The sequence below is a fragment of the Borostomias antarcticus genome (assembly GCF_949987555.1).
Source record: "Borostomias antarcticus genome assembly, chromosome: 19".
NCBI classification, from domain to species: Eukaryota; Metazoa; Chordata; class Actinopteri; order Stomiiformes; family Stomiidae; genus Borostomias; species Borostomias antarcticus.
In genome coordinates this window covers 3312856-3549263 of record NC_140252.1, presented here as the reverse complement: position 1 = coordinate 3549263, position 236408 = coordinate 3312856, and the positions used below count along the sequence as shown (strand labels likewise).

Here is a 236408-nt window from a genome sequence, read left to right as displayed (position 1 = left end):
TGAGATGAAGTGTGGATATCAGACACCATAGGCCTGCTCCTTTTAGCTAAAGGCCGAGCGTTGGTATCACACACACTGACGGAGCGACGCCTCGGCTGCTCATGAAAATAGCTAGCCGAGGCAGTAAACATGGAAGTATTCTCACTGACCGGTGAGCGTGAAAACTCTCTACCTGTCGAACACACAGGGAGAGGCTCGAACGCTCGGCCCGAATGAACGAACGCCGTCTGGGGGTCTAGCGCATCTTTTTCGCCGCTAAACCCCGCCAGCGGTCGGTCCCGAGAAAACTCCGAACAGGGCAGTACAGCCATAGCACTTGGCCTGGGCGCACACATCCCCTCTGTTAAAAACCCAAGGCGGAGCGGTGGGCGCGCTTGAAGACGTCGGTCCGGTCCCGGCACCGTGGGCGGGGTAAGCAGGGGGATGTCGCGGGGGAGGAGCCGCGTGCGCAGTCCAGGAGCCCGGGTGAGCCGGTCCATGGGCCGTAGCGGGGCGGGACCCCGTGGCAGGTTGTTTAGCCTTGTGTGTTCGCCGGCGCTTGCTCCCAGTCGCGGCAGCATCAGCCGGAGCACGCGGACGTGCCGGCACACTGCGCTCCCCCGGAGCAGCGAGGTGGCGAGCGAGGAGGAGCCGGTCCTGCTCCTGGCTGCGACACTGCTCCAGGATGTTAGACACAGCCGCCCCAAACAACCCCTCCCTACTGACCGGTGAGTTGAGGAGGACACCCTTGTTTTCCTCGTGCAGACGAGTCAGGGAGAGCCATAGGTGGCGCTGCTGCACCACCGACGTGGCCATCACTCCACCCAGACAGGAGGCCCCAGGCGGAGGAACCAGGCACCAGGACCGCTGCAATGTCGGGTTCCAGAGGAGGAGAGCCGATAGCTGCTACGTCAGTCCAGCCGGTTACCCTCGTAGCTCTGCTGAACTGGCGAAGCGGACCTCTGATGGCCAACGGCCGCTCCCATTCAGCCTCGACGAACGCCTCCAGGTCAGGCATAGCCGGCAGGAGACGAGGAGCAGGCTGAGAGGGACGCCAGTAGCAGACGGAGCTCCACAGTGGGAGCCCCGTAGTCGCAGCAGCCTCCGGGACGGAGATACCGAGGTGATGCGCGGCTCTCTCCAGCAGCCGGGGCAGGTCGCGATCGAAGGAACCCTGCCCCGGGAAGGAGGCGCCACTAGCCGTAGTGGCTTCTGACGCAGATTGACCCTCGTCTGCCTCGGAGATCTCTTCCTCATCATCCGTAGGCGCGAGGGAGGTAATCGGGGCCGCCGGTTGTTGCGGGGGCGCGCCGATGTCCTCGCCGACCAGCTGGACCAGACCTTCAGTCTCCAGCGGCGGCGGAGCGAAGAAATGCGCCCGAAGCATCCTCTCCATGGGGTCCAGGAGGGCGCAGATCTCGCAGGCGGGGGACGGAGCCAGACCCGCTCTGGCGTGCTGCGGCCCCAGATAGCGGAAGCAGAGGTGGTGTCCCACGTCGCTGTAGTGGGAGCCGCAGACACAGAAACGATCCGGCGGATCAATCGGCGCCGGCAGGGGGTCATCTAGGGACGCCGCCAGCTCCGCTTGGGTCCGCTGAGTAGACATTCTTATCTTCTTTCAGTATCAATGCGAGCTGAAAAATTGAAAAAGGAGCAGATGTGCGGGCGTAGCCCGCTTATACAGTGGTGCACCGGACTTGTTTGGACACAGGTGCGTGTATGTTTTTTTTTTTTCTTCAGTCAATGTAGCTAGCTGGGTTTCGCTAGCCAATAGGAGCTAGCCCTGTGGGGCGGAGCTCCACAAAATAGAACATAGGTTCACACAAATCTTCACAGGGAAGAAACCGAAAATGACGTTTGGCGCTGTGACTCAGGTATATAACCTCGGAGGGTGGGGCCTCCTGTCATGCACTGCCAGTCTGACCTATCACGACAGACGCTGTATAAAAGCTTCCGTCGTAGGGTCGCGCATGCGCATCCCATAGGTGAAACATTGAAACTAATGTTAAAAAGAGAACCTGCTGGCTTGCATACTGTTCAAACTGAAGGAAAAGTTGGCGCTCTTAAAATGAGGCTGATTCAAATCTAAGTCAGGTGCGTGGGCCCAAATGCACTGATCAAGGAAAAATAGAAGAAAAAGCCCGCACACTGACAAAAAAGAGAGGAGGCACTCAGGATACAAATAAAAAGTGATTTAATGTGACAACACACAAAAAAAGGACCGCTTCGGTCGTATCAGACCATCTTCAGCCATGAATACAAACATTTTGTTTTCCTTTTCTATCCCTATTTATCATAATCCACAAATCATGGGGAATAGGTCTTGGGCCGCATGCCGTCACGTGACTTGCAATACCGAGCTTTGGCCACTAGCCTAAGTCAAATGGCTTCATGCGCCGGTGAGCAACTTTCATTGAAATGAATAGGCAGCCATTTTCAATGCCGTCTCATCATACCTCCATGGCTCCGCCCAGCAGAAAAGAGCTCTCCCTGTGTTCAATCACATCCGCATTTTCGACATAATAGACGGGCCACGTTTCGAGAATTGAACAGTCAACTCGAAGGTTTCGTGTAGAACAATTGAAAAGAAAACCGTCAAAAAATGTCTGGCCGCGGAAAAGGAGGCAAAGGACTCGGAAAGGGAGGAGCGAAACGCCATCGCAAGGTTCTTCGTGATAACATCCAGGGCATTACCAAGCCTGCAATCCGTCGTTTGGCTCGCCGTGGCGGCGTGAAGCGTATTTCTGGTCTGATCTACGAAGAAACCCGTGGTGTGCTGAAGGTCTTTCTGGAGAACGTCATCCGTGATGCCGTTACCTACACCGAGCACGCCAAGAGAAAGACCGTCACCGCCATGGATGTCGTCTACGCTCTGAAGCGCCAAGGACGTACCCTGTACGGCTTCGGCGGATAAGCATCGTCTCACCGTTTCTTTAGTCCACCAACCCAACGGCTCTTTTAAGAGCCACCCACGTCTACAATTAAAAGCGATGGGTCCATGTTGAGTGAAACTCGGGTATTAATAGTCAAGGCTCATTAAGGTTGTTTTTATTAATCGTGAGCTTGCATCTGAGGAGCTCCGAAATACTCATTGCGTTGTACACTGGCATATAACTACATTAACTACAATCCGGAATGAATGGCTTGTTCGCCAACACTGTTGAAATTGTTTAATTGTAGGAAAACAGAAAAAAAAATCCCAGACTTGGGTTTGTTGCCCATCCATATCAAAATTACCTTGCAATATTCAGTATGCTGTCCATAGCCTATTTAAACAGCCTATGTACTGAAATCTTCCGTTTCCTTCTAGTCGGGCTACACTGAATTTGACTTGAATACTACGTTTAAAATATATACATGAACAAACGACACTAGATGAATAAGTATGCAATTACAAGGATGACAGTGCACAGTACATCAAATCGATTGTTTAAACTTGCATGAAACTGAAAGGTAGGGTTAGATCTTCAGTTTGAGGCAATGAGCTCCACATCGTACCATTTATTGAAGCAGATCCAGCCTCGCCGTCTTCCAGAGGCGGGAGTTTGGAAAAAGGGTGCAATAGCAAAAATTAGAGATCAATCTAGCTATAGATGGGACTATATGCTACTTCGATAACTATTGATCCCTGGAAAGATGAGGTACATATACATTGTAAAAAAGAATTCTACAATCGCAGATTGGAGAACAAAATGCACATTCGGTGACCAATTGCAGCATTTGCAGTTTGCGAGATGTACGAAAAGTAGCCAACAATCTAAATCGCCATGGAATTGCATTATTTTACAGAAAATGTGGGTGGCTCTTAAAAGAGCCTTTGGGGTAGTTTGGAGCCGTGGAAAGCAGCCGCTTTACTTGGAACTGGTGTACTTGGTCACTGCCTTAGTGCCCTCGGACACGGCGTGCTTGGCCAGCTCACCGGGGAGCAGCAGGCGCACGGCGGTCTGGATCTCCCTGGAGGTGATGGTTCTACGCTTGTTGTAGTGCGCCAGGCGAGAGGACTCTCCGGCAATGCGCTCGAAGATGTCGTTCACAAAGGAATTCATGATCCCCATGGCCTTGGAGGAAATACCAGTGTCGGGGTGGACCTGCTTCAGGACTTTGTACACGTAGATGGCGTAGCTCTCCTTCCTTGACTTTCTGCGCTTCTTACCGCCTTTGGCAGCGGTCTTGGAGACGGCTTTCTTAGAGCCCTTCTTGGGCGCGGACTTCGCAGTATATTTAATTTTATTAGGTAAATTTCATGTTACAGGTTATTCACAACTTGGCAATGCCGACACAATATATACATTTACACATATTACAGATAGACAAATAAAGGTTATTTACTAAAAAGTGAGAAGGCCTACTAGAAGATCAAGGCTGCTAGAAATAGAATAGGTCTTCTCAGGCTTCAGTTGGCCTGTCAGTATTTAAGTTCATCACAGTTTTAGGAGTGACCAGTTCAGTTCTGGAGATGCTTTCCTTAGGTCCATGGTTCTCCTTCTTCTTAGTTCAGTCCGTACACTCCTGAAGACCTCATCAGCATCAATAAAAATATTGTCCGTTGTCATTTTACAACGTGTTTTCCATATTTTAAAAACAGTTATACAAATACATATCCAAAATAATAAATGGGCTTCTACAGTGCTGTCAAAGTTATTATATAAGGTGCTTCTATGGCATGGTACCTTTAATCCTATGTCGCTCATTTTTTGCCATATTGTTTTGGATCTATCACAATCTATAAGAAGATGCCCAATGGTTTCTTTTTCTATGTTGCAGGTTGGCATCGGACATCTTGTGGTCTTTACATTACAGCTCCATTTGACCACGTTTCTCGCAGGCAGTCTGCCGTTAACAGTGAGCCACATAACGTCCCTCACTGCTCCGGAGATGTGTTCAGAGTTCAGGATCTCCGCCAGACGTTCACTTTGCTCCTGTGAGCAGTCTTTAAATATATTAGGCCCACCATAGAGGTATTCGGTAATACTGTTATGAATCACCTTATTTGACTGTGTGATCCAGTTAATATTCAGGTCTTTATATTTGTGAATAAAATCACCATAAGCCAGTACATAATAAGGCTGGGACTCCCTGCGTTTACCCCTTAACCTTTGCCACTTATTCACCTCTCCCACCCAGGTGGCCTTTTGGGATATGCCTTTTGAGATGTTTTTGCAGAAGGCTACATTTAACTTCGCACCAACATCGACAGCACCGAGTCCTCCATTTTTCACACTTTTGTACATTAAAAACCTTTTTGTTACTTCTCTGTTGTTTCCCCAGATTAATTTCACACACATTTTGCTTATCCTTACCACGCTTGCATTGGGTGGTGGAAGGATTGTTGCAACAAAAAGCAGTTTGGATAAAACAAAAGTCTTTATTACACCTATCCGTGCACTATAACTAATTTCCCTGACCCCCCATTTATCTGTTACATCCAATATCTCTTTTTCCTTTCTGTCCCAATTTCGTTGGGCGCAGTCCTTATTACTGAAATATATGCCTAAGATTTTAACCTCCTCCTTCACCTCTAGGTCTATGTGCGGCCTCGCACTATCATCTCCTATCCAGGTACACTCAGTTTTTGTGTGGTTTAATTGTGCGCCAGCAGCTTTTTCATAGAGGTAGAAGTGCTCTCTTATTATGTCCAACTCTCTCAGATTTTTTACAAAAACAGTCACATCATCTGCGTAGGCAGTTACTTTGACCTTTGTGCCATTCATGTTTACTCCTTCAATTCTATTATCATTTCTTATTCGCTGTATAAGAGGACTGATTGCAATAACATAAAGAGCTGCGCTTAGCGGACAACCTTGCTTCACTCCCTTCTGGATGTTGATGTACTCGGTCACACTTCCATTCACTTTAACAGCCACCTGAGACCTGGCATATAACATCTTAACCATGTTTATAAAATCATGGGGAAAGCCATATTTTAATAAAACCTTCCACATGTAGTCTCTGTTTATAAAATCAAATGCCTTCTTTTGGTCGAAGCCTATTATGAAAAAGCCAGGTTCGTCAGGCTTCGATATCATTTCCCTGATCATGTTTAAGTTATCCCACATAACTCGGCCTTTAATAGCACATGTTTGTTCTTTTTCAATTATGTGGTCTAGTATTTTACTTAATCTTGTCATTATAATTTTTGCCAAGATCTTATAATCGATGTTAGTAAGTGTGATCTGTCTCCAGTTACTTATATCCTTTTCATCTCCTTTTTTGTAGATCATGGATACTATACCCTGATAGAAGCTGTCATGCATTCCTGTCGGACTATTCAAACCCTCATTAAAGGCGGAGGACAACAGATCAGCAATATCCTTGCTAAAAAATTGATAGAACTCAGTGGGGAGTCCGTCTGGGCCGGGTGACTTCCCTCGATTTAATAGGGAGATGGCCAGCTTGACTTCCTCTGGTGTGATGACCCTTATTAGTGAGGCACCATCGACAACCTGCGTCAGCTGTAATTCCGAGAGGAAAACCTCCGTACCTTCCACCCCACTAGACTTATCAGCTCCATACATTTTGCTAAAACTATCTACTATAACTTTCTTTATATCATGATCCGTATCAACAATTTTACCTTCACTATTTCTTAACGAATCTATGCATTTGTAGTCGCTCCTTTCCTTGTACATCTTGATTACTTTGTGTATATTTGCGGGTTCATCAAAAGCTATACCTGCATGCATTTTAATAGTATTTGAATATTCATTATTAAAATTCATTAACTTTTCCTTAATCTCCTCAAAATCTTTTTCTTCTTGCTCTGTCAATGGAACGCTCTTAGGTCTACATTTAATGTCAACAAAGAGTTTCATTAATTCCTTATATTCTTCATTTCGTTGTTTATTTAAGAATTTACATTTATAAATTAGGTGTCTCTTTAGACTGTTCTTCAACTCCTCCCATAACTCAACGCTTGTTTTTGTAAATATTCGTAAGTCTTTGACTCTTTCGATCTCCCTTCTGACACTCTTTAATATAACAGGGTCTTTTAGACAATTCACGTTCAGCTTCCAGCTATTCTGTCTTGGACTGGGGACACTATCAAAGCTAACTGATGCTCTTACAGCTAAGTGGTCCGAGTTTACCCACACCTCTGTTCTATAGGACTGAACCTTTATCTTATCAGAGACATATATCCTATCTATGCGTGTCTTGATTCTTTGATCAAAACGTGAAAAACCCGCCTCATCTGGATACATCTCCCTGAAAGCATCTCTCATTTTGAACATATCGCATGTCTCTTTCAGAATCTTGCTTGTACGTGGTAGATTAAAAGGCGTTGTTGGTATGCGATCTTTAATGTCTGTAACTGTATTAAAATCCCCCGCTAAGACTATATTGTATCCACCACATAAGACCTCTTTTAGTTTGTGAAAAAGTCTGATCTTATCACTGCGGCTCTGTGATGTGTACACATTAATTAGGCGCAGTTTCTGCTTTCGTACAACACAATCCAATATTAACAGACGACCTGGTATTAATTCACATATTTTTTAATGAAAAATATACCGACTCCATCAGCTTTGTCACTCCCAATAGACATTTCTACACAGCCATGAGTCCATAAGTCTTTGACTTTTTGAATATCTTCCACAGAATTCGAATGTAGTTCTTGAGTGAAAATAATTTCAGCACTACTGTTCTTTAAAACATTCAGCTTTTCTTCTCTATTCTTAACGGAGTTTATTCCTCTTACATTTAATGTTGCTATATTAATAGCCATCATTAAGAAGAGAGGCCCTGTGACTTGCCACGAGTTCATGATAAATGAAATGGCTTCTTCCTGGGATCTCTATTCTTTCTGGGCTTTTTACCCTTCGTTTTGGTCCCTGGAGACGTTCTCTCCCTCTTACCCAATACTGGGAAATTATCTGACGTAACATTCAGGAAAGGTGTGGACTCACCCCCCTCTCTTTCACTGCTGCTGTTCACTCCACAGGAATCATCGAGGCTGTTGTCATCGGGGTTCACTTGATAGCTAGGAAGGCTGCCTTGTGTAGCTCCTTCCTTACTACATAGCCCACCGGCTTCCTCTGCTGGGCCGCACAGTTGAGCCACAGCGTCATCCAACTCGGCGCGTAGGCTGGCTGTGTCAGACACCATGCATGGCACCGGGTGGCTGGGAAAGCTGTCCTGTATGGTTCCCTGTACTGGTTGGCTGGTTTCCTGTGATAGCCACATCACGTCGTCGCTGTTGACCACTATGAAATCGGGGTCAGACTCTGCTGCTGATGGCGTCGCTGATGAGGATGGTGTCATTTCGTCTGCTCCTTCTGCCGCCGCTGTCTCCGCCGCCGCCTCTGCTGGATCTGCCGTCGCCGCTGTCGTCGCCGCTGCCGCATCTGGATCAGATGCCGCCGTGGCCTCCGCCGCCTCTGGAGCCGCTGCCATCTCCGCCGCTGTCTCCACCGCCTCTGGAACTGCTATCGTCGCCGCTGATGTTCTATTTCGTGGAGCTCCGCCCCACAGGGCTAGCTCCTATTGGCTAGCGAAACCCAGCTAGCTACATTGACTGAAGAAAAAAACATACACGCACCTGTGTCCAACCAGGTCCGGTGCACCACTGTATAAGCGGGCTACGCCCGCACATCTGCTCCTTCGAAATTTTCAGCTCGCATTGCTACTGGAGAAGATCAGAAGATGTCTACTCAGCGGACCCAAGCGGACCTGGCGGCGTCCCTAGATGACCCCCTGCCGGTGCCGATGGATCCGCCGGATCGTTTCTGTGTCTGCGGCTCCCGCTACAGCGACGTGGGACACCACCTCTGCTTCCGCTGTCTGGGGCCGCAGCACGCCAGAGCGGGTCTGGCTCCGTCCCCCGCCTGCGAGATCTGCGCCCTCCTGGACCCCATGGAGAGGATGCTCCGGGCGCATTTCTTCGCTCCGCCGCCGCTGGAGACTGAAGGTCTGGTCCAGCTGGTCGGCGAGGACATCGGCGCGCCCCCGCAACAACCGGCGGCCCCGATTACCTCCCTCGCGCCTACGGATGATGAGGATGAGCTCTCCGGGGAAGACGAGGTTCTCTCTGCGTCGGAAGCCACTACGGCTAGTGGCGCCTCCTTCCCGGGGCGGGGTTCCTTCGATCGCGACCTGCCCCGGCTGCTGGAGAGAGCCGCGCATCACCTCGGTATCTCCGTCCCGGAGGTTGCTGCGACTACGGGGCTCCCACTGTGGAGCTCCGTCTGCTACGGGCGTCCCTCTCAGCCTGCTCCTCGTCTCCTGCCGGCTATGCCTGACCTGGAGGCGTTCGTCGAGGCTGAATGGGAGCGGCCGTTGGCCATCAGAGGTCCGCTTCGCCAGTTCAGCAGAGCTACGAGGGTAACCGGCTGGACTCACGTAGCAGCTGTCGGCTCTCCTCCTCTGGAACCCGACATTGCAGCGGTCCTGGTGCCTGGTTCCTCCGCCTGGGGCTCGGCCAGGAAGCCTCTCATGCCGGACGTCAAAGACAAGACAACCCTGTCCTTGGCCGACAAAGGTTTTTCTCTGGCCGCGCAGGCCGTGGCTGCCTCCTCCTCCATTGCTATGCTGGCCATTTACATCGGCCAGCTAGCTACGGAGAAAACCCCCCCCTCTATGGATGAAGACAGGAGAGCGGAGATGGCCGAAGCCGCCGGAGCCGTGGCTCAGCTTGTGAGAATCTCCGCCTCCTGTCTGGGTGGAGTGATGGCCACGTCGGTGGTGCAGCAGCGCCACCTATGGCTCTCCCTGACTCGTCTGCGCGAGGAAAGCAAGAGTGTCCTCCTCAACTCGCCGGTCAGTAGGGAGGGGTTGTTTGGGGCAGCTGTGTCTAAAATCCTGGAGCAGTGTCGCAGCCAGGAGCAGGACCGGCTCCTCCTCGCTCGCCACCTCGCGGCTCCGGGGGAGCGCAGTGTGCCGGCACGTCCGCGTGCTCCGGCTGATGCTGCCGCGACTGGGAGCAAGCGCCGGCGGACACACAAGACTAAACAACCTGCCACGGGGTCCCGCCCCGCTACGGCCCATGGACCGGCTCGCCCGGGCTCCTGGACTGCGCACGCGGCTCCTCCCCCGCGACCTCCCCCTGCCTACCCCGCCCAGGGTGCCGGGACCGGTCCGGCGTCTTCAAGCGCGCCCACCGCTCCGCCTCCGGCTTGGGGTAGGAAGAGGCGCACCTATTGACGGTGCGTGAAGATGCGTGACTGTGTTGTGCCCACACCACGCTCTGTTCAGAGCGGCGGTGAGCGAGTTTCCCTGTTCAATAAAACAAACACGATGCAACGTTATCAAGCTGGTTGTAATGTGCAGTCCGCATCTCCTCCCTTTTCAACTACTGTAATGTTCTCGGCTAGAGCCGCTGGGTCTTCTGTGAAAGAGTCAGAATTGACCACGGCAGGTCTCGCCGCAGCTGGGAGACCGGCTCGAGCCGCGGAGTCTTTTCCTGCTAAAGCAGACGTGACTCACGCGGGGCTCGCCGGCTCAGCTGATGTGATGTATTCGGCTAGAGCCACCGGGTCTTCCGTGAAAAAGTCGGAATTGACCATGGCAGGTCTCGCCGCAGCTGGTAAACCGACTCGAGCCGCGGAGTCTTTTCCTGCAAAGAGAGCAGACGTGACGCGCGCAGCTCTCGCCGGTTCAGCGAATGTAATATATTCGGCTAGAGCCGCCGGGTCCTCTGTGAGAAAGTCAGATTTGACCACGGCAGGTCTCGCCGCCCCTGTTCTAAACAGACCGGTTGGGTTTTTAACAGAGGGGATGTGTGCGCCCAGGCCAAGTGCTATGGCTGTACTGCCCTGTTCGAAGTTTTCTCGGGACCGTCCGCTGGCGGGGTTTAGCGGCGAAAAAGATGCGCTAGACCCCCAGACGGCGTTCGTTCATTCGGGCCGAGCGTTCGAGCCTCTCCCTGTGTGTTCGACAGGTAGAGAGTTTTCACGCTCACCGGTCAGTGAGAATACTTCCGTGTTTACTGCCTCGGCTGGCTATTTAACACTGCCCGCCTCTCATGTCCCGTCTAGTCGGTCTGCGAAAGACGGCACCTTGCCAGATCATGCAAATGAGAAGGCGGGGCTTCCCGCATTGCAACACTCCGCCGTTTTCTCTCAATGGGATGAGCGACGGCGGCTTGTTAGCAATGCGGACGGTGTCGGCTCACTTCCTCTTTTTGTGAATGAAGTGCTTCTTGACAGGAATGCCATTCATTCTCGCGCTGTTCAGGGACATGGAACTCCCAATGGGGATTTTTCATCTCCCTTTCGAGGGTGGCCCGCCTTGGGCCAGGACAGCAGAGTTTCTCAGCTGTCCGGTGGCGGTCAGGGCCAAATTGAACTATGGCAGGTTCCTCGATCTGTTCCCGCGATCTCCGGCACAACCTCTTTCCAACCGCTTCACAGTCTGGCAGGAGAGATGTCTCCTGGACAGCTGGTTGCAGCGTGTTCTACGGGAAGGGTATCTCATTCAGTTTTGTTGCCCCCCACCGCCCTTCATGGGCGTAGTGGAGACAGTGATACCGCGTCCCGCTCAGGCTGCCGCTCTGTCAGCAGAGATTGCAGAACTGATGGCGAAGGGAGCGGTAACTGTGGTCCCGTCAGGCCAGAGGGACGAGGGATTTTATTCCCGCTACTTCCTCGTGCCAAAGAAGACGGGGGGCGTGAGGCCAATTTTGGACCTCCGCCTTTTCAACAAAACGGTGGCGAATCTGAAGTTCCATATGCTTACGGTGCGACAAATGCTGGAGGCATTCCTTCCCGGCGATTTTTGCACCAGCATAGACCTCAAGGACGCTTACTTCCACATACCGATAGCTCATCGGCATCGGAAGTTTTTGCGTTTCGCCTACCTGGGTGTGGCGTACGAATATACCAGACTCCCGTTTGGATATGCGCTCGCCCCCAGAACCTTCTCCAATTGTGTGGAGGCGGCGTTGAGGCCACTGCGCCGGCAGGGCATCAGGATCCTGGCGTACCTGGACGACCTGCTGGTACTGGCTCCGTCGCCTTTGTTGGCTCTGATGCATACCGCCACGGTGGTGCGGCATCTCACCGACCTGGGGTTTGCAATCAACTGGGAGAAGAGTGCTCTGTGGCCGGCCCGTCAGATTGTTTACCTAGGTATCAATCTGGACACGAGCGCCATGAGAGCACGGCTATCCGATTCAAGGAGGGAAACACTGGAGAAGAGTCTCAGTGTTTGCCGTCCTTCTCGAAAGATCGCGGTTCTGTCGGTCATGCGCCTTCTGGGTCTCATGGCAGCCGCCCATGTGGTAGTGTCACTGGGCCTTCTTCACATGAGGTGCGTGCAGAGATGGTTCGCGCGGCTTCGTCTGGACCCTGTGAGGCACAGACGGCGCCTTGTGCGGATGCCGGGGTCGTTGTCAGCAGACCTCGACTATTGGAGGGACCGGCGCGTAATAGCGCACGGTGTTCCAATAGGCAGGGTGTCGGCTCACGTCGCTGTCTTCACAGACGCGTCTCTAAGCGGCTGGGGTGGTACATGTCTGTCCCAGGCCGTAGGTGGTTTGTGGGCCGTCGGAGAACGGCGCCACATCAACCTCCTGGAGTTGGAGACGGTGCTACTGACATTGCGCCACTTTGTACACCTGGTACAGGGGCGCGATGTGCTGGTGCGGTCAGACAACCAGACCACAGTAGCTTACGTCAACCGACAAGGGGGAGTCCGCTCGCCAGCGCTTCACCGTCTGGCGGTAACGCTGTGGCGATGGGCTCATGTCAATCTCCGGTCACTGACAGCGCGGCACATTGCCGGCCGTCTGAACGTCGGGGCGGACCTGATGTCTCGGGGCGGGCCTCACCCGGACGAGTGGAGCCTACATCCTCAGGTAGTGGCTCAGCTCTGGACCCGGTTCGGCAGAGCAGGGGTGGATCTCTTTGCTTCGAGAGAGAACGCGAAGTGTCCCCTCTGGTTCTCTCTGAGACAGCAGGACCAGCCTCCGCTGGGCGTGGATGCGTTCGCGCATGCCCCCTGGCCGGGGGCGCTGCTGTATGCTTTCCCGCCGATGGGGCTGATTTTACCATTGTTGGCCAGGGTGCGGTCGGAGGGTGCATCAGTGATACTGATAGCGCCGGACCGCCACTGGGCGAGATGGTATGCAGAAGTGATGGCCATGACTACTGTAGAACCGTGGCACATCCCTCATTGGCCGAACGCTCTGTCCCAGGCGGAGGGCTCAATTTGCGCACCTCCAGTCTTGGGACGGCCGCTGGTGGCCTGGCTCTTGAACGGCGGAGATTGTCTGATAGGGGACTCTCTCCGGCCGTGATCTGTACAATTCAGAGCGCGCGCGCGGCTTCCACTGCCTTGGTTTACTCTGGCAAATGGGCTGCTTTTGCGCGTTGGTGTGAGGAAAGGGACTTCGCTCCCGAGTCATGCTCGGTCGAGGCGATTTTGGAATTCCTTCAGCACCTGATGGGTCATGGTGGCGGTTTGGCAGCATCCACTATCAAGGTGTATGCGTGTGCTATTTCCGCATGCCATGAGGGGTTCGCCAAAACTACGGTTTTCGGGCATCCCCTGGTTAAACGCTTCCTGGCCGGCACGCGCCGTCTTCGCCCTGTGCGTAAGGCTGCGGCGCCGCCTTGGGATTTGCTCTTGGTTCTGGATGCGCTATGTAAAGCGCCGTTCGAACCAATGGAGCGGATATCTCTCAAGTGGCTGTCGATTAAGACCGCGCTGCTCCTTGCTCTGACGTCGGGCAAGCGGGTCAGTGATCTGAGGGCGTTGACAGTTTTTCTCATCACGGGTGATGGGAGCAAAGCTGTGTTGCGCACGGATCCATCTTTCGTTCCGAAGGTGGTCCGGGGCGCCTATAGGGCACGGGATTTGGAGCTGGGAGCCTTCTATCCTCCACCTCATGCGAGCGAGGAAGAGGCCCGCCTGCATTTGTTGTGTCCTGTGCGTGCGTTGATGTGTTACGTCCAGCGCACGGCTGCGGTCCGCACCACCCCCCAGTTGTTGGTTTGCCACGGCCCAGGGACGGTGGGTTCTCCGTTGTCGAAACAGCGTCTCTCCCATTGGATCTGTGAGGGCATCGCCCAGTCTTACGTGACTGCGGGTCGTCCTCTGCCTGGTGCTGTTCGGGCACACTCCACAAGGGGTGTGGCCACGTCAGTTGCCCTGTTCAATGGTGTGTCAGTGGAGGACATCTGTGCGGCGGCGACTTGGTCGTCCCCGTCTCCTTTTGTCCGTTATTACCTTTTATCCATGTCCTCTGTCTCTGTGGCGTCATCTGTGCTAAACACAGCCGCCGGTGCGAGCCAGCGTTAGACAGGATTTTTCATGTAGGTGTTCGGCTCGAGTCGCCGGGTCTTCTGTGAAAGAGTCAGAATTGACCATGGCAGGTCTCGCCGCTACTGGAGAACCGGTTTGAGCCGCGGGGTCTTTTCCTGCTAGGAAAGCAGACGTGACTCACTCAGGTCTCACCGGTTCAGCTAAGGTAGGAGCGGGCCCGTCTAGTGACGTTCCGTTCCTGTTTATGTGTGAGGCTGGGACGGGCTTGTTACGGAGTAACCGCTTTGGTCCAGCTCTCGCCCCACGTACCTCTCCTTGCCCTCGGCTGTGATAGACTGAGTGTGGCGGGGTGGGGCCAGTGCTTGGGTCGGATCAACTGTTAGTATGGTCTCGCCTTGGAGCCCTGGCTTGTGTCCTGACTGGTTTCCCTTACTGGGGCCAGCAAGAGTGTATGGTGCGGTCGTGTAGCTCCGCTTATGCCAATAGGAGCTAGCCCTGTGGGGCGGAGCTCCACGAAATAGAACGATGGTTACGTATTGTAACCCTAGTTCTATGAGTGGAGCGGAGCCCCACAGGGAACAGACTTGCTGCCCCGCAGTCTGCTCGCTGAAAATTTCGGTTAGGAGCAGATGTGCGGGCGTAGCCCGCTTATACAGTGGTGCACCGGACCTGGTTGGACACAGGTGCGTGTATGTTTTTTTCTTCAGTCAATGTAGCTAGCTGGGTTTCGCTAGCCAATAGGAGCTAGCCCTGTGGGGCTCCGCTCCACTCATAGAACTAGGGTTACAATACGTAACCATCGTTCCTGGATCCGTCGCCTCTGGAACCGCTGTCGCCGCCGCCACTGATGTTCCTGGATCCGTCGCCTCCGCTGGTGCTGCTGTTGTCTCCGCTGGGGGCTGGTGGTTCTTCTGCGGTGTTGTGGCTGGGCCCTTCTCCGCTGCCGCCCTCGCCGCACGCTGATGGCTCGGTATGCGCTTGCGGGCTCCTGGTTCTGCCGTCGTGCTCTCTGTGCGTTGTCTGCCCTCAGGTGTTGGTGAAAACGCCGGGGCCGACTGTCGCCCTCTATCTGCTGCCGCTGCTGCTGCTGCTGCTGCTGTTCGCTGCTGGTTCTCTGCTGCTGCGGCGCCTCCTGCTGCTCTCGCCCGATTACTATATGAAGACGGGCAGGTGAAGTAGCTATGGCCTTCGCCTTGACACAGGGTGCAGGTCTCGGTGTTGGTGCACTGCTTCCCTTTGTGTCCGACTATTCCACAGCGCCAACACCTGACCAAAACGCAGTCCTTTACTTGGTGGGAATTAGATTGGCATATGTAACACCGCTGAATCTGTCCCGGGTAGGTAATCTTGCCGTTATATGGGCCGAGGGAAATGGAATTTGGCAGGGACGCGAGCCGCCCCTCGCCGTCACGGTTAAGTTTGACTCGGTATCGCCGCACACCAAACCACAACCCAAGGTTGTCCAAAAGTTTCTCCACCGGCCGCAGGATGGTACAGTACCGGCGGAGGTAGTGCTCCACGTCATGGTCAGCGACCCTCGCGGTCCAGAACTTGACAATAATGGATAATATGTCAGCTGGGACGGAGGAGTGCGACTCAAAATCCTTCCATTCACCGTCTGCTCTATCTGCGAATAGGCCGAGGAATTTCCGCAAAGAGCGGTCAGTGTGGAAGCTGAGCTCAAAGTCTCTCCTGGAGGGTAGCTCTATGAAGGAATAAACTTCGCTCACCTCGATCCAGGTAGTACTAAATAGACGTTGGCCAACAGTGTCTCGGGTGGGAGGCTCTCCCTTCCCGGTATAGCGTAACCTGACCCAGTGCCGTCCGGCCTGGTCGGGCAACATTTTCTTATTTTTTTTTTAAACAAAACACCGTCTTTTGTTTGGCGTTTCTCTAAACGTGAGAAATGGGGGGGAGGGGACCGCAGACACCGCAAGGTGCTGCGGTCAATCTTATTTTTCGTTCCTGAAGCTCAAATAAATAAAGTTATTATGACTTCGCAGCAGGTTCAGGCATCTCGATTCTTCGTTGCTTCACAGGAACAAATGTAAGAAGCCGTTGGTATTCACCCACTATATATGGAAGGGTATGCAAATATTTAGGCAAGGCTCCCTCTAATATCTGCGTTGAGCTCGACTCCCTCGTTTCACCTGTGACCCAAATCAATTGCACATGCCGGGACCCCCCCTCCGTCTGCCGTTTTTTTTTTTGTAGCCTATCCATACAAACTAAGTTAGTCAACCCCCCCCCCCAAAAAAAAAATGTGGGAGGGACAATCTTGCTTCATGAATCTGAGATGTACAAGTACAGTAATGAAACGCAGATATTTATTATTATTATTAATGATAATAGTAACAATAATAATGAATATTTTGTGTGTGCGTAAGCAAGCGGTAGCTCTAATCCAACGATGCTACAGCAGCATCTGTCACCAAGCTAGCACGACACACATCAAAAGACAGCTTTCTCAAAAGGTGAACAGAATTGGACAGATTGGTTCCCTGCACACGCCCACTGCTCCTGGCAGCCCTTGGAGGAAGGATAGCATAGGATGGGTCAAAGGCTGAAATTTTCACCAGGCAACCTGAGTGTGTGTGTGCGTGTGTGTATGTGCGTACGTGCGTGCGTGTGCATGTAAAGTACACATTCAACACTAGCATGTTTCTGTGTGTGCATGTGTTTGAAAAGAGTGGCAGAGAGAGGGGTTTGAATATGACCAGGGCCATGGTGCTCACCACTGTTTGGAGATATAGCTACAGTAGCCTAGTAGCTCACAATGCCAGGCAGAGGCCCGGTCTCTTGAGAATGCCGAGAACAGTGCCCAGGGTGACACAGCATTTGAGGCGGTGGCGCCAAGACTCTGGAATACTCTTCCCCAGGCCCTGAGAGAGTCATCCACTGAACTCATGTTCAAAAAACTTCTTAAGAAACAGATGTTCAGGCAGGCATCTATACTGCTCGCAATGTTCTGTTTTTTCTGTTCTGTGTCGTTTTAATTTTGTCTCGTGTTGTATTGCCTTTTAATGTATTACTGTAAAGCATTCTGTGCATCCGTGCTATGAAGAGCGCTATAGAAATAAAAAGCTTACTATTTTCAGAAACTATGCCAAATTCATTTACTTTTTCCTCGACCACGCATATTCACGTCAGGTAGGCTAGTTTAGTAAAGAACAGCACAGAAGGAGTTTTGATCAATTGATCACTCATCAATAAGCACTTTCCGTGTGAAGTGTAAGGTGTAGCCTAAATCTTCAGTTGGAGCCTACCTAAAGCCTAAGCTAGGCTTCTTCAAATTGTTAAGCTTTGTGTAATTCTCATGGCACATTCAATTACACGATGAAGAGATGTATATAGTCAGGTCATCAAATTAAGTAAAAAGAAAAAGAGTGTGTTGTGATTGTTGGGCTATGTTTCACCTTTCTGCCCTCTGCAACCAATGTGCTTTTAGGCGATTTCATTTGGTTTGATTTGTAGGCTACTAAGAAAGGAGGTTATTGAATGAGAACAAGCTGTGGTACAATCTAAATGACGAAACCCTAGGGAGCTAGCGTGCAGGTCACTGCCTCAACAACAATGCACGGTCTCCAGGCAGCAATCGAAATCAGAAGTCGGGCTAACCCTAACCCTCAACCCATGTACAATGAGTCCAACTCATCGCTCCTCAAAGGGAACTACGACATAGGTGTGCTCAGAGACTCCTCCTAAACCAACCCAGGTAAGACGAAGCCGGTGCGCCTCAGGTCACTTTACTGCATAGCCATACCAACCAAACGACGACATTGCGCCAGACGAGGGACGTAGACTGTAGTAGTAGTAGTAGCCTAGTCTAAAAAGACCAGAGGGAGTCATTCTGCAGGAAATCCAAATGAGAGTCACCCTCTGAGAAAGGTAGCATACACACACGGACAGACAACACTTTTATAGGGACCAGGGCTCAGACCCAGTTTCAACACTGTGCTTTACGCACCCCAAGAGACCCTGTTTAAAAACTCCGGCACCACATCTGTGTACCCTAAATCTTTTTAGTCCCTCGCCAAACAACTTGTCTCACTGGGCAACGGTTTGTGTCCATAATCGCTTGCACTTTTAGACACTTTAGGAGTCAAATGCCAGGCATCCAGTTTGCACAGCTCCATCCGAGAGATCAACGGCAATGTTTTCACACAGTCGCAACTAAACAGACGAGGCCGCCGCTACCCAAACCGCTTTATTTCGAACGGCAAATAGGTTACTCCTTGTCACATTCGCTTTAGGACTTGTGCTCCACTCCAACTTTGATTTTTAGCCCTTTATTCGCCAGGAGAAAACACAAGAGAAGCATTTTGGTAACCGGGAGCTGCAGAGTTGGGGAGCTGAGTCCACACGGTTCTCATGTCGCGTTTAAGGCCAACCCTTTGCACAGGCGAGCAGGATAAGGACTGCGCAGTCAATGATCAGAGCTGATCGCCGCCATGCTGTGACCCTTGCATTGTGGCTAAATTTCGTCCATTATTGTATAAGTCTACGAGGAGATCAAGCCATTTATACAAGGACGTCTAATTAGGTAGGACAAACAGCACGACAAACTAGGTCATTCATGCAGCACACTTCATCCACAAAGGCAACACGAAGCGTTTCAATTAAACAGGTTTTAAATTAAAACAATGACAAGTCAAGAGTAATACAACTGCCCAATAACGAATATTTTAAAGCAATCCAAAAACATGTCTGCAATACCTTCAAACCAGACTGAATTAGCTAAATTTCAAGCATCAAGCTCATGTAGGCAAATGTGCCTCAAATCGGGAGAGAGAGAACAATGGAAATACACGTTGCACTTTTAAGAATAGAAGTGGGTGGCTCTTAAAAGAGCCTTTGGGATTATTGGGAGAATTCACGTCAGTGGCGACTTCACTTGGCTTTGACAGCCTTCTCGGTCTTCTTAGGGAGAAGCACTGCCTGGATGTTGGGCAGCACGCCGCCCTGGGCGATCGTCACACCTCCGAGAAGTTTGTTGAGCTCCTCGTCGTTGCGGACAGCCAGCTGAAGGTGACGGGGGATGATACGACTCTTCTTGTTGTCGCGGGCAGCGTTGCCGGCCAACTCCAGGATCTCAGCAGTCAGGTACTCGAGCACAGCGGCCAGGTAGACCGGTGCACCGGCTCCCACACGATGGGCATAGTTGCCCTTACGGAGAAGTCTATGAACACGACCCACGGGGAACTGGAGACCGGCGCGAGATGATCGGGTCTTGGCCTTGGCCCTTGCTTTGCCTCCTGTTTTCCCTCTTCCGCTCATGTTCAGTATCGAAGTATTTCAGAAACTGAGTGGCCTGATACCACTGCGGTCGGATTTTTATACCTTACGTAAAGTGGCGCTCTTTTGCCTTTGTCGCCTTATCCAATCCCAGGCTCCATGTTAATGTCCAATACGGAGAAAGAGGCGATAGCCAGCCAATGAAGTCGCCCAGAGAGGCCGTCCAATCAGCGCACGGCAGCGGACGTTATAAAAATGGCACATTACCTTCTGTAAAGCTACAAGACTCTCCGTGGAAAGTTTTAACTTCAACTCGCGGAGAAGACATCTGAAATCATGGCCAGAACCAAGCAGACCGCCCGTAAATCCACCCGAGGAAGCAGCTCGCCACCAAGGCGGCTCGTAAGAGCGCACCCGCCACCGGCGGTGTGAAGAAGCCTCATCGTTACAGGCCCGGCACAGTAGCCCTGAGAGAGATCCGTCGTTACCAGAAGTCTACCGAGCTGTTGATCCGCAAGTTGCCCTTCCAGCGCCTGGTGAGGGAAATCGCTCAAGACTTCAAGACCGACTTGCGCTTCCAGAGCTCTGCTGTGATGGCCCTGCAGGAGGCCAGCGAGGCATACCTGGTCGGCCTCTTCGAGGACACCAACCTGTGCGCCATTCACGCCAAGAGGGTGACCATCATGCCCAAGGACATCCAGTTGGCCCGCCGCATTCGCGGAGAACGCGCCTAAATTGTCCTGAGTTGCTTTATCATTTCAACATCCCCCAAAGGCTCTTTTAAGAGCCACCTCATTATCTCTAATAATAAAGCCAATGTGTTCCTATTGCAACCTGCAGTGTAGTGCGTCCTAATAGGAGTAGTTTGGACTGCTAGGTCTCCTACACTGTCCATTCACCACCGTCATGACATCCACGTATACAATGCAATTATTTTTGTACATTGACCTTATGCCCAGCCATGGATTTCAGCTTGTACTGCCTTTTTTAACACCCAAGAAGAGAACTTGCAACTTTGTGAAAGTCAGAGTTTAGTCCCTTCCAGCATTTGATTACAGCCTCAGAAAGTATGAACGTAGTTTCAAAATGGTTTATTCAAACACTAGTAACATGCTTTGTTTAGCGTATGAGGTGGTTTAAACAAGTGAATAGCCGTTCAATCTATTTTAACGTGATGGGGAAAACCAGAGCAAAGTGAGATTAAGTTTTTTTTTTGTATTGTTTCTTTTTCCTCCTGCGTTGTGGTATGATTCAGGTGGACTATTTAATTGTTTTTGAAAAACCATACATAATACCACAAAGCACAAAGTCACAAGGAACAAAAAAAGCCCTTTAGCTTTCTCTAGTGGCTATAGTTGAATAGTTAAACCAAATTACATTCTGGTACAGATATGGTATGGATTTCCATCAACTATATCTTTTGACTGTGGCGCCTGTCTTTACCTGTCTTTTGGCAACCCCTATGTCTTCTCATTTGGATAGTTGAGAACAGATTGTAGCACAACTAAGATAGACCTCCATCCTGTCAGTCACAGTGTGAAATAGTACTGTTCCCTCCACGGTTCCCTCACGTCAAATGGGAGCTGAAGGAGGTGGATGTTGATGGTCCCCAGTCCCCAGCCCAGTAGGTTCAGCTGCAGCACCACAACACCAGTGGCACACACATTTTTAATCCATACATACAGTTCACCTGTGTATTTACATGTAACCCATATATTGTATTGCATATTATATCGACCTAAACCTATTTCATATCGCTTGAATGTGTCTGTTGTAACAGTGCAATTTCCCCTCTGGAATTAATGAAGTACCTGCCTGCCCTGAAAATGGACTACTGTTAAATCAGTTGTCTCTGCAGTACCCCTGTACAGGGGTCCGAGTCCTGCCCTCCTGTAACAGGAACTTACCAGTCCAGCGACTTCTCGTTTGTGTGGGTTTCTAATAGATAGTTTAGGCAGGTGAGGAGAAGATTTGTCTAAAGCTTCTAACAGTCTTTCCCAGAGCCCACCCTGCCTACGCTCCAGCAGCACCCCCTATGACCTGAGAGGGGGGATACAGCACAGGAGCCAAATCAGGTTCACCACTGCTCTTCTCTAAAGGAGATGTCTGTTGACGTGGTTGCTAGAATTAGGTTTTAGCAGCTAGTATACTTTAGCTACAAGGGTGTGTCGTTTACAAACCAGGGCAACCTATAAGAATAACAATGTGTGCATCACCTAAAATTTCACATCACCTAACATTTCACATCAATAAATCAATCAATCAAAGCTTTATTTGTATAGCGCATTTCATACCCAGAGGCAACACAATGCGCTTTAGAGAGAACAAGGGAGGTGGGCATACGACCCACTCTCTACATATTCCAGAGGGAAGCAAAAAAACAGTAATCACCCGGGGGCCAGATAAGTGAGCTGTAAAAATTCTTCCCTGACCCCTCTCAACAAGGCGATCGAGCAAGCTCCAGGAGTATGTTTGTCTACCGGCTAAGAACATTTATAAAGCAATACATTACATTATATTACATTTCAGAGTAAGAGAGGCTAAAAAGCATCATAGGAAAGAGGACATCCACAGCAGACACGGGGGGTATCTATCGGACTCCGGGAGGTCTGCTGGTGACAGTGGGGCATCCACTGGACCTGGTTAGAAGATAGGAGGGAGAGAGAGAGGCACTAGGGAGAGGGAAGGCAGAACAGGGTTAGTAGCACATCGAGCCATACAGACCACACAGATATTGAAACAGGCAACCTGGGGCAAGCTACTGGATTATATTTGTCTAATGGCTAAGAACATTTAAAGAACAATAAATTACATTATATTAAATGTTCAGAGCAAGAAAGGCTAAGAGCATCAGGTCCTGGCCTAAGCCGGATGTGGACTGATGTGTGTCTGTGTGTACGTGTGTGTGTGTGTGTGTGTGTGTACTAAATACTACGACATCCACAGCTCCACAGCTGACACTGGACCTGGTTAGGGGATAGGAGGGAGAGAGAGAGAGAGGCGCTAGGGGAGGCAGAAAACGATTAGTAGCACACTGAGCCATTGAAGCAACACAGCTGTCAGAACAGAACAAGCCTGTTTCAGGGTAACCAGCTTCTGTACACTACTTGATATACATAGTGCATAGCAGGATAAATACCAATGTATACAGAGGATTCACAGGTAGGTTTGAGGCTGCCTTTCTGTGTCTCAAGGTCCTAGCTAGTGATTGTAGGCTAGGTCGAAAAGGTACGTCTTGAGGTCTCGCTTGAAGACCTCCGTTGACATAAACAAAGTACCATAGATAATGATGAGATACTTTTACTTTTTATAATGCTCAATAAATGATTTATTTTGAATAGAAGCTCCATTTCTAGAGGCTGCTCCTAGCTGCGACACTGCTCCAGGATGTTAGACACAGCCGCCCCAAACAACCCCTCCCTACTGACCGGTGAGTTGAGGAGGACACCTTTGTTTTCCTCGCGCAGACAAGTCAGTGAGAGCCATAGGTGGCGCTGCTGCACCACCGACATGGCCATCACTCCACCCAGACAGGAGGCGGAGATTCTCACAAGCTGAGCAATGGCTCCGGCGGCTTCGGCCATCTCCGCTCTCCTGTCTTCATCCATAGAGGTGGGGGTTTGCTCCATAGCCAGCTGGCCGATGTAAATGGCCAGCATAGCAATAGAGGAGGAGGCAGCCACGGCCTGCACGGCCAGCGAAAAACGCAGGGTTGTCTTGTCCTTGACGTCCAGTATGAGAGGCTTCCTGGCCGAGCCCCAGGCGGAGGAACCAGGCACCAGGACCACTGTGATGTCGGGTTCCAGGGGAGGAGACTATAGCTGCTACAGCAGTCCAGCCGGTTACCCTCGTTAGCTCTGCTGAACTGGTGAAGCGGACATCTGATCGCCAACGGCCACTCCCATTCAGCCTCGACGAACGCCTCCAGGTTGGGCATAGCTGGCAGGAAACGAGAAGCAGGCTGGGAGGGACGCCCGTAGCAGACGGAGCTCCACAGGGGGAGCCCCGTAGTCGCAGCAGCCTCCAGTACGGGGATGCCAAGGTGATGCGTGGCTCTACCCAGCAACCGGGGCAGGTCGCGGTCGAAGGAACCCTGCCCCGGGAAGGAGGAGACACTAGCTGTAGTGGCTTCTGAGGCAGAGAGACCCTTGTCTGCCTCGGAGAGCTCTTCCTCATCATCAGGCGGGAGGGAGAGCATCGGGGTTGTCGGTTGTTGCGGGGGCACGCCGATGTCCTCGCCGTCGACCGCGCCGACCAGCTGGGCCAAAACTTCAGTCTCCAGCGTCGGCGGAGCGAAGAAATGCGCCGAATGCGACGAAAAGAAAGCAAATGAATTAATGCTATCCTAAACGAGAACGGGGAAGTAATCACAGATGAATCTAAGATGAGACAGACGGTCAAATAAATCTTTGATAAGATGTATGACGAACTCCCCTTCGAGGAATCGGCTACAAAAGACTTCTTGACATTGCGGATTTATGTAAATGTGAAGATCCCACCTCACTCACTGATGAAATAAAAGCAGATGAAATTTAACAGGTAATTAAACAACTGAATAAGCAACGTGCACCTGGAAAAGATGGCCTGCCGGCAGATCTATATCAGGAAATTAGTTACGAGGTCTCCCCACTGCTGGCCCGGGCCTTCAACGAAGGAATCAAACAGGGCATCCTTCATGAATCCTTCTATAAAGGATTAATTTCTCTATTATATAAAAAAGGAGACGAAAGAAATATCAACAACTGGAGGCACTTACTTTAACTAACACTGATTACAAGATCTATGCAAAGGTAATGATGAACCGGCTTCAAAGCTGCCTGGACGCATTAATAGAAAAAGAACAAACCTGTGCAGTTAAAGGCAGATTAATGTGGGACAACTTGTGCACACTGCGAGAAATTCTGCACCAGAAGAAAGGAAATTGATTTTATATTGTAGCTTTGGATCAAAAGAAGGCTTTTGACTTGATTTCAAGGAACTATTTATGGCAGACAATGGAACATTTTGGTTTCCCTGTGGCATTTGTCAACATGATTAAGTGCATGTATGCCAAAACAATGTGTCAAGTTAACATAAACGGTCATTTGACAGAGGAAATAAGCATAAAGAGGGGAGTGAAGCAGGGTTGTCCTCTTAGTAGCGCATTATACGTGTTGACAATAAGCCCTCTGATGAAAATAATTAAAGATGATGCGCGCCTGAAGGGAATTCCTCTGGCTGGGCAAGAGAGATCCATAATTTCTGCTTAGCGGACGTTACCGTTTTTCAAGATCACAATCTGAACTTGACATTGTAAAAGAACATTTTAATTTATATGAGTCAGTTTCAGGAGCCACTCTAAACCAAGAGAAATCGGAGGCAGTATGGATAGGGAAACCCGGCATGGAAACTCCCTTCGATATAGAAATAAAGGAAGAAATTAAAATATTGGGCTTAATAGTAGGCTAAGTAACGAAGATTCTGCACAAAGGAACTGGGACAATAAAGAGACTGAGATTAAAGAAGAAGTAAATAAATGGACAAATAAAAAAACTACATTCAAATCGAGGATCAACATCATGCAAATGTTCATTTTAAGCAAAATGATGTTTTTGAGTACAGTGTTTCCGCCGACTGACAAAACTGTTAAGAAAATAAACAAAGAAGGTTTCCGTTTGGTATGGGGCACTACCAGAGAAGTGACAAAACGAGAACTCCTCTTCAAGCCAAGAGTCTGCGGAGGTTTAGGCTCCGTTGATTTAGGTATTTAATTGATGATAAGCCTGTGTAAAACAGTTGCAAAAGGCATGAGCCGAAATGTGAATTGGATTGGTGATGTCACAAAATGGAGGCACAAAATAGGAAGAGGTAGAAAAAACATCCCATACTACAAGCTCATATATAGTGACTTTGTAAAAAAATATGAACATTTACAAATTGACTGGTGCACTCAATCAAATAAGGAAATCTACGACACAATAGCCAACAGTGTGTATGGTGGAACGATTAGGTACAGAGGTCTGTCCACACCAGACAGCGAACAGGTCACTAAAAGGATCTGGGGGAAACTAATATCAGAATCCCTCAGAGACATAATGTGGCTGATCTCAGTTAGGAGGCTCGCCGGTGAGAGCGGTTGTAAAGTGGAGCTCCTATGTAACCACAACCAAATGCCCAATGCCAACATGCACGGTCGATGAGACTCTGGAACACCTGCTGCTAGAGTGCAGCAGGACTAAAGAGGTCTGGAAAGCTCGGGAAAATCGGGATGCCTATTAAAGTAGAACCAGAATCTGTTTTTTATGGAATAACTGACAACAATATTGAGAAATATAAAGGTCTGTTGTATTTGATAATCTGCATAGTAAACGCACAAATATGGAAGACACGTTGCAAGATGTCCATTAACAATGTTGTTATCACTAGTGAAATTGTATTTAAACAAATAATTGTAGAGTTGAAAAAAGATCTTTGGATATAAAACGGAAGCAAGGAGAAAAATGGGATATTCTTGTTTTTTAATGTATGTATGTTAAAATATTAATTTCAGTTTGTATCAAATTCTACTAAACACCCAAGCCAACTAGATACTCTATACGTTAATATGGGGGAATTTTCAACTCAATTTGACATGCAAGAGCATATAAAGTATTGATGGTATCACAACATATGGATAAACATAAAAACATTTCACACAAAGTAAATATACTTTGTGACGGCTGAACAGCATCCACTAAAGGTGACATCTTACCATTGTTTTTGAAAGCGTGTAAAAGCTTTCGGCATTGTATAGGTGTGATGATGGGGACTCCCGTATAAGAGCATTTTCTTTGAAGTTTTGACCATCTCTCACGTCCTCAAGCACTGTAGACCTGTTGTGTGTGTGAATCTGTGTGTGTGACTGTTCGTATTGTTCTTTCATGGAAGACTGACTCAGAAGAGACTTAAGTGTGTCCTTTACAGGGACATACTGGAAAAAGCGTTCCTTTCCTGCCTCATCCAAACCTAGACGCATCTGCATAGGCTCAACGTAATTTAATTTAAGATGAAAGAATGTTTTGCGCAGGTGGTCTGATTTGAACAGTTCTTTGTTGCACTCTTTCAACAGGTCATCTTTCCATAGCTCATCAACTGTAGCTAGACTAGATGGATGGATTGAGGGGGTTTGATATGCGGCTAACTAGCATGTTGAAAGTACCCAAACGCGTTTGCAATTATGATAACGCAGTACATTCACCACTGCAGATGAATGGATTGATGGGGTTCCAATATCATACACCAATCTAGCTAGCTAGCTAACTTATGGCTAGCTTGCAAAGTTATTTGAAGGTGCCCAAGCTAACATTACAGGTTGACTGACAATGCGACAAATTCACCACTAACCTTAGGTGGATTGATGGGGCTTGGATATTGAGTTAAGCACTAATCTAGCTAACGTTACCTCTTATTTTACAGCCAGCTAGTTTAAAGGTCGGTGGTAAGAACGTTAGTGCTAGCTAAGATACCCAGGTTAACTGACGTCGACCAAGCTATAGTGCTAACTTTTACTAGCTGTGGTAACATTAACTGACTGATAACGCCGCAAATTCGCCAATGTAGATGGATTGTTATTTAGAAGATTATTATAACATATAATATTATGTTAAAATAGAGTGGTTTACTACTTACTGTATTAAGTTGGGACCGTCTGCTTGCGAGACCGTAGCTACTTCTCCTTGCCGCCCTTCTCTCATTCGGCTCGTGCCTACGGTGTCGCCGCTTTGGTCCTCGACTGGTAAAGTCTAATTCACCACAGTAATGTTAGGTGGATGGATGGGGTTTGATAATATAAGATTGTAACAGCGGGTTTTAGTACTTAATTTATTACTGGGTTCCGTTTTTTTTGTTTCTTTCAAAAACAATGATCTGCTCGTCCCACGCAGCTCATGCCAAAAAGCAGCTATATATGCATCCTCTGGTCCTCTCTACTGTAAAGTACTACAGTATTAATGAAGTTACTGTAGTAATTTCCCGCCTGATGGCTCTTTACCCATAATACTCCATAATATATAGTAATCTACTGTACGTTGCTTCTACAGTAAAACACTATCATAATACAGTATTTTACCATAAAAACGACCTGATTTTTTACAGTGTACGTATCATGCTGGACCGAGTCGGACGTTATTTAACCACAATGCAAGGGCCACACCATGGCGGCGATAGGCACTGATCATGGACTGCTGCAGTCCAGGGCTGCATTCCCCAGATTCGCTGAACTGGCGCTCTACGACGCTTCTCAAGGTATACCTTGGCGAAGGGACAGTTTTTCCTACAAGTGTTTCCCAGACCATGGCTGCGTTCTGAATCGTATACTTCTACTTATTACTACCAGTACCTACCTAGTTGCCCTTAGAAAGTACGTACTTTGCAAGCAGTAGGCATCCAATTGGGACATACTACCTTGTCATAACATTGCGCCTTGAAATTTGCCCACATCCATCGCTGTCCATAACGCGACATTCTTCTACAGCTGTCACCATAGACATATACACTAGACGCCGCATTGACGTTGATTTGATTGCTGCCGGACGAAAAATGCGGCCGCCATCTTGGTCCGGTACGGAGCTCCGCAAGTAAACTAGTGATGGGTCGGTCCCGAACGATACTGCTCTATGTGCCGGCTCTTTTAAGTGAAAGATGATAAATACATAGATGTTAGCTGATAGATACAACTAAAACTGTTGGATGCTGCTGTTTTGCACTTTGTAATTTTTTATTTTATTTATTTATTATTTATGTCAATTGACAGTTATGGATAGTTCAAAGACAAGAGTTATCTCTTGATGCAGGGTTACTTTTACTGACTGAAACTGCTGAGGAGAGCGGTTGTCACGTGACAGCGGTACCGGACCAATATGGCGGCCGTATTTTGCGCTGCTCAATCCATTACGAATCATGTTGTGTTCATATCTATTGCTGTCAAAAGACTCGCACATGTGATGCACATTTCCGCTGCGCACAGGATTGTGGGTCAGAATAGCGAGAAAAGCCTGCTGGCTTGCATACTGCAAAATACGACCGGATGTAGTAGGACATCCTGGTATTTTTGCCATACTGCATGTGGCATACTATGTATTGGGACATACTACAGTACATCCTGTTTTGGCATACTATATAGTAGGGTAGTATGCGATTCGGAACACATCCCTTAGTGGGCGCCTGAAGATACATTGTAAGGTACGTCGTAAGTTACATCGTTGTCCCCTGTTGATGACATTTTCAATCGTTCTCATAATCATTTTGATTTTACCCCAATCTAATATTAACAAAAAGGAAGCTTTGCCTACTAAAGCTCATCTACTAATCTATTAAAGAGCTGAAGCGAGAACTCGTGATGGTTCCAATTCATACATTATAGTCTACAAAATATAAAATAAAGAGCATTCATTGGGACATATACACCTAGTCTTGGACTTATTGAAAGCCCAGGAAAAATACGATAAGGATGATGGCTAATGATCAATCATTCAAAACTGTATTTATATACCGCATTTCATACACAGAAGCAACACAATGCGCTTTACAGAGAGTAATGGGAGGGTGGGCATAGGTCAAGACAATTTACCTGTTCTGATGTCAAACCGAGTTGGTCTATCATCGTTCATGATAACCAAATTATTATGTTCTAAGAGCTCCTCAACTACAGCACCATTTGCATTTTTCTCCGGACTTCCCCACAGGGGGTTATGAGCATTAAAGTCACCTACCCAAACAACAGGGGAGCCAGCCTCTCTTGCTATAGTCTCAAGGTCAGGTAAAAGTAAAAGCTTGCACGGATTGTAGAAGTTAACCAAACTCATTCTGATCTTTTAGTTTAAATTGCATCTATAGTTGTCCGCTGCCTTGGTCACTCGACCTTCTCTGTCTCCCTCCTCACTACGTGGTCGCTTGGGCCTACCTGGGATGTAAACTTGCTGTCTATTTAAAACCCTCTACCGCCCCTCCCCCCCGCCCTCCTTGGCCGTAGCCATATATCACTGTATAGGCCCAGTAGCGATACTTGCAGGCTCCTTCTGCTTGACTTAGGCGGGTGAGTCCGATTCTACGTTCAGTTGTTGTATCGTGCTACTCGTCTGTCGTCAACTCAGTGAGATCCCGTCAATCGTCCTCAATGTTGTGAGTCCTCGACGCTGCGAGGGGTTGGCCTTAAACGCGCCATGCGAACCGTGTGGACTCAGCTCCACCACCGAGCAGCCCTCGGTTACCAAAATGCTGTTCCTCTTGTGTTTTCTCCTGGAGAATAAAGGGCTAAAAATCAAAGTTGGAGTGGAGCACAGGTCCAAAAGCCAATGTGACAGCAAGCAGCTTATTTGTCGTTCAAAATAAAGTTGTTTGGGAGGCGGCGGCCTCATCTGTTTATTTGAGACCGGGTGAAAACACTGCCGTTGATCTCTCGGATGGAGCCGTGCGCATTAGGTTTCCAGTGGCATTTGACTCCTAAAATGTCTAAAAGTGCATGCGATTATGGGCAGCAATCATTGCCCAGTGGGCCAAGTTGTCTGGCGAGGGACTAAAGTGATTTAGGGTACACAGAAGTGGTGCCGGGGTTTATAAACCGGGTCTCTTTTGGGGTGCGTAAAGCACAGCGTTGAAACTGGGGCTGTGACCTGGTCCCAATCATGCTGGTGTCTGGCCGTCTGTGTATGCTACCTTTCTCTCCCTCCCTGGGTGATTTGAATTTGGATTGCCTGCAGAATGACTCCCTCTGGTATTTTTGGACTGTCTGTCGCCTATTACGCCCCTCGTCTGGGGCAATGTCGTCGTGGCTGGGTCTCAGAAGCAGAGGCTGCGTCTCATCTGGGCTGGTTTAGGAGGCGGCTCTGAGCACACTTGTACAGCATGGTGTTGTGCCCTTTGAGGAGTAAATGATGAGTTGGACTCGTACATGGGTTGAGTTCCGACTCCTGAGTAGCATTGCTGCCTGGAGACTGTGCGTGTTGTCGAGGCAGTGACCTGCACGGTGGCTCCCTAGGGTGCCGTAACGACATGCCAGGGTGCCGCACAGAATCTCTCTTCATTTAGATAGTGTCGCAGCCTATTGTTCCAATTTAATAACCTAATTTCTTAATAAAACCGATAAAATGATGCTTCAAAAATAAGCGAATAAGCACAAAATATCCATATTTTAAAACGCTAGGCTACATTTGGTTACATAGGATTGCAAAAACTGAAACGCAACAATCACAACACACCCTCGTCTTTTTCTTTTTGCTGAATTTGATGACCTGACTATTGTCTTCATCGCATCTTGAGTAAGCCTAGGCTATTGTGCCATGCAAATTATACACAAAGCAGTAGCCTAGCCTATTCTATAGCAGCACATGTAGTGAAGATAGGCCTATAGCCTAGCTACATGGAAGGAAATGTAGCCTAGGTGCTTTTTGCTGACTGATCGTTGTCGATCGAGGCAGAATGAAATAAATTTAGCTAATAGTTTCTAGAAATGTTTTTTCTCAAGCAAAATTGCGTAAATTGGATTTGTGACAAAACTAAATGGGAGCCAAAAGGGCGAGAGCCGGGAACAATAGGCCTATCGCATATTTTAAACTTCCTTGTAGGCTTCCATTGTGATTTTATTCAAATGTAGTGTAGTACAATTTTGTCTTAAACTATAGGCTACTTGGAACAGTTTGTCAATACAGTCAAATTCAGATGCAGAAACTACAGAATCCAGAGGTGATCAACAGAGGGTGTTTGCTTCAACAAGAGCAAATATAGTCTCAGTGAATGTCTTGCAGGAGAGATGCCCTTCGCACATAGGCCTAACAGTTGTATAATCTCTGTTTCTATCAGTTGTCACAGGCTGCTTCCATCAGTTGTCACAGGTCACTTATCAGATTTATGGTTCATCTTATTATAAGTTAGGGTAGTGCCCACTCTTCTGTCCAATATCTGTGGGGTTTTCCCCAATTGTAGCCTACTGTTGATGTCTGGTGCCGATTTACACCTTATCGGGGCCACTTTCTGTGGGCCACTTTCACCCCCTCCCTCCCTGTCCATGTATATGCCTAGTCCTTACGCACTAGGCTACCTTAGCACCCTAGTCTGGTGTCCTTAGTCTGCCCTGCTGCTACTCTGTGACAGCCAAGGCCCAGCTTCTGATTTGCACACACAGGGCCTACTCTACCAGTGTTGAATCATCCATCATTGAGATACACAGAGTACATATAGTTTATTTCTAAGGCATGTGAAGACTACTTAAAACTTGTAAATTCACCACAGTATCCTATAGGCACCTTGTTTTTGGTAGGCTGGTAGGCTACACTCAGTCAAGCACAGCTATCTACGATACAATAGTGAATGATGTCTACGGTGGAATCGTCGTATTTTGTGGGCTATGCAGCCTAACTTGACATTTATGACTGTGAACAAGTCATTAAAAGAATATGGGGAAAACGCCTGTCAGAACAACTGGCTGCTGATATCAGTGAGGGGACTGCCAGTGAGAGTAACAGTGTTCAGTCTTGCTGTTATGGAAATAACCCAAAATGCCCAATGCCAAAATAGAGGCCTATAGGCCCAATGATGACAAGACTTTTAGGGGGCTGGAATTTCAGAGGAAACAATGGAGGCCAAAAACAACCTGGCGAAGAACTGTGAGCTCGGAACTAAAAATGGCTACCTAACTTGGGACAAGGCACAACATGCTGCACAGGACAATATAGTATTAGCGGGGGATTTTAATACAGTTACAGACGCTAAAGATCACATACCAACAACCCCTTTTAATCTACCACGTACAAGCAAGGTACTGAAAGAGACATGCGAGATGTTCAGAATGAAAGATGCTTTCAGGGTGATTTATCCAGATGAGGCGGGCTTCTCACGTTTTGAACAAAGTATCAAGACACGCATAGATAGGATCTATGTCTCCGATAAAATTAAGGTTCAGTCATATAGAACAGAGGTGTGGGTAAACTCGGACCATTTAGCTGTAAGAGCATCAGTTAGCTTTGATAGTGTCCCCAGTCCAAGACAAAATAGCTGGAAGCTGAACGTGAATTGTCTCGACCCTGTTATATTAAAGAGTGTCAGAAGGGAAATCGAAAGAGTCAAAGACTTACGAATATCTACAAAAACAAGTGTTGAGTTATGGGATGAGTTGAAGAACAGTCTAAAGAGACACCTAATTTATAAATGTAAATTCTTAAATAAACAACGAAATGAAGAATATAAGGAATTAATGAAATTGTTTGTTGACATTTAATGTAGACATAAGAGCATAGGCGATTTTACCCTCTGAGAGTAGGGGGGGCAACATTTTGACGTGAGAAAAAAACAACAGTTCTGCCGTCTCGTCCCATCTATTTACAAAGAATGCCAGTTGTGAACAGTATGCTAATAAGAAATCCGTATGACAATTCAATATGCACAATGCAGCGAACTTCATCTAGACACCATGAGCATGTCTAGACTTTATGACCGAGCACTAGGCCATACTCAACATCACAACATCAAACTGCAACTGCCTGCTGGTGCTAGCTTCCTCGCCGATGGTGATGTTGCTAGTGCTAGTGCTAGCTTCGATAGACTCTGGAGCACTTCTGCATTCGATTGCACCTGCTGCAGTGTCATTTCGAGTGGTAGCTTCTTCATTAGCATTGGCAGTTTTATTTTATTTTTTATGAAGAAGTGGTCAATTGTTTTTATTGCTCTTTTCTCCATTGTGAGCAGGTTGGCTAGTTGTAGGTTGTTGAGCACTGAGCAGTACAGTCAGATCTCATTTTTTTGCGGTAACAGATCAAACCGGAAATAGTTGAGGTCGACGGACGAGTTGTGCCATTGGTGGATTATGAATATATATATATATATTTTTTTAAAGGTAGCCTAGTTTAAGTAATAAATACACTTTTAAAATGAATGGTGACCTAACACAAACTGGTACAACCCACAATTATGTATTTAATAATTGTGTTAATTAGTAAAAAAAAAAAAAAAAAAACGTCTTTTTTTTTTTAAGAATTTGAGCAGAGTTGGGCAGGCCAATCAGGGGGGGCAAGCCCCCCCTACCCCACCTATAAAATCGCCCATGCTGAGACCTGCACCCTCCCTGTGCCAGGGCGAGGGCCACAGCTACTTCACCTGCCCGTCCTCCTACAGTAACCGGGCGAGAGCAGCGGGAGGTGCCGCAGCATCAGAGAACCAGCAGCGACCAACACCAGCAGCAGCAGAGAGGGCAACACTCGGCACCCGGCGAGTTCCCTGATTTGCGGGTCTGTCCATGAAGGTGAGGGGAGGAAGGAGGGGCAGAGTGTAGCCTAGCTCCCAGGCAGACAGAAGGTGAGGAAGGCCCACCTCCTTTACAAGCAGCAGCAACTAATTTCCTCAACCAAATGGGAAAGAGAGAGAGAATGTCCCCTGAGGATACTAAAAATAAGAAAAAGAGTAGACAGGAAAAAAAATAAAAATAAACAATCCTCCTAAATGATGGGTAAACTTGGATTGTATTTTACTGTGACTGTACACCTTCTTATGAGCCTGAACATCACTACGATCAACCTCAAAAGTATACAGTCAGCAAAGCTTGGACAAAACAAATTACAAGTTCTTAAAAACATAAAAGCTGACATAATCTTTGCTCAGGAACTTTGGCTGCAAACGACAGACGATTTAAGACACGTGAAAGCATGCTGGCTGAATGGATGCTCTGAGTTTTCTGCCGGTGCAGATAGACACGATGGTGAGTGCTTTTCAATACGAAAGATGGAGAGATTATAAAAAAAACGTGAGCTGATACCTGGGCGGCGGCTTGTATTAGACTGTATACTGAAAAAGCAAAGTCTACGGCTAATCAATATATACGCAAGTCAGAAACACAAGGAAAAAACACAATTATTTAAGAGACTCAAAGAGGTCCTGTGTGGACGACTTGATATTATTCTAGCAGGAGACTTCAACACCATCACTGAAGCTAATGACCGAATATCAACGGTACCTTTTAAGCCAAACAAAGCTAGTAAAACACTCAAAGACATGTGAGGTGCTTAAAATGAAGGATGTTTTAAGAGTTATCGACCCAAATGGGGTCGGCTTTACCCGCTTCAAATCTAGATCTAGATCAAAATGGCTGGAAGCTAAATATTAACTGCCTGAAGGACACAGATGTGCTACACAGCGTGCCGAAAGAAGTCAGGAGAGTTAAGGAGCTGAGAATCATCACTGGCTCAAAGGTAGAGCTATGGGAGGAGATGAAGAGATGCCTTAAAATACTTTTGATTCTACAGTGTAAACTCTTAAACGGAAAACGAAATATGGACTATGGAGTTAATGAAATTATATGTAGATCTTAAATGTATAAAAAAATGTCTTTTAACAGCACAAGACAAAAGTAAATTGGAGGAAGTGGAGAAAAGGCTTGCAAGCTAGTATAATGAATATTTAAACACGGCTAAAATGAATGCAGGAATAGAGGCAGATGACCCATCAAATATTAACAAAATAATTCAGACATATAAAGAAAGAAAAGATCATAAGAGCATGAAAGCACTGAGAAACAAAGAAGGAAACATTGTTACTGAGGATGAGCACATTAAGAAAGTCATAGTGGACAACTTTAAGGATGTGTACGGTGCTGTCTACTGCTCCTCTGTGTCCCGAGGCCTTGTGTCTGAGGCTAAGCTGACACCTGTGTGCGAGACCAGAGGCCTCCTGTGCCCCATCACCAGAGAGGAGATCATCACCGCCATCTCACAGTTAAAGAGGGGCAAATCCCCAGGGCCCGATGGCCTCCCTGCAGAACTGTATCAGACATTTGCCAACGAGGTCGCTGACAACTTGGCCTCAGCCTTCAATGAAGGGATCGCAAACTCACTAATGCATGACAGTTTCTACCAAGGAATCATCTCTCTGATCTTCAAAAAAGGAGATGAAAGTGACATTAACAACTGGAGACAAATAACCCTGACAAACATGGATTATATGATATGTGCTGAAGTTATTATGATAAGAATGTGTACAGTTTTAGACCAACAGACATGTGCAATCAAAGGTCGTAATATGTGTCAAACGGACGAGTCCCATGTGTCAAAAATGATTCTCAAGTGTTCCCCATTCAAATGCAATGGGGATTCCCAAATGTCAAAAGAGTCCCCAATGGACGAGTCCCAAATGTCAAAAGAGTCCCAAATGGACAGCGGAGGATTCCCAAATGTCAAAAGAGTCCCAAATGGACAGCGGAGGATTCCCAAATGTCAAAAGAGTCCCAAATGGACGATTCCCAAATGTAAAAAAGGTACCCCAGTGGACAAGATGCCCAAATGTCAAAAGGATCCCAAATGTCAGTGAATCCCATCTGTTAAAATGATTCCCAAGTGTTCCCCATTCAAATCCAATGGGGATTCCCAAATGACCAAATGATACCCCAATGTCAGATTCCCAAGTGTCAGAAAGATTCCCAAGTGGCCGAGTCCGGTAGTAAAGATTCCCAAGTGTCAGAAAACGGGTTCCGTTTCTGAAATCGTAACACAAAGGAATAGTAAAGGGAAAATGCATGTTTAGCCCTGTTTTAAGGTTACTTAAGATTGTATACAATGGTACAGATCAAAACGTTGACCAACGTTCTAGGTGGCGCGCACACACATGGATGGATGGACGGATGGTTGGCTGGATAGATAGATAGATAGATATACACAATTTGTATTCTTGCAATTTGTATTCTTGCCTTTTCATCGTGTCATGTGTTGTCAGTTAGTTGATTTTATTGTTATATGTTTCAGATGGAATGTAGCTCTGAGCTAAATCTGATGTATCCATTTTAATGTTCTTGAACATTTTATGTACGTGCACATTGTCCCGTCCAAATAAACTTTTGAATGAATGAATGAAAACTAGCATTTTCGAGAAAGTTGATAATTGTCAAATATATATTGTCATACAATGGATGTGGATGGGTATCTTGAAAAATAATTCAAAAACATGTTAAACCCTCGATTTCAAAGTCAGTAGAACTGTGTTGTCGTCAGTAGACAATGGTCAGTAGAACGGCGTCATATCCTACACTCCTACACCTTCATAGAGCTACCCTCCAGGAGAGACTTTGAACTCAGTTTCCACACTGATCGCTCACTGCGGAAATTCCTCTGCCTGTTCGCAGATAGAGCAGACAGGGAATGGAAGGACTTTGAGGCGCACTCCTCCGTCCCAGCTGACATAGTGTCCATCATTGTTAAGTTCTGGACTGCGAGGGTGGCTGACCACGATGTAGAACAGTATCTCCACCGGTATTGTACCATCCTGCGGCCGGTAGATAAACTGTTAGACAACCTTGGGCTGTGGTTTGGTGTGCGGCGCTACCGTGTCAAACTCAACCGTGACAGTGAGGGGCGGCTCGCGTCCCTGCCAAACTCCATCTCTCTCGGCCCATATAACGGCAAGATTACTTACCCAGGACAGATCCAGCGGTGTTACATTTACACCAGTAGCGCCGGAGGGTGCACAATGCACAGCGAGAGCAGAGGCAGAACCAGAGGCACGTGAGCGCACGCAGAGACACATGCGCAAGGCGAGCGCATCAGCGGCAGCGGAGAGAGACCCAGCGGCAGCGGAGGGAGACCCCGCGGCAGCGGCTGGAGACCAAGCGCCAGTGCAGCAGGACCATCAGCCTCCAGAGGTGGCTGCATCAACCAAGGCGGCAGCAGCACCGACTGCGGCAATGGACGGAGCAGGCGTGATGCCATTGCCTCCATCAATGGAATCATCAGCGGCAGAGCAGCTTCCGGAGGATAACAGCAGCGTTGGAATCCAACCATTACAGGGAACCAACCAGGACAGCCTTCCCAGCCACCCGGTGCCATGCATGGTACCTGACACAGCCAGCCTACACGCTGAGTTGGACAATGCCGTGGCTCGACTGTGCGGCCCAGCAGAGGAAGCCAGTGGACTATGTAGTCAGGAAGCCCAGAAAGAATAGAGATCCCAGGAAGAAGCAAAATTCATGAATAATGTGTAGACTTGGCCTGTATCTAGCTGTAACTATATACCTCATGAGCCTAAACATTGCTACTATCAAGCTCAGAGGTATACTATCAGCAAAGCCTAGGAGAGAGAAGCTAGGGGTCCTCAAAAACATCAAAGCTGATGTCATCTTTGCACAAGAGCTATGGCTCCAAACAACAGACGATGTTAGAAATGTGAAAGCATGTTGGTTGAATGGACACTTCTCCACCGGCACTGATAGATCAGATGGTATAGGCATTTTCTTCAACACAAAAAAAGTGAGCTCATACCTGGTCGCCTGCTAGTATTAGATTGTTTAATGAAAAAGCAAAAACTCAGATTGATGAATGTCTATACAAGTCAGAAGGACAAAGAAAAAGCACAATTATTTGACAGAATCAGAGGTTTTGTGTGGGCAACTTGATATCATTCTAGCAGGAGATTTCAATACCATTACTGAAATCAACGATCGTATCCCAGCGAGACCTTTCAAGCTTAGCCGAGCTAGCAAAATACTTAAAACTACATGTGAAATGTTCAAAATTAAGGATGTTTTTAGAGTTCTCCACCCTAATGGAACTGGTTTCACTCGTTTCAAAGCTATTTACAAAACGAGGATAGACAGGATTTATGTATCTGACAAGTTCAACGTACAAACGCATAGAACAGAGGCCTGGGTCAGCTCTGACCATTTGGCTGTAAGGACCACGGTCAGCCTCCCAAGAGCAGGCCCCCGGCAGAACAGCTGGAAATTAAATGTGCACTGTCTGAAAAACACAAATGTGTTACATAGTGTGAGAAATGAAATTCGAAGAGTCAAAGAATTAAGAGTTCTCACCGGCTCGGCTGTAGAGCTATGGGAGGAGATGAAGAGAAGCCTTAAAAGGCACATCTTCAAAGTAAACTTTTAAATGAAAATCGAAATAAGGAGTATGATTTAATGAAAACATATGTAGATATTACATGTATAAGGAAATGCCTATTGACTGAACATGATGAAAAGAAGCTTGAATATGTTGAGAGAAAGCTTGCAGTTTTTAATGATGAAGTGCATGCAGGAGTAGAAGCTGATGACCCTTCAAACATTAATACAATTATACAGAAATATAAAGAAAGAGTAGACCATAAATGTATTGTTGTGAACGTAGGGAGGGTGTACCAATTACAGACTGATGTCATTCACCTGCTTTCAGCTGTTGCCGCCGACTGAGGTGCCGTTTACACGACAACGATCCCTGCAACTTTTGTTGCGGTGTGGCCTTTCGTTTACATGACAACGGCGTTTTGCGAGCTTGAATCCGCAAACTTTTGACACCGGGTCCCAGAGTGGAATCTTTTAAAATGCCACCGTAATTCTCGCCATGTAAACTGGCAATACGCAATTCTTGCGAAAAAGGTGACAACACGGCCCCACTTCGTGCCTAATAGGCATGCGCGAATAGAAGAATATGAGGGATATAGACTACTTTACTGTTCACAGCTCAGTGCAGCTAGATAATGAAAGAAAACAAATACATATAGGCTTAGATAATACAAATAAAAGGAGGACAAAGGAAATATTAAGCCAATTGATCTAGTGACTAGTGGGTACAAGGATTTGTCTCTAATCATGCCGGTCAATTTTACAGCTAAACCTAGGCCTAACAGCTATAATGGATTGTGAAGATGTGAGCCCATCATTCTTATTGCCGTAGGGCGGGAACAAAAACATATCAAAGAAAAGTCCCCAGCGAGAAAAGGCCAAGATTAGAAGGGAAACCTTCAACAGTTAACCGTGGTCACCATGGAGCATCTAATCCAGTTGTGTCATGCCAACCAGCATTTCCTTAATATCGGTGTCGGTCCATATGTCCGGGAACATTTCAATGTCCCGGACAAACGGGAGAGATTCTGGTCATTTATTTATTTTTACTAGTCGGCCTGTTGGCCTTCTTCAGAATCTATCAGACAAACAAGCCCAAACGTCCAAATAAAATAACTGCATATGGAGCCAGAGTGTGCAACACTTTTCCTTATGTTTTATGACCAGTTCTTCCAGTGATTGGCACCTCACAAGATTACCTTGGTATGCGATACCTTTTTGTTATCTATAAACTTAGGCTTTCATGATTCGCATGCTCTATAGATGTCCAGGACTGCACAAGCACCACTGGACAGCCTTTCACTTTATTTTGTCACCTTACTTTGAATTACGGCTGTAGGCTAGTGTAATGGATTATTAACTGATCTAGTCAAAAAGGATTTACCAAGATTAGCTCAAACAGGTTAAGTCTGGTTTATTGAGAAAACAATACGAGCGCAAGGACTTCCGGACAACTCACATGAGTGCTTCATCCAAAGAAGTGAATTCAAAGCTTGTCATGCGCAGCCTTATATTCAAGCAAAACACAGGTACGGCGCTTTGAGGATGTGATTGGCTAACCCATTGTACGTCATATGAAATGGCAGGCGTGGTCAAGAATACAGACACGTGACATGAGAAAAGGCGGCAATCTCTTGGAGACCACGGATGGTTATTCTGGAGTAGACAGATGTCTAGGTGTGTGGACCTCCTGGAGGTCATCCTGTCATGAATTAGGTTAGCACAGCTATGTGAAAAGTTGAGGGATGTGGTGAATTACAAAAGGAGATGATGAAACTATAATTTCTATGACACTGGTCAGGATGGATAAGATGGGGGAGGACCTTATCAACCCTCCTGGCCAGGACTGATGTGTATAGCTTGTAATCAGTATTAAGGACCGAAATCGGTCTATACGACCCACAATAGCTTGTCTTTTCCCTCCTTCGGAATAACAGAGATAGTAGTCTCCCTCCAAGTTGGTGGTATTCTCCCATCCTTTAAAGCAGTGTTAAATGTCCGAAGGAGGGGCGGCACCAACTCAGACCGGAAAGTCTTGTACCATTCTGTAGAATAGCCATCTGAGCCTGGTGACTTATTGGGCTTCAGTCTTGATATGGCATTATTCAATTCTTCTTCCGTTATTTTTGCTATTAATTTTGTATTCTGGTCTTCTGATAGGGTGGGTAGATTAAGGGATTCTAAAAATTATCTAGTCTGTTGTTCATCTTCTAAATTTGGCTGTGTGTATAGTTCTGTATAATAATTTTGAAAGGTCATTTGTATTTCTTTTTGCTTATACAGAAGGGTCTTGTTCAGTGGGTCCCTAATTTTGTAGACTGTACTATCCACCTGTTTCTTTTGTAATTTCCTGGCCAGGAGTTTTGAAAATCTCGCTCCTCACTCATAATATTTTTGTTTTGTAAAGATCATCTTTTTTTCAATTTCAGTTGAGTACAGAGTATTTATCTCTTCCCTAATCTCCTTTAATTTAATTTAATTAATTTCTCAATTGCCTTTCTTTTTTCTTATAAGCACAGACAGATATGATAGCTTTTAGCGTGTCACATGATCTCTGGGCCAGTCGCCTCGTTATTATTTATTTCAAGAAATAGCTTTATTTCTTCTTGTATCATAGTTTTAAAGTGTATATCATTTAAGATACTTGAGTTTAGTCTCCATAATGTGTTTCTTGGGTTATTACTGATCTGCAGTGATAACAGGAGAGGGGCGTGATCGGAGAGATCTATATTACCTATTTCACAGTAATGTACTCTATTGCGATCCCTTTTGAAAATAAAAAAGTAGTCAATTCTGGAGTAGACACCGTGTGGATTACAATAATGTTTGTAATCACGTTTTAATTTCCTATGGAGGGGGGTTTGAACTGATTCTTTTGAACAATCGATTTCAGGATTAAGGCGTACATTACAATCCCCCCCCACATAAGTATTCTTGTCGCTCCCGTCATCAGATCAAAAACTGTATCATAAAAAGAGACATCGTTTCACGGGGGGGTGTACACATTCAATAACGTTATTTGGACGCCCTCTATCTTCCCTGAAACTAATAAATACCTTCCCTCTTTATCCTTTATTTCTGTGCACTTTTCAAAATGGACCATGCGAGATATCAGAATCGCGACCCCTCTCCTGTGACCCGATTTGTAAGATGAATAATACACTCTCGAAAATCCCATCCTTGTCAATTTTTCATGTTCAGTAGAGTTAAGGTGCGTTTCCTGCAATAATACTATTTGTGCACCATCCTTTTTCATCTTACTAAAAATTTTACTTCTCTTAGCTGGGTTTAAGACCCTATTTACGTTAAATGAAATACTTTTAAGGTTATTGGCCATTATCCCTGAACTGTGGTACGCATATCCAAATTCTCCATGCGCAAATACCAGCACTCAAAGTACATCAAAAAAACTCCCGTGAACATCGAGAGGTAGACATAACAAAATAATAAACACAGTAACAAAATGGTTTGAATCGGACAAACTTTGCTTGCGATAGTGAGGCTCTTTCTAGGTGAGCCTTTGAAGCGCTCGAGATGTCAGAGCGCCTATAAAGGATAACCTGCTCGTTTTAAAAAGCAGGGCCCTTTGAGACGGCTGCCTAGCAGTTGTCATAACTGGTTTCCTCGCGTCCCGACATCGTTACAGCTTATAGTTTACAAAGGAGTCAGCGTCACTGTCAAACTCGGCTCTGTCGTATCCCACCCTTGACAAGGCTATAACCAGAGAAAATCTAAATTATGACAGGTTTATGATTTGTATGACGCCACACTGGAAAAAAAAAGGATTAACTAAGATAAGATAGACTTATCTGCATTGGTAGGCCCTTTGTGGATTCCATGTAGCTAGCACAATCAGGGCCGCTTGAATTGCCTCAGCTGTTCTCTGATCCGCGACCGTGAGGCTCGTCCAGTTCATGCTGGCTCTGTCAGTCCCGCTCGAGGCTTCGGTACGTCGGCTGCGGCTGTCTGCTGCCAACTGCCACTCGGATAAGTGTTGAATCTCCCGCTGGTCTGAGCTGGTCGTGGCAGTACGATGTTGACTGAGAAGACGCGTGAAGCCATGTCCCTCGTCGCCTCTGCTGCGCTCTCGTACAGACGAGTGCCATCACTGTAGAAGACTCGTAGTCTCGCCGGGTAGGGTGTCTGGAACTCAACCTTCTTTTCCTTTAGAATGTTCCTCGCTTCAGCATATTCCATACGCCTCTTCAGGATTGTGGGAGGGTAGTCGTGGTCCAGGTAAAATGTAGCAAGTGTCTTTCTTCTGCCACGCTTTACGGATCACCTCTTCCTTCTCTTTATAGCTGGCTAGCTTGGCTACGATAGACCGGGTCTTCGCCTGTGGGCCCGTGGGTTTGGGTCCAAGGCCTCTATGTGCTCTCTCGATTCTCAGCTCCATATCCTGAGGGAAATCAAGCGTCTCTTTCAGTAGGCCTTCCAAGAAGCTGGACATGTTAGTTCCCTCTGCCTCTTCAGGTTTGCCGTAAATCCGAATGTTATCTCTACGGGCTCGTGCTTCCTGGTCAATAAGCTTGGACTCCATGTCGGCCTGGCGCTGCGAGAGGCGTTGAATTAGCGTAGATGTTGCCTGTAGGACCGATTCTGCTTCATCAATCCACCCCTCAGCTTCATCTAGTCTGGTGTTCGTTCTGCCCAGTTCTTGTTTGATTTCTGTGAGCTGTTCTTTATTATCCTGTCGAAAATCTTTGAGTTCATTCAGTATGTTTCCTAGGTTCTTCCATATCGTCTCCATTCCCCTCGTGGGCCGGCGAGTTGCTACGGTTCGTTCAAGCATCGTTTTTAACTGTCAGTTCATCGAAGTTATCAGTTGTTGACAAATCTTTTCTCCTTTTAGAGCTTGCCCTGCTTTCCATTCTTTACATAAATAACCTTCCTAAGATTATCATACACATTTACAGGGCGAAATTATAAAATTGTCGGAGAGCGCGGAAATCAAGCTGCCTTCTCCATGCGTGTGGAACCGGAAGTCCTCTTATGATGTGTCTTAAATAAATATGGTTTTCCTCAAGAATTTATTCAAATTATTAAACTATTATATGCAAAATCCCAGGTAGCCGTAAAAGTCAACGGAAGTCTACCTGAGTATATAGACATTCAGAAAGGAGTGAAGCAGGGTTGTCGCTGAGTGCAGCGCTTTATGTTTTGGCCATCAGCCCTTTACTGAACAGAATAAAAAATGACTACAGAATAGAGGGTGTTTTAGTTTATGACACGAGAGTTAAATTGTCTGCATATGCAGACGACTTGACCGTGTTTTTAAAAAAACAGCAAGAATTGGATGTTGTTAGAGCACTTTCACTTCTGCGAGCAAGCTGCAGGAGAAAAACTAAACCATGAGAAAACCAAGTGTGTTTGGATAGGAGAAGAAGAGGAATAGTCAACCCTGACAATGGAGGTGGAAGAGGAAATCAAAATCCTCAGAATATATTTTAACAACAAAGACTGCGCTCAGACAAACTGGGACAGAAAGGAAAAGGAGATCCAGTAAGAGGCAGACAAGTGGAAAGTCAGGGACACTAATTATAAATCAAGAATAGGGATAGTGAAGACCTTTATTATCTCCAAACTGCTTTTCCTAGCGAATATCTTCCCGCCACCTGGGAAAAGTATCTCCAGAATAAATAAAACGTATGTAAAACTGATCTGGGGAAACAACAGAGAGGTCACAAAAATAAATTTGATGTATAAAAGTGTTGTAAATGGAGGACTTGGTGCTGCCCATGTTGGCAATAAGTTAATGATAGCTTTCTGTAAAAATATAACGAGAGGCATCTCAAGCAGAGCAGCCTGGGTGGGAGATGTGAACTCATGGTAGAAGCGAAGAGGCGGAGACAGAGCAGCGGTACCATTCCCCAAGCGGGGTCATCCCTGTATTCCCCGGGTCCTATGTTCCCCGGGTCCTATGTTCCCCCCAAAAAAGGGTTCTTTGTTCCCCGGGTCCTATGTTCCCCCCCAAGACAACCTTGTTTTTCGCTGGCCGTGCAGGCCGTGGCTGCCTCCTCCTCTATTGCTATGCTGGCCATTTACATCGGCCAGCTGGCTATGGAGAAAACCCCCACCTCTATGGATGAAGACAGGATAGCGGAGATGGCCGAAGCCGCCGGAGCCGTTGCTCAGCTTGTGAGAATCTCCGCCTCCTGTCTGGGTGGAGTGATGGCCATGTCGGTGGTGCAGCAGCGCCACCTATGGCTCTCCCTGACTCGTCTGCGTGAGGAAAACAAAGGTGTCCTCCTCAACTCACCGGTCAGTAGGGAGGGGTTGTTTGGGGTGGCTGTGTCTAACATCCTGGAGCAGTGTCGCAGCCAGGAGCAGGACCGGCTCCTCCTCGCTCGCCACCTCGCTGCTCCGGGGGAGCGCAGTGTGCCGGCACGTCAAGGTTAAACAACCTGCCACGGGGTCCCGCCCCGCTACGGCCCATGGACCGGTTCGCCCGGGCTCCTGGACTGCAGGCGCGGCTCCGCCCCCGCGACCTCCCCCTGCCTACCCCGCCCAGGGTGCCGGGACCAGACCGGCGTCTTCAAGCGCGCCCACCGCTCCGCTTCCGGCTTGGGTTAAGAAGAGACGCACCTATTGATGGTGGTGGTGTGCCCACACCACGCTGTGTTAAGAGCGGTGGTGATCAAGTTTCCCTGTTGAGGAATGAAGTAAATGGTAATGGTAAATGGTAAATGGACTGCACTTATAAAGCGCTTTTATCCAAAGCGCTTTACAATGGCCTCTCATTCACCCACTCACACACACATTCACACACCAATGGCGGCAGCTGCTATGCAAGGTGCTAGCCTGCTCATTGGGAGCAATTTGCTGTTCAGTGTTCACTTTGCCCAAGGACACTTCGACATGTCCGATGATCATTGTACGACATGCTCTACCTCCTGAGCTACAGCCGCCCCGGGGGGGGGGGGGGGGGGTGTAGGCATATCACCCACTGCCCATAAAGCAAACACAATGCAACGTTATCCTGGTTGTCATGTACAGTCCGCATCTCCTCCTGTTTCAGCTACTGTAATGTTCTCAGCTAGAGCCGCTGGGTCTTCTGTGAAAGAGTCAGAATTGACCACGGCAGGTCTCGCTGCAGCTAAAAGACCGGCTCGAGCCGCAGTCTTTTCCTGCTAAAGCAGATGTGACTCACGCTGCCCAGCAAGCAAAATACGTGTAATAGAAGTCTAGGCTAAACATATACCAGATATAGCCGGTTTAGCTTAGCCCACTTTGAGCCGGATTATTTTTTTTAAAGGAGTAGTAAAGGGAAAATGCATGTTTAGCCCTGTTTTAAGGTTACTTATGATAATATACAATGGTTCAGCTCAAAACATTGACAAAATTAGCACTTTTGAGAAAGCCTGATAATTGCTCTACCACCGTTTAGGTCATACAATGGATGTGGGTGGGTACCTTGAAAAATCATTCAAAAACATGTTAAACTCATTGTGTCGCCTTGGCCCCAGGTAGCTGCGCTGTCCTGCTGGACGCCCATGAGGCCCCCGGGACCAGGTGGGATGCCAGCGAGTGCTCGAGGGGCGGGGTTCCCTGAGAAATATTCCTCTCCAGCCCGAGCATTTGGCTGTCTTTGAAATTGAGAGTTTAACATGTTTTTTGAATGATTTTTCACGGTGCCCACCCACATCCATTGTCTGACCAAAACGGTGGTAGAGCAATCATCACTTTCTCAAACGTGCTAGTTTTCTCAACTTTGTCATCTGAACCATTGTATATGATGATAAGTAACCTTAAAACAGGGCTAAACATGATTTTTTCCTTTACTACTCCTTTAATGCTAAGGGTAATGAGGGATGAGGTGCAGGTGATACAGGATACGGGAAGGTGAGTAGGCAACAACCAAGCAGGAACTGGAACCGGACCACTGGCTCTTCCTTCCCACACTGTGTCGTCAGCTGTCCCTACCCACCCAACCCTACCCATGTTTTACCTTTGGCTCTCCGCTTTTCCCACCTCTGCCTTGCAGCATTCTCTATGAGCCTGTTATGCTAAGTGCTTATTGTGCTTTGTTATATGATTCACTCAAATATCATATTATAGACTACAGTGATAGCTAACACATAATGGCCTACCATGTAGGCAACTTCTCTGTAACTATTTGTGCACTCTCCTGTTAGTCATGTCTCTCTTATGAAGTATCTAACCCATGTTTACTGCTCTGTATAAGTTTAATAGACAAACATTTTCCAGGAGCTTGCTCGATCGTCTCGTTGAGAGAGGTCAGGGAATAATTGTTACGGCTCACTTTTCTGGCCCCCGGGTGAAACTGTTTTTTTTTTTTTGTTGCTTCCCTCTGGAATATGTAGGGGTGGGAACTATGCCCACCCTCCCATTGGTCTCGGTTAAGTGAGTAGCATTTAGGTAACACACACACACACACACGTACACACAGACATACACCAGTCCACTTTAGGCCTGGACCTGGGCCCAGTCTCCCTTCCCCTCACCCTAACCTGGATCCGTATCCTTTTCCCACCCCCACCCTACCCCCGACCTCTGCCTCTATCTGGACCCAGGCACACTCACGCTCACACAGACATACACCAGTGTTTACCATGTCTCTCCTATGATCTTTTTAGCCCCTTTTGCTCTGAAAATGTAATTTAATGTAATTTATTGCTCTATAAATGTTCTTAACCGTTGGACAAACATACTCCAGTAGCTTGCTCGATCATCTCGTTGAGAGGGGTCAGGGAAGAATTTTTACAGCTCACTTTTCTCTACCTGGGTGATACTGTTTTGTTTTTATTGCTTCCCTCTGGAATATGTAGGGGTGGGGCCTATGCCCACCTCCCTTGTTCTCTGTAAAGCGCATTGTGTTGCCTCTGTGTATGAAATACGCTATACAAATAAAGCTTTGATTGATTGATTGCTTGATTGATCATGTCGCCACAATATCTCTCACATGAGGTGTGTTTGGTCCTGTAGGTAAGATGCACTGATAGTTTTTTTTTATATACACTATATGGACAAAAGTATTGGGATGTCTACACATTACACTTAGAGGAGCTTTTATGACATCCCTTTTTAAATTCATAGGCATTCATAAGGAGTTGGTCCCCCGTTTGCAGCTATAACAGCTTTTGTCCATATAGGGTATGATAGGCCATCTTTATAGAATCTCTCCAACCATGTTGCCATTTGTTGTGTGATGTAATTTGATAATGCCCTGCATATGGCATGAATCTGCCTCTAGCAATGTCCTTCTAAATAAATCATTTATTGAGCATTATAAAAAGTAAAGTTTTCTTGCGTCATCTGTATGGTACTTTATGTGAAATGTTAGGTGATGTGAAATGTTAGGTGATGCATGCATTGTTATTCTTATAGGTTGCCCTGGTTTGTAAACGACACACCCTTGTAGCTGAAGTATACTAGCTGCTAAAACCTAATTCTAGCAACCACGTCAACAGACATCTCCTTTAGAGAAGAGCAGTGGTGAACCTGATTTGGCTCCTGTGCTGCATCCCCCCTCTCAGGTCATAGGGGGTACTGCTGGAGCGTAGGCAGGGTGGGCTCTGGGAAAGACTGTTAGAAGCTAAAGACAAATCTCCTCACCTGCCTAAACTATCTATTAGAAACCAACACGAACGAGAAGTCGCTGGGCTGGTAAGTTCCCGTTACAGGAGGGCAGGACTCGGACCCCTGTACAGGGGTACTGCAGAGACAAGTGATTTAACATGTAGTACAGTAGTCCATTTTCCAAATGATTCAAAATATATGTGATTGATATTGGTAGGTTTATCATTTGGTTTGTGTAGCCAATGCACTACAACCCCCATACAAAAGACATGGACCCAATTGAGGCTTTTCTCCTTTTTCATTTAGTGAGGCTGACTAACTACATATTGTGGCCTCTAAATGTGAATCAGGGTGAAATGGGATCCGGAGGGTGAGAGGAAACAAGTAACAATATTGGTGCACTTATCATCCACGTTGGTGTTGGAGGTGTTTACCTAATAGCCTCTGCTCATATCAACTGGAACTGAATATCGGCCCTACTGCTGTTTCTGGACCTTCAGCAGGCAGGCAGGTACTTCATTAATTCCAGGGGGGAAATTGCACTGTTACAACAGCCACATTGAAGCGATATGAAATAGGTTTAGGTCGATATAATATGCAATACAATATATGGGTTCCATGTAAATACACAGGTGAACTGTATGTATGGATTAAAAATGTGTGTGCCACTGGTGTTGTGGTGCTGCAGCTGAACCTACTGGGCTGGGGACTGGGGACCATCAACATCCACCTCCTTCAGCTCCCATTTGACCTGAGGGAACCGTGGAGGGATACAGTACTATCTCACACTGACTGACAGGATGGAGGTCTGTCTTACCTGTGCTACAATCTGTTCTCAACTATCCAAATGAGAAGACATACGGGTTGCCAAAAGACAGGTAAAGACAGGCACCACAGTCAAAAGATAGAGTTGATGGAAATCCATATCTGTAACAGAATGTAATTTATAACTATAGCCACTAGAGGGAGCTAAAGGGCTTTTTTGTTAGTTGTTGTGACTGTTTTTTCCCGCTTTGTGGTATTGTTTAGGTATGATACACTTAAATAGTCCACCTGTAACATACCACAAAGCAGGAGGAAAAAGAAACAAGACAAAAAAAACATGATAGTTTTCCCATCACGTTAAAATAGATTGAACGGCTATTCACTTGTTTAAACCACCTCATACGCTAAACAAAGCATGTTACTAGTGTTTGAATAAACCATTTTGAAACTATGTTCATACTTTCTCTGAGGCTGTAATCAAATGCTGGAAGGGACTAAAGTCTGACTTTCATTCCGTTCCAAGTTCTCTTCGTGGATGTCAAAAAAGGCGGTACAGGCTGAAATCCATGGCTGGGCGTAAGGTCAATGTACAAAAAGAATTGCATTGTATACGTGGATGTCACGACGGTGGTGAATGGACAGTGTAGTAGAACTAGCAGTCCAAACTACTCCAAACTACTCCTATTAGGACACACTAGAATGTGCAGGAAACAATAGGAACACATTGGCTTTATTATTAGAAATAATGAGGTGGCTCTTAAAAGAGCCTTTGGGGGATGTTGAAATGATAAACCAACTCAGACCATTTTAGGCGCGTTCTCCGCGAATGCGGCGGGCCAACTGGATGTCCTTGGGCATGATGGTCACCCTCTTCGCGTGAATGGCGCACAGGTTGGTGTCCTCGAAGAGGCCGACCAGGTATGCCTCGCTGGCCTCCTGCAGTGCCATCACAGCAGAGCTCTGGAAGCGCAAGTCGGTCTTGAAGTCCTGAGCGATTTCCCTTACCAGGCGCTGGAAGGGCAACTTGCGAATCAACAGCTCGGTAGACTTCTGGTAACGACGGATCTCTCTCAGGGCTACTGTGCCGGGCCTGTAACGATGAGGCTTCTTCACACCGCCGGTGGCGGGTGCGCTCTTACGAGCCGCCTTTGTGGCGAGCTGCTTCCTCGGGGCTTTGCCACCGGTGGATTTGCGGGCGGTCTGCTTGGTTCTGGCCATGATCTCAGCTTTCTTCTCCGCGAATCGTAGTTAAAGCTTTCAAGAACGTAATGTGCCTTTTTTATAACGCCAGCTGCCGTGCGCTGATTGGACAGCCTCTCTGGGCTACTCCATTGGCTGGCTATCGCCTCCTTCTCCCCATTGGCTATTAACACGGAGACTGGGATTGGATAAAGCGACAAAAGCAAAAGGGCGCCACTTTACGGAAGGTATAAAAATCCGACCGCCGTTGTATCACACCACTGAGTTACTAAACTAGTTCTATACTGAAAATGAGCGGAAGGGGGAAAACAGGAGGCAAATCAAGGGCAAAGGCCAAGACCCGATCATCTCGCGCCGGTCTCCAGTTCCCAGTGGGTCGTGTTCACAGACTCCTCCGTAAGGGCAACTATGCCCAGCGTGTGGGAGCCGGTGCACCGGTCTACCTGGCCGCTGTGCTCGAGTACCTGACTGCTGAGATCCTGGAGTTGGCCGGCAACGCTGCCCGCGACAACAAGAAGACTCGTATCATCCCCCGTCACCTCCAGCTGGCTGTCCGCAACGACGAGGAGCTCAACAAACTTCTCGGAGGCGTGACGATCGCCCAGGGCGGCGTGCTGCCCAACATCCAGGCAGTGCTTCTCCCCAAGAAGACCGAGAAGGCTGTCAAAGCCAAGTGAAGTCGCCACTGACGTGAATTCTCCCAATAATCCCAAAGGCTCTTTTAAGAGCCACCCACTTCTATCCTTAAAAGCGCAAAGTGTATTTCCATTGTCCTCTGGAATGCGTTTCCATCATCCTCGTGTTCTCCGTTACTTGCGACTACGTGGGCCACCTCCCGAGTTGAGGCACATTCGCCCACATGAGACTCCTGCAAGAAGGAGTCTCGCTTGAAATCTAGCTAATTCAGTCTGATTTGAAGTTGTTGAAGACGTGTTTGGATTGTTAGTTAGTTATTCGACGGACGTTGCCGGCTGCAGGTTTTACAGCATGTTATACCGTTATTTGGCATAGTTGTATTACTCTCGACTTATCTTGTGATAGTTTTAATTTAAAACGTGTTTAATTGAAACGCTTCGTGTTGCCTGTGTATGAAGTGTGCTGCATGAATGACCTAGTTTGTCCTCCCTAATAAATAGACGTCCCTGTATAAATGGCTTGATCTCCTCGTAGACTTATACAATAATGGACAGAAAAGAGCACCAGGGCTATTAACCTACTCCCTCCTTTCCCTGGTTTCATGCACACCATCAAACTACAATGATTCTGTTTGATCTGTAAAGACCAACACATTTAAAAAAAAAGATTACCTACCGCTGTGCCACTTAACCCCAACTCAAAACATTGTACGTCGCTTTAGACTTAGAGAGAATGCATGCATGTCTATGGGCGTTTCTCAAAATACAGTTTTACTAATTCTTTTAGTTTGTAATTTCAATAATGTATAACCCTACAAAGTAGGCCTACGTATCACGTTGGAGCGAGTCGGGACGGAATTTGGCCACAATGCAAAGGGTCACAGCATGGCGGCGATCAGCGACTGCGCAGTCCTGATCCTTACGAACGCGCCCACGGCCTGCGCTGCTCCGCCGCTCTCTCACTACTCCTCTCATTTCAGGCGCCAAAAAGACAATGTTGAATAATCTACGCGTCGATCTGATCCCAGTGCACGCCAGTTGACCATGAACATGCATCAGAAAATGAGTTTTACCCTACAGTTGAAATTCATAGCCTCCCATTACCAGTGCTGTGGAAGTGTATTATAATGAAACACCAGCGTGTACAGCACGTTTTCAGTACCATTAGATTAAGTGCTTTATATCGGAATTATTACTGTTGGATGTGCGCCCGCGTGAATTCGGTGGCCATACATGGAGATGCGCTTTTATGGAGTTGGTTGGGTGGCTCTTAAAAGAGCCTTTGTAATAGTAAAGAGGACAGAAAGAAGACGTTTACTTCTTCTTGGGGGCTGCCTTCTTCGCCTTGGCAGCCATGGGCTTGGCAGCTTTGGGCTTGACGGCCTTCTTGGGGCTCTTGGCTGGGGCTTTTTTGGGTGTCGCGGGCTTCTTGGCCTTTTTGGGGCTCTTTGCCACCTTCTTAGCTGCGGGCTTCTTGGCTTTCTTGGGAGATTTCTTGGCAGCTGCAGGCTTCTTAGCCACGACCTTTTTGGGCTTCTTCGCTGCAGCGGGCTTCTTGGCGGGTACCTTCTTGACCTTCGGGGCGGCGGGCTTCTTAGCTGGCTTCTTTACCTTCGCCTCGGCTGCTTTGTTGATCTTGAAAGAACCGGAGGCGCCAGTTCCTTTGGTCTGTACCAAAGTGCCCTTGGTGACGAGGCTCTTGACGGCGATCTTGACGCGGGAGTTGTTCTTCTCCACGTCGTAGCCGCCGGCAGCCAGTGCCTTCTTGACCGCTGCCAGGGAGACACCGCTCCTCTCCTTGGAGGCGGAAACAGCCGTGACGATCAGCTCGGCGACGCTGGGTCCCACTTTCTTGGGCTTGGCTGCTGCCTTCTTCTTGGGTGCCTTGGCCGGAGCGGCGGCTGCGGGAGCTGGGGCGACTTCTGCCATGTCTATCTTGAGTTTGCTCTGCGGCATCACACACGTACTGTATGTCAGTCCTGCTGACTGTGAGTCCTCGACGCTGCGAGGGGTTGGCCTTAAACGCGCCATGAGAACCGTGTGGACTCAGCTCCACCACCGAGGAGCTCTCGGTTACCAAAATGATGTTCCTCCTGTGTTTTCTCCTGGTGTATAAAGGGCTAAAAATCAAAGTTGGAGTGGAGCACAAGTCCGAAAGCGAATGTGACAGCGAGCAGCCTATTTGTCGTTCGAAATAAAGTTGTTTGGGTGGCGGCGGCCTCGTCTGTTTATTCGCTACCGGGTAAAAACACCGCCGTTGATCTCTCGGATGGAGCCGTGCGCACTAGGTTTCCAGTGGCATTTGACTCCTAAAATGTCTAAAAGTGCATGCGATTATGGACAGAAATCGTTGCCCAGTGAGCCAAGTTGTCTGGCAAGGGGCTAAAATGATTTAGGGTACACAGAAGTGGTGCCGATGTTTTAAAACGGGGTCTCTTTTGGGGTGCGTAAAGCACAGCGTTGAAACTGGGGCGGAGACCTGGTCCCTATCTTGCTGGTGTCTGCCCGTGTGTATAGGCTACCTTTCGCCCTCCCTGGGTGATTCACATTTGGATTCCCAGCAGAATGACTCCGCCTGGTCTTTTTGGACTGTCTGTCGCCTATTACACCCCTCGTCTGGGGCAATGTCCTCGTTTGGTTGGTAGCCTATGCAGTGAAGTGACCTGAGGCGCACCTGCTGCGTTACATAGGATTGCAAAAAGTGACAAGCAACCATCACAACACACACGCGTCGTTTTCTTTTTACTGAATTTGATGACCTTGCTATAAAAATGTCTGAATCGCATCTTGAGTGGCTAGGCTATTGTGCCATGAGAATTATAGAGAACGCAGGAGCCCAGTCGCCTAGCCGATCCTATCGCAGCCCATGTAGTGAAGGTAGGCCTATAGCCTACATGGAAGGACATGTAGGCGCTTATTGTTGAGTGATATGAGCAATTAGCTCTTTCTGGGCTGTGTGATTTGGGATTCTGAACGAGACTACCTGATGTGAATAGGCGTGGTCGAGGCAGAATGAAATAAATTTTGCTTAATTTCTAGAAATGTTTATCTCAAGCAAGATTGTGTTCTTGAGCACAGTATTTACACCTACAGGTAATAACAAGATAAGTGACTAAGCGCGAACTGCTAAGAATCAATCTCCTATAGCCTACCATGTTAGACTATTGCTAACAACATGAGTAGAAACTCGAGAATCCAGAGGCGATCAACAGAAGGTGTTTGCTTCAACAAGAGCATACAGTCTCATACAGAGAATACAGTCTCAGTGAGTGTCCTGCAGGAGAGATGCCCTTCGCACATAGGCCTAACAGTTGTATAATATATCTGTTTCTATCAGTTGTCACAGACTGCTTCTATCAGTTGTCACAGGTGGCTTTTCAGATTGATGGTTCATCTTATTATAAGTTAGGGCAGTGCCTTCTGTCCAATACAGTTGATTCAGCTGTCTGGTGCCGATTTACACCTTATTGGGACCACTTTCTGTGGGCCACGGTCATCCCTCCCTGTCCACTCTTCAAAGACTGTTGATTACAAACTTTAGTTTTAATATCCTTTGTTCAAGTCCTAATGTATATGCCTGTCATATGGTCCCTCAATTCCTAGTCCTTACACACTAGGCTACCTTAGCACCCTAGTCTGGTGACCTTAGTCTGCCTTGCCGCTACTCTGTGACAGCCAAGGCCCAGCTTCTGATTTGCACACTCAGGGCCTACTCTGCCAGTGTTGAATCATCCATCATTGAGATACACAGAGTGCATAGGCTATAGTTTATTTCTAAGGCATGTGAAGACTACTTAAACCTTCTACTTCACCACTGTAGCCTATAGGCAGCTGCAAATAAATCGCTACACTCAGTCAAGCAGATACAGCTATCTACGATGCAATAGTGAATGATGTCTACTGTGGAATAGTTTTATTTTCTAGGCTATGCAGCCAATTTTGAGATTTATGACTGTGAACAAGTCATTAAAAGAATATGGGGAACACGCCTGTCAGAACAACTGGCTGCTGATATCAGTGAGGAGTGATAGTGTGCAGTGGAGCTCTTATGGAAATACCCCAAAATGCCCAATGCCAACATGGTGCCCTGGGCTCAATGCTGACAGGACTTTTAGGGGGGTGGAATTTCAGAGGAAACAAGGGAGGCCAAAAACAACCTGGCGAAGAACTGTGAGCTCAGAACTAAAAATGGCTACCTAACTTGGGACAAGGCACAACATCCTGCACAGGACAGGGCCAGATGGAAGCAGAGAGTCACAGCCTTATGTTCCTCATCCAACCAAAAGGATTAAAAGTAAGTTGAGTAAGGAATAACAATCCAACTGCAGACCGTGTCCTTTTGTTAGTGTGACCATATCTAGGCAACCTAGCAACCTGCTTTGGTGTCCTTGTGGACATATCAGGGTTTGTCGTTTGCCAGATTTTGAGAAAGCTGTCCTGTGATGTGTCATGCAAGCTTCAACACTGACCTGAGAATCAACTAGGCTAAGGGCTTAAAAATTCACAAAACTCATCTCCAATGATATATTTCAACTCAACAATGAATTTTAAATTCAACAGTCATTATTAAATACTGACTTTATTTTCTGCAAATGCCATCATTTTGCTTACAAAGACTTCACACGCCACTCGCCCATTGTATGCCAATGGGTGGGAGGTGCAAACAAATGTGGGTTGGAGGTGTAAACAAAATGCTTCAACAATGGATGACTATGGAGAAAATGTCCGTATGTGTGTCTCAAATAATTGATATAACTTTTTGGACTACACTCCACAATGGCGGCACTGCTACATCCAATAAAGTGATGTCAGACCACACGCCCGACAGCAGGGAAAGTGGGCTGGGGGGTGAGCGAGTTCCTGAGCATGCGCGGTCAATTTGGTTCGTTGTGGAAACGAGGAAGTCAGAGTTCAACGCAGACAATGACGGGAGCCTTGCCTAATTATTTGCATACTCCCCCTACATATACCGGGTGACTACCCGCCGCTTTAAATTGGTTCCTGAGAAGCAAGGAGTCATCATCGTGAGAACTGTGACAGACGTATTACACAAACACGTCTCCATATTGTGAGCATCAGGAACGTGAAAAAAAGTTTTGACCGCAGCACCTCGCGGTGTCTGCGGTCCCCTCATACCAAATGCGTTTGAAGAACATTTGAAGAACATTAAAACAAACACATTCTAAAAAACAAACAAATTTGCTCCTGCAAAAACCATGGCCGACCAGGCCGGCCGGCACTGTGTAAGGCTGCGTTTTGTTGGGCAGGGTGAGCCTCCTACCCGAGACTCTGTTGGTCGCCGCTTATTTAGCACGACCTGGATTGAGGTAAGCGAGGTTTTCTCGTTTATCGAGCTTCCCTCCAGAAAAGACTTTGAACTAAGCTTTCACACAGATCGCTCTCTGCGGAAATTCTTGGGTTTGTTTGCAGATAGAGCAGACAGTGATTGGAAAGACTTTGAGGCACACTCCTCCGTCCCAGCTGACACCCTGTCCATTATTGTCAAGTTCTGGACCGCAAGGGTCGCTGACCATGACGTGGAGCACTACCTCCGCCGGTACTGTACCATCCTGCGGCCGGTGGAGAAACCTTTGGACAACCTTGGGCTCTGGTTTGGGGTGCGGCGCTACCGAGTCAAACTTAACCGTGACGGCGAGGGGCGGCTCACATCCCTGCCAAATTCCATCTCCCTCGGCCCATACAATGGCAAGATCACTCACCCGGGGCAGACCCAGCGGTGCTACATCTGTCAGTCAATTTCCCACCAAGCTAAAGATTGTCACGTGGTCAAGTGCTGGCGCTGTGGACAAGTCGGCCACAAGGGGAAGCAGTGTGACAACACCGAGGCCTGCACCCTGTGCCTAGGTGAAGGCCACAGCTATTTCACCTGCCCATCCTCATATAGTAACCGGGCCAGAGCAACAGGTGGGCAGCACCCAGCTCCACCAACATCAACATCTGAACAGGAGGTTTCATTACCAGCACCCACGACAAGTACAGCGGCAGAGCCAGAGACCTACCAGCATCCTCAGAGCCAGCAGCACAAGGCACCACCGGCAGCAGAGATAGCAGCACCGCGGAACCCCCTACCCCCAGTGACTTCATCGGCTGCACCGGCAGAGACGGAGGATCCAGCTGTGGCACCAACACCATCGGCAGCAGCTCCAGAGACGGCAGCATCCACCGAAGCGGCGGCGACGGCGGTGACAACGGCGACGAAGGTGGCACCAGCGACGGAGGCGGCATCGGCGAGGGAGGCGGCACTGTCGACGGCGTCAACAGCGGCGGAGGGCGGTACAGACGTGACGACAACCTCACCAGCGACACCACCAACAGCTGAGTCTGACTCTGAGTCAGACACATCAACCCAGCTCCCGGAAGACAACAGTGGCGTCGGGACGTGGGCATCACAGGACATCAGCCAGAACAGCTTGACCAGTTACCAGGTGGCAAGCGTGGTACCCGACTCAGCCAGCCTGCGCGTCGATCTGGACGAAGCCCTAGCCATGCTGTGCGGGCGGACGGAAGGCGAGGAAGGCGCCTCTCTACAGGTGACACCAGAAAACTTCCCCAATCTAGTGGGCAAGAGAGGGAGATTGTCCCCTGAGGACACTAGAACCCAGGAAAGAAAGAGAACGAGAAATAAGAAAGACAAGAAGAAGAACAAAAATCATGAATGATGTGTAGACTTGCCTTTTATCTAGCTGCAACTATATACCTCATGAGCCTAAACATTGCTACCATCAATCTCAGAGGTATTTTATCGGCAAAGCCGAGGAGAGAGAAGCTAGCAGTCCTAAAAAACATCAAAGCCGATGTCATCTTTGTACAAGAGCTATGGCTAAAAACAACAGACGATGTTAGAGATGTAAAAGCACGTTGGTTGAATGGACACTCTGAATTCACCATCGGCACTGATAGAACAGATGGTATAGGAATCTTCTTTAACACAAAAGACGTAGAGATAATAAAGAAACGAGAGCTCATACCTGGTCGCCTTCTAGTCTTGGATTGTATCATGAAAAAGCAAAAACTCAGGTTGATCAATGTCTATACAAGTCAGAAGGACAAGGAAAAAGTACAACTATTTGATAGGGTCAAAGAGGTTTTGTGTGGACAACATGATATAATTCTGGCAGGAGATTTCAATACCACTACTGAAATCAACGACCGTATCCCAGCGAGACCTTTCAAGCCTAGCCGAGCTAGCAGAACACTTCAAACCACATGTGAAATGTTCAAAATGAAAGATGTTTTTAGAGTTCTCCACCCAAATGCAACCGGTTTCACTCGTTTTGAAGCTAGGTACAAAACGAGGATAGACAGGGTTTATGTATCCGACAAGTTTAATGTACAAACGTATGGAACAGAGGCCTGGGTCAGCTCTGACCATTTGGCTGTACGGACCACGGTCAGCCTCCCAAGAGCAGGCCCCCGGCAGAACAGCTGGAAATTAAATGTGCACTGTCTGAAAAACACAGATGTGTTACAAAGTGTGAGAAATGAAATTAGAAGAGTGAAAGAATTAAGAGTTCTCACCGGCTCGGCTGTAGAGCTATGGGAGGAGATGAAGAGAAGCCTTAAAAGGCACCTTATTCTTCAATGTAAACTTTTAAATGGAAATCGAAATAAGGAGTATAATGATTTAATGAAAACATATATAGATATTAAATGTATAAGGAAATGCCTTTTGACCGAGCATGATGAAAAGAAGCTTGAAGATGTTGAGACAAAGCTTGCAGTTTTTAATAATGAATATGTAAGTACAGTGAAAGTGCATGCAGGAGTAGAAGCAGATGACCCTTCAAACATTAATACGATCATACATAAATATAAGGAAAGAGTAGACCATAAATGTATCAAAGTACTTAGAAACAGAGATGGCAATATTGTCCATGATGATAAAGAAATCACTCAAGTGATCATAGACAACTTCGAGGAAGTGTATGGGAATGTTTATGACAGCTCACAGGGTCCCGAGTACTTCCTATCGAAGGCCTCGCTGGCAGGTGTCTGCGAAACTGCAGGGCTGCTGGGTCCCATAACCAGAGAGGAGATCATGTCTGCCATCTTACTTCTGAGCAGAGGGAAATCACCAGGTCCTGACGGCCTCCCAAGTGAGTTCTACCAGGCTTTCTCCGGGGAGCTCGTAGAAATGTTGGCTTTTACCTTCAATGAAGGTATTGCTACAAACCACATGCACAGTAGTTTTTACCAGGGCATTATTTCTCTGATCTTTAAAAAGGGTGATGAAAGTGATTTTAATAACTGGAGACAGATAACCTTAACGAACATAGAATTTAAAATCTTTGCTAAAATAATAATGTTAAGAATAAGTAGTGTCCTAGAACGAATCATAGAGGAGGAACAGACATGTGCAATAAAAGGTCGCGTCATGTGGGACAACCTGAGTAAAATCAGAGAAATGATAATGGCAGACAGGCCTACAGATCTGCAGGGCTTCTTCATTGTCGGGTTTGACCAGAAGAGAGCTTTTGACCTCATAAACCGGGAGTATGTATGGTGTGTCTTAAAAAAATATGGGTTCCCCGAAGTATTTATTGATATGATTAGACTATTGTATGCGAAGTCGCAGGTGGCCGTCAAGGTAAATGGGAGTCTTACTGATTTTATTGAGCTAAAGAAAGGACTGAAACAAGGGTGTCCTCTGAGCGCAGCGCTCTATGTTATAGCCATCAGCCCACTTCTCAACAGAATAAAGAATGATAAAAGAATCAGAGGAGTTAAACCGCATAGGACAAGAGAGAGGGTGGCTGCCTATGCCGACGACGTGACTGTCTTTATAAAAAATCAGAAGGAACTCGACATAGTGAGAGAACACTTTCATGAGTATGAGCAGGCTTCAGGAGCCAAGTTAAATGATAGCAAAACTGAGTGCATCTGGATAGGAGAGGAAAATAAAAAACCTAACCTGCTCATAGATGTAAAAGAAGAAATGAAAATATTATGAATTTTATTCAGCAATAAGGATGTCATACACAAAAATTGGCAGAGAAAAGAAAAAGAAATAGAAGAAGAGACTAACAAGTGGAGATTCAGGACAAGTACATACAACTCAAAAATACAGATTGTAAAGACCTTTATTATATCAAAACTACTTTTTTTAGCCAACATACTCCCACCACCTGCAACCACAATGCAAAAGATTAATAAAATGTGTGTTCGTTTTATATGGGGAAGCAACAGGGAAGTGGCAAAGAGAGCCCTGATGTATAAGAGCACGGCACATGGTGGTCTCGGTGCTGTAGATGTTGGCCTGAAGCTGAACATAGCTTATTGTAAAAACATAGCAAAAGGAATACAAAATAAAGCAACATGGATAGGGGAAAAAGACCAGTGGAAACGAACAAGACGTGGACCAACCGTACCTGGCCACAAGGTGTCATATGCAGTCTTCGTAGACAAGTACGCCGGTCTAAATATTGATTGGTGCTCTCAAACTAGCAAAAGCATATATCAACAGATAAGTGACCACCTCTATGGGGGGATGGTATTGTATAAAGATTTAACAGAAGACCAAAGTAAACAATTAATCAAATATTTAAACTGTGATGATATATCTGGAGTCATGCGTGACACTATGTGGCTGACGGTAAACGGCAAACTACCCGTCAGAGAGGTGCTGAACTACCTCCCCTCAGTCAGGACAGTGGAGTGCCCAATGCCAACCTGTAAAGAAATAGAAACAATAGAACATCTTATAATAGAATGTGATAGAGCCAAATATGTATGGAAAAAAATGCATGATATAGGAGTCAAAGTGCCTTGTGAATGGAAAATGGTGTATGCCAATTTTGACAGCACCGACAACCATAAACTGTTTTATTTATGTATCTGTATCACTGTTTTTAAACTATGGAAAACCCGGTGCAAAATGTCTATTGATGGCACCTTCATTGGCTCATGTATGGTTTTCAAACAGATCAAAACCGAACTCAAAAGGAGAAGGACCATTGATCTAAACAGGACACACCCGAGACTTAACTGGGCCACAATTGATCTGACCTGACTTGAATTGTTTATTGTTTTGTAATATTGTATTGAATTGTAGGCCTGTTATTCAACTGGCTATTGCACAATGGCACTTTGAATTTTTAATATGATTATTGTTGTTAAACTGTCAAGTATTGTATTTTTTGTAATGTACTAAAATTATCAATAAAGCTCTTAAAAACGTCTTTCCTGAGAAGAAACGACACTTAGAAAAATGCCCGAACCGGCTGCCAAGTCATAATAACTTTATTTATTTGAGCTTCAGGAACGAAAAAAATAAGATTGACCGCAGCACCTTGCGGTGTCTGCGGTCCCCCCCCCCCCCCCCCCATTTCTCACGTTTAGAGAAACGCCAAACAAAAGACGGTGTTTTGTTTAAAAAAAAAAAAAAAAAAATGTTGCCCGACCAAGCCGGACGGCACTGGGTCAGGTTACGCTATACCGGGAAGGGAGAGCCTCCCACCCGAGACACTGTTGGCCAACGTCTATTTAGTACTACCTGGATCGAGGTGAGCGAAGTTTATTCCTTCATAGAGCTACCCTCCAGAAGAGACTTTGAGCTCAGTTTCCACACTGACCGCTCTTTGCGGAAATTCCTCGGCCTGTTCGCAGATAGAGCAGACGGCGAATGGAAGGATTTTGAGTCGCACTCCTCCGTCCCAGCTGACATATTATCCATTATTGTCAAGTTCTGGACCGCGAGGGTCGCTGACCATGACGTGGAGCACTACCTCCGCCGGTACTGTACCATCCTGCGGCCGGTGGAGACACTTTTGGACAACCTTGGGTTGTGGTTTGGTGTGCGGCGATACCGAGTCAAACTTAACCGTGACGGCGAGGGGCGGCTCGCGTCCCTGCCAAATTCCATTTCCCTCGGCCCATATAACGGCAAGATTACTTACCCGGGACAGATTCAGCGGTGTTACATATGCCAATCTAATTCCCACCAAGTAAAGGACTGCGTTTTGGTCAGGTGTTGGCGCTGTGGAATAGTCGGACACAAAGGGAAGCAGTGCACCAACACCGAGACCTGCACCCTGTGTCAAGGCGAAGGCCATAGCTACTTCACCTGCCCGTCTTCATATAGTAATCGGGCGAGAGCAGCAGGAGGCGCCGCAGCAGCAGAGAACCAGCAGCGAACAGCAGCAGCAGAGAGAGGGCGACAGTCGGCCCCGGCGTTTTCACCAACACCTGAGGGCAGACAACGCACAGAGAGCACGACGGCAGAACCAGGAGCCCGCAAGCGCATACCGAGCCATCAGCGTGCGGCGAGGGCGGCAGCGGAGAAGGGCCCAGCCACAACACCGCAGAAGAACCACCAGCCCCCAGCGGAGACAACAGCAGCACCAGCGGAGGCGACGGATCCAGGAACATCAGTGGCGGCGGCGACAGCGGTTCCAGAGGCGACGGATCCAGGAACATCAGCGGCGACGATAGCGGTTCCAGAGGCGGTGGAGACAGCGGCGGAGATGGCAGCGGCTCCAGAGGCGGCGGAGGCCACGGCGGCATCTGATCCAGATGCGGCAGTGGCGATGACAGCGGCGGCGGTGCCGACGACAGCGGCGACGGCAGATCCAGCAGAGGCGGCGGCGGAGACAGCGGCGGCAGAAGGAGCAGACGAAATGACACCATCCTCATCAGCGACGCCATCAGCAGCAGAGTCTGACCCCGATTTCATAGTGGTCAACAGCGACGACGTGATGTGGCTATCACAGGAAACCAGCCAACCAGTACAGGGAACCATCCAGGACAGCTTTCCCAGCCACCCGGTGCCATGCATGGTGTCTGACACAGCCAGCCTACGCGCCGAGTTGGATGACGCCGTGGCTCAACTGTGCGGCCCAGCAGAGGAAGCCGGTGGGCTATGTAGTAAGGAAGGAGCTACACAAGGCAGCCTTCCTAGCTATCAAGTGAACCCCGATGACAACAGCCTCGATGATTCCTGTGGAGTGAACAGCAGCAGTGAAAGAGAGGGGGGTGAGTCAACACCTTTCCTGAATGTTACGTCAGATAATTTCCCAGTATTGGGTAAGAGGGAGAGAACGTCTCCAGGGACCAAAACGAAGGGTAAAAAACCCAGAAAGAATAGAGATCCCAGGAAGAAGCCATTTCATTTATCATGAACTCGTGGCAAGTCACAGGGCCTCTCTTCTTAATGATGGCTATTAATATAGCAACATTAAATGTAAGAGGAATAAACTCCGTTAAGAATAGAGAAGAAAAGCTGAATGTTTTAAAGAACAGTAGTGCTGAAATTATTTTCACTCAAGAACTACATTCGAATTCTGTGGAAGATATTCAAAAAGTCAAAGACTTATGGACTCATGGCTGTGTAGAAATGTCTATTGGGAGTGACAAAGCTGATGGAGTCGGTATATTTTTCAACACTAAGAATATAGCAATACTACGAAAACGTGAATTAATACCAGGTCGTCTGTTAATATTGGATTGTGTTGTACGAAAGCAGAAACTGCGCCTAATTAATGTGTACACATCCCAGAGCCGCAGTGATAAGATCAGACTTTTTCACAAACTAAAAGAGGTCTTATGTGGTGGATACAATATAGTCTTAGCGGGGGATTTTAATACAGTTACAGACATTAAAGATCGCATACCAACAACGCCTTTTAATCTACCACGTACAAGCAAGATTCTGAAAGAGACATGCGATATGTTCAAAATGAGAGATGCTTTCAGGGAGATTTATCCAGATGAGGCGGGCTTCTCACGTTTTGATCAAAGAATCAAGACACGAATAGATAGGATATATGTCTCTGATAAGATAAAGGTTCAGTCCTATAGAACAGAGGTGTGGGTAAACTCGGACCACTTAGCTGTAAGAGCATCAGTTAGCTTTGATAGTGTCCCCAGTCCAAGACAGAATAGCTGGAAGCTGAACGTGAATTGTCTAAAAGACCCTGTTATATTAAAGAGTGTCAGAAGGGAAATCGAAAGAGTCAAAGACTTACGAATATTTACAAAAACAAGCGTTGAGTTATGGGAGGAGTTGAAGAACAGTCTAAAGAGACACCTAATTTATAAATGTAAATTCTTAAATAAACAACGAAATGAAGAATATAAGGAATTAATGAAACTCTTTGTTGACATTAAATGTAGACCTAAGAGCGTTCCATTGACAGAGCAAGAAGAAAAAGATTTTGAGGAGATTAAGGAAAAGTTAATGCATTTTAATAATGAATATTCAAATACTATTAAAATGCATGCAGGTATAGCTTTTGATGAACCCGCAAATATACACAAAGTAATCAAGATGTACAAGGAAAGGAGCGACTACAAATGCATAGATTCGTTAAGAAATAGTGAAGGTAAAATTGTTGATACGGATCATGATATAAAGAAAGTTATAGTAGATAGTTTTAGCAAAATGTATGGAGCTGATAAGTCTAGTGGGGTGGAAGGTACGGAGGTTTTCCTCTCGGAATTACAGCTGACGCAGGTTGTCGATGGTGCCTCACTAATAAGGGTCATCACACCAGAGGAAGTCAAGCTGGCCATCTCCCTATTAAATCGAGGGAAGTCACCCGGCCCAGACGGACTCCCCACTGAGTTCTATCAATTTTTTAGCAAGGATATTGTTGTCCTCCGCCTTTAATGAGGGTTTGAATAGTCCGACAGGAATGCATGATAGCTTTTATCAGGGTATAGTATCCATGATCTACAAAAAAGGAGATGAAAAGGATATAAGTAACTGGAGACAGATCACACTTACTAACATCGATTATAAGATCTTGGCAAAAATTATAATGACAAGATTAAGTAAAATACTAGACCACATAATTGAAAAAGAACAAACATGTGCTATTAAAGGCCGAGTTATGTGGGATAACTTAAACATGATCAGGGAAATGATATCGAAGCCTGACGAACCTGGCTTTTTCATAATAGGCTTCGACCAGAAGAAGGCATTTGATTTTATAAACAGAGACTACATGTGGAAGGTTTTATTAAAATATGGCTTTCCCCATGATTTTATAAACATGGTTAAGATGTTATATGCCAGGTCTCAGGTGGCTGTTAAAGTGAATGGAAGTGTGACCGAGTACATCAACATCCAGAAGGGAGTGAAGCAAGGTTGTCCGCTAAGCGCAGCTCTTTATGTCATTGCAATCAGTCCTCTTATACAGCGAATAAGAAATGATAATAGAATTGTAGGAGTAAACATGAATGGCACAAAGGTCAAAGTAACTGCCTACGCAGATGATGTGACTGTTTTTGTAAAAAATCTGAGAGAGTTGGACATAATAAGAGAGCACTTCTACCTCTATGAAAAAGCTGCTGGCGCACAATTAAACCACACAAAAACTGAGTGTACCTGGATAGGAGATGATAGTGCGAGGCCGCACATAGACCTAGAGGTGAAGGAGGAGGTTAAAATCTTAGGCATATATTTCAGTAATAAGGACTGCGCCCAACGAAATTGGGACAGAAAGGAAAAAGAGATATTGGATGTAACAGATAAATGGGGGGTCAGGGAAATTAGTTATAGTGCACGGATAGGTGTAATAAAGACTTTTGTTTTATCCAAACTGCTTTTTGTTGCAACAATCCTTCCACCACCCAATGCAAGCGTGGTAAGGATAAGCAAAATGTGTGTGAAATTAATCTGGGGAAACAACAGAGAAGTAACAAAAAGGTTTTTAATGTACAAAAGTGTGAAAAATGGAGGACTCGGTGCTGTCGATGTTGGTGCGAAGTTAAATGTAGCCTTCTGCAAAAACATCTCAAAAGGCATATCCCAAAAGGCCACCTGGGTGGGAGAGGTGAATAAGTGGCAAAGGTTAAGGGGTAAACGCAGGGAGTCCCAGCCTTATTATGTACTGGCTTATGGTGATTTTATTCACAAATATAAAGACCTGAATATTAACTGGATCACACAGTCAAATAAGGTGATTCATAACAGTATTACCGAATACCTCTATGGTGGGCCTAATATTTTTAAAGACTGCTCACAGGAGCAAAGTGAACGTCTGGCGGAGATCCTGAACTCTGAACACATCTCCGGAGCAGTGAGGGACGTTATGTGGCTCACTATTAACGGCAGACTGCCTGCGAGAAACGTGGTCAAATGGAGCTGTAATGTAAAGACCACAAGATGTCCGATGCCAACCTGCAACATAGAAAAATAAACCATTGGGCATCTTCTTATAGATTGTGATAGATCCAAAACAATATGGCAAAAAATGAGCGACATAGGATTAAAGGTACCATGCCATAGAAGCACCTTATATAATAACTTTGACAGCACTGTAGAAGCCCATTTATTATTTTGGATATGTATTTGTATAACTGTTTTTAAAATATGGAAAACACGTTGTAAAATGACAACAGACAATATTTTTATTGATGCTGATGAGGTCTTCAGGAGTGTACGGACTGAACTAAGAAGAAGGAGAACCATGGACCTAAGGAAAGCATCTCCAGAACTGAACTGGTCACTCCTAAAACTGTGATGAACTTAAATGCTGACAGGCCAACTGAAGCCTGAGAAGACCTAGTCTATTTCTAGCAGCCTTGATCTTCTAGTAGGCCTTTTCACTTTCTTGTAAATAACCTTTATTTGTCTATCTGCAATATGTGTAAATGTATATATTGTGTCGGCATTGCCAAGTTGTGAATAACCTGTAACATGAAATTTACCTAATAAAATTAAATATACTGCTAAGTCCGCGCCCAAGAAGGGCTCTAAGAAAGCCGTCTCCAAGACCGCTGTCAAAGGCGGCAAGAAGCGCAGAAAGTCGAGGAAGGAGAGCTACGCTATCTACGTGTACAAAGTCCTGAAGCAGGTGCACCCCGACACCGGCATTTCCTCCAAGGCCATGGGGATCATGAATTCCTTTGTGAACGATATCTTCGAGCGCATTGCCGGAGAGTCCTCTCGCCTGGCGCACTACAACAAGCGTAGAACCATCACCTCCAGGGAGATCCAGACCGCCGTGCGCCTGCTGCTCCCCGGTGAGCTGGCCAAGCACGCCGTGTCCGAGGGCACCAAGGCAGTGACCAAGTACACCAGCTCCAAGTAAAGGGGTGGCTTTTCACGTTTCCAATCTACCCAAAGGCTCTTTTAAGAGCCACCCACATATTCTATAAAATAATGCAATTCCATGGTGGTAGAGACTAGATTTGTATGTTTAATGTTCGTATACGTTGTATGCTCGGGATGCGTGCTGTAATTAATTGATCCCCGAGTGGGTAATTTGTTGACTATCTCTGGGGATCAATGCAGTGGTCTCTAATCCTGGGGCATTGCGCGCCTTTTCTTATTCTTCTAAGCCCCCCGGTAACGTTAGAATACACGGATCGCAGGCTTGGTCGACGGCGAGGATATTTACGATTGATGGTGAGTTATCCCCGTCGGTAGCCGATCACGAAATATGACCATGTAGACTGATTCTAGACTATTAGTAGCCCATTACGGTGGGTGACAGTTGAGTGGGATTCAACCCTCTTCTACAGGAAAACAATGCCAGCAGTGTTGGGAGGAGCAGCCATTCTTGCATTGCCTCGCAGCCAGACTCGACAACAAATATTTCACAATAGAAACAGCACTTCCAAGCCGTCCGGGACGATTTGAGTGGGAGATCTAGGCTAGGCTACTTGCCATGCGGACTACAAGCTACAATTCATTGTAACACAATTCCAAACTTAACGGCAAAAACGTCTTTTTCGCTTAGTAACTCAGCTAGCGGTTACTCGTTCTTTAATTGTTCACCTAGTTCAATAGCGGCACTCGGTTGATTTTATTCTAACGCTACCGCTCGTGCGCTGTAATTGTGTACATCACTTAGAATATCTTCTTACAGTTCAATATTTAATCTGGAGCTTTTATAAAAAATGTATTGTACATTCACTATGAGCATCAATTATGCATGACCTGAGCATTCGACAGAGACATGGGCCGTGTCCGAATTGCATACTACCTGCTACATGCTATATAGTAGGCACTATATAGTATGCATACTGCATACTATATAGTACCTACTGTTCCACAAAACGCGTGTAGTATGCGAGAAAATACAGCATGCTACTCGAGTCATCCAGCGGAAGTGACGGGATACGATACTGTTTACTCCCGCGAAGCTGTGGTAGAATTATCCGGTGTTTTCTGTGATCATTTTGTGTATTATCCACAAAAATGTAGCCTTTTCCTGGCATGGGATGTGCGGCTGCTGCTGCCGCCAGGAGAAGACGTATTCGCGCTGCAAGGAGAAGAGCCGTCATGAGATCTTCTCGACATGCTTGTAGTTGAGGTAAATATTGAACGTTAGCTTGCTAGCTACGCTAGTTAGCTAGGTTAGTTGATAGCCCCGCATGTGCTGGCTTGGGGCTAGCTATACTGTTACATTTGTACCAGGGATGTTATAGTAAATAGATTCTGAGAGGCAGGTAAGCAAAACAATAAAACTCAACTCATTTTAAAGAGGTGGGTAAACTGAGTTTACCTGGGTTTACTCATCACTACAAGCCTGCTTTGTAATGTTACATTTTAGCTCTACAGATAATGACATCTATCTATTATCATATTGTAAAGACAAGTATATGCCATACGCACAAATGAGTTAAAGTTTGCCCTAATAATATTCCCCCTGTAGGCTCACATGGAAGACAGAGGTCCTCACCAAGTCAACGTCCACGTCCCTGCTGAGGACCTATTTTGACGGCGCGGACACAAGGAGGGACTTCAGATTGTCAAAATCGACACAGAGGAACCTTGGTGATGGTCAGGAGGATGGGGCAAGACCATGGAGGTGCTAATAATAGCAATAACAATAATAATAATTCATTGCATTTAGAGCTTTTCTCAGTACTCACCCTTTACAATGGTCTTGTCATTCACAGACAGGTGCTAGTCTTTGGAGGTAACATTACATCAGTAATTTAGCAGACACTTTTGTCCAGCATTACCTTAGTCATTTATTTAGCAGACACTTTTGTGTGTCTGCTAAGCGACTTACAGTAGGCCTAATTGCATTTAACCATTTAAAGGTTGAAGACCTTGATGGTGGCCATGGTCCTGCAGCTGCAGATCATCCCAACCCTGGAGATGGCCTCAGAAAGTGTCTCGCAGCGGCAGCACCAGCACAAGCTGCCTGGATCGCAGCTCTTGGTGAGCACGACTACCCCCATCCTGCCATAAGTAGTCAGTCTATCAGTTCATGAGTGTGTTTGCCTTGTTCCTTATAGACAGCCTTGAGGCTTTAAACACCGATCAGTTGGTTATAGGCAGCCTTGAGGCATTTGTTTAAATGTATTTGTATTTAAATGTATGTGTAACACTGTACATAGTAATCAGTTTAAGTATTTTGGGGGGAGACAACAGATCAGCGTTCTCCTGTCAGTACCTTTTGCAAGGAAAGCTAATGATCTGACCAAATATAAACAAGTCAAAAGTATATTTGAAGACCATTGTGTAATAAAAATATCCAAGAAATGTTTATGGTTGTGTTTCTTCCATTATACATGTAAAGGTTACTTCTTGATGTATTAACATTTCAACAAAGTGTAATATCTACACATCAGACACATTGTCTTGATATGTCTACAGGTCATGTACAGTAACTTGGAAGGTCTTAACACAACACGCAGAGCGCTTTGGACATGTAACTCCCTTATCAAGTAGTAGTCGTTAGTCAGACACATTAAACAGTGATGCTTTCATAACCGTCTCTGAATAATTCCAATGAAGCATTATGAACCAACATGTGTGTTCCGTCTTTCATGCCTAATTGCAAACTACAATGTCCATTAGGAATGTTCTTTTACTCTAATGACTGGTTTTAGGTATAGTGACATTTGTTCTTTGACTGGGAATACATTACAAGGAATGACACACAAACACCAATTTAATTCAAGAAAATACATTTAATAAAAAATAACGAAAACAATAATGGAACAAGATACGTTTTTTTTGACTGAGGCTTCTAGAAGCAACATCAGCCGGTCCTCCCTCTCCTTAAACAACCCCCTTTCCTCCCTCCACTCAGCCTTCATCTCTGCCTTCTCTCTCCCCCATTCAACATCAGCCGGTCAGACGGCCAACTCTTCCCTGTTTAGGGGGAAGAGAAACACCACGCTGAAAGGCTTGGAGTAAGTTAACTAATGTATGCATTGTTGTTTAGAAGCAATCCAGCGGTCTGTTTACTTTGGATATTGATTTATGTAGGACCTACATCTTAGAAGCTGGGCTGCAGGGGACGACGGAGACAGCCTGGATAAAGCACACAGAGAACCTTGTAGCCATGTACAAGGTGATTTTGATCTACAGGCTACATGATAGCAAAGATATTTATAGGGACTCACAGTTTGTATGACACTAGAAAACTGTTATCTAACCTCATAGGACCTAAAGAGCCCCAGAACTGGGGTCAGCACAGAGGGAGGGGAGGCCACAGCCGCTTCGTGGAAGTGGTACGGGGTCTTGGAAGAGGCGATGGGGGCCACCCATGCGGCTGTCCTCCAGAGGATCATCGTCCCTGGTGTGGTCGTTGGTCCCTGAAATACATCCAGAAGTATTATGGGACAATGAATACTAATATATGATATATGAACAGTTGACCTCGTTTAAATCATGGAATGAACAGACAATTGTTTAAACAACAACGACATTTCTTATACATTTTTTAAGCAATCATGGTCATATTACATTAATGTCATAGCTTAAATGTTATTATAGCTAGAATCAAGACAAACAGAGTAAATGTTACTCTGTTTGTCTTGATTCTAGCTATAATAACATTTAAGCTATGACATTAATACGTTTTGAGCAAGAGCCGTCTGAACACCTGTAACGTTAGTAGCCTATTAACGTTAGCTGGGCTAGCTAGCTAACGTAACGTCCACCACAGAGATCAATGCAAGCAGCTAGCTATCATGACGTTCTTTTTCGAAATGTCATTTCTACCCCACCTATATACACAAAACTGCATTTGTAGCTCTGTGTCGTTATAACTAAGATATCTGTCCGGAAAAATAATTTTTCCATCGACAAATTAAGTCAATACTTACATTTGAAAACTCCCGCTGCGGTCCCGGAGATCTCTTCGTTCGCCATCTTTTTTTATTTTTCTCACAGCCCAGTGACGTATCACCTCTCGACTTCCGGAACAGTATGCTCTGGACTATGCTACATTTACGCCCATTTTTTCGCCGATTTCGCCTACTATATAGTACCTACTATATAGTAGGCGAAATACAGTATGCACAGTTTTGATGCAGCATGCTGCATCTCGCCTACTATATAGCAAGTAGTATGCAATTCGGACACGGCCATGGCTTTTTAACTGTAGATGTGGGTGGCTCTTAAAAGAGCCGTTGGGTCGGTATGCCACAAATTATCCAGAAAACGCTTATCCGCCGAAGCCGTACAGGGTGCGTCCCTGGCGCTTCAGAGCGTAGACCACATCCATGGCGGTGACGGTCTTTCTCTTGGCGTGCTCGGTGTAGGTCACGGCATCACGGATGACGTTCTCCAGGAACACCTTCAGAACACCGCGGGTTTCTTCGTAGATCAGGCCTGAAATACGCTTCACGCCACCACGACGAGCCAGACGACGGATCGCAGGCTTGGTGATGCCCTGGATGTTATCACGAAGAACCTTGCGATGGCGTTTGGCGCCTTCCTTGCCGAGTCCTTTTCCTCCCTTACCGCGGCCTGACATTTTTTCACACTTCGTCTATCAAGTTGTTAGTTAGACTGCTGCACTCCAGAAGTGTGGCGTGTTTATTATGTCGTGAATGCGGATGTGATTGAACACAGTGGGCGCATTTTTCTGCCTGGGTGGAGCCCCACTAGATAGAACCTCCTACCTCAGCCCAACCCTTCAAGCAGCACGTCCTCAACCAGGCCAGGTCTAGCCTGGCCTATGTGCGTGGCTGGCTTGTTTTTGTTAAGGACGGGTAGGACGGAAGCTAGTCATGCCACTTAAATAGCTGTGAATTGAAATGACATGAAGTAATGTCTGATAAATGAAGATAGGTCTTGTCGCCTGGACACATCAGTTCCAATACTAATCCAGCACAATAAGAGTGGGATAGCCAGTTACCTCACAATAACTAGCAGCAGCATATAACATTAATGGTAGTGGTCAGTGGCTAAAGAAGTTACACTGATGATTCCTGTAACGTTAACTATTTTGCTGCAATTGGTTCAACTTCTGTTTCTGGACAAAGGTAAGGGATAAACCCAGATAACACAAGGCTAGCGGACCTACAGCGTGAACCAATGAACGAGTTGGCGGACCTCAGGCGGAATATAACACAAGGCTTGCGGACCTACAGCGGGTACCCAAAGGATGAGCTGGCTGCCTTGAAAATGCATGTTTATCATAGTTTTTAAGCAGAGGCCCATAGACCTCCATTATAAAGGGGGTGCGCACACAGAGGAAAAAGGAGCTAGCTTACTACTGCACGGATCGGTTAAATGTTGGTGTGTACGGATCCGTTTCATTGAGGACAAAGCGACATTTGAGCTAAACTTGCTATGACAGCAGCGTTCCCCTTTAAATTACTGCACATGAATTCAATAACTTACATAGCACCACCAGGTAACCACATTCTTACATAGCTTCTATAACATCCAGTGACAAAAAGTCTCCAACACCAGGGTTTGAACTCCTGCCCTTCCACGTGGGAGTCAGGCACTTTATCCACTATACCACCAGGGATCTGGATAATGTGCGGTGTCATAGTGTTTTTGTTTTGGTGTTCTGGGACCACTGCCTCTTGTGGTGGCAACATAGAACTGCAGGTCAACAACACGACGGAGGGAAAGAGGGGAAGGAGGGCAATAGTATCCAGCTGCAGCCGTGCAGCCACCGAGATAGGACCTGAGAATTAGGACCCGGGAAATAGGACCGCACCGCAGGTATTCTGGGAATTAGAGTCCACTACAGCCTATATGTATTGCTAGTTGTCATATATGTAATCATCCAGATTTGTGACAAAAGATTAAAAATTTGACTAAAAATGACCTCAGTGACTGTAGCTAGTAGCTAGCTAGTTAGCTAAGCGCTGTAAAGTTACTCGAAGCTCAAGACTACTTTTCATTTATTGACATAGCAGCTAACAGCTAATCAATGATATAACACTTTCAATTGTTATATACCCCAATTATTTTAAGGACAGGCATTTCAGGACAAATCTGGCTGGAATAAGACAGTCTTTATTATTCCCGGCGCGTGCATTATGCCGCCCCTCTAACGTTATATGCAATTTAGAATACCAGCAATAACGCACAGCATAAGGAAACAACAGTAACCACACACAGTCTAGTCTATTGCAACCAGTGTTTAAACGACATGCAATAAGCGAGATTAGACTACAATAAGGTTAGAATTATTATTGTTTATTGCTAGCGGTCTTGTTGTTAATGTTTGGACTGAACTGGGCTTTAGAATAGCAGGCTAACGTTATTATTGCAAATATAGGCCTAATGTCTAATTTGCATATAACAACAATCAAATGTAGGCTATTAGGCTAGTTGTATAATAATATTGATGTTCTTGTGTGTTATAGCCTACTGTGTGGTGCTGACGATTTAGTTAACATTGCAACCATCTGTCTGTCGAGTGCACATCTGTCTTCATGTGTGTGTGTGTGTGTGTGTGTGTGTGTGTGTGTGTGTGTGCGTCTGTCTGTAGGTGTACATCTGTATGTCTGTATGTGTACATCTGTCTGTCTGTATGTGTAGGGTGGATTCAGGTAATGTGGGACAGTTTTTAGTAGATGCTCCGTTAGACTTTTTAAACAAATATTAACTTAACCCAGTGATGCTTCAATAAATCATTTTAGGCCTTATAAAAATGTATGAGCTGGAATTAAATTGGAATACAATCATTTTTAGAAACTACACAACTTCAAACCTTCCATGACCCCCTCTTTCACTTAGGCAGCATGTTCAGATAATGTGGGCCAGTCATTTTTAGATTAAAACAGAAGAGGGAAATAAAGAAGCATGTCTAATTTCAGGAAGTAGCCTACTGGAGTTGTGCATATAGCCCATTGAAGAAGGCTGTATGCGTACACACACACACCCACACAACACGTTCACCACGCTGTAGTTCCTACACACACACACACACACACACACACACACACAGTATGCGTAGTTAACAGACATCCGCATTGCAGAGCGGATGGCTGCTTCCACTCCTGGGCCACCCAGGGAGTGGACAGTCGTCAGCAAGAAATGGCAGGACTTCGCCAGTCAGGCCAAAAGCCGGGGGGCGGCAGAGCGCCGAGAGGCAGAGCACCGTGCCTTCCCTCACCCCGGAGGAGGAGAAGGCCCTATCGATCATCGGCCTCACAGCCTCCCAAGGCATCACTGGTGGCCTTGATTTGGAGTCTGGAGAGGGCCCCTCCAACATCCAGCCCTCAGCTGAATCACCCCAAGCCTCCCAGTCCTCTGGAGAGGAGACCCCAGCACAGTCAGACTGCTCCACCCCGTCGACACGCTCTCCCCCCACACACCCCATGACGTCCCCCCCCCCCCCCTCCCCCCGTGAGAGGCAGCTGAACACCACGGATGCGAGGTGCGACTGCAGCGAGGAGCTCCTGGAGGTGGGGAGGCAGAGGCTGGGTGTCCAGCGTGAGAGGCTGGACCTCCAGAACAGGCAGCAGGCCCTAGCGGAGGCACAGTTTGTGTGGCCCTCCATATCAGTGCCCATCATTCTGCCAACTCCAGGTAGGCCAAGTGTATATTTTGTATACTCTGTCTATTCCCACACTGCATGCATTCCATTCAATGTCGCTAATTGAATTTTCCTCCCTTGCAGATGATGCAGATGCCTGAGACACACTGCACACACTCACCACACACACTACATACACTTACCACACACTGCCCACCCACTACAGTACACTGCGCACACACACTACATACACTCACCACACCACTCATCCTTCCTACGTGTTGCTACCTTGTCGTGGTGGGAAGGCTTGTGTGCCTCCATGACCATGAAGGCTATATTGGTGGGGGGTCACCCCCCAGCAGGTTCAACCATGCCGGGCAGGTTCAGGGTAGAGGCCAGACGAAAAGCAACAACTGGCCCTCCAGGTTGGGGGTTGGGCATGGGTCTAACAACCCCACCCCGGAAAAAGACAGCCTGTTACAGGACAAAGGTCTGAAGAACAAACCTGCCCATGTTTTTTCCCAACCAATATTAAAGTATTAAAGTTCCCTTTATCCTGTATATTTGTTGTTTCTTGCCACATTACAACAGTAGAGGTTTTGGAGAAGGCACACAATATAACAAACAGCATTTGTAAGATCACTAAATACTGTGAATCTGTTAGCAAAGTTCACTATAAGGACAACAGTATTGGGCCACCTACACATTACAACTTTCATGACATCCCATCCTAAATGAATAGGCATCATATGGAGTTGGTCCCCCCTGTGCAGCTATAACAGCCTCCACTGTTCTGGGAAGGCTTTCTACAATATTCTGGAGCGTGTGTGAGGATATTTGACTATTCATCTAGCTGGCCTCATTGGATTAATCGATTCGCCAGGATATCTGTCTGACAATATATAAAGACAGGCAGAAAAGTCATGTCATCAAATTATCCCTTTACATAAGAAAATGTTGTTGTTGTTCACAAAGTGGATTATATTAGGCTATGGATAGTCGTATATGTTGCTTGGCTCAATAAAAGTTTTAAAAACAACATTTCCATGATGTGTTCTGTAGGCGCCATAACATTTTGTTCATCATTCAAGTATGATTCAAGTAAAATTCTTTGTATTTTGTGTACACTAATGATGTGAATCGCGCAGGTAGGATAGATAGATGTGCGCTGTATTGCAACTCTCCTTTTTAAAAGTGTAATTTAGCTCGAATCGAGCTAAAACTATAACGGGATGAACGGAGCGCATCGCCAAGGTACACTAACGATGGGGTCCGACCGCCCTTCGTAACGTATCCCTTGGCTGTGGTATACCTTGGCTAAGAAGGCTCTGGGAAACAGCGCTTCGGCTCCAAGGAAGGCTAACGATGTATCTTCGGAAGGTACATCGTAAGGGCGATTTACGATGTACCTTGGGTGGAGCTGTTTCCCAGAGCCTTCGTAGCCAAGGTATACCTTGGCTTAAGAAGGTTCTGGGAAACGCATCGCCACCTAGAGGTGGAGCTAACGACGTTCTTAAGAAGCACGTAGCGCTACGATGCCTTAACGATGCCTCTGGGAAACGCGGCCCTGTCCCTTCGCCAAGGTATACCTTGAGAAGCGTCGTAGCGCGGAGAAGTTCGGCGCATCTGGGAAACGCGGCCCTGGAATGTTCAGCCAGTAGCCGCCAAGCACCGCTTCACTGGGAGAGGGTGCGTCTTTCTCCAGCTGCAGCTGGTCTACCTAACCATCCCCCTCGCTCCCGCCTCCCGGTCTCCCGCTGGAGAAATATACTGTAACCATTACCGGTGAACCCATACGCACATCAGGTGCCACAAATATGGCAGGCAGTTTCTGTATAGTTAACGCTTATAGTCACAATATATCATCAGTAACGTTATTTGGTGGGTGGTCACCTGGTCGGTGCTGCTAGCTATGTTAGCTAGACTAAGGTTATATACACACTCCCATCTGCAACAAACTACATAGCTAATGTTAGCTATAATTCCTCCTAAGATTACATATAATTCATCATAGCTGACATTACCACATAAATGTCAAGACACATATTTTGTATATTAACGTAGCAGTGTATTTTCCTATTGCTTACGTTACCTAGCTAACGTTATAACGTTAATTAGCTATAAGCACACAAGGCAGCGGTGTCGGCACCAAAGGTTGATGCGACAGGAGGAGAATGGAGGCCGGGGAGGGAGATGGTTGGCTCCGCCGAATTCACCAGGACCAGTCGTGAGTCCGTGAAACCCAAAAGCCTCATATTATAATTGCAGAAGCTTTCAGGAGTGAAATGTTTGCTGCAGAGGCGGGCGCTAGCGGTGACAGACTCCTCTGTAACACCATGGCTCTTCAAAAATGCTAACCATTTGCTTCTCATTTCAGCTTTACTCGGGAGTTGAAAGAAGGAGACCTTATCATCCCATTCCTGCTGGCATCCAGGAAGGATGCATTTTCGTTTAGTTTTATGCATAGGCATTGCTAACTAAGAAAAACTAGCTAATTCTAGACTGCTGGTTAAAACTAGCTAATTCTAGACTCAAGATTGAGCAGGAGAACCGAAGATTCAAATCCGTTCTAGCTTTATATAATGTTAGGGCGGGGATATGCTAAGAACACTGCTCTACGTCAACAAGTACCATTTTAAGCCCGCCCAGAAAATCCAGAAATCAAAACTGGTCAAAAAAATAAAACTGGTCTAACTTCACAATTCAGTACTACACATGGTTCATCCCATTTTTACATGTTATCAGCAATGCATCACTAACACATAGAATGTGTTTTCAAGAAAATCTCTGATTTTGGTTAACTGGGGACTTTAACAGAAACAAGCCAGCCACGCACATAGGCCAGGCTGGACCTGGCCTGGTTGAGGACGTGCTGCTTGAAGGTTTGGGCTGAGGTAGGAGGTTCTATCTAGTGGGGCTCCACCCAGGCAGAAAAATGCGCCCACTGTGTTCAATCACATCCGCATTCACGACATAATAAACACGCCACACTTCTGTGGTTCAGCAGTCAAGCTAACAACTTTATAGACGAAGTGTGAAAAATGTCAGGCCGCGGTAAGGGAGGAAAAGGACTCGGCAAGGGAGGCGCCAAACGCCATCGCAAAGTTCTTCGTGATAACATCCAGGGCATCACCAAGCCTGCTATCCGTCGTCTGGCTCGTGGTGGTGGCGTGAAGCGTATTTCTGGCCTGATCTACGAAGAAACCCGCGGGGTTCTGAAGGTGTTCCTGGAGAACGTCATCCGTGATGCCGTGACCTACACCGAGCACGCCAAGAGAAAGACCGTCACCGCCATGGATGTGGTCTACGCTCTGAAGCGCCAGGGACGCACCCTGTACGGCTTCGGCGGATAAGCGTTTTCTGGATAATTTGTGCCATACCGACCCAACGGCTCTTTTAAGAGCCACCCACATCTACAATTACAAGCCATGTCTCTGTCGAATGCTCAGTCATGGGCAATGGATGCTAATAGTAAATGTACGAATACATTTTATTTAAAAGCTCCAGATTAAGTTTTGTAAGATATTCTAAGTGCTGTACACAATTGCAGCTCACGAGCGGTAGCGTTAATAAAATCAACCGAGTGCCGCTATCGAATTACGTCAACAATTAAAGACCATCAGCTAGCGGAGTTTCTAAGAGGAAAAGACGTTTTCGCCGTTATTCCGATCTGAATTGTGTTACAATGAATTGTTGTAGCTTGTTGTAGTCCGCAGGGCAAGTAGCCTAGCCTAGGTCTCCCACTCAAATCGTCCCGGACGGCTTTGAAGTCCAGTTTCTATTGTGAAATATTTATTTTCGCGTCGAGTCTGGCTGCGAGGCAATGCAAGAATGGCTGCTCCTCCCAACACTGCTGGCATTGTTTTCCTGTAGAAGAGGGTTGAATCCCACTCAACTGTCACCCACCGTAATGGGCTACTAATAGTCTAGAATCAGTCTACATGGTCATATTTCGTGATCGGCTACCGACGGGGATAACTATCAATCGTAAATATCCTCGCCGTCGACCAAGCCTGCGATCCGTGTATTCTAACGTTACCGGGGGGCTTAGAAGAATAAGAAAAGGCGCGCAATGCCCCAGGCTTAGAGAACTGCATTGATCCCCAGAGAGATGGTCAACAAATTACACATTCGGGGATCAATTACAGCACGCATCCCGAGCACACAATGTATACGAAGATTAAACAAAAATCTAGCACCATGGAATTGCATTATTTTATAGAATATGTGGGTGGCTCTTAAAAGAGCCTTTGGGTAGAATGGAGCGTGAAAAGCCGCCTCTTTACTTGGAGCTGGTGTACTTGGTCACTGCCTTGGTGCCCTCAGACACGGCGTGCTTGGCCAGCTCACCGGGGAGCAGGAGGCGCACGGCGGTCTGGATCTCCCTGGAGGTGATGGTTGAACGCTTGTTGTAGTGCGCCAGGCGAGATGACTCTCCGGCAATGCGCTCGAAGATGTCGTTCACAAAGGAATTCATGATCCCCATGGCCTTGGAGGAAATGCCGGTGTCGGGGTGGACCTGCTTCAGGACTTTGTACACGTAGATAGCGTAGCTCTCCTTCCTCGACTTTCTGCGCTTCTTGCCGCCTTTGACAGCGGTCTTGGAGACGGCTTTCTTAGAGCCCTTCTTGGGCGCGGACTTAGCAGTATATTTAATTTTATTAGGTAAATTTCATGTTACAGGTTATTCACAACTTGGCAATGCCGACACAATATATACATTTACACATATTGCAGATAGACAAATAAAGGTTATTTACAAGAAAGTGAAAAGGCCTACTAGAAGATCAAGGCTGCTAGAAATAGACTAGGTCTTCTCAGGCTTCAGTTGGCCTGTCAGCATTTAAGTTCATCACAGTTTTAGGAGTGACCAGTTCAGTTCTGGAGATGCTTTCCTTAGGTCCATGGTTCTCCTTCTTCTTAGTTCAGTCCGTACACTCCTGAAGACCTCATCAGCATCAATAAAAATATTGTCCGTTGTCATTTTACAACGTGTTTTCCATATTTTAAAAACAGTTATACAAATACATATCCAAAATAATAAATGGGCTTCTACAGTGCTGTCAAAGTTATTATATAAGGTGCTTCTATGGCATGTTACCTTTAATCCTATGTCGCTCATTTTTTGCCATATTGTTTTGGATCTATCACAATCTATAAGAAGATGCCCAATGGTTTCTTTTTCTATGTTGCAGGTTGGCATCGGACATCTTGTGGTCTTTACATTACAGCTCCATTTGACCACGTTTCTCGCAGGCAGTCTGCCGTTAACAGTGAGCCACATAACGTCCCTCACTGCTCCGGAGATGTGTTCAGAGTTCAGGATCTCCGCCAGACGTTCACTTTGCTCCTGTGAGCAGTCTTTAAATATATTAGGCCCACCATAGAGGTATTCGGTAATACTGTTATGAATCACCTTATTTGACTGTGTGATCCAGTTAATATTCAGGTCTTTATATTTGTGAATAAAATCACCATAAGCCAGTACATAATAAGGCTGGGACTCCCTGCGTTTACCCCTTAACCTTTGCCACTTATTCACCTCTCCCACCCAGGTGGCCTTTTGGGATATGCCTTTTGAGATGTTTTTGCAGAAGGCTACATTTAACTTCGCACCAACATCGACAGCACCGAGTCCTCCATTTTTCACACTTTTGTACATTAAAAACCTTTTTGTTACTTCTCTGTTGTTTCCCCAGATTAATTTCACACACATTTTGCTTATCCTTACCACGCTTGCATTGGGTGGTGGAAGGATTGTTGCAACAAAAAGCAGTTTGGATAAAACAAAAGTCTTTATTACACCTATCCGTGCACTATAACTAATTTCCCTGACCCCCCATTTATCTGTTACATCCAATATCTCTTTTTCCTTTCTGTCCCAATTTCGTTGGGCGCAGTCCTTATTACTGAAATATATGCCTAAGATTTTAACCTCCTCCTTCACCTCTAGGTCTATGTGCGGCCTCGCACTATCATCTCCTATCCAGGTACACTCAGTTTTTGTGTGGTTTAATTGTGCGCCAGCAGCTTTTTCATAGAGGTAGAAGTGCTCTCTTATTATGTCCAACTCTCTCAGATTTTTTACAAAAACAGTCACATCATCTGCGTAGGCAGTTACTTTGACCTTTGTGCCATTCATGTTTACTCCTTCAATTCTATTATCATTTCTTATTCGCTGTATAAGAGGACTGATTGCAATGACATAAAGAGCTGCGCTTAGCGGACAACCTTGCTCCCTTCTGGATGTTGATGTACTCGGTCACACTTCCATTCACTTTAACAGCCACCTGAGACCTGGCATATAACATCTTAACCATGTTTATAAAATCATGGGGAAAGCCATATTTTAATAAAACCTTCCACATGTAGTCTCTGTTTATAAAATCAAATGCCTTCTTCTGGTCGAAGCCTATTATGAAAAAGCCAGGTTCGTCAGGCTTCGATATCATTTCCCTGATCATGTTTAAGTTATCCCACATAACTCGGCCTTTAATAGCACATGTTTGTTCTTTTTCAATTATGTGGTCTAGTATTTTACTTAATCTTGTCATTATAATTTTTGCCAAGATCTTATAATCGATGTTAGTAAGTGTGATCTGTCTCCAGTTACTTATATCCTTTTCATCTCCTTTTTTGTAGATCATGGATACTATACCCTGATAGAAGCTGTCATGCATTCCTGTCGGACTATTCAAACCCTCATTAAAGGCGGAGGACAACAGATCAGCAATATCCTTGCTAAAAAATTGATAGAACTCAGTGGGGAGTCCGTCTGGGCCGGGTGACTTCCCTCGATTTAATAGGGAGATGGCCAGCTTGACTTCCTCTGGTGTGATGACCCTTATTAGTGAGGCACCATCGACAACCTGCGTCAGCTGTAATTCCGAGAGGAAAACCTCCGTACCTTCCACCCCACTAGACTTATCAGCTCCATACATTTTGCTAAAACTATCTACTATAACTTTCTTTATATCATGATCCGTATCAACAATTTTACCTTCACTATTTCTTAACGAATCTATGCATTTGTAGTCGCTCCTTTCCTTGTACATCTTGATTACTTTGTGTATATTTGCGGGTTCATCAAAAGCTATACCTGCATGCATTTTAATAGTATTTGAATATTCATTATTAAAATTCATTAACTTTTCCTTAATCTCCTCAAAATCTTTTTCTTCTTGCTCTGTCAATGGAACGCTCTTAGGTCTACATTTAATGTCAACAAAGAGTTTCATTAATTCCTTATATTCTTCATTTCGTTGTTTATTTAAGAATTTACATTTATAAATTAGGTGTCTCTTTAGACTGTTCTTCAACTCCTCCCATAACTCAACGCTTGTTTTTGTAAATATTCGTAAGTCTTTGACTCTTTCGATTTCCCTTCTGACACTCTTTAATATAACAGGGTCTTTTAGACAATTCACGTTCAGCTTCCAGCTATTCTGTCTTGGACTGGGGACACTATCAAAGCTAACTGATGCTCTTACAGCTAAGTGGTCCGAGTTTACCCACACCTCTGTTCTATAGGACTGAACATTTATCTTATCAGAGACATATATCCTATCTATGCGTGTCTTGATTCTTTGATCAAAACGTGAGAAGCCCGCCTCATCTGGATAAATCTCCCTGAAAGCATCTCTCATTTTGAACATATCGCATGTCTCTTTCAGAATCTTGCTTGTACGTGGTAGATTAAAAGGCGTTGTTGGTATGCGATCTTTAATGTCTGTAACTGTATTAAAATCCCCCGCTAAGACTATATTGTATCCACCACATAAGACCTCTTTTAGTTTGTGAAAAAGTCTGATCTTATCACTGCGGCTCTGGGATGTGTACACATTAATTAGGCGCAGTTTCTGCTTTCGTACAACACAATCCAATATTAACAGACGGCCTGGTATTAATTCACGTTTTCGTAGTATTGCTATATTCTTAGTGTTGAAAAATATACCGACTCCATCAGCTTTGTCACTCCCAATAGACATTTCTACACAGCCATGAGTCCATAAGTCTTTGACTTTTTGAATATCTTCCACAGAATTCGAATGTAGTTCTTGAGTGAAAATAATTTCAGCACTACTGTTCTTTAAAACATTCAGCTTTTCTTCTCTATTCTTAACGGAGTTTATTCCTCTTACATTTAATGTTGCTATATTAATAGCCATCATTAAGAAGAGAGGCCCTGTGACTTGCCACGAGTTCATGATAAATGAAATGGCTTCTTCTTGGGATCTCTATTCTTTCTGGGCTTTTTACCCTTCGTTTTGGTCCCTGGAGACGTTCTCTCCCTCTTACCCAATACTGGGAAATTATCTGACGTAACATTCAGGAAAGGTGTGGACTCACCCCCCTCTCTTTCACTGCTGCTGTTTACTCCACAGGAATCATCGAGGCTGTTGTCATCGGGGTTCACTTGATAGCTAGGAAGGCTGCCTTGTGTAGCTCCTTCCTTACTACATAGCCCACCGGCTTCCTCTGCTGGGCCGCACAGTTGAGCCACGGCGTCATCCAACTCGGCGCGTAGGCTGGCTGTGTCAGACACCATGCATGGCACCGGGTGGCTGGGAAAGCTGTCCTGGATGGTTCCCTGTACTGGTTGGCTGGTTTCCTGTGATAGCCACATCACGTCGTCGCTGTTGACCACTATGAAATCGGGGTCAGACTCTGCTGCTGATGGCGTCGCTGATGAGGATGGTGTCATTTCGTCTGCTCCTTCTGCCGCCGCTGTCTCCGCCGCCGCCTCTGCTGGATCTGCCGTCGCCGCTGTCGTCGCCACTGCCGCATCTGGATCAGATGCCGCCGTGGCCTCCGCCGCCTCTGGAGCCGCTGCCATCTCCGCCGCTGTCTCCACCGCCTCTGGAACCGCTATCGTCGCCGCTGATGTTCCTGGATCCGTCGCCTCTGGAACCGCTGTCGCCGCCGCCACTGATGTTCCTGGATCCGTCGCCTCCGCTTGTGCTGCTGTTGTCTCCGCTGGGGGCTGGTGGTTCTTCTGCGGTGTTGTGGCTGGGCCCTTCTCCGCTGCCGCCCTCGCCGCACGCTGATGGCTCGGTATGCGCTTGCGGGCTCCTGGTTCTGCCGTCGTGCTCTCTGTGCGTTGTCTGCCCTCAGGTGTTGGTGAAAACGCCGGGGCCGACTGTCGCCCTCTCTCTGCTGCTGCTGCTGCTGCTGGTCGCTGCTGGTTCTCTGCTGCTGCGGCGCCTCCTGCTGCTCTCGCCCGATTACTATATGAAGACGGGCAGGTGAAGTAGCTATGGCCTTCGCCTTGACACAGGGTGCAGGTCTCGGTGTTGGTGCACTGCTTCCCTTTGTGTCCGACTATTCCACAGCGCCAACACCTGACCAAAACGCAGTCCTTTACTTGGTGGGAATTAGATTGGCATATGTAGCACCGCTGAATCTGTCCCGGGTAAGTAATCTTGCCGTTATATGGGCCGAGGGAAATGGAATTTGGCAGGGACGCGAGCCGCCCCTCGCCGTCACGGTTAAGTTTGACTCGGTATCGCCGCACACCAAACCACAACCCAAGGTTGTCCAAAAGTTTCTCCACCGGCCGCAGGATGGTACAGTACCGGCGGAGGTAGTGCTCCACGTCATGGTCAGCGACCCTCGCGGTCCAGAACTTGACAATAATGGATAATATGTCAGCTGGGACGGAGGAGTGCGACTCAAAATCCTTCCATTCGCCGTCTGCTCTATCTGCGAATAGGCCGAGGAATTTCCGCAAAGAGCGGTCAGTGTGGAAGCTGAGCTCAAAGTCTCTCCTGGAGGGTAGCTCTATGAAGGAATAAACTTCGCTCACCTCGATCCAGGTAGTACTAAATAGACGTTGGCCAACAGTGTCTCGGGTGGGAGGCTCTCCCTTCCCGGTATAGCGTAACCTGACCCAGTGCCGTCCGGATTGGTCGGGCAACATTTTTTTTTTTTTTTTTTTTTTTTTTAAACAAAACACCGTCTTTTGTTTGGCGTTTCTCTAAACGTGAGAAATGGGGGGGGGACCGCAGACACCGCAAGGTGCTGCGGTCAATCTTATTTTTTTCGTTCCTGAAGCTCAAATAAATAAAGTTATTATGACTTAGCAGCCGGTTCGGGCATTTTTCTAGATGTCGTTGCTTCTCAGGACGTTTTTAAGAGCTTTATTGATAATTTTAGTACATTACAAAAAATACAATACTTGACAGTTTAACAACAATAATCATATTAAAAATTCAAAGTGCCATTGTGCAATAGCCAGTTGAATAACAGGCCTACAATTCAATACAATATTACAAAACAATAAACAATTCAAGTCAGGTTAGATCAATTGTGGCCCAGTTAAGTCTCGGGTGTGTCCTGTTTAGATCAATGGTCCTTCTCCTTTTGAGTTCGGTTTTGATCTGTTTGAAAACCATACATGAGCCAATGAAGGTGCCATCAATAGACATTTTGCACCGGGTTTTCCATAGTTTAAAAACAGTGATACAGATACATAAATAAAACAGTTTATGGTTGTCGGTGCTGTCAAAATTGGCATACACCATTTTCCATTCACAAGGCACTTTGACTCCTATATCATGCATTTTTTTCCATACATATTTGGCTCTATCACATTCTATTATAAGATGTTCTATTGTTTCTATTTCTTTACAGGTTGGCATTGGGCACTCCACTGTCCTGACTGAGGGGAGGTAGTTCAGCACCTCTCTGACGGGTAGTTTGCCGTTTACCGTCAGCCACATAGTGTCACGCATGACTCCAGATATATCATCACAGTTTAAATATTTGATTAATTGTTTACTTTGGTCTTCTGTTAAATCTTTATACAATACCATCCCCCCATAGAGGTGGTCACTTATCTGTTGATATATGCTTTTGCTAGTTTGAGAGCACCAATCAATATTTAGACCGGCGTACTTGTCTACGAAGACTGCATATGACACCTTGTGGCCAGGTACGGTTGGTCCACGTCTTGTTCGTTTCCACTGGTCTTTTTCCCCTATCCATGTTGCTTTATTTTGTATTCCTTTTGCTATGTTTTTACAATAAGCTATGTTCAGCTTCAGGCCAACATCTACAGCACCGAGACCACCATGTGCCGTGCTCTTATACATCAGGGCTCTCTTTGCCACTTCCCTGTTGCTTCCCCATATAAAACGAACACACATTTTATTAATCTTTTGCATTGTGGTTGCAGGTGGTGGGAGTATGTTGGCTAAAAAAAGTAGTTTTGATATAATAAAGGTCTTTACAATCTGTATTTTTGAGTTGTATGTACTTGTCCTGAATCTCCACTTGTTAGTCTCTTCTTCTATTTCTTCTTCTTTTCTCTGCCAATTTTTGTGTATGACATCCTTATTGCTGAATAAAATTCCTAATATTTTCATTTCTTCTTTTACATCTATGAGCAGGTTAGGTTTTTTCTTTTCCTCTCCTATCCAGATGCACTCAGTTTTGCTATCATTTAACTTGGCTCCTGAAGCCTGCTCATACTCATGAAAGTGTTCTCTCACTATGTCGAGTTCCTTCTGATTTTTTATAAAGACAGTCACGTCGTCGGCATAGGCAGCCACCCTCTCTCTTGTCCTATGCGGTTTAACTCCTCTGATTCTTTTATCATTCTTTATTCTGTTGAGTAGTGGGCTGATGGCTATAACATAGAGCGCTGCGCTCAGAGGACACCCTTGTTTCAGTCCTTTCTTTAGCTCAATAAAATCAGTAAGACTCCCATTAACCTTGACGGCCACCTGCGACTTCGCATACAATAGTCTAATCATATCAATAAATACTTCGGGGAACCCATATTTTTTTAAGACACACCATACATACTCCCGGTTTATGAGGTCAAAAGCTCTCTTCTGATCAAACCCGACAATGAAGAAGCCCTGATCTGTAGGCCTGTCTGCCATTATCATTTCTCTGATTTTACTCAGGTTGTCCCACATGACGCGACCTTTTATTGCACATGTCTGTTCCTCCTCTATGATTCGTTCTAGGACACTACTTATTCTTAACATTATTATCTTAGCAAAGATTTTATAATCTATGTTCGTTAAGGTAATCTGTCTCCAGTTATTAAAATCACTTTCATCACCCTTTTTAAAGATCAGAGAAATAATGCCCTGGTAAAAACTACTGTGCATGTGGTTTGTAGCAATACCTTCATTGAAGGTAAAAGCCAACAATTCTACGAGCTCCCCGGAGAAAGCCTGGTAGAACTCACTTGGGAGGCCGTCAGGACCTGGTGATTTACCTCTGCTCAGAAGTAAGATGGCAGACATGATCTCCTCTCTGGTTATGGGACCCAGCAGCCCTGCAGTTTCACAGACACCTGCCAGCGAGGCCTTCGATAGGAAATCCTCGGGACCCTGTGAGCTGTCATTAACATTCCCATACACTTCCTCGAAGTTGTCCATGATCACTTGACTGATTTCTTTATCATCATGAACGATATTGCCATCTCTGTTTCTAAGTACTTTGATACATTTATGGTCTACTCTTTCCTTATATTTATGTATGATCGTATTAATGTTTGAAGGGTCATCTGCTTCTACTCCTGCATGCACTTTCACTGTACTTGCATATTCATTATTAAAAACTGCAAGCTTTGTCTCAACATCTTCAAGCTTCTTTTCATCATGCTCGGTCAAAAGGCATTTCCTTATACATTTAATATCTATATATGTTTTCATTAAATCATTATACTCCTTATTTCGATTTCCATTTAAAAGTTTACATTGAAGTATAAGGTGCCTTTTAAGGCTTCTCTTCATCTCCTCCCATAGCTCTACAGCCGAGCCGGTGAGAACTCTTAATTCTTTCACTCTTCTAATTTCATTTCTCACACTTTGTAACACATCTGTGTTTTTCAGACAGTGCACATTTAATTTCCAGCTGTTCTGCCGGGGGCCTGCTCTTGGGAGGCTGACCGTGGTCCGTACAGCCAAATGGTCAGAGCTGACCCAGGCCTCTGTTCCATACGTTTGTACATTAAACTTGTCGGATACATAAACCCTGTCTATCCTCGTTTTGTACCTAGCTTCAAAACGAGTGAAACCGGTTGCATTTGGGTGGAGAACTCTAAAAACATCTTTCATTTTGAACATTTCACATGTGGTTTGAAGTGTTCTGCTAGCTCGGCTAGGCTTGAAAGGTCTCGCTGGGATACGGTCGTTGATTTCAGTAGTGGTATTGAAATCTCCTGCCAGAATTATATCATGTTGTCCACACAAAACCTCTTTGACCCTATCAAATAGTTGTACTTTTTCCTTGTCCTTCTGACTTGTATAGACATTGATCAACCTGAGTTTTTGCTTTTTCATGATACAATCCAAGACTAGAAGGCGACCAGGTATGAGCTCTCGTTTCTTTATTATCTCAACGTCTTTTGTGTTAAAGAAGATTCCTATACCATCTGTTCTATCAGTGCCGATGGTGAATTCAGAGTGTCCATTCAACCAACGTGCTTTTACATCTCTAACATCGTCTGTTGTTTTTAGCCATAGCTCTTGTACAAAGATGACATCGGCTTTGATGTTTTTTAGGACCGCTAGCTTCTCTCTCCTCGGCTTTGCCGATAAAATACCTCTGAGATTGATGGTAGCAATGTTTAGGCTCATGAGGTATATAGTTGCAGCTAGATAAAAGGCAAGTCTACACATCATTCATGATTTTTGTTCTTCTTCTTGTCTTTCTTATTTCTCGTTCTCTTTCTTTCCTGGGTTCTAGTGTCCTCAGGGGACAATCTCCCTCTCTTGCCCACTAGATTGGGGAAGTTTTCTGGTGTCACCTGTAGAGAGGCGCCTTCCTCGCCTTCCGTCCGCCCGCACAGCATGGCTAGGGCTTCGTCCAGATCGACGCGCAGGCTGGCTGAGTCGGGTACCATGCTTGCCACCTGGTAACTGGTCAAGCTGTTCTGGCTGATGTCCTGTGATGCCCACGTCCCGACGCCACTGTTGTCTTCCGGGAGCTGGGTTGATGTGTCTGACTCAGAGTCAGACTCAGCTGTTGGTGGTGTCGCTGGTGAGGTTGTCGTCACGTCTGTACCGCCCTCCGCCGCTGTTGACGCCGTCGACAGTGCCGCCTCCCTCGCCGATGCCGCCTCCGTCGCTGGTGCCACCTTCGTCGCCGTTGTCACCGCCGTCGCCGCCGTTTCGGTGGATGCTGCCGTCTCTGGAGCTGCTGCCGATGGTGTTGGTGCCACAGCTGGATCCTCCGTCTCTGCCGGTGCAGCCGATGAAGTCACTGGGGGTAGGGGGTTCTGCGGTGCTGCTCTCTCTGCTGCCGGTGGTGCCTTGTGCTGCTGGCTCTGAGGATGCTGGTAGGTCTCTGGCTCTGCCGCTGTACTTGTCGTGGGTGCTGGTAATGAAACCTCCTGTTCAGATGTTGAGGTTGGTGGAGCTGGGCGCTGCCCACCTGTTGCTCTGGCCCGGTTACTATATGAGGATGGGCAGGTGAAATAGCTGTGGCCTTCACCTAGGCACAGGGTGCAGGCCTCGGTGTTGTCACACTGCTTCCCCTTGTGGCCGACTTGTCCACAGCGCCAGCACTTGACCACGTGACAATCTTTAGCTTGGTGGGAAATTGACTGACAGATGTAGCACCGCTGGGTCTGCCCCGGGTGAGTGATCTTGCCATTGTATGGGCCGAGGGAGATGGAATTTGGCAGGGATGTGAGCCGCCCCTCGCCGTCACGGTTAAGTTTGACTCGGTAGCGCCGCACCCCAAACCACAGCCCAAGGTTGTCCAAAAGTTTCTCCACCGGCCGCAGGATGGTACAGTACCGGCGGAGGTAGTGCTCCACGTCATGGTCAGCGACCCTTGCGGTCCAGAACTTGACAATAATGGACAGGGTGTCAGCTGGGACGGAGGAGTGTGCCTCAAAGTCTTTCCAATCACTGTCTGCTCTATCTGCAAACAAACCCAAGAATTTCCGCAGAGAGCGATCTGTGTGAAAGCTTAGTTCAAAGTCTTTTCTGGAGGGAAGCTCGATAAACGAGAAAACCTCGCTTACCTCAATCCAGGTCGTGCTAAATAAGCGGCGACCAACAGAGTCTCGGGTAGGAGGCTCACCCTGCCCAACAAAACGCAGCCTTACCCAGTGCCGGCCGGCCTGGTCGGCCATGGTTTTTGCAGGAGCAAACTTGTTTGTTTTTTAGAATGTGTTTGTTTTAATGTTCTTCAAACGCATTTGGTATGAGGGGACCGCAGACACCGCGAGGTGCTGCGGTCAAAACTTTTTTTCACGTTCCTGATGCTCACAATATGGAGACGTGTTTGTGTAATACGTCTGTCACAGTTCTCACGATGATGACTCCTTGCTTCTCAGGAATCAATGTAAAGCTGCGGGTAGTCACCCGGTATATGTAGGGGGAGTATGCAAATGTTTAGGCAAGGCTCCCGTCATTATCTGCGTTGAACTCTGACGTCCTCGTTTCCCCAACGAAACAAATTGACCGCGCATGCTCAGGAACTCGCTCACCCCCCAGCCCACTTTCCCTGCTGTGGGGCATGTGGTCTGACATCACTTTATTGGATGTAGCAGTGCCGCCATTGTGGAGTGTTAATTAAAAAGTTAATTATTTGAGACACACATACGGACATTTTCTCCATAGTCATCCATTGTTGAAGCATTTTGTTTACACCTCCCACCCACATTTGTTTGCACCTCCCACCCATTGGCATACAATGGGCGAGTGGCGTGTGAAGTCTTTGTAAGCAAAATGATGGCATTTGCAGAAAATAAAGTCAGTGTTTAATAATGACTCAGTTGAATTTAAAATTCATTGTTTAGTTGAAATATATCATTGGAGATGAGTTTTGTGAATTTTGAAGCCCTTAGCCTAGTTAATTCTCAGGTCAGTGTTGAACCTAGCATGACACATCACAGGACAGCTTTCTCAAAATCTGGCAAACGACAAACCCTGATATGTCCACAAGGACACCAAAGCAGGTTGCTAGGTAGCCTAGATATGGTCACACTAACAAAAGGACACGGTCTGCAGTTGGATTGTTATTGCTTACTCAACTTACTTTTAATCCTTTTGGTTGGATGAGGAACATAAGGCTGTGACTCTCTACTTCCATCTGGTCCTGTCCTGTGCAGCATGTTGTACCTTGTCCCAAGTTAGGTAGGCATTTTTAGTTCCGAGCTCACAGTTCTTCGCCAGGTTGTTTTTGGCCTCGTAATTCCAGCCCCCTAAAAGTCCTGTCAGCATTGAGCCCAGGGCACCATGTTGGCATTGGGCATTTTGGGGTATTTCCATAAGAGCTCCACTGCACACTGTCGCTCTCACCGCTTTCACTCCTCACTGATATCAGCAGCCAGTTGTTCTGACAGACTTGTTCCCCATATTCTTTTAATGACGTGTTCACAGTCATAAATCTCAAAATTGGCTGCATAGCCTAGAAAATAAAACTATTCCACAGTAGACATCATTCACTATTGCATCGTAGATAGCTGTGCTTGACTGAGTGTAGCGATTTATTTGCAGCTGCCTTTAGGCTACAGTGGTGAATTTAGAAGGTTTAAGTAGTCTTCACATGCCTTAGAAATAAACTATAGCTTATGCACTCTGTGTATCTCAATGATGGATGATTCAAGACTGGCAGAGTAGGCCCTGAGTGTGCAAATCAGAAGCTGGGCCTTGGCTGTCACCGAGTAGCGGCAAGGCAGACTAAGGTCACCAGACTAGGGTGCTAAGGTAGCCTAGTGCGTAAGGACTAGGAATTGAGGGACCATATGACAGGCATATACATTAGGACTTGAACAAAGGATATTAAAACTAAAGTTTGTAATGAACAGTCTTTGAAGAGTGGACAGGGAGGGATGACCGTGGCCCACAGAAAGTGGCCCCAATAAGGTGTAAATCGGCACCAGACAGCTGAATCAACTGTATTGGACAGAAGGCACTGCCCTAACTTATAATAAGATGAACCATCACTCTGAAAAGCCACCTGTGACAACTGATAGAAGCAGCCTGTGACAACTGATAGAAACAGATATATTATACAACTGTTAGGCCTATGTGCGAAGGGCATCTCTCCCGCAGGACAATCACTGAGACTGTATTCTCTGTATGAGACTGTATGCTCTTGTTAAAGCAAACACCTTCTGTTGATCGCCTCTGGATTCTCGAGTTTCTACTCATGTTGTTAGCAATAGTCTAACATGGTAGGCTATAGGAGATTGATTCTTAGCAGTTCGCGCTTAGTCACTTATCTTGTTATTCCCTGTAGGTGTAAATACTGTGCTCAAGAACACAATCTTGCTTGAGATAAACATTTCTAGAAATTAAGACAAATGTATTTCATTCTGCCTCGACCACGCCTATTCGCATCAGGTAGGCTCGTTCAGAATCCCAAATCACACAGCCCAGAAAGAGCTAATTGCTCATATCACTCAACAATAAGCGCCTACATGTCCTTCCATGTAGGCTATAGGCCTATCTTCACTACATGGGCTGCGATAGGATAGGATAGGCGACTGGGGCTACTCAAGATGCGATTCAGACATTTTTATAGCCAGGTCATCAAATTCAGTAAAAAGAAAACGACGCGTGTGTGTTGTGATGGTTGCTTGTCACTTTTTGCAATCCTATGTAACGCAGCCGGTGCGCCTCAGGTCACTTCACTGCGTAGGCTACCAACCAAACGAGGACATTGCCCCAGACGAGGGGTGTAATAGGCGACAGACAGTCCAAAAAGACCAGGCGGAGTCATTCTGCTGGGAATCCAAATGTGAATCACCCAGGGAGGGCGAAAGGTAGCCTATACACACGGGCAGACACCAGCAAGATAGGGACCAGGTCTCCGCCCCAGTTTCAACGCTGTGCTTTACGCACCCCAAAAGAGACCCCGTTTAAAAACATCGGCACCACTTCTGTGTACCCTAAATCATTTTAGCCCCTTGCCAGACAACTTGGCTCACTGGGCAACGATTTCTGTCCATTATCGCATGCACTTTCAGACATTTTAGGAGTCAAATGCCACTGGAAACCTAGTGCGCACGGCTCCATCCGAGAGATCAACGGCGGTGTTTTTACCCGGTCGCGAATAAACAGACAAGGCCGCCGCCACCCAAACAATTTTATTTCGAACGACAAATAGGCTGCTCGCTGTCACATTCGCTTTCGGACTTGTGCTCCACTCCAACTTTGATTTTTAGCCCTTTATACACCAGGAGAAAACACAGGAGGAACATCATTTTGGTAACCGAGAGCTCCTCGGTGGTGGAGCTGAGTCCACACGGTTCTCATGGCGCGTTTAAGGCCAACCCCTCGCAGCGTAGAGGACTCACAGTCAGCAGGACCGACATACAGTACGTCTGTGATGCCGAAGAGCAAACTCAAGATAGACATGGCAGAAGTCGCCCCAGCTCCCGCAGCCGCCGCTCCGGCCAAGGCACCCAAGAAGAAGGCAGCAGCCAAGCCCAAGAAAGTGGGACCCAGCGTCGGCGAGATGATCGTCACGGCTGTTTCCGCCTCCAAGGAGAGGAGCGGTCTCTCCCTGGCGGCGCTCAAGAAGGCACTGGCTGCCGGCGGCTACGACGTGGAGAAGAACAACTCCCGCGTCAAGATCGCCGTCAAGAGCCTCGTCACCAAGGGCACTTTGGTACAGACCAAAGGAACTGGCGCCTCCGGTTCTTTCAAGATCAACAAAGCAGCCGAGGCGAAGGCAAAGAAGCCAGCTACGAAGCCCGCCGCCCCGAAGGCAAAGAAGGTAGCCGCCAAGAAGCCCGCTGCAGCCAAGAAGCCCAAAAAGGCCGTGGCTAAGAAGCCTTCAGCCGCCAAGAAATCTCCCAAGAAAGCCAAGAAGCCCGCAGCTAAGAAGGTGGCAAAGAGCCCCAAAAAGGCCACGAAGTCCGCGACACCCAAAAAAGCCCCAGCCAAGAGCCCCAAGAAGGCCGTCAAGCCCAAAGCTGCCAAGCCCAAGGCTGCCAAGGCGAAGAAGGCAGCCCCCAAGAAGAAGTAAACGTCTTTTTTCTGTCCTCTTTACCGTTACAAAGGCTCTTTTAAGAGCCACCCACCCATCCATAAAAGCGCATCTCCATGTATGGCCACCGGATTCACGCGGGCGCACACCCAACAGTAATAATTCCGATATAAAGCACTTAATCTAATGGTACTGAAAACGTGCTGTACACGCTGGTGTTTCATTATAATACACTTCCACAGCACTGGTAATGGGAGGCTATGAATTTCAACTGTAGGGTAAAACTCATTATCTGATGCATGTTCATGGTCAACTGGCGTGCACGGGGATCAGATCGACACGTAGTTTATTCAACATTGTCTTTTTGGCGCCTGAAATGAGAGGAGTAGTGACAGAGCGGCGGAGCAGCGCAGTCGATGATCAGAGCTGATCGCCGCCATGCTGTGACGGTCAGGGTGCAATGTGGCAATTCGTTTTTTCATTAGAATGTCAAAACGGAAAAAGGTTTTTTTGGCCCATAATTCTGTTGTTTCATTCCAAATGGAGAAATGAAAACCCACATCCCAGCAAGTACTTAAAACGGCCGTTTTTTCACTGTTGGTCAATTCATTTTCTTCATATTTTGTTTCGGGCCGTGAAACAGAAAGACGAACAGCTGATTCCGTATTTCATTCTGTCGTTCCAAGGTGTCAGGTAGGGAAAATGAAATCACGTGGTCTGTTAGTCACGTGGTCCAGTCCAGCATCACAGGAAGCGGGGTCATTTAAAAGTCCTTATTGGTCTGAAGCTAGCTAGCTAGGTAAGGTACATTAATCGAGATTAAATCAGTAGTCGATCGAATCATTGTTATTAAAAGTGGAGAGGGTGTATGATTTTTTTTTCCCGATTACCGTCTAAAACAAGCGAAAGGGCGCTGTGGGTGCAGCGTCTGAAGAGAGGATAACGCAGTGGTGTTCTAGCTGCTGGACATGGCCAGGTAACTGATGGGAATCGTCTCCAGGACAGAGTTCGTGGGAAACATTTTGTGAAAAGTAAGTATTCGTTACGCTTGTTATTATTACAATATGAAGTCAATGTGGTCTGCTGTAGTTTTTCCTATTTCTAGAGCCAGAATGCTAGCTAACGTTAGCTAGACTGCTAACCTGTGAATTACATGAGTGTTTTGCATGTAACTGTTACAGAGAGGCCGATTGCTGATGCTCACCACCCAGTTTTGCCTTCTCTAACATTATTCCTTCAGGCTCAGATCTAAACCTCCTTGGCTCAGATGGTACAGTGACTGGATACAGAGAGGACCTGACATTGTGGAGTGATCACCAGGTCATACCCAGTAAGTCCATTTTATTTGTGGGCCTTGTTGAGTGTGACGGAGGACATGTAAATCATTTACATTTGAACTGCTATTACATACAGTATAGGCTAGGGCTAGCTGCTGCCCTGTCCTCTTCCTCGTGTCTGGCCATCTTGTACATCACGTCCTTCCAGTAGTTGGCGCAGGCGAGTGCGACTGGCCTTTGGTTCGGCCAGGTCATCTCCGGTACATTGTGGAGCATAGCTACATCTCATGATGTGTTCCATGCTTTGGGGTTCACCGCACACACAAGCATTTGAAGATGTGTATTTCCCGTGGTTGATTGTGGCCAGTAGCGAGACATGCATCTGGGATGATGCCTCCCTCTGTCTGGCTGCCCTGTCTGACATGACATGACTTTTGTTTGCTGTATTCCTGGCCCTGATTCACTGTTCATCCTATGCTGTTGTTCTACATGAGACAGGAACTCAACTACAATAATCCTAAGGGGAACTCAACTACAATAATCCTACCATGAATTTACAAGTCGGCACACTGTAGCTTTTTTGCCATTTATTAGCCACAACAAGTCTTTATTCATGAACTAGAGACTTGCAGTGACTAACATGATCTTGTCTTCTAGGATGCCACCGCTGATGATCAGTATAAACCACGTAGTGAGAGACAGGACACCGCACCCAGCACCGCTCAAGGTAAAAACAATAATGTTAGGGCTGTAATAGGACATAAGTGTAGACTCATTCTGTGTAGACTCTCGTTCTGTGTCTGGTGGACATTACTCCCTGCAGTCCCTGTAGAAAAATGACAGGTTGTGAACAATCGTTTCCTTTTCTTGTCTGGCCCACAGGTCCAGTGAATGTTCCAGTGCCATTTCCCCCAGAGTTGCTTGCCCTGGGCCTGGACCTGTCTACCTCTCCCCGACTTGCCCCTTCCCCCTCTGCCTCTGCCCCACCCCGTCCTGCCCCGAGCAGGAGTTTAGCATGTTTGCTAATTGTGCTGTTAGCTAGTGACGAGTGGCTGTCTCTCTGCAGCACTGTAACTGTAACTGTTTTCATTTGACGTGTGAGTAAAGATCGACTTGACCTGACTTTGTCACACGTCTCCTTGTCATTCTATTCCCACACTATCACATTGTCTCCATTATGTCTTTCACAATGACAGAAATGCTATTGCCTATTTCTGAAGCAAGTACTTTACATTTTGAGTGGAAGTTCATTCAATAGCCCAATGATTAAAAGGTGCTATAGATTTGGTGACATGTTGGTGAATGACCGACTGTGTACCTGTTCACGCATGTGCTTAACATTTAGATATGTCTAGGTCCTTTAACAAGAGAGGTATATTGTTATGAGAAATGTATTTCCTCTTTTAGCAACTACACTTAAGAACAACAGTATTATACCGTGTAATCAGCAATGGGAGCAATTACAGAAAGACATTTGTTATAAACTTAAAACTCTGTTTTACTGGCACTGCATTACAGGTAGGTTATATCATCCTTGCCTCCGTAGGCAATAACCGCAACACTAACTGCTAGAAGCTGGATGAATCTTCTCAACACCTGTCCAAATTATCTATCAGAAACCTATCCAGGTGTGTATCCGGGGGGCTGGTAAGAGATGTATTGTTATATACGACCAAGGACCACATTCGAAATAAGTGTTCTTAATACTGGAATGTGCCATACTCTGGGCAATACTTGCATCTTTGATGTATGTATTCAGTTTTACCCAAAATAAAAATCTATCAATCATAAGCTGTGACTGCCATGGAGAGTCAATGCTCAAGATCAAGTGCCCTTACAAATATAATTAATTCTCTCCAGCAGAGCTCCACAGAATAAAAGCCCCTATGTTCTGTCTAGGTAGGTAGCCAGGGTTTAAGGAAGACACACCAGGGCACACGTCACACCTGTGTTAAAATCACTACACTGGTTACCGGTCAGTTCTAGAATCGACTTCAAAATTATTTTACTTGTCTATATATCTCTCCACGGCCGTGCACCTATATACATTTCAGACAAGCTGGTTAGGTACATCCCCAACCGACCACTTAGGTACTGAACTGCTAACAGTTCCAAAAGTCAGGACAAAAAGACAAGACATTGCCATATGACAAGTTACTCGTAGTTGTGGCCAACCCTCAACCCTGCCTATACCTGGGCCCTAGTACACAAACACATGCACACACACGCACTCACTCACACACACACACACACACACACACACACACACACACACACACACACACACACACACACACACACACACACGTACTATATCCACCATGTCTCTCCTATAAACTATTTAGCCCTTTTTGCTTTGTAAATTGTAATATATTGTAATATATTCCCCTGTATATTGTTCCTTAGCCAATTAAATGTTTTAATGTATTGTTCTGCAAATGTTCTCAGCCATTAGAAAACATGCTCCAGGAGCTTGCTCGATCGTCTCCTTGAGAGAGGTCAGGTAATCATTTTTACAGCTCAGTTTTCTGGCCCCCAGGTGATGACTGTTTTTTTTGCTTCCCTCTGGAATATGTCGGGGTGGGGGTGTCCCTATGCCCACCCCCCATGGCTTTCTGTGAAGTGCATTGCGTGGCCTCTGTGTATAAAATGTGCTATATCAATAAAGTTTGACTTGAATTGACACCAATGCTGGTTATTGGAACATACACACACAACACAATGATTGCCACTTTGTCATCTGGACTAAGCCTGGGATTTTGATCTTTAATGTCCCACAGGATGAGGAGTGCATCTCATACATTTTGAATGAGACTTAAAGGTATGTGTCTTATTTTACTGGTGATTTATTGTGGCAGTAAGTTGTTGACTAGTAAGTAGTTGAACTTCTTTCTTTTTTCCCAAAAGATGTGTGGAGGCCCATCACATACTGTACTTGCAATGTTGGCTGGGATTCCAGGTGGTGAAGAGGAAGGCGATGCAACGATATGCACATGTAACAGACCCACATTTCCTTGGACCATAATCTGTTCTAACAATACTTGCAACATGCAAACAAAACGGCCCTGTGATTTAAACCATGAAACAGCTCAATTAGCCTTCAGTGTCTCTGCTCTCCTTTATTGAATGATTTCCAAGAGTCAGCCAAGCCATGCTCACCAGTCACTTTAAAGTTTTTAAAGAGTTCCTCGCAAATTGTTTTGAAAATATCACATTTGTCCTTGTTCTATTCCGTTCTTTCACACTACCTCAGAAGGCACATCTATAAGAGACCTTTGTGTCCGTATGTTCTAGAATGACTAACAGGCTGATGAAGGCCACAGACACATCACATAAATTAAAAAGCAAACACATTATTGGAGTATTATTTTTATTATTATTTATGAGTTGAGTATGAGAATTTTGTGGCTTCAAAAATATATAAACCATTGTCCAGGCAATCAGGGATTTTGCCGCACACCGGGTAGAATGGCAAAAAAGGCGTTATTTTTATTTTACTGATAACATAAAATCCACAATGTGAGTTGTCTTGAAAGAATGGAAATCAAACATACAAAAATAATTAACTTGTTTAAAAATAAACAATATTAGCTTATTGGTCTCCAGGTGATGTCTTTGTCATTCAAAAACTGTTCCCTTACCCAGGCCTGACTCCTTCCTCCCACTAGGCCTAGCTATTTACATATCACCCTTGCCACAGTACAGACAAATGGTCACTAGGGTTACATCATATCGCATTAATCAAGAAAATCAATAATCAAATAAATACATTCAATAAAGTAAACTCAAAACCATTTAATAATATTAATATGGCTCCTACAGCACATGTTCTAAGTGTGTTCTGCTTGACAAATACAACGGTTAAACATAGTACATGGACATCAAACCCAAAAGGCCAACAGCCAGTAACTTGGCCTGCAACGAGCTATTATGTAGATTGTCATCATTATCATCCCACCACATGAAAAGAGACATTCATTTGCATCATCAGATCTGCATAACCGGTATTAATTTAATGAACTTAGGTTGAAAGTTGCTCAGGGAAGCACAAACAGTTAAAATATCACTCTGCAATGGTACAAGAGAAAGAGGAAGGGTGTGTTTAAGGATTGTAAATCTTTTCATTATTTCAGTCGCTCTCGCAACTTGTATACATAAAGCAAAAAGCTGACAAGCTCTCTGCACTGCATGTCCTGGTAGTTTCCCTCCGCCTGTGAGGAAGGAGGCATGACTAAAGTAGCACCATGTCTACGTAGCTAACTCCTGACTGATGATAGTCTCTCTGAAGTCTCTATTTGGTCACCTGGTTTAATGTGTGCATAAAAACCAGATTGTGAAATGATCACCTTGTCAGAGATTCTCCATCCCCACATTTTGATACATAAGAAACTGCCCCTTCGTGTGTAATACTTATTAAAGCTTTTAAAGTGTGGTGATGCTTGTAGTTCCTCCAGCTGTGCCCTCGCTCTTAGGTCAAATGGTTCTCTTGTGGTAAATCAAATCAAATTGTATAATGAAGCACATGTCCTACACAAAGGTAACACTATGCACATTACACCAAGAAACAAACATGTTAAGATACATTAATGTTCACATATGTCTGTTAGTGCCACACCAACTCACTTGATCAGACAATTGTTAACCTTAATAACGCCTTAGATCTTGCTGTCCTTCCGACATGCTAACTCAACGCAGAACGGCCCGTGTGATTGAAGCAAATATAACACACTTTAATAACTATTTACAACAATAACAAAGAGGCAGGTGACTGGGAGGAGGACGGTGGCACTAGTTCCAGTGTCCGAAAGCCCCTCTGTGATGGCTGGGTGGAGGGAGAGGGTGGCATTAGTTCCAGTGTCCGAAAGCCCCTCTGTGATGGCTGGGTGGAGGGAGAGGGTGGCGCGGGGGCATCTCCATTGGTATCACTTGTTCAAACTGTAAGATATTTAAGAAGAGATAGACATATTAAAATACTTTTGTTTACTGTACATTGTGTTCTTTCATTATGTGCTCCAACAATTACTGTACAATTTGCATGCACTTGTTACACACACACACACACACACACACACACACACACACACACACACACACTTGCGAGGAAAGATGAACCAGATGCATTAAAGCCTCTTGGAAGAGTCCAAAATGGTGGTTGATTGTATGCTCAAAAAGGGCTGTGATGTCCGGATAAGCCTCAGAGAAGCGCCTCTCGGCCTGATGGCGTTCCGTGACATCATGAAAGGGGTCTCGACCAAAAACTGATGGCCTGGTGAGACTGGAATGTCTATTGTAATAATAACAAGAGTAACGAATACTTACTTTTCACAAAATGTTTCCCACGAATTCTGTCCTGGAGACGATTCCCATCAGTTACCTGGCCATGTCCAGCAGCTAGCGAACACCACTGCGTTATCCTCTCTCCAGACGCTGCACCCACAGCGCCCTTTCGCTTGTTTTAGACGGTAATCGGGAAAAAAAAATCATACACCCTCTCCACTTTTAATAACAATAATTCGATCGACTACTGACTTAATCTCCATTAATGTACCTTACCTAGCTAGCTAGCTTCAGACCAATAAGGACTTTTAAATGACCCCGCTTCCTGTGATGCTGGACTGGACCACGTGACTAACAGACCACGTGATTTCATTTTCCCTACCTGACACCTTGGAACGACAGAATGAAATACGGAATCAGCTGTTCGTCTTTCTGTTTCACGGCCCGAAACAAAATATGAAGAAAATGAATTGACCAACAGTGAAAAAACGGCCGTTTTAAGTACTTGCTGGGATGTGGGTTTTCATTTCTCCATTTGGAATGAAACAACAGAATTATGGGCCAAAAAAACCTTTTTCCGTTTTGACATTCTAATGAAAAAACGAATTGCCAGATTGCACCCTGACCTGTGACCCTTTGCATTGTGGCCAAATTCCGTCCCGACTCGCTCCAACGTGATACGTTCTTTGTAGGGTTATACATTATTAAAATTACAAATTCAAGTAATTAGTAAAAAGTTATTTTGAGAAACGCCCATAGACATGCATGCACTCTCTCTAAGTCTAAAGCGACGTACAATGTTTTGAGTTGGGGTTAAGTAGTGTAACAGAGTTGAAGTTCCTTGAGGTTTATATTAAATCCTGCGTCATTGGGTTGTGACTTTTATTTTGAAAACCTCTATATAGTTGTGGCATCGTTATCGTTGTCGTCCTGCAGCAGAAGGGACAATAGCTGCTGCAGGTAGGTTGGGCAAACAAAAGGGTCCGCATGAAAAAAGTTACGAAAATACCTAATTACTTTGGATTTCACGTCACTTAAATGTCCGTTTTGTATGACACATAAGCCAACCTATGAATCACATTTTTGTGATATTTGACACTCTGATGTAACTTTTATTTGATTAGCTATTCCTGTTTGACGTATGAGGCTATGGTTGCATTGGTTGGATGAAAAGCTAATGTTGAATTTATTTTGTCTAGGCGGACCAGAGATTCATGCTCATGTTCACTGTATTTCATGACCCATTGTACAGGCAATAAATGTTGCTTCATCCACCATCCTGAGTGTCCCAATCCCTCCAGTACAGCAAAACACAACGCAGGTTACACAAGTACACAGCGGTAGGTAAGATTTTTTTTTTTTTGTTGGTCTTTACAGGTCAAACAGAATCATTGTAGTTTGATGGTGTGCATGACACCAGGGAAAGGAGGGAGTAGGTTAATAGTAGCCCTGATGCTCTTTTCTGTCCATTATTGCATAAGTCTACGAGGAGATCAAGCCATTTATACAGGGATGTCTAATTATTAGGGAGGACAAACTAGGTCATTCATGCAGCACACTTCATCCACAGGCAACACGAAGCGTTTCAATTAAACACGTTTTAAATTAAAACCGAGAAATACAACTATGCCCAATAACGGTATAATATGCTGTAAAACCTGCAGCCGGCAACATCCGTGGAATAACTTTAACCAACAACCCAAACACATATGTGCAACAACTTGAAATCAGACTGAATTAGCTAGATTTCAAGCGAGACTCCTATACTTGCAGGAGTCTTATGTGGGCGAATGTGCCTCAACTCGGGAGGTGGCCCACGTAGTCGCAAGTAACGGAGAACACGAGGATGATGGAAACGCATTCCAGAGGACAATGGAAATACACTTTGAGCTTTTTAAGGATAGAAGTGGGTGGCTCTTAAAAGAGCCTTTGGGATTGTTGGGAGAATGCTCGTTAGTGGCGACTTCACTTGGATTTGACAGCCTTCTCGGTCTTCTTGGGGAGAAGCACTGCCTGGATGTTGGGCAGCACGCCGCCCTGGGCGATCGTCACGCCTCCGAGAAGTTTGTTGAGCTCCTCGTCGTTGCGGACAGCCAGCTGGAGGTGACGGGGGATGATACGAGTCTTCTTGTTGTCGCGAGCAGCGTTGCCGGCCAACTCCAGGATTTCAGCAGTCAGGTACTCGAGCACAGCGGCCAGGTAGACCGGTGCACCGGCTCCCACACGCTGGGCATAGTTGCCCTTACGGAGAAGCCTGTGAACACGACCCACCGGGAACTGGAGACCGGCGCGAGATGATCGGGTCTTGGCCTTGGCCCTGGCTTTGCCTCCTGTTTTCCCTCTTCCGCTCATTTTCAGTATAAAAGTAGTTTAGTAACTCAGTGGTGTGAGACAACGGCGGTCGGATTTTTATACCTTCCATAAAGTGGCGCCCTTTTGCTTTTGTCGCTTTATCCAATCCCAGTCTCCGTGTTAATAGCCAATGAGGAGAAGGAGGCGATAGCCAGCCAATGAAGTCGCCCAGAGAGGCTGTCCAATCAGCGCACGGCAGCGGGCGTTATAAAAAAGGCACATTACCTTCTTGAAAACTTTAACTTCGACTCTCGGAGAAGTAAGCTGAGATCATGGCCAGGACCAAGCAGACCGCCCGCAAATCCACCGGTGGCAAAGCCCCGAGGAAGCAGCTTGCCACAAAGGCGGCTCGTAAGAGCGCACCCGCTACCGGCGGTGTGAAGAAGCCTCATCGTTACAGGCCCGGCACAGTGGCCCTGAGAGAGATCCGTCGTTACCAGAAGTCTACCGAGCTGTTGATCCGCAAGTTGCCCTTCCAGCGCCTGGTGAGGGAAATCGCTCAAGACTTCAAGACCGACTTGCGGTTCCAGAGCTCTGCTGTGATGGCACTGCAGGAGGCCAGCGAGGCATACCTGGTCGGCCTCTTCGAGGACACCAACCTGTGCGCCATTCACGCCAAGAGGGTGACCATCATGCCCAAGGACATCCAGTTGGCCCGCCGCATTCGCGGAGAACGCGCCTAAATTGTCCTGAGTTGGTTTATCATTTCAACATCCCCCAAAGGCTCTTTTAAGAGCCACCTCATTATCTCTAATAATAAAGCCAATGTGTTCCTATTGCAACCTGCACAGTCTAGTGCGTCCTAATGGGGGTAGTTTGGACTGTTAGTTCTACTACGCTGTCCATTCACCACCATCATGACATCCACGTATACAATGCAATTATTTGTGTGCATTGACCTTACGCCCAGCCATGGATTTCAGCTTGTACCGCCTTTTTTGACACCCAAGAAGAGAACTTGGAACGGAATGAAAGTCAGACTTTAGTCCCTTCCAGCATTTGATTACAGCCTCAGAGAAAGTATGAACATAGTTTAAAAATGGTTTATTCAAACACTAGTAACATGCTTTGTTTAGCGTATGAGGTGGTTTAAACAAGTGAATAGCCGTTCAATCTATTTTAACGTGATGGGAAAACCACAGCAAAGTGAGATTAAGGTTGTTTTTTTGTCTTGTTTCTTTTTCCTCCTGCGTTGTGGTATGTTACAGGTGGACTATTTAAGTGTACCATACCTAAACAATACCACAAAGCGGGAAAAAACAAAGTCACAACAACTAACAAAAAAGCCTTTTAGCTCCCTCTAGTGGCTATAGTTATAAATTACATTCTGATGGATTTCCATCAACTCTATATCTTTTGACTGTGGTGCCTGTCTTTACCTGTCTTTTGGCAACCCCTGTCTTCTCCTCATTTGGATAGTTGAGAACAGATTGTAGCACAGCTAAGACAGACCTCCATCCTGTCAGTCACAGTGTGAGATAGTACTGTGAAGAATATAGGTAAAAGTCCACAGAGTCTTAAAGTCAATGTAATGCTTGTTTGTGTGTTTTTGTGCTCATGTAAACAGTCTGGAATGTGCAGTGGAAGGGATAGAAGGAGACAGCTGATGCTGCTGTGGCCGTTCAGGGTAGTGGGTGTCAAGAGGTCACACTTAGGCCACAGGGGGGGCCTCTCCTCTGGGGTATTGATGACACATCTCTATGGGACACTATAAACAGACACAACCTAGACTGACAACCAATGGTGATTAAGATATCATGTTAGGGTGACAGGCGACACATCTGTATGGTCACTCCTCCACCAATCTAGCTTCACCTAAACGGGCAGGCCTAGGCGTGGGGGGTGGGCCGAGAGAGCACTATTTAACGTCTCAACCAAACCTTGGGACTTTGATTTGGAAACGGTAGGCAACTCGGACGGACAGATTCGCTACTCCCAGCAGGCAGGCCCGCTGATAACACCATGCGGGAAGGGAAGTCTAAGGCCTTGACTTCGCGCCACAGCCGCAGCCAGCAGAGAAGCAGGGAGAGAGAGAGACTAGGGAAACATCCCAGTGTTCCATGTGATTGTATCTTTGTACAATAAATCTATCATCTGTCGCCGCTTCCAATCCCGTGTTGGGTGATTTTATCAATACTATCACAACAAAGAAGGCTATCAACATCGTGGTTCATAATTAGATGGTGCTGCAACTTTATTAAGGCTTATACAAAATTACACAACGCAGAGCAACAAAGAAGAAAAACGCCAAAAGCCAACAACTGTATCCCTCCACGGTTCCCTCAGGTCAAATGGGAGCTGTAGGAGGTGGATGTTGATGGTCCCCAGTCCCCAGCCCAGTAGGTTCAGCTGCAGCACCACAACACCAGTGGCACACACATTTTTAATCCATACATACAGTTCACCTGTGTATTTACATGGAACCCATATATTGTATTGCATATTATATCGACCTAAACCTATTTCATATCGCCTGAATGTGGCTGTTGTAACAGTGCAATTTCCCCTCTGGAATTAATGAAGTACCTGCCTGCCCTGAATATGGACTACTGTTAAATCAGTTGTCCAGGGGTCCGAGTCCTGCCCTCCTGTAACAGGAACTTACCAGCCCAGCGACTTCTCGTTCGTGTGGGTTTCTAATAGATAGTTTAGGCAGGTGAGGAGATTTGTCTATAGCTTCTAACAGTCTTTCCCAGAGCCCACCCTGCCTACGCTCCAGCAGCACCCCCTATGACCTGAGAGGGGGGATACAGAACAGGAGCCAAATCAGGTTCACCACTGCTCTTCTCTAAAGGAGATGTCTGTTGACGTGGTTGCTAGAATTAGGTTTTAGCAGCTAGTATACTTCAGCTACAAGGGTGTGTCGTTTACAAACCAGGGCAACCTATAAGAATAACAATGTGTGCATCACCTAAAATTTCACATCACCTAACATTTCACATCAATCAATCAATCAATCAAAGCTTTATTTGTATAGCACATTTCATACCCAGAGGCAACACAATGCGCTTTACAGAGAACAAGGGAGGTGGGCATACGACCCACTCTCTACATATTCCAGAGGGAAGCAAAAAAAAAGTAATCACCCGGGGGCCAGATAAGTGAGCTGTAAAAATTCTTCCCTGACCCCTCTCAACAAGGCGATCGAGCAAGCTCCAGGAGTATGTTTGTCTACCGGCTAAGAACATTTATAAAGCAATACATTACATTAAATTACATTTCAGAGTAAGAGAGGCTAAAAAGCATCATAGGAGAGAGGACATTCTACGGACATGCTACGACATCCACAGCAGACACGGGGGTATCTATCGGACTCCGGGAGGTCTGCTGGTGACAGTGGGGCATCCACTGGACCTGGTTAGAAGATAGGAGGGAGAGAGAGAGGCACTAGGGAGAGGGAAGGCAGAACAGGGTTAGTAGCACATAGAGCCATACAGACCACACAGATATTGAAACAGGCAACCTGGGGCAAGCTCCTGGATTATATGTGTCTAATGGCTAAGAACATTTAAAGAACAATAAATTACATTCAATTAAATTTTCAGAGCAAGAAAGTCTAAGAGCATCAGGTCCAGGCCTAAGCCGGATGTGGACTGATGTGTGTCTGTGTGTAGGTGTGTGTATGTGTGTGTGAGTGTGTGTGTACTAAATACTACGACATCCACAGCTCCACAGCTGACACTGGACCTGGTTAGAGGATAGGAGGGAGAGAGAGAGGCGCTCGGGGAGGCAGAAAATGGTTAGTAGCACACTGAGCCATTGAAGCAACACAGCTGTCAGAACAGAACAAGCCTGTTTCAGGGTAACCAGCTTCTGTACACTACTTGATATAAATAGTGCATAGCAGGATAAATACCAATGTATACAGAGGATTCACAGGTAGGTTTGAGGCTGCCTTTCTGTGTCTCAAGGTCCTAGCTAGTGATTGTAGGCTAGGTCGAAAAGGTACGTCTTGAGGTCTCGCTTGAAGACCTCCGTTGACATAAACAAAGTACCATAGATAATGATGAGATACTTTTACTTTTTATAATGCTCAATAAATGATTTATTTTGAATAGAAGCTCCATTTCTAGAGGCAGATTCATGCAATATGTAGGGTATTACCAAATTACATCAATCACAATCACACAACAAATGGCAACATGGTTGGAGAGATTCTATAAAGATGGCCTATTATACCCATATGGACAAAAGCTGTTATAGCTGCAAACGGGGGACCAACTCCTTATGAATGCCTATGAATTTAGAAAGGGATGTCATAAAAGCTCCTCTAAGTGTAATGTGTAGACATCCCAATACTTTTGTCCATATAGTGTATATAAAAAAAAACTATCAGTGCTTCTTACCTACAGGACCAAACACACCTCATGTGAGAGATATTGTGGCGACATGATCAATCAAGCAATCAATCAATCAATCAAAGCTTTATTTGTATAGCGTATTTCATACACAGAGGCAACACAATGCGCTTTACAGAGAACAAGGGAGGTGGGCATAGGCCCCACCCCTACATATTCCAGAGGGAAGAAAAAAAAAACAGTATCACCCAGGGAGAGAAAAATGAGCTGTAAAAATTATTCCCTGACCCCTCTCAACAAGATGATCAAGCAAGCTCCTGGAGTATGTTTGTCCAACTGTTAAGAACATTTATAGAGCAATAAATTACATTAAATTACATTTTCAGAGCAAAAGGGGTTAAAAAGATCATAGGAGAGACATGGTAAACACTGGTGTATGTCTGTGTGAGCGTGAGTGTGCCTGGGTCCAAGTAGAGGCAGGGGTCGGGGGTAGGGTGGGGGTGGAAAAGGATACGGACCCGGGCTAGGGTGAGGGGAAGGGGGACTGGGCCCCAAGTCCAGGCCTAAAGCCGTAAGTGGACTGGTGTATGTCTGTGTGTACGTGTGTGTGTGTGTGTTACCTAAATGCTACTCACTTTACCGAGACCAATGGGAGGGTGGGCATAGTTCATAGGGGAAACAGAAAGCGGAGAGCCAAGGGTAAAACATGGGTAGGGTTGGGTGGGTAGGGACAGCTGACGACACAGTGTGGGAAGGAGGAGCCAGTGGTCCGGTTCCAGTTCCTGCTTGGTTGTTGCCTACTCACCTTCCCGTATCCTGTATCACCTGCACCTCATCCCTCATTACCCTTAGCATTAAAGGAGTAGTAAAGGGAAAAATCATGTTTAGCCCTGTTTTAAGGTTACTTATGATCATATACAATGGTTCAGATGAAAAAGTTGAGAAAACTAGCACGTTTGAGAAAGTGATGATTGCTCTACCACTGTTTTGGTCAGACAATGGATGTGGGTGGGCACCGTGAAAAATCATTCAAAAAACATGTTAAGGAGGAGGAGGAGGCGGCCACGGCCTGCACGGCCAGTGAAAAACAAGGTTGTCTTGGGGGGGAACATAGGACCCGGGGAACATAGAACCCTTTTTTTGGGGGAACATAGGAACCGGGGAACATAGGACCCGGGGAATACAGGGATGACCCCGCTTGGGGAATGGTACCGCTGCTCTGTCTCTGCCTCTTCGCTTCTACCATGAGTTCACATCTCCCACCCAGGCTGCTCTGCTTGAAATGCCTCTCGTTATATTTTTACAGAAAGCTATCATTAACTTATTGCCAACATGGGCAGCACCAAGTCCTCCATTTACAACACTTTTATACATCAAATTTCTTTTTGTGACCTCTCTGTTGTTTCCCCAGATCAGTTTTACATATGTTTTATTTATTCTGGAAATACTTTTCCCAGGTGGCGGGAAGATAGTCGCTAGGAAAAGCAGTTTGGAGATAATAAAGGTCTTCACTATCCCTATTCTTGATTTATAATTAGTGTCCCTGACTTTCCACTTGTCTGCCTCTTACTGGATCTCCTTTTCCTTTCTGTCCCAGTTTGTCTGAGCGCAGTCTTTGTTGTTAAAATATATTTCCGAGGATTTTGATTTCCTCTTCCACCTCCATTGTCAGGGTTGGCTTTTCCTCTTCTTCTCCTATCCAAACACACTTGGTTTTCTCATGGTTTAGTTTTTCTCCTGCAGCTTGCTCGCAGAAGTGAAAGTGCTCTCTAACACATCCAATTCTTGCTGGTTTTTTGAAAACACGGTCAAGTCGTCTGCATATGCAGACAACTTAACTCTCGTGTCATAAACTAAAACACCCTCTATTCTGTAGTCATTTTTTATTCTGTTCAGTAAAGGGCTGATGGCCAAAACATAAAGCGCTGCACTCAGCGGACAACCCTGCTTCACTCCTTTCTGAATGTCTATATACTCAGGTAGACTTCCGTTGACTTTTACGGCTACCTGGGATTTTGCATATAATAGTTTAATAATTTTAATAAATTCTTGAGGAAAACCATATTTATTGAAGACACCTCATAAGAGGACTTCCGGTTCCACACGCATGGAGAAGGCAGCTTGATTTCCGCGCTCTCCGACAATTTTATAATTTCGCCCTGTAAATGTGTATGATAATCTTAGGAAGGTTATTTATGTAAAGAATGGAAAGCAGGGCAAGCTCTAAAAGGAGAAAAGATTTGTCAACAACTGATAACTTCGATGAACTGACAGTGGAAAACGATGCTTGAACGAACCGTAGCAACTCGCCGGCCCACGAGGGGAATGGAGACGATATGGAAGAACCTAGTCTATGAAACATACTGAATGAACTCAAAGATTTTCGACAGGATAATAAAGAACAGCTCACAGAAATCAAACAAGAACTGGGCAGAACGAACACCAGACTAGATGAAGCTGAGGGGTGGATTGATGAAGCAGAATCGGTCCTACAGGCAACATCTACGCTAATTCAACGCCTCTCGCAGCGCCAGGCCGACATGGAGTCCAAGCTTATTGACCAGGAAGCACGAGCCCGTAGAGAACATTCTGATTTACGGCAAACCTGAAGAGGCAGAGGGAACTAACATGTCCAGCTTCTTGGAAGGCCTACTGAAAGAGATGCTTGATTTCCCTCAGGATATGGAGCTGAGAATCGAGAGAGCACATAGAGCCCTTGGACCCAAACCCACGGGCCCACAGGCGTACATCCCCCCGTGAAGCGATGTCTCTTTTTATGATACAGTTTTTGATCTGATGACGGGAGCGACAAGAATACTTATATGTGGGGGGGGGGGGGGGGGTGGAATGTACGCCTTAATCCTGAAATCGATTGTTCAAAAGAATCAGTTCAAACCCCCCTCCATAGGAAATTAAAACGTGATTACACACATTATTCTAATCCACACAGTGTCTACTCCAGAATTGACTACTTTTTTATTTTCAAAAGGGATCGCCATAGAGTACATTACTGTGAAATAGGTAATATAGATCTCTCTGATCACGCCCCTATCCTGTTATCACTGCAGATCAGTAATAACCCAAGAAACACATTATGGAGACTAAACTCAAGTATCTTAAATGATATACACTTTAAAACTATTATACAAGAAGAAATAAAGCTATTTCTTGAAATAAATAATAACGAGGCGACTGGCCCAGAGATCATGTGACACGCTAAAAGCTGTTTTTAGGGGGAGAATCATATCTGTCTGTGCTTATAAGAAAAAAGAAAGGCAATTGAGAAATTAATTAAATTAAATTAAAGGAGATTAGGGAAGAGATAAATACTCTGTACTCAACTGAAATTGAAAAAAGATGATCTTTACAAAACAAAAATATTATGAGTGAGGAGCGAGATTTTCAAAACTCCTGGCCAGGAAATTACAAAAGAAACAGGTGGATAGTACAGTCTACAAAATTAGGGACCCACTGAACAAGACCCTTCTGTATAAGCAAAAAGAAATACAAATGACCTTTCAAAATTATTATACAGAACTATACACACAGCCAAATTTAGAAGATGAACAACAGACTAGATAATTTTTTGAATCCCTTAATCTACCCACCCTATCACAAGACCAGAATACAAAATTAATAGCAAACATAACGAATAATTGAATAATGCCATATCAAGACTGAAGCCCAATAAGTCACCAGGCTCAGATGGCTATTCTACAGAATGGTACAAGACTTTCCGGTCTGAGTTGGTGCCGCCCCTCCTTCGGACATTTAACACTGCTTTAAAGGATGGGAGAATACCACCAACTTGGAGGGAGGCTACTATCTCTGTTATTCCGAAGGAGGGAAAAGACAAGCTAGATTGTGGGTCGTATAGACCGATTTCGGTCCTTAATACTGATTACAAGCTATACACATCAGTCCTGGCCAGGAGGGTTGATAAGGTCCTCCCCCATCTTATCCATCCTGACCAGTGTCATAGAAATTATAGTTTCATCATCTCCTTTTGTAATTCACCACATCCCTCAACTTTTCACATAGCTGTGCTAACCTAATTCATGACAGGATGACCTCCAGGAGGTCCACACACCTAGACATCTGTCTACTCCAGAATAACCATCCGTGGTCTCCAAGAGATTGCCGCCTTTTCTCATGTCACGTGTCTGTATTCTTGACCACGCCTGCCATTTCATATGACGTACAATGGGTTAGCCAATCACATCCTCAAAGCGCCGTACCTGTGTTTTGCTTGAATATAAGGCTGCGCATGACAAGCTTTGAATTCACTTCTTTGGATGAAGCACTCATGTGAGTTGTCCGGACGTCCTTGCGCTCGTATTGTTTTCTCAATAAACCAGACTTAACCTGTTTGAGCTAATCTTGGTAAATCCTTTTTGACTAGATCAGTTAATAATCCATTACACTAGCCTACAGCCGTAATTCAAAGTAAGGTGACAAAATAAAGTGAAAGGCTGTCCAGTGGCGCTTGTGCAGTCCCGGACATCTATAGAGCATGCGAATCATGAAAGCCTAAGCTTATAGATAACAAAAAGGTATCGCATACCAAGGTAATCTTGTGAGGTGCCGATCACTGGAAGAACTGGTCATAAAACATAAGGAAAAGTGTTGCACACTCTGGCTCCATATGCAGTTATTTTATTTGGACGTTTGGGCCTGTTGGTCTGATAGATTCTGAAGAAGGCCAACAGGCCGACTAGTAAAAATAAATAAATGACCAGAATCTCTCCCGTTTGTCCGGGATATTGAAATTTTCCCGGACATATGGACCGACACCGATATTAAGGAAATGCTGGTTGGCATGACACAACTGGATTAGATGCTCCATGGTGACCACGGTTAACTGTTGAAGGTTTCCCTTCTAATCTTGGCCTTTTCTCGCTTGTGACTTGCCTTTGATATGTTTTTGTTCCCGCCCTACGGCAATAAGAATGATGGGCTCACATCTTCACAATCCATTATAGCTGTTAGGCCTAGGTTTAGCTGTAAAATTGACCGGCATGATTAGAGACAAATCCTTTTACTCACTAGTCACTAGATCAATTGGCTTAATATTTAATTTGTCTTAATATTTAAATTATTTATTTGTATTATCTAAGCCTATATGTATTTGTTTTCTTTCATTATCTAGCTGCACTGAGCTGTGAACAGTAAAGTAGTCTATATCCCTCATATTCTTCTATTCGCACATGCGTATTAGGCACGAAGTGGGGCCGTGTCGTCACCTTTTTCGCAAGAATTGCGTATTGCCAGTTTACATGGCGAGAATTACGGTGGCATTTTAAAAGATTCCACTCTGGGACCCGGTGTCAAAAGTTTGCGGATTCAAGCCCGCAAAACGCCGTTGTCATGTAAACGAAAGGCCACACCGCAACAAAAGTTGCAGGGATCGTTGTCGTGTAAACGGCACCTCAATCGGCAGCAACAGCTGAAAGCAGGTGAATGACATCAGTCTGTAATTGGTACACCCTCCCTACGTTCACAACAATACATTTATAGTCTACTCTTTCTTTATATTTCTGTATAATTGTATTAATGTTTGAAGGGCCATCAGCTTCTACTCCTGCATGCACTTCATCATTAAAAACTGCAAGCTTTCTCTCAACATATTCAAGCTTCTTTTCATCATGTTCAGTCAATAGGCATTTCCTTATACCGTAATTTCCGGACTATAAGCCGCTACTTTTCCCCCATGCTTTGAACCCTGCGGCCTATACAACGGTGCGGCTAATCTATGGATTTTTACAGCTAACGGCCACTAGGGGACCTTCTAAACCTATCTATATGGCCGGTCCACGTCCCTCACCTTTAAGCGGCGGGCTCCAGCAGGAAAGGTCGGAGGCCAGAAAAGTGTGTGAGACAGGCAGGTTCGCGCGAACACCGAAAGCAAATGTGGAACCAAATGCAGTACGAGAGACAGAACGAGAGAAAGACAGACATTACGAGAGCGACAGTTTGCGCAAAGGAAGTTTTCATGCACAAACCCTCATTAGGGAAAACAAACTTTTAAAAAGGAAGAAAAAAAAGAAAGCCGGGACGTGCGCTGGGAGCGCACCGTTTACGGTATTATTTCTGCACAGTGAGTGTACACGTTTCGAATGCTGTTAAACATGTGAAAGTTTGTGTGTCTGAAACGCTATGTGATACAGTACAGTTTACACAGCACAGTAAATGTTCCGTACTATTGCACTAAATGGTAGGCTAACACTTGAATAAGTTATGCAAATATGCAACTTTCCCATCTCTCATCTCTTTCCCGATAATCCCCTCTGTACACGAACCCTTACATATGGTAATTAAATATTAAAACACCTGCGGCTTATAGTCCAGTGCGGCTTGTATATGTACACATTTGTTTTTTTCCCTAAATGTAGCTGGTGCGGCTTATATTCAGGTGCGCTTTATAGTCCGGAAATTACGGTACATGTAATATCTACATATGTTTTCATTAAATCATACTCCTTATTTCGATTTTCATTTAAAAGTTTACTTTGAAGATGTACCTTTTAAGGCTTCTCTTCATCTCCTCCCATAGCTCTACAGCCGAGCCTGTGAGAACTCTTAATTCTTTGACTCTTCGAATTTCATTTCTCACACTATGTAACACATTTGTGTTTTTCAGACAGTGCACATTTAATTTCCAGCTGTTCTGCCGGGGGCCTGCTCTTGGGAGGCTGACCGTGGTCCTTACAGCCAAATGGTCAGAGCTGACCCAGGCCTCTGTTCTATGCGTTTGTACGTTGAACTTGTCAGATACATAAATCCTGTCTATCCTCGTTTTGTAAATAGCTTCGAAACGAGTGAAACCAGTTCCATTAGGGTGGAGAACTCTAAAAACATCCTTAATTTTGAACATTTCACATGTAGTTTAAAGTATTTTGCTAGTTCGGCTAAGCTTGAAAGGTCTCGCTGGGATACGATCGTTGATTTCAGTAATGGTATTGAAATCTCCTGCTAGAATGATATCAAGTTGCCCACACAAAACCTCTTTGATTCTGTCAAATAATTGTGCTTTTTCTTTGTCCTTCTGACTTGTATAGACTTTGATCAATCTGAGTTTTTGCTTTTTCATTAAACAATCTAATACTAACAGGCGACCAGGTATGAGCTTTTTTGTGTTGAAGAAAATGCCTAAACCATCTGATCTATCAGTGCCGGTGGAGAAGTGTCCATTCAACCAACATGCTTTCACATTTCTAACATCGTCTGTTGTTTGGAGCCATAGCTCTTGTGCAAAGATGACATCAGCTTTGATGTTTTTGAGGACCCCTAGCTTCTCTCTCCTAGGCTTTGCTGATAGTATACCTCTGAGCTTGATAGTAGCAATGTTTAGGCTCATGAGGTATATAGTTACAGCTAGATACAGGCCAAGTCTACACATTATTCATGAATTTTGCTTCTTCCTTGGATCTCTATTCTTTCTTGGCTTCCTGACTACATAGTCCACTGGCTTCCTCTGCTGGGCCGCACAGTCGAGCCACGGCATTGTCCAACTGATGCATGGCACCGGGTGGCTGGGAAGGCTGTCCTGGTTGGTTCCCTGTAATGGTTGGATTCCAACGCTTCTGTTATCCTCCGGAAGCTGCTCTGCCGCTGATGATTCCATTGATGGAGGCAATGGCATCACGCCTGCTCCGTCCATTGCCGCCGTCGGTGCTGCTGCCACCTTGGTTGATGCAGCCACCTCTGGAGGCTGATGGTCCTGCTGCACTGGCGCTGGGTCTCCAGCCGCTGCCGCGGGGTCTCCCTCCGCTGCCGCTGGGTCTCTCTCCGCTGCCGCTGATGCGCTCGCCTTGCGCATGTGTCTCTGCGTGCGCTCACGAGCCTCTGGTTCTGCCTCTGCTCTCGCTGTGCATTGTGCACCCTCCGGCGCTACTGGTGTTGGTTTTGTAGGGGCCGGGCACTGTCCGCTCCCAGGAGCTGATTTTGTTGATCGCTGCTGGTTCTCTGCTGCTGCTGCGGCGCCTCCTGGGCAGTTTGGCAGGGACGCGAGCCGCCCCTCACTGTCACGGTTGAGTTTGACACGGTAGTGCCGCACACCAAACCACAGCCCAAGGTTGTCTAACAGTTTCTCTACCGGCCGCAGGATGGTACAATACCGGTGGAGATACTGTTCTACATCGTGGTCAGCCACCCTCGCAGTCCAGAACTTAACAATGATGGACACTATGTCAGCTGGGACGGAGGAGTGCGCCTCAAAGTCCTTCCATTCCCTGTCTGCTCTATCTGCGAACAGGCAGAGGAATTTCCGCAGTGAGCGATTAGTGTGGAAACTGAGTTCAAAGTCTCTCCTGGAGGGTAGCTCTATGAAGGTGTAGGAGTGTAGGATATGACGCCGTTCTACTGACCATTGTCTACTGACGACAACACAGTTCTACTGACCATTGTCTACTGACCACAAAACAGTTGTGATATTGGGGGACACATCTCCCATCAGGTTGTGAGATGTGAGATCTTGATAAGAGATGCTCAGAGACGCACTCTGTGCTCCCCCATCCCCCTTTGCAACAGGCCAGCCACATTCCACCTCCACAGACATTCACACAGTGAGACAAACAAAGTTCCATTATTAGGGCCCGAGCACTGGCGGTGCGAGGCCCTATTGAAACGCGAAGGATTATTATTCTCCTTCTCCTTCTTCTCCTCCTTCTTCTCCCCAAACAAATGCCTTTTTGGCGGCTTAAACATCGATGAAAACGGATGAAACTTTGCAGATACATCAGTCCCGGTGAAAATCGGATATTTCATTGGTGACGGAAATGGGCGTGGCAAAACGGCTCAAGAGCGCCCCCTGGAAAGTTTAAAATGGCGAGCCCCACCTTTCAGTTTGATGTAGGCAAACGAAATTCGGTGGGCATATGTATTTCATCGAGCCACACTAAAATGTCTCTTGGAGCTATACCCAACATGCAACAGGAAGTCCGCCATTTTGCTCTTAATGTGCCATTTTGTCCTTGTTTTGACCATTTCCATGCCTCGTACTTCGACGAACTCCTCCTACAGATTTCATCTGATCAACTTCATATCGGGTCAGCTTGATCTTAAGACCTTTGTGATCAAAAGTTATCAAAAAAATTGAGTTTTCACCAAACACCCTTGCCGTGGCGCCCCGCCAAAGTTTGACATTTCGCCATAAAACACGAAGTCCTCATAACTCCTCCATACATTATCTAATTTGTCCGATATATCTCCCCCTTCATGACGGTTCTGTCCTGAACACATCTATGTGTCAGTATTGCATCATACTTATAGCGCCACCTATTGGTGAAACAGGAAGTCCTCATAACTCCTCCATACATTATCTAACTTGTCCGATATATCTCACGCTTCATGACGGTTCTGTCCTGAACACATCTATGTGTCAGTATTGCATCATACTTATAGCGCCACCTATTGGTGAAACAGGAAGTCCCCATAACTCCTACATACATTATCCAATTCGTCCGATATATCTCACGCTTCATGAAGGTTCTGTCCTGAACACATCTATGTGTCAGTATTGCATCATACTTATAGCGCCACCTATTGGTGAAACAGGAAGTCCTCATAACTCCTCCATACATTATCCAATTTGTCCGATATATCTCACGCTTCATGACGGTTCTGTCCTGAACACATCTTTGTGTCAGTATTGCATCATACTTATTGCGCCACCTATTGGTGAAACAGGAAGTCTTCATAACTCCTACATACATTATCCAATTTGTCCGATATATCTCACGCTTCATGAAGGTTCTGTCCTGAACACATCTATGTGTCAGTATTGCATCATACTCATAGCGCCACCTATTGGTGAAACAGGAAGTCCCCATAACTCCTCCATACATTATCGGATTTGTCCGATATATCTCACGCTTCATGACGGTTCTGTCCTGAACACATCTATGTGTCAGTATTGCGTCATACGTATAGCGCCACCTATTGGTGAAACAGGAAGTCCTCATAACTCCTGCATACATCATCCGATTTGCACCAAATTGCTGACGCTTCATGAAGGTCGCCTTCTGAACCCATCTATGTGTCGGTATTGAGTCACACTTACAGCGCCATCTACTGGTGAAACAGGAAGTCCTCATAACTCCTACATACGTTATCTGATTTACTCAACATTTCTCACGCTTCATCAAGGTACCGTCCTGACCACATCTATGCTTCGGTATTGAGTCACGCCTAGAGCGCCACCTACTGGTGACAGGAAGTTTCTCTCAGTACTGGACACCGGAATAGCACAGCCTTTAACGGCGCAGCACCCCGACACGCGTGGGGTGCGAGGGCCCGCTCACTGCTGCTCGCAGCACTAGTTAGGGCCCGAGCACTGGCGGTGCGAGGCCCTATTGAAATTCGAAGGATTATTATTCTCCTACCTTCTCCTTCTCCTTCTTCTTCTTCTTCTTCTTCTCCCCAAACAAATGCCTTTTTGGCGGCCTAAACATCAATGAAAACGGATGAAACTTTGCAGATACGTCAGTTTTGGTGAAAAATTTGATAATTCATGGGTGACGGAAATTAGCGTGGCAAAACGGCTCAAGAGCGCCCCCTGGAAATTTTAAAATGCCGAGCCCCACCTTTCAGTTTGATGTAGGCGAACGAAATTCGGTGGGCATATGTATTTCATCGAGCCACACTTAAATGTCTCTTGGAGCTATACCCAACATGCAACAGGAAGTCCGCCATTTTGCTCTTAATGTGCCATTTTGTCCTGGTTTTGACCATTTCCATGCCTCGTACTTCGACGATCTCCTCCTACAGATTACATCCGATCAACTTCATATCGGGTCAGCTTCATCTTAAGACCTTTGTGATCAAAAGTTATCAAAAAAATTGAGTTTTCAGCAAACACCCTTGCCGTGGCGCCTCGCCAAAGTTTGACATTTCGCCATAAAACACGAAGTCCTCATAACTCCTCCATACATTATCCAATTTGTCCGATATATCTCACGCTTCATGACGGTCCTGTCCTGAACACATCTATGTGTCAGTATTGCGTCATACTTATAGCGCCACCTATTGGTGAAACAGGAAGTCCTCATAACTCCTCCATACATTATCCAATTTGTCCGATATATCTCACGCTTCATGACGGTTCTGTCCTGAACACATCTATGTTTCAGTATTGTGTCATACTTATAGCGCCACCTATTGGTGAAACAGGAAGTCCTCATAACTCCTCCATACATTATCCAATTTGTCCGATATAGCCATGGATGTATTATATAAACTGGATACAGCCACTCCATTCACTGGCCGCTATCAACAATGAAGCCCTATTGAACCGCGCCATCTTGGCAAAATTTGTAGTCATTTGACTATTTCCGGTTACTTTTGACTTGCGCAGTTGTGCTTTTCTGGCCTTCCGGTTACTTTTGACTTGCGCAGTTGAGCTTCTCTGGCCGACGCGCGTCCACGAAAAAGTTCACATTTTTTAATGAAAATGACCACAAGACAACCTCCTGTGCATAGTTGAAATGGTAGTGGGATACGGTGATAAACTGGAGTGATCATTTGACAGCAATTATTAGCCTTTTCCAGGAATGGACAGAAATGGGATATTTTTAGAATAACAGGAATTTATTCACATACAATGTAAAGGAGTTGATGTGTAGCATGAAGATGAAACGATACACTGAGTTTGGGTGTTTTCAGTCAACGTTGGCGTTGACCGCTTCCAGCTATCGAATGGCCGACTGGTGTAAGATGGATAGCCTAACGTTAGAGAGATAAATGTAGGCTATGGTTATGTTAATAAAGCTAACAATGATGTTGTAACATGCATGCAGCACTGCCGATCTGATCTGAACGATTGATTCATTATTACCATGGATCGGTATTGGGATTGATCAAGGGCGAGTGTGAAATAGCAGCCAGGAACTCAGCGGGTTTCCGAGATGCGGTAGCCGCGGCCAGAGCTCCTGCTGGCGGGGAGTGAAGCTCTTCAACTCGCCTGTCACTGGCTCCCTGGAGGAATTTAGCCTGGCTGCAATAACGTTATCGCGAACGGAATGAATACCATCTACTAGCAAACAAAACATGTTCAATTATATTTAACTTGTTAAAACTAAGATGCCAGGATCAAAAAATAATTTCTCCAATTGATATATTTGACAAAAACAGGTTAATATGCAAGCCGGTTTTCATTGCTAAATCAAAGCGGGGAGAGCCGGGAACGCGCGTCTACATTTCAGAGAAATGTGAACTTTTTCGTGGACGCGCGTCGGCCAGAGAAGCTCAACTGCGCAAGTCAAAAGTAACCGGAAATAGCCAAGTGACTACAAATCTAGCCAAGATGGCGCGGTTCAATAGGCCTTCACTTTAGATTTCGATTCCTGGGGGCTTGGATATAGCTCACGCTTCATGACGGTTCTGTCCTGAACACATCTATGTGTCAGTATTGCGTCATACGTATAGCGCCACCTATTGGTGAAACAGGAAGTCCTCATAACTCCTTCATACATCATCCGATTTGCACCAAATTGCTGACGCTTCATGAAGGTGGCCTTCTGAACCCATCTATGTGTCGGTATTGAGTCACACTTACAGCGCCACCTACTGGTGAAACAGGAAGTCCTCATAACTCCTACATACGTTATCCGATTTACTCTACATTTCTCACGCTTCATCAAGGTACCGTCCTGAACACATCTATGCTTCGGTATTGAGTCACGCCTAGAGCGCCACCTACTGGTGACAGGAAGTTTCTCTCAGTACTGCACACTGAAATAGCACAGCCTTTAACGGCGCAGCACCCCGACACGCGTGGGGTGCGAGGGCCCGCTCACTGCTGCTCGCAGCACTAGTTTGCCTTGTTTCTTTAATAAAGTGAAATTGCTCCATCTCCACCAAATTGCTCCAGCTCCATTCATGCAAACACAGAACAACAAAATGCCAGAACGCCAACTAACACCTAGTTGAGTTTCTTGTCTTTGAAATCGAGGGTTTAACATGTTTTTGAATGATTTTTCAAGATGCCCATCCACATCCATTGTATGACAATATATATATGACAATTATCAACTTTCTCGAAAATGCTAGTTTTCATTCATTCATTCAAAAGTTTATTTGGACGGGACAATGTGCACGTACATAAAATGTCCAAGAACATTAAAATGGATACACCAGATTTAGCTCAGAGCTACATTCCATCTGAAACATATAACAATAAAATCAACTAACTGACAACACATGACACGATGAAAAGGCAAGAATACAAATTGTGTATCTATCTATCTATCTATCTATCTATCTATCCAGCCAACCATCCGTCCATCCATCCATGTGTGTGCGCGCCACCTATAACGTTGGTCAACGTTTTGATCTGAACCATTGTATATGATCTTAAGTAACCTTAAAACAGGGCTAAACATGCATTTTCCCTTTACCACCAGGAAGTGGCGTACAGCCGCCACGTGGCCCCATGTTAAAAAACTGTGGCGGCTGTACACTTTTCGAGGGCTGTACGTTCCGCTTCCGCCGGCCGCCGGGGCCCGCCAAAAATAGGCGGGCGGTCTCTAAAAAGCCGCCCGGGTCCCCGGCTCGCGCCGGCGCCCCCCGTCGGCGGCCCGGACCGACGCCCGGCGACCCTCCGAACGGACCCCGGGTTTTACGGGTTTTACCGCGCTCCGGGGGCGATCCCGGCCCGTTCCACAAGAGGGCGACCATCCCTGCGGAGCCTGTGAGCGTTGTACGCCCGCGATTTCGGGCGTTCCTGTGGCGGCCGTACAGAACGTACCGCCGACACGGGCTCGAGCGCAAACTGTGCGCGTTGTACACGCGTGTACAGCCCAGGCACTTTTCACTCAAAAGCGGGGTCCCCGATCACGTGACCTCTCGGGACGCCGTTTTTGGGCGGGGCTGCGCCAAATTCGAACCGCGCGCCCTCCTGAGGGCGCCGATGAGGCCTGCGGTGCCCGAAAGCGTCTCGGGCCGGTTTTGAGTTTGACCCCCACCGATCGGGCTGACCTCCGGTCAGGGCGGAGGCCCGCCCGTGGTCGAACGGCGTGCGGAGTTTCGGACCGATCAGAGAGCTCGATCTTCAAAGTTGTCCGATCGGCACGAAATCCGGCGAGCGTGATCGGGCCCTCGGGGCCTAAGGGCCCTCTGTACGTTGGACCGATCGGAGCATCCCATATGGGCCAATCAGAGAACGGGATATTCAGATCGGTCTGTTCGGCACGAAATCCGGTGAGCGTGATCGTCACCTCGAGGCCTATGGGACGTACGGGTTTCGGACCGATCGGACCGCTCAATTTCTTTTAATACGCTACAGTAATATTTGGCTGTACACCGACATGTGGGGGCTGTACGCGGCTGTTTCTCATGAACGGTTGGGAGTAGGAGGCTGATCTCAGAGTATGTTCAAGGCACCCTTTGGTACTGTAGGACCACCGATTTATAGCCTCCTAGCCCCCACCGCTTTGGAGAAATTTGGCGTGTACAGCCGCCTTACATTCCTATGGCTGTTGTACACATCATCTTTTTAATTTTTAAAGGTGTTGTCAAAGCACTAGAGGCCTCAAAATCGGGTCAGTGGGTCATGAGTGAGTGCCCTTCGAGACTGTACAGAAAAATGTCAGCTAACCCCTCTAGAAAAAGAAAAATCACATATCTCCAAATTTGCCCCAGGACACTGTCAGGCTCTAAGAGTACAACACCCTTCTGTGCAAGAATTGACAATTTTGATCCAAAATGAAAACCGCTTAATCTTGGGGGCTGACGCTGAAATATGTTGATCCTTGGACACTCTAGAGCAATCTAAGTTTTGATTCATATCTGTGGGATGTTTGTAGGCCGTACGGGGAAGGCGTACAGTGCCAATAGGTTTATATGGCAGCTGTACATTCCTTTATTTCCACACTTAACAGAGAGCTAGGAGGCTGATATTCCAGTATGTTAGTGTCAACACTTGGTACTTTAACACCACCGAGCTATAGCCTCCTATCCCCCACCAGTTTGGAGAAACAGGCGTGTACAGCCGCCATAGGTCGGTGTACAACAGCAATAGGTTTACATGGTAAAATTCAAATTGCTCGGATTGGCTCGAAACTCTGCACAGTAACAGTACACCATGGAGACATGAACATACTGCGATATCAGCCTCCTAGCCCCCACCACTTTGGAGAAACAGGCGTGTACAGCCGCCATAGGTCGGTGTACAACAGCAATAGGTTTACATGATAAAATTAAAATTGCTCGGATTGGCTCGAAACCTATGCACAGTAACAGTACACCATGGAGACATGGGAGACATGAACATACTGCAATATCAGCCTCCTAGACCAAGAATCTTTGGAGATATTGGCCTGGACACTTGCCATGCAAACCTATTGCTGTTGTACACTGACATGTGGGGGCTGTACGCGGCTGTTTCTCATGATTGGTTCGGAGTAGGAGGCTGATCTCAGAGTATGTTCATGCCACCCTTTGGTACTTGAGGACCCCCGATTTATAGCCTCCTAGCCCCCACCACTTTGGAGAAATGTGGCGTGTACCGCCGCCATAGGTCGGTGTACAACCGCAATAGGTTTACATGATAAAATTAAAATTGCTCGGATTGGCTCGAAATCTATGCACAGTAACAGTACACCATGGAGACATGAACATACTGCAATATCAGCCTCCTAGACCAAGAATCTTTGGAGATATTGACCCATACACAATTTAAAGGTGAAAATTCAACTTCATCCAATCCTTCCGGTATTTGGAGGGCTTGTACCTCATGGCAAGGGGATGCTGATGTTATATTATGAGCCTCCTACCCCAAGACACTTTGGAGATATTGCCCCATAAAAAGCTTAAAGGTGAAGTTGGCGAAAATTCAACTTCATCCAATCCTTCCGATATTTGGAGGGCTTGTACCTTATGGCCAGGGGATGGTGAGGTTACATTATTAAAGCACTTTGGAGAAAATGGCATGTACAGTCGCCACATGTCAGTGTACAACTGCAATAGGTTAACATAGGAGTATCAGGTATCTCAGCACCTGAAGTTTGTAGAGCTTCACAGATGGTTTCATTTGAAAGCTATCCTAAGAATTAGTGGGGGTAGGTGGTGGTTCTGAGTAGCTACCAACTTCTGTACTGGAGATATAGCCTATCTGGAAAACGGTTATATTTTTGGTTATAACCGTTTTCCAGAAAATGGGCAAAATTAACGGAACGTCGTAGAGCTTCACGGGTGGTTTCATTTGAAAGCTAGCCTAGGAATTAATGGGGGTAGGTGGTGGTTGGGAGAGGCTATGACCTTGCACTTTGGAGATATTGGCCTGGACACTTGCCATGCAAACCTATTGCTGTTGTACACCAACCTATGGCAGCTGTACACACCTGTTTCTCCAACATGGATGGGGCTAGGAGGCTGATACTGTAGTATGTTCATGGCACCCATGGGTAGTCTAAGATCACCAAGTGGCAGCCTTCTAGCCCCATCCATGTCGGAGAAACAGGTGTGTACAGTCGCCACATGTCAGTGTACAACTCCAATAGGTTTGCATGGCAAGTGTCCAGGCCAATATCTCCAAATTGACAGGGGCTAGGAGGCTGATATGGCAGTATGTTCATGTCTCCATGGTGTACTGTTACTGTGCAGAGGTTTGAGCCGATTCGAGCAATTTTAATTTTATCATGTAAACCTATTGCTGTTGTACACGCCCGTTTCTCCAAAGCGATTGGTGGTAGAAGGCTATAGCTCGGTGGTGTTAAAGTACCAAGTGTTGACATGAACATACTGGAATATCAGCCTCCTAGCTCTCTGTTAAGTGTGGAAATAAAGGAATGTACAACTGCCATATAAACCTATTGGCACTGTACGCCTTCCCCGTACGGCCTACAAACATCCCACAGATATGAATCAAAACTTAGATTGCTCTAGAGTGTCCAAGGATCAACATATTTCAGCGTCAGCCTCCAAGATTAAGCGGTTTTAATTTTTGATCAAAATGATCAATTCTTGCACAGAAGGGTGTTATACTCTTAGAGCCTGACAGTGTCCTGGGGCAAATTTGGAGATGTGAGGATTTTTTTTTTCTAGAGGGGTTAGCTGAAATTCCTCTGTACAGTCTCGAAGGGCACTCACTCATGACCCACTGACCCAATTTTGAGGCCTCTAGTGCTTTGACAACACCTTTAAAAATTAAAAAGATGATGTGTACAACAGCCATAGGAATGTATGGCGGCTGTACACGCCAAATTTCTCCAAAGTGGTGGGGGCTAGGAGGCTGATACTGTAGTATGTTCATGCCACCAAAGGGTAGTCTAAGACCACCAAGTGGCATCCTTCTAGGCCAAACCACTTTGGAGAAACAAGCGCGTGAGTCTAACCCTAATCCTACCCTAATGGTCAATATCTCCAAAGATTATTGTGCTAGGAGGCTGATATGGCAAATAAGCAATTTGAATTTTATCATGTAAACCTATTGCTGTTGTACACCGACCTAGGGCGGCTGTACACGCCTGTTTCAGGTCAATATCTCCAAAGTGGCTTGGGGTAGGAGGCTCATAATATAACCTCAGCATCCTCTTACCATAACGGACAAGCCCTCCGAATCCCGTAAGGATTGGAGGAAGTTGAATTTTACCCTCTCGGCTGCTGGAAGTCGATTTTGAGATTTTGGTCAAAAATTTAAATTGCTCGGATTGCCTCGAAACACAGCAGGCTAAGAGAGTACCGTGGAGGTATGAACATACTGCCATATCAGCCTCCTAGCCCCTGTCACTTTGGAGATATTGGCCTGGACACTTGTAATGCAAACCTATTGCTGTTGTACACCGACCTGTGGCGGCTGTACACGCCTGTTTCTCCAAAGTGGTGGGGGCTAGGAGGCTGATACTGTAGTATGTTCATGGCACCCCTGGGTACTCTAAGACCACCAAGTGTCAGCCTTCTAGCCTTATCCATTTTGGAGAAACAGCCGTGTACAGCCGCCACAGGTCAGTGTACAACGGCAATAGGTTTGCATGGCAAGTGTCCAGGCCAATATCTCCAAATTGACAGGGGCTAGGAGGCTGATATGGCAGTATGTTCATGTCTCCATGGTGTACTGTTACTGTGCAGAGGTTTGAGCCAATTAGAGCAATTTTAACTTCAGCATGTAAACCTATTGCTGTTGTACACCGACCTGTGGCGACTGTACACGCCTGTTTACTGTAGCGTATTAAAAAAAATTGAGCGGTCCGATCGGTCCGAAACCCGTACGGCCCTTAGGCCTTGAGGTGACGATCACGCACGCCGGATTTCGTGCTGAACGGACCGCTCTGAATATCCCGTTCTCTGATTGGCCCATATGGGATGCTCCGATCGGTCCGACGCACAGAGGGCCCTTAGGCCCCGAGGGCCCGATCACGCTCACCGGACTGCGTGCCGATCGGACAACTTTGAAAATCGAGCTCTCTGATTGGTCCGAAACTCCGCACGCCGCTAGGCCACAGGCCCAGGATTTGGGAATCCCCATTGGATTTGAATGGGGAACACTTGGGAATAATTTTAACACATGGGATTCACTGACATTTGGGATCCTTTTGACATTTGGGCATCTTGTCCACTGGGGTACCTTTTTGACATTTGGGAATCGTCCATTTTGGACTCTTTTGACATTTGGGAATCCTCCGCTCTCCATTTGGGACTCTTTTGACATTTGGGAATCCTCCGCTGTCCATTTGGGACTCTTTTGACATTTGGGACTCGTCCATTGGGGACTCTTTTGACATTTGGGAATCCCCATTGCATTTGAATGGGGAACACATGGGACTCGTCCATTTGGGAATCCCCATTGCATTTGAATGGGGAACACATGGGACTCGTCCATTTGGGAATCCCCATTGCATTTGAATGGGGAACACATGGGACTCGTCCATTTGGGACTCTTTTGACATTTGAGACTCATCCATTGGGGACTCTTTTGACATTTGGGAATCCCCATTGCATTTGAATGGGGAACACTTGAGAATCATTTTTGACACATGGGACTCGTCCGTTTGACACATATTACGACCTTTGATTGCACATGTCTGTTGGTCTAAAACTGTACACATTCTTGTCATAATAACTTCAGCACATATCATATAATCCATGTTTGTCAGGGTTATTTGTCTCCAGTTGTTAATGTCACTTTCATCTCCTTTTTTGAAGATCAGAGAGATGATTCCTTGGTAAAAACTGTCATGCATTAGTGAGTTTGCGATCCCTTCATTGAAGGCTGAGGCCAAGTTGTCAGCGACCTCGTTGGCAAATGTCTGATACAGTTCTGCAGGGAGGCCATCGGGCCCTGGGGATTTGCCCCTGTTTAACTGCGAGATGGCGGTGATGATCTCCTCTCTGGGGATGGGGCACAGGAGGCCTCTGGTCTCGCACACAGGTGTCAGCTTAGCCTCGGACACAAGGCCTCGGGACACAGAGGAGCAGTAGACACAGCACCGTACACATCCTTAAAGTTGTCCACTATGACTTTCTTAATGTCCTCATCCTCAGTAAGAATGTTTCCTTCTTTGTTTCTCAGTGCTTTCATGCTCTTATGATATTTTCTTTCTTTATATTCCTGATTTATTTTGTTAATATTTGATGGGTCATCTGCCTCTATTCCTGCATTCATTTTAGCCGTATTTAAATATTCATTATACTAGCTTGCAAGCCTTTTCTCCACTTCCTCCAATTTACTTTTGTCTTGTGCTGTTAAAATACATTTTTTAATACATTTAAGATCTACATATAATTTAATTAACTCCATACTCCATATTTCGTTTTCCGTTTAAGAGTTTACACTGTAGAATCAAAAGTATTTTAAGGCATCTCTTCATCTCCTCCCATAGCTCTACCTTTGAGCCAGTGATGATTCTCAGCTACTTAACTCTCCTGACTTCTTTCCGCACGCTGTGTAGCACATCTGTGTCCTTCAGGCAGTTAATATTTAGCTTCCAGCCATTTTGATCTAGATCTAGATTTGAAGCGGGTAAAGCCGACCCCGTTTGGGTCGATAACTCTAAAAACATCCTTCATTTTAAGCACCTCACGTGTCTTTGAGTGTTTTACTAGCTTTGTTTGGCTTAAAAGGTACCGCTGATATTCGGTCATTATCTTCAGTGATGGTGTTGAAGTCTCCTGCTAGAATAATATCAAGTCGTCCACACAGGACCTCTTTGAGTCTCTTAAATAATTGTGTTTTTTCCTTGTGTTTCTGACTTGCGTATATATTGATTAGCCGTAGTCTTTGCTTTTTCAGTATACAGTCTAATACAAGCCGCCGCCCAGGTATCAGCTCACGTTTTTTTTACAATCTCTCCATCTTTCGTATTGAAAAGCACTCACCATCGTTTCTATCTGCACCGGCAGAAAACTCAGAGCATCCATTCAGCCAGCATGCTTTCACGTGTCTTAAATCGTCTGTCGTTTGCAGCCAAAGTTCCTGAGCAAAGATTATGTCAGCTTTTATGTTTTTAAGAACTTGTAATTTGTTTTGTCCAAGCTTTGCTGACTGTATACTTTTGAGGTTGATCGTAGTGATGTTCAGGCTCATAGGAAGGTGTACAGTCACAGTAAAATACAATCCAAGTTTACCCATCATTTAGGAGGATTGTTTATTTTTATTTTTTTCCTGTCTACTCTTTTTCTTATTTTTAGTATCCTCAGGGGACATTCCCTCTCTCTTTCCCATTAGGTTGAGGAAATTAGTTGCTGCTGCTTGTAAAGGAGGTGGGCCTTCCTCACCTTCTGTCTGCCTGGGAGCTAGGCTACACTCTGCCCCTCCTTCCTCCCCTCACCTTCATGGACAGACCCGCAAATTAGGGAACTCGCCGGGGCCGAGTGTTGCCCTCTCTCTGCTGCTGCTATTGGTCGCTGCTGGTTCTCTGATGCTGCGGCACCTCCTGCTGCTCTCGCCAGGTTACTGTAGGAGGACGGGCAGGTGAAGTAGCTGTGGCCCTCGCCCTGGCACAGGGAGGGTGCAGGTCTCGGCATGGGCGATTTTATAGGGGGGGTAGGGGGGGCACTTGCCCCCCCCTGGTTGGCCTGCCCAACTCTGCTCAAATTCTTAAAAAAAAATATATATTTTTTTTTTTACTAATTAACACAATTATTAAATACATAATTGTGGGTTGTACCAGTTTGTGTTAGGTCACCATTCATTTTAAAAGTGTATTTATTACTTAAACTAGGCTCATTCATTCATAATCCACCAATGGCACAACTCGTCCGTCGACCTCAACTATTTCCGATTTGATCTGTTACCGCAAAAAAATGAGATCCGACTGTACTGCTCAGTGCTCAACAACCTACAACTAGCCAACCTGCTCACAATGGAGAAAAGAGCAATAAAAACAATTGACCACTTCTTCATAAAAAATAAAATAAAACTGCCAATGCTAATGAAGAAGCTACCACTCGAAATGACACTGCAGCAGGTGCAATCGAATGCAGAAGTGCTCCAGAGTCTATCGAAGCTAGCACTAGCACTAGCACTAGCAACATCACCATCGGCGAGGAAGCTAGCACCAGCAGGCAGTTGCAGTTTGATGTTGTGATGTTGAGTATGGCCTAGTGCTCGGTCATAAAGTCTAGACATGCTCATGGTGTCTAGATGAAGTTCGCTGCATTGTGCATATTGAATTGTCATACGGATTTCTTATTAGCATACTGTTCACAACTGGCATTCTTTGTAAATAGATGGGACGAGACGGCAGAACTGTGGTTTTTTTCTCACGTCAAAATGTTGCCCCCCCTACTCTCAGAGGGTAAAATCGCCTATGCTCTTATGTCTACATTTAATGTCAACAAACAATTTCACTAATTCCTTATATTCTTCATTTCGTTGCTTATTTAAGAATTTACATTTATAAATTAGGTGTCTCTTTAGACTGTTCTTCAACTCATCCCATAACTCAACACTTGTTTTTGTAGATATTCGTAAGTCTTTGACTCTTTCGATTTCCCTTCTGACACTCTTTAATATAACAGGGTCTTTGAAACAATTCACAGTTCAGCTTCCAGCTATTCTGTCTTGGACTGGGGACACTATCAAAGCTAACCGATGCTCTTACAGCTAAATGGTCCGAGTTTACCCACACCTCTGTTCTATATGACTGAACCTTAATCTTATTGGAGACATAGATCCTATCTATGCGTGTCTTGATCCTTTGTTCAAAACGTGAGAAGCCCGCCTCATCTGGATAAATCACCCTGAAAGCATCTTTCATTTTGAACATCTCGCATGTCTCTTTCAGTACCTTGCTTGTACGTGGTAGATTAAAAGGGGTTGTTGGTATGCGATCTTTAGCGTCTGTAACTGTATTAAAATCCTCCGCTAATATTGTCCTGTGCAGCATGTTGTGCCTTGTCCCAAGTTAGGTAGCCATTTTTAGTTCCGAGCTCACAGTTCTTCGCCAGGTTGTTTTTGGCCTCCATTGTTTCCTCTGAAAATCCAGCCCCCTAAAAGTCTTGTCATCATTGGGCCTATAGGCCTCTATGTTGGCATTGGGCATTTTGGGTTATTTCCATAACAGCAAGACTGAACACTGTCACTCTCACTGGCAGTCTCCTCACTGATATCAGCAGCCAGTTGTTCTGACAGGCGTTTTCCCCATATTCTTTTAATGACTTGTTCACAGTCATAAATGTCAAGATAGGCTGCATAGCCCACAAAATACGACGATATACCACCGTAGACATCATTCACTATTGTATCGTAGATAGCTGTGCTTGGCTGAGTGTAGCCTACCAGCCCACCAAAAACAAGGTGCCTATAGGCTACTGTGGTGAATTTAGAAGTTTTAAGTAGTCTTCACATGCCTTAGAAATAAACTATATGTACACAATCTCAATGATGGATGATTCAACGCTGGCAGAGTAGGCCCTGTGTGTGTAAATCAGAAGTTGGGCCTTGGCTGTCACAGAGTAGCGGCAGGGCAGACTAAGGACACCAGCCTAGGGTGCTAAGGTAGTCTAGTGCCTAAGGACTAGGCATATAAATGGACTGGGAGGGAGGGGGTGAAAGTGGCCCACAGAAAGTGGCCCCGATAAGGTGTAAATCGGCACCAGACATCAACAGTAGGCTACAATTGGGGAAAACCCCACAGATATTGGACAGAAGAGTGGGCACTACCCTAACTTATAATAAGATGAACCATAAATCTGATAAGTGACCTGTGAAAACTGATGGAAGCAGCCTGTGACAAGTGATAGAAACAGAGATTATACAACTGTTAGGCCTATGTGCGAAGGGCATCTCTCCTGCAAGACACTCACTAAGACTGTATTTGCTCTTGTTTAAGCAAACACCCTCTGTTGATCACCTCTGGATTCTGTGGTTTCTGCATTTGAATTTGACTGTATTGACAAAGTGTTCGAAGTAGCCTATAGTTTAAGACAAAATTGTACTACACTACACTATATCTGATGACCAAGTGTGGCGGTTGTGCCTCATGCTTCGGCAGATAGTAGACATGATATGTGCGCCCAAGATTGATGCAAACCAAATAGCCTATCTTAGAGTTCTAATTGAGGACTACCTCAATTTAAGAGCTGCCCTATTCCCCGACAAACCCTTGAAACCAAAGCACCATTATCTAGTTCATTATCCACAACTTATCGCCCGATTTGGTCCCCTTAATCGACTATGGACACTGCGCTTTGAAAGTAAACACACCTATTTTAAACAGTGTGCAAGAAAGCTACAAAACTTCAAAAACCTCTGCAGTATGTTGGCTGGAAGACATCAGCTGTTGCAAGCATATCTGCATGCTGGGAACCTATTCCCACCAATGGTTCAAATTGGCCAAGCAAATGATTATGATGAGAAAATATATAATGCTAGTATTCAAGAGGCTGTCAGGCTTAAAGGCCTTAAGAAAGAAGACATAATATTAACACCCACAGTCACATACAAAGGCACAATGTACAAAAGAGGCCTGACTGTAGTTATGGATCAAAATGACGAGGGTTACATATTTGGGAGAATTGTATTGATACTGATTGATCAGTCAAAGGTACATCTTGTTGTTGAGCAGTGTCAGTCAGTGCCAATAGCTAATCTTGGTGTGCACTGCCTGCAGCCTAATTCAGAGTTATACATTCACTATGTATGTGTGAATGTGGAGAACCTAGCAGATTATTACCCTCTGCCACAGTATAAGCAATATGATATTAATATTGTTGCACTACATCAGTCTGTGTGCCTCAGGTAAAGAGATGGACACCATTGAAATGGTGATCAAGACTGCCCTGTCAAATCTGGATGTAGAGCAGTGTCACACCCTAGTTGACGAGTTATCCAAACTAGGTGTGGAAAAAGCAGATGACCTACAATTTGTTTGTGAGGAGGATATTAGACATCTCATCACACCCATACAATGCCGAAAGCTTTTACACGCTTTCAAAAACAATGGTAAGATGTCACCTTTAGTGGATGCTGTTCAGCCGTCACAAAGTATATTTACTTTGTGTGAAATGTTTTTATGTTTATCCATATGTTGTGATACCATCAATACTTTATATGCTCTTGCATGTCAAATTGAGTTGAAAATTCCCCCACATTAACGTATAGAGTATCTAGTTGGCTTGGGTGTTTAGTATAATTTGATCCAAACTGAAATTAATATTTTAACATACATACATTAAAAAACAAGAACATCCCATTTTTCTCCTTGCTTCCGTTTTATATCCAAAGATCTTCTTTTCAGCTCTACAATTATTTGTTTAAATACAATTTCACTAGTGATAACAACATTGTTAATGGACATCTTGCAACGTGTCTTCCATATTTGTGCGTTTACTATGCAGATTATCAAATACAACAGACCTTTATATTTCTCAATATTGTTGTCAGTTATTCCATAAAAAACAGATTCTGGTTCTACTTTAATAGGCATCCCGATTTTCCCGAGCTTTCCAGACCTCTTTAGTCCTGCTGCACTCTAGCAGCAGGTGTTCCAGAGTCTCATCGACCGTGCATGTTGGCATTGGGCATTTGGTTGTGGTTACATAGCAGCTCCACTTTACAACCGCTCTCACCGGCAGCCTCCTAACTGAGATCAGCCACATTATGTCTCTGAGGGATTCTGATATTAGTTTCCCCCAGATCCTTTTAGTGACCTGTTCGCTGTCTGGTGTGGACAGACCTCTGTACCTAATCGTTCCACCATACACACCGTTGACTATTGTGTCGTAGATTTCCTTATTTGATTGAGTGCACCAGTCAATTTGTAAATGTTCATATTTTTTTTACAAAGTCACTATATATGAGCTTGTAGTATGGGATGTATTTTCTACCTCTTCCTATTTTGTGCCTCCATTTTGTGACATCACCAATCCAATTCACATTTCGGCTCATGCCTTTTGCAACTGTTTTACACAGGCTTATCATCAATTAAATACCAAAATCAACGGAGCCTAAACCTCCACAGACTCTTGGCTTGAAGAGGAGTTCTCGTTTTGTCACTTCTCTGGTAGTGTCCCATACCAAACGGAAACCTTCTTTGTTTATTTTCTTAACAGTTTTGTCAGTCGGCGGAAACACTGTACTCAAAAACATCATTTTGCTTAAAATGAACATTTTCATGATGTTGATCCTCGATTTGAATGTAGTTTTTTTATTTGTCCATTTATATACTTCTTCTTTAATCTCAGTCTCTTTATTGTCCCAGTTCCTTTGTGCAGAATCTTCGTTACTTACTATTAAGCACAATATTTTAATTTCTTCCTTTATTTCTATATCGAAGGGAGTTTCCATGCCGGGTTTCCCTATCCATACTGCCTCCGATTTCTCTTGGTTTAGAGTGGCTCCTGAAACTGACTCATATAAATTAAAATGTTCTTTTACAAGGTCAAGTTTAGATTGTGATCTTATAAAAACTAACGTCATCCGCGTAAGCAGAAATGATGGATCTCTCTTGCCCAGCCAGAGGAATTCCCTTCAGGCGCGCTCCATCTTTAATTATTTCCATCAGAGGGCTTATTGCCAACACGTATAATGCGCTACTAAGAGGACAGCCCTGCTTCACTCCCCTCTTTATGCTTATTTCCTCTGTCAAATGACCGTTTATGTTGACTTGACACATTGTTTTGGCATACATGCACTTAATCATGTTGACAAATGCCGCAGGGAAACCAAAATGTTCCATTGTCTGCCATAAATAGTTCCTTGAAATCAAGTCAAAAGCCTTCTTTTGATCCAAAGCTACAATATAAAATCCATTTCCTGTCTTCTGGTGCAGAATTTCTCGCAGTGTGCACAAGTTGTCCCACATTAATCTGCCTTTAACTGCACAGGTTTGTTATTTTTCTATTAATGCGTCCAGGCAGCTTTGAAGCCGGTTCATCATTACCTTTGCATAGATCTTGTAATCAGTGTTAGTTAAAGTAAGTGCCTCCAGTTGTTGATATTTCTTTCGTCTCCTTTTTTATATAATAGAGAAATTACTCCTTTATAGAAGGATTCATGAAGGATGCCCTGTTTGATTCCTTCGTTGAAGGCCCGGGCCAGCAGTGGGGAGACCTCGTAACTAACTTCTTGATATAGGTCTGCCGGCAGGCCATCTTTTCCAGGCGCACGTTGCTTATTCAGTTCCGGCGTCTTCAAGCGCGCCCACCGCTCCGCTTCCGGCTTGGGTTAAGAAGAGACGCACCTATTGATGGTGGTGGTGTGCCCACACCACACTGTGTTAAGAGCGGTGGTGAGCAAGTTTCCCTGTTGAGGAATGAAGTAAATGGTAATGGTAAATGGAATGCACTTATATAGCGCTATACCAGATATACGGTTTATCTTAGCCCACTTTGAGCCGGATTATTTTTTTTAAAGGAGTAGTAAAGGGAAAATGCATGTTTAGCCCTGTTTTAAGGTTACTTATGATAATATACAATGGTTCAGATCAAAACATTGACAAAACTAGCACTTTTGAGAAAGTCTGATAATTGCTCTACCACCGTTTAGGTCATACAATGGATGTGGGACTATGCCCACCCTCCCATTGGTCTCGGTAAAGTGAGTAGCATTTAGGTAACACACACAACACACACACGTACACACACACACACGTACACACAGACATACACCAGTCCACTTATGGCTTTAGGCCTGGACTTGGGCCCAGTCCCCCTTCCCCTCACCCTAACCCGGGTCCGTATCCTTTTCCCACCCCCACCCTACCCCCGACCCCTGCCTCTACCTGGACCCAGGCACACTCACGCTCACACAGACATACACCAGTGTTTACCATGTCTCTCCTATGATCTTTTTAGCCCCTTTTGCTCTGAAAATGTAATTTAATGTAATTTATTGCTCTATAAATGTTCTTAACAGTTGGACAAACATACTCCAGGAGCTTGCTTGATCATCTTGTTGAGAGGGGTCAGGGAATAATTTTTACAGCTCATTTTTCTCTCCCTGGGTGATACTGTTTTTTTTTTCTTCCCTCTGGAATATGTAGGGGTGGGGCCTATGCCCACCTCCCTTGTTCTCTGTAAAGCGCATTGTGTTGCCTCTGTGTATGAAATACGCTAATCAAATAAAGCTTTGATTGATTGATTGATTGATCATGTCGCCACAATATCTCTCACATGAGGTGTGTTTGGTCCTGTAGGTAAGAAGCACCGATAGTTTTTTTTTATATACACTATATGGACAAAAGTATTGGGATGTGTACACATTACACTTAGAGGAGCTTTTATGACATCCCTTTCTAAATTCATAGGCATTCATAAGGAGTTGGTCCCCCGTTTGCAGCTATAACAGCTTTTGTCCATATAGGGTATGATAGGCCATCTTTATAGAATCTCTCCAACCATGTTGCCATTTGTTGTGTGATTGTGATTGATGTAATTTGGTAATACCCTACATATTGCATGAATCTGCCTCTAGAAATGGTGCTTCTATTCAAAATAAATCATTTATTGAGCATTATAAAAAGTAAAAGTATCTCATCATTATCTATGGTACTTTGTTTATGTCAACGGAGGTCTTCAAGCGAGACCTCAAGACGTACCTTTTCGACCTAGCCTACAATCACTAGCTAGGACCTTGACACACAGAAAGGCAGCCTCAAACCTACCTGTGAATCCTCTGTATACATTGGTATTTATCCTGCTATGCACTATGTATATCAAGTAGTGTACAGAAGCTGGTTACCCTGAAACAGGCTTGTTCTGTTCTGACAGCTGTGTTGCTTCAATGGCTGCGCTACTAACCGTTTTCTGCCTCCCCTAGCGCCTCTCTCTCTCTCCCTCCTATCCTCTAACCAGGTCCAGTGTCAGCTGTGGAGCTGTGGATGTCGTAGTATTTAGTACACACACACACACAGACACACACCAGTCCACATCCGGCTTAGGCCTGGACCTGATGCTCTTAGCCTTTCTTGCTCTGAAAATGTAATTTAATGTAATTTATTGTTCTTTAAATGTTCTTAGCCATTAGACAAATATAATCCAGGAGCTTGCCCCAGGTTGCCTGTTTCAATATCTGTGTGGTCTGTATGGCTCTATGTGCTACTAACCCTGTTCTGCCTTCCCTCTCCCTAGTGCCTCTCTCTCTCCCTCCTATCTTCTAACCAGGTCCAGTGGATGCCCCACTGTCACCAGCAGACCTCCCGGAGTCCGATAGATACCCCCGTGTCTGCTGTGGATGTCGTCGTAGCATGTCCGTAGAATGTCCTCTCTCCTATGATGCTTTTTAGCCTCTCTTACTCTGAAATTTAATTTAATGTAATGTATTGCTTTATAAATGTTCTTAGCCGGTAGACAAACATACTCCTGGAGCTTGCTCGATCGCCTTGTTGAGAGGGGTCAGGGAATAATTTTTACAGCTCACTTATCTGGCCCCCGGGTGATTACTGTTTTTTTGCTTCCCTCTGGAATATGTAGAGAGTGGGTCGTATGCCCACCTCCCTTGTTCTCTGTAAAGCGCATTGTGTTGCCTCTGGGTATGAAATGCGCTATACAAATAAAGCTTTGATTGATTGATTGATTGATTGATTGATTGATTGATTGATGTGAAATGTTAGGTGATGTGAAATTTTAGGTGATGCACACATTGTTATTCTTATAGGTTGCCCTGGTTTGTAAACGACACACCCTTGTAGCTGAAGTATACTAGTTGCTAAAACCTAATTCTAGCAACCACGTAAACAGACATCTCCTTTAGAGAAGAGCAGTGGTGAACCTGATTTGGCTCCTGTGCTGTATCCCCCCTCTCAGGTCATAGGGGGTGCTGATGGAGCGTAGGCAGGGTGGGCTCTGGGAAAGACTGTTAGAAGCTATAGACAAATCTTCTCCTCACCTGCCTAAACTATCTATTAGAAAACAAACACGAACAAGAAGTCGCTGGGCTGGTAAGTTCCCGTTACAGGAGGGCAGGTCTCGGACCCCTGTACAGGGGTAATGCAGAGACAACTGATTTAACAGTAGTCCATTTTCCGATTCAAAATATATGTGATTGATATTGGTAGGTTTATCATTTGGTTTGTGTAGCCAATGCACGACAACCCCCATACAAAAGACATGGACCCAATTGAGGCTTTTCTCCTTTTTCAATTAGTGAGGCTGACTAACTACATATTGTGGCCCCTACATGTGAATCAGGGTGAAATGGGATCCGGAGGGTGAGAGGAAACAAGTAGAAATATTGGTGCACTTATCATCCACGTTGGTGTTGGAGGTGTTTACCTAATAGCCTCTGCTCATATTAACTGGAACTGAATATCGGCCCTACTGCTGTTTCTGGACCTTCAGCAGGCAGGCAGGTACTTCATTAATTCCAGAGGGGAAATTGCACTGTTACAACAGCCACATTCAAGCGACATGAAATAGGTTTAGGTCGATATAATATGCAATACAATATATGGGTTCCATGTAAATACACAGGTGAACTGTATGTATGGATTAAAAATGTGTGTGCCACTGGTGTTGTGGTGCTGCAGCTGAACCTACTGGGCTGGGGACTGGGGACCATCAACATCCACCTCCTTCAGCTCCCATTTGACCTGAGGGAACCGTGGAGGGATACAGTACTATTTCACACTGTGACTGACAGGATGGAGGTCCGTTTTAGTTGTGCTACAATCTGTTCTCAACTATCCAAATGAGGAGAAGACATAGGGGTTGCCAAAAGACAGGTAAAGACAGGCGCCACAGTCAAAATATATAGTTGATGGAAATCCATACCATATCTGTACCAGAATGTAAGTTGGTTTAACTATAGCCACTAGAGGGAGCTAAAGGGCTTTTTTGTTCTTTGTGACTTTGTTTTTTCCCGCTTTGTGGTATTATGTATGTTTTTTCAAAAACACTTAAATAGTCCACCTGTAACATACCACAACGCAGGAGAAAAAAGACAAAAATCAACCTTAATCTCACTTTGCTCTGGTTTTCCTATCACGTTCAAATAGATTGAACGGCTATTCAGTATATTCGGTTGACTTCTGGTAACGACGGATCTCTTACTGTGCCGGGCCTGTAACGATGAGGCTTCTTAACACCGCAGGTGGCGGGTGCGCTCTTACGAGCCGCCTTGGTGGCGAGCTGCTTCCTCGGGGCTTTGCCACCGGTGGATTTGCGGGCGGTCTGCTTGGTTCTGGCCATGATCTCAGCTTTCTGCTCCGAGAATCGAACTTGAAGCTTTCAAGAACGTACTGTGCCTTTTTTATAACGCCCGCTGCCGTGCGCTGATTGGACAGCCTCTCTGTGCGACATCATTGGCTGGCTATCGCCTCTGTCTCCCCATTGGACATTGACATGGAGCCTGGGATTGGCTAAGGCGACAAAGGCAAAAGAGCGCCACTTTACGCATGGTATAAAACTCCTACCGCCGTTCTATCACAGCACTCGGTTTCTAAAATACTTCTATACTGAAAATGAGCGGAAGGGGGAAAACAGGAGGCAAAGCAAGGGCCAAGGCCAAGACCCGATCATCTCGCGCCGGTCTCCAGTTCCCAGTGGGTCGTGTTCACAGACTTCTCCGTAAGGGCAACTATGCCCAGCGTGTGGGAGCCGGTGCACCGGTCTACCTGGCCGCTGTGCTCGAGTACCTGACTGCTGAAATCCTGGAGTTGGCCGGCAACGCTGCTCGCGACAACAAGAAGACTCGTATCATTCCCCGTCACCTCCAGCTGGCTGTCCGCAACGACGAGGAGCTCAACAAACTTCTCGGAGGCGTGACGATCGCCCAGGGCGGCGTGCTGCCCAACATCCAGGCAGTGCTTCTCCCCAAGAAGACCGAGAAGGCTGTCAAATCCAAGTGAAGTGGCCACTGACGTGAATTCTCCCAATATTCCCAAAGGCTCTTTTAAGAGCCACCCACTTCTATCCTTAAAAGCGCAAAGTGTATTTCCATTGTCCTCTGGAATGCGTTTCCATCATCCTCGTGTTCTCCGTTACCTGCGACTACGTGGGCCACCTCCCGAGTTGAGGCACATTCGCTTAGTTATTCCACGGACGTTGCCGGCTGCAGGTTTTACAGCATGTAATACCGTTATTGGGCATAGTTGTATTTCTCTTGGTGGTTTTAATTTAAAACGTGTTTAATTGAAACGCTTCGTGTTGCCTGTGTATGAAGTGTGCTGCATGAATGACCTAGTTTGTCCTCCCTAATCATTAGACGTCCCTTTATAAATGGCTTGATCTCCTCGTAGACTTATACAATAATGGACAGAAAAGAGCAACAGGGCTACTATTAACTACTCCCTCCTTTCCCTGGTGTCATGCACACCATCAAACTACAATGATTGTTTGACCTGTAAAGACCAACAAATAAAACAATTTCGTACCTACCGCTGTGCCACTTAACCCCAACTCAAAACATTGTACGTCGCTTTAGACTTGGAGAGAATGCATGCATGTCTATGGGCGTTTCTCAAAATAACTTTTTACTAATTATTTGAATTTGTAATTTTAATAATGTATAACCCAACAAAGTACGAATCACGTTGGAGCGAGTCGGGACGGAATTTGGCCACAATGCAAAGGGTCACAGCATGGCGGCGATCAGCTCTGATCATCGACTGCGCAGTCCTGATCCTTACGAACGCGCCCACGGCCTGCGCTGCTCCGCCGCTCTCTCACTACTCCTCTCATTTCAGGCGCCAAAAAGACAATGTTGAATAAACTACGCGTCGATCTGATCCCCGTGCACGCCAGTTGAGCATGAACATGCATCAGATAATGAGTTTTACCCTACAGTTGAAATTCATAGCCTCCCATTACCAGTGCTGTGGAAGTGTATTATAATGAAACACCAGCGTGTGCAGCACGTTTTCAGTACCATTAGATTAAGTGCTTTATATCGGAATTATTACGGTTGGGTGTGCGCCCGCGTGAATCCGGTGGCCATACATGGAGATGCGCTTTTATGGATGGGTGGGTGGCTCTTAAAAGAGCCTTTGTGACGGTAAAGAGGACAGAAAAAATACGTTTACTTCTTCTTGGGGGCTGCCTTCTTCGCCTTGGCAGCCTTGGGCTTGGCAGCTTTGGGCTTGACGGCCTTCTTGGGGCTCTTGGCTGGGGCTTTTTTGGGTGTCGCGGGCTTCTTGGCCTTTTTGGGGGTCTTTGCCACCTTCTTAGCTGCGGGCTTCTTGGCTTTCTTGGGAGATTTCTTGGCGGCTGCAGGCTTCTTAGCTGCGGCCTTTTTGGGCTTCTTGGCTGCAACGGGCTTCTTGGCTGCAACGGGCTTCTTGGCGGCTACCTTCTTGACCTTCGGGGCGGCGGGCTTCTTAGCTGGCTTCTTTACCTTCGCCTCGGTGGCCTTGTTGATCTTGAAAGATCCAGAGGCACCAGTTCCTTTGGTCTGTACCAAAGTGCCCTTGGTGACGAGGCTCTTGACGGCGATCTTGACGCGGGAGTTGTTCTTCTCCACGTCGTAGCCGCCGGCAGCCAGTGCCTTCTTGACCGCTGCCAGGGAGACACCGCTCCTCTCCTTGGAGGCGGAAACTGCCGTGACGATCATCTCGCCGACGCTGGGTCCCACTTTCTTGGGCTTGGCTGCTGCCTTCTTCTTGGGTGCCTTGGCCGGAGCGGCGGCTGCGGGAGCTGGGGCGACTTCTGCCATGTCTATCTTGAGTTTGCTCTGCGGTATCACACACGTACTGTATGTCGGTCCTGCTGACTGTGAGTCCTCGACGCTGCGAGGGGTTGGCCTTAAACGCGCTATGAGAACCGTGTGGACTCAGCTCCACCACCGAGGAGCTCTCGGTTACCAAAATGATGTTCCTCCTGTGTTTTCTCCTGGTGTATAAAGGGCTAAAAATCAAAGTTGGAGTGGAGCACAAGTCCGAAAGTGAATGTGACAGCGAGCAGCCTATTTGTCTTTCGAAATAAAGTTGTTTGGGTAGCGGCGGCCTTGTCTGTTTATTCGCGACCGGGTAAAAACACCGCCGATGATCTCTCAGATGGAGCCGTGCGCACTAGGTTTCCAGTGGCATTTGACTACTAAAATGTCTAAAAGTGCATGCGATAATGGACAGAAATCGTTGCCCAGTGAGACAAGTTGTCTGGCAAGGGGCTTAAATGATTTAGGGTACACAGAAGTGGTGCCGATGTTTTTAAACGGGGTCTCTTTTGGGGTGCGTAAAGCACAGCGTTGAAACTGGGGCGGAGACCTGGTCCCTATCTTGCTGGTGTCTGCCCGTGTGTATAGGCTACCTTTCGCCCTCCCTGGGTGATTCACATTTGGATTCCCAGCAGAATGACTCCGCCTGGTCTTTTTGGACTGTCTGCCGCCTATTACACCCCTCGTCTGGGGCAATGTCCTCGTTTGGTTGGTAGCCTATGCAGTGAAGTGACCTGAGGCGCACCGGCTGCGTTACATAGGATTGCAAAAAGTGACAAGCAACCATCACAACACACACGCGTCGTTTTCTTTTTACTGAATTTGATGACCTTGCTATAAAAATGTCTGAATCGTATCTTGAGTAGGCTATTGTGCCATGAGAATTATAGAGAACGCAGGAGCCCAGTCGCCTAGCCGATCCTATCGCAGCCCATGTAGTGAAGATAGGCCTATAGCCTACATGGAAGGACATGTAGGCGTTTATTGTTGAGTGATATGAGCAATTAGCTCTTTCTGGGCTGTGTGATTTGGGATTCTGAACGAGCCTACCTGATGTGAATAGGCATGGTCGAGGCAGAATGAAATACATTTGGCTTAATTTCTAGAAATGTTTATCTCAAGCAAGATTGTGTTCTTGAGCACAGTATTTACGCCTACAGGGAATAACAAGATAAGTGACTAAGCGGGAACTGCTAAGAATCAATCTCCTATAGCCTACCATGTTAGACTATTGCTAACAACATGAGTAGAAACTCGAGAATCCAGAGGCGATCAACAGAAGGTGTTTGCTTCAACAAGAGCATACAGTCTCATACAGAGAATAGAGTCTCAGTGAGTGTCCTGCAGGAGAGATGCCCTTCGCACATAGGCCTAACAGTTGTATAATATATCTGTTTCTATCAGTTGTCACAGGCTGCATCTATCAGTTGTCACAGGTGGCTTTTCAGATTGATGGTTCATCTTATTATAAGTTAGGGCAGTGCCTTCTGTCCAATACTGTTGATTCAGCTGTCTGGTGCCGATTTACACCTTATTGGGGCCACTTTCTGTGGGCCACGGTCATCCCTCCCTGTCCACTCTTCAAAGACTGTTCATTACAAACTTTAGTTTTAATATCCTTTGTTCAAGTCCTAATGTATATGCCTGTCATATGGTCCCTCAATTCCTAGTCCTTACGCACTAGGCTACCTTAGCACCCTAGTCTGGTGTCCTTAGTCTGCCCTGCCGCTACTCTGTGACAGCCAAGGCCCAGCTTCTGATTTGCACACACAGGGCCTACTCTGCCAGTGTTGAATCATCCATAAATTGAGATACACAGAGTACATAGGCTATAGTTTATTTCTAAGGCATGTGAAGACTACTTAAACCTTCTAAATTCACCACTGTAGCCTATAGGCAGCTGCAAATAAATCGCTACACTCAGTCAAGCACAGCTATCTACGATGCAATAGTGAATGATGTCTACTGTGGAATAGTTTTATTTTCTAGGCTATACAGCTAATTTTGAGATTTATGACTGTGAACACGTCATTAAAAGAATATGGGGAACACGTCTGTCAGAACAACTGGCTGCTGATATCAGTGAGGAGTGAAAGCGGTGAGAGCGACAGTGTGCAGTGGAGCTCTTATGGAAATACCCCAAAATGCCCAATGCCAACATGGTGCCCTGGGCTCAATGCTGACAGGACTTTTAGGGGGCTGGAATTTCAGAGGAAACAAGGGAGGCCAAAATACAACCTGGCGAAGAACTGTGAGCTCGGAACTAAAAATGCCTACCTAACTTGGGACAAGGCACAACACGCTGCACAGGACAGGGCCAGATGGAAGAAAGAGTCACAGCCTTATGTTCCTCATCCAACCAAAAGGATTAAAAGTAAGTTGAGTAAGCAATAACAATCCAACTGCAGACCGTGTCCTTTTGTTAGTGTGACCATATCTAGGCTACCTAGCAACCTGCTTTGGTGTCCTTGTGGACATATCAGGGTTTGTCGTTTGCCAGATTTTGAGAAAGCTGTCCTGTGATGTGTCATGCTAGGTTCAACACTGACCTGAGAATCAACTAGGCTAAGGGCTTCAAAATTCACAAAACTCATCTCCAATGATATATTTCAACTCAACAATGAATTTTAAATTCAACGGAGTCATTATTAAACACTGACTTTATTTTCTGCAAATGCCATAATTTTGCTTACAAAGACTTCACACGCCACTCGCCCATTGTATGCCAATGGGTGAGGGGTGCAAACAAATGTGGGTGGGAGGTGTAAACAAAATGCTTCAACAATGGATGACTATGGAGAAAATGTCCGTATGTGTGTCTCAAATAATTAACTTTTTAATTAACACTCCACAATGGCGGCACTGCTACATCCAATAAAGTGATGTCAGACCACATGCCCCACAGCAGGGAAAGTGGGCTGGGGGGTGCGCGAGTTCCTGAGCATGCGCGGTCAATTTGGTTCGTTGGGGAAACGAGGACGTCAGAGTACAACGCAGATAATGACGGGAGCCTTGCCTAAACATTTGCATACTCCCCCTACATATACCGGGTGACTACCCGCAGCTTTACATTGGTTCCTGAGAAGCAACGACATCTAGAAAAATGCCCGAACCGGCAGCTAAGTCATAACTTTATTTATTTGAGCTTCAGGAACGAAAAATAAGATTGACCGCAGCACCTTGCGGTGTCTGCGGTCCCCCCCCCCATTTCTCACGTTTAGAGAAACGCCAAACAAAAGACGGTGTTTTGTTTAAAAAAAATAAAAAAAAATAAAAAAAAAAAAAATGTTGCCCGACCAAGCCGGACGGCACTGGGTCAGGTTACGCTATACCGGGAAGGGAGAGCCTCCCACCCGAGACACTGTTGGCCAACGTCTATTTAGTACTACCTGGATCGAGGTGAGCGAAGTTTATTCCTTCATAGAGCTACCCTCCAGGAGAGACTTTGAGCTCAGCTTCCACACTGACCGCTCTTTGCGGAAATTCCTCGGCCTATTCGCAGATAGAGCAGACGGCGAATGGAAGGATTTTGAGTCGCACTCCTCCGTCCCAGCTGACATATTATCCATTATTGTCAAGTTCTGGACCGCGAGGGTCGCTGACCATGACGTGGAGCACTACCTCCGCCGGTACTGTACCATCCTGCGGCCGGTGGAGAAACTTTTGGACAACCTTGGGCTGTGGTTTGGTGTGCGGCGATACCGAGTCAAACTTAACCGTGACGGCGAGGGGCGGCTCGCGTCCCTGCCAAATTCCATTTCCCTCGGCCCATATAACGGCAAGATTACCTACCCGGGACAGATTCAGCGGTGTTACATATGCCAATCTAATTCCCACCAAGTAAAGGACTGCGTTTTGGTCAGGTGTTGGCGCTGTGGAATAGTCGGACACAAAGGGAAGCAGTGCACCAACACCGAGACCTGCACCCTGTGTCAAGGCGAAGGCCATAGCTACTTCGCCTGCCCGTCTTCATATAGTAATCGGGCGAGAGCAGCAGGAGGCGCCGCAGCAGCAGAGAACCAGCAGCGAACAGCAGCAGCAGCAGCAGCAGCAGAGAGAGGGCGACAGTCGGCCCCGGCGTTTTCACCAACACCTGAGGGCAGACAACGCACAGAGAGCACGACGGCAGAACCAGGAGCCCGCAAGCGCATACCGAGCCATCAGCGTGCGGCGAGGGCGGCAGCGGAGAAGGGCCCAACCACAACACCGCAGAAGAACCACCAGCCCCCAGCGGAGACAACAGCAGCACCAGCGGAGGCGACGGATCCAGGAACATCAGCGGCGACGATAGCGGTTCCAGAGGCGGTGGAGACAGCGGCGGAGATGGCAGCGGCTCCAGAGGCGGCGGAGGCCACGGCGGCATCTGATCCAGATGCGGCAGCGGCGACGACAGCGGCGGCGGAGCCGACGACAGCGGCGACGGCAGATCCAGCAGAGGCGGCGGTGGAGACAGCGGCGGCAGAAGGAGCAGACGCAATGACACCATCCTCATCAGCGACGCCATCAGCAGCAGAGTCTGACCCCGATTTCATAGTGGTCAACAGCGACGACGTGATGTGGCTATCACAGGAAACCAGCCAACCAGTACAGGGAACCATCCAGGACAGCTTTCCCAGCCACCCGGTGCCATGCATGGTGTCTGACACAGCCAGCCTACGCGCCGAGTTGGATGACGCCGTGGCTCAACTGTGCGGCCCAGCAGAGGAAGCCGGTGGGCTATGTAGTAAGGAAGGAGCTACACAAGGCAGCCTTCCTAGCTATCAAGTGAACCCCGATGACAACAGCCTCGATGATTCCTGTGGAGTGAACAGCAGCAGTGAAAGAGAGGGGGGTGAGTCCACACCTTTCCTGAATGTTACGTCAGATAATTTCCCAGTATTGGGTAAGAGGGAGAGAACGTCTCCAGGGACCAAAACGAAGGGTAAAAAGCCCAGAAAGAATAGAGATCCCAGGAAGAAGCCATTTCATTTATCATGAACTCGTGGCAAGTCACAGGGCCTCTCTTCTTAATGATGGCTATTAATATAGCAACATTAAATGTAAGAGGAATAAACTCCGTTAAGAATAGAGAAGAAAAGCTGAATGTTTTAAAGAACAGTAGTGCTGAAATTATTTTCACTCAAGAACTACATTCGAATTCTGTGGAAGATATTCAAAAAGTCAAAGACTTATGGACTCATGGCTGTGTAGAAATGTCTATTGGGAGTGACAAAGCTGATGGAGTCGGTATATTTTTCAATACTAAGAATATAGCAATACTACGAAAACGTGAATTAATACCAGGTCGTCTGTTAATATTGGATTGTGTTGTACGAAAGCAGAAACTGCGCCTAATTAATGTGTACACATCCCAGAGCCGCAGTGATAAGATCAGACTTTTTCACAAACTAAAAGAGGTCTTATGTGGTGGATACAATATAGTCTTAGCGGGGGATTTTAATACAGTTACAGACATTAAAGATCGCATACCAACAACGCCTTTTAATCTACCACGTACAAGCAAGATTCTGAAAGAGACATGCGATATGTTCAAAATGAGAGATGCTTTCAGGGAGATTTATCCAGATGAGGCGGGCTTCTCACGTTTTGATCAAAGAATCAAGACACGCATAGATAGGATATATGTCTCTGATAAGATAAAGGTTCAGTCCTATAGAACAGAGGTGTGGGTAAACTCGGACCACTTAGCTGTAAGAGCATCAGTTAGCTTTGATAGTGTCCCCAGTCCAAGACAGAATAGCTGGAAGCTGAACGTGAATTGTCTAAAAGACCCTGTTATATTAAAGAGTGTCAGAAGGGAAATCGAAAGAGTCAAAGACTTACGAATATTTACAAAAACAAGCGTTGAGTTATGGGAGGAGTTGAAGAACAGTCTAAAGAGACACCTAATTTATAAATGTAAATTCTTAAATAAACAACGAAATGAAGAATATAAGGAATTAATGAAACTCTTTGTTGACATTAAATGTAGACCTAAGAGCGTTCCATTGACAGAGCAAGAAGAAAAAGATTTTGAGGAGATTAAGGAAAAGTTAATGAATTTTAATAATGAATATTCAAATACTATTAAAATGCATGCAGGTATAGCTTTTGATGAACCCGCAAATATACACAAAGTAATCAAGATGTACAAGGAAAGGAGCGACTACAAATGCATAGATTCGTTAAGAAATAGTGAAGGTAAAATTGTTGATACGGATCATGATATAAAGAAAGTTATAGTAGATAGTTTTACCAAAATGTATGGAGCTGATAAGTCTAGTGGGGTGGAAGGTACGGAGGTTTTCCTCTCGGAATTACAGCTGACGCAGGTTGTCGATGGTGCCTCACTAATAAGGGTCATCACACCAGAGGAAGTCAAGCTGGCCATCTCCCTATTAAATCGAGGGAAGTCACCCGGCCCAGACGGACTCCCCACTGAGTTCTATCAATTTTTTAGCAAGGATATTGCTGATCTGTTGTCCTCCGCCTTTAATGAGGGTTTGAATAGTCCGACAGGAATGCATGACAGCTTTTATCAGGGTATAGTATCCATGATCTACAAAAAAGGAGATGAAAAGGATATAAGTAACTGGAGACAGATCACACTTACTAACATCGATTATAAGATCTTGGCAAAAATTATAATGACAAGATTAAGTAAAATACTAGACCACATAATTGAAAAAGAACAAACATGTGCTATTAAAGGCCGAGTTATGTGGGATAACTTAAACATGATCAGGGAAATGATATCGAAGCCTGACGAACCTGGCTTTTTCATAATAGGCTTCGACCAGAAGAAGGCATTTGATTTTATAAACAGAGACTACATGTGGAAGGTTTTATTAAAATATGGCTTTCCCCATGATTTTATAAACATGGTTAAGATGTTATATGCCAGGTCTCAGGTGGCTGTTAAAGTGAATGGAAGTGTGACCGAGTACATCAACATCCAGAAGGGAGTGAAGCAAGGTTGTCCGCTAAGCGCAGCTCTTTATGTCATTGCAATCAGTCCTCTTATACAGCGAATAAGAAATGATAATAGAATTGAAGGAGTAAACATGAATGGCACAAAGGTCAAAGTAACTGCCTACGCAGATGATGTGACTGTTTTTGTAAAAAATCTGAGAGAGTTGGACATAATAAGAGAGCACTTCTACCTCTATGAAAAAGCTGCTGGCGCACAATTAAACCACACAAAAACTGAGTGTACCTGGATAGGAGATGATAGTGCGAGGCCGCACATAGACCTAGAGGTGAAGGAGGAGGTTAAAATCTTAGGCATATATTTCAGTAATAAGGACTGCGCCCAACGAAATTGGGACAGAAAGGAAAAAGAGATATTGGATGTAACAGATAAATGGGGGGTCAGGGAAATTAGTTATAGTGCACGGATAGGTGTAATAAAGACTTTTGTTTTATCCAAACTGCTTTTTGTTGCAACAATCCTTCCACCACCCAATGCAAGCGTGGTAAGGATAAGCAAAATGTGTGTGAAATTAATCTGGGGAAACAACAGAGAAGTAACAAAAAGGTTTTTAATGTACAAAAGTGTGAAAAATGGAGGACTCGGTGCTGTCGATGTTGGTGCGAAGTTAAATGTAGCCTTCTGCAAAAACATCTCAAAAGGCATATCCCAAAAGGCCACCTGGGTGGGAGAGGTGAATAAGTGGCAAAGGTTAAGGGGTAAACGCAGGGAGTCCCAGCCTTATTATGTACTGGCTTATGGTGATTTTATTCACAAATATAAAGACCTGAATATTAACTGGATCACACAGTCAAATAAGGTGATTCATAACAGTATTACCGAATACCTCTATGGTGGGCCTAATATTTTTAAAGACTGCTCACAGGAGCAAAGTGAACGTCTGGCGGAGATCCTGAACTCTGAACACATCTCCGGAGCAGTGAGGGACGTTATGTGGCTCACTGTTAACGGCAGACTGCCTGCGAGAAACGTGGTCAAATGGAGCTGTAATGTAAAGACCACAAGATGTCCGATGCCAACCTGCAACATAGAAAAAGAAACCATTGGGCATCTTCTTATAGATTGTGATAGATCCAAAACAATATGGCAAAAAATGAGCGACATAGGATTAAAGGTACCATGCCATAGAAGCACCTTATATAATAACTTTGACAGCACTGTAGAAGCCCATTTATTATTTTGGATATGTATTTGTATAACTGTTTTTAAAATATGGAAAACACGTTGTAAAATGACAACGGACAATATTTTTATTGATGCTGATGAGGTCTTCAGGAGTGTACGGACTGAACTAAGAAGAAGGAGAACCATGGACCTAAGGAAAGCATCTCCAGAACTGAACTGGTCACTCCTAAAACTGTGATGAACTTAAATACTGACAGGCCAACTGAAGCCTGAGAAGACCTATTCTATTTCTAGCAGCCTTGATCTTCTAGTAGGCCTTTTCACTTTCTTGTAAATAGACAAATCTGTAATATGTGTAAATGTATATATTGTGTCGGCATTGCCAAGTTGTGAATAACCTGTAACATGAAATTTACCTAATAAAATTAAATATACAGCTAAGTCCGCGCCCAAGAAGGGCTCTAAGAAAGCCGTCTCCAAGACCGCTGTCAAAGGCGGCAAGAAGCGCAGAAAGTCGAGGAAGGAGAGCTACGCTATCTACGTGTACAAAGTCCTGAAGCAGGTCCACCCCGACACCGGCATTTCCTCCAAGGCCATGGGGATCATGAATTCCTTTGTGAACGACATCTTCGAGCGCATTGCCGGAGAGTCATCTCGCCTGGCGCACTACAACAAGCGTTCAACCATCACCTCCAGAGAGATCCAGACCGCCGTGCGCCTGCTGCTCCCCGGTGAGCTGGCCAAGCACGCCGTGTCTGAGGGCACCAAGGCTGTGACCAAGTACACCAGCTCCAAGTAAAGAGGCGGCTTTTCACGCTCCATTCTACCCAAAGGCTCTTTTAAGAGCCACCCACATATTCTATAAAATAATGCAATTCCATGGTGCTAGATTTGTTTAATGTTCGTATACATTGTGTGCTCGGGATGCGTGCTGTAATTGATCCCCGAATGTGTAATTTGTTGACCATCTCTCTTTGGATCAATGCAGTTCTCTAAGCCTGGGGCATTGCGCGCCTTTTCTTATTCTTCTAAGACCCCCGGTAACGTTAGAATACACGGATCGCAGGCTTGGTCGACGGCGAGGATATTTACGATTGATAGTGAGTTATCCCCGTCGGTAGCCGATCACGAAATATGACCATGTAGACTGATTCTAGACTATTAGTAGCCCATTACGGTGGGTGACAGTTGAGTGGGATTCAACCCTCTTCTACAGGAAAACAATGCCAGCAGTGTTGGGAGGAGCAGCCATTCTTGCATTGCCTCGCAGCCAGACTCGACGCGAAAATAAATATTTCACAATAGAAACTGGACTTCAAAGCCGTCCGGGACGATTTGAGTGGGAGACCTAGGCTAGGCTACTTGCCCTGCGGACTACAACAAGCTACAACAATTCATTGTAACACAATTCAGATCGGAATAACGGCGAAAACGTCTTTTCCTCTTAGAAACTCCGCTAGCTGATGGTCTTTAATTGTTGACGTATTCGATAACGGCACTCGGTTGATTTTATTAACGCTACCGCTTGTGAGCTGCAATTGTGTACAGCACTTAGAATATCTTACAATACTTAATCTGGAGATTTTAAATAAAATGTATTCGTACATTTACTATGAGCATCTATTGACCATGCTTACAATACTTAATCTGGAGCTTTTAAATAAAATGTATTCGTACATTTACTATGAGCATCTATTGCCCATGACTGAGCATTCGACATAAGAGACATGGCTTGTAATTGTAGATGTGGGTGGCTCTTAAAAGAGCCGTTGGGTCGGTATGGCACACATTATCCAGAAAACGCTTATCCGCCGAAGCCGTACAGGGTGCGTCCCTGGCGCTTCAGAGCGTAGACCACATCCATGGCGGTGACGGTCTTTCTCTTGGCGTGCTCGGTGTAAGTCACGGCATCACGGATGACGTTCTCCAGGAACACCTTCAGAACACCGCGGGTTTCTTCGTAGATCAGGCCAGAAATACGCTTCACGCCACCACGACGAGCCAGACGACGGATCGCAGGCTTGGTGATGCCCTGGATGTTGTCACGAAGAACCTTGCGATGGCGTTTGGCGCCTCCCTTGCCGAGTCCTTTTCCTCCCTTACCGCGGCCTGACATTTTTCACACTTCGTCTATCAAGTTGTTAGCTTGACTGCTGAACTCCAGATGTGTGGCGTGTTTATTATGTCGTGAATGCGGATGTGATTGAACACAGTGGGCGCATTTTTCTGCCTGGGTGGAGCCCCACTAGATAGAACCTCCTACCTCAGCCCAACCCTTCAAGCAGCACGTCCTCAACCAGGCCAGGTCCAGCCTGGCCTATGTGCGTGGCTGGCTTGTTTCTGTTAAAGTCCAAGTTAACCAAAATCAGAGATTTGCTTGAAAACACATTCTATGTGTTAGTGATGCATTGCTGATAACATGTAAAAATGGGATGAACCATGTGTAGTACTGAATTGTGAAGTTAGACCAGTTTTGTTTTTTTGACCCGTTTTGATTTCTGGATTTCCTGGGCGGGCTTAAAATGGTACTTGTTGACGTAGAGCAGTGTTCTTAGCATATCCCCGCCCTAACATTATATAAAGCTAGAACGGATTTGAATCTTCGGTTCTCCTGCTCAATCTTGAGTCTAGAATTAGCTAGTTTTAACCAGCAGTCTAGAATTAGCTAGTTTTTCTTAGTTAGCAATGCCTATGCATAAAACTAAACGAAAACGCATCCTTCCTGGATGCCAGCAGGAATGGGATAATAAGGTCTCCTTCTTTCAACTCCCGAGTAAAGCTGAAATGAGAAGCAAATGGTTAGCATTTTTGAAGAGCCATGGTGTTACAGAGGAGTCTGTCAACGCTAGCGCCCGCCTCTGCAGCAAACATTTCACTCCTGAAAGCTTCTGCAATTATAATATGAGGCTTTTGGGTTTCACGGACTCACGACTGGTCCTGGTGAATTCGGCGGAGCCAACCATCTCCCTCCCCGGCCTCCATTCTCCTCCTGTCGCATCAACCTTTGGTGCCGACACCGCTGCCTTGTGTGCTTATAGCTAATTAACGTTATAACGTTAGCTAGGTAACGTAAGCAATAGGAAAATACACTGCTACGTTAATATACAAAATATGTGTCTTGACATTTATGTGGTAATGTCAGCTATGATGAATTATATGTAATCTTAGGAGGAATTATAGCTAACATTAGCTATGTAGTTTGTTGCAGATGGGAGTGTGTATATAACCTTAGTCTAGCTAACATAGCTAGCAGCACCGACCAGGCGACCACCCACCAAATAACGTTACTGATGATATATTGTGACTATAAGCGTTAACTATACAGAAACTGCCTGCCATATTTGTGGCACCTGATGTGCGTATGGGTTCACCGGTAATGGTTACAGTATATTTCTCCAGCGGGAGACCGGGAGGTGGGAGCGAGGGGTATGGTTAGGTAGACCAGCTGCAGCTGGAGAAAGCATACCCTCTCCCAGTGAAGCGGTGCTTGGCGGCTACTGGCTGAACATTCCAGGGCCGCGTTTCCCAGATTCGCCGATTCTCCGCACTACGACGCTTCTCAAGGTATACCTTGGCGAAGGGACAGTTTTTCCTACGAGTGTTTCCCAGACTATCCCTTAGTGGGCGCCTGAAGATACATCGTTAGGTCCATCCCAAGATACATCGTTAGAGGAGCTGTCCTTGGGCGCGGTGCTGAAAAAAGAATGAATCGATGCTGCACACATCGATGGCCATTCGTAAAGTCACTGAAATGACGTGCCAATATAATACGTGCTGTCTTAATTATTTTATTTCAGTCTAAATATTACCAAAAAGGAAGCAAAACCTTTCGGAAGCTCATCTGCTAATGTATTTAAGAGTCAAAGCGAGACCTCGTGATAGTCCCAATTCATACATCAAATTACATTACATCAAATAAAATATCCAAGAAAGAGCATGGATCGGATCGGGACATATAAGCCCCGTCGAGGATGTCTTGAAAGGCCAGGAAAAAATACTTTAATGATGATAGGCAATGATGATAGCAAAATGACCACTGATTTAGTTATCATACAAACAAAGGTATAATGGCCATATAAATTGCCCCTGTGGCAGTAGCATTCCCACGTTAAAATTCGCGCGGATACGATGATTAATTTAATCTATCAGGCACCGGTGTTGGCACATGTGGCCTATAAAAAAAACAAGGGTAACTGCACATATTGAGCGACATGGCAGATATGAAGAGGAAGCGTGTGATAGCGTTCACCAAAGAATAACTAGTGATCATGCTGGACGAGATGGAGCAACCGAAGGCCGTCCTGTTTGGCGGCTACCAGGAGGGCCTATGCACAACTTCAGTAGGCTACTTCCTGAAATTAGACATCCTTCTCTATTTCCTGTCCTACACTTTGGATGAAATGATTATTCAGGAATTCCTGAATAATCATTTCATCCAATAGTTTAAGACAGGAAATAAAGAAGCATGTCTAATTTCAGGAAGTAGCCTACTGGAGTTGTGCATATAGCCCATTGAAGAAGGCTGCATGGGCGAGCATTGCAGCGCGGATGGCTGCTTCCACTCCTGGGCCACCCAGGGAGTGGACAGTCGTCAGCAAGAAATGGGAGGACTTCGCCAGTCAGGCCAAAAGCCGGGGGGCGGCAGTGCGCCGAGAGGCAGAGCACCGTGCCTTCCCTCACCCCGGAGGAGGAGAAGGCCCTATCGATCATCGGCCTCACAGCCTCCCAAAGCATCACTAGTGGCCTTGATTTGGAGTCTGGAGAGGGCCCCTCCAACATCCAGCCCTCAGCTGAGTCACCCCAAGCCTCCCAGTCCTCTGGAGAGGAGACCCCAGCGCAGTCAGACTGCTCCACCCCGTGGACACGCTCTCCCCCAACCCCCCACACACCCCATGACGTCCCCCCCCCCCCCCCGCCCCCCGTGAGAGGCAGCTGAACACCACGGATGCGAGGTGCGACTGCAGCAAGGAGCTCCTGGAGGTGGGGAGGCAGAGGCTGGGTGTGCAGCGTGAGAGGCTGGACCTGCAGAACAGGCAGCAGGCCCTAGCGGAGGCACAGTTTGTGTGGCCCTCCATATCAGTGCCCATCATTCTGCCAACTCCAGGTAGGCTAAGTGTGTATTTTGTATACTCTGTCTATTCCCACACTGCATGCATTCCATTCAATGTCGCTAATTGAATTTTCCTCCCTTGCAGATGATGCAGATGCCTGAGACACACTGCACACACTCACCACACACACTACATACACTGACCACACCACTCATCCTTCCTACGTGTTGCTACCTTGTTGTGGTGGGAAGGCTTGTGTGCCTCCATGACCATGAAGGCTATATTGGTGGGGGGTTACCCCCCAGCAGGTTCAACCATGCCGGGCAGGTTCAGCGTAGAGGCCAGACGAAAAGCAACAACTGGGCCAAAAACAAACAGCATTTGTAAGATCACTAAATACTGTGAATCTGTTAGCAAAGTACACTATAAGGACAACAGTATTGTGCCACCTACACATTACAACTTTCATGACTTCCCATTCTAAATGAATAGGCATCATATGGAGTTGGTCCATATGCAGCTATAACAGCCTCCACTGTTCTGGGAAGGCTTTCTACAATATTCTGGAGCGTGTGTGAGAATATTTGACTATTCATCTAGATGGCCTCATTGGATTAATCAATTCGCCAGGATATCTGTCTGACAATATATAAAGACAGCCAGAAAAGTAATGTCATCAAATTATCCCTTTACATAAGAAAATGTTGTTGTTGTTCACAAAGTGGAGTATATTAGGCTATGGATAGTCCGTATATGTTGCTTGGCTCAATAAAAGTTTTAAAAACAACATTCCCATGATGTGCTCTGTAGGCTCCATGACATTATTTTCATCATTCAAGTTAATTGTATTTTGTGTACACTAATGATGTGAATCGCGCAGGTAGGATAGATAGATGTGCGCTGTATTGCAACTCTCCTTTTTAAAAGTGTAATTTTGCTCTAATCGAGCTAAAACTATAACGGGATGAACGGAGCGCATCGCCAAGGGACAGCTTACGATGGGGTCCGACCGCCCTTCGTAACGTATCCCTTGGCTGTGGTATACCTTGGCTAAGAAGGCTCTGGGAAACAGCGCTTCGGCTCAAAGGAAGGCTAACGATGTATCTTCGGAAGGTACATCGTAAGGGCGATTTACGATGTACCCTGGGTGGAGCTGCTTCCCAGAGCCTTCGTAGACAAGGTATACCTTGGCTTAAGAAGGTTCTGGGAAACGAATCGCCACCTAGAGGTGGACCTAACGACGTTCTTAAGAAGCACGTAGCGCTACGATGCCTTAACGATGCCTCTGGGAAACGCGGCCCAGTGGAGGCTGGTGACTCAAAAAACTGAGGAGGACAGGAGGAAGAGAGGCGAACCGCCCATGGGCGCCGGGGGGCACTTTCCCTCAGTCAGTTATTAATTTAAAATATCAGCTTTAAAGTGGATTTACAGTCAATTGTAGCATATGAACAACTGAATAACACTTTCTCTAACTACATGCAGCATTTATTTATCATATTCATGATAAAATATTACAAAACAACAATAAAACATTGTAAGCAATAGTTGTTGTAATGGATTGTACTCTTCTCTAAAGAGAGAAAATAATTGATATTGGTGAGGTGCTGGAGAGGTTAGGTGATATATGAAAAATGTTTTTGATTAGGGGACACTGAGGTGTGCTGGCTCTCAAACAGTTTGTTGGCAAATAGATTTGACAACTGGACAATGGAATACGTTGCACAGCAACACAGTATCCAACAGTTCGCTCATGGCTAGCTAGCAATGGTACAGCTATGGGATTAGCTCATTTGGGTTGCTGTCAAAGCTGCCACTGTTGCTATAGCCTACAATTATCAGAACAATATGAACATTCAGTTGAAAGTTTTCCATCCACCCATCCATCACTGGATGAGGAATAAGCACCGCAAAGCGATCAATTCTCACGCAAGCAGGAGCCAGGCTGTGGATTTCTCCGATCCGGTGTTGCGACCCAGTCTCTAGAAATATTTTGGACGAGTTGCCGACAGTTTGCGCCTCCAGCCAATCTGCGAGCCTGCCTATGCCGTAGCCTGACGTGCACCTCGTAGCTAACTTTACCGGCTATAGCCAGCCAGTGGAACTGTCGTGTTCAGACGGCTCTAGCTCAAAAAGTATTTATGTCAGCTTGGATATTTAGATGGCTAGAATCAAGACAAATAGACGAACAGTTTGATGTATAATATGTCGTATAATCCTTTGGGATGTATTATATTATGGAGCTACGAACACACAAAAAGTCTCCAATGGCACAGGGAAGAGAAACACAGACTTCAACGCAGACTCAATCGGCCTTCACTGTGGTAAATCTGGAATCTGGAATGTGATTGGACTAACAAAATGTCAATATCTGAATCCTGTTCAGACAGGGCCGGAGTACTGTCCTCCCTTGCGTTAATTTTTCAGTGTTTTGGCCAATCACAAATTAGCAAGAAATAAAGGCATTACATTGATTTAAGAGAAAAGAACCCGCCCTAAGGGAGGCTAGCCTCCCTTCCATAGATATCTATCATACCAATCTTGGATTGCTACTGTAACCCTAGATAATTATTGTATTTCATTATTTGGTAGTGTTGTCTATCATTGATTATTTAGTACATTTGTATTTTTATTATTTTGTGAGTTTGTATTTTATTATTTTGGATAGAGTTACATCCACACTTATTCCCCTTCTGGATATGTTAGTTCCTACAGTAGAGAGCCCCCCTGGGGACTTGTATTGGGGTACACACCTGTTAGACGGGGAGAAGAACGTGTTCTCAGGTCTGAGCGTTTTGGCTATGTTGTAGGACTGCCGTATCTGCCGTATCCATTAATAAAGGACTGGGTGTTTAACTGTAACCATTTGTAGCCCTGTATAATTCCCTTCAACGCCCCAGGAGACTCGGAGAGTAAGCTACTCGATTTTTAGGGCTACAGACTGGTGACAGCGGGTTTTTCTTTTTTTCCCCTTCCCGCTGAAAGTTCTTTTCAGAGTTTCTAGCCGAGGCAGTGGAGCACCGTGCCTTCCCTCACCCCGGAGGAGGAGAAGGCCCTATCGATCATCGGCCTCACAGCCTCCCAAGGCATCACTGGTGGCCTTGATTTGGAGTCTGGAGAGGGCCCCTCCAACATCCAGCCCTCAGCTGAATCACTCCAAGCCTCCCAGTCCTCTGGAGAGGAGACCCCAGCGCAGTCAGACTGCTCCACCCCGTCGACACGCTCTCCCCACACACCCCATGACTCCCCCCCCCCCCCCCCCCCCGCCCCCCGTGAGAGGCAGCTGAACACCACGGATGCGAGGTGCGACTGCAGCAAGGAGCTCCTGGAGGTGGGGAGGCAGAGGCTGGGTGTGCAGCGTGAGAGGCTGGACCTGCAGAACAGGCAGCAGGCCCTAGCAGAGGCACAGTTTGTGTGGCCCTCCATATCAGTGCCCATCATTCTGCCAACTCCAGGTAGGCTAAGTGTGTATTTTGTATACTCTGTCTATTCACATTCTGAATGCATTCCATTCAATGTCACTAATTGAATTTTCCTCCCTTGCAGATGATGCAGATGCCTGAGACACACTGCACACACTCACCACACACACTACATACACTTAACACACACTGCCCACCCACCACAGTACACTGCGCACACACACTACATACACTCACCACACCACTCATCCTTCCTACGTGTTGCTACCTTGTTGTGGTGGGAAGGCTTGTGTGCCTCCATGACCATGAAGGCTATATTGGAGGGGGGTCACCCCCCAGCAGGTTCAACCATGCCGGGCAGGTTCAGGGTAGAGGCCAGACGAAAAGCAACAACTGGCCCTCCAGGTTGGGGGTTGGGTATGGGTCTAACAACCCCACCCCGGAAAAAGACCGCCTGTTACAGGACAAAAGTCTGAAGAACAAACCTGCCCATGTTTTTTCCCAACCAATATTAAACAAGTTCCCTTCATCCTGTATATTTGTTGTTTCTTGCCACATTACAACAGTAGAGGTTTTGAAGAAGGCACACAATATAACAAACAGCATTTGTAAGATCACTAAATACTGTGAATCTGTTAGCAAAGTACACTATAAGGACAACAGTATTGGGCCACCTACACATTACACCTATAGCAACTTTCATGACATCCCATTCTAAATGAATAGGCATTATATGGAGTTGGTCCCCCCTGTGCAGCTATAACAGCCTCCACTGTTCTGGGAAGGCTTTCTTCAATATTCTGGAGCGTGTGTGAGGATATTTGACTATTCATCTAGATGGCCTCATTGGATTAATCAATTCGTCAGGATATCTGTCTGACAATATATAAAGACAGACAGAAAAGTCATGTCATCAAATTATCCCTTTACATAAGAAAATGTTGTTGTTGTTCACAAAGTGGATTATATTAGGCTATGGATAGTCCGTATATGTTGCTTGGCTCAATAAAAGTTTTAAAAACAACATTCCCATGATGTGTTCTGTAGGCTGACATTATTTTCATCATTCAAGTTCTTTGTATTTTGTGTACACTAATGATGTGAATCGCGCAGGTAGGATAGATAGATGTGCGCTGCTGTATTGCAACTCTCCTTTTTCAAAGTGCAATTTCGCTCGAATCGCGCTAAAACTATGACGGGATGAACGGAGCGCATCGCCAAGGTACACTAACGATGGGGTCCGACCGCCCTTCGTAACGTATCCCTTGGCTGTGGTATACCTTGGCTAAGAAGGCTCTGGGAAACATCGCTTCGGCTCCAAGGAAGGCTAACGATGTATCTTCGGAAGGTACATCGTAAGGGCGATTTACGATGTACCTTGGGTGGAGCTGTTTCCCAGAGCCTGTAGCCAAGGTATACCTTGGCTTGAGAAGGTTCTGGGAAACGCATCGCCACCTAGAGGTGGAGCTAACGACGTTCTTAAGAAGCACGTAGCGCTACGATGCCTTAACGATGCCTCTGGGAAACGAGGCCCTGTGCAGTAGTAAGCTAGCTCCTTTTTCCTCTGTGTGCGCACCCCCTTTATAATGGAGGTCTACGGGCCTCTGCTAAAAACTATGATAAAAATGCATTTTCAAGGCAGCCAGCTCGTCCATTGGTTCACGCTGTAGGTCCGCTAGCCTTGTGTTATCTGGGTTTATCCCTTACCTTTGTCCAGAAACAGAAGTTGAACCAATTGCAGCAAAATAGTTAACGTTACAGGAATCATCAGTGTAACTTCTTTAACACTGACCACTACCATTAATGTTATATGCTGCTGCTAGTTATTGTGAGGTAACTGGCTATCCCACTCTTATTGTGCTGGATTAGTATTGGAACTGATGTGTCCAGGCGACAAGACCTATCTTCATTTATCATATATTATTTCATGTCATTTCAATTCACAGCTATTTCAGTGGCATGACTAGCTTCCGTCCTACCCGTCCATAACAGAAACAAGCCAGCCACGCACATAGGCCAGGCTTGGCCTGGCCTGGTTGAGGACGTGCTGCTTGAAGGGTTGGGCTGAGGTAGGAGGTTCTATCTAGTGGGGCTCCACCCAGGCAGAAAAATGCGCCTACTGTGTTCAATCACATCCGCATTCACGACATAATAAACACGCCACACTTCTGGGGTGCAGCAGTCTAGCTAAAAACTTGATAGACGAAGTGTGAAAAATGTCAGGCCGCGGTAAGGGAGGAAAAGGACTCGGCAAGGGAGGCGCCAAACGCCATCGCAAGGTTCTTCGTGATAACATCCAGGGCATCACCAAGCCTGCGATCCGTCGTCTGGCTCGTCGTGGTGGCGTGAAGCGTATTTCTGGCCTGATCTACGAAGAAACCCGCGGTGTTCTGAAGGTGTTCCTGGAGAACGTCATCCGTGATGCCGTGACCTACACCGAGCACGCCAAGAGAAAGACCGTCACCGCCATGGATGTGGTCTACGCTCTGAAGCGCCAGGGACGCACCCTGTACGGCTTCGGCGGATAAGCGTTTTCTGGATAATTTGTGGCATACCGACCCAACGGCTCTTTTAAGAGCCACCCACATCTACAATTAAAAGCCATGTCTCTATGTCGAATGCTCAGTCATGCGCAATAGATGCTCATAGTAAATGTATGAATACATTGTATTTGAAAGCTACAGATTAAGTATTGTAAGATATTCTAAGTGCTGTACACAATTGCAGCTCACGAGCGGAAGCGTTAATAAAATCAATCTCCGAGTGCCGCTATCGAATTACGTCAACAATTAAAGTAAGACCATCAGCTAGCGGAGTTTCTAAGAGGAAAAGACGTTTTCGCCGTTATTCCGATTGGAATTGTGTTGTGTTACAATGAATTGTTGTAGCTTGTTGTAGTCCGCAGTGCAAGTTTCCTAGCCTAGGTCTCCCACTCAAATCGTCCCGGACGGCTTGAGAGTCCAGTTTCTATTGTGAAATATTTGTTTTCGCGTCGAGTCTGGCTGCGAGGCAATGCAAGAATGGCTGCTCCCCCCCAACACTGCTGGCATTGTTTTCCTGTAGAAGAGGGTTGAATCCCACTCAACTGTCACCCACCGTAATGGGCTACTAATAGTCTAGAATCCATCTACATGGTCATATTTCGTGATCGGCTACCGACGGGGATAACTCACTATCAATCGTAAATATCCTCGCCGTCGACGAAGCCTGCGATCCGTGTATTCTAACGTTACCGGGGGGCTTAGAAGAATAAGAAAAGGCGCGCAATGCCCCAGGCTTACAGAGACAACTGCATTGATCCCCAGAGAGTTGGTCAACAAATTACACATTCGGGGATCAATTAATTACAGCACGCATCCCGAGCACACAATGTATACGAACATTAAACATACAAATCTAGTCTCTACCACCATGGAATTGCATTAATTTATAGAACATGTGGGTGGCTCTTAAAAGAGCCTTTGGGTAGAATGGAGCGTGAAAAGCCGCCTCTTTACTTGGAGCTGGTGTACTTGGTCACTGCCTTGGTGCCCTCGGACACAGCGTGCTTGGCCAGCTCACCGGGGAGCAGCAGGCGCACGGCGGTCTGGATCTCCCTGGAGGTGATGGTTCTACGCTTGTTGTAGTGCGCCAGGCGAGAGGACTCTCCGGCAATGCGCTCGAAGATGTCGTTCACAAAGGAATTCATGATCCCCATGGCCTTGGAGGAAATGCCGGTGTCGGGGTGGACCTGCTTCAGGACTTTGTACACGTAGATAGCGTAGCTCTCCTTCCTCGACTTTCTGCGCTTCTTGCCGCCTTTGGCAGCGGTCTTGGAGACGGCTTTCTTAGAGCCCTTCTTGGCCGCGGACTTAGCTGCCGGTTCGGGCATTTTTCTAGGTTTCGTTGCTTCTCAGGAACGACGTTTTTAAGAGCTTTATTGATAATTTTAGACTGTAAAGCGGTTTGTAGTAACCCGGTATATGTAGGGGGAGTATGCAAATGTTTAGGCAAGGCTCCCGTCATTATCTGCGTTGAACTCTGACGTCCTCGTTTCCCCAACGAACTAAATTGACCGCGCATGCTCAGGAACTCCCTCACCCCCCATCCCACTTTCCCTGCTGTCGGGCGTGTGGTCTGACGTCACTTTATTGAATGTAGCAGTGCCGCCATTGTGGAGTGGAGTCCAAAATCCCTATGGGGAAAAAGAATTATTTGAGACACACATATGGACATTTTCTCCATGGTCATCCATTGTTGAAGCATTTTGTTTACACCTCCCACCCACATTTGTTTGCACCTCCCACCCATTGGCATATAATGGGCGAGTGGCGCGGGAAGTCTTTGTAAGCAAAATGATGGCATTTGCAGAAAATAAAGTCAATGATTAATAATGACTCCGTTGAATTTAAAATACATTGTTGAGTTGAAATACATCATTGGAGATGAGTTTTGTGAATTTTTAAGCCCTTAGCCTAGTTGATTCTCAGGTCAGTGTTGAACCTAGCATGACACATCACAGGACAGCTTTCTCAAAATCTGGCAAACGACAAACCCTGATATGTCCACAAGCACACCAAAGCAGGTTGCTAGGTAGCCTAGATATGGTCACACTAACAAAAGGACACGGTCTGCAGTTGGATTATTATTCCTTACTCAACTTACTTTTAATCCTCTCGGTTCGTTGAGGAACATAAGGCTGTGACTCTCTGCTTCCATCTGGCCCTGTCCTGTGCAGCATGTTGTGCCTTGTCCCAAGTTAGGTAGCCATTTTTAGTTCTGAGCTCACAGTTCTTCGCCAGGTTGTTTTTGGCCTCCCTTGTTTCCTCTGAAATTCCACCCCCCTAAAAGTCCTGTCAGCATTGAGCCCAGGGCACCATGTTGGCATTGGACATTTTGGGGTATTTCCATAAGAGCTCCACTGCACACTGTCGCTCTCACCGCTATCACTCCTCACTGATATCAGCAGCCAGTTGTTCTGACAGGCGTGTTCCCCATATTCTTTTAATGACTTGTTCACAGTCATATATCTCAAGATTGGCTGCATAGCCTAGCCTAATAAAACTATTCCACAGTAGACATAATTCACTATTGCATCGTAGATAGCTGTATCTGCTTGACTGAGTGTAGCGATTTATTTGCAGCTGCCTATAGGCTACAGTGGTGAATTTAGAAGGTTTAAGTAGTCTTCACATGCCTTAGAAATAAACTATAGCCTATGCACTCTGTGTATCTCAATGATGGACGAGTCAACACTGGCAGAGTAGGCCCTGTGTGTGCAAATCAGAAGCTGGACACCAGACTAGGGTGCTAAGGTAGCCTAGTGCGTAAGGACTGGGAATTGAGGGACCATATGACAGGCATATACATTAGGACTTGAACAAAGGATATTAAAACTAAAGTTTGTAATGAACAGTCTTTGAAGAGTGGACAGGGAGGGATGACCGTGGCCCACAGAAAGTGGCCCCAATATGGTGTAAATCGGCACCAGACAGCTGAATCAACTGTATTGGACAGAAGGCACTGCCCTAACTTATAATAAGATGAACCATCAATCTGAAAAGCCACCTGTGACAACTGATAGAAGCAGCCTGTGACAACTGATAGAAACAGATAGCCTAGATTATACAACTGTTAGGCCTATGTGCGAATGGCATCTCTCCTGCAGGACACTCACTGAGACTGTATTCTCTGTATGACACTGTATGCTCTTGTTGAAGCAAACACCTTCTGTTGATCGCCTCTGGATTCTCGAGTTTCTACTCATGTTGTTAGCAATAGTCTAACATTGTATAGGAGATTGATTCTTAGCAGTTCGCGCTTAGTCACTTATCTTGTTATTCCCTGTAGGTGTAAATACTGTGCTCAAGAACACAATCTTGCTTGAGATAAACATTTCTAGAAATTAAGCCAAATTTATTTAATTCTGCCTCGACCACGCCTATTCAAATCAGGTAGGCTCGTTCAGAATCCCAAATCACACAGCCCAGAAAGAGCTAATTGCTCATATCACTCAACAATAAGCGCCTACATGTCCTTCCATGTAGGCTATAGGCCTATCTTCACTACATGGGCTGCGATAGGATCGGCTAGGCGACTGGGCTCCTGCGTTCTCTATAATTCTCATGGTACAATAGCCTAGCCACTCAAGATGCGATTCAGACATTTTTATAGCAAGGTCATCAAATTCAGTAAAAAGATGCGATTCAGACAGTTTTTATAGCAAGGTCATCAAATTCAGTAAAAAGAAAACGACGCGTGTGTGTTGTCATGGTTGCTTGTCACTTTTTGCAATCCTATGTAACGCAGCCGGTGCGTCTCAGGTCACTTCACTGCATAGGCTACCAACCAAACGAGGACATTGCCCCAGACGAGAGGTGTGATAGGCGACAGAAAGTCCAAAAAGACCAGGCGGAGTCATTCTGCTGGGAATCCAAATGTGAATCACCCAGGGAGGGCGAAAGGTAGCCTACACACACGGGCAGACACCAGCAAGATAGGGACCAGGTCTCCGCCCCAGTTTCAACGCTGTGCTTTACGCACCCCAAAAGAGACCCCGTTTAAAAACATCGGCACCACTTCTGTGTACCCTAAATCATTTTAGCCCCTTGCCAGACAACTTGGCCCACTGGGCAACGATTTCTTTCCATAATCGCAAGCACTTTTAGACATTTTAGGAGTCAAATGCCACTGGAAACCTAGTGCGCACGGCTCCATCCGAGAGATCAACGGCGGTGTTTTTACCCGGTCGCGAATAAACAGTCGAGGCCGCCGCTACCCAAACCACTTTATTTCGAACGACAAATAGGCTGCTCGCTGTCACATTCGCTTTCGGACTTGTGCTCCACTCCAACTTTGATTTTTAGCCCTTTATACACCAGGAGAAAACACAGGAGGAACATCATTTTGGTAACCGAGAGCTCCTCGGTGGTGGAGCTGAGTCCACACGGTTCTCATGGCGCGTTTAAGGCCAACCCCTCGCAGCGTCCAGGACTCACAGTCAGCAGGACCGACATACAGTACGTGTGTGATACCGCAGAGCAAACTCAAGATAGACATGGCAGAAGTCGCCCCAGCTCCCGCAGCCGCCGCTCCGGCCAAGGCACCCAAGAAGAAGGCAGCAGCCAAGCCCAAGAAAGTGGGACCCAGCGTCGGCGAGATGATCGTCACGGCTGTTTCCGCCTCCAAGGAGAGGAGCGGTGTCTCCCTGGCAGCGCTCAAGAAGGCACTGGCTGCCGGCGGCTACGACGTGGAGAAGAACAACTCCCGCGTCAAGATAGCCGTCAAGAGCCTCGTCACCAAGGGCACTTTGGTACAGACCAAAGGAACTGGCGCCTCCGGTTCTTTCAAGATCAACAAAGCAGCCGAGGCGAAGGTAAAGAAGCCAGCTACGAAGCCCGCCGCCCCGAAGGTCAAGAAGGTAGCCGCCAAGAAGCCTGCTGCAGCCAAGAAGCCCAAAAAGGTCGTGGCTAAGAAGCCTGCAGCTGCAAAGAAATCTCCCAAGAAAGCCAAGAAGCCCGCAGCTAAGAAGGTGGCAAAGAGCCCCAAAAAGGCCAAGAAGCCCGCGACACCCAAAAAAGCCCCAGCCAAGAGCCCCAAGAAGGCCGTCAAGCCCAAGGCCGTCAAGCCCAAGGCTGCCAAGGCTGCCAAGGCGAAGAAGGCAGCCCCCAAGAAGAAGTAAACGTCTTTTTTCTGTCCTCTTTACCGTCACAAAGGCTCTTTTAAGAGCCACCCACCCATCCATAAAAGCGCATCTCCATGTATGTAATAATTCCGATATAAAGCACTTAATCTAATGGTACTGAAAACGTGCTGCACACGCTGGTGTTTCATTATAATACACTTCCACAGCACTGGTAATGGGAGGCTATGAATTTCTACTGTAGGGTAAAACTCATTATCTGATGCATGTTCATGGTCAACTGGCGTGCACGGGGATCAGATCGACGCGTAGTTTATTCAACATTGTCTTTTTGGCGCCTGAAATGAGAGGAGTAGTGAGAGAGCGGCGGAGCAGCGCAGGCCGTGGGCGCGTTCGTAAGGATCAGGACTGCGCAGTCGATGATCAGAGCTGATCGCCGCCATGCTGTGACCCTTTGCATTGTGGCTAAATTCCGTCCCGACTCGCTCCAACGTGATTCGTACTTTGTTGGGTTATACATTATTAAAATTACAAATTCAAATAATTAGTAAAGTTATTTTGAGAAACGCCCATAGACATGCATGCATTCTCTCTAAGTCTAAAGCGACGTACAATGTTTTGAGTTGGGGTTAAGTGGCACAGCGGTAGGTACGAAATTGTTTTATTTGTTGGTCTTTACAGGTCAAACAATCATTGTAGTTTGATGGTATGCATGACACCAGGGAAAGGAGGGAGTAGTTAATAGTAGCCCTGTTGCTCTTTTCTGTCCATTATTGTATAAGTCTACGAGGAGATCAAGCTATTTATAAAGGGACGTCTAATTATTAGGGAGGACAAACTAGGTCATTCATGCAGCACACTTCATACACAGGCAACACGAAGCGTTTCAATTAAACACGTTTTAAATTAAAACCACCAAGAGAAATACAACTATGCCCAATAACGGTATTACATGCTGTAAAACCTGCAGCCGGCAACGTCCGTGGAATAACTAAGCGAATGTGCCTCAACTCGGGAGGTGGCCCACGTAGTCGCAGGTAACGGAGAACACGAGGATGATGGAAACGCATTCCAGAGGACAATGGAAATACACTTTGCGCTTTTAAGGATAGAAGTGGGTGGCTCTTAAAAGAGCCTTTGGGATTATTGGGAGAATTCACGTCAGTGGCCACTTCACTTGGCTTTGACAGCCTTCTCGGTCTTCTTGGGGAGAAGCACTGCCTGGATGTTGGGCAGCACGCCGCCCTGGGCGATCGTCACGCCTCCGAGAAGTTTGTTGAGCTCCTCGTCGTTGCGGACAGCCAGCTGGAGGTGACGGGGGATGATACGAGTCTTCTTGTTGTCGCGGGCAGCGTTGCCGGCCAACTCCAGGATTTCAGCAGTCAGGTACTCGAGCACAGCGGCCAGGTAGACCGGTGCACCGGCTCCCACACGCTGGGCATAGTTGCCCTTACGGAGAAGTCTGTGAACACGACCCACCGGGAACTGGAGACCGGCGCGAGATGATCGGGTCTTGGCCTTGGCCCTTGCTTTGCCTCCTGTTTTCCCCCTTCCGCTCATTTTCAGTATAGAAGTATTTTAGAAACCGAGTGCTGTGATAGAACGGCGGTAGGAGTTTTATACCATGCGTAAAGTGGCGCTCTTTTGCCTTTGTCGCCTTAGCCAATCCCAGGCTCCATGTCAATGTCCAATGGGGAGACAGAGGCGATAGCCAGCCAATGATGTCGCACAGAGAGGCTGTCCAATCAGCGCACGGCAGCGGGCGTTATAAAAAAGGCACATTACGTTCTTGAAAGCTTCAAGTTCGATTCTCGGAGCAGAAAGCTGAGATTATGGCCAGAACCAAGCAGACCGCCCGCAAATCCACCGGTGGCAAAGCCCCGAGGAAGCAGCTCGCCACCAAGGCGGCTCGTAAGAGCGCACCCGCCACCGGTGGTGTGAAGAAGCCCCATCGTTACAGGCCCGGCACAGTAGCCCTGAGAGAGATCCGTCGTTACCAGAAGTCTACCGAGCTGTTGATCCGCAAGTTGCCCTTCCAGCGCCTGGTGAGGGAAATCGCTCAAGACTTCAAGACCGACTTGCGCTTCCAGAGCTCTGCTGTGATGGCCCTGCAGGAGGCCAGCGAGGCATACCTAGTCGGCCTCTTCGAGGACACCAACCTGTGCGCCATTCACGCCAAGAGGGTGACCATCATGCCCAAGGACATCCAGTTGGCCCGCCGCATTCGCGGAGAACGCGCCTAAAGTCTGAGTTGCTTTATCATTTCAACATCCCCCAAAGGCTCTTTTAAGAGCCACCTCATTATCTCTAATAATGAAGCCAATGTGTTCCTATTGTAAGCTTTACAGTATAGTGCGTCCTAATAGGTGTAGTTTGGACTGCTAGTTCTACTACACTGTCCATTCACCGTCTTGACATCCACGTATACAATGCAATTATTTTTGTACATTGACCTTACGCCCAGCCATGGATTTCAGCTTGTACTGCCTTTTTTGACACCCAAGAAGAGAACTTGCAACTTTGTGAAAGTCAGAGTTATGTCCCTTCCAGCATTTGGTTGCAGCCTCAGAGAAAGTATGAACGTAGTTTCAAAATGGTTTATTCAAACACTAGTAACATGCTTTGTTTAGCGTATGAGGTGGTTTAAACAACTGAATAGCCGTTCAATCTATTTGAACGTGATAGGAAAACCAGAGCAAAGTGAGATTAAGGTTGATTTTTGTCTTTTTTCTCCTGCGTTGTGGTATGTTACAGGTGGACTATTTAAGTGTTTTTGAAAAAACATACAATACCACAAAGCGGGAAAAAACAAAGTCACAAAGAACAAAAAAGCCCTTTAGCTCCCTCTAGTGGCTATAGTTAAACCAACTTACATTCTGGTACAGATATGGTATGGATTTCCATCAACTATATATTTTGACTGTGGCGCCTGTCTTTACCTGTCTTTTGGCAACCCCTATGTCTTCTCCTCATTTGGATAGTTGAGAACAGATTGTAGCACAACTAAAACGGACCTCCATCCTGTCAGTCACAGTGTGAAATAGTACTGTATCCCTCCACGGTTCCCTCAGGTCAAATGGGAGCTGAAGGAGGTGGATGTTGATGGTCCCCAGTCCCCAGCCCAGTAGGTTCAGCTGCAGCACCACAACACCAGTGGCACACACATTTTTAATCCATACATACAGTTCACCTGTGTATTTACATGGAACCCATATATTGTATTGCATATTATATCGACCTAAACCTATTTCATGTCGCTTGAATGTGGCTGTTGTAACAGTGCAATTTCCCCTCTGGAATTAATGAAGTACCTGCCTGCCTGCTGAAGGTCCAGAAACAGCAGTAGGGCCGATATTCAGTTCCAGTTGATATGAGCAGAGGCTATTAGGTAAACACCTCCAACACCAACGTGGATGATAAGTGCACCAATATTTCTACTTGTTTCCTCTCACCCTCCGGATCCCATTTCACCCTGATTCACATTTAGGGGCCACAATATGTAGTTAGTCAGCCTCACTAATTGAAAAAGGAGAAAAGCCTCAATTGGGTCCATGTCTTTTGTATGGGGGTTGTCGTGCATTGGCTACACAAACCAAATGATAAACCTACCAATATCAATCACATATATTTTGAATCGGAAAATGGACTACTGTTAAATCAGTTGTCTCTGCAGTACCCCTGTACAGGGGTCCGAGACCTGCCCTCCTGTAACGGGAACTTACCAGCCAATGAAATGCTTAGCAGTGGCTGGTGTGGGGTTCAAACCTACAACCCTGAGATTGAGCCCCATGCCTGACTGAGTTAACCAAGAGCCCAAACATGGAAGACAGCAAATATTTTATAATCACAATGACAGAAAGTGGGAATAGACCAAAAACCCTTAGGTGTGTCTACAACATTTATTTTGTCTATAGACCAAAGGCCCACGGGTCAAAATAATGATCACATTTGCCTCATGAGTGGAGACATTTTCTGCAGTACATTTAGTTGTTAACAGTTCAGGGCCGCGTTTCCCAGAGGCATCGTTAAGGCATCGTAGCGCTACGTGCTTCTTAAGAACGTCGTTAGCTCCACCTCTAGGTGGCGATGCGTTTCCCAGAACCTTCTTAAGCCAAGGTATACCTTGGCTACGAAGGCTCTGGGAAACAGCTCCACCCAAGGTACATCGTAAATCGCCCTTACGATGTACCTTCCGAAGATACATCGTTAGCCTTCCTTGGAGCCGAAGCGCTGTTTCCCAGAGCCTTCTTAGCCAAGGTATACCACAGCCAAGGGATACGTTACGAAGGGCGGTCGGACCCCATCGTTAGTGTACCTTGGCGATGCGCTCCGTTCATCCCGTTATAGTTTTAGCTCGATTCGAGCGAAATTACACTTTGAAAAAGGAGAGTTGCAATACAGCGCACATCTATCTATCCTACCTGCGCGATTCACATCATTAGTGTACACAAAATACAAAGAACTTGAATGATGAACAAAATGTTATGGCGCCTACAGAACACATCATGGAAATGTTGTTTTGACTACTTTTATTGAGGCAAACGACATATAGGGACTATCCATAGCCTAATATAATCAACTCTGTGAACAACAACAACATTTTCCCATGTAAAGGGATAATCAAGATGACATGGCTTGTCTGGCTGTCATCATACTATGTCAGATAGTCTACCGAAATATATCCTGGCGAATTGATTCACCCACTTAGACCCACAGTAGGGTAGCCACAGGTGGAATTGATCTCATCAATCAGAGTTCCCTTCTATTTAAGTGTGTCACAAGCAACTCGTGCTTCAGGTAGACATCATGGCTGCATTGCAAAGGATCATTGTGCTCAACCAAAGGAACCAACGGCGACGCCGTCCGCGTAGCGATTTGGTTCATGTGAACCATCACATCCGCACAAATCTCTGCCCTCTGGATGTCCTCTCGGACCGTGCCATCATAGCCAAGTACCGGCTGCCACGTGCGGAAATCCAGAGCCTGCTGGAGATTGTGCGACCCCACATCACCAGGGCCACCAGGTGCAACTTCGCCCTCAGCCCTGAGGTACAGCTCCTGGCAGCCCTACGGTTCTATGCCGTGGGCAGTTTCCTGAAGGTGGTGGGAGATGGACTGGGGCTGAGTAAGGCTTCGGTGTCCCGGAGCGTGGAGGCTGTCACTAATGTCCTCGTGCGTCATGCGCGCACGCATCTCAGTATGCCGGCGACGAGGGAGGACACACTGGCGCGACACCTGGCGTTCCACGCCGTGGCGGGCATCCCCCAGGTGATTGGCCTCGTGGATGGGACCCTGATCCCTGTCACCAACCCGTCCATGTGGGACCAGGCCTTCATCTGCCGGAAGGGGTACCCGGCCATAAACACTCAAGTGGTAGTGGACCACAACGGGCTGTTTATGGACGTCGTCGCCAAGTGGCCAGGCAGCACCCACGACAGCTTCATCTGGGCCAACTCGGGTGTGGGACAGAAGGCTGCCAGAGGGGAGTATGGTAGGGGTGTGTTCCTTGGGGACAGTGGCTACCCTCTCCGAACCCACCTCATCACCCCTGTGGCGGATCCCCTGACCCCAGCTGAGCGGGACTTCAACTCCGCCCACGGCCGCACCAGGAGCCTGGTGGAGCGCACCATTGGCCGGTGGAAACATCTGTTCCGGTGCATCCATCGGTCTTCAGGGGGGCTGAAGTTAAGACCTGCGAAGTGTTGCGCTGTCATCGTGGTCACAGCAATGCTGCACAACATCCGGGCACGAGCAGGTCTGATGGCGGCGGAGGAGGAGGATGGTGATGATGACGACGGCGGTGACATCCCTCTGCCTGAGCGTGCAGCCCTTTACAACGCGGGTTTCCAGGCCAGGCAGGACCTCATCAACATTTTTGCCTGATTCCCCTTCCCCCCCCCCCCCCAGGTGTGCCTCCATGACCTCGAAGGCTATACCGGCGGGGGGGTAACCCCCCAGCAGGTGCAACCATGCCGGGCAGGCTTCGGGATAGAGGTCCCTCCCATGTGTTGCTACCTTGTCGTGGTGGGAAGGCTTGTGTGTCTCCATGACCATGAAGGCTATACCGGCGGGGGGGGTCACCCCCCCAGCAGGTTCAACCATGCCGGGCAGGTTTCAGGTAGAGGCCAGACGAAAAGCAACACCTGGCCCTCCAGGTTGGGGGTTGGGCGTGGGGCTAACAACCCCACCCCGGAAAATGACAACCTGTTCCAGCATTTACACCAAACACATCTTGAATCTTAAGAATAAAATATGTTTGGACCCAAGTTACTTATTCTCTATTGGTCTTTCTTCTAATGGTGTGTCATACTTTGAAATGTGACTAGCAGAAGATATGCTTTTCCAATGCAGGTAAATGTTAATGATTCTGTGTACCAAGACATTTTGGACTAGTGTATGCTTCCTACTTTGTGGGGACAGTTTGGGGTAGGCCCTTTCCTGTTCCAGCATGCGGTTCCCAGGTGCACAAAGCAAGGTCAATCAAGGCATGGTTGGGTGAGGTTGGTGAGGAAGAACTTGACTGGCCCATAGAACACCTTTGGGAGGAACTATGACGGAGACTGTGAGCTAGGCCCTCTCATCCAACATCAGTGTCTGACCTTAAATGCTTGAATGGATGAATAGCCCAAGATTCTCACAGACACACTCCAGAATATTGTAGAAAGCCTTCCCAGGACAGTGGAGGCTGTTATAGCTGCACAGGGGGACCAACTCCATACTGATGTCTATTAAGAATGGGATGTCAGGAAAGTTCCTGTAGGTGGAATGTGTAGGTGGCCCAATGCTGTTGGCCTCAGTGTACTTTGCTAACAGATTCCCAGTGTTTAGTGATGTTACAAATGTTTGGTTGTCATATTGGGTGCCTTCTTCCAAAGGTCTACTGTTGTAATGTGGCAAGAAATGACAAATATACAGGAAGAAGGGAATTAGTTTCATATCGTTTGGGAAAGAACATGGGCAGGTTTGTCCTTCAGACAGACACACTTTTGTCCTTCACAGTACTACACATCATTAGAAGTAAGAGCAGTAGAGAATTAGTAACTTGGGTTCAGACATATTTTATTCTTGATATTCAAGATGTGTTTGGTGTAAATGCTGGAACAGGTTGTCCTTTTCCGGGGTGGGGTTGTTAGCCCCACGCCCAACCCCCAACCTGGAGGGCCAGGTGTTGCTTTTCGTCTGGCCTCTACCTGAAACCTGCCCGGCATGGTTGAACCTGCTGGGGGGGTGACCCCCCCCCGCAGGTATAGCCTTCATGGTCATGGAGACACACAAGCCTTCCCACCACGACAAGGTAGCAACACATAGGAAGGACCTCTACCCCGAAGCCTGCCCGGCATGGTTGCACCTGCTGGGGGATTACCCCCCCGCCGGTATAGCCTTCAAGGTCATGGAGGATGAGTGGTGTGGTGAGTGCATGTGGTGTGAGTGTGCAGTGGTGGGTGGGTGGGGTGTGGTGAGTGTGTGTAGTGTGAGTATGTAGTGTGGTGGGTGGGTGGGGTGTGGTGAGTGTGTGCAGTGTGCCTCAGGCCTCTGGATCATCTGCAAGGGAGGGGAAATAATTTAGCGACATTGAATGGAATGCATGCAGAATGGGAATAGACAGTGTACAAGATACACACTTAGCCTACCTGGGGTTGGCAAGATGATGGGCATGGAGATGGAGGACCGCTGGAACTGTGCCTCCGCAAGGGCCTGCTTCCTGAGCTGCAGTTCCAGCCTCTCACGCTGGAGCTGCAGCATCTCCCGCCGGTAGCTGGCGGTGGCCGCCAGCTGGTAGTGCTGCAGCTGCAGCCTCTCACGATGGTAGCTGGCGGTGTCCGACAGCAGGTCCCGCTCCACAGTCAGCCTCTGCCTCTCCACCTCCAGGAGCCCCGCACTGCAGTCGCAGAGCACGCCTCCCACGCGTGTCTGCGACCTGGCAAGGCCCCCTCGCATCCGTGGGGTGCGGCCGCCCCTCACGGGGGTGGGGGCATCACGGGGGGTGTGGGAGGTGTGGGGAGAGCGCGAGCGCGTGGGGCACTCGGAGTCTGGGGTGTCCTCTCCAGAGGAGTGGGAGGGTTGGGGTGACTCAGCTGAGCAGTGGGAGGATAGGGGAGACTCAGCTGAGCAGTGGGAGGGGTGGGGTGACCGGATGTTGAAGGGGCCCTCCGCAGCGTCCACATCAATGCCTCCAGTGATGCCTTGGGAGGCTGTGGGGCCGATGATTGCCAGCGCCTTCTCCTCTTCCGGGGTGAGGGGAGGCACGGTGTTCTGGCCACCACCTGTCCTCCCCGCACCGCTGCACCCCGACTCTTGGCCTGGCTGGCAAAATCTTGCCACTTCTTCCGGATGACTGTCCACGCCCTGGGTGGGCCGGGAGTGGATGCAGCCATCTGCGTCGCAATGCTGGTCCAGGCGGCCCTTTTCAGCTGGTTGGCATTGGCGGTGCGGAAGCCGCCAAAAGAACCGCCTTCCGCTCCCCCACCTCATCCAGCATGATGGTCATCTCCTCCTTGCTGAAGGGTATCGCCCGTCTTCTTATCCTCGTTTCTGCCATGTCGCTCAATGTGTTCAATTACCCTTGGTTTTTTATAGACCGCGTGCGCCCACACCGGTGCGTGATAAAGTAAATTAGTCATCGTAACCGCGTGGATTCTAACATGGGAATGCTACTGACACAGGTGCTATTCATATGAGCATTAAACCTTAGTTTGTGTGATGATTAAATTGGTGTTCATTTTGCAATCATCACTGCCTATTCATGTATTTTTTCATGCGCTTTCAAGACATCCCAGACGAGGCTTATATGACCCGATCCGATCCATGTTATTGCTGGTATATTAACTTTGATGCAATAGTAGGCTATGCATTGTGACTATCACGCGGGCTCGCCTTGACTCTTAGATATATTCGCAGATTAGCTTCGGGAGCAGGACTTCCTTTTTGGTAATATTAGGCTGCAATGACAATGATTTACACAACACGTATTATATTGTCACGTCATTTCAGTGACTTTACGAATGGCCATCGATGTGTGCGGCATCGATTCATTCTTTTTTCAGCACCGCGCCCAGGGACAGCTCCTCTAACGATGTATCTTGGGATGGACCTAACGATGTATCTTCACGCGCACGCTAAGGGATAGTCTGGGAAACACTCGTAGGAAAAACTGTCCCTTCGCCAAGGTATACCTTGAGAAGCGTCGTAGTGCGGAGAACTTCGGCAAATCTGGGAAACGCGGCCCTGGAATGTTCAGCCAGTAGCCGCCGAGCACCGCTTCACTGGGAGAGGGTGCGTCTTTCTCCAGCTGCAGCTGGTCTACATAACCATCCCCCTCGCTCCCGCCTCCCGGTCTCCTGCTGGAGAAATATACTGTAACCATTACCGGTGAACCCATACACACATCAGGTGCCACAAATATGGCAGGCAGTTTCTGTATAGTTAACGCTTATAGTCACAATATATTATCCATAACGTTATTTGGTGGGTGGTCGCCTGGTCGGTGCTGCTAGCTATGTTAGCTAGACTAAGGTTATATACACACTCCCATCTGCAACAAACTACATAGCTAATGTTAGCTATAATTCCTCCTAAGATTACATATAATTAATCATAGCTGACATTACCACATAAATGTCAAGACACATATTTTGTATATTAACGTAGCAGTGTATTTTACTATTGCTTACGTTATCTAGCTAACGTTATAACGTTAATTAGCTATAAGCACACAAGGCAGCGGTGTCGGCACCAAAGGTTGATGCGACAGGAGGAGAATGGAGGCCGGGGAGGGAGATGGTTGGCTCCGCCGAATTCACCAGGACCAGTCGTGAGTCCGTGAAACCCAAAAGCCTCATATTATTGCAGAAGCTTTCGGGAGTGAAATGTTTGCTGCAGAGGCGGGCGCTAGCGGTGACAGACTCCTCTGTAACACCATGGCTCTTCAAAAATGCTAACCATTTGCTTCTCATTTCAGCTTTACTCGGGAGTTGAAAGAAGGAGACCTTATCATCCCATTCCTGCTGGCATCCAGGAAGGATGCATTTTCGTTTAGTTTTATGCATAGGCATTGCTAACTAAGAAAAACTAGCTAATTCTAGACTGCTGGTTAAAACTAGCTAATTCTAGACTCAAGATTGAGCATGAGAACCGAAGATTCAAATCCGTTCTAGCTTTATATAGTGTTAGGGCGGGGATATGCTAAGAACACCGCTCTACGTCAACAAGTACCATTTTAAGCCCGCCCAGAAAATCCAGAAATCAAAACTGGTCAAAAACACAAAACTGGTCTAACTTCACAATTCAGTACTACACATGGTTCATCCCATTTTTACATGTTATCAGCAATGCATCACTAACACATAGAATGTGTTTTCAAGCAAATCTCTGATTTTGGTTAACTGGGACTTTAACAGAAACAAGACAGCCACGCACATAGGCCAGGCTGGACCTGGCCTGGTTGAGGACGTGCTGCTTGAAGGGTTGGGCTGAGGTAGGAGGTTCTATCTAGTGGGGCTCCACCCAGGCAGAAAAATGCGCCTACTGTGTTCAATCACATCCGCATTCACGACATAATAAACACGCCACACTTCTGGAGTAAAGCAGATAGACTAAGTGTGAAAAATGTTTCCGCGGTAAGGGAGGAAAAGGACTCGGCAAGGGAGGCGCCAAACGCCATCGCAAGGTTCTTCGTGACAACATCCAGGGCATCACCAAGCCTGCGATCCGTCGTCTGGCTCGTCGTGGTGGCGTGAAGCGTATTTCTGGCCTGATCTACGAAGAAACCCGCGGTGTTCTGAAGGTGTTCCTGGAGAACGTCCTGTCTTTATATATTGTCAGACAGATATCCTGGCGAATTGATTAATCCAATGAGGCCATCTAGATGAATAGTCAAATATCCTCACACACGCTCCAGAATATTGTAGAAAGCCTTCCCAGAACAGTGGAGGCTGTTATAGCTGCACAGGGGGGACCAACTCCATATGATGCCTATTCATTTAGAATGGGATGTCATGAAAGTTGTGATGTGTAGGTGACCCAATATTATTATAGTGAACTTTGCTAACAGATTCACAGTATTTAGTGATCTTACAAATGCTGTTTGTTATATTGTGTGCCTTCTCCAAAACCTCTACTGTTGTAATGTGGAAAGAAACAACAAATATACAGGATAAAGGGAACTTGTTTAATATTGGTTGGGAAAAAACATGGGCAGGTTTGTTCTTCAGACCTTTGTCCTGTAACAGGCTGTCTTTTTCAGGGGTGGGGTTGTTAGACCCATGCCCAACACCCAACCTGGAGGGCCAGTTGTTGCTTTTCGTCTGGCCTCTACCCTGAACCTGCCCGGCATGGTTGAACCTGCTGGGGGGTGACCCCCCTCCAATATAGCCTTCATGGTCATGGAGGCACACAAGCCTTCCCATCACGACAAGGTAGCAACACGTAGGAAGGATGAGTGGTGTGGTGAGTGTATGTAGTGTGTGTGCGCAGTGTACTGTAGTGGGTGGGCAGTGTGTGGTAAGTGTATGTAGTGTGTGTGGTGAGTGTGTGCAGTGTGTGTGGTAAGTGTATGTAGTGTGTGTGGTGAGTGTGTGTAGTGTGTGTGGTAAGTGTATGTAGTGTGTGTGGTGAGTGTGTGCAGTGTGTCTCAGGCATCTGCATCATCTGCAAGGGAGGAAAATTCAATTAGCGACATTGAATGGAATGCATGCAGTGTGGGAAAAGACAGAGTATACAAAATATACACTTGGCCTACCTGGAGTTGTCAGAATGATGGGCACTGATATGGAGGGCCACACAAACTGTGCCTCCGCTAGGGCCTGCTGCCTGTTCTGGAGGTCCAGCCTCTCACGCTGCACACCCAGCCGCTGCCTCCCCACCTCCAGGAGCTCCTCGCTGCAGTCGCACCTCGCATCCGTGGTGTTCAGCTGCCTCTCTCGGGGGGAGGGGGACGGGGACGTCATGGGGTGTGTGGGGGGAGAGCGTGTCGACGGGATGGAGCAGTCTGACTGCGCTGGGGTCTCCCCCCGGCTTTTGGCCTTACTGGCGAAGTCCTGCCATTTCTTGCTGACGACTGTCCACTCCCTGGGTGGCCCAGGAGTGGAAGCAGCCATCCGCGCTGCAATGCGGATGTCTGTTAACTACGCATACTGTGTGTGTGTGTGTGTGTGTGTGTGTGTGTGTGTGTGTGTGTGTGTAGGAACTACAGCGTGGTGAACGTGTTGTGTGTGTGTGTGTGTACGCATACAGCCTTCTTCAATGGGCTATATGCACAACTCCAGTAGGCTACTTCCTGAAATTAGACATGCTTCTTTATTTCCTGTCTTGGCGTGAGAGGCAGCTGAACACTACGGATGCGAGGTGCGACTGCAGCGAGGAGCTCCTGGAGGTGGGGAGGCAGAGGCTGGGTGTGCAGCGTGAGAGGCTGGACCTCCAGAACAGGCAGCAGGCCCTAGCGGAGGCACAGTTTGTGTGGCCCTCCATATCAGTGCCAATCATTCTGCCAACTCCAGGTAGGCCAAGTGTATATTTTGTATACTCTGTCTATTCCCACACTGCATGCATTCCATTCAATGTCGCTAATTGAATTTTCCTCCCTTGCAGATGATGCAGATGCCTGAGACACACTGCACACACTCACCACACACACTACATACACTTACCACACACTGCCCACCCACTACAGTACACTGTGCACACACACTACATACACTCACCACACCACTCATCCTTCCTACGTGTTGCTACCTTGTCGTGATGGGAAGGCTTGTGTGCCTCCATGACCATGAAGGCTATACTGGTGGGGGGTCACCCCCCAGCAGGTTCAACCATGCCGGGCAGGTTCAGGGTAGAGGCCAGACGAAAAGCAACAACTGGCCCTCCAGGTTGGGGGTTGGGCATGGGTCTAACAACCCCACCCCGGAAAAAGACAGCCTGTTACAGGACAAAAGTCTGAAGAACAAACCTGCCCATGTTTTTTCCCAACCAATATTAAACAAGTTCCCTTTATCCTGTATATTTGTAGTTTCTTGCCACATTACAACAGTAGAGGTTTTGAAGAAGGCACACAATATAACAAACAGCATTTGTAAGATCACTAAATACTGTGAATCTGTTAGCAAAGTACACTATAAGGACAACAGTATTGGGCCACCTACACATTACACCTCTAGCAACTTTCATGACATCCCATTCTAAATGAATAGGCATCATATGGAGTTGGTCCCCCCTGTGCAGCTATAACAGCCTCCACTGTTCTGGGAAGGCTTTCTACAATATTCTGGAGCGTGTGTGAGGATATTTGACTATTCATCTAGATGGCCTCATTGGATTAATCAATTCGCCAGGATATCTGTCTGACAATATATAAAGACAGCCAGGAAAGCCATGTCATCAAATTATCCCTTTACATAAGAAAATGTTGTTGTTCACAGAGTGGATTATATTAGGCTATGGATAGTCTGTATATGTTGCTTGGCTCAATAAAAGTTTTAAAAACAACATTCCCATGATGTGTTCTGTAGGCTCCATAACATTATTTTCATCATTCAAGTTAATTGTATTTTGTGTACACTAATGATGTGAATCGCGCAGGTAGGATAGATAGATGTGCGCTGTATTGCAACTCTCCTTTTTCAAAGTGTAATTTTGCTCTAATCGAGCTAAAACTATAACGGGATGAACGGAGCGCATCGCCAAGGTACACTAACGATGGGGTCTGACCGCCCTTCGTAACGTATCCCTTGGCTGTGGTATACCTTGGCTAAGAAGGCTCTGGGAAACAGCGCTTCGGCTCCAAGGAAGGCTAACGATGTATCTTCGGAAGGTACATCGTAAGGGCGATTTACGATGTACCTTGGGTGGAGCTGTTTCCCAGAGCCTTCGTAGCCAAGGTATACCTTGGCTTAAGAAGGTTCTGGGAAACGCATCGCCACCTAGAGGTGGAGCTAACGACGTTCTTAAGAAGCACGTAGCGCTACGATGCCTTAACGATGCCTCTGGGAAACGCGGCCCTGACCTGTCTCCGGCGCTGGCACAGCGTAAACGAAGTGTCTGGCTATGCGAGACTAGTCAGTTAGTGACATGTTTGTGACAGCAGCACCATCTCCAACTCCAGGAGGTTGATGTGGCGCCGTTCTCCTGTGAAGCGGTTGGAAAGAGGTTGTGCTGGAGATCGCGGGATCAGATCGAGGAACCTGCCGTAGTTCAACTTGGCCCTGACCGCCACCGGACAGCTGAGAAACTCTGCTGCCCTGGCCCAAGGCGGGCCATCCTCGAAAGGGAGATGAAAAATCCCCGTTGGGAGTTCCATGTCCCTGAACAGCGTAAGGATGAATGCCATTCCTGTCAAGAAGCACTTCATTCATAAAAAGAGGAAGTGAGTCTACACCGTCCGCATTGCTAATAAGCCGTCGTTGCCATGAGTGTTGCCATGCCCCGCCTTCTCATTTGCATGATCTGTCAAGGTGCCGTCTTTCGCAGACCGACTAGACGGGACATGAGAGGCGGGCAGTGATTTCTTACCAACATCACACAAAGCGGCTAGGCGAAAACCATGTGACTGGTGCATGTTGTGAGATGTCCCAGCCCGAGGCTCAGTAAACATGGAAGTATTCTCACTGACCGGTGAGCGTGAAACCTCTCTACCTGTCGAACACACAGGGAGAGGCTCGAACGCTCGGCCCGAATGAACGAACGCCGTCTGGGGGTCTAGCGCATCTTTTTCGCCATTAAACCCCGCCAGCGGTCGGTCCCGAGAAAACTCCGAACAGGGCAGTAGGTCTACAGCCATAGCACTTGAGCACTTGGCCTGGGCGCACACATCCCCTCTGTTAAAAACCCAAACGGTCTGTTTAGAACAGGGGCGGCGAGACCTGCCGTGTTCAAATCTGACTTTCTCACCGACGACCCGGCGGCACTAGCCGAATATATTACATTCGCTGAACTGGCGAGAGCTGCGCACGTCACGTCTGCTTTCCTAGCAGGAAAAGATTCCGCAGCTCGAACCGGTTTTCCAGCAGCGGCGAGACCTGCCGTGGTCAATTCCGACTTATTCACGGAAGACCCGGTGGCTCTGGCCGAATACATTACATCAGCTGAGCCGGCGAGCCCCGCGTTAGTCACGTCTGCTTTAGCAGGAAAAGACTGCGTCTCGAGCCGGTCTTTTAGCTGCAGCGAGACCTGCCGTGGTCAATTCTGACTCTTTCACAGAAGACCCAGCGGCTCTAGCCAAGAACATTACATTACGTGGTAAGGATAAGCAAAATGTGTGAAATTAATCTGGGGAAACAACAGAGAAGTAACAAAAAGGTTTTTAATGTACAAAAGTGTGAAAAATGGAGGACTCGGTGCTGTCGATGTTGGTGCGAAGTTAAATGTAGCCTTCTGCAAAAACATCTCAAAAGGCATATCCCAAAAGGCCACCTGGGTGGGAGAGGTGAATAAGTGGCAAAGGTTAAGGGGTAAACGCAGGGAGTCCCAGCCTTATCATGTACTGGCTTATGGTGATTTTATTCACAAATATAAAGACCTTAATATTAACTGGATCACACAGTCAAATAAGGTGATTTATAACAGTATTACCGAATACCTCTATGGTGGGCCTAATATTTTTAAAGACTGCTCACAGGAGCAAAGTGAACGTCTGGCGGAGATCCTGAACTCTGAACACATCTCCGGAGCAGTGAGGGACGTTATGTGGCTCACTGTTAACGGCAGACTGCCTGCGAGAAACGTGGTCAAATGGAGCTGTAATGTTAAGACCACAAGATGTCCGATGCCAACCTGCAACATAGAAAAATAAACCATTGGGCATCTTCTTATAGATTGTGATAGATCCAAAACAATATGGCAAAAATGAGCGACATAGGATTAAAGGTACCATGCCATAGAAGCACCTTATAACAACTTCGACAGCACTGAAGAAACCCATTTATTATTTTGGTTATGTATTTGTATAACTGTTTTTAAAATATGGAAAACACGTTGTAAAATGACAACGGACAATATTTTTATTGATGCTGATGACGTCTTCAGGAGTATACGGACTGAACTAAGAAGAAGGAGAACCATGGATCTAAGGAAAGCGTCTCCAGAACTGAACTGGTCACTCCTAAAACTGTGATGAGCTTAAATGCTGACAGGCCAACTGAAGCCTGAGAAGACCTAGTCTATTTCTAGCAGCCTTGATTTTCTAGTAGGCCTATTCACTTTCTTGTAAATAACCTTTATTTGTCTATCTGCTATAGGCTATGCTGTAATATGTGTAAATGTGTATATTGTGTCGGCATTGCCAAGTTGTGAATAACCTGAATGTAACATTAAATTTACCTAATCAAATTAAATATACCACGGACTGCGTGGCCAGCGAAAAACTTTTGTTGGCCAAGGACAGGGTTGTCTTGTCCTTGATGTCCTGCATGAGAGGCTTCCTGGCCGAGCCCAAGGCGGAGGAACCAGGCACCAGAACCACTGCGATGTCGGGTTCCAGGGGAGGAGAGCCGATAGCTGCCAAATCAGTCCAGCCAGTTACCCTCGTAGCTCTGCTGAACTGGCGACGCGGACCTCTGATCGCCAACGGCCGCTCCCATTCAGCCTCGATGAACGCCTCCAGGTTGGGCATAGCCGACAGGAGATGAGGAGCAGGCTGGGAGGGATGCCCGTAGCAGACAGAGCTCTGCCTCTGGTACGGGAATGCCAAGGTGTTGCGCGGCTCTCTCCAGCAGCCCGGGCAGGTCGCGGTCGAAGGAACCCTGCCCCGGAAAGGAGAAGCCACTAGCTGTAGAGAGAGACCCTCGTCTGCCTCGAAGAGCTCTTCCTCATCATCCGTAGGCGGGAGGGAGGGCATCGGGGCAGTTGTTGCGGCGGCACGCCGATGTCCTCGCCGTCGACCGCGCCGACCAGCTGGACCAGACCTTCAGTCTCCAGCGTCGGCGGAACGAATAAATGCGCCCGGAGCATCCTCTCCATGGGGTCCAGGAGGGAGCAGATCTCGGAGGTGGAGGACGGAGCCAGGCCTGCTCTGACGTGCTGCGGCCCCAGACAGCGGAAGCAGAGGTGGTGTCCCACGTCGCTGTAGCGGGAGCCGCAGACACAAAAACGATCCGGTGGATCAATCGGCGCCGGCAGGGGTCATCGAGAGACACCGCCGGCTCCGCTTAGGTCCGCTGGGTAGACATAATTTCTATTCTTGATCTTTCTTCTTTCAGTACAATGCGAGCTGAACATTTTGAAGGAGCAGATGTGCGGGGGAAGCCCGCTTATACACCGGGTGCACCGGACCTGGTTGGACACAGGTGCGTGTATGTTTTCTTCTTCAGTCAATATGGCTAGCTGGGTTTCGCTAGCCAATAGGAGCTAGCCCTGTGGAAATAGAGCGAGGGGTTTTATTCTCATTACTTCCTCGTTCCCAAAAAGACAGGCGGTGTCCGGCCGGGGTCAGCTCTATGTTCCCACAGCCCATTGGTCCCACATTACTAAGACTTTTTTTTTCTTTCTTGAAAATTAGGCCCAATGGTCCCACAGCCCATTGGTCCCACATAACCAAGACCTTTTGGGCTGTGGGACCATTGGGCTGTGAGATATGAGGGATGCTTACTTTCATGTTTCAATAATCAATCGGCACCGAAAGTTTCTCCGCTTTGCTTTTCAGGGGGTGGCATACGAGTACTCCAGACTACCGTTTGGATTTGCTCCAACCCCCCTGGACCTTCTCCAAGTGCGTGGAGGCTGCACTCGACCCGCTGCAGCGGCAGGGGATCTGAGTGTAAAGCTGAATCCCAATCTGAGTGCGCAAACCACCCTTGCGGCCCCTCGCACTTGCGGCCTGAGCACTTAATTGACGTCAGCTGGAAGGGCCAGAGGGTGCAGGGCCGTGAATTAAATGGGACAGCACTTCCAGCGGCGTGCCAACGATTCCCAAGCTAGTTTAGCTCAATGCCCCTCCCACTTTGTTTTCATTGGCTGCCGCGTCCCTCCACACAGAGGCTGCTCTGACGCGCTCCTCAGCTCCGCAAATTGACGTCTGTTTTAATTTAATAATAATTTAAAATGTATGTTAGGTGGGATATGTTTGCAACATGCGGATTTCAAGATAATTTTTTTGTTATCGGCAAATATCATTTGTGTGATGGACTCGGATACACTCGAGGTGGACTGTGGGTATTTTCTGCTCCTAGTCTGCGTTGCCTAGGCAGCAGGGTAAACTACTAGGACCGAAGTCCCCCTATGGGGCTAGGCTCCACTCAAGAGCTGGAGTTACAATAGGCAACTATCGATTTCAATACGGTAGTGCATGGACAGTATAGCAGCAGATAGGTTCAAATAACGTACAAGACTGTTCGGGTAACAATAGGAAAACAATGGCTTTATAATTAGAGATAATAAGGTGGCTCTGAAAAGAGCCTATGGGGGATGTTGAAATTATAAAGCAACTCAGGCCAATTTAGGCGCGTTCTCCGCGAATGCGGCGGGCCAACTGGATGTCCTTGGGCATGATGGTTACCCTCTTGGCGTGAATGGCGCACAGGTTGGTGTCCTCGAAGAGGCCGACCAGGTATGCCTCGCTGGCCTCCTGCAGGGCCATCACAGCAGAGCTCTGGAAGCGCAAGTCGGTCTTGAAGTCTTGAGCGATTTCCCTCACCAGGCGCTGAAAGGGCAACTTGCGGATCAACAGCTCGGTAGACTTCTGGTAACGACGGATCTCTCTCAGGGCTACTGTGCCGGGCCTGTAACGATGAGGCTTCTTCACACCGCCGGTGGCGGGTGCGCTCTTACGAGCCGCCTTGGTGGCGAGCTGCTTCCTCGGGGCTTTGCCACCGGTGGATTTGCGGGCGGTCTGCTTGGTTCTCGCCATGATCTCAGCTTTCTTCTCCGCGAGTCGAAGTAAAAGCTTTCAAGAGGGTAGTGTGCCTTTTTTATAACGCCCGCTGCCGTGCGCTGATTGGACAGCCTATCTGTGCGACTTCATTGGCTGGCTATCGCCTCTGTCTCCCCATTGGACATTGACATGGAGCCTGGGATTGGCTAAGGCGACAAAGGCAAAAGAGCGCCACTTTACGCAAGGTATAACAATCCTACCACCGTTGTATCACAGCACTCGATTTCTAAAATACTTCGATAGTGAAAATGAGCGGAAGGGGGAAAACAGGAGGCAAAGCAAGGGCCAAGGCCAAGACCCGATCATCTCGCGCTGGTCTCCAGTTCCCGGTGGGTCGTGTTCACAGACTTCTCCGTAAGGGCAACTATGCCCAGCGTGTGGGAGCCGGTGCACCGGTCTACCTGGCCGCTGTGCTCGAGTACCTGACTGCTGAAATCCTGGAGTTGGCCGGCAACGCTGCCCGCGACAACAAGAAGACTCGTATCATCCCCCGTCACCTCCAGCTGGCTGTCCGCAACGACGAGGAGCTCAACAAACTTCTCGGAGGCGTGACGATCGCCCAGGGCGGCGTGCTGCCCAACATCCAGGCAGTGCTTCTCCCCAAGAAGACCGAGAAGGCTGTCAAAGCCAAGTGAAGTCGCCACTGACGTGAATTCTCCCAACAATCCCAAAGGCTCTTTTAAGAGCCACCCACTTCAATCTATAAAAGCGAAAAGTGTATTTCCATTGTCCTTTATGATTTCTTCACCCTCTCGTCTCGTGCTCCGTTACTTAGTCCTACGACGTGCCTTTATAACTCAACTTAATATCGTTCAGGCTGATGCAATTTATGCACACATTTTTAAGTTAAGACACGTCTTTGGATTGTTTAAAAAAAGAGCAACAGGCTTCGCATGTTACACCGCGTTATTAGGAATGGCTGTATTTCTCAATTATGCTGTGATTGTTTTAATTAAAAAAAATATATATAATAGTAATTGAATCGGTTCGTGTTGCCTTTGTGTATTAAGTGCACTGCATGAATGACACGTTTGTGATGCCTGTATGTCCTCCCTAATAAATAGACGTCCCTTTATAAATGTCTTGATCTCCTGATAGACCTCCATCCTGTACGAAATAATGGACAGAAAAGAGCGACAGCTCTATCCCAATCAGGCCCAACAGACTACTACTATTAGGGCTACTATTAGCCTACTTCCTTCTTTGCCTGGTGTCATGCACACCATGAGCTGCACGCTTGAACACAATGATCCCGTTTGATCTGTAAAAGACCAACAAATAAAATATCTTACCTACCGCTGTGTAACATAACCCCAACTATAGCTCAAAACATTGTACGTCGCTTTAGATAAATTGCCTGCTAAATAACCCAATTGCATACGGAGACCAGGAACTACACGGTCAGACACTGGTCCCTTTTGAGTTGAAAATTCAGCCCTCTGCAATACAGACGGATACAGGTGAAATTAGCATAGGGTCACATGGCTCAAGTCTTGTTTATGCCTTAATCTCAGGCCACTTACATTACCATCAGAGGGCCCAGAGAGAATTAATGCATAACTATGGGCGTTTCTCAAAAGGCCTTTTTACTATTTATTTTAATTTGTAATTTCAATAACTTATTAAACAAAGTTCAATACTCTCTTAGATAAAGTACTTATCATGCTGGACCGAGTCGGACGTTTTTTAGCCACAATGCAAGGGCCACACCATGGCGGCGATAGGCACTGATCATGGACTGCTGCAGTCCTGATCCTTACGAACGAGCCCAGCTGCCCACGGCCAGCGCCTGTCCCCCACTCTATTACTCCTCATTTCATGCGGTGAAAAGACAAATGTTGAATAAACTAAGCGTCGATCTGAGCCCTATGTACAGTTGACCATGCACACGCACGTTTTATCCTACAGTTGAAATCCCTAGCCTCCCCTTATCAGTGCTGTTAAAGTGTATTATAACGAAACATGAGCGAGTGTAGAACAAATGTTCAGCACCTTGAGATTGTCTCACAGTTAAGTGCTTTATAAAGGAAGTATTACTGTTGTGCGTGCGCCCGCGTGAATCCGATGGCCATACATGGCGATGCGCTTTTATGGAGAGTGGTGGGTGGCTCTTAAAAGAGCCTTTGTAATGGTACAGAGGACGGAAAGAACTCTTACTTCTTCTTGGGTGCTGCCTTCTTAGCCTTGGCAGCCTTGGGCTTGGCAGCTTTGGGCTTGACGGCCTTCTTGGGGCTTTTGGCTGGGGCTTTTTTGGGTGCTGCAGGCTTCTTGGCCTTTTTGGGGCTCTTTGCCACCTTCTTAGCTGCCGCTGCGGGCTTCTTGACTTTCTTGGGAGATTTCTTGGCAGCTGCAGGCTTCTTAGCCACGGCCTTTTTGGGCTGCTTGGCTGCAGCGGGCTTCTTGGCGGCTACCTTCTTGACCTTCGGGGCGGCTGGCTTCTTTGCCTGCGCCTCGGTGGCCTTGTTGATCTTGAAAGAACCGGAGGCGCCAGTTCCTTTGGTCTGTACCAAAGTGCCCTTGGTGACGAGGCTCTTGACGGCGATCTTGACGCGGGAGTTGTTCTTCTCCACGTCGTAGCCGCCGGCAGCCAGGGCCTTCTTGAGCGCTGCCAGGGAGACACCGCTCCTCTCATTGGAGGCGGAAACAGCCGTGACGATTAGCTCGCCGACGCTGGGTCCCACTTTCTTGGGCTTGGCTGCTGCCTTCTTCTTGGGTGCCTTGGCCGGAGCGGCGGCGGCAGGAGCTGGGGCGACTTCTGCCATGTCTATCTTGAGTTTGCTCTTCGGCATCACACACGTACTGTATGTCGGTCCTGCTGACTGTGAGTCCTCGACGCTGCGAGGGGTTTGCCTTAAACGCGCCATGAGAACCGTGTGGACTCAGCTCCACCGCCGAGGAGCTCTCGGTTAGCAAAATGATGTTCCTCTTGTGTTTTCTCCTGGTGTATAAAGGGCTAAAAATCAAAGTTGGAGTGGAGCACATGTCCAAAAGCCAATGTGATAGCAAGCAGCCTATTTGTCGTTCAAAATAAAGTTGTTTGGGAGGCGGCGGCCTCGTCTGTTTATTCGAGACCGGGTGAAAACACCGCCGTTGATCTCTCGGATGGAACCGTGCGCATTGGGTTTCCAGTGGCATTTGACTCCTAAAATGTCTAAAAGTGCATGCGATTATGGGCAGAAATCATTACCCAGTGAGCCAAGTTGTCTGGCGAGGGACTAAAGTGATTTAGGGTACACAGAAGTGGTGCAGGGGTTTATAAACCGGGTCTCTTTTGGGGTGCGTAAAGCACAGCGTTGAAACTGGGGTTGTGACCTGGTCCCAATCAAGCTGGTGTCTGGCCGTCTGTGTAGGCTAACTTTCTCTCCCTCCCTTGGTGATTCGCATTTGGATTGCCTGCAGAATTACTCCCTCTGGTCTTTTTGGACTTTCTGTCGCCTATTACACCCCTCGTCTGGGGCAATGTCCTCGTTTGGTTGGTCGGCTAGCCTATGCAGTGAAGTGACCAGAGACGCACCGGCTGCGTTACATAGGATTGCAAAAAGTGACAAGCAACCATCACAACACACACTCGTCCTTTTCTTTTTACTGAATTTGATGACCTGGCTATAAAAATGTCTGAATCGCATCTTGAGTGGCTAGGCTATTGTGCCATGAGAATTATAGAGAACGCAGGAGCCCAGTCGCCTAGCCGATCCTATCGCAGCCCATGTAGTGAAGATAGGCCTATAGCCTACATGGAAGGACATGTAGGCGCTTATTGTTGAGTGATATGAGCAATTAGCTCTTTCTGGGCTGTGTGATTTGGGATTCTGAACTAGCCTACCTGATGTGAATAGGCGTGGTCGAGGCAGAATGAAATACATTTGGCTTAGTTTCTAGAAATGTTTATCTCAAGCAAGATTGTGTTCTTGAGCACAGTATTTACGCCTACAGGGAATAACAAGATAAGTGACTAAGCGGGAACTGTTAAGAATCAATCTCCTATAGCCTACCATGTTAGACTATTGCTAACAACATGAGTAGAAACTCGAGAATCCAGAGGCGATCAACAGAAGGTGTTTGCTTCAACAAGAGCATACAGTCTCATACAGAGAATATAGTCTCAGTGAGTGTCCTGCGGGAGAGATGCCCTCCGCACATAGGCCTAACAGTTGTATAATATATCTGTTTCTATCAGTTGTCACAGGCTGCTTCCATCAGCTGTCACAGTTGACTTTTCAGATTGATGGTTCATCTTATTATAAGTTAGGGCAGTGCCTTCTGTCCAATACTGTTGATTCAGCTGTCTGGTGCCGATTTACACCTTATTGGGGCCACTTTCTGTGGGCCACAGTCATCCCTCCCTGTCCACTCTTCAAAGACTGCTCATTACAAACTTTAGTTTTAATATCCTTTGTTCAAGTCCTGATGTATATGCCTGTCATATGGTCCCTCAATTCCTAGTCCTTACGCACTAGGCTACCTTAGCACCCTAGTCTGGTGTCCTTAGTCTGCCCTGCCGCTACTCTGTGACAGCCAAGGCCCAGCTTCTGATTTGCACACACAGGGCCTACTCTGCCAGTGTTGAATCATCCATCATTGAGATACACAGAGTGCATAGGCTATAATTTATTTCTAAGGCATGTGAAGACTACTTAAACCTTCTAAATTCACCACTGTAGCCTATAGGCAGCTGCAAATAAATCGCTACACTCAGTCAAGCACAGCTATCTACGATGCAATAGTGAATGATGTCTACTGTGGAATAGTTTTATTAGGCTAGGCTATGCAGCCAATCTTGAGATTTATGACTGTGAACAAGTCATTAAAAGAATATGGGGAACACGCCTGTCAGAACAACTGGCTGCTGATATCAGTGAGGAGTGATAGCAATGAGAGCGACAGTGTGCAGTGGAGCTCTTATGGAAATACCCCAAAATGCCCAATGCCAACATGGTGCCCTGGGCTCAATGCTGACAGGACTTTTAGGGGGGTGGAATTTCAGAGGAAACAAGGGAGGCCAAAAACAAACTGGCGAAGAACTGTGAGCTCGGAATTAAAAATGGCTACCTAACTTGGGACAAGGCACAACATGCTGCAGAGGACCGGACCAGATGGAAGCAGATAGTCCCAGCCTTATGTTCCTCAACGAACCAAGAGGATTAAAAGTAAGTTTAGTAAGGAATAACAATCCAACAGCAGACCGTGTGCTTTGTTAGTGTGACCATATCTCGGCTACCTAGCAACCTGCTTTGGTGTCCTTGTGGACATATCAGGGTTTGTTGTTCGCCAGATTTTGAGAAAGCTGTCCTGTGATGTGTCATGCTAGGTTCAACACTGACCTGAGAATCAACTAGGCTAAGGGCTTCAAAATTAACAAAACTCATCTCCAATGATATATTTCAACTCAACAATGTATTTTAAATTCAACGGAGTCATAATTAAACACTGACTTTATTGTCTGCAAATGCCATCATTTTGCTTACAAACACTTCACGCCACTCGCCCATTATATGCCAATGGGTGGGAGGTGCAAACAAATGTGGGTGGGAGGTGTAAACAAAATGCTTCAACAATGGAGGACTATGGAGAAAATGTCCGTATGTGTGTCTCAAATAATTCATTTTCCCCATAGGGATTTTGGACTACACTCCACAATGGCGGCACTGCTACATCCAATAAAGTGATGTCAGACCACACGCCCCACAGCAGGGAAAGTGGGCTGGGGGGTGAGGGAGTTCCTGAGCATGCGCGGTCAATTTTCGTTCGTTGGGGAAACGGGGACGTCAGAGTTCAACGCAGATAATGACGGGAGCCTTGCCTAAATATTTGCATACTCCCCCTACATATACCGGGTGACTACTCGCCGCTTTACATTTGTTCCTGAGAAGCAACGAGACCTATAAAAATGCCCGAACCGGCAGCTAAGTCCGCGGCCAAGAAGGGCTCTAAGAAAGCCGTCTCCAAGACCGCTGTCAAAGGCGGCAAGAAGCGCAGAAAGTCGAGGAAGGAGAGTTACGCTATCTACGTGTACAAAGTCCTGAAGCAGGTCCACCCCGACACCGGCATTTCCTCCAAGGCCATGGGGATCATGAATTCCTTTGTGAATGACATTTTCGAGCGCATTGCCGGAGAGTCATCTCGCCTGGCGCACTACAACAAGCGTTCAACCATCACCTCCAGGGAGATCCAGACCGCCGTGCGCCTGCTGCTCCCCGGTGAGCTGGCCAAGCACGCCGTGTCCGAGGGCACCAAGGCAGTGACCAAGTACACCAGCTCTAAGTAAAGAGGCGGCTTTTCACTCTCCAATCTACCCAAAGGCTCTTTTAAGAGCCACCCACGTTTACTGTTAAAGAATGCAATTCCCTGGTGATTGAGCTTGTAGAGTTTGTTCCAAGATTTTGTTCCAAGATTTTCGTATGTCTTGAATGCTACTATAATTAGTCTCCGCATGCGCCTTTTGTTGCCCAATCTAAGATTGTCGTACTTTCTCTAAAGCTGGGGTATTGCGCGCTTTCATCCGCCACTGTGAAACGACATAGCGAGAGATTTTAACTTGCGTTCCACCACATTGCATACTTTAAGTCATCTTCTGCAATATTTTTTTTGATTGCCTTTACCTTTATTTAAACGTAATTCAGTGGCCACAGATTCAACTGGCCCACAAAAATTGAAGTCTGCGGGAATCGGCTAATAAGCACAAATCAGTGCTTGGTCATATTTTGTTTAGATTGGATATGATGTACAAGATGACGTAGACTACAAGATGACTAATATGTAATTTGTAAGTAGACCTATGCAATTAGTAGCCTATTGCGGCAGGTGGCAACATTTTGATGAGGATGGGACTCAACCCTGATGGGGAGAATCTGTTTCTGCAGTGACGATTTCAACAGTGTTGGTGGCCAGCTAGTTTTAGGTGAGTTTAGTAGGCCTACAGCAAGGTTGGACATGGAGATGGGTCAAAGACGTGACGCTTGTTTTTCTGTGTCCCTTTGGTTAAGTTTATATTTTTTAGGTTAAAATTTGAAAATAAACTTAAAGATTACTTGCATACATTATTTTCTGACAACCTGCCCTAAAAAGTTGTGGTTTTAATTCATTTCGAGAGAATTGTTGAGTAAAAATGGCAAAAAATGTCTTAAGTGTTGTAACCATAAAAACTGAGTACAGAAAAATTAAAATTGCTCAAAAGAGCTGAAAGTAATAAAAACAAAACATATAAACTAGTTTGGCATAATCTTACATAAGAACTATTTTTAAGTTTATAAAAGAAGTGGAACTATATTGTTCTGGATATTATAAATAATCCGGGGAATAATGTCAGTCAGGTCAACTTACATAAGTGTCTAGATGGTGTAACCACTAGGCTATATAAGGAGTTTATTATTTTTATTTTTTTTAAAGAAGACAATTTTGGTGGGAAATGTATCACATAGAAGGACCCCTCTCTGCTCTTCAGGGTTGCATGTCAAGGTTAGTAACTCTCTTAGAAATATTGAGATAATTTGACATTTTAGGGTATTGTCAGGTATGATTAGGTTTATATGTCATATGGTGTAACCAGTGAAAAACATTGATTATTGATCTTTATCATAAAAACAAGTATTTACTTTAAAAAGTATGTTTGAATGTAGCTAGGTCATAGCTAGCAATATTTTATGATGCAGCACAAGGACAACTAACCATCTTAAGAAGAAATGTTTAGTTTATTAGTCAGTTTTATTTATGTTCCAAGTATTCTTTCGAGAAAAGGGGAATTGTCATGTACATCATAGCCTACATGTTATTTGGCCAGTCATTTTATGTTGTGTTGAGACTCAGAGATGGCCTGCCTAATAAGTCAGATACTTGTCTGCCATTTCATCATTAATACAATATAATAAATGTGGTAAATGTGGATGGTAACACCAATTGACACTGGGTTGTTTCAAATGGTGTAACCAGTGTTCATGAAAATATGAAATCATACAGGAATATTAATTATATTCCTATTCCTATCCAAGCATTATATTCTACTGTAGTGTAACATGTTTTTAGCCATTTTGACATACATTTCCAAAGATTATAACAAAAACCAAGGTGTTTTCAGCATACCATATGACCCGCTCGATGTTGCAAAACTGGTGAAATATTAAAATTTGAGATCACCCTGATAAAATCTATTCCTAGGTAACATGTTGCAATTGATTATTATTATGAGTACATCGACATACTCTAGGTTGATAATATATTGAATTGACCACTTTTCTCTGGTTACACCACTTGACATTTTCAGGCGCATTTGGTCTTACTTTTTGAAGAAAAAAAAGTAGAAATGTAATTTAAAATGACAAAACCAACAAATACAAAATCCACATATTAACACACCTGATGCATGCTTTTAAAACAATATTTCCCCCATTTTTTTTTTCCATCTTTGCCACCCTTATTTGTCACTGACCCAGATACAGAATATGCATCGCCAATAAGAATTAACATGCAGATAATTTGCAGTCTAATAAAAGCTGGAACAAGGAATATATACACTGTACATTCATACAGCATGTATAGTATATTTACATGCAAATGACCATGGTAAGCTAGTATCTATACAAGCATAGATGGCCTACAACCAAAAGACAACCTACGATGATTAATATGACGTTTTTAAGAGCTTTATTGGTAATTTCAGTACATTACAAAATCACAATACTTGACAGTTTAACAACAATAATCAGATTAAAAATTTCAAAGTGCCATTGTGCAATAGCCAGTTGAAATAACAGGCCTACAATTCAAAATAATATTACAAAACAATAAACAATTCGTGTCAGGTCAGATCAATTGTGGCCCAGTTAAGTCTCAGGTGTGTCCTGTTTAGATCAATGGTCCTTCTCCTTTTGAGTTCGGTTTTGATCTGTTTGAAAACCATACATGAGCCAATGAAGGTGCCATCAATAGACATTTTGCACCGGGTTTTCCATAGTTTAAAAACAGTGATACAGATACATATATAAAACAGTTTATGGTTGTCGGTGCTGTCAAAATTGGCATACACCATTTTCCACTCACAAGGCACTTTGACTCCTATATCATACATTTTTTCTCATACATATTTGGCTCTATCACATTCTATTATAAGGTGTTCTATTGTTTCTATTTCTTTACAGGTTGGCATTGGGCACTCCACTGTCCTGACTGAGGGGAGGTAGTTCAGCACCTCTCTGACGGGTAGTTTGCCGTTTACCGTCAGCCACATAGTGTCACGCATGACTCCAGATATATCATCACAGTTTAAATATTTGATTAATTGTTTACTTTGGTCTTCTTTTAAATCTTTATACAATACCATCCCCCCATAGAGGTGGTCACTTATCTGTTGATATATGCTTTTGCTAGTTTGAGAGCACCAATCAATATTTAGACCGGCGTACTTGTCTACGAAGACTGCATATGACACCTTGTGGCCAGGTACGGTTGGTTTACGTCTTGTTCGTTTCCACTGGTCTCTTTCCCCTATCCATGTTGCTTTATTTTGTATTCCTTTTGCTATGTTCCTACAATAAGCTATGTTCAGCTTCAGGCCAACATCAACAGCACCGAGCCCACCATGTGCCGTGCTCTTATACATCAGGGCTCTCTTTGCCACTTCCCTGTTGCTTCCCCATATAAAACGAACACACATTTTATTAATCTTTTGCATTGTGGTTGCAGGTGGTGGGAGTATGTTGGCTAAAAAAAAGTAGTTTTGATATAATAAAAGTCTTTACAATCTGTATTTTTGAGTTGTATGTACTTGTCCTGAATCTCCACTTGTTAGTCTCTTCTTCTATTTCTTTTTCTTTTCTCTGCCAATTTTTGTGTATGACATCCTTATTGCTGAATAAAATTCCTAATATTTTCATTTCTTCTTTTACATCTATGAGCAGGTTAGGTTTTTTCTTTTCCTCTCCTATCCAGATGCACTCAGTTTTGCTATCATTTAACTTGGCTCCTGAAGCCTGCTCATACTCATGAAAGTGTTCTCTCACTATGTCGAGTTCCTTCTGATTTTTTATAAACAGTCACGTCGTCGGCATAGGCAGCCACCCTCTCTCTTGTCCTATGCGGTTTAACTCCTCTGATTCTTTTATCATTCTTTATTCTGTTGAGTAGTGGGCTGATGGCTATAACATAGCCCATAGATGATTAATATGAATGTTATCATCAATGCAGGATATGCTGTAGCTTATCACTTTCAGCAATTTCTGAGCTTCATACGATATGGAGACATAGCTTTTAATTGTAGATGTGGGTGGCTCTTAGAAGAGCCGTTGGGTTGGTGGACTACAGAAGTGAGGAGAAAAAGCTTATCCGCCGAAGCCGTACAGGGTGCGTCCCTGGCGCTTCAGAGCGTAGACCACATCCATGGCGGTGACGGTCTTTCTCTTGGCGTGCTCGGTGTAGGTCACGGCATCACGGATGACGTTCTCCAGGAATACCTTCAGCACACCGCGGGTTTCTTCGTAGATCAGGCCAGAAATACGCTTCACGCCGCCACGACGAGCCAGACGACGGATCGCAGGCTTGGTGATGCCCTGGATGTTATCACGAAGAACCTTGCGATGGCGTTTGGCGCCTCCTTTACCGAGTCCTTTGCCTCCTTTTCCCCGACCAGACATTTTCACACGTTTCTTTAAGACTGTTTTCTACGAAACCGTCGAGCTGAGTGATAAATTCACGACGTGTAGCATGTCTATTATGTCGAAACTGCGGATGTGATTGAACACAGTTTGCGCTCTTCTCTGCTGGGTGGAGCCTCAAGAGTCACGAGATAGAACCTCCTACCTCAGCCCCCCCTCCCCTCACACGTTTCAAACTGCGCCCGTGGAGTCAAATAAAGGATAAGAGCGATGGTTACGTATTGTAACCCTAGTTCTATGAGTGGAGCGGAGCCCCACAGGGCTAGCTCCTATTGGCTAGCGAAACCCAGCTAGCTACATTGACTGAAGAAAAAAACATACACGCACCTGTGTCCAACCAGGTCCGGTGCACCACTGTATAAGCGGGCTACGCCCGCACATCTGCTCCTAACCGAAATTTTCAGCGAGCAGACTGCGGGGTCAGCAAGTCTGTTCCCTGTGGGGCTCCGCTCCACTCATAGAACTAGGGTTACAATACGAAACCATCGTTCTATTTCGTGGAGCTCCGCCCCACAGGGCTAGCTCCTATTGGCATAAGCGGAGCTACACGACCGCACCATACACTCTTGCTGGCCCCAGTAAGGGAAAAACCAGTCAGGACACAAGCCAGGGCTCCAAGGCGAGACCATACTAACAGTTGATCCGACCCAAGCACTTGCCCCACCCCGCCACACTCAGTCTATCACAGCCGAGTGCAAGGAGAGGTACGTGGGGCGAGAGCTGGACCAAAGCGGTTACTCCGTAACAAGCCCGTCCCAGCTTCACTCATAAACAGGAGCGGAACGTCACTAGACGGGCCTGCTCCTACCTTAGCTGAACCGGTGAGACCCGCGTGAGTCATGTCTGCTTTCCTAGCAGGAAAAGACCCCGCGGCTCAAACCGGTTCTCCAGTAGCGGCGAGACCTGCCGTGGTCCATTCTGACTCTTTCACAGAAGACCCGGCGACTCGCGCCGAACACCTACATGAAACATCCTGTCTAACGCTGGCTCGCACCGGCGGCTGTGTTTAGCACAGATGACGCCACAGAGACAGAGGACATGGATAAAAGGTAATAACGGACAAAAGGAGACGGGGACGACCAAGTCGCCGCCGCACAGATGTCCTCCACTGACACACCATTGAACAGGGCAACTGACGTGGCCACACCCCTTGTGGAGTGTGCCCGAACAGTACCAGGCAGAGGACGACCCGCAGTCACGTAAGACTGGGCGATGCCCTCACAGATCCAATGGGAGAGACGCTGTTTCGACAACGGAGAACCCACCTTCCCTGGGCCGTGGCAAACCAACAACTGGGGGGTGGTGCGGACCGCAGCCGTGCGCTGGACGTAACACGTCAACGCACGCACAGGACACAACAAATGCAGGCGGGCCTCTTCCTCGTTCGCATGAGGTGGAGGATAGAAGGCTCCCAGCTCCAAATCCTGTGCTCTATAGGCGCCCCGGACCACCTTCGGAACGAAAGATGGATCCGTGCGCAACACAGCTTTGCTCCCATCACCCGTGATGAGAAAAACTGTCAACGCCCTCAGATCACTGACCCGCTTGCCCGACGTCAGAGCAAGGAGCAGCGCGGTCTTAATCGGTAGCCACTTGAGAGACATCCGCTCCATTGGTTCGAACGGCGCTTTACATAGCGCATCCAGAACCAAGAGCAAATCCCAAGGCGGCGCCGCAGCCTTACGCACAGGGCGAAGACGGCGCGTGCCGGCCAGGAAGCGTTTAACAAGGGGATGCCCGAAAACCGTAGTTTTGGCGAACCCCTCATGGCATGCGGAAATAGCACACGCATACACCTTGATAGTGGATGCTGCCAAACCGCCACCATGATCCATCAGGTGCTGAAGGAATTCCAAAATCGCCTCGACCGAGCATGACTCGGGAGCGAAGTCCCTTTCCTCACACCAACGCGCAAAAGCAGCCCATTTGCCAGAGTAAACCAAGGCAGTGGAAGCTGCGCGCGCGCTCTGAATTGTACAGATCACGGCCGGAGAGAGTCCCCTATCACACAATCTCCGCCGTTCAAGAGCCAGGCCACCAGCGGCCGTCCCAAGACCGGAGGTGCGCAAATTGAGCCCTCCGCCTGGGACAGAGCGTTCGGCCAATGAGGGATGTGCCACGGTTCTACAGTAGTCATGGCCATCACTTCTGCATACCATCTCGCCCAGTGGCGGTCCGGCGCTATCAGTATTACCGATGCACCCTCTGACCGCACCCTGGCCAACAATGGTAAAATCAGCCCCATCGGCGGGAAAGCATACAGCAGCGCCCCCGGCCAGGGGGCATGCGCGAACGCATCCACGCCCAGCGGAGGCTGGTCCTGCTGTTTCAGAGAGAACCAGAGGGGACACTTCGCGTTCTCTCTCGAAGCAAAGAGATCCACCCCTGCTCTGCCGAACCGGGTCCAGAGCTGAGCCACTATCTGAGGATGTAGGCTCTACTCGTCCGGGTGAGGCCCGCCCCGAGACATCAGGTCCGCCCCGACGTTCAGACGGCCGGCAATGTGCCGCGCTGTCAGCGACCGGAGATTGACATGAGACCATCGCCACAGCGTTACCGCCAGACGGTGAAGCGCTGGCGAGCGGACTCCCCCTTGTCGGTTGATGTAAGCTTCTGTGGTCTGGTTGTCTGACCGCACCAGCACATCGCGTCCCTGTACCAGGTGTACAAAGTGGCGCAATGCCAGTAGCACCGTCTCCAACTCCAGGAGGTTGATGTGGCGCCGTTCTCCGACGGCCCACAAACCACCTACGGCCTGGGACAGACATGTACCACCCCAGCCGCTTAGAGACGCGTCTGTGAAGACAGCGATGTGAGCCGACACCCTGCCTATTGGAACACCGTGCGCTATCACGCGCCGGTCCCTCCAATAGTCGAGGTCTGCTGACAACGACCCCGGCATCCGCACGAGGCGCCGTCTGTGCCTCACAGGGTCCAGACGAAGCCGCGCGAACCATCTCTGCACGCACCTCATGTGAAGTAGGCCCAGTGACACTACCACATGGGCGGCTGCCATGAGACCCAGAAGGCGCATGATCGACAGAACCGCGATCTTTTGAGAAGGACGGCAAACGCTGAGACTCTTCTCCAGTGTTTCCCTCCTTGAATCGGATAGCCGTGCTCTCATGGCGCTCGTGTCCAGATTGATACCTAGGTAAACAATCTGACGGGCCGGCCACAGAGCGCTCTTCTCCCAGTTGACTGCAAACCCCAGGTCGGTGAGATGCCTCACCACCGTGGCGGTATGCATCAGAGCCAACAAAGGCGACGGAGCCAGTACCAGCAGGTCGTCCAGGTACGCCAGGATCCTGATGCCCTGCCGGCGTAGTGGCCTCAACGCCGCCTCCACACAATTGGAGAAAGTTCTGGGGGCGAGCGCATATCCAAACGGGAGTCTGGTATATTCGTACGCCACACCCAGGTAGGCGAAACGCAAAAACTTCCGATGCCGATGAGCTATCGGTATGTGGAAGTAAGCGTCCTTGAGGTCTATGCTGGTGCAAAAATCGCCGGGAAGGAATGCCTCCAGCATTTGTCGCACCGTAAGCATATGAAACTTCAGATTCGCCACCGTTTTGTTGAAAAGGCGGAGGTCCAAAATTGGCCTCACGCCCCCGTCTTCTTTGGCACGAGGAAGTAGCGGGAATAAAATCCCTCGTCCCTCTGGTCTGACGGGACCACAGTTACCGCTCCCTTCGCCATCAGTTCTGCAATCTCTGCTGACAGAGCGGCAGCCTGGGCGGGACGCGGTATCACTTTCTCCACTACGCCCGTGAAGGGCGGTGGTGGGCAACAAAACTGAATGAGATACCCTTCCCGTAGAACACGCTGCAACCAGCTGTCCAGGAGACATCTCTCCTGCCAGACTGTGAAGCGGTTGGAAAGAGGTTGTGCCGGAGATCGCGGGAACAGATCGAGGAACCTGCCCTATTTTTAATTTGGCCCTGACCGCCACCGGACAGCTGAGAAACTCTGCTGTCCTGGCCCAAGGCGGGCCACCCTCGAAAGGGAGATGAAAAATCCCCATTGGGAGTTCCATGTCCCTGAACAGCGCGAGGATGAATGGCATTCCTGTCAAGAAGCACTTCATTCACAAAAAGAGGAAGTGAGTCGACACCGTCCGCATTGCTAACAAGCCGCCGTTGCTCATCCCATTGAGAGAAAACGGCGGAGTGTTGCAATGCGGGAAGCCCCGCCTTCTCATTTGCATGATCTGTCAAGGTGCCGTCTTTCGCAGACCGACTAGACGGGACATGAGAGGCGGGCAGTGATTTTGCGCCAACATCACACAAAGCAGCGGCGACTGGTGCACGTTGTGAGATGAAGTGTGGATATCAGACACCATAGGCCTGCTCCTTTTAGCTAAAGGCCGAGCGTTGGTATCACACACACTGACGGAGCGACGCCTCGGCTGCTCATGAAAATAGCTAGCCGAGGCAGTAAACATGGAAGTATTCTCACTGACCGGTGAGCGTGAAAACTCTCTACCTGTCGAACACACAGGGAGAGGCTCGAACGCTCGGCCCGAATGAACGAACGCCGTCTGGGGGTCTAGCGCATCTTTTTCGCCGCTAAACCCCGCCAGCGGTCGGTCCCGAGAAAACTCCGAACAGGGCAGTACAGCCATAGCACTTGGCCTGGGCGCACACATCCCCTCTGTTAAAAACCCAAGGCGGAGCGGTGGGCGCGCTTGAAGACGTCGGTCCGGTCCCGGCACCGTGGGCGGGGTAAGCAGGGGGATGTCGCGGGGGAGGAGCCGCGTGCGCAGTCCAGGAGCCCGGGTGAGCCGGTCCATGGGCCGTAGCGGGGCGGGACCCCGTGGCAGGTTGTTTAGCCTTGTGTGTTCGCCGGCGCTTGCTCCCAGTCGCGGCAGCATCAGCCGGAGCACGCGGACGTGCCGGCACACTGCGCTCCCCCGGAGCAGCGAGGTGGCGAGCGAGGAGGAGCCGGTCCTGCTCCTGGCTGCGACACTGCTCCAGGATGTTAGACACAGCCGCCCCAAACAACCCCTCCCTACTGACCGGTGAGTTGAGGAGGACACCCTTGTTTTCCTCGCGCAGACGAGTCAGGGAGAGCCATAGGTGGCGCTGCTGCACCACCGACGTGGCCATCACTCCACCCAGACAGGAGGCGGAGATTCTCACAAGCTGAGCAACGGCTCCGGCGGCTTCGGCCATCTCCGCTCTCCTGTCTTCATCCATAGAGGGGGGGGTTTGCTCCGTAGCTAGCTGGCCGATGTAAATGGCCAGCATAGCAATGGAGGAGAAGGCAGCCACGGCCTGCGCGGCCAGAGAAAAACTTTTGTCGGCCAAGGACAGGGTTGTCTTGTCCTTGACGTCCGGCATGAGAGGCTTCCTGGCCGAGCCCCAGGCGGAGGAACCAGGCACCAGGACCGCTGCAATGTCGGGTTCCAGAGGAGGAGAGCCGATAGCTGCTACGTCAGTCCAGCCGGTTACCCTCGTAGCTCTGCTGAACTGGCGAAGCGGACCTCTGATGGCCAACGGCCGCTCCCATTCAGCCTCGACGAACGCCTCCAGGTCAGGCATAGCCGGCAGGAGACGAGGAGCAGGCTGACAGGGACGCCAGTAGCAGACGGAGCTCCACAGTGGGAGCCCCGTAGTCGCAGCAGCCTCCGGGACGGAGATACCGAGGTGATGCGCGGCTCTCTCCAGCAGCCGGGGCAGGTCGCGATCGAAGGAACCCTGCCCCGGGAAGGAGGTGCCACTAGCCGTAGTGGCTTCTGACGCAGATTGACCCTCGTCTGCCTCGGAGAGCTCTTCCTCATCATCCGTAGGCGCGAGGGAGGTAATCGGGGCCGCCGGTTGTTGCGGGGGCGCGCCGATGTCCTCGCCGACCAGCTGGACCAGACCTTCAGTCTCCAGCGGCGGCGGAGCGAAGAAATGCGCCCGAAGCATCCTCTCCATGGGGTCCAGGAGGGCGCAGATCTCGCAGGCGGGGGACGGAGCCAGACCCGCTCTGGCGTGCTGCGGCCCCAGATAGCGGAAGCAGAGGTGGTGTCCCATGTCGCTGTAGCGGGAGCCGCAGACACAGAAACGATCCGGCGGATCAATCGGCGCCGGCAGGGGGTCATCTAGGGACGCCGCCAGCTCCGCTTGGGTCCGCTGAGTAGACATTCTTATCTTCTTTCAGTATCAATGCGAGCTGAAAAATGGAGCAGATGTGCGGGCATAGCCCGCTTATACAGTGGTGCACCGGACTTGGTTGGACACAGGTGCGTGTATGTTTTTTTTTTTTCTTCAGTCAATGTAGCTAGCTGGGTTTCGCTAGCCAATAGGAGCTAGCCCTGTGGGGCGGAGCTCCACGAAATAGAACATAGGTTCACACAAATCTTCACAGGGAAGAAACCGAAAATGACGTTTGGCGCTGTGACTCAGGTATATAACCTCGGAGGGTGGGGCCTCCTGTCATGCACTGCCAGTCTGACCTATCACGACAGACGCTGTATAAAAGCTTCCGTCGTAGGGTCGCGCATGCGCATCCCATAGGTGAAACATTGAAACTAATGTTAAAAAGAGAACCTGCTGGCTTGCATACTGTTCAAACTGAAGGAAAAGTTGGCGCTCTTAAAATTAGGCTGATTCAAATCTAAGTCAGGTGCGTGGGCCCAAATGCACTGATCAAGGAAAAATAGAAGAAAAAGCCCGCACACTGACAAAAAAGAGAGGAGGCACTCAGGATACAAATAAAAAGTGATTTAATGTGACAACACACAAAAAAAGGACCGCTTCGGTCGTATCAGACCATCTTCAGCCATGAATACAAACATTTTGTTTTCCTTTTCTAGCCCTATTTATCATAATCCACAAATCATGGGGAATAGGTCTTGGGCCGCATGCCGTCACGTGACTTGCAATACCGAGCTTTGGCCACTAGCCTAAGTCAAATGGCTTCATGCGCCGGTGAGCAACTTTCATTGAAATGAATAGGCAGCCATTTTCAATGCCGTCTCATCATACCTCCATGGCTCCGCCCAGCAGAAAAGAGCTCTCACTGTGTTCAATCACATCCGCATTTTCGACATAATAGACGGGCCACGTTTCGAGAATTGAACAGTCAACTCGAAAGTTTCGTGTAGAACAATTGAAAAGAAAACCGTCAAAAAATGTCTGGCCGCGGAAAAGGAGGCAAAGGACTCGGAAAGGGAGGAGCGAAACGCCATCGCAAGGTTCTTCGAGATAACATCCAGGGCATTACCAAGCCTGCAATCCGTCGTTTGGCTCGCCGTGGCGGCGTGAAGCGTATTTCTGGTCTGATCTACGAAGAAACCCGCGGTGTTCTGAAGGTCTTTCTGGAGAACGTCATCCGTGATGCCGTTACCTACACCGAGCACGCCAAGAGAAAGACCGTCACCGCCATGGATGTCGTCTACGCTCTGAAGCGCCAAGGACGTACCCTGTACGGCTTCGGCGGATAAGCATCGTCTCACCGTTTCTTTAGTCCACCAACCCAACGGCTCTTTTAAGAGCCACCCACGTCTACAATTAAAAGCGATGGGTCCATGTTGAGTGAAACTCGGGTATTAATAGTCAACGCTCATTAAGGTTGTTTTTATTAATCGTGAGCTTGCATCTTAGGAGCTCCGAAATACGCATTGCGTTGTACACTCGCATATAACTACATTAACTACAATCCAGCTGGTTAACCGGAATGAATGGCTTGTTCGCCAACACTGTTGAAATTGTTTAATTGTAGGAAAACAGAAAAAAAAATCCCAGACTTGGGTTTGTTGCCCATCCATATCAAAATTACCTTGCAATATTCAGTATGCTGTCCATAGCCTATTTAAACAGCCTATTCAGCCTATTTATTCAGCCTATTTAGACGACCTATGTACTGAAATCTTCCGTTTCCTTCTAGTCGGGCTACACTGAATTTGACTTGAATACTACGTTTAAAATATATACATGAAAAAACGACACTAGATGAATAAGTATGCAATTACAAGGATGACAATGCAATTACAAGGATGACAGTGCACAGTACATCAAATCGATTGTTTAAACTTGCATAAAACTGAAAGGTAGGGTTAGATCTTCAGTTTGAGGCAATGAGCTCCACATCGTACCATTTATTGAAGCAGATCCAGCCTCGCCGTCTTCCAGAGGCGGGAGTTTGGAAAAAGGGTGCAATAGCAAAAATGAGATCAATCTAGCTATAGATGGGACTATATGCTACTTCGATAACTATTGATCCCTGGAAAGATGAGGTACATATACATTGTAAAAAAAATAAATAGAAAATTCTACAATCGCAGATTGGACAACAAAAGGCACATTCGGTGACCAATTGCAGCATTTGCAGTTTGCGAGATGTACGAAAAGTAGCCAACAATCTAAATCGCCATGGAATTGCATTATTTTACAGAAAATGTGGGTGGCTCTTAAAAGAGCCTTTGGGGTAGTTTGGAGCCGTGGAAAGCAGCCGCTTTACTTGGAACTGGTGTACTTTGTCACTGCCTTAGTGCCCTCGGACACGGCGTGCTTGGCCAGCTCACCGGGGAGCAGCAGGCGCACGGCGGTCTGGATCTCCCTGGAGGTGATGGTTCTACGCTTGTTGTAGTGCGCCAGGCGAGAGGACTCTCCGGCAATGCGCTCGAAGATGTCGTTCACAAAGGAATTCATGATCCCCATGGCCTTGGAGGAAATGCCAGTGTCGGGGTGCACCTGCTTCAGGACTTTGTACACGTAGATAGCGTAGCTCTCCTTCCTCGACTTTCTGCGCTTCTTACCGCCTTTGGCAGCGGTCTTGGAGACGGCTTTCTTTGAGCCCTTCTTGGGCGCGGACTTCGCAGCAGGTTCAGGCATCTCGATTCTTCCGTTGCTTCACAGGAACAAATGTAAGAAGCCGTTGGTATTCACCCACTATATATGGAGGGGTATGCAAATATTTAGGCAAGGCTCCCTCTAATATCTGCGTTGAGCTCGACGCCCTCGTTTCACCTGTGACCCAAATCAATTGCACATGCCGGGACCCCCCCCTCCGTCTGCCGTTTTTTTTTTTGTAGCCTATACATACAAACTAAGTTAGTCAACCCCCCCCCCCAAAAAAAAAAAAATGTGGGAGGGGCAATCTTGCTTCATGAATCTGAGATGTACAAGTACAGTAATGAAACGCAGATATTTATTATTATTATTAATGATAATAGTAACAATAATAATGAATATTTTGTGTGTGCGTAAGCAAGCGGTAGCTCTAATCCAACGATGCTACAGCAGCATCTGTCACCAAGCTAGCACGACACACATCAAAAGACAGCTTTCTCAAAAGGTGAACACAATTGGACAGATTGGTTCCCTGCACACGCCCATTGCTCCTGGCAGCCCTTGGAGGAAGGATAGCATAGGATGGGTCAAAGGCTGAAATTTTCACCAGGCAACCTGAGTGTGTGTGTGCGTGTGTGTATGTGCGTACGTGCGTGCGTGTGCATGTAAAGTACACATTCAACACTAGCATGTTTCTGTGTGTGCATGTGTTTGAAAAGAGTGGCAGAGAGAGGGGTTTGAATATGACCAGGGCCATGGTGCTCACCACTGTTTGGGGATATAGCTACAGTAGCCTAGTAGCTCACAATGCCAGGCAGAGGCCCGGTCTCTTGAGAATGCCGAGAACAGTGCCCAGGGTGACACAGCATTTGAGGCGGTGGCGCCAAGACTCTGGAATACTCTTCCCCAGGCCCTGAGAGAGTCATCCACTGAACTCATGTTCAAAAAACTTCTTAAGAAACAGATGTTCAGGCAGGCATCTATAACACCTTGCTGCTCGCAATGTTCTGTTTTTTCTGTTCTGTGTCGTTTTAATTTTGTCTCGTGTTGTATTGCTTTTTAATATATTACTGTAAAGCATTCTGTGCATCCGTGCTATGAAGAGCGCTATAGAAATAAAAAGCTTACTATTTTCAGAAACTATGCCAAATTCATTTACTTTTTCCTCGACCACGCATATTCACGTCAGGTAGGCTAGTTTAGTAAAGAACAGCACAGAAGGAGTTTTGATCAATTGATCACTCATCAATAAGCACTTTCCGTGTGAAGTGTAAGGTGTAGCCTAAATCTTCAGTAGGAGCCTACCTATAGCCTAAGCTAGGCTTCTTCAAATTGTTAAGCTTTGTGTAATTCTCATGGCACATTCAATTACACGATGAAGAGATGTATATAGTCAGGTCATCAAATTAAGTAAAAAGAAAAAGAGTGTGTTGTGATTGTTGGGCTATGTTTCACCTTTCTGCCCTCTGCAACCAATGTGCTTTTAGGCGATTTCATTTGGTTTGATTTGTAGGCTACTAAGAAAGGAGGTTATTGAATGAGAACAAGCTGTGGTACAATCTAAATGACGAAACCATAGGGAGCTAGCGTGCAGGTCACTGCCTCAACAACAATGCACGGTCTCCAGGCAGCAATCGAAATCAGAAGTCGGGCTAACCCTAACCCTCAACCCATGTACAATGAGTCCAACTCATCGCTCCTCAAAGGGAACTACGACATAGGTGTGCTCAGAGACTCCTCCTAAACCAACCCAGGTAAGACGAAGCCGGTGCGCCTCAGGTCACTTTACTGCATAGCCATACCAACCAAAAGACGACATTGCGCCAGACGAGGGACGTAGACTGTAGTAGTAGTAGTAGCCTAGTCTAAAAAGACCAGAGGGAGTCATTCTGCAGGGAATCCAAATGAGAGTCACCCTCTGAGAAAGGTAGCATACACACACGGACAGACACCACTTTTATAGGGACCAGGGCTCAGACCCAGGCTGTGTTCGGAATCGCTCCCTCGTTCCCTCACTCCCTATTCCCTATATAGGGTTCACTATGTAGTGAACTACCTAGGGTATGGTTTAAGGAGTATTCGGACACTACACCGAACGTCACAAAAATGCGTCGGTCATTCGTGTGATGCAGGCGGATGCGCCCTCGTGTAAACAAACAAGTCTAACAGGGAGCATTCACGCTGCAGGTTGAGATGAACTCACTCAGGTAGTATCGGATTTGCTTTTGTGTGTTCATTTTGAATGTTAAATCCCAAATAAAGTGTTGAAATTTAAATTCTAATCATGTGCATGTGTGGTTTTTCTACTTTGGTCCTGTCTGTTAATTGCAAGATGTAACGTTGGCTATAGCCGCGCTACCTAGCTAGCTATGAAGCGCACGATCAAGTAACATGTTTACAAACATTACATGTTTACGATTTAGCTCCGCAAGCTAGAGTTCCTTCAGTTTATACACGAAAGTTTCCGCCGCCATCCTCCGTTCACAGCCCTCTTCGCGAGACAACTCAACTGCATTGCATTGTGGTATACCGGAGAAAATGTAGGGTACATGCACTGTACCCTGGAAATCAAGGTGACTTGTGGGTAATAAATAGTGGACTATATAGGGAACGAAAATTCCGTGGAGAATTCGGACACTACAAACAAAATGGCTGACGCCCTATATAGTGCACTATATAGTGAATAGGGAGCGATTCCGAACACAGCCCCAGTTTCAACACTGTGCTTTACGCACCCCAAAAGAGACCCTGTTTAAAAACTCCGGCACCACATCTGTGTACCCTAAATCATTTTAGTCCCTCGCCAAACAACTTGTCTCACTGGGCAACGGTTTGTGTCCATAATCGCTTGCACTTTTAGACACTTTAGGAGTCAAATGCCAGTGGAAACCCAGTTTGCACAGCTCCATCCGAGAGATCAACGGCAATGTTTTCACACAGTCGCAACTAAACAGACGAGGCCGCCGCTACCCAAACCGCTTTATTTCGAACGGCAAATAGGTTACTCCTTGTCACATTCGCTTTAGGACTTCTGCTCCACTCCAACTTTGATTTTTAGCCCTTTATTCGCCAGGAGAAAACACAAGAGGAGAAGCATTTTGGTAACCGGGAGCTGCAGAGTTGGGGAACTGAGTCCACACGGTTCTCATGTCGCGTTTAAGGCCAACCCTTTGCACAGACGAGCAGCACAACAGCACAGAGCAGCGTCAAGAGGACTCGTAGTCAGCAAAACCAACGTGTGTGTTACTAGAGGGCAAATTGAAACTAGACATGGCAGAAGTCGCCCCAGCCCCCGCAGCGGCCAAGGCACCCAAGAAGAAGGCAGCAGCCAAGCCCAAGAAAGTGGGACCCAGCGTCGGCGAACTTATCGTCAAGGCCGTTTCCGCCTCCAAGGAGAGGAGCGGTGTCTCCCTGGCAGCGGTCAAGAAGGCACTGGCTGCCGGCGGCTACGACGTGGAGAAGAACAACTCCCGCGTCAAGATTGCCGTCAAGAGCCTCGTCAACAAGGGCACTTTGGTACAGACAAAAGGAACTGGCGCCTCCGGTTCTTTCAAGATCAACAAGGCCGCCGAGGTGAAGCCAAAGACGCCAGCTAAGAAGACCCCCGCCCCGAAGGCCAAAAAAGTAGTCGCCAAGAAGCCCGCTGCGGCCAAGAATCCCAAAAAGGCTGTGGCTAAGAAGCCTGCAGCCGCCAAAAAATCGCCCAAGAAAGTCAAGAAGCCAGTAGCGGCTAAGAAGGCCCCAGCCAAGAGCCCCAAAAAGGCTAAGAAGCCCGCGGCACCCAAGAAAGCCCCAGCTAAGAGCCCCAAGAAGGCCGTCAAGCCCAAAGCTGCCAAGCCCAGGGCTGCCAAGGCGAAGAAGGCAGCCCCCAAGAAGAAGTAAACGTCCTGTTTTCGTCCTCCTACATAACAAAGGCTCTTTTAAGAGCCACCCACCCCTTTCCATAAAAGCATCTCCATGTATGGGTACCTTATTCATGCGGGTGCGCGTTTTATGCACGCTGATGTTTCATTGTAATGAACTTCCACAGCACAGGCTTGGGATGTCAACTCTAGGACTAAATTGTTGAGGCTTTGGATCAGATCAACACTAGGCTAGTTTATGAACATCGTCATTGTGGCGCCCAAAATTAGCAGAGTTAGTGAGAGAGCTGGGGACAAGCGCTGACCGTGGGCTCGTTCGTAAGGATCAGGACGGCGCAGTCAATAATCAGCGCCGATCGCCGCCTTGCTGTTGCCTCTGGCTAAATTTCGACCGTCTTGCCTCCAGCCACAGCCATTTTATAATTTGAACAGCCGCTTCACTTACGATCTCATATTTAAAGAAGAGACAGTTATGACTATGTGGTACGTCCACTGGCCATACTTACTACTTCAATCATGACACACTTCATTCAAATCACAAATTATAAAAGGCTTTTTGAAAAACCTCCATAGACCCCCATGCATTCTCTCTGTTTGCCCTCTGAGGGTAATGTAAGTGGCAGTAGATCAAGGCATAAGCTGTCTTTCGCCATGTGCCCAAACTAATTTCGCTTGTATTTGTCTATTTAGCAGCAGGTTGAACTTAAACAGGACTAGTGTCTGACCGTGTAGCTCCTGGTGCTCATGCAATTGGGTCATTTAGCAGGCACTTATCAAAAGCGACTTACAAAGTTGAGCTAAAGTGTGGTGGCACACCGGTAGGTAAGATTATTTTATTTATTTGTTGGTCTTTACAGGTCAAACAGAATCATTGTAGTTTGATGGTTAGCATGAAACCAGGGAAAGGAGTGAGTAGGGGAGAGCGGGGCGCGTCAGACCATTTTTTGCCTTAAGCTTATTTATTTAAAAATTATTTCGGTTTTATTATGAATTTTGCTATACATGTATACCTATATCTGTTGGCTACAAAAGGACATCAAAACGAGGTTTCCAGCACTTACCAGTTTCTTGCAGTTTTGCCAAAAGTGGCGGATGTGAAAACGCTCCAACGCGCCTCATGGGTGAGGCGTGTTGGACCACGTAGTGGGACGCATTGGACCAATATAGTACATTGCCTTAAAAACCCATGCAAATAACATTATCTTCTGACAACTATATGTTATGTGCTACATACATGCTTTTTCACTACCTGCATGCATTATTTATACTGTTAGGTATTTATTATGTATAGGCCTAATAATGTCATGTTCTATACGATATTTGCTCCTATATTTAGTATTTTATCTTGTCTATTCAGAGTAATTCATTGGTTTCAGAATGATCTAATTCGAACTATTATTCTCATTGGTTGGTTTAGTCATGTGCCAGGTTAAAGGTGAGACATTCTGATCGCCATTGGTTACTCCGCACATGCAGCTCATGCTGCTACAAACACACGTGAACGCTACACACACATTGGGGACAGGATAAAAGAAGTTAAAGCATAAGTTAAATTATGAAGTTAAATCATAAAGCCCCAGACGAAGAAGTACGGAGCCCCTCTGGGGTCACCTAGGAGAAGAAAAAAAAAAAAGAGTAATCCGTGCGCACGGTTTAGTAAACTGTGGCCTCAGATTCATAAACTGTGCGCACGGTTTAGTAATCCGTGCGCACGGTTTAGTAAACTGTGGCCTCAGATTCATAAACTGTGCGCACGGTTTAGTAATCCGTGCGCACGGTTTAGTAAACTGTGGCCTCAGATTCATAAACTGTGCGCACGGTTTAGTAAACTGTGGCCTCAGATTCATAAACTGTGCGCACGGTTTAGTAAACTGTGGCCTCAGATTCATAAACTGTGCGCACGGTTTAGTAAACTGTGGCCTCAGATTCATAAACTGTGCGCACGGTTTAGTAATCCGTGCGCACGGTTTAGTAAACTGTGGCCTCAGATTCATAAACTGTGCGCACGGTTTAGTAATCCGTGCGCACGGTTTAGTAAACTGTGGCCTCAGATTCATAAACTGTGCGCACGGTTTAGTAAACTGTGGCCTCAGATTCATAAACTGTGCGCACGGTTTAGTAAACTGTGGCCTCAGATTCATAAACTGTGCGCACGGTTTAGTAAACTGTGGCCTCAGATTCCGCACGGATTTATAATCACTCCGCACCTGACGTAAACTGAGCTCCCTACTCCTGCCCGTCCGCGGCTCATGTTCGGCAAGTTCATACAGTAAGCATCCCACTTTCCCAAAATTCACGTTGCCAAGGAAATCCACATCCGATTTGTTGAGCCAAAGAGTACCTTTACAAGAAGCCCCCAGTCCCACACATGTGGGTGTGTGTTAGAAGTCCCAAACAACTATGGATCATACCTTGAATTGGCAGAAGAGTTCACCAGCGTCCTTGATGCAAACGTGTGGGTGATGGACATTATTTAGTGGTAAGTGTCAGGTGTGTGAGTTCAATGTACATGATTGGGTATGTACATCTACAACTGCATGTAGTTCATGTTATGCTTCTCTATTCTACTGTAGGTAATTCACCACTTCTCTGGAGGTCCCCAGGAAACGGTGTTGTTGTGGCAGAATGGCACCTTCATTCTCTCTCTTTCTGTAATTCTGCTTACCCTGAGTTTCTTTCATGTTTTGTTATTAACAGTATATCAGGGTCCTCAAACAGCATGCACATTAGTCAATTATTCAACAAAAAAGGGGACTTTCTTTATTTTTTGTACATTCATTTTATTATTTCCACTGCCAGGGTTCAGTTTACCCTGGGTTAGTTTCATGTTTAACAGCATATCAGGGTTCTGATTAACTGTATATCAGGGTGCTCAAATAACATGCACAAGTCAATTATTCAACAAAAACGTGGCATTATTCTTTGTCATTTATTTGATTATTTCCAGTGCTAAGGTTCAGCTTACCCTGAGTTTCTTTCATGTTATGATATTAACAGTATATCAGAGTTCTCAAATAACATGCACATTAGTCAATTTATTAAACAAAAATATTTTGACTTTAATTTTGTTTTGCCATTTATTTATTTATTTATTTTATTTATTTCTGTTAAGCTGTCAAAATGTCGACGAAACAGTCCATTCTTCTTCAGGATTCGTTTGAGGGTTTTCAAGCTGCGAACAATCCTGTGTTTTGTGCTCAAAATATGAACAATGTCCTTGTAGTTCAGGCCCAGGTTAAAGTATAGTTGTATTAACTCCAGCTTATCCATAGGAGGATGAAAAAAGACTGCTGATGAGAACTTAGGGTGGAGGGAGTTGATTCGTCCAGCTTTTCACTCAAATATTGCCTAGAGAGAAGCACAAAGAAGAGGGAAGATGAACAATGCTTATTCATGCTGCAATAAATCAAATCTAACTTGGGGGGGTTTAAATAAGTGTTATTCCACAAGTACAGGAACTACAGGTATACATTTTACCTGAAGATAATACACATATATAAAGTACACATATATATTACCTTACCCTATATATATATATATATATATATATATATATATATATATATATTGAATCAGTTCTTCAATATCTCAACATGTACTAGAAGATACTCAAAGAAGATAATAATATTAATATCACAAAGCACATACAGTACACTCAACAAAGATTTTGGTATTGATAGGACTAGGCGGTTCTGCCTTGAATGGAGACTCCAGGGACCCAAGTACCCAAACTGTGTTTTACCTCCTGAATATGACACCTGGCAATACAATACTACCGATTTCCACTACATGAGGCTTTGTGAAGACAAAGTCTTTCCCCATGACATGTATCAGTGTATTGGCAAATTCTACCATTGGGCACAGTTTAAAATTAATTAAAAACAACTGGTCTCCAAATGACCCCCCCCCCCCCCCCCCCCCCATAAATAACTTATAACTCCATTATTTTATAGGCTACAGTAGTCTTAAGTGTAGCCGACTACCACCAAACTCCCACTAAGACAAAGCAAATCACTGCAAATACTGGATTTAGTAGGCTCTGCCTCAGGCTACTATCAAGCGGCTCATAATGAACGCCCCCAGTTTGGATGGCCAATCTATTACCTCGAAATGGACAAGGCATCAAACTAGGTTGCGTTTCATGACAATCGCGCTGGCAGTCATGTGACATATGCACACACTTCTAAGGTTTGGCTTGGTGTTTATTGTGGCACTGACAAGAGCTGGCTATTTCAAGTCATTGCATGCTTGATATCACGGCAAAGCCTTATTTGTATGCTTGCAAACGATACCAAACCTAACTAGGTACGAGCGCGCAGTGGATGCGCATATGCGATTCAGTCACATATTTGGGAGGGGGTAGGGTAGGCCTACATTTTAAATCCTAAAATGTTGAAATTATTTAAAACATATGGGCCCCCTGTGCAATCTGCCACGCGCCTACAGCAGACCCAAACAATCAATTCAAGAACTATAATAACGGTATAACATAAGAACTGAAGCACAATAGAACAGCGCAACCCATAACTGACTACACCGCCGATGAAAGCTATGTAGGCTATCGTGCCGGACGGGTGGCTGGCAACGCTGAGGTTTTTGCATGAAAAACACAAACAATGCACAGTAAAACGTGGAAATTATAAAAGCACAAAGCTTAATATCTAACTTATATCACTATCAAAGAAGTTGGCTTACCCATTGCGGTCCAGGCTATCAGCTGCAGTTGAATACAGGGAAATGAAGGCGAGACCAGTTTACGCAAGTGCGGAGTGATTATGAGGGCAGGGCACGGTTTATGAATCTGAGGCCACAGTTTACTAAACCGTGCGCACAGTTTATGAATCTGAGGCCACAGTTTACTAAACCGTGCGCACAGTTTATGAATCTGAGGCCACAGTTTACTAAACCGTGCGCACAGTTTATGAATCTGAGGCCACAGTTTACTAAACCGTGCGCACGGATTACTAAACCGTGCGCACGGATTACTAAACCGTGCGCACAGTTTATGAATCTGAGGCCACAGTTTACTAAACCGTGCGCACGGATTACTAAACCGTGCGCACGGATTACTAAACCGTGCGCACGGATTACTCTTTTTTTTTTTTCTTCTCATAGGTGACCCCAGAGGGGCTCCGTACACATGAATAGCCTATCTCAATTGCAAGTGAATAAAATACAGTATCCCAGTACCTAAAAAATGCAAAAATAAAACAAGTGGGGGTGTCTCACAATGTCACTAACTTGACTAAAGTCCCACAAATGCATGATCATTGAATGTGAGGCGCGTTGGACCACAGTGGTCCAAAGCGCCCCATCTACCAGAGGCTAGCTATCTGGCTAGCTGTCACTCAGTGGTATGTAGCATGAAACACGAAAATTATTCTATCTTATAGCCACTCAAACAGTGATTAAAATGATATATGTTTGGATTCTGTGACATGTATACACAAGGTATAAATCAAAAAACACTAGCATAAAAAAAAATTAATTACATGGGGTAAAAATAGATGATCGCCAGGAAAATGTTTAAAGATTTTCAAATACTCCCGCCGACTTCAGGATAGGTTGACGTGACGTAGAGAGGTGTGTTCACCAAAATATGTCCTTGTAGCTACAACTGATCACCTTAAAAGCCCAGTGGTCCGACGCGCCTCATGCTCCAATGCGCCCCGCTCTCCCCTAGGTTAATAGCCCTGATGCTCTTTTCTGTCCATTATTGCGTAAGTCTACGAGGAGATCAAGCCATTTATACAGGGACGTCTAATTATTAGGGAGGACAAACTAGGTCATTCATGCAGCACACTTCATACACAGGCAACACGAAGCGTTTCAATTAAACACGTTTTAAATTAAAACAATCACAAGATAAGTCGAGAGTAATACAATTATGCCCAATAACGGTATAACATGCTGTAAAACCTGCAGCCGGCAACGTCCGTGGAATAACTTTAACTAACAACCCAAACACATGTCTGCAACAACTTCAAATCAGACTGAATTAGCTAGATTTCAAGCGAGACTCCTTCTTGCAGGAGTCTCATGTGGGAGAATGTGCCTCAACTCGGGAGGTGGCCCACGTAGTCGCAAGTAACGGAGAACACGAGGATGATGGAAACGCATTCCAGAGGACAATGGAAATACACTTTGCGCTTTTAAGGAATGAAGTGGGTGGCTCTTAAAAGAGCCTTTGGGATTATTGGGAGAATTCACGTCAGTGGCGACTTCACTTGGCTTTGACAGCCTTCTCGGTCTTCTTGGGGAGAAGCACTGCCTGGATGTTGGGCAGCACGCCGCCCTGGGCGATCGTCACGCCTCCGAGAAGTTTGTTGAGCTCCTCGTCGTTGCGGACAGCCAGCTGGAGGTGACGGGGGATGATACGAGTCTTCTTGTTGTCGCGGGCAGCGTTGCCGGCCAACTCCAGGATTTCAGCAGTCAGGTACTCGAGCACAGCAGCCAGGTAGACCGGTGCACCGGCTCCCACACGCTGGGCATAGTTGCCCTTACGGAGGAGTCTGTGAACACGACCCACCGGGAACTGGAGACCGGCGCGAGATGATCGGGTCTTGGCCTTGGCCCTGGCTTTGCCTCCTGTTTTCCCCCTTCCGCTCATTTTCAGTACAGAAGTAGTTTAGTAACTCAATGGTGTAAGACAACGGCGGTCGGATTTTTATACCTTCCGTAAAGTGGCGCCCTTTTGCTTTTGTAGCTTTATCCAATCCCAGTCTCCGTGTTAATAGCCAATGGGGAGAAGGAGGCGATAGCCAGCCAATGAAGTAGCCCAGAGAGGCTGTCCAATCAGCGCACGGCAGCGGGCGTTATAAAAAAGGCACATTACCTTCTTGAAAACTTAAACTTCGACTCGCGGAGCAGAAAGCTGAGATCATGGCCAGAACCAAGCAGACCGCCCGCAAATCCACCGGTGGCAAAGCCCCGAGGAAGCAGCTCGCCACCAAGGCGGCTCGTAAGAGCGCACCCGCCACCGGCGGTGTGAAGAAGCCTCATCGTTACAGGCCCGGCACAGTAGCCCTGAGAGAGATCCGTCGTTACCAGAAGTCAACCGAGCTGTTGATCCGCAAGTTGCCCTTCCAGCGCCTGGTGAGGGAAATCGCTCAAGACTTCAAGACCGACTTGCGCTTCCAGAGCTCTGCTGTGATGGCCCTGCAGGAGGCCAGCGAGGCATACCTGGTCGGCCTCTTCGAGGACACCAACCTGTGCGCCATTCACGCCAAGAGGGTAACCATCATGCCCAAGGACATCCAGTTGGCCCGCCGCATTCGCGGAGAACGCGCCTAAATTGGTCTGAGTTGCTTTATCACTTCAACATCCCCCAAAGGCTCTTTTAAGAGCCACCTCATTATCTCTAATAATAAAGCCAATGTGTTCCTATTGCAACCTGCACATTCTAGTGTGCTAATAGGAGTACAGTAGGAAAACATTCATCCGAACTTCAGAGATCCGAAACTCCCGGTCTACCGGACAGGCTTAAAAAACATTTTTAGTTTTTTTTGCCTGCTATCTGGTTACTGGTGGGATTTTCATTACAGTACTGTACCCTACTGTGAATAAAAACAGAACTGTATGTAGACCTACATGTTGCCTGTAGGCTGTAGCCTACTGTCACGTTTCATTTCTTTGTTACTTTAATGTCGAGCGCAAAACGCAAACGAGTCTGCTGCGCGAGAGCTGCATTCCTTGGTAGCCAGAAAGCGCGTCAGCAACCTGAAGCAGCATCGAGTCATTTTTCGTTCCCAGTTAATGGACTTCAGGAACACAGACGTGTTGTGGGCATGTAGATTAGCCTACTAGACCTACTGTATTTGTTATAATAGCATACAGCCTAGGCCACGTTAGCCTACATAGGTTGTTTTAGAGACTTTATTTTAGGCTACAATAGCCTAATATGTTAAGTAACATGCTTTGTTTAGCGTGAGGTGGTTTAAACAATTGAATAGCCGTTCAATCTATTTTAACGTGATGGGAAAAACACAGCAAAGTGAGAGTATTTCGTGTCGTTTGAATGTGGCTGAGTTTGAGTACCGCTAAGGTGGAAAAGCGCTATATAATTGCAGTCCATTTACCATTATCATCACTGGAGATTTCAACATACACGTGGATACTGAGGCGGACTTGAAAGCCAGGGACTTTATCAACCTCCTAAACTCCATGGATTTTACCCAACATATCACTGAGCCAACCCACAACCGCGGCCACACCCTTGATCTAGTGATTACTAAGGGCCTGACTATCACTGTTTCCTCTATTAGTGACCTCGCTCTCTCCGACCATTTCTGTATCTTCTTCACTGCATTGGCTCCTAAAGTCAAAAGTAGTACTGAGCGCTTTATCAAGAAATGTTATCTTACCTCCGCAGTAGCCGATAGTTTTAGAGAAATAATGATCACAAGCAATTTATCAACTCCAGAAGTGGGGCCGTTAGGAACTATTGAAGACTTAGCAACCACCTTTAACACCAGAGTAAGGGCAGCCTTGGATTCTGTAGCACCTATTAAACTGAAAAGGATCACAGCCAATCATAAAGCTCCATGGTGAAATGAGGAAACACATCACACACACAACACACAAGTTCTGAGCGTATATGGCGAAAAACCAAGCTACAGGTCCACCATGATATTCTCAAAGAACATCTCTCTGTCTTTAATAAAGCAATAAGAAATGCAAGGAAAGACCATTTCTCAAAATTGATATCTATCAACCGAAATAATTCAAGAGTGCTCTTCTCAACAATTGATAGCCTAATAAACCCTGCCGTAAAAAAACAGATAACCTGCTCTCTACCTCCAAATGTGAGGAATTTGCAGCTTACTTCAGAGATAAGATTATGAATATTAGAAGGAATATCACCCAGGAAAGGCCATGCATTCCGTTCACAGATCCCCTTCCTCCATGTAATGCAAATATGAGCTTGTTTACACTGGTGGACACAGAAATGTTAAGAAAAGTAGTATCCAAACACAAATCCTCCACATGCCTGCTGGATCCCATCCCCACCGATTTTTTCAAAACTATTTTTGACTCTGTATCCCATGACATTTTAGCCATTGTTAATGACTCCCTATCTACAGGTTGACTCAGATCTTAATTTCGAAAACCACATCAAGAATATTACAAAGACATATTTTTACCACTTAAGGAACATTGCCAAGGTGCAACCCTTTCTCTCTCAGGCTGACACCGAAAGAATAATGCATGCTTTCATCACAAGCAGGCTGGACTACTGCAATGCTCTACTATCAGGCCTGCCAAAGGAAACAATCTCTAAGCTACAAATGATACAGAATGCTCCAGTACGAGTCCTCACCAAGACTAGATGAAGGGCACACATCACACCAGCCTTAAAATCACTACACTGGTTACCTGTCAACTCTAGAATATACTTTAAAATACTATTACTAGTTTATTAATCTCTCCACAGTCACGCACCAGAATAGATTTCAGACATGCTTGTTAAGTACATGCCCAACAGACCACTCAGATCCTTAGGTACTGAACTCTTAACAGTTCCAAAAGCCAGGACCAAGAAACACGGAGAGGCAGCTTTTAGTTTCTATGCCCCCAACCTCTGGAACACCCTGCCGGAGTGCCTAAGAAGGGCCAAAAAAACGGAGGTCTTCAAGCGAGATCTCAAGACATACCTTTTCGACCTAGCCTACAATCACTAGCCAGGACCTTGAGACACAGAAAGGCAGCCTCAAACCTACCTGTGAATCCTCTGTATACATTGGTGTATATCCTGCTATGCACTGTATGTAGGCCTATATCAAGTTGTGTACAGAAGCTGGTTGCCCTGAAACAGGCTTGTTCTGTTCTGATATCTGTGTTGCTTAAATGGCTCAGCGTGCTACTAATCGTTTTCTGCCTCCCCTAGTGCCTCTCTCTCTCCCTCCTACCTTCTAACCAGGTCCCACTGTCGCCCACAGACCACCCTGAGTCCGATAGATACCCCCATGTCAGCTGTGGATGTTGTAGTATTTAGTTAACACACACACACGTAAACACAGACACCAGTCCACTTCCGGCTTTAGGCCTGGGCTTCCCCTCACCCTAACCCGGGTCCGTATCCTTTTCCTACCCCCTCCCTACCCCAACACCTGCCTCTATTTGGGCCCAGGCACATTCACACACACACACAGACATACACCAGTGTTGGCCATGTCTCTCCTATGATGTGTTTAGCCTCTCTTACTCTGAAAATGTAATTTAATGTTATTTATTGATTTATAAATGTTCTTAGCCAGTAGACAAACATACTCCAGGAGCTTGCTCGATCGCCTTGTTGAGAGGGGTCAGGGATTAATTTTTTACAGCTCACTTATCTGGCCCCTGGGTGATACTGTTTTTTTGCTTCCCTCTGGAATATGTAGGGGTGGGACGTATGCCCACCTCCCTTGTTCTCTGTAAAGCGCTTAAATGGTGTTGAGAGACTTTAAGATGTAATGCATCATCCCCGACATGGGCGGCAGCAGTGAGTAGGCTAAACAAAGCGGAGAGCGGCGATTCACCGGTAGAAGAAGACAGTCGATGCGCTGTGGATATAAAACATTTAAGTGTACAAATTTGCCTTTTATTTGAAAGGTGGGGGACTACAAACAAATTTAGGAGAAAAGGCTTTCATCTTTCCAACGATGTGTTTACTTTGGTGAGTAACGAAACGGTTTTGTCTGTAGACTCGGACGACCGGGCCGATGAAGCGCTTTCATAGGCAAATTGCATTGAGAGTAACAGGGCGTTATCTGTATAGATATCGCCATGGACCAGGTCTAAGTTGAGGCGCTGCTCATCTCGAACGAGCCTAATATGTCCAACCATACCTGTCTCCGGCGCTGGCACAGCGTAAACGAAGTGTGGAGATAGGTCTGGCTATACGAGACTAGTCAGTAAGTTACATGTTTTTAATTGTCGTTTCGTGATTACTTTGTCGTTGTGATATTTTCTGATGACCAAGCATTTTATCTAAGCAGAGCCCTAGCACATTATGGAGGAACCATGTCCCTTTCTTTTACCGATTCCTGAGAGCAAGACCTGGGAATGTCCTGAACAGTGTGGTGGCCACATTTGTTGGGAATTTGAGTGGAAACAGTGTGGAATCATCATTGCATAGTTTGACTACCATTTCATACCAACATTATGAGAGTTACTTTACACAGTACGACAGTGCACTTACTCACAGAGCCTGTGGGGGCGCAGTTCTGAGGAAATCGGAGAAAAGGCTATGTATTGCTTTAATATATGTAATAATATATAAAGAAATGTAACATTAGGTAATGTTAGCTAGGTTATTCAACATTGACCCACTTCTAGATCTTTTCCAACAATATTCTAAAGTAAGCACATTTCATGATCATTTATATAGCAGCTTGATTGCTTAAAGCAGCTATGGGCAAAAGTTGTTAATTGTTAATTTCCGATCACAATCCGAATCATGTATATTTTTTTTGTAACGAGGTGGTAAAAACATAAAGTTTCTGAACATTCCAAAAGCAGTTTCAAGCAGTTTCAATGGAACAAAAAATAGTTAAAAAACTATAAAAAAAATAAAATAATCTAAAATCTGAATGGATCCGTTAAAGAGCTAAATGTCATGAACATTTGAAAGTTTGAATGAAGTTCCTAGCACAAAGTATGAAGAAGTAGTTAAGTGGCAAAAAACTGGGGAGAACTATAATAACTAGAAAGTACATTTCCTGGAGAAAATGTGAGGTGGGCTAGCCGCTGCATCTCCATGCACCCACCGGCGGCGTCGAGGAGAGTGAAGACGACGAGGATACCGACTAAACACACACACACATACACAGAGCTCCATCCCCCAGGGGACAGTTTAAACAGGAAGGGGCCGTCCTGACTCCCCACCAATGACGGACTGACATCCCAGCTCCCCTCAGTGCAGGACACCCTACTTGTTCTGCCATGTTTATTTGTATGAATGTCGATCTGTTTTGTTCACCACTTCCCCAAACCATCCTCCACCCTCCTTTTCAATCTCAGTCCTTGCACTTTTATGTGTAATGACACTGGCAACCACAAGAGGGTGCTGCAACCTACGTCTCATCTGCGCAGTCCAAACGTGATGCTGTCTGCTCCTGCAACCCCACAGTCCTAGGCGAGTGATTGGTGGATCGGCTATGACCCGCCTCCTCGGTGCAGCAGTATTCAGTGGCGGTTCTAGCAGGCTTTACATGGGGCGCCTAAAGGGTGGCAGGGATTCCAGCTGGAGGAGGGGGGGTTGTTATTTCCCCCATGCAACTGGGGAGGCAGGCTCCATTCCAAACCCAAAGCCCTCTCCTTTTCTCCTTTCCAATTGGCTGGTGACTAGCCCTTGCTAAGGTGGATATGGGTCCTAATTATTTGCACCTCTCGTCTCGAGGTAAATCACCTCACGTCTCGAGGTAAATCGTGATCTCAGTGTGGTGTGTGTGCGAGCGAGCATGTATATTTTAGCATTTATTTATGTGTGTTTGCAGGAAAATGGAGCGCAGTGCTGTCTCCTGCACTAATGTCTCCTCTACTGCCCCCGTCTGGCAGATGGGGTTGATAATCTGATTCTAGGGCAGTAGTCTAGGGGTCGCTCTCTCACACACACACACACACACACACACACACACGCACGGCCAGGGTGTGAGTCGGCTGCCGAGCTAGCAGGTTCTGGTGACCTGGGCTAAGTGGCCCTGATGGAAAGCTTTGGCCTCCGGGAATCCTCTTAGGGTTGACGACCTGACATATATCCCTCTGTCCCCCAGGAGGACACACACACACACACACACACACACACACACACACACCTTCAACACCCTTGTTGCTTCATTCTCTCTGTCCTCTGGTTCATCCTGTTGGCCTGGTCACATAGGGGTGTTGGTGAGCCAGAGATGGGGTGAGGTGCAGGATAAGGATGGGGCATACAGTGCTGGTGAGTGGATAGGGACTGTAGTAATGTGTGTGTGTGTGTGTGTGTGTGTGTGTGTGTGTGTGTGTGAAAGAGAGAGAGAGAGAGAGAGAGAGAGAGAGAGAGAGAGAGAGAGGAAGATATGTGGAGTTTGATGTGCAGTGAAAGAATGGAGAGAATGGAGTGGTGAGAGGGAGGTGTGGATGGATGGAGAAAGGAAGGAAGGTGTGGATGGATTGATGAGAGGGAGGTGTGGAGAGTCCATTTTGTATCTTAAAAAGTATCCTAATTCAATCATGACGTGTGCATAATGCTACATATCATTCTCTACTGTATGAACACAGTACCCCCCCCACACACACACACAGTAAAAAAAAAAAAGCCATCATGCCAGAAGTCTGGAGTAATAATTAATACATCTGACTAACCCCAATTTAAATGTATGCACATGAACAAAAATACTTTTGAATTACAATAATGTGTCCATGTGTGTTGCACCTGGATTTCCCTAATAACATGCATGCACCAGCCATGGCTCACAGATGGCTGCCCAGTGACCTGAATTCCTGGGTTAACTATCTGGATGACGTGGACGTAAGCTCTTTTACCCCAAAGCCAATTTACTCCCTCGGATTAAGGCAGATCTGTCTAGTCAAGCCCCAGAGACACAGCGCCCCCTCCCCCTGCTATCTCTCTCTCTCTCTCTCTCATCCAGGACACAGGAAGAGGGGGATGGAGGCAGAAAGGAGAGGGGGGGGTAGAGGTGGGGAGATAGAGAGGCTGTGGATTCTACTCCTCATGGCTACAGATCCTCTGTACTGGGTTTGTAAAGTGTTGGCATCAAGTCGATGCACATTCATGTTTGCTTGCAATGGAGGATACAGCAAACCGTCTGTCTAAGAGGTCCTTAATCCAGGAGAAGATGCAAGCATGCTGCCACATTCTGACAAGCAGGAATACAAGCACGCGCACACACACACACACACACACACACTTTATTTCTGTATACCTGCCACCAGTAGTTTGAGGGAGGGGTGTTTATTTCATTATCAAACTGAAAATACAGTGAGTTAGAAAAAAAACGAAGCTCTTTGGGATCCATTTCCCTTGGGTCCTACATGGCAGTGAGGCCCTGGTGAGCCTGGTCTCTTTTCCCAGACACACCTCAGCTACGCCGCACGGCAAGAACAAACACAGTCAAGCAGACAATTACTTTAAGAAACAAAAACTTAAAATAGGGTAAATGAGGATGATACACACAGCATTGCTCGGGCACAAGATTTTTTTTTTCCCATGTTGCAAAATGCACATGTGGTGACCGACCCACACTTGATATTCCTCTACAGTACGATATACAGCAGTCTTTGCCATTCTGGTAGACAAACGCAATTGAAACAGGTGGACTGGACGACGTGACCCTGCCCTTATCACTTTGGGTTCTAGTTGAAGCCTGGAATTGTGGGAAATCTCTTTCCTGGCTTGGTCACATATTGAGGAAAACGGCCCGGCCCTAATGCACTGCATGTCATGGATGCATGTTACAACCTGTAAACGTGTGTAACACACCGCGTGTTCAATCGTACGCCGTGTTTTGTTTTGCGTATCGCTGTCACGGACGTCTGTGTGTCCCTGATTGAAATATACTTAGAAAGCAAACATGTGGAGAGCCACTTGAAAAAGCTATCCGGCTTCCTAACTGAGAGTTTAATTCTAGATATATTTGTCCACAATACTTTAAACCCATCGAACGACACAAAAGGATACCCTCTTTGGTATGGTTTCATGGAAGATGCCCCTGCAATAAATACTTAAAATCTTTGTTTAAAATGCTAGAAAATAAAAGGAGCATTTGAATCACTACTTCAGCAGGACAAGTTGAACAAATATGTAATAGAGTACAAAAGATGGTGTGTTTTGGTTGGTAGAGGAAGCTGTCCAACAGTTTAGTTGTATTTCTACCATCCTGACTTCCACCAGAACCAAGCTGTACAGAGATGGAGCAGCACAGTCTACATGAAAAGCAGCTTTAAGAGACTGTTTGTAAAAAATATCTGATATGAAGAGAACCCCCCCCCCCCCCCCCCCCCTCACACACACACACACACACAGCCTAGCCCCATCATACCCACAACCCCCCACCTCAGACACACACACACACACACACACTTACACACACACACACCCCTACACACACACACACACACACACACACATACTGCTGCTATCCTTTTGCCTGTATGGGTTGGTTACAAATTAGCATCTGTCAAAAACATCCTGCTTGTGTTTTTCTCTTTTCACCTTCTTTTCACGCTCCCCTGCCCCAACAGTCCTCCCTCCCTCTCTCTCTCTCTCTCTCTCTCTCTCTCTCTCTCTCTCTCTCTCTCTCTCTCTCTCTCTCTTTTCCCTCTCTCTCTCTTCCTCTATTCCCTCTTCGCTCGTCCCTTCTTCTGCCGCTTCCCGTTCTCCTCCGGCTCCCCCGTGTTGCCGTAGCCGTTGGTCGCCGCGGAGATGCCGTTAGCAGCCGGCGCGCCCCCCTTGTGCGCGGAGCGCGGCTGGCGGCGGTAGGCATGGTAGTAGAAGTTAGCGAAGAGGACGATGAAGGTGACGGCGTAGCCAATCAGGGCCCACTGCATCCAAGCCGGGAACGGGCAGTCCATGTAGAGCGAGTGACCGGCGTGGCCGATGGTCACGTGGAACTGGATCTGTGGGACAAAAACACACGCTTCTGAACACCACAACCACAGAGGCTTCTGAACACCACAACCACAGAGGCTTCTGAACACCACAACCACAGAGGCTTCTGGGGGTTTTCATATCAGTAACTCAGGCACGCGCTCGTGTGCGTCAAGATCCTATTGTGGCATCAGGTTCGACTGTCCTACTGCTCTCACTGATGGCCCATCAAGTGTCCATCTCAATAGCACACGCTGTAGCCTAGCTTAGTGTAGCTCTGGGATAAGTGAGGTAGGCTACCTACTCTATCTATCCAACATGTCACTCTTTAATTTATCAAATATGCGATTTACATAATAATATATAATATAGGGATGTGAAAACTTTATACCAAACGTGTCAGGTTTGCTTGCAATGTATTACTGTATGAGAAAGGGCATCCACTTTTACTGGGAATATTGTTGCTCTGTCCTGCCTTGGAGCAGGTGATACAATTATTCACAAATTTCTAAAATCAGTGTAAATATGTCAGTCAGCAGGCCTGGGGCCTCATTTATCATTGTGGATACACCGTTTTTCATTTACACCTGATTTTTGTACTTGCTTTTCTCCGCAAATAATGTGATGTATCATGCCAAAACTCGATGGGAAATATTGTGAGATATATACACAATTTTTCCCATGGAATTTTGTAATAGGCCTACATCACATTATTTGCGGAGAAAAGAAAGTACAAAAATCAGGTGTAAATGAAAAAGAGTGTATCCACAATGATAAATGAGGCCCCTGCATGTGTGTGTGTGTGTGTCAACAATGTTGTGATCATGATAACGTAGAGATGTGTGGTAGATATTCAGGACTACTCAGGACAGAACAATTCTAAATGTAGTAGCTCAAAGGCAATTTGTGTGGCAAACACAGTTCTAGTGTTAAATTACATATTAATAATTGAATACCTACTCATTACACATACATATGCGTGTAAATGTGTGTGAATACACACACAGTCCATGCGCCCTGCACGTGCTTTAAGCTTTGCTTTCAATGTAAAAATGATCTGAAACACGACAGCGTAACGTAAACACTTGGCCGAGCCGAGCCGTACCATCTGGATGATGGTAAGGTATTTCTTCCACCACAGGTATTTCTGGATCTTGGGTCCGAAGGCGGCCAGGCCGTAGTACAGGTACATCAGAACGTGGATGGAGGAGTTTATGGCCGCGCCGAAGAAGGCTGTGGAAGGGGTCAGACAGCTTAGGAAGGTCTCGCATGCCAGGTCATTAGCTCTGGGGTCGGTGGGACTTTGCCTGGAGGAGAGGTTTTATCTACACCCCCCGTATATCCACCAACGCAGGCTCACGCGGCTCACGCCCTCACTCAGGCACTCGGATATAATCCCTCTGATCACGTCCCCCCGTTAGACCCCCCCCCCCCCCCACCGCTGTCCCCCTCGACCCCTCAATCACACTGACCCCCCCCCCCCCCCACAGTCCAGTTCAGAAAGAATCAGACGACTTATTCAAGGAAAATCAACATAGATCAGACGATTAGAATCAAAAAGGAGGGCACCTGCTGACCTGGTCAGAAGATTGCAATATCTCGATGAAATGGCGCACGTGCTCACACAGGGGTATTACGATGTGCGGAGCACGGCCACTCAGCGCAGTCTGAGCTATTTCACTCCTGCGTCCAACCTGGTGATCAGCCTCACCCCCGTGTCCACGTGGATGATGCTTGTGGGCACGGTCATAATAGCAAGCTAGCTAGAACAGTGGTAAGCTAGTAAGTAGCTAGCTAGAACAGTGGCTAGCTAGCTAGCTTGCTAGCACAGTAGCTAGCACCTGTATGGTCACGCTGGTTGTGTGAGAGCCACCCTACCCACTCACCCACTCACAGAACCCACCCACAGAACCCACCCACAGAACCCACTCACAGAACCCACCCACAGAACCGCTAGCAGGTCAGCAGGCACCCTCCTGTTTGATTCTACTAGGCTGATTGATTTTCCTCAAAGAAATCAGCTGATTCAGGCTGTATCGGGTGACCCCCCCCACACACACACACACACACTCAAACTGCCCCCCCACACACACTCACACTGACCACCCCACACACACTCACACTTACACTGCCCCCCACACACACTCACACTGACCCCCCAAACTCACTGCCCCCCCCCCCCCCCCCACACACACACATTGACCCCCAAACACACTCACAATGACCCCCCACACACACTGACCCCCCCCTCCCACACACACACACACCCACTGACGCCCCCCCACCCCACTCACACTGTCCGCCGGGGACCCACTTGATGCCGATCCACCAGAGGATGAACATGGTGCAGTGGTGGTAGACGTGCAGGAAGCTGACCTGGTTGAACTTCTTCCTCAGGATGAAGAACACTGTGTCCAGGAACTCCACCCCCTTAGAGATGTAGTACCACCACAGGGCCGAGGCTATCTGGGGACGGCAAGCGGGGAGGGACCGAGTTAGCCTGACGCTCTCCATCGTCCCTTCACACCATGATTCAGTCTGAACGGGCTCCCGTTGCGGACGTTTTTTCCGAGACGGGCGTTGCCGAAGGAGTCCTCTGCGATTGGTTCGTCCCCTGACCAATCACGCTGCACAGTTTCATTCAAATTAATTAATGGTTGGAATTCCAGGCAAGAGACCAAACTGGACGAGAACCTTTGCAGACCCTGAATCGCATTTAGAACTTTCTCATTCAGGTGCCGGTTCCCAGACGAGGAGTGAGTTAAGGACCATACGGGCCGGGCCCAGGCGAGGAGTGAGTTAAGGACCATACGGGCCGGGCCCAGGCGAGGAGTGAGTTAAGGACCATACGGGCCGGGCCCAGGCGAGGAGTGAGTTAAGGACCATACGGGCCGGGCCCAGACGAGGAGTGAGTAAGGGACCATATGGACCGGGCCCAGGCGAGGAGTGAGTTAAGGACCATATGGACCGGGCCCAGGCGAGGAGTGAGTTAAGGACCATACGGGCCGGGCCCAGGCGAGGAGTGAGTTAAGAGCCATATGGACCGGGCACAGGCGAGGAGTGAGTTAAGGACCATACGGGCCGGGCCCAGGCGAGGAGTGAGTTAAGAGCCATACGGACCGGGCCCAGGCGAGGAGTGAGTTAAGGACCATACGGGCCGGGCCCAGGTGAGGAGTGAGTTAAGGACCATACGGGCCGGGCCCAGGTGAGGAGTGAGTTAAGGACCATATGGACCGGGCCAAGGCGAGGAGTGAGTTAAGAGCCATACGGGCCGGGCCCAGGCGAGGAGTGAGTTAAGAGCCATACGGGCCGGGCCCAGGCGAGGAGTGAGTAGTCTTTGTAGCGTTAAGAAGACAGTATCTCTGCTGCCAACGCTAAGGACCGTATGGGTCGGGGCTGGACACCTCCTAATGGGGCTCTCAGAGGTTTTCGTGGGATTTATTTTGTCAATGGGGTTGACTGCACAGATGAAAGATAAAATTAAGGGCTCCTCACACACACACTCTGAGTCTCTCTCACACGCACACACACACACGTGCACACACACACATTTACCGTCTGCATCCATTTCTCCTTCCACAGCCCGTGCAGGGAGGCCAGTTAAACAGGACATGTTGAATCTCTCTGATCCCCGGTCTCTCTCTCCCAGTGATCCCTGAGTAATGCCATCAGGGAGGGGCAGCAGGGTGACACCCAGTAACCCCGCCTGCTTTTAATCAGGCCCCGCCCCTACCTCCTGGAATCACCACAGATCAGCCCTCACACTAACTTTCCAGATCCCATCCTCTCCTTAAACTAACACACACACACACACACACAGTGAGATGCATTTGAAACTCCAGTGATCTTCTTAACACCAACGATAAGCTTACGTACTTCAGCAATGCTTAGACTTTTTCTATATGGATACTTACACTGAGGCTAAATATACGTCCGACTACAGACCTAGTGTGCAGCTTACCCTACACAGACACACACTACAACACAGTTACAACCTACAGAGACACAACACAGTTACAACCTACACAGACACACTACAACACAGTTACAACCTGCAGAGACACACTACAACACAGTTACAACCTACACAGACACACTACAACACAGTTACAACCTACACAGACACACTACAACACAGTTACAACCTACACAGACACACTACAACACAGTTATAACCTACAGAGACACACTAAAACACAGTTACAACCTGCAGAGACACACTACAACACAGTTACAACCTGCAGACACACTACAACACAGTTACAACCTACAGAGACACACTACAACACAGTTACAACCTGCAGAGACACACTACAACACAGTTACAACCTACAGAGACACACTACAACACAGTTACAACCTACACACAGACACACACTACAACACAGTTACAACCTACACACAGACACACACTACAACACAGTTACAACCTACACACAGACACACTACAACACAGTTACAACCTACAGAGACACACTACAACACAGTTACAACCTACACAGACACACTACAACACAGTTACAACCTACACACAGACACACTACAACACAGTTACAACCTACACACAGACACACTACAACACAGTTACAACCTACACACAGACACACACTACAACACAGTTACAACCTACAGAGACACACTACAACACAGTTACAACCTGCAGAGACACACTACAACACAGTTACAACCTACACACAGACACACTACAACACAGTTACAACCTACACACAGACACACTACAACACAGTTACAACCTACACACACACACTACAACACAGTTACAACCTGCACAGACACACTACATCACAGTTACAACCTGCAGAGACACACTACAACACAGTTACAACCTATACAGACACACGCTACAACAGTTACAACCTATACAGTAGAACACACTAGAACAAAGCTCAACTCCATTTCCTCAGAGATTCCTCTGGGATGGACAGGGAGCTTTCATACTCAGGGAGCACGGTGCTTGAATGCTCCCACATGGTGTCTCAGTCATCGGAATAATCCGCCATTCCAATTAAAAATGGACTTGAGAGAGGGGGAGAGAGAGAGCGAGTGTGTGTGTGTGTGTGTGTGTGTGTGTGTGTGTGTGTGTGTGTGTGTGTGTGTGTGTGTTTACACTCACCCTAACTTCGTTGACGTCGTTGGAGTAGTTGACAGGCTGACAGAGATAGTCGTATCCCGCTGCCCTGGAGCCTATGAGGAGCTGAGGGAGAAAGACAACAGAATGGAACCTGGTCCGCTGTGGGGCCAGGGAGGCGGCCTGGTTCCATTTCTCTCCTCACACCCTCATTTCCACCTAACTGTAAGATGTGTTGCATAACTATTTTTGTATTTAGTTTTTTTTTTAAGTGAGGAAACACGTTTTTGTGAGAATAATTTTCACAGGAACACAGATAAATATTCTTCTGTAAATGTGTTTAAGAACAAAAAATAGAACAAACTTTCAAAATGGGTAATGTCAACACTGCATCAAACATTCAGTCAGATGGACGTCTGTTAACAGGTCATCATATTTTACAGACACTTCCACAGTGGTCTCATATCGAAAGTCCTCTCCTTGGAAAAGTAGGTAAATACAGATTTTGTGACATTAAGCTTTAACTGGAGAAAAGAAGTCAAGGACTAGGACTCATTGTGCTTGGCCTTAAATCAAATTATGCATTGAGGAACCATGTGTGTGTGTGTGTGTGTGTGTGTGTGTTGGTTTGCAGAGCCTTATTTCTTGCTCTGTGTGTGTGTGTGTGTGTGTGTGTGCGTGTGTGTGTGTGTGTGTGTGTGTGTGTGTGTGTGTGTGTGTGTGTGTGTGTGTGCGCGCGCCACATTCCAGCCCTACCTCTTTGGCGATGTAGAAGTTGAGGACCACCATGCTGAAGTTGTAGACTATGAGGGGCCTGCGCAGCTGGAAGGGCTCGCGGCCCTGCATGTATCTAGGCCCCGCCCACAGGAACAGCAGGTACAGGCAGCTAATGGCCAGGGTCGGGAGGGGTGATGACATCATCGGCCATCTCTCTACCCGCTTGTCTGAGGAGGAAAGATGGTAGAGCTAGAGGCCAAGAAGCCCAAGACTGCATAAAGGATATTAAGCATTATGGAAATGTGATGTTAATAGTTTCTATTCATCTACATGGGGGTCTGCCTTGGGTGTATCTCAGACCAGAGGCCTGCTGCTACTGCGCTAGCCTGGTCAGGCAGCCGGGGGGAGGGAGAGGGAGAGATCACTTTACCTGCTATAGTAAGGCCCCATCTGTAGAACTCTACTGTGTCATTCATAAAATGAGTTACAACCTCCATGGCTCTGGCTTCCGTCCTGATTATACTGTATGGAGAGAGAGAGAGAGAGGGAGAGAGAGAGAGAGAGAGGGAGGGAGGGAGGGAGGGAGGGAGGGAGGGAGAGAGAGAGAGAGAGAGAGGGAGGGAGGGAGGGAGGGAGGGAGGGAGAGAGAGAGAGAGAGGCAGGGAGGGAGGGAAGGAGGAAGAGAGAGGGGGAGAGAGAGAGAGGGAGGGAGGGAGGGAGGGAGAGAGAGAGAGGCAGGGAGGGAGAGAGAGGGAGAGAGAGAGAGAGAGAGGGTGAGAGAGAGGGAGAGAAAGGGTGAGAGAGAGGGAGAGAGAAGATAGTGAATCAGAAACAGAGCCCGCTGACGCACGCCTCTCAGACTGGATGGGTGAAGTGTTGGTGATAGTGCATTAAGGTAATCGATTACAGGGGATAAGAGATGGACGATCCACTGCACACACACATGCGGGAGCATAGTATACATGAGTGAGATTCATGTCTAACAGGTGTCACTGTGTCCACCCTCACGTGGGTTCGATTTCAGGTCCTCTGATTTCTACACACGTTCCGGACCACCTCCATAAACACCACTTTAGCCAGCTACGCCACTGAAAAGATGTCGGTGGTCGGTATTTAGTAGATTATTAGAACTGATTATCAGTCTAGAAGACAGCTGGCCTACTTTTGTTTTTAGACCAGGTGTCCAATCATTATCTATTATTAATCCTACGAGTCCGTTACTAGTCAATAATTGATTGGTTTAATAGTGACGGGCTTGAACTGCAGACATCGATGCCTGACAGGTTTGAATACAACTAACAGAAAAGCCAATGTCTATTTCCAATGTTGAAGTGTTCGCTTGTTTTGAACATACAGTAGAAAACATACCCATCCACTGACAAAAAGGGGTTTAGTTTGGTTTGCAATACGGAGGGGGTGAGCGTGGAAAGGCCGGTCGTCTGTGGAAACAAAGCCACGGCCGCGTGGTCAGCAGCTTTCTCTCGGACCGGTCAAGAGGCTTAAAGCCAATTAATCTACGAGCTTAGATGGAAATACAAATGCCGGCCGACCCACATTCTCGGGGGCATCGTTTAACCCGATAACTAGTCTAGTCTGCAGGTTAGCCCCCCCGCTGTGCTCACACTAGGACTGGTCCATCTCGTGGCCGGGGGTCGTCGATGCTTTGTTGGGTAAAAATGACATCCGTTGTTATGGTTGTCATAGCTCTGTGTTGCTTTTGTCCAACTCTGGAGCCATTAGTCTACTGCATGCAAATCATCACATAGCCTACAAACGACCGTGCGCAGCCTAAAGAAAATATAGACACATTGTTAAATCCATGCGTAGACCTACACCTCCTTTTTAGACAATTAGGCCGAACAGAGAGAACATTAAGAGCGAGGCGAGGCGCGCCTCAAGGCTGGACCGCTGCAGTCAGCAAGAAAAGCATATGCAATTAAAGTGTGGCCTAATAGCCTAGTGAAAGAAACGAGGGAATATTGTGCAATAGGCTAGATGTGTCTAGGTTAGATCTAGCCCGACGGGGGAATAGTAATTTGTACCAACACAGAAATGGTATCCCAGACTACGCACACGATTCTGCATTTCCACTACAAATAGCCTGGATAAGAAGCGGCGCATCTACATACCTTCTCAAGATTAAAGAGCGTGTAATGACATCCGGTGTAATATGATGCCCAACGCCGTTCAGCTACCGTAGTCTTCAGTTAGTACCAGTCGACTACTTAACTGCGACGTTTTACAGTACTACATCAAATACAAATTTGGCAACAAAAAGTGTTGAAGGCCAACAAGAATCTGTCACAATGGGATCATACAAGAGCTCCGCTGCTCGGGCGCATCTCCTCCGCTCGGAATCTCGAGGATACCAACCTGCCATACGGCACTGCGCATGCGTGGACTGCACTCTAGGGACCGGTGCACTTGCGGGACAAAAGGCGAATCTGCGTTAAAAGAGATGATCAACTTCCGCCCTCACCCTGTGTTCAGCCCGGCTCCTGCTCCCCCCCCCCCCCATACACACACACATTTATCCTCGGGTCAATATATGACACGAACTGATTTTTCAGATTCATTGAGTGTTTAAACATATTTGGGGGGTTTAATATTTGTATACTTTTCATAAGTTATTGAGGTGAACAAGTGACACAATTGGTAATATTGTAATGTTTTGCAAAAATGTTGTATAATGTTTAATGGCTTCTCTTTGTTCACGCTAACATTGTAATAAACATGATTCATTAAAAAGCATTTGCCTTTCATGAATTGAATTGAATGTATAGCCTTATTACATTTCATGAATTTAATGTAGCCTATAATTAACATGCTATTGCTTGATTGGATTCTCGTCCCACATAATGCATTTCAAGGAGCCTCTTGTATTGGACTTGGTTAAGGGTCAACTCGACTCTGCTGGCTGATTCTTCTACCACTAGGTGTCAGTGTCACACCTCCAATGACAAATTGGCTGCATTCTGTGCTATTGGTATGCAAAAGAATTGCATACTACTAAGCCTTACTTAACTGGGCTGTGTACTTAACTTAATTATATTTATTTGGCTGGGGAAATGCACACTGGTGCACATCACAGTAGCAGATATAGTGTCATGACTGATTTTCACCAGTGCCAGGGCAGATAAAGGTTCTTCAACCCAGTGATATGAACTTTCTAAGACTCTTGGCATTTTATTTCAATCCTCCAGACAAAAAAATCAATGTCATGTCAAATTGACCAAAATGATATTGCAGGGGAAAAACAACCGAATATTAATGTTTTGAAGCTCCAAAACAACTGACACGATTTGATAGACCAATAACAAGTTTAAAGCAAACTGGTGAAGCGACATGCTTTCTGTTTAGATATTACTGTATAAGGGAGAGTGGGGTCAACTGTAGGCCTAACACTTTCTGCTTTTCTCTCATTTACACCTGCTTGGGATATAAATGTCATAATATGGAAAAAACAACTTACACTTGCTGTTTACAATAGGTAGAATGTATTAAGACTAAAAGTTGAACTGTTACAACTGACCCCTTGGCAGATATTTGTAACAGTAGTATAGGCTACATTAATTCAAACTCAGAACTAAACAATTCAAGGAGAGACACTACAGTTGAATAGGATTTGTTTTCCTTTAAAGATATCCTCATGCATTTTTACCAGTTTAATCTTCACATCAAGAGAAATATTTTTTCTATTACACTTTCTCTCAAAAAAAAAGTTTAGGTATGGAAATTAGGCATTAATTAATTAAATATGCATTCATTTGCATATATTTCGGTACCTACTATTTAAACAATGGATAAAGTCAGGCTTAAAGTTTTACTTTTGTTTTGACAATATACTAAAAACTTAAATATTTACAGCTGGGTTTGTGAATACAAGCTTATTTTCAAGAGATATTGAAAAAATATTGCATACACCCTTTAAAAATATTTTTGGGCATATTTTTAGACAGGAAATGCAACCTAAAATGAAAAGACAACATGATATCCACAATTCCAACTGTAAATATTTGCAGAATACATCTGAGAATCAGTATGTAAAGTTTAGTGAATGCACCTGCTCTGGAAGTTGAGATAGCAGGTACCGAGTGACGTCAGGTACTGAATAAATGTAATTTTAAGAAAATGGCAGATAAAGATAAGCATTATGAATTCATACAGGTATGCTTGTTTCACAGGTACAACCATTTGAAAAATAGCAGTTTTTAATCAAGTCTCGCCATGTCTCTGTTAATGTAGTGATATGTTATAGTAGAAATCTGAAAATTGAAGTTCGGAAGAAAAAACACAATTTTGACTGTCTCCCCTTAACCAATAGGTTTAATGGTATATAATTGGAGACTAAAACATTTGAAAGTTTATTCAAAATAAAATACACAAATATCACATTTACATAATATTATTATTATTATTATTATTATTATTCAGACTCACTTTGTTGAGGCACCTTTGGCAGCGATTACAGCCTAAAGTCTTCTTGGGTATGACGCTACAAGCTTGGCAAACCTGTATTGGGGACATTTCCAAAGAGGTCAATCTTGGTTTCTCAGACTAGAGAATCTTGCACCCTCCAGGTGCTTTTTGGCAAACTCCAAGCAGGCTGTCATGCACCTTTTACTGAGGAGTGACTTCCGTCTGGCCACTCTACCATAAAGGCATGATTAGTGGAGTGCTGTAGAAATGGTTGTCCTTCTGGAAGGTTCTCCCATCTCCACAGAGGAACGCTGGAGCTCTGTCAGAGTAGCCATCAGGTTCTTGGTCACCTCCCTGACCAAGGCTCTTCTCCCCTGATTGCTCAGTTTGGCCAGGCGGCCAGCTCTAGGAAGGGTCCTGGTGGTTCCAAACTTCTTCCCTTTATGAATGATGGAGACCACTGTCCTCTTCAAGACCATCAATGCTGCAGAATGTTTTTGTACCCTTCCCCAGATCTGTGCCTCGACACTATCCTGTCTCAGAGATCTACAGACAATTCATTCAACTTCATGGCTTGGTTTTTGCTCTGACATACATTCTCATCACACACACATATATATATATATATAGACTGGTGATTTTTATGTTGAAATAATACACAAATATTCAGTACGAAGGTCCATTGGTTTCACAGAAAATGCCAAAGTTAATCTGCAAGATCCTCACTGGAACCTTGTAGGAATGGTGATTGGCTGAGAGCACCAGGGGCAGCTGTGGCTCAGAGGTAGAGCGGTTCGTCCAGTGATCATAGGGTCGGCGGTTCGAAACCAGGCTACTTCTGATGACATGTCAAAGAATCCTTGGGAAAGGTACTGAACCACAAATTGCTTCCAATGAGCCTTGCATGGCAGCTGCAGCCATTGGTATGTGAATGTATGTGTGAATGAGAGGCCTTCATTGTAAAGCGCTTTGGATAAAAGCGTGATATAAGTACAGTCCATTTACCATTTAGCACCACCGTGTTCACCTCCAATGGACAATAGAAACAACAGAGGTGTTTCTAGTTGGCATCAAGGATGACCAGGTTCCAACTGTTCTACTGCAGTCCCAGAGGAGAGGATGACCAGGTTCCAACTGTTCTACTGCAGTCCCAGAGGAGATCAGGTAATACCCCATTTCCTGTACCTACCACTGCCTTCAGGTTTGGAGATTGAGTAATGTGGCAGGCACACACACACACACACACACACACACACACTATTATTACAGATGAAGCAGCCCTTGGAAGAGTCAGTGTTTGGAAGAGTCACTGGTGATCCAATCTCTCATTTCCCCTCCATATTCTAAGCATTAATCTGTTTACTGTGTGTGTGTGTGTGTGTGTGTGTGTGTGTGTGTGTGTGTGTGTGTGTGTGTGTGTGTGCGTGCGACCGTACTGTATTTCAGACCGTATTTCTACCGCGCCTCAATCTCTGGGCCAACCAAAACAAACACACAGGCATCAGTGCTGGGCTGAAACGCACGCACACACACACACAAACACACACACACACACACACACACACACACGCACACACGCACGCACACGAAGACCGCTGGGCTTGGCATCGAGTCCGGCTTGGCATATCCAGAATGTGGCGTACCTGCATGTGTACTAGGCAAACATCCCATAATCAGATGTGTCATGACTACTTGCTCGTACGCCGGTTACCCACAGCAACTGTGCTGTGGCACCTGTTCAAAGTCACCTCCGGAGGGCGGTACTGTAAGTACAGGCAGATACAGGACTGAATAAGTGCACTTGATTAAAGTAGTCAGGTCTTAATACAGGCTTTAGGGTGTGTGGTCTACATCTCACCTCTAAAGACATGAATGCCTCTCTTACTCTGAAATGTAATTTAATGTAATGTATTGCTTTATAAATGTTCTTAGCCGGTAGACAAACATACTCCAGGAGCTTGCTCGATCGCCTTGTTGAGAGGGGTCAGGGAAGAATTTATACAGCTCACTTATCTGGCCCCCGGGTGATACTGTTTTTTTGCTTCCCTCTGGAATATGTAGGGGTGGGTCGTATGCCCACCTCCCTTGTTCTCTGTAAAGCGCATTGTGTTGCCTCTGGGTATGAAATGCGCTATACAAATAAAGCTTTGATTGATTGATTGATTGATTGATTGATTGAAGGGTGAAACATCCAGCAGTGTTGTTCAGAGTCTGGCTTCGCTGGGTTTGCAGCTCAGTGCAGAAAAAATGAAGGCAAGTATTGGCCCCCCAAAAACTCAAATATAGTATATATGGATTTTTGTCCCCCACCCGATGACATCAGCGGGAAGACTAATAAAACTCTCTCTGTCCATCTGTCTGTTCAGGTGTCCGTCTCACTGGATGTACCAGAGCCCACACAGCTCATTTTTACCCATTGCCAATACATATTGCTTTGTACACAAAAAAGTGATATTGTGTGTCTCTGTATAGTCCATTCTACTCAGGAGACCTTTTACTTACTAAATCCACAGTTTAGAACTTGAGGAGCTTTTAATTGCTTTAATGGTCCTGGTTTTACTAAAACATATATATCACTTAAGGAACATTGCAAAGTGCCTTTTATCTCTCAGGCTGACACTGATCAAAGACTAATGAATGCTTGTATCACTAGCAGGCTGGATTACTGTAACAGTCTCCTGTATGGTCTACCAAAGAAAGATATGTCAACTACAAAAAATAGAGAGTCCTCACCAAGACTAGTTGGAGAACTCACATCACACCAGTCTAATCACTGCACTGGTTACCTGTCAGGCTTAGAAGAGATTTTAAGATTATTTGTTTCCCTAGCCTATAAATCACTCCATAGTCATGCACCCGTACATTTCAGGCATATTTTATAAGATACACACCCAGTAGATCCCTGAGGTCATCTGGTACTGAACTCTTAACAGTTCCAAAAGCCAGGAGCAAGAGACACAGAGAGGCAACGTACAGCTGTTATGCCCCCAGCCTCTGGAACACCCTGCCAGGGAACCTCATTGGCTGAAACTGTGGAAACATTTAAGCGAGACCCTGAAGACCTTTTTAATCTGGCCTTTACCAGCTGGCTCTCAGATTGGACTCTCTGACTGTTTGTTTCCATACTGTACATCTGGACACACGCTTCTCCTTGGTGGTGAACTCAAACCTCCAGCCTCTTAAGGTCTTTCACCACCTCAGAAATGACAATGGAAAATATATAGATTTTTTTTTTTTAACCATGGCTCAACCCCTGCGGCGGGGAGCCTACTGTATAGGCGTACAGGTCAAAATAGTTTTGATATTATTTTGCTTAAGAGCGGAGACATTTTCTGAAGTCCATATTTGGTTGTCCATCTTGTGTTCACTGCACTGAGGGGCTCGCATGATGAACAGTTGCTCCCTCTTGAGGTTCCCACTGAGTGGTGGTGCCGCCGTTTACCAGCCTTACTGAGGTAGAAAATAACCAGGCCAGGCCTAGCCTGGCTTATGTGCGTGGCTGGCTTGTTTCTGTTCAGGACTGGTAGGACGGAAGCTAGTCATGCCACTGAAATAGCTGTGAATTGAAATGACATGAAATAATGTCTGATAAATAAAGATAGGTCTTGTCGCCTGGACACATCAGTTCCAAAATGTAAACAGTAGCGTTTGTTTAGTTATTTATAGACTAGAAGAGTTTCGCTCAGCATAGACGGTAATCTCTGAGAATGTCCCACGTGGGAGTCCAATGCTCTGACCACTACTCTACTTGTGCAGTGGAGATCGATTTTGGTGTCCTTCTTTATTTTGGTGTGCTTGTACTACTGCCCCTTGTGGTGCCAACAGAGAGATGCAGGCCAACATTGTCGGGAGTAAGGGAGGGAGTGATAACCCGACAATCACTATACTAGGTGTGCTGGCTTCCAGCCACACACGAAAATAAAAAGATAAATATATGTAACACCGCACAACAACCTAAGAACACCATCCCTGCTGTGAAGCATGGTGGTGGCAGCATCATGCAACATCACAGGGATGTTTTCTGCAGGGTTAGGGTGAGGGGCTGGAAAACTCACAAAGATAAAGGTGAAAATGTATGGAGCAGAGTACAGAGAAATTCATATTCATCCAGCAGACAACCATTCATCCATCATCATTCATCCAGCAGACAGACACAAATATTGAAGGTGATGGGAAAGATTACTCAGTTGTAAAGTAATAGTGGGCTGTTGAGCTTGAGTGTATCTCACTCCCCGTTTTTGTGCACCAAACTGAATTCAGAATATCATTATAAGAATGTCCCTTTTTTAGACATAAAACAGTGGAACTCACCTCCGCTGCACATGGTAGGGCTCTGCCAAAATCCTCTTTTATGACACAAGCAAACAACAAGCATCCAATGCCCTGTCAGCTCTTTATATTCTTTTATTTTTACCTCAAACCAATCCGTCTTGACATTTTATGTTTTTTTCCCCCAAAATTCCTATCTTCCACCAATTATGAACCACACAGTTATATAGTAGTTTCCTCTATTTGGATAGTCCAAAACAATTTCTTGGTGGGAATACTTGATGATTCTAACTTTCTCCCTGGGCAAAACATGTCATGTGGGCCATATAGAAAACGTTATTTTCATTTGACCCCAAACTGCTATGGTTAGCTGAAACTACCTTTTAAGAGAGAGAGAGAGAGAGAGAGAGAGAGAGAGAGAGAGAGAGAGCTTTCATCTGAGAAAACATGTGCCACTTATTCCTTGATCTCCCAACATGCAGACTTGCAACATATTCATCAGTTTCTGCCTGTATTTCTGCATTAACAGACCATATTTACAGTAGGCCTAGTGTTGCTGTAAATACACTGACATTATTATGCCAGAAACTCAAATGAATCTGTAGATGTTTATATAAGACATATTTATGTCTTATATGACTTACACACCTCTAGCATTCTTGGCAGTTCATTAAGCTGTTAAGGTTTGACGTCTTGTCATTGGAAGATGTGTTGCATCACTACGATCAGACAGAGAGGTATGTTTGTATTCCTCCTGGGCTTTTATTGGAAAGGAGCATCATTGTATGTTATGTGTGTAAATATACTCAACACATAAATGTGTACAAACACACGCACC

General features: G+C 46.5%; 28 protein-coding genes and 1 pseudogene across 31 annotated transcripts; 14 read left to right on the top strand and 15 right to left on the bottom strand.

Moving 5' to 3' along the window:
* Window positions 1-2581: 2581 nt before the first annotated feature.
* LOC311321898 (histone H4) lies at window positions 2582-2893 on the top strand (the record flags this gene model as incomplete). Its single annotated transcript, XM_084453912.1, has 1 exon — window positions 2582-2893. One exon carries the CDS (start codon window positions 2582-2584, stop codon window positions 2891-2893), a length of 312 nt encoding a protein of 103 aa, XP_084310038.1.
* A 937-nt stretch (window positions 2894-3830) lies between these two features.
* LOC311321574 (histone H2B-like) lies at window positions 3831-8370 on the bottom strand (the record flags this gene model as incomplete). Its single annotated transcript, XM_084453569.1, has 2 exons — window positions 3831-4187; window positions 8131-8370. 2 exons carry the CDS (start codon window positions 8368-8370, stop codon window positions 3831-3833), a joined length of 597 nt encoding a protein of 198 aa, XP_084309695.1.
* Window positions 8371-19068: 10698 nt separating this feature from the next.
* On the bottom strand, window positions 19069-19455 carry LOC311321760 (histone H2A-like; the record flags this gene model as incomplete). The annotated part of the gene is made up of 1 exon (XM_084453768.1): window positions 19069-19455. One exon carries the CDS (start codon window positions 19453-19455, stop codon window positions 19069-19071), a length of 387 nt encoding a protein of 128 aa, XP_084309894.1.
* Window positions 19456-19749: 294 nt separating this feature from the next.
* Window positions 19750-20147, top strand: LOC311321501 (histone H3.2-like; annotated as a pseudogene). The gene has a single exon. The product of its transcript is annotated as a histone H3.2-like (transcript).
* A 29195-nt stretch (window positions 20148-49342) lies between these two features.
* On the bottom strand, window positions 49343-218524 carry LOC311321918 (histone H3.2; the record flags this gene model as incomplete). The annotated part of the gene is made up of 2 exons (XM_084453932.1): window positions 218444-218524; window positions 49343-49765 (listed from the first exon to the last, which is right to left on the bottom strand). Exon 2 carries the CDS (start codon window positions 49751-49753, stop codon window positions 49343-49345), a length of 411 nt encoding a protein of 136 aa, XP_084310058.1. The 5' UTR covers window positions 49754-49765; window positions 218444-218524.
* LOC311321487 (histone H2A-like) lies at window positions 50026-50412 on the top strand (the record flags this gene model as incomplete). Its single annotated transcript, XM_084453478.1, has 1 exon — window positions 50026-50412. The coding sequence occupies one exon, from the start codon at window positions 50026-50028 to the stop codon at window positions 50410-50412; it is 387 nt and encodes a 128-aa protein (XP_084309604.1).
* LOC311321805 (histone H1-like) lies at window positions 51685-52299 on the bottom strand (the record flags this gene model as incomplete). The annotated part of the gene is made up of 1 exon (XM_084453820.1): window positions 51685-52299. The coding sequence occupies one exon, from the start codon at window positions 52297-52299 to the stop codon at window positions 51685-51687; it is 615 nt and encodes a 204-aa protein (XP_084309946.1).
* Window positions 70749-71060, bottom strand: LOC311321910 (histone H4-like; the record flags this gene model as incomplete). The annotated part of the gene is made up of 1 exon (XM_084453924.1): window positions 70749-71060. One exon carries the CDS (start codon window positions 71058-71060, stop codon window positions 70749-70751), a length of 312 nt encoding a protein of 103 aa, XP_084310050.1.
* LOC311321914 (histone H4-like) lies at window positions 77072-77383 on the top strand (the record flags this gene model as incomplete). Its single annotated transcript, XM_084453928.1, has 1 exon — window positions 77072-77383. One exon carries the CDS (start codon window positions 77072-77074, stop codon window positions 77381-77383), a length of 312 nt encoding a protein of 103 aa, XP_084310054.1.
* Window positions 92367-92981, top strand: LOC311321804 (histone H1-like; the record flags this gene model as incomplete). The annotated part of the gene is made up of 1 exon (XM_084453819.1): window positions 92367-92981. The coding sequence occupies one exon, from the start codon at window positions 92367-92369 to the stop codon at window positions 92979-92981; it is 615 nt and encodes a 204-aa protein (XP_084309945.1).
* On the bottom strand, window positions 101462-101848 carry LOC311321839 (histone H2A-like; the record flags this gene model as incomplete). The annotated part of the gene is made up of 1 exon (XM_084453854.1): window positions 101462-101848. One exon carries the CDS (start codon window positions 101846-101848, stop codon window positions 101462-101464), a length of 387 nt encoding a protein of 128 aa, XP_084309980.1.
* Window positions 102121-102531, top strand: LOC311321811 (histone H3.2; the record flags this gene model as incomplete). The annotated part of the gene is made up of 1 exon (XM_084453826.1): window positions 102121-102531. The coding sequence occupies one exon, from the start codon at window positions 102121-102123 to the stop codon at window positions 102529-102531; it is 411 nt and encodes a 136-aa protein (XP_084309952.1).
* On the top strand, window positions 136983-137369 carry LOC311321837 (histone H2A-like; the record flags this gene model as incomplete). The annotated part of the gene is made up of 1 exon (XM_084453852.1): window positions 136983-137369. The coding sequence occupies one exon, from the start codon at window positions 136983-136985 to the stop codon at window positions 137367-137369; it is 387 nt and encodes a 128-aa protein (XP_084309978.1).
* LOC311321788 (histone H1-like) lies at window positions 138539-184978 on the bottom strand (the record flags this gene model as incomplete). 2 transcript variants are annotated; one of them, XM_084453804.1, is made up of 2 exons in its annotated part: window positions 138539-138598; window positions 184400-184978. In XM_084453804.1, 2 exons carry the CDS (start codon window positions 184976-184978, stop codon window positions 138539-138541), a joined length of 639 nt encoding a protein of 212 aa, XP_084309930.1. The 2 variants fall into 2 exon arrangements, with proteins under 2 accessions (XP_084309930.1, XP_084309929.1); XM_084453803.1 differs by lacking the exon at window positions 184400-184978 and having other exon boundaries at window positions 138539-139171.
* Window positions 149071-149382, bottom strand: LOC311321903 (histone H4; the record flags this gene model as incomplete). Its single annotated transcript, XM_084453917.1, has 1 exon — window positions 149071-149382. One exon carries the CDS (start codon window positions 149380-149382, stop codon window positions 149071-149073), a length of 312 nt encoding a protein of 103 aa, XP_084310043.1.
* LOC311321891 (histone H4) lies at window positions 157953-158264 on the top strand (the record flags this gene model as incomplete). Its single annotated transcript, XM_084453905.1, has 1 exon — window positions 157953-158264. The coding sequence occupies one exon, from the start codon at window positions 157953-157955 to the stop codon at window positions 158262-158264; it is 312 nt and encodes a 103-aa protein (XP_084310031.1).
* LOC311321878 (histone H2B-like) lies at window positions 159230-159607 on the bottom strand (the record flags this gene model as incomplete). Its single annotated transcript, XM_084453893.1, has 1 exon — window positions 159230-159607. The coding sequence occupies one exon, from the start codon at window positions 159605-159607 to the stop codon at window positions 159230-159232; it is 378 nt and encodes a 125-aa protein (XP_084310019.1).
* Window positions 162773-205524, top strand: LOC311321785 (histone H1-like; the record flags this gene model as incomplete). Of its 2 annotated transcripts, XM_084453799.1 has the most annotated exons (2): window positions 162773-163246; window positions 205324-205524. In XM_084453799.1, 2 exons carry the CDS (start codon window positions 162773-162775, stop codon window positions 205522-205524), a joined length of 675 nt encoding a protein of 224 aa, XP_084309925.1. The 2 variants fall into 2 exon arrangements, with proteins under 2 accessions (XP_084309925.1, XP_084309926.1); XM_084453800.1 differs by lacking the exon at window positions 205324-205524 and having other exon boundaries at window positions 162773-163396.
* Window positions 164531-164917, bottom strand: LOC311321842 (histone H2A-like; the record flags this gene model as incomplete). The annotated part of the gene is made up of 1 exon (XM_084453857.1): window positions 164531-164917. The coding sequence occupies one exon, from the start codon at window positions 164915-164917 to the stop codon at window positions 164531-164533; it is 387 nt and encodes a 128-aa protein (XP_084309983.1).
* On the top strand, window positions 165190-165600 carry LOC311321827 (histone H3.2; the record flags this gene model as incomplete). The annotated part of the gene is made up of 1 exon (XM_084453842.1): window positions 165190-165600. One exon carries the CDS (start codon window positions 165190-165192, stop codon window positions 165598-165600), a length of 411 nt encoding a protein of 136 aa, XP_084309968.1.
* Window positions 181782-182192, bottom strand: LOC311321829 (histone H3.2; the record flags this gene model as incomplete). The annotated part of the gene is made up of 1 exon (XM_084453844.1): window positions 181782-182192. One exon carries the CDS (start codon window positions 182190-182192, stop codon window positions 181782-181784), a length of 411 nt encoding a protein of 136 aa, XP_084309970.1.
* LOC311321836 (histone H2A-like) lies at window positions 182465-182851 on the top strand (the record flags this gene model as incomplete). The annotated part of the gene is made up of 1 exon (XM_084453851.1): window positions 182465-182851. One exon carries the CDS (start codon window positions 182465-182467, stop codon window positions 182849-182851), a length of 387 nt encoding a protein of 128 aa, XP_084309977.1.
* On the top strand, window positions 188104-188481 carry LOC311321870 (histone H2B-like; the record flags this gene model as incomplete). Its single annotated transcript, XM_084453885.1, has 1 exon — window positions 188104-188481. One exon carries the CDS (start codon window positions 188104-188106, stop codon window positions 188479-188481), a length of 378 nt encoding a protein of 125 aa, XP_084310011.1.
* On the bottom strand, window positions 192527-192838 carry LOC311321895 (histone H4; the record flags this gene model as incomplete). Its single annotated transcript, XM_084453909.1, has 1 exon — window positions 192527-192838. The coding sequence occupies one exon, from the start codon at window positions 192836-192838 to the stop codon at window positions 192527-192529; it is 312 nt and encodes a 103-aa protein (XP_084310035.1).
* On the top strand, window positions 199983-200294 carry LOC311321901 (histone H4; the record flags this gene model as incomplete). The annotated part of the gene is made up of 1 exon (XM_084453915.1): window positions 199983-200294. The coding sequence occupies one exon, from the start codon at window positions 199983-199985 to the stop codon at window positions 200292-200294; it is 312 nt and encodes a 103-aa protein (XP_084310041.1).
* On the bottom strand, window positions 201307-201684 carry LOC311321872 (histone H2B-like; the record flags this gene model as incomplete). The annotated part of the gene is made up of 1 exon (XM_084453887.1): window positions 201307-201684. The coding sequence occupies one exon, from the start codon at window positions 201682-201684 to the stop codon at window positions 201307-201309; it is 378 nt and encodes a 125-aa protein (XP_084310013.1).
* Window positions 211729-212115, bottom strand: LOC311321761 (histone H2A-like; the record flags this gene model as incomplete). The annotated part of the gene is made up of 1 exon (XM_084453769.1): window positions 211729-212115. One exon carries the CDS (start codon window positions 212113-212115, stop codon window positions 211729-211731), a length of 387 nt encoding a protein of 128 aa, XP_084309895.1.
* LOC311321500 (histone H3.2) lies at window positions 212388-212798 on the top strand (the record flags this gene model as incomplete). Its single annotated transcript, XM_084453490.1, has 1 exon — window positions 212388-212798. One exon carries the CDS (start codon window positions 212388-212390, stop codon window positions 212796-212798), a length of 411 nt encoding a protein of 136 aa, XP_084309616.1.
* A 2299-nt stretch (window positions 218525-220823) lies between the features above and the next one.
* Window positions 220824-227379, bottom strand: LOC311322160 (very long chain fatty acid elongase 4-like; the record flags this gene model as incomplete). Its single annotated transcript, XM_084454197.1, has 6 exons — window positions 220824-221105; window positions 222182-222309; window positions 223371-223542; window positions 226211-226291; window positions 226922-227109; window positions 227313-227379. 6 exons carry the CDS (start codon window positions 227377-227379, stop codon window positions 220824-220826), a joined length of 918 nt encoding a protein of 305 aa, XP_084310323.1.
* Between the last annotated feature and the right edge of the window lie 9029 nt (window positions 227380-236408).